Source organism: Amblyomma americanum, chromosome 3 (genome assembly GCF_052857255.1).
Source record: "Amblyomma americanum isolate KBUSLIRL-KWMA chromosome 3, ASM5285725v1, whole genome shotgun sequence".
Classification (NCBI taxonomy): Eukaryota; Metazoa; Arthropoda; class Arachnida; order Ixodida; family Ixodidae; genus Amblyomma; species Amblyomma americanum.
In genome coordinates, this window is record NC_135499.1 from 198017785 (window position 1) to 198304852 (window position 287068).

The 287068-nt window shown below is 48.3% G+C and overlaps 6 protein-coding genes across 11 annotated transcripts; 4 read left to right on the top strand and 2 right to left on the bottom strand.

Moving 5' to 3' along the window:
- Positions 1-3422: 3422 nt before the first annotated feature.
- On the top strand, positions 3423-30005 carry REG (proteasome regulator gamma). Of its 2 annotated transcripts, none has more exons than XM_077659534.1 (10): positions 3423-3600; positions 4415-4447; positions 5215-5277; positions 6716-6811; positions 8182-8230; positions 14250-14362; positions 15196-15264; positions 20208-20330; positions 29706-29792; positions 29862-30005. In XM_077659534.1, the coding sequence occupies exons 1-10, from the start codon at positions 3541-3543 to the stop codon at positions 29940-29942; spliced, it is 774 nt and encodes a 257-aa protein (XP_077515660.1). In that variant the 5' UTR covers positions 3423-3540; the 3' UTR covers positions 29943-30005. The 2 variants fall into 2 exon arrangements, with proteins under 2 accessions (XP_077515660.1, XP_077515661.1); XM_077659535.1 differs by lacking the exon at positions 3423-3600 and adding an exon at positions 3675-3831.
- A 1928-nt stretch (positions 30006-31933) lies between these two features.
- On the top strand, positions 31934-177294 carry LOC144125822 (uncharacterized). 4 transcript variants are annotated; one of them, XM_077659539.1, is made up of 7 exons: positions 31934-32419; positions 147806-147900; positions 151372-151523; positions 154133-154506; positions 165727-165867; positions 167582-167656; positions 170372-177294. In XM_077659539.1, the coding sequence occupies exons 1-7, from the start codon at positions 32311-32313 to the stop codon at positions 170416-170418; spliced, it is 993 nt and encodes a 330-aa protein (XP_077515665.1). In that variant the 5' UTR covers positions 31934-32310; the 3' UTR covers positions 170419-177294. The 4 variants fall into 4 exon arrangements, with proteins under 4 accessions (XP_077515665.1, XP_077515663.1, XP_077515666.1 ...); XM_077659537.1 differs by having other exon boundaries at positions 31967-32419; positions 165691-165867; positions 170372-175677; XM_077659540.1 differs by having other exon boundaries at positions 31968-32419; positions 151387-151523.
- LOC144125821 (uncharacterized) lies at positions 106983-115957 on the top strand. Its single transcript, XM_077659536.1, has 4 exons — positions 106983-107458; positions 107544-107703; positions 109181-109246; positions 113209-115957. Exons 1-4 carry the CDS (start codon positions 107219-107221, stop codon positions 113586-113588), a joined length of 846 nt encoding a protein of 281 aa, XP_077515662.1. The 5' UTR covers positions 106983-107218; the 3' UTR covers positions 113589-115957.
- A 26026-nt stretch (positions 177295-203320) lies between the features above and the next one.
- Positions 203321-206626, bottom strand: Chpf (Chondroitin polymerizing factor). Its single transcript, XM_077659541.1, has 2 exons — positions 205536-206626; positions 203321-205447 (listed from the first exon to the last, which is right to left on the bottom strand). Exons 1-2 carry the CDS (start codon positions 206361-206363, stop codon positions 203945-203947), a joined length of 2331 nt encoding a protein of 776 aa, XP_077515667.1. The 5' UTR covers positions 206364-206626; the 3' UTR covers positions 203321-203944.
- A 1127-nt stretch (positions 206627-207753) lies between these two features.
- On the top strand, positions 207754-229270 carry Rpt6 (26S proteasome regulatory subunit Rpt6). 2 transcript variants are annotated; one of them, XM_077659544.1, is made up of 11 exons: positions 207754-207866; positions 209755-209829; positions 209917-209986; positions 210313-210410; positions 211359-211484; positions 213292-213453; positions 215895-216058; positions 218271-218424; positions 224503-224601; positions 226693-226890; positions 229076-229270. In XM_077659544.1, the coding sequence occupies exons 1-11, from the start codon at positions 207855-207857 to the stop codon at positions 229127-229129; spliced, it is 1212 nt and encodes a 403-aa protein (XP_077515670.1). In that variant the 5' UTR covers positions 207754-207854; the 3' UTR covers positions 229130-229270. The 2 variants fall into 2 exon arrangements, with proteins under 2 accessions (XP_077515670.1, XP_077515668.1); XM_077659542.1 differs by lacking the exon at positions 207754-207866 and adding an exon at positions 209252-209368.
- A 5819-nt stretch (positions 229271-235089) lies between these two features.
- Positions 235090-238579, bottom strand: LOC144123576 (zinc finger protein 711-like). The gene is made up of 3 exons (XM_077656389.1): positions 238455-238579; positions 237258-237462; positions 235090-235859 (listed from the first exon to the last, which is right to left on the bottom strand). Exons 1-3 carry the CDS (start codon positions 238471-238473, stop codon positions 235520-235522), a joined length of 564 nt encoding a protein of 187 aa, XP_077512515.1. The 5' UTR covers positions 238474-238579; the 3' UTR covers positions 235090-235519.
- Positions 238580-287068: the final 48489 nt, after the last annotated feature.

A 287068-nucleotide genomic window follows, 5' to 3' on the forward strand; every position in this document is an offset into this window, starting at 1 on the left:
TTGTTACAGTGTTACTTGGAAAGAAGCTCAGTGAGGGTCCAATAATTTGCGGTTTATTGACACCCAGGTGAAAGGGGCTCATCCACACTGTCTACAAGCTCTCAGTATAGAAGGCAGTATTGGCAGCAGTAGTAACCGTAAATTTTTTTTGTGGCTGAAAAATTGCGGGCTGGTTTCAAGGGCTGGACAAGGCCAGTGCAAGGTCGGAAGACAGATTTCTGCCATGTTCAGATACACTGTGTTATTATTTGTGCAATTGTCAACTTTCTCCAAGTCCTATTCTCCGGATTCAGTAATGCTGGTGCTTAGCATGTTTGCACTGAACATGCTCGCCCACTCCTACGTGCTCCCCCTCTCCTTTTCAGTCATTTGAGGAGCACCAGCTTTTGTATCTCTTTTTTTATCATGGCTACTGCACATCTACAAGGCACACAAGTTTTACTTGTTTTCTATTTTTAACCTGAAACTAAAAATATAATTTACTAGTACTCATGCACATTTTGCATAAACATCGCTGTTGTCGCCAGTGTACTTCTATTGTGCAAGCCTTCCATTGAAGTTGGGCTTAAGAATTTTCTTTCTGTAAGCAGGGCCTAATGCTTTTACCATGTGAAACCCCAATTGCTGTGTCTATGCATCTCGTTTGCTGTAAGCTCACCTATGTACATACATTCCTTTATGTGATGTCTTTTCATGATTTTACTCTGTATGTGCCTTTATTTTATTAATGACGTCTTTCTTGCAACAAAAAGCAATGGCTAGTGTGTTGTTTGTAGCTTTTACTGTAGGCAAGAAGTGGTTTATTTCACATAAGCAGATAAATAAACTCTGGAACAAAATTGGCTCTATGTTGTTGCATCTGATGCTGCTGTTTCATGTTTCATGTCAGATGCACGTTGTGAGTGAATTTCAGCACTAATAGACGCTTTTAGCATACCGGAGATGTATACCGGTTTACTGGACCCCTTTTGCGCATGCGCAGAGGCATTTTTGGGGTGAGGGGGAGCCACTGCGCGTGCGCAAAAGGGGTCCAGTAAACTGGTATGCGTCTCCAATATGCTAAAAACGTCTATTATGTGTGCTAGTCATGAGTTGTCTCACACCTCTGATAGATGAAAAACGGAGGGCCTCTGGAATGTGCTGAGAGCTGTTGCAATCGACACACAGAATGGTAGATTAACTTGCGTGTATGTTTACCTTCTTTCCTGAAAAAAGCTTCTGGTAAAGAAAATTCATTCAACAGCATCGAATAGATTGCCAGGTATGTTTCCAATTGTATCTGTGACAAAAGTGTGCATAGTATGCAGCCATATTTAAATAATGAAAGTACTGCATACAGTTTGCGAAGGAGAAAAGGAAAACGATTGCCTAGTGTATGCGATTCATTTTTTTTCTTCCAGAGAATAGTAACTGCTGCGTTCTAAACAACTTGTGAACAAATAAGAATGCTGGTTGGTGTATGAAGCACTTGCTGCCTGAATTGCGTGTACAGCCTTTGTCAAGTGTCCGAGGAGTTTTCTAACCTGTGTAGTGATGCTCGTGCAACATCCTTGGAAATCTTAAATTTGGAGGGGTGAGGGTGAGAGTTCATCTCTTCTTTATTTTGAGGGCTGGCAATGCATAATGCGCCACCTGTTGCAACCCAGTGCCAAGCTACTTTTGACAAAGGCTGTACATGCCAGGTGGTGAGCAGTCTGTTTAGAAATTACAGGGAAACAACCAGGCTGATGAAGTTATTAGAGTGAGTCAAGTGTGTATGCCTATTTATGACAACATTTAGTGTTCGTCATGGTCAGAGTGTCATTCCTGCATTGAAATTGCATTCAGCAAAGATAGCACTGCTGCTCTTCCCTTCTTTAATTGCATTTTTATCATGATTGCCGGTATAAGTTGATTTGCCTGCCTCAGTGAAAGGAGAGGGAGGGGGGTGTGCTGTATTTGCAAACAGCATATGCAAGCCTAGATTATGATGTGGTTGAGGTTGGCCTGACTGGCTTAAAAACACTTGCCGCCCAACAGCAAACAACTTGCATAAGGAAACCTTTCCTTTTTTTTTTTTTTTCAGCCACTCCCGATGAACAAATGTGCAGTTCACAATAATCATCGCATGTAATTTCTGTAAATGGACCAGTTTTGGAGAAAAGCTACTGCACTTCACTTCTTTAATGCGAAGTGGCAGTCACAAGTGTACTGCGAGTACACTTGTGACTGTCACTTTTTTTACACTTACGAAGGCAATGCCCACATTATTCACAGGTGGAAGTCCCCTGCACAGCAGTTGCCATAAAATGTGGATACTGTCTATTTTCTGGGTGAAATTTTTTTACTGGGAATCTGCCGGTTTGTAATGACTTAAATGGAACCAGGAGGAGGCCTACTGGTTTTGTAATGATTGAAGTGGTCCCGGTAGAGCACTAACTGGTTTTTTATCAGAATTTACTGCTTCCACCTAGCTGAAGGCTTAGGGTTTTCTGAGCTGGGATCAGATTGCCATTTCCATTTTTCGCATGGTAACAGTACAATTCAACAAAAACAGTTTTTAGCTAAGTCTCTTGGATTATTATTATATACTGCATATATATATATATATATAACTCATTAAAATTAACATATTTGTTTGCATGTGAGTGCATCAGTTGTACATATGAGTTGTGTTTGACAGCGCTCTGCTGTAGCTATTCTATTCGCACTTGCTTGAAGCAGTGCTTGCAGGGCAACAAACATTGTGGCAAAAGTTTCATAATCTCATTTATTTTTTGTGCACATCTATGGAATGTCATTCAGGTTAGGTAATAAAAGGCCACCCGTCTGAAACTACGGGTGCTCCGGACGAAACCTTGTGAGTACTACTCTAGTTTCTATACTTAGGACTCGCGGTGTCATCCTGCAGACCAAGCCATACAAAGTCGTAAATCGACGTAGGGATGTAGAATAACATATGCTACAACCATGATGTGTCAGCCTGTATCAGTTTTGTGATGTCTTTAGCTGTGTGTTGCTAAGTGCGTGAAGACCCCTCGGGGCAACCCTGCTTCATACATTGCCTGGACGCAGGGACCGTACCATTGTCCTCTACTGGACTTCATCAAATCAGCTAACCTTTTTCCATTCATTTAATCTCTGCTACATCATTCATCACACCTTAACCCATCACTGATGCCCTGGGGCAATAAATTTCGCTTAAAAAAATACGCAATATTGAATTTTGTATTTTATATTTATTTTGAACCCAATGACGAACTTCAAACGGCAATGCGTATGCCCTATATGCATTGCGCTCTATCATAAAACTGCGTCTTTTATTCTCGTTCGCGCTATTTAACGTTAATATGCTTGATCGGAAAAACGGACCGATGCGCGAACGACAAAATTTCGACGCCTGCCAGCGATTCCCAACATCGCCGCCAGGAGGCTGAAGTCTCGACGTCACCGTTCCCTACGGATATTTTCTTCTTTTTTTAGATTGCGCAAAACGCGCAAAACTATCCGCACCTCACCACACCACCGTGCTTGTTGAAACTTAATAAGGCCAGCAAAGTAATGGAATCGTTGTTCGCTACCGCCGAGAGGCTTTCCGTGTCCACGCCAGGAAAGATAAAGGTAAGTGCGTTGTAGTTTCGGTGTTTTTTCTACGTGATGAAAACGTCTTTCCTCGCACTCGCCGGATCGTCGAAAGTTCCGTTTCGCAATGGGCATGCGCCGTAGTAACTTCCGTTCGGCGCGCCGATGCAGCGTGTAGGCGCCTGTCTTATACTGAAAAAACACGATTTATCGCACATTCCATTAAAGTGAAGTTAAAGTTCTGTAATGGCCAGAGAAACAAACCCAAAGGTAAACTTTCCTCCGCATGTTATTGCTCTTCCAACACACATTGTTGCCCTACGCAGTACTGCTTTGTTTGAGAATCGTGAGTTACCCAATGAATTACTAGGCCTAGTGGCATTGTGGACAGGTTTTTGACGTTTTGGGACCGCCGTGCTGGACTAAAGTGGCTTCAAGATTGGCCAGAGTACTCGCTGGTAGTGGCTGTCAACTGTTTCAGGCGTTTCGAGCAAGGTAGTGCGCGACTGCTGCCTCGCTTCAGCCCCTGACTGTGGTGGCACTTCTGTGTGAACCACCTTGCCTTGCGATATTTCGTATTTCGCGCTTTGATTCGGCGTTCCTACCGTGATCCTCGCCTGCCACAAACTGCGACGACTGTGTCAACGTTGTGACTAGTGCTCGGATGTCTGGTTCGATGTCTTCGAGTCGCGAGTGTTTTTCTAGTGACTCGCTCCACAACAGCACATGCGCTGAAGAGTGCTTGTGTGTGTCAGCATCGGTGCCTTTGTTGCTCGCTTTTGACGACTGTTCGGTTTCGCGCTTGCTGTCTGTGTTTCGTGCTTGCTTCTGATTGTCGTTTTCTTTTTCTTAGGTAGAAGAGTACAAAGAAAGACTAAAAAAGGAAGTGAGTAATGCACTACGCGTTTTCTTTTTTTCTTTAAGTGCTGCCTAACACAGCGTGAGACGTGCGAAAGGCCAAAGCGTCACTCCCCCGCGTTTTTTTCTTTTCTAACGTAAAATATATATAGCATGTACTGTGTGAACTTGCGGTTTCAGGTGTCGCTAGTTAACTGAAATAGTGTGAAAGAGCATGTCTACGCAGTGAAATAAGTGCCTCTTCGGTAATATTTGTTGACTAGTTGTTTGTTTTCTGACATAATTTAAAATTTGTTTTATGCGGATTGTTCACCTCTTTGCTTCACATCTCGGCGTGATAAGGCATTGTTTAGTGTCTTACTAGAACTGGTTTTGAAATGGTTGTGAGTGCTTTGCGTGCCGCCACGGTGGCTCGGTGGTTACGGTGCTCGGCTAGTGACCCGAAATTCGCGGGTTCGATCCCGGCCGCGGCGGTCGCATTTCGATGGAGGCGAAGTGTACTGTGAGATGTCAGTGCGCGTTAAAGGACCCCAGGTGGTCGAAATTTCCGGAGTCCTTCACTTCGGCATCCATCATAGCCAGAGCCGCTTTAGGACGTTAAACCCCATAGATCCAAAGCAAACAAGGCTTTCTTGTCGTGTAACAGTATTTGTTTCCTGATAAAGTTGATTTTCTGCGAAGTGCCCAACAGATCTCTTACTCACAAACTGTGCTTGCTCTAGCTATAGCGTGTAATCGTGAATTAAACTGGCATTTTTGTCATTTCCTTTTTTGTTTCTATATGTGGTCTCTCAGGCAGAGGAGTTGGTTTTGCACAAATTTCCAGAGAAGATTTTGGAGCTTGAAACCTTGCTAAAAGTATGTACATTCATTTTTTATTCTGCTTCTATAATTGTGTGTTTGTGGGGGGGATAGATATATGCACTGGAGGTTTTTATTTCTAGCAATCGCAAAACTGAGAACCGAAATTTTGGCATGGCCTGCGGCAGTGCCCTGGAGGATAGCGGGCAGGGTTGCCGTTAGGCGCATTTTAAAAGGAGCCAGAACTCGAGCTAAAAGTAGCCATGCCATTCATTCTTAACGCCCAGTTTGTAGCCAAATAGAACGGAATCAATATTATGAATACAGTTGTCATTAAAAAAACAATGGATAACAGCATCTTTTATCATCAACACAAGAAACAGAATAATGAGCACAATAATTTGGCCCTTTTGCTTGGTCTTCAAGCTAAATGTACATTGCAAATAAATAATCAAATGTTCAGTGTGCGTTGGTAGCGATCTTGCAAGAGTAATTTTGTCATTCTAACCAACAACTTAGTAGAACGTTGAAGCTGTTTTGAAGCCATAGGCAGAACTTGATTCCTGGAATCGCCATTAGGCAGTCCATCTTCATTTTGCTACGCATCTGCTTTTGTCAAGTCCACATAGGAGAACACGCACTCAATTAGAAACTGGAACTGACAAAAACTTTCAGCTTGCCTTGTGCCAGGTGTGCAAAAAAGTATCCACCGCAAGTGTCTTTGTACTGTCTTGCTGCATGCCATAAATCCAAATATGATGTGTGATGAAGTGTGCGCTAATTGTCTGCAGTTGCCCTGTTTGTGACTGAAAAAGATTTTTTTTTTAATCTGCGGCAGTTTCGGTGTTTTCACAGCTCCTAGTGTTTTCCCACTGGGATTGATGGCATGATGCAGCCTCCAAAGTGCAGATGAGACATTTTTAAGCCGCTGCAAGAGTTGTATTGCCATTTGCTTCAAGAACTGGAAGCAGTGCTCTCCCACAACCCCGTAGTCAAGTGAAGTCTTCTCTCTGAAGATGTCACATTCTTTAGAATCTGGCCGCTCGAGCCTGTAGGCTTTCTAGCTACCCTAGCTGCGCGTAGGGGTGCCTCGATGCGCACTATTCCTCCCAGCGAGGATGGTTTGTTTAACAAAAAAGTTGCTAGTAAATGCGCCAAAATAAAATTAAAAGTAGCCAGGGAGCCAACCCAAAGTTTTCATCACAAGATTGGGTCGTAAAGTAGGCAATTTAGCACAAAGTAGGTACCAACGGCAACCCTGATTGCGGGCTGTGGCACTTTCTGTGCCCTGCCTGTGCCCTGCAGCTTTAACCTCACTACCAGACCCACGTTTTCAATGTAACTACTAACCCGTGAGCTTTGGAGCCAATGAGAATGCGGGAGCTTTGATACATGGGCCCTGCGTGGAATTTCATCACTGGTGTAGTCAAAAGAGCTCGCTTTCTGTGTGTATTATGCATAGTAACAGCTTTGATGCTTGCCACGGTTTTTGCAGACAGAGAAATTTTCAAAGACAGACCTCACAGCTGTACATGTGGACATCAACATTCCAGTGCCTGAGCCCCCATTCATCAACCATGAGGCTGATCTGGTGAGGGTTGTGTGCTGTATATGTTGACTGAAATCGTGTTTCTGCATTGCAATGATCCTGTCCAAACTTTGGGTGATATGGGATGCCTGTGTATAAATAATATGCTGAGCACCTGGGAGCTCAGAGGCTGCAGAAATTACCTGCCAAAAACAGTTGTCATTGCGTATGTGCTGTGTGGTTATCTGCTGCAGAGGTTAAGGAGCAAAGTGGAATTTGTTGCACTAATTTTTATGTCTGTTTCTTTGGGTGGGGCAGGAAAGAAAAAAATCAGGAGGCACTTTGTTGACCTAGAGTGCCGTGAGGTGAAAGCATTTAGCGCGGTGTTGCTGCTTGTTGCGAGGTTCACCTCCAAAAGTAGAAGATTGAACATCTGCCATCATAGCTTAGTGGGTAGAGCACTGTACGCAACATACAAAAGTTTTGGATTCAGATCCCACTTATGGCATGTGGTTGTTTTTTTCTTCTTATCTTTCAGACACTGAATTACAGCACTACTAATTTCCCATTAATGAACAGCACAAATAAAAAATAAAAGGAACATTCCCCTATTCCTTCCTTGGTTCGGGTGAACGTTGGCTTTCTTAATGAGCATGATATATTTCAGGCGTAAAAACATATTACAGCATCACTCCAGGTTAAACAGCCCGAGAGTCTGAAAACTGGCTTCAACACAGTGTGTAATAACAGCACATGTAAAACATCATGCTATTGGACATTGTGACAAAGAACGCCCCGGCAGAGGGCTATTGCTGATTATTGCAACCACTATAACTCTGCCAGAGCTCCTGCTATGGTAGCAGTCAGTCATTTAAACACCAACTGCAGCTTCATTCAGTGCAGTAGTGACTCCATTCTGCTGCACACAGTTAAACATTTCGCACTTGCTTTTTCCATTTTGCTGACTTTTGGATAATTCAAAACCCTTCATGATTGGAATATTTCCCATGGTCTGACAGACTTCGAATTAACAAGGTTCTTCCAGAGTGAAAAGCTTGTGTAATCCTACATTGCAGACGTCATACAATGAAAGCCAAATGAGGTGTTACTTGTGGTAAAATTGCCACTAGATGCGTTTGCACTACTTGACAGCATATCTGCACATGTTTAACAGCAACAAAACAATTATTTCGCCCCTTCCACATTCAGTTTTACCTTATTCAGCTAACATGAAATTGGTACTACTGGAAGTTGTTTCTATTTCCATTAGGCTGGCAGTGGAGGTGATGCTTAAGTCTGCTACTACATTGTTGTGACAACAGGCCTTATCGTCATTAAAAACTTGTCTATGAGGATGAAATTAAATTCAAACATAAACCATAATTTCGTGACACACGCCTCAACTTTACTGACTTCTCTCTGCTTCCTTGCAGCCAGCAGCAAAGAAGAGACGGCTTGAAACACTTGAGAATGAAATTACAGGTGAGTGTTGTTTATTGCTCTGCTGCTTCATGGGAAAAATAGGCGTATTATATCACTTATGCTCATCTTAAGTGGGCAATCTCAGTGGATGTTAATGCAAGTTAAAAAATTTCTATTGCTCATGGTTTGCACCGTTTCTGTATGACCCTCTGCATGTCATGCAGCCACATATTCTCGCAACACAAGTTGTAGCTTAAATTTACTGTACAAAGGCTTGTGGGGCTGGTGCTCGGTGGAATTTATTGTTGGGAATTTATTGTTGGGGTAGCGACTGTTGCATTTTGATCTACAGCACAATGCATTGTGCAGAGCACGATAACCGTGCTTATTGTGCTGAAGCAATAAACTGCACTGTTTTTACCATAGACATTGCTCTAGTCTGGGCCATAGTCATTAGAATGCTCACACGCAAGTGCAGCTAGATATGCCATAAATCCATGCATACATTAACATGTTGCCTCTAGCCAGGATACCACCACGTATTTCACTTAGTTATTTGAGCACTGTACACAATGCATGCGAGCAATGCCCTGAGATTTTAGCGCATGATTCTCATTGATTCTTGTTATCCTATTTAGCAAGGCGTTAACATTCTATATGCCCATATATGCCTAGCGTCCTGCATTTTTGTGCAGTAACTCTAAAAGTTTATTGTGTAAAAGCTTGCGCCCGCTAGCGTTGGTTCAATAGGGTCTAAACTCTTCCTCTGCAAGGGTTGTTTTTTGCGTCGTGTGCATTCAGAAAGAGCCGCGAGTCTTCTCAGAACGTCATTTTTGAAACTCGACCCCATCAGCTATTTGTAATTCTTCAAGAAAAACAAATAATTTTTGCGTATTGTCATAAGAAAACCACCGCACATGATGAGAAATGTGATCTTTAAAGTCGATGTCAAATGTTTGAAACTTTACCCCACGTGACAAGTAGTGAATTTGCGTAATATCCTACATTGTAGGGCGGTTCAGAAGTTTGTGCCGAGAAAAATATTTCCACTAATTCTGTTGTCTCTTGCTTGTTTGGCATGGCATTTTGTTGTCATTTCTTCAGATTTTAAGAGTTGTGTGTGTGATGCTTGGGTCAGGGAGCTCAAGAGACTTTCTTGGCAGTCTTCAAGAATTGTTGCCAGAATTAATGGACCCTCATCAAGTTGAGCAGCATTGGCTTCAGTAGCAGTTGAATGCGGTCATGTGTCAGTGCTCAGTGAGCACTATCAATGGCCACATCCACAGATTAATTTGAATCTGGTCACACTTAGATTTGTTTAGTTTTCTCATCCATTCAATACAGGAGAAAAATAAAGTAAGCTAAAGGCATAGCCTGACAAGGGCTCTTGCCAAATCCAGCATTCACAGCGAACAGGATGCATAAGTGCGCAAAGGTTATAATAACAAGGCACATATGTAATTGCATAAAAATCATATCAAAGAAAAGTAGGTAGCACTAGGAACAAAATTTTGGAATTACAGTCAAAACTCGATTTAACGAAACCCGATTTAACGAAAATCTCGATTTAACGAAGGTATCCTAATTCCCCCTCAGACGCCCATAGGGTTCAATGCTTTGACTAACCCGAAATAACGAAACCGATTCCGTGATCTGTCCCGATTTAACGAACCTTTTTTCGAGAAATAAAGGTGAAAAAGTGTTAATTTTTGGTCTATTTTGTAGACAGCACCCCAAAATTTATTGATTGCGAGTCAGCGGTAACAGCGCGGAGCATCTTCATCCCGTCGCTTTTTTCAAACTGCGCGACGCAAAACGAGTTTTAATTCTGAGTCGAGCTCACGAGATGGCGCCAGCAGTAAAAAAGTTTCGTGCCACATTTCATAGATGGCGCTGTTGCATTTCGCGTGTTTTTTTTTTGTGTGTGTGTGTGTGTTGTGCTCTGTGTTCGCTCTTGTGCGGATTTCCCCGTGCCTTTGAACGCACGTCTTTGTCAAGCTCAGCTTGTTAGGCCTCCATCAGTCTAGCCTTGCTATCGTGAACGCGGACGTGGTGTGTGCGAGCAAGCGCGCCGCTAACCCTCCTGACTAGCAGATGGAGCCCTGCAAGAAACGAAAAAGGCTTACCCTGGACGAGAAAGCGGACATAATTCGTGCTGTGACAAGTGGACAGAAGAAATGTGACGTGGCTGCATCACATGGCATTCCAGCGAGGAGTACTCTCTCCACAATATTGAAAGGGAAAGATGACATCCTCCGCGCCACTTCGTCGGGGAATCTCTCACGCAAAAAAACGCTGAAGACCACTCCTCAAAGCAAAATGGAAGAGGCCCTCTTCGCCTTCTTCATGGATTTGCGGGCGAAAAATAGTATTCCCGTGAGTGGAGACCTGCTCCAACAAAAAGCTCGCTCTTTCGCGTGCTTGCTGGGCGACAACGAGTTCAAGGCAAGTCCCGGCTGGCTGTCGCGCTTCAAAGAACGACACGGCATCGTCGGGAAAGTGCTTAGCGGTGAAGCGAGCAGCGTAAGCATGGCTGTAGTCGGCGACTGGCAGTCTGAAAACGTGCCCGACATTCTGGGAAAATATGCTCCCAGCGACGTCTACAACGCCGATGAGAGCGGTCTATTCTACCAAATGCTGCCTAAAAAAAACACTCGCCCTGAAGGGGCAGGCGTGCCACGGCGGCAAACACAGCAAACAAAGGCTGACTCTTTTGCTGTGCGTCAACATGGACGGCACCGACAAACGAGACCCGCTTGTCATCGGAAAGAGTGCGAGGCCGTGCTGTTTTAAAGGCACCAAAAAGCTTCCTGTGAAGTACGTTGCCAATTCAAAGGCGTGGATGTCGCGTGCCATTTTCGCTACATGGCTGAAGGAATTTGACAGCGACATGTGTTGCCAGAAAAGGAAAGTGTGCCTGTTGCTGGATAACTGCACGGCCCACTACGTTGCAGAGGTCGAGCTGACCAGTGTGGAGCTCCGCTACTTCCCCCCAAACGCAACGTCCGTGGTTCAGCCCTTGGATCAAGGGATAATTAATAGCGTGAAGTGCGCATACAAGCATCGAGTCGTCGACAGAGTTCTCAACCTGGAGCTGAAGCGCGAGACGAAAATAGATATTTTTATGGCGGTTGAGATGGTGGCGGCGGCTTGGAGAGCATTGAGGCCGTCGATAATTGTCAACTGCTTCAGGACTGCCGGTTTCGGTACACTAGGCCCTGAAACTGCCGAAGCTGGTCCGGACTGCGCGAGCGCCGTGCACGAGGATGAAGATGCCTGGGAACACTTTCGCTCAGTGGATGAAGTGCCCACAGGCATAAGTTTCTCAGACTACGTGAATGCCGACGCAAACGCAGTCACAACGGAAGTTTTGACTGATGCCGATATGTTGCGGCTTGTAGGAAGCGTGGAGGGAGTGACGGCTGAAGACGCTGCCGACGACCCTGCAGGTGCCGAAGCTCCCGTGCCGACACCAGGTCAGGCGATGGATGCTCTCGATCTGCTTCGACATTTTGCCGGCGCACACGAGGGGACGGAAGACGCACTGGACGCACTTCAGACCTACGAGAAATCGGTGCGGCCGTTGCTCACAAAGCGCACGCAGGCAAATATCACCGACTTCTTTGGCGGAAAATAAATTTGTAGTCCCCTCGGGCCTTTCTTGTCGAGTAAGAATTTTTGTTGTTTCTTTTCATACGCGCTAGCGGCGCCGGTCGTGGTGTTGGCGCTACCCACTCGAAAGTAGCGCGAGGGGTCATGACGATGACCATACGGACCCCCAAAGATTGCGCTAGTTGTATGATTACCAATTTTGGCGCCAATTTGTCATTAGCTGTGTGGCTTGCCGTCCCGTCGGCGGTATTTAGGGAAGATTGTTGCGCCGCTAGCCGAACCGTCCTTTGGGTCGGTGCTACCGGCGTGAATTCGTCACGCGCGAGTGCGACGAAAAGTGAAAATGGTACGTGCTAACCGATACGACCGCGATAAGCTGGTACGGTTTATGCGGATGCAAAATGCATTATGTTCAATGGGTGCTCAGTCGGGGACTTGACTTTACTACTTTTAAAACGAAAGTACTGTTTAAGGGGGTACGTTTTAACGAGGTTTTACTGTAATCGAATGTACTGAATTATGTGCCCAAGAAATGCCTCATTCAATTTAACGAAGTTCTCGATTTAACGAAATAATTCACGGCTCCCCTCAACTTCGTTAAATCGAGTTTTAACTGTATACAAATACAAAAACAGCATACAAATATTAATACAGTTGGACATTTCTTTAATAACTTTCTGCCAATTTCTCATTGAACTGTTAGATATATGCAAGTTGAAAGCAATGCTACTTCCTAATTTGTTCAGCAGAACAGGGGCCTGGTTAATCTTATGTTGCATGCCATAATTAGTATGCATTCTTTGTATTTTTAAAGTCTCCTTGCGCAGGCTGTACCGACTGGGTGACTTGGACGTGTTGTTCTCATATACAGTCGACGACCGATTTTTCGGACCCTCTAGGGACCGCGAAAACGACCGAAATGTCAGGCAGTCCGGAGAATCAAGTTTCACCGAAAAAAATCATGAACTTATTGCCAATATGCTGGAGGAAGAGGTCAGTTGTGTTGCACACATTCTAAAGCTCCTAATGACTAAATTTCGCCGCGAGGCACGTGCACAGACGATGGGCGGTGACCGCTTTCAGAAGCTCGGCCTGGCTGTGTTGCCCTCGGCATGTCGCCGATGAACGCACAGGTTGGGACAAAGTCTAAACGGGAAAGCGAATATGCCACTGCGGGAGGTTCATTGCGCCTGCAGTACGATGGGCCTAGAATGAGAACACGAAGATGGCGAAACAATAAGAACCGAGAAACGGCTGAAATAAGCGCTCCATCGGCGTGTGCCTCCGTCATTAGGCCTAGCAACTAGAGCCAAAATCTGCATCGTATTCGGTGATATGCACTCTGCGGTGGCTTGCGTATAATGAGGGGCGTCTTGCCCGTCATCTAAACGCCAGTTATTTACGGTTATACGATAGAAATGTCAGGGTTGCGGTGCGTTTTGCCGTGGGTTCACTGACCTTGCTTTAAAATGCACGACCATTTCCTCTCGCGCTCGCCATCTCCGTGACGCCGTATGCCTCCCACGCGCTTCGCTGCTACCTCTTTCCGTATTCGAAACGAAACACTCGACATAGATGAGTTCCGCGAACTCTGACTGCTTTTAAAAAAGTTCGTGCGGCGGAAGACGTTCAAGAACCGTATGAATTCGTATGGCACCACCGTATGAACCACGCGGGCACAATGTGCCGACTCGCGCAGAATTTCAGTATCGTAAGAGGCCCCCTTTAAGCTTAAATTTCATTTTATTTGATCAAGTTCGCGATCTCTCCTGCAGTTTGAAGTAATGAGGTTCTACTGTACACATTATATGGCAGCTTGGGTATTGGCGGCGAGTGCGAATGAGGTCCGAAAAATCGAGCAGTCAGTTGCGGTGCGTCCGAAATTTCAGACGCTCTTATACATTGGCTCTATGGACCCTTTCGCGTTGCCGCGAAAAAGTCGTCCGAATAATCAAGCATGTCCGAAAAATCAGGCGTCTGAATTTTCGGTCGTCGACTGTAGTTTATTTTTAATGTATTTTGCTAGTCTTAAATTGTGCCACAGAACGCTGTCTGCAGGTATAGTCGGAACTTTACGTATGGGGAGTTATGGTGCGCAAGAGTACTGTAGCACTGAAAGGAACACACTATTTTCAGACATTGCAGAAAGGAGCACGTGTATCTGGTGAAAATGGCTGAGGGGCTTGATTTCCTTTCTTTTTTCACATTTTATGGCTTTTATTCTGAGAATAGTTTACCTGAGGTTTGATGTGGTACGGTTGGCAACGTCACGATTGACAGTGCTAAGACAAAAAACAAACTGAAGTACTCAAGTGAGGCACTGTTTTGGCTGTGTTTCAAAGCAAGAGCAGTTTTGTCTTCTTTTTTTCTGTCTGTCCTTTGTTTTTCCACTGTTGAAATTGGGGGCTTCAGTCATGTGGCCTGGCAAGTTACTCTGATTTCTCTATTTTCTTTTTTAATTGTGCAGGCACCAAGGTACTGGTCCTCCCAACTGGCTCAGTCACCACTAACAACCACATTGTCAGCATTGTCGACATTGTGAAACCGAAGATTTGGCAGCTTGTAGACGACACCAACATTGTGAGTATTGATGAAGACCTCCATCTTTGCAATTCATGGCTTCCTTTTTCCATGTCGCTGGGCAGGTGTGGCTTGGATGTATAAAGCGAATTGGGGATAGCTAATAATTCTCTATTTTGTGATGCATGCCTTATCTCTCTCTCACATGGATGCCTTAAAGGACTTTGAAGATAAGATTCTTGTGGTTAAAGACATGCAGTGCAGGACACATGCTGTAAATGCTGCATCATTGCTTCTGAAAGGTGCTGGGAGGCTACCGCGATCGATCCATGGTTATGGTTCTCGGCTGCCGACTCGGAAGACTTGGTTTGGTTTGGTTTATGGGGGGTTTAACATCCCAAAGCGACTCAGGCTATGAGGGACGCTGTAGTGATGGGCTCTGGAAATTTCCACCATCTGGGGTTCTTTAACTTGCACTGGCATCGCACAGTACACAGGCCTCTTGAATTTCGCCTTAACCGAAATTCGACCGCCACGGCAGGGATCGAAACCTCGTCTTTTCGGGTCAGCAGCCAAGCTCCATAACCACTGAGCCACCGCGGCGGCACCAAAAGACTCGGATGGTCCTAGCCACGGTGGTAGCATTTCTATAAAGGCGAAATGATGGAAGCCCGTGTAGTGTGTGATGTGCTGTAGCAATGCAACCATGCTGTAGCATGCCTGATATCTCGTTTGTCTCGCCTTTATTTATAGTGCGATGCTTTGGTTTTGATTTTAAGTCGACCCCCCACTTCGGATTTTCAAATTTTGAAAAATAGGTAGACTTACAGTCGTGTAAATACGGTACTTTGCAGTCTGATAGCTGCATGAAATTTTGCCTTTGTCTCTTGCAGTTGAAAATGTGGATCCAGTTTCTCATACCGAGAATTGAGGATGGCAACAACTTTGGAGTCTCTATACAGGTATGCACCCATCTTCAGACTGTCTGCTGCTGTTGTGATCGGATTAATTGTTTAAGGAAATTTTTATGAAGTTTAGCTGTAAAACTGAAGACTCCTTTAAAACTATCTTGAAGGGACCAGAGCATTTGTCTTACCAGGAATTTGTGCAGTGGAACCCCGGTTATATGCCCCCCGGTTTTGCGACGACCCGGGTTTTACGACGGATTAACGCAGTCCCGGCGAAGTCCCCATAGAAGCAATGCATTAAAAACCGTGGTTATCCGACGCAATTTTACGCCGGACCCGCGTTATATGACGACTCTCGCGAAGTGCAGGACGGAACGGCGGACGAAAGAAAGGAGCCGCGGATCTCTTTCGTCACGCCATCTCTTCGCATGCAGAGGGCTTGACCTCGCTCGACGGGTTTGCTCCGGCGGGCGCGGCTTTCTTTCCTGCCTCGTCTCATCGTTCGTTTCTCTCTCCCCCACCAGCTGCCCTCCGCGATGCCCGCTGTGCTGAAATAGCGCGTTTTCTTTTCCACAATCACTTTCTCCCTTTCGCTCCCTCTCTTCTCGTCGCGTTGGGGAAGCGTTTCTTTCCAGTTTCCCAGCAGCAGATCGCCGACAAGGTTACGCGGATAGGCCTAAGTTCATAGCACGTGATCTTCGTCGTAATCCTAGCGACCAGCGTTCAGCAAGGTTTTGAGTTGTGTGGAGCAACGCGATGCACGATGCCCCGAAAGCGGACAGTTCTGTCGCTCGGTGATAAGCTCCATATTATCGAGGAAGCGGAAAAGCGGCATGGAGCCACGAAAGCCAGCATTACCCGGGACCTTAAGATACCCGAATCTTCGCTTAAGACGATCCTGGCAAACAAAGCGGTGATATTGCAAAATGCCAACAATTTTGGGCTAAAGCGGAAAGCGTCAAAAGAAGGACAGCATGAGAAGCTAGAAAAAGTTCTTGTCAGGTGGCTGCATCAGGCACGGAGCTCTGCGATCAACGTGGACGGCGCCATTCTAAAAGAAAAGGCGGCCCTTGTTGCATTGTGTCTGGGCATCGACGACTTCCAGGCATCGAACAGGTGGCTGGATCGCTTTAGAAGACTAAACAGGATTGTGTACAGCCGCTCCTGCGGAGAAAGCACTTCCGTGGACATTTCGACGGTGAAAGAGTGGATGGAGTCGCTGCCGGAGATGATTGCTGCATACAAGCCCTGCAGTGTTTTCAACGCCGATGAGAGCGGTGTTTATATGCAGCCCGAGCAAACCATTGCATTTAAAGGTGACAGCTGTCATGGTAGCAAGAGCAATAAAGAGCGGGTGACAGTACTATTCTGTGCTAACGAGGATGGTTCCGAGAGGAACCCGTGCTCGCTGTCGGAAAATTTGCAAAGCCACGGTGCTTTAAGAACTTGAAGACGCTGCCGTGCAGCTACAACTTTAACAAAAAGGCGTGGCTGACATCTTTGCTCTTCAGCAATTTTTTGCAGCAGTTGGATTGAAAAATGGGTTCCAAGGCAAGGAAAATATTGCTTTTCGTGGACAACGCACCGTGCCACCCAGCCGATACGTCCAGCTTGAGGAACGTAAAGGTTGTTTTTTTTTCTTCCCAACTGCACATGCCGGCTGCAGCCGCTGGATGCCGGCGTCATTAAGTGCGTGAAGCAAGGGTACCGGAAGCGGTTATTGCAGCGTCGGCTGGCGGCTATGGAGCGCAGCGAGTCGGAAAGAAAGATCACTGTGCTCGACGCCATGCATTTTATTGCCAGTTCGTGGAACGCAGTGTCGCAAAGCACAATCGCCAACTCGTTCAAACACTGTGGCTTTAAGCGAGAGACTGCCTCCTCTGCTGGGGACGCAACGACCTCGATGAGGCTTGAGGTCGATGCAGGCTTCGCCGACGACGATTTCGTGGGTTTAAACCTCGCCACAACCTTCTCCGAGTATGTGGAGGCCGACTACAACGTTGCTATCTACGGCGAGGTGTCACTGGATGATGCAATCGCGGAGGCTTTGCCTAATGCCGACACCACTGCGACATCGGACGAGGACAACGACGACGCCACAGATGCCGTGCCTGTGCCTACACCGTTCGCCGAGGTGCTACGGCACATAGACTGCATCTAGAACTTCATCTGGTCACGCGACGCCGCAGAGGACCTCCTTTTGGACGTTGCCCAACTCGAGCGAAAGCTTTTGCAAGTTCACGGATCAAATAGGGTGCAAAAGAAACTGACAGACTTTTTTTAAACTTCGCGCCGGCTGGCGGGAAACGCGGCAGTGGGCAGTGGAGTGCCGGAAAGGTCCGTTTGAATAAAGCATGATTGGTACCTGTACTGCAGCATTAATTCTTATCACATTTACTTTTTTGGTAATTTCGGTTTCCAAGCTCTGCAGAGTATGTTAGTAGTTTACATTGAAGTTTCTCGTAAATTCGTCGTGCGAAAAAAGTAGTATTTTTATAGGCATAATTTATGTTCGGATATTACGACGCTTTTTCGCGGTCCCGAGAAAGTCGTATAATCAGGGTTCCACTGTATTAACAAAAGTGCTCTGAGTAAGACGTGAGCATGCTAGTTGTGTCCATGTATATGTTGCGTGAAAACTAAAAAAAAAATAGCCTTTCAGGCAGAGGATGGTTGCAAATAGAGCATTTATGGCACTGTGCATAAAGTGAGCTGAAGACAACATGAAACCAGCACCCATTATCCTATTTGAAAATGGTATCGGTATAGTTTTTTTTTTTTCTCACTGAATCCCACTTTGGCTGCTCTTTGTGTGTGTTTCCTTTGTGATTTTATCTTTCCATCGTGCTCCGTGCACCCCAAAGGTGCCCGGCATGGTAACCGTGTGTTCGGCAGCATAGCTGTTTCAAACCTCTTGAGCAGGCATGCTGCGCGCCTTCCTGTAAGCCTCGGGCAATGCGTGCGGTCCTGATACCTCGCCATCTCTGCGCTGCGATAGCGTGATTTGTGATGTCATGTCAGTTGAAAATGTGGCCCCAGAGTTTTTTAAACCTCACATCAATGAACGGGTGCACTTTCGCATACACACCTTTTAGTTCCTGGGAGGCTACGCGTGCGCGGTGTCAAACTCTGGCCATCAGATCCCTGCACTAGCGCAGGTGTGATGGTACCCTGACTTTTCCGCACTGGCATGAAAGCTTCCCCACAAGAAAACATGCTCCCGCAAGACAGCTTCCCCGCAGTTTTGCGAGGTGCACAGAGGCCATCTTGTGAGCGTGTGCTTTCTTGTGTAGAAGCATTTCATGGGGTTTTTTTTGTTTTTTTTTTTTTTGCAGTGCCATGCAGAAGTTTTTGTGGCACTGCACGGGGTCGCCATGGTTCGCATTCGCTGTGAAAGTTCATCTTAATCGAAGGACGCTGTTTTTGATAGGTCTCAGACAATTTTTTTCCTGTAAAATATGTGAGGTGTAAAAGAAAACGCTCTACGCATGAAAGTGAAGCAATAGGATGTGCTTTTTGAAGACATTGGTTTTAACACGAATGCTTGGTGTCACTATTGCGGAAAAAATCGGCAAACACACAAAAAGTTGAAAGTGAGAAAAAAAATTGCATTGCATTGGAGAAAAAAAAATATTTTTAAATTCTGTCAGTTGCAAAATGTTTTTTAAGGTTTTTTTATAAACTAGGCACTAAATGTCTGAAATTATACAAACTTTTGAGCTGGAAATTTTTCTGACTTTACATGGAAACGTTTTCAGAGTGTCATTGATATAAATTTTTTCCATGAGCAAAAAATTTCCAAAATGAAGTGTAGTGTATCAAAAAAAAATTGATAAATTTGCTTTTTAACATTATCAGTTTGAGCTCAAACGTTTTTGAAGAAGCCAAAAAAATACAGAAACAAAAAAGTATCTTCTTAACATATGTGTTCTACTCACATGAAAATTTAAAAAATGTAATAAAATGCTTGAAGATACTGTAAAATACTTTGGTTTTACAAGAAACTATTTCGGAAGACATCCACAACTTTCTCGAATAGCTTTGGGCTATTACGGAGCATCAATCCTAGGTCGGTGCTCTGATTTCTACAGGGCCGGAAGTTCGATTCTTTTTCGGGCAGGTGGAAGTAAAATTTGACCATATGGTGTCGAAACACTACAGAAACCATAAATATCATTCATGACGTCAGTACAATGTGTTAACTGGCTCCAAAAGTGAACATATGGATAGGAGGAAAACGAAACTTGTGGACAGGTGTCCACATTTCATGCTGAGGTTGCTCAGTTTCTTTGCTGGAAACAGTCAAAAATGCAATATCATCATCAGAAACACTGCTGCTTGATGAGCAGAAAACATATGCTGTAAATGGAAAAATATCACTACGCACACTTCTACTCCTACTAAGTGCGCGCCATCCTATGCGGGAACGTGAACTTGAAGAAGTGTGTCGAAAATTGCCGCCTTGCGAGAAAAAATAAAAACTAGCAAGAAATGAAAGTAGTGTCTAAGCAACCCACTAATTGGGAAAACGAACCAAATGGTCTCGTATTGTTCATCTTATCCGAGAATTCGTTTTAACCGAGTATTCTTAATGGGGTTCTGCTGTATTCTTGTCTTCCATTCCACAATATCTGTTCTTCACTGGCTCTAATGAGAGTGTGGAAAAGCAGCATATTACTACCGCATATCTTCAGATTTTTTCAGCATTTGCCTTAGGAAGGCAGATGGATGCAATGAGCAAAATTTTTCTTTTGGCGCCTTCTCGTGAAGGTATACTGAAAAGGCATGGGTTCTGTAAATATTAACTTTCTTAATTTTGATTGTCAAGTTATTAAGCAAGCTTTCATTCCATCGTTCTCAAAAGGTAATGAAAAGTTTCCCATAATGAAGTGATCAGCATATTTCGAACAAACTTTCTTTGTTTCAGGTATTGACATTCAAGATTATTTAAGTCTTAATCTTAAATCTTTAAACTCAAATGTCTTCTTGCGCTGTAGGAAGATGCCCTGACTGAAATACGAGCAGTGGAGGGTGAGGCAGCAGCGTTCTTTGACCAGATCTCACGGTACTTCTTGACACGAGGCAAGATTATTGCCAAGGTGGCCAAGTATCCCCATGTGGTAAGGTTACCGCCTTCTTCTGCCTGCTGTTATAGTTGAAGTTCAGGCCACCTCACAAACAAACTGTTTTGAGTTGCAAGGTTGTTTTTCTTATTTTGCTTTGTGCCTGGCCATCACAGGCCAGTTTCCAAGTGTTTAACATGTACCATCTTTGCCAAAAGTAACCAAGCCTCTGTAGCCCTAGTGTAGCCCTTACGGTGCCCCTAAAGAACAAAATGTCTCGAAGGATGAGGACAAAGGTTCTCCTTACCTTACATATGATTAGAGCTCAAGGGGATCCATTAGTGCTCCGCCACCTGGCTAAGAAGCAAACCCTATTGCTTGGCTACTTTCGGCAAATGCGGTATATGCATATCAATGTCTAACATCTATTTTAACGGAGTGTTTGAAAGCAGCGATTGTCCATCTGTTCGCATCAGCTCACGGTGCCCCCAGTCAAAAGAAGTCCGTGTCAAAAGAGATGAACAGTACACCTGAACTTTTAACACTTCTAAAGACCAGGTCCTCATGACTTCGGAATCAAAAACAATACCTCTAGTATTTGGTGTTCCTCAGCCGAAAATATTTTCATTTCAGTTTTCTTGTGATGTTTCATTTGGTGCTCATGGTACTTTGGAGGTGTCAGAAGTGATTGGAACAGTTGGATTTTTAATGAAGTAAACCAAGATCTGGTTGCTTGGTTATCACTGCGAAAACTGGATGTAGCATAGATATATGGGCATACTATTGCAAATAAAAGAAAATTTATTGTTTGAGACAGTTCGATTGTATCATGTGCTTGGTGCAAGCAACAAGTTCTTTGCTATTTGAAAGCAATTATCTCGCTTGGCATTTCAGTGTGCTGATCTTTTGCATTTGTTGCATTTTTTTATGTGCTGTCCTGGGCAGCAGGTGTATGTCTTGTTAGGGTAAGCTAGTAACGTGCTGTGTTAGATGCAGTTAGTAGCTTTTATGACAACACAATCATGCATTAGTGCTGTGCACTGATATTTGCAAAGGTTTTCCAAAAACTAGGCCTTCTGTTTCAGTTACTTGAGCCTTATTAACACTGTAATGCCTGTGGTACAGAGCATAAAAAGGCGAACAATTTTCATTCCAACTTGTGCAACAATATGAATTTCTAACATACTTGTAGAAACAACCTTTCGCAACATATTTAACACAGCAAGGTTGAAAGTGTCAACTGCCAGCGATGCAGGAGGTCTTCTGAAAGATGAACTCATGCAAAAGGTAACCCTACCAGCAGAACAACCAATAAATTTCTGGGATTGTAATGCTACATCGGCGGATAATGAAGCAGTTTTGAACTCCTGCAGTGGCCCAGTGGCTTGAGCATCCGCCTCGTGTGCTGGTTTTGTGAGGTTCGATCCCCAGTGTTGCCGGGTACCCACCGGTGATACAATGGGTGCAAGCTTTCCCCTGGCCTGGTGCTCAGCTTCTTGGGTGAAATGCTTGGGAAATGGGTCTTTGACCCCTCCTTAAGAAGATGAAAACACGTGCTATGCGTTCTTTGGCCCCAGATGCCCTTGTGCCATAGCAAATTAACTATCATCATGCTCATGAGATACTGTATACGCCTGCGTGTTTACATGTGGTTTTATTGTCGTTAGACATTAAGACATCAATATTAGCTAAATTTAGTTATGCTGAATTCTTTTTCTTAATGAATTTCTTAGCTTTATACATTTGTGCACTGAAGGTACATTTAATGATGAAATCCTAGAATGCATGGGCTTTACAGCATTAAATACCACTTTCTTATATGCAGTAAAACCTTGTTGATGCGTTTTTTTAATTTTGGGAAAAAACATGTTATCCGGGAAAACGTATGATCCAAACCGCCTGATTTTGAGAAATGTAACTGTTGAATGAGGTAAAAAGACGTTTATTGACAATGTCGCTTTATACAAATGTTGATTGCCATTTCTTGGCACAAGAGCTGAACAGATCCTATTCCAGTGCTCGCTGAATTCCGTGTGCGTTTGTGCTGTCTTTAGCACGGAAGGAAATTCGTAACTCATCCAGTTCGTCGACGGCAGTGAAGTAACCAAAATCTCTTCCTTGTCATTTTTGGATGCTTCGTCCCTTTGCACCCAACTATTTTGGGAAAGCCACCGCAGCAGCTGATTGTCGCAGCGTTTCTGCTTTTTAAGCTCCGTTTCACAGACCCGGCCCGTTCGTATATACTAAGCGCATCGCTGTAATTCATAGAAGCTTCGCCTTCTTTCCGTTATACACCGTGAAGAAACCTCAGTGTTTCTCCTCTTCATAAAGCGTCCTCGCAGAAACTGCCGTCGCAAATGCTAGTGCACCGTGTTTTTTTTTTTTGTTTTTTTTTTGTCCTTGGCGGTGGTGCTCCACCTCGTTGCGTAAGGCACTGCAGAGAAGCCACCACGGCGGGTGACTGCCGCAAAAAACGTCGCGTGCCCTCACGTTTAGCCCACATGTATGTTTGCAAATGTGCGATTGGTCAATAAATGTATTATACAACCACAATTGGTCCAAATTTTAAATATAGTAGCCAGAAAATCTTGTTTTCCGGGAACATATTAACCAGGGAAAATATAGTGTTAACTCATTGAGACATTTTTGATGTCCACGATTTTGAGCGTATGAACTGGGAACATATCAGCGAGGTTTTACTGTATCTTTACATTTGCAGTTAGCCAAAGAACAGGTCATCACAGTCAAACCTCGTTTATAACGAAGTAGCATCGGGACCGTAAATTAGTTCGTTATACCCGATGTTCGTTGTAACAGTATGCATAAATCGGCTCGTGACAAATCCGCAATTTGGCTCGCGCAAATATTCTAAATACTAAAATGCATTATTCTGGGCTTCGAACCCACTGTAAAACGAGGTGATCCTTACCTGTCTCCTTGTGGTTTGTGGCATTTAAAGCAAAATAGAGCGTAGTGTGGGAAAGTCGAATTACAAAAAAACCAAGTTCGACAAAACAGGTCTGCGTTCGTTTATTTGAAGAAGGATGTGATCTTCGTCTGGTGGCTTTTCACAGCACTGAGCAGAATAATGTTTTCCACAGTGTCCATGCACAGGAGGGCCTTTTCTGCCTCTGCAGTTTTGGTCGTCGGCAGTTTTTCCAAATACTCTTTCAGCCTCCTGGCCATGTCCGCGGCGTCCGCACTTTTTATTGGTGGTTCATTACGTTCGCTGTCACCTTCGCTATCGCTGCTGCTGTTATCATCGGGGACCACGATGCGTTCCACAATTTCTTAATCCGTCAGCTCAGGCACCACGACCAAGTTCTCATCGGCCGAAACGAAATCGTCAAATGCGATGCCTGGGAGTGCCAGTCGATCTCAAGTTTTGTCCAGCTCTACCAGGTTTTCATCAGGCTGAACTTCGTCTTCGACGGCAGGCAAAACAAAACCGGCATCCGCGAAACAGTTCTTTATTGTTGACTGCCTCACCTCATTCCAAGATCCATACAAAGCAAAGCCGCTTCCACGTCCAGGTGATGGCAAGGCCTAACCCACTTACGCTTACGGTCAGCTTTTATAGCGTCCTCGGTGTTGCCCTCAATCTTCTTTCTTGCAGCAAAAATGGTGGATAAGGTACTTGGGGGACCGCTGAACTCCCCTGCAGCATCTTTTTTCTTGCGGCCACTGTCCACAGCTCTCAATATCTACAGTTTTGTCTTGAGCGAGACCTCCTTCCGCTTCGTTGCCATTTCGACCCGGTGCTGCACTGTGATGATGCCAAGGGTGCCGCAGAGCAGGCTCTCTGATACGCAATACCGGCTCGCCACCGCCGCCTCTCTGTTGCCAGTGTTGCTCCGCTTGCCTTCACCACTGGACAAGTGGCGCCGCCCTTCGGCCCTTTGTCATATGAGCTTTCAGAGTTTTTGCGCTCTGTTCATAGGTGGCGCGACCAGTCAAACGCGCAATTTATGTGCCAGGCCGCCAAACTTTCTGCAACCTTTTCAAATGATAAAAAAAAAGTGTGCTTATGAATTGGCTTCCAATATTTATTTATTTTTATGCTACCTTTAACGTTTTGAGCCTCACATAAACCTAATATTTCTGCCGATATCGCGGTGTATCTCGCTTTTTCGGTTTCATTATAAAAGAATAAGTGTCGTAAAAATGAAGCATGACCAACTAAAGTTCGAATTTACCGTATTTACTCGAATCTAGGCCGGCCACGATTCTAAGCCGAGACCCGAAAGTTGAAGGCCACAGAAAAAAAAAAACTTACCTCGATTGTAGGCCGGCCGAAAAAACACACTGTTTATACCTCATTATCACAATTATTTTTATGACGCGACACGACTGTTCTTACGTCGCCGCGCACGTGAAAGTGCGTGGCGCGAAACGACTGCACCATGTATCTGCGCATAGGCGACTTGGTGTAGAGAGAGGAACTCGAGTGAGACACAGCGGGAAGCATCGTGCCTGCATGCTCTGCCGAAGCGTGATTGATGGCCCCGAGAGGGACCGTTGAAAAAAAAAAAAAAAGCTGCCAAAGGAGCTTTGAGAGAAGAGGAGGAGGAGAGGCGGCGTTTGGCGAGGAGACATATGCAACGCCAGCCCGGGATCAGCCCCCGCTCATTCGTCATCATCATCGCTGACTTCTTTATCGCTGGCCTCCTCGAACAGTGCACTATCTTCACTGCCATCAAGTGCATTAGAGATGCAGCACTTGCGGAATGAGCGTGCAACCAAGCTTTCTGGGATGTCATCCCAGGCTGCAGCTATCCAAGTGGCTACAACTCCCAGTGAGGCGCGCTTTATTCGGCCTGTTGGTGTAAGCTCGCGCCGCTCTTCACTAAGCCAGTCCACGTAGTACTTGCGCAGCCGATCCTTGAAAGGCTTATTGAGGCACACATCAAGAGGCTGCAGCTGGCCTGTCATGCCGCCGGGTATGATGGCGACGTCGGTACCGGCTAAGGAAAGCGCAGCTTTTACGCCGTCAGTGAGGTGTCCACGGTAAGAGTCCAGGACGAGGAGGGAACGTTTGGCCAAGAGGGCCCCTGGACGCCGCTGCCAAACCATTCTGATCCACTGCTCAACCATATCGCTCGCCATCCATCCATTTTCGTTGGCGCGGACGATCACATTTCTTGGAAACACTTCCCGAGCTGGTAGAGTCTTCCTCTTAAAAATTATATACGCCGGCAGCTTGTGGCCATCCGCCGTGCAGGCCAGCATTACAGTCATGCACTGCTTTTCGTATCCGGCCGAGTGCACTTTCACTTCCTTGGCACCTTTTTCGTTCACGGTGCACGCCACTGGCATGTCAAACCATACCGGCGTCTGGTCAGCGTTTCCCATTTGTCCTACGGCGTAGCCGTGCTCCATCCTCTTCCTTATTACGAATCGCTGAAATGAGATCGGCTTCTCTCCGAAGTCGCCCGGCAGCTTTTGACAAATGGACGTGCGACGTCGGAGGCTGAAGCCAAAGCGCTTCATGAACTTCTGCAACCAGCCCCGGCTGGCTTTGAACAGTTCCCGGGGGACGCCTCGCTCTCTCGCCAGCTCTCTTGCTTTGGCTTGCAGCACTTCCGTGGTCACTGGAAGTGCCGCTGACCTCTGCGTCTCCACAAACTCGGCCAGAGCTACCTCCACTTCTGGATGGCGGCCTTTCTTGGGGCCCGTGAAAGCCGTTCTCGTTGCCGCGCAAGCAAAAATTTCGTTACGCTGCCCCCTCCAACGGCGAACATTCTTCTCATCCATGCCGAAGTCCCGCCCGGCTTGAAGATTTGACGACTGCTCTGCAGCGACTATAACTTTCCGCTTGAAGGCGGCACTATAATGGCACCGCCTGTTTGGTGCCATGGTGTTGGTGATAAAAACTACGCACGAAAACTTCACTGCTGCGAATGTGCTCACGCCACCGCACGAGAACAGAACAAGGCCAAAATGGCAGCCAGTGCTCATGTGTGCTTTGATCAGTATCGGCTACGGATAGCAACGGCTACAGTGCTGTCTTTCGGTGGCGTTTTGTGGGGGCGCCACCTGCGTGCTACATTTATTCGTATTTTACGAATACGAAACCTCGAAACGAAATCCTCGAATCTAAGCCGACGTAAGAGTTCTACATCTCGTTTTTTTTTTTAAAAACTATCGGCCTAGATTCTAATAAATACGGTAGTTCGCTATAACCGATAATTCGCTATATCAATGTTCTTTATTACGAGGTTCAACTGTATAGCCTTGACAGTTTTTGTGCATTGGAATAATATATCGGTGCAGTGGAGTTCACTAGTTTTCTCAATTAAAAAAAAACATATAGCCAGAAGAGCTGCCGCAGTGGCTGAGTGGTTATGGCGCTCGGCTGCTGGCCCGAAAGACGCGGTTTCGATCCCGGCCACGCAGTCGAATTTCGATGGAGACCAAATTCTAGAGGCCCGTGTACTGTGCGATGTCAGTGCACGTTAAAGAACCCCAGGTGGTAGAAAGTTTCGGAGTCCTTCACTACGGCGTCCCTCATAGCCTGAGTCGCTTTGGGACATTAAACGCCCATAAACCAAACCATATATCCAGAAGTAAAGTTAAGTGTGAAATGGCTACAAATTGTAGCGTGAGAATGATTACAGTGTGCACTGCTGTCCTTGTCATTTTCACTGCAAACTCCCAGGGTTGTTTGCTCCCTTTGGTATATACTGTGTTGTGCCAGTTCCTTTGGCTTCAGGTGCGTGCTGGCCCCAGTGGGTTCTCATGATTGATCATTGTACATTTAAGGCGCCAAAACCACACACACGCACACGAGAAGAGAACGGTGGTTTTGGTGCCTTAAAAGTACAGTGATCAATTACCAACTAGCCCAACAAGAAGTTCTCTCATGACTGAGTTGGCCACGTGCCTTGAAATCACTTGATCACTATGCTGTTTGATTCCTAGAGCGACACATGATTTTCTTGGTTTTGTTACGCTGTGTTTTTGTCAGATGCTGCACGCCCTCCAAAGACTTGCGAGAACTTTACTGAAAGCTGGCCAATTCTGCCCATGAGTTTTTTTTTTTTTTTCTGCACCAGGCTGCTCTTTGAGCTTTTTATTGCAGTCAAGTGTTGGGAGATGTTGTCAAGAGCCTGTGCATGTCACAATCGAGAATTTAGCAGACCAAAGGTCTGCCATCACAGCAGACAAGTTGGTATTGTGCCATCAATTCAGTGTATAATGGTTGGGGCTTCAAATATGGGAGCTTCAACTGATTTTTTTATTTTTAGGTCTCTTTGGCTATTTGATGTAATAGTTGGTTCATTCACTGCATAAAGTTCCACAAGTACCAGTAAATGATATAAAATGCCTTCGTTTTATGCAATTTCCGCTATGCCTGTAGTAATTGTTGCATATCAGAAGGGCATCAGTGCAGTAGTCAATTAGTGCTAGATTACTTGTCACGGACAGGTAACTTAAGGCATAAAATAAGGCACAGCAGTTTGGCCCTTGTGGTTGTTTTGAATACGGCTGAGTCTAAAACAGTGGTCTTACAGGAGGGATCCACAGATGGCTATCTGGTTCTGTAGTATATATAATACTACGTAATATATAATACTATGTAACATGGGAGTAGAAAAAGTGTTAACACAGACGCATGTGGCAGGTACCTCTCTTCACTTCATTCAACAGTTTGATACAGGGAAATGGAAAATTTGATATGTTGGAGAGCAGAATTGTGGGCACTGCAGCCAAAGAAAGGTTTAGTGCTGTATAAAGCTGTTTTCTTGGCAAGCAGCATGGCTGATGGCAAAAGTAGCTGAGAGGCACGAACCACTCACTCAATTTAGGCTAAGAGCTATGCAGTAGTGCATGTTTGGCAGCAAGCTTTTTCAGCTATGGAACACATCATCTCAATTAAAGAAACTCGCAACCAGTGCATGCAGCTCAGGCGATATCAAGTGACACTGACGAACGCACCCCAGTTCAGAATGATATCGCCTCACTTTCCAGGGTTTGGTTGATGTGCATCAGATCTATCATTATCCGCTGTGAAATAGAACACATATTTCTGTTTTAAGAATGGGGTGGAGGTGTGCAGAGGGAATGACAAGAAGTGTTGATAATGCACTAGCGTCCCACTGCATCTGTCCCGCAAGATTCACACCTAACCCAGATCGCCTCGCAGTGAGCTCGAAGTGTTAGCAAATCTGCGAGACAGGGCAGTGCTAGAGGCTCACTTGGAGGATTTTTTCTGCTGTTGCATACGTGTAGCAGCTATCATTTTCATAAGTGCACAAAATTTTTGGCGCTCATGTACGTTTGTGATAAAGATTGTGGCCGCGAGATGCGTTCCCGCAGGCGGTCCTCTGGCGACTGCGTTTTCGTTGTGAACGAACACTGGCTCTGAGGACGGCCGTTCTACTCAAGACGGTGCCAAAACCATAATTCGCTTTTTAACTGCCGCATCTTTCTCATTCGTACTAGGCCAGTGTTCGTTATAAATGGGCACAATTGTATGGAGTTCCTTCGTTTGCACTTCGCCATATGTTTCAGTTGTGTAGCATGGTGACTCAGCGCTCCACCTTTTGTTTTAAAAAAATTAAGCGCTATAAATCGTGCAGGGTGAGTTCAGGCTTTGCGCGCACTCCAGGCAGAATTGTGTAAGACGGCGCTGACTGGCCTGGCTCACAAAGCAACTAAATCTAATTAATTGCTTCTGACTTAAGCAAGCACAGGTGTGCAAGAAAACGTGACAGAACTGACATATATCAATGAATTAGCGGAGAGGTTTTGATGTCTAGGAGATTTTATAATACCTTTCAGGCTTTGTAAAGAAACGTGCCGAGCCATACATCAGCACATTTGAGCTATGGTGCTTGCGAGTATGTATGTCGAGTATATGATTTTCAAGTAAACATTATGAGCCGTATTTTTCAAAGTGTCTTTTATTAGTGCATTTTTAATTGAAGACCTGTCAGGTGCGACCCTGTGCCTAAAATGACCAACTTGATTGTGCAGCGCATCTTTACATCACACTAAAACTTTTCCAGAATTGTTTTGGCAGCCTAAAAGATTTCTAGAGTGCTTCTAAATCAGTATTTTATTTTTGCAAAGTGCTGCAAACTTCTCCTAAATCGACATACCTCTGTTCCAGTATGCTTGAAATTGGAAATCGTCGTGCTCCAAAAATTGCTCCAAATTTAATTTTCACCAATAAATCTTACTTTATGTTGCACATTACCCACCACACCACCGGAAGCCAAGAATGGTGCAATAGATGTTGGTTGTGGTTGGAACCAAATAATCCTACCCTAGGCATTTGAAGGAATAATCTGAATAAGAACAGCATCATTTTCCAATGTGGGTCTCATTGTGTGCTTGGTGTTGGCTCAGCTTAGTTATTTCTTGTTTTTTGTAGATGTGTATCGCTAAATTGGCATTGACATCAAGCACTTCCTTGACAATGTGCAGGATGACTTCAGACGTACCGTGCAAGAGCTGGACGAGAAGCAGTACGTGAGCCTGCGGCTGGTTCTGTGTGAACTCAAGAATCACTACGTAAGAGCATTTCTTGTGAAAGTGTAAGTGAACCCTGTAAAACGTAACTTCCTTCTGCTCTTGTTTCAGGCAACCCTTCATGACTTGATCACGAAGAACTTGGAAAAGATCAAGAGGCCACGAAGCAGCAATGCTGAGAACATGTACTAGCTTTTACACTGTAATAAAAAAAAAAGACGGATATCGGGATTGAAGGAGAATTTTTGTTCTCAACACATGTATGATTTCCTTGCTGTGGGTCCCCTACCTTTCCCTAAAGCAGGAGCGGGACCGCATCAACGCGCTCCTCGGGAGCCGCACGAAGGTTGCCCTCCCCTACCCCCCAGCACCTCTACTACCCGGCTCCTCAACCTCGGTACCCACAACAGGTTTGAGGAGCTGGCAGAAGCCACCCTAACAACACAGCTGGCTTGCCTATCAAGTACCGCGGAAGGCCGCACTCTGTCAGCTAGGCATCACCCATCCTACCGAGGGGCTTCCCCTACCTCCAGGCCTACGCTCTTATTTCATCATCCTTCCAATCCCTAAGAACATGCACCCCGAGAACGCAGGACAGCCCGCGCCAAAGTCCTGCACAAGCTCTACGGCAACAGTCCCGAGGTAGCCTACGTGGACGCCGCAGCGTACTCGTCGGGCTCGGTTCTCGCCGTCGCTAATTTTCAGGTCCGACTAATCGCATTGGGATCTGTCACCACAGACTCATCGGAAATTGCAGAGGAAGCGGCCATTGCACTCGCTCTTGCCTCCACCTCTGCCACCAAAATTATCTCCGACTCCAAATCCGCCCTATCCAATTTCGCCAAAGGCCTGATATCCCGCACCGCGACTAGGCTTATACACTTCTGGCACCCCCGTAACCCTTATCTGGACCCCCGCACACGCAGGCCTCCCGGGTAACGAGGAGGTCCACTCCCTCGCCCGAGGTCTCGCTTTCCGGGCCAGAGCTGGACTTCCTCCGCCATCCCGGGAGCGTGTGCTAATGTTCTAAGATATTCTTGCCTAATACCGAGATACCCGGCTCATTTACGTACCGCCGGCTCCCTCCCTAACCTTAACCCAGTCCTCCCACTGGCGCCGACTCCAGACCCGAACTGCTCTCTACCCTATTCTCCTTCATGCCCGCTACCCCGATCAATTCCTTTCTTGTAAGCTCTGCGGGAGACCGGGAGAGTTCCCTCATGTCCTTCCTTCCCACACCCTCCATCCCCCACCACGGCAGAGTCATACTGGCAGACTCCTGGCCAGCTCCGCTGCTGCTGACCAGCGCCGGATAATTACCGACGCCCTGAAGCGGATAGCCCTCAAAGGGCTGTCCTTTGCCCTGTATGGACAGCCCCCTAAGGGTTGCCTCGTGCCATGTTAGGGGGTTTGCCCCCTCCCCTCTGTATTTGGCATTAACTGTTTCCACCACCTTGCTGTGGGTACGCCACTGTGGTTGCACAGGCCGGCCAGAATCTACATACTCCTATCAGTCATCTGAGCCTGCTCATTCACTGGCACAAATTTTTCAATAAAATGGTCGTTTTTTTTTTCTCTCATCTGAAATAAGTTTTACTCTGGTAGCGTTGATAATATCGAAGAGTTTGTGGCCTGGGAGCTGTTTTGAAGTTTTTTTTCGCGCGCAAAAAGGTTAAAATGTAAGCACTTCAACCTGCTTCTACATTGGGGCGAATATTTGTATAAAATGCAGCAGTGCTCTTCCATCTCGAATAACAGCCTCACCCTCGGCAGGCTTACTCTGGTGGTGTTGATATTGTAGAGGAGTTGGCGGGCTGGGAGCTATTTTGAAATTTTAGCTCGCAGGAAGGTGCAATATGGTATGCAATTGCTTAGATTTACGGAGTGGTAAAAACGGGATAAAGCAGCTACACGAATGGCCTCATTGCGTCGCATGCAAATAATGACTCTGAGAAGGCCGAGTGGATAATGGTCGCCACGTCCATTTCATGTGTGTGCCACGTTTCTCTACGCCTGTGATACACTGGCAGCACCGCAGCGCGCTGAACCTGGCAGAATGTATGCCGAATGCTGTGGGGTGATGTGTGGCGTGGGCCGCGCGGTTGCTTTCGCGCCCGCTAGATGTCTCCACCGACGCGCTCCACTTTCCGCGGCACTATTTTTTTTTTCTTTTCGGTTTTTGCGTCTTCCCGCCGCGGAGTGGCGGATGCAGTCTTGGCAGACGCTGGTTGCGCCGGTGAGAAGAAGAGGGATATGCGCATGCGCCCTACTCGGCCTTCGAGCAGACGTGTGAACGTGAAAATCCGTAGGTTTTGATACATACGGTTTCGGTAGTTGTCTTGATTTGTACAGTGGCATGGGTTTGGGCACGTGTGGTGGTGCGCGTTTCGTCGACGCACGTCCTACACCTGTGAGGATCCGGTTGTTCGTCGAGGGTGTGTTGTGAATGGGCTGCGTGTACAGTGCTGGTGACAAGAAGTGGAATTTGTACTGCTGCTGCTACTGGTGGTTGGGCAGACGAAATTCCTAAGCCTAACGATATTCAGCGATTCATCGAAAGATGCACAGTGGTACTGCGGACAGACTCCGGATAGGCAACGAAGTGAGGGAACTGAAACTCGGCCGCAGTTTTTCCAGCAGCTCTGGCTCGGCATTCCATTCCATTAGGTGTAAGTGGTCTGCCTTACTTTTTCTTTGCGCCTGACTTGCATGCGTACGTATGTACTACGTTTGTCGTGCGTGGTGCGACGGTCAAAAGCTGCGTTCGTGCTGCGACCCATCTTTAGTTGTTACTTGCCTGGAGTGGAGAAAATGCGCGTCTTGAAGCATATGGGCATACCTCGCTCAGTTCCTTCGACTGCAAGCGGTCGAGTCTGGAAAGGACAACCTCGACGGTTTGGTGATAAAAAAGCACGTCGGCTCGTTGGCCTTCTCAAACCGGAGGGAGGGAAGGTGAAGGGGGGGGGGGGGGGGGGGGCACCGCATATTTTGCTTTATTTTCCTTCTGCTTTCGTTGCGTTTGCTACTCTTAAAAGCCCACGCGTCACTTGCGTGTTCCGGGCATCACCGTTTGATCTTTGCTGGCTCATAAACAGCTTGAGAGCCCCGATTCAGCGTTATAGCAGAATAGGTCGGTGTCGCGATCTTAAAAACAAAAAAGAAAGCGAAAAAAACTGCCGGTTCATCGCACTGCCGGTAGGTAGTTCTTTGCATTTGCTTTTATTTAACTATTGGGCTTCTCCCCTGTTTAGAGTTGTGATCAGCTCGTGGTTTAGGAAAAAAAAAAGCAAATCGAACTCTACTTGTGACATTGTCGCGAAAAGAAAAAACAAAATCCTTCTTTTACCTGGCCGAGTGTTTTTTGACATGAGCTGAAACACAGTTGCCGGAGTTCATCAACGTTTTATTCTCAACCAATCTTGCTTGTCGCATGTCGTGGGGCAGGCAGCCGTGTTTCGTTTTATTCACCCGCGGGTCGTTGCCGCAGCCCGGAAAGAGTACCCGTGGGTTGGCCGCACAGATATTCACTGAGCACGATCTCTTCTGAGCCTGTTTGCTTACATCGAGCTAGATGTAAGCACATGCAGAGCTGTTTATCCATCTCGCGCTTACACGTAACTTCTCGAAACAATTTTTGCGCCTTTTGTGGAGGCATGCGTCAGTCGGGAAAGTTTCATTTCTAAACTAGCGGATTTTTTTTTTTTTTTGAGTGTTGACTGCACTGCACGATGAAATATACCTTCTGCTCTTCTGATCACATGTATTTGGCTTGATGTCGACTGGCCGCTTCTTTGAAAAAGTTTCTAGGCTATCTGAGGTTAGAGAGACTATTTAATACTGACATTTGTGATACTGCTTCGTGATCTGAAGCCGCATCTGGAAACATCGACGCAGCGATGCCGCTTAAGCTTAGTCTGTTGATGGTTGACCGGGCAGATGGCATGAAGATGGTGCCTTAGAGTTATATGAGCCAATTTTCTCTGACTGCCTATGTATGCAACCAGAGTATTGCCCGATTGCTCCTTATCCGGGGGGTATATTGTGCGCATTCTGGTGGATATTAGTAAATGTCATGCACCCAGGACCTGAATTTGGAATGTTACTGATCAGTTTGGTGCTTTTGATTTGGAAATGTATCAAACGGGTCTGCTTCCTGGCTGTCTTGGTGGAATTTATTCACTGGTCGAGAAATTTGGACTCTACAAACACTGACAAATTAAATTTGAAAATAAAAGCTCGATAGCAAATAGTAGTGATTCAAAATTTTCTATGTGCCTACTGCTACGCCAGCGTGACAGCACTAATTGTAGTGCTTTCATTTTAAGGGCTTGATGTGTATTAGGCGTTGAAGGCTTCATGATAACTGGTGCACTAGCATGGACGAATTCCTGCAACAGCAAGGATATGGGGCGGTGAGAGCAATGGCAGTGGGTAATATTTGGGCAATCTTTCTGGCGCGGTACATGGCTGCGTTCACTGATCTGTCTCGTCGGAAAAATGGCCAGCCGTATCACATTGCGAAAGGCTGCGGCAGTTTTCGTTAAGGATAATAATAATAATTGGTTTTTTGGGGAAAGGAAATGGCGCAGTATCTGTCTCATATATCGGTGGACACCTGAACCGCGCCGTAAGGGAAGGAATAAAGGAGGGAGTGAAAGAAGAAAGGTAGAATAGGTGCCGTAGTGGAGGGCTCCGGAATAATTTCGACCACCTGGGGATCTTTAACGTGCACTGACATCGCACAGCACACGGGCGCCTTAGCGTTTTTCCTCCATAAAAACGCAGCCGCCGCGGTCGGGTTCGAACCCGGGAACTCGATGCTTTCCCGTTTTCATCCACTTCCCGTGCACTGATCCGATTCGCTTTACATTATTTGGCCCACCCGCCATGGTTGCTCAGCGGCAATGACGTTCGACTGCGATGCCCAACTTCGCGGGTTCGAATCCCGGCCGCATTTTCGATTGAGGCGAAATGCGAAACACGCCCGTATGCTGTGCATTGTCAGCGCAGGCTAAAGGGCCCCAGGTGGTCGAAATTATTCTGAAGCCCTCCACAACAACGTCCCTCATAGCTTCAGGATGTTAGATCTTACGTACCATGCAATTTATTTTTTATTCTCGAGAATTACCCGAAAGAGAGAAAAGACGCCGAATTGGTCTGGGTACCGGCCCACTCGTCAAACCCGGGGTACGAGGAAGCCCACGATAAAGCTCGTGAAGATCTATCGGCCGTGCTAACTCGCACGTCGGAATGACAAGAGACAGCCTTTATACCTATCGCGAGATCACTCGGCATTGCCGTCTAGAGAAGCTAATCTTCCCACCTCCGCGTAAAAACCTTACCAAAGAACCGGAGGGCCCCGCCGCGGTGGCTCAGTGGTTAGGGCGCTCGACTACTGATCCGGAGTTCCCGGGTTCGAACCCGACCGCGGCGGCTGCGTTTTTATGGAGGAAAAACGCTAAGGCGTCCGTGTGCTATGCGATGTCAGTGCACCTTAAAGATCCCCAGGTGGTCGAAATTATTCCGGAGATCTCCACTACGGCACCTCTTTATTCCTTTCTTCTTTCACTCCCTCCTTTATCCTTTCCCTTAAGGCGCGGTTCAGGTGTCCAACGATATATGAGACAGATGCTGCGCCATTTCCTTTCCCCAAAAAAAAACAATACTTATTATTAGAACCGGAGGTAGTGTGGACACAACTGCACTCTAAAAAATATCCCTAACCCCGCTGTCCTAAGCCATGTGTCGCCGGATAGATTTAAACCGGAGTGCAGCAAATGCGGCGGCAAAGCCACAGTATAGGCCACATATTCTGGGACTGTCCGACAGATACCCCACCACTATCGCTTCAGATATTCGCGCACCCGGGCCCGTGGGTGACTCTTGCTTTGCTGCTCTGCTCCGGCCTGGAAACACGAGTACAGGTCGTGACAAGAGGTCGCCGCCAGTCTCCACTGACGGCCACCTGGCAAGAAAACTAACCCACTTGCATCTTAACTTAGCTGGTATTAAAAGTCTTCCAGTCCCAATTTCGCCTCGCCTTTTTTTCCCTCTCTACCGCGCACGGTGTGATCTCGCTGCTTATTCGCCTCACGGCTGGCCACTCAAAACGAAGGGGTTCATCCAGCCAGGCGTGGTTTAAGAAAAAAAAATGATCATGAGGAGATAGTGAGTTTAAGGCAGCCATTAAGAATTATGATATGGGCAGAATCTCTGCTGCAGCCGCCAAATTCTGAGAGAAGGGCAAGTACCATCAGAGCTAATCTCACTGATCTGGTCCCCGGCTCACCAGGGCCTGTGGGGGAACGAGAAGGCGCACGCGACCGCCAGAGGGCTCACTTTCCGGTCGATCGCCGCTGACGCGCCGCCTCCACGCGAGGAACACCTGCCATCGGGAACTCGCAACATTCCATGAGATAATTTCTCATAAGCTCGGTAGTAAGACCTATCCAGCAGCAGATAAACAGCCCAGATGGAAAGAGCAAATCATGTGGACGAATTTGCAAACCGGGGTGTTTGCAAACCCTCAACTGTACAGTAAATGGCATCCAGAAGTCTTGAATTCTAGATGTACGCACCGCAATAGCATTGCACATCTAGTCCACATGGTCTGGGCCTGCCCATTCTATAACGACCCGAATAGATATGTATGTACAATCCTGGGAGACCTTATTGCTCAATTGCGAAGCAGAAGGAAAGCGCGAAGCCATCGGTCTCGCCCTGACCGCCGCCGAGTCCCAAGAGATTCCGGCCGACGGCCAGGGGAATAATAATTGGTTTTTGGGGAAAGGAAACGGCGCAGTATCTGTCTCATATATCGGCGGACACCTTAACCGCGCCGTAATGGAATAAAGGTGGGAGTGAAAGAAGAAAGGGGAGCCGTAGTGGAGGGCTCCGGGATAATTTCGACCACCTGGGGATCTTTAACGTGCACTCACATCGCACAGCACACGGGTGCCTTAGCGTTTTGCCTCCATAAAAACGCAGCCGCCGCGGTCGGGTTCGAACCCGGGAACTCCGGATCAGCAGCCGAGCGCTCTAACCTCTGAGCCACCGCGGCGAGTGTGCAGGAAAATTGAAAATTCTTTTGGGGGGAAAGGAAATGGCGCATTATCTCTCTCTCACATCTCGGCGGACACCTAAACCGCGCCGCAAGGGAAGGGATAAAGGAGGAAAGAGGTGCCGTAGTGGAGGTCTCCGGAATAATTTCCACCAACTGGGAATGTTTAACGTGCACTGACATCGCACAGCACATCGGTGCCTTATCGTTCCGCCTCCATCGAAACGCGGCCACCGCGGTCGGGGTTCGAGCCCGCGAACTCCGGATCAGTAGCCGAGCGCGCTAACCACTGAGCCACCGCGCCGGGTCACTCAACCGCGCCGGCAGGGAAGGGATGAAGGATGGTGTGGTGGAAAAAGGGGTAATATAGGTGCTGTAGTGGGGAGCTCTAAGGAGTTAATTTCGACCACCTGGGAACTTTTAACGCTCACTACACACCGCGAAGCGCAGAGGTGTCTTCGCAATTTCGCCTCCATCAAATACACAGCTTCTGATATCTGCATGTATGAAGTAAGAGCGAGAGCTAAATCTCGCATATTAGTCGTGGAATCACAGCTGGGCTCGGAACTGTAGAGCAGGCGCAGATCGTAAGCCGAGATTTGAAGACGCATTTTTTCTTCCTTGCTCGCCCCCTCCCGATGTCGGCGCGCCGCGGGCGACCTAGGCGCCAGAACGGACGGGAACCCAGAGGCGAATCTAAACCAACTTTGGCGAAGCTTCCAGTCGCCATGGTTAAAAAATGCAGCTCAAGAAGACAAACGAAAAGTGGACACGACTGGCGCTGATCACTGACCAACGAGCCCAAGCAGCCGCTTTAGTTTCAGTCACCCCCTGGTGCCGGAGTAGCGCATGCGTCAACAAAGCGCGTCCAGAATGCGGTGGCTCAGTGGTTAGGGCGCTCGACTACTGATCCGGAGTTCCCGGGTTCGAACCCGACCGCGGCGGCTGCGTTTTTATGGAGGAAAAACGCTAAGGCGCCCGTGTGCTGTGCGATGTCAGTGCACGTTAAATATCCCCAGGTGGTCGAAATTGTTCCGGAGCCCTCCACTACGGCACCTCTCTCTTCCTCTATCTCTTCCCTTGCGGCGCGGTTCAGGTGTCCAACGATATATGAGACAGATACTGCGCCATTTCCTTTCCCCCAAAACCAATTATTATTATTATTATTATTATTATTATTATTATTATTATTATTATTATTATTATTATTATTATTATTATTATTATTATTATTACTGAGCATGCGCGGGCCGTGGCAGTTCGTCGCAGCGGCGGATTGAAGATATAAGCGCGTCACTGCAGCCATGTTCGCTCAAGTGACTTCTGCAGCAGGATACCGCCATCCCCCCCCCCCCCCCCCCCCCCACGAAACGAAAGAAAAGCACTTCCTAAAAAAAACAAAGAATAATATGTGTAGGGGTTTATTACTGCAAAACGGAAGATGTTGCTAGCCGCGGCAATTGCTATCTAATATTTTTTAGCACCCGAGCTGAGGCCGGCGGAAGTAAAAGGACAGGGAGAGGATAGCAAGAACACACCGGAGGGGAGCGATAGTGAGAAAGGACAGGGGAGAGCTTCTTTATACACTGTTTAAAATATTTACAAGAATGTAAAGAAGTGTGTACCATGAGCCGCTCGCGCGCGAATGTCCAGGCACTGTCCGAATTATAACCGCACGCTGGCCACCACTGCACATGTTTATTCCTGCGCCGGAAAAATGCCCTCACTGCGAAATATCCGCTTCCGACACCACTTTGCACCACCTACTGTCGACATGCCCAGGAACTTCGCTGGTGCGCGAAGTTTGTGACTTTTTGCACATAACCGAACTGCATGCTTTTTTGTAACAATGTTTTTTTTTTCTTTTTTCGATTTCTCGAGGTGGGGTCAAAGCCACGGCGCTCTTTGGCCATAGATGCATTTGCGCCATAAAAATCCATAATCATCGCTTTTTTTTGTAACGTTTCTTAACGTTCCTTCTTGAATACACGTTTAATGCCGTGTGGCAACTTGAGCGTCACAAATAATAATTTGCTCATTAGTTAGCTTGTGGCAGTAACAACAGGCTTGCTGAAAACTAGCCCTAGGTTCGTGCACAGCTACGCACAAGGAGGAAAGCAAAATTATAAAAAAAGGTCAGTCGATTTGAGTAATTGGGCCAAATTCGGATATGTGCGCTAGCATGTGTTTCGGTGCTGCGCTGTTCTGCTACGTTAGCGTGGTTGTTGGTGTGTTATTTTATTAAAAAAAAGTGAAAGGAGGACATGGTAGCACTTGGCATATCACCTGCCTTGTGCCACTGCGCCACTACTCACCTGCCCACTGGCAACACCGCGGCAAGTAAGCCACCCGGTGGGCAGGTGAGTCACTAGTGGCACAAGGCAGGTGCTATGGAAGGCGTTGCCATCGGTGGGACTTGGGTTGCCGGCAGGTAGCCCACCACCCGGCGGGCAGATGAGCAGCCTGCCACAGTACCGGCTTTAGACAGACTGACGAACACTCAACGCCCAAATGCGGGGAATGGCTAATATAAGTGCTACTATAAGAGCCGTTGCGTGCGAACAACCATGAACATATCCACCACCTGTTGTGGGACTGCCCGGCGCTGAAGCCGACGAGAGTTCGGCACCTGGCGGCAGTGGGACTCTCACCGGAATATCCGGATTGCTATATTGCCAGGACACAGGGTCCATATCATCGTTCACTTCTTGATTTCATCAAATCAGCCCACCTTTTTTCTATTATTTAAGCATCCTACTCATCTCTCACTTCATAGTTTTTATGCCCTGAGGCAATAAACATCGCTTCAAAAAAAAAAAAAAAAAACTCCGGACCTCTCGGTGCAGTAATGCCAAACACCTCTCGATGAATAATTTTCGTTTTGCTTTTGTTACTTTGGTTCGTTCGTACTGCGCAGCGAAAAATTGGTTTTGAGAAAAAGGCGCAGTATGCAACTTGACTCATTTCTCGGTGGGCACCTCAACCGCGCCATGAGAGAATAGGGGAGCATGTGCCGAAGGAGGCGAGTCAGCACTCACAGCTCGGCCGAGGCGAAGGTCCTTCTGGCGCTACACGCCAAAAGGGGCGAAGGTGGCCGAGCGCGGTGATCAACTGAAAAAAGCGGCTGATGGCTCCTGCAAGTCAGCTTGTCTGAATAGCGAAAACCCCTTCGCCGTGGCGGCCAAGCCGATTTTGGGGCAAAAATAGGGAGCAGCGCTAGAGACATCTACATTTTCAGATTAATGTCGCACCTCCTTCCTGCATGCTTCTGCCCCTTTGTTACCGTCGCGAGGAAGAGATAAAGCTCCCAAAGCTTCAGGTACAATTTCTCTCCCCCTGCAGTCACAAAGGCAAAGTTAAAGGCAGCTGTGTCAAAGTGCTGCTCCAGGAGCAGAAGTCTTTAGCGCCGCACCCAATTCCTCGCCCTAGGGTGGTTCGTGTCGCCATGGTTAACGAGTTTTTGCTGTGCAGGAAAGCTGACTTACGGAGTTTGGACAACGATTCAAATCTGAACAGCGCAAAATAAACGTTCTTTCACTTCTGTCCCATGGTCCAGCACCAACGCGTGTCTTCTGTACCGGATCTGGAGGTGGCTGCGCTGAGAAAACAGGAGCAGTGAACGAGAGGAAGACGTGGAGTTGAGAGCCGCTCGTTTCGTATTTTCTTGTCTGCCTCCAATGTCCCGGATACGAAGGACCGCGGTGTCGCCGCCATCTTCCGCGTTCTCACGCAGTCCCGGACGGGGAGGGGGTCACCTTCGCTCGAGCGGGCAGCTCCGCAGGTGGTCGCGTTTCTCGGCCGTTGATTTCGTATCCCTATCTGCGGCAGCCACTCCAGAGGTCGGTTTATGGAGCCGGTCTACGCTGTCCATTTGGATGCGAAAGCATTACTAGTCCCATTAGGAGAAAAGCCGGTGGCGCAGCGGTTCGTCGTACAGCGTTCCGGGTGGTGTCATACGATTTCTGGTTGCGCATAGCACGCAGCTGCTAGTCAAGTTGGAGGCTAGCCAGCGACATATTAACGCGACAGCGTTAAGGAGCTCGTGTCGCAGAAAAGCCGGTGTCGTCGGCGTCGGCCGTGAGCGAAAAATCCCTCCTTCTCCTCGCAATGTGCGCCACTGCCCCAACAGATAGCGCGCGACGGCAGCGCAAGGAAAGGAAGGGACGCCTGTCACACGTTTCGGTGGACAACCCGGACCGCGCCGCAAGGGAAGGAAAATGAAACGAAAATTGGTTTTAAGGAAAAGAAGTGACGCGTCTGACATATCTCTCGTTCGGGCGCGGTGGGGCTCGCGGGCACGCAGGAATCACCCGGTGAGCGGCGAACAACGCAGCGCACATCCGAAGGGCGTTCACCACGAAGCTTGCGGCTTGCTGCCCGTTCGTTCGGCGCGGAAGCTATGCTGGCGTTCGTGGCGTCGGGTTTGTCGAGAACGATGTGCCGGCTAACTACGACTGCAACTTGAGTCCCGCGCATTTCGGCAAGGTGCCTGGCAGCGCTCCTACGTGGTTTGCTGCTCTGCGCGTCCGTTTCACCGTGCGTAGCAGAGCGATTTGTCTAACGGGCAAGGCGTCGCGCCGAACGGGCGATGGCATTCCGTGGACTCTCTGGCAGCGCTGCAACACGCTGTCGCGTCCCACTCTGAACGGCGAAGGTTTAAGCGTCCTCCAATTTTTAACTCACGGTGAGACATCTTGTTGCGCGCCACGGTAATAAACTCCATACGGCAGGCGTCCCGTCTGGCCGAATACACACTTGAACCGGACATTTGCGCTGAATTTCGGACCTGGCGCATCCTTTCGAGTGAGGTGGGGACGCGGTTTATTACTGCGCTAAAAGTTCATCAGCACCGTCGTGGGATGCCGCGTGCTGGCAGCCGGCCGAGCGGCATGTATTAACGAGACGGGCACGCGGTGAGTCCAAGTATAAAGGTTACGCGCGGGCTCCGTCAGTGAACATCGCGATCCCCATCGGGGTCTCATGCCACGTAGATACGTGTGCGTGTTGTATGAGTGAGCTTACCTGAATTCTCAGTGTATCATCGCTGGTGACGCGTGTGAGCACGTGGGAGAAATGTGTCTGAATGTTTAGATCGTACCTGCTTTATACGTGCATGGCTTCTTTCGGGAAAGACATAGGGGCGCAAAAATATTTTTACGTAACACTTTGTGTTTCATTTGCGAGTGCTCTTTTTTTGCTAGTCCCTCCTCCGCCCCTTTATTTAACGCCCGAAAGGGCGCTTGGGGTATCTGATATAAATATAAACTCAATGACAGAAGTTCGGTAAACCGCGAAGCGCCTTTCGAGCCCGCGTAGTGCCACCGCGGTGACTCGGTGGTTATGGTGCCCGGATGCGGATCCGAAAGACGAGGGTTCGATACCGTTTGCGGCGTTCTCATTTCGACGGAGGCGAAATGCTAGAGACCCGTGTACTGCACGGTGTCAGTGCACGTTAACAGCCCCAGGTTGTTATCCGGAGCCCTCCACTACGGCGTCCCTCAGAGCCTGAGTCGCTTGGGGACGTTCGGCCTCCCAAAAAAGGCAAACCCTTCAAAAAGTCCGCGCGTCGTGTCTCCGGCGTTTTTCTCGAGAGCAGCGGATTAGCGTATCCAGAAGGTCGTCGAACCCGTCGGGGCGCTCACGTGCTACATTCGTGCGCGTGTAGTGAGTAATAGCTTTCACCGATTATTGGGTATTCCCACGTCGCGTGTGTTGTAGCGTGAGGGATGTGCCGACGCTGTCGGACCGGTCTCGAGAGGTTGCGCGCACGGCGGTCGCCGACGAGTGGGTCACGTTCAGCGGCGGCCTCAAAAGAGCGCGTTTCGCCCGCTTTGCTTTTACCACGGATGCCGTCGCGCGACTTTCCGAACACTGAGAAAGTGTCTCGGGACTTCCTTTTTTTTTTTAATGCCGCCCACTTGCGGATGCGAGGAAACAAAACAAAAGCTGACACCTTCCTTTAGCCGCCAGGCAGCGCTGGTAGGCGATTCGCTCTTTTGTCGGTATCTGCAAACGTGGGAAGGCGAAGAACAGTGTGGTAGAGAAAAACGAGTTTCTTTTTTCTCTTTGTCTTTGTGTGTGTGTGTGTGTGTGTGTGTGTGTGTGTGTGTGTGTGTGTGTGTGTGTGTGTGTGTGTGTGTGTGTGTGTGTGTGTGTGTGTGTGTGTGTGTGTGTGTGTGTGTGTGTGTGTGTGTGCCTGCATACTGTATCGCCTCGTACGCGGGCATGCGAGGAGCAGTATGAGAGAGAAAAACGCGTTTCCTTTATTTGTTTTTTGCATGGTGTATCGCTTCTTCGGCGATACCATTTTAGTCTGTGACTCCACTCCTCACGTTCGCTGATAGTTCAGTTATGCTTATTGCGCTTGGCTGGCGTACCGTATATCGCGTGGCCCTGCAGTGAACGTCAACAACGAATGCATTCGTAATGACATTCCTGCCTTGTCATTCGCATCTGCTGCTCGCAGCCTTTGTCGGCAGCTTGGTCTTGAAACAATGATAATCAGCATTGACCAAACTGCCGTCTAATGTTACGGAACTGCACCCTGCCCACTGATTGCACTCTAAACAAATTGACGGTCACCGACCATGTCAGCGTAAAATTCGACACGAGACGTTTCGGAACCCATCTGCGTTCCTTGTTCACTGAGGTACACCTCCGATCAAAAGTATACAGCCCAAGGGGCTTGCTTGTGAGGCCTGCAGTATGCCTCGTTGTGGATCCTCGGCGACCCTAATCTCTCCAAACAGGAATGGCTTTGCGTCGTCAGTCTTCCCAAGGTTTGGACTGCTTGATGGTGCTAGGGAGCCTCGCAAACCCCTTGGGTTGTATACCTGCTGTACGTGGCCGAGGTTCTTTGCTTCGCTTGGGTTCCGAAGCGTCTCGAATTTTACCTTGCCGTGGTCAGTGACCTTCAACCATGCCTGACGAATTTTCGTCGAACCCTCGACTATGTTTCCACTCCCACCTGTGATTTTACGACCCTGTCCCCCCCCCCCCCCCCCCACTCCCCTTTTTTTTATTCCGTCCGCGCCATTGTGTCGTTCGCGGGCAGAGAGAGAGGCTTTTTGTAATGTGAGGGGGCACGGACTTTTTTTTTTTTTGGGGGGGGGGGGGGGGGGGTATTTTAATACCTACGCCGCAAGCTGTCCATTTCGCCCCACAGTTTGCACCGTATGCTTTTAGCCGCTTCGGGGGAAATGCTGGCGGGAGCCCGAGCAGTGGTGCGCGGCCTTTGTTTGCGCGTTTCCCCTCCTTTCGCATTCCCCGGTGTGTCGCGTGTCCGGCCACGGGCACTGAACACGAGGTAGCGATATCGATTCCCCGTAGTGGCGGCCGCATTTCGGAACACTCCACTAGAGCGGCGTTTACATGACGGGGTTGAGTTGAGGAGTTTTGAAAGCCGGTTACTGGGTTCGTGTAAACACCACAGAGTCGGGTCCGGGAGTCGAGGGAGCGAGTGCAGTCAACTCCGCTGCAAGGAGTGGGTTGACTCGCTCCACTCCAACGGCTGATAGCATGTAAACCGGATCGTGTCGAAGAGTCTGGTTAGTGGGAGGGGAGACGATAAATGCGAACCTGCCTTTCGCTTGCGCCGTCGCGGCTCCGAGACAGCGGTGCCGTTCCGCGATCTTGGGGGCTGCCACTGCCCTCTCCCGTTGCCTGCTCGACGCTTGGTGTCGCGGCAGTTGAACCGGTCTCGACTCGCTAAAATCGAGCTCATGTAAACGCGCAGTCGTCGAGTGGGCTGACCTTGCTCAACTCGATCCCCTCGCTCGACCCACCGCTGTCGGTTTCATGTAAACAACTCTATCACTGCCCTTCCTCTCATTCCTCTCTCAGATGCCCCTTACATGCTTGCCTCGTGAACTGATTGCGCGGATTTAAAGACTGGCGCAGCCACGACTCCGCGATGCAGCTTTCGCGTTCCGCTACATGGTACACTGAGCGCTGTCACGGCGCCGATCCCGGGAGCTGTTGGCCGCTGCTGCGAAAGACATGTTTACATTGGCAAGCAGTGCTCGCCGGCTGCCTCATAGTGGCTTCTGTTGGGTCTCGGGTAGCAGCATCCCACCGCTGCCACCAGTTGTTAGGATGCAGGTAGCGTGGTCGGGCCGGAGAAGGGACGAGGAGCATCGGAGACGTGGTTACGAAAGGAATGGCAAGGAAAACTTTATACGAAAACTATTTACATTTACAACTATTTACAAACCAGCAGCTCGTTAAATGCCCTTCGTATTCCCCAGATCATTGGCTGGGGAATACAGTTCGAAGAATGACGTCATGTCAAACGTTCAGACGATGACACTGGTGAGACCGCCTACGGCAGGGCGGTGCTGATGTTCTCTCGCAGTTCGGTCGCTGGAAAGGGAACAGGACACAGTCACGTTGTCGTCAACACAGCTTCCACGTGGGCGCGCACGTGGGTCTGGAATGCGTCCATGTGGCCCAGGAATGTCAGGCTGTTTCCCAGCATGGGTTGAAAGACCTTGCACTTCGTTGTCTGACGACCGGAACGCAGAACCTTTGTCGAAGGCGCAGCTCTCCGTCAATTTTCAACCCCAGCGTGACTAATGAGGACAACACTCGGTTCGTCGACCCGATGGAATGCTCGACCACGTGGGGCCGCCATTGTCGTCGCTGCCTCTGCCATTCGTTCCGCGAACGCCAGCCTTTGCAGTCACGTTTCTTTGGTTTTCTGGAAATCCTGGTCGGGGAGTCCGCGTCTTTATTCATTTGGACGGGAAGGCACGCCAGGCATAACACGTCGCTCAGATCGGATTCGCTTTCCGCTCGATACTGGCCTGGACGGCAGAATTAAGGCGGCTTGACGGACACGAATGCGTGTGGAGGAGGGCAGCGCAGCTGGGTGCTCCGAGGAAGGGAACACGTTACATCGCGTTCGAACAATGACTGCTCCGCAAGGGCGAGGGAAAGCACGATTTTTTTCTTTTGTTCTAAATAGTTGTCCGTCGGACGGACGACTCTCCAGAGTTAGTTAAGAACAGAATTCGTTCTTGTACGCGAACTGACTGTTCCCTTTTACGTTGGAGTCGCCTGTGCCAGTCCGTTGTCGGGTGCTCACTGAATCCCCCCGTGTTGCTTCGTGCGACAAGACAAGCCCGGGAGTGCTGTGTGTAATATGCAGACCACTGCTCATGTGCTCTTGGTTTACCCTCTAGTCGTGTGACTTATTTCCGAGTCGTTTTGTCGAGGTGCTCTCTCTCCCGCTCATGTAATTGCACAGACAATGCTGTGCAGGTCAAAAAGCCCGTAATGCGAGGGCTTAGCCGTCGCACGGTCAGCTTCTTGCGCAAGTGCTTTGCGCAGATATGGAAGTAGAGGGCCGCCTCTTTCTGCACGATCTGTTCTTTTCTTTTTAATGTGATTCTGTTGCTTAAAAAAAAATATACGCGTACGTAGCCTTTGTGGTACACTGCCGGCGTAACAGTGTCATTTCCAGTGCTGTCAAGCTACACCGGCATGTGTTATGCTGTCACTGTCGCAACCATAGCAGAAAATTGATTTCCCTCCCCGCTTTGGTGTCGCCTTTTGTTTATATATATATATATATATATATATATATATATATATATATATATATATATATATATATATATATATATATATATATATATATATATATATATATATATATATATCGGCTTTTGCAAAACGGAGTGATCTGGCCGCAGCGTGTCCGGCAGAAAAGACAATTACTTGCTAACGCGGCACACAAAGGCCGATCACTCGAGCATCCGACGAGCAGTTTTTTGTTTTTTTTGTTACTGTCTGTGCAGATTGTAGATTACACCAAAGGCTGGTTACCGCGGTTTACAGTCTGGCGAGAGGTCCGCTGGCGGGCTCAATTAAGGACAAACCCAACTCTGCTTTTGACTAAGGTGTGGGGGGTCGACATGGCGGACGGCTGGGGCTTTCGACGTTTATCTCGTAGCTACTCGTCATTTCCCAAACTAACCCTTTTCTCTGCGTCACGTTGCTTATCTTCCCTCGCTTTGTGGCGCCTGTATGTGTGACCTCGCCCCGTACCTGATTGTTGTGGCAACGTTTGTGTCAGCTTACTCATGCGCTGCCTCGGGGAATATTATTGCCGGGTTGATTACGGTCCTGTCTAGTCTGTGTGCGCCTGCACGTGATAAAGCGTGTCGAGTAAGTTTAAACTGGCTTCGAAAAAGCAAAAAAAAAAATGAAGAGTTAAAGAGTGAACCGGGTGTGTACCCTAAAGCCCCTCTATTGCGGCTGGCGCTAGTCTGCAGAAAACGTCATGGAGGGGCTTTAGTGTACCATTGCTCGACACGTCGGTGCCGGTTGCGTCCAAACGTAAGCGACTTAATGTTCGCATTTTTCGCGCATTGCGTACAACTCGCGAAAAATTGTTGTCACGATTAGACCTCCTGACAAAAAAAAAAGTCTTTAAAAATGAGCAGGTTGTTTTCATCGTCACTATGCATTTCATACAAGTAAGCGATGCCAGCTCCAACACCTCTTAGTTGTACAAGCTAGACCAGCGTACCAGCTTGAGGCTGTCCCTCGTCGAAGACGGGATCTGCCGCTTCGCGAAATTTAGTGCCCGCGGAATATTGGTAAACTGCCACTTAAACTGCATTCGGGAAAAGTAAGTCGCTTGTAGCTGGTTTAATTATGGGCCTTAATTATTCGTAGCGTCATCGTAATTCATGCTGCTGATTTGTTTTGTATTTTTGCGTCATTTTTTGTCGGTGCCGGCTCGCTGTCTTATTTTTTTTATACATTCGCCGCGCTGGTCGAGTTGCCTGCCTTGCGTAATAAGCGGCCACGTGCAGGCGATCCTGTGAGTTTGGGAGCAGTTCATAGTGCGTTCATAGTTCATAGTTTCTTAGCCTTTCCACGGATGTTCGGATTGAGCTTAATAATAATAACTAATAATAGTAATAATAATTTGTTTTGAGTAAAGCGAAGGCACAAGTGCCTGTCTCAGGTTCGACGCCTGAATCGCACCGTTGGGAAAAGGATTCGAGCCCGCGACCTCGTTCTAAAACAGCCGAACGCCATGACCACTGCAGAGCAACCGCAGCGTGTGCAAATTGAGCTTGCTTTTCCGCTAGGTGAACCGGTCATTAATTGGGGCCGGTATAAGAAATATGGCCCCGCTCATTGAGACTAAAGTTGGGAAGTGCTGCATCGAACACCCGCTTTCTTCCGGCATCGGTTCAAGTGGGTTCGGCTGTGGCTGCGTCCCTCCCATACGCGAATGAGGGGCGTGGCGGCACATTTTTTACCGGGAACTCGTTTTGGTAACTCCCCCCTTTCCCTTCTTTTTTTTTCTCTCTCTCTCTATGGAGTTCTTATTGTGGCTGTGGTCGTAACGGTTTCAGCGTCGGTCGTTGCACCGGTACTGCGGGATGCAATGTTTCACTTTAGGGCTCGAGGTATCAAGATTTCGTCGGCACGACGATGGCTCCACTCAGCGGCATTTTTTTTTTCTTCGGCAATGAATGTGACGCAGAATGTGACGCAGTGTGCAGATGTGCGACGGTTGCTTAGTGCAGTGGTCATCGCCAGTATACTTTTTGCTGCAAGCATGATCGATTGTGGTTCGTGGTTATTAAATAACCGCCTGGGTACGGATTTCGGATTCTGAGGTGTAGAAAAAGTGCAGCTAGGCACGTGGAACGCTTGCCGCAGCAGTTGCAGAAATGCCGATCGCCCGCAGAAGCCGCTGCATTATATCAGAACTCATGCACTTTTGAAATTTTGCCAAGCTCACATGGACGTGGATAAGCCGCCCTCCCACATATGCAGACGTGTAGGCTGTGTGGAATATATGTGACCATATCTTTATATAGTTTACGTTTACAAAGACATGCCTGGTCCTTAGCGTTATCCGTAGCTGGCCTTGGATCTAGTCCTAGTTGGACCCTATAGTTGGTAATAATCACACAGGTTGCAAGAAACCTCATTGTGTAGCGAGGTATTGCTAAGGCGGCTCACGTGGTCCTTATTCACGGTCCTTATCCCTCATAGCCTGAGTCGCTTCGGCGCGTTAAACCCCATAAACCAAACCGAGTCAACCATGGAAACAGCGCCGTCAGCTTTGCGAAAACGGGTTGCAATAACTGACCAGCCACAAAATGCAGACTCCCGCTTTAGAGAGTGGCATGGCTGGCGGACAGAACTCAAGAACGAAGCGTCAAATGCCGCTCCAAGTAGACCCTCTCACTGCTGGCATCGACCAGTTGTCATGGCGTCGCGGTCAACCGCCTTGCAGCTGCATGCCGATAAAACGGCTGCTCAGTGAACGTTCGAATACTGCTCAGTTTTGTTTGCCACGGTGCCTGTGCGGCATTACAGTGGGTTGGGGGTGGTGAGCAGCGTTGCCATTCAGGAAGCGCAGGCACTGAGGTACTCGACGTGTACACTGTAACGGGAGGAGAGTCCTTTTTGGCTCGCATTGCAACACATCAGTATAACTGAATTCACATAGCTGCTATGAGCTTTTTATTCGAAAAAAAAATGCTTTATTTCGTTTCATGATTGTTCGCGTAAAAAGTAAAATTACATTTGAAGCATATGTCGTTGTTTTTTAACTAGGCCAGTCGTAGGAGCAGCTGTGTTGTGAATAGCGTCTTAAAGGTTCATTTCACAAGTTGGCTGTGTGACGTCGTTCCTCGTCTCTGTGGTGGCGTTTCTCCTTCTTTTCAAAATGTTAGGCCCACGTTTTCTCGTAGTTAGCGCATGTGCGGAACTTTGGAGGCGGATATTGAAACGCCGCCTTATTAATTAACCTTTGCATCGTGCGAATGCGTGAAAGGTTCTCGGGCGCAATCATTACTCGAGAGAGCAAACAGTGTGTTGTGAATTCGGCGTCGTTGTTAACGCCGTGATTTTCTGCAGCATGGTGTCCTTTATTTCCTTCTCGAACGCGCGCGGATTCCGGGAAGAATTTCCTTACAAGCGTTCAGTGTATGGTCGCAGTTTTGCGCGTCAATTGCTAGAGCCGGGAACCGACGAGCAGATTGCGTCCTTGGGGCCATCTGTTTTTGGTTTAGTTGCGTCCTTCTTGTCGCAAAGAAAAGACACAGATCCTCTGTTGAGCGCCCCCTCGTGCTCCCCCCACTCCCGTTCGCCACGCGCGCTCGGATGGTTGTGGTGGTGAAAACTTTATTTGAAACAGGGGAGTTTTAGGACACGCAGGTCCTTGGGGCCCCCGCACGGCCCCACTGCACTCAAGCGTTCATGTCCCGGAGGCTCATGACGCTGGCAGCCCGGCCTGTGGCGATGGCTTGCTTGGCCGGGCCCTCGGAGCGCAGCAGGGTCTCCCAAGTGGTAAGGTGCTCCAGTCTCCCGCGTGCGCGCGGTCGGGATCAGGTTCTTGCGCCGTTTCCCCGGTCTTGCCGCGCAGGGACTCTGGACCGCGGTACGCGTTTGGTTATCCGGTGCCCTTCGTCGCATGGTTCGCCCCTACTCATACAAGGGTGCGAGCCGGCGCCGCTGGGTGTTTTGTGTATTTTAGGTTTATAAAGTGTGTGCGTTTGCTGTCGGCACGTCTTGAAAGGATGGGTTCTGATTGGTAACTGCTGCTGCTCGGGACCTCCGCTCCGAAGATGTTGCGCGCCCCAAAGCGTGACTGACTGTTTTGCTATGTGATCACGTATATTTTGTCTCAGTTTGTAAGTTTAACCAATGATTCAGATCTATCTTTAATAAATCAAGTTGATCAATGCATCTCATCGACGCCTGTGGGCCCCTTCGATGCGGCGGTGCCCTCGTCCCGACTGACTGAATCGGTGTGCTTTTCTTACGTTATCAGGGAGGCAAACTGTACCATTGTATCCTATTAGGCTGTGAGCCGCGTGTGCTGTCGCGAGTGAATTAAAGAAAAAAAAAGCGGTGAGGCGGAATACAGTCTGGCGAACGTTGCCATGTTCAAGTCGTCAGCACGATTGTCTAGAGCGTTCGAACGCTTCCCTCTGGCTCATAGGAAGTTAAATTTTCAAGCAGGTACTCGGTTCCAGAGACGTTGCCTGCGCTAGAGCGATGGCGCATGGACTGGCATTTTTCGGTGTTGACTGTATACTGTGCCAAGTATAGATCAGCAGCCGAGCCAGGATTTCACTTGCTTTGTTCCGCAGCACACCGCTCCAGCGCACTAGGCAAGCTGTAGACAAACTTTCTTTCGCATTACTGCAGGCGCATCTGCCCGGCTGTCTTACCAATCTCTGGCGAAGAAGAGGAGAAAAGGCTGCCCGGCAGCCCTAGCGCGAGTCCGATGCTCTTCCTCTCATTTGTTCCTATTAGGAAACGGTCGGCCACAGGTGGATTTCGTGCAGCTCCCTGCTGTGTAGCTCGAGCGAGCGTGCGCTCATTTCCGGAAAGCGCGCAGCGCAACTGAAAATCAATTGTGACTAAGAAAAACGACGCGACGCCGGGACGCGCGCTGAACTGGCAGCTGGCGCACAAAAGCTGTTCGTACGTACGAGGTTTTCGCGTGGCCAGGCATAAACGATCAAAAAGGCGAAAACCAAATGTGATTAGGGGGGAAAAAAAAAAGGCAGTCCCTGAACCCGGGGAATACAAAAGAAAGTAACTGACCGGGAAAATTTTTCTGGCGTTTTTTTTTTCCTTGTCTTTCTCTGATTGCGCGAGGTGCCGGTTGCGAAAATGAGCCATATTCACCAAAGTTTCGGTTTAGTCGTGCGCGCATTGCTGCTTTACTGCCCTCATCATCGCTCCGCATCTCTCCCCTTTCTCTCTCCCCCTCTTCTTCCAGTGCCGGCTAATGTCGACATCGCTGAATGATGAATTGCTCTATATACTGTCTGATAATGCGCGCAGAAACGGAAACCTGACGGCGCACCAGATTACGTGAAATGGTTGATAGAGGCTGCGCGTATGTCGCTGCGACTTAATTGCGATAATAACCGCTGCGACTTAATTGCGATAATAACAGTATTAATGTGATGTGAGAGAAGGGGCACTAGAACTGCCTCACTCTGGGTGGACACCCGAACCGCGTCGTGAAGGAAGGGGTGACGGACGGGGGAGAGAGAGCAGTTGCTTTGCAAGGCCCCGGATTAATTTCGACCCCCTGTGATTCTTCAACGTGCGCGTCCATCGAAATGCGGCCGCCGCGGCCAGGATTCGATCCAACGACCTCGTGCCCCGTTACCGATTTGTTACGTTTTCTGTCCCATTATAAATGTCCACCCCGATGGAGGTTTATTTTTTTTTTAATTCGTTGCAGACGCGTCGTGATGGCCTCCTACACAACGACGGGTCGGCGTTCGGCCAGAGAACTGTCGTTGCACTACGTCCCCGGTTCTCCGAGGAAAATGGGCGCCCGCTCCCATATGCGAAACAAGGCGCGCCGCCGTGAGTGCGTGTACGACGGCGATGGGAAGGCTCCGTGTCCCACATTCTTCGCTCGCGCTATACATACCGTATCCCTTACCGTGTTGCTGTAGGAATTGGAAGCGGCGTGGGCTCCTCTGTGTTTCTTTCTTCTTTTCTCATTCGCTGGGCTCATGCGCCGCTGGGGTCAGTTCACGGGTAGGTACGACACATTATATTCATGTCTTTGACTTGTATATATTAGGGCGTTACGGATAGGGTTCGCCACGTAGCAAGTAGGGGGAGGGGGGGAAGGGCCATTCGGTGATTCGTTATTACAGATACACAAGACAGACAAGGTTGAACTAAACTGTTCTTGTTTAAATGCGCAGAATAGGTGGGAACGGTTTGCTTGGTTGCAAGGCTTTCAGCACAAAATTAGCCGCGCAGGCTATGAGTGCCGATCAAGTGAACCATGATTTTCATGTATCTGTGCACCGTTTTATCAGTAACGTTTCATAAGTGCGCCTCGCCGCTCATCGGTGCTAAATGCGCCGAGCACAGGTGCGCAAGGAAGGCTCGTTTGTCCGCGCACGTGCACTGCGTGCCTCTTCGGCTGGTGCTTTGGGCCATCAGTCCCTAGGGGCGCGTAGCTTCCCGTGTGGGTTAGCTAACCTGTACATACATTAATCTGCGTTTGCGCGCGCCTCCGTCGGTTCATTTCCGCTCTGCAAACGTGGAAGGCAAATGTACGATAAGATAAAGAGCCGGCGATGACCCGACGTCGCTTCTTCGCTATCGTTTACTTGTCACTGCGGTTGAAACGCGTCTGCAGCCACTCTCCCGTCTCGCTGCCTCTGGTCCAGCTTGTCGTTATTGCATCCCGTCCTTCTCTCTCCGCCTCTGTTTCCTTCTAACTTGCGCTCAGTTAACGTATGTGCCGAAGTGCGAGCCCAAGCGTTGGACACGCTGCTTCGTATTGTGACCAGATCTGGGCCTGAAGGGTTGCGTCCCTCTTCCTGAGTTGTTGTCGCACAGCCTCTGCTCTCGCGGCGGCAAGGGAGACGTGACTGCGCGAAACGGGGCCGCCGTCCGAGGAGAACGTGCGTGTGCGCCCGGCCGCCGCCACTTTCAGGAAAACGCGGCCCGCAATTTCTTCGTCGTCGCGACTCCGCGCGCGCTCCCGTGTATAAATAAGGCACGCGGACACGGTCGCCGGCGAAAGGGCCCGCCGCCGCCGGCTTCGGACGGGCGCGGAGGAGGGAAGGAGAGGGGGCGCGTGGTGTACAGTGAAGTGACCGGCGGAGGAGACCGGCTGCTGCTCTCTGGCCCAAGCCGCGGCGGCGAACGGGCGAGGGAAGAAACGACGGCGGCGATTGCCGTTTCCGTGCTCGCTGCACGGTGGCCGGTTGTGGGGCGCTTGTGCACGTGCACGGCGGCTGCCGCAAGAATGGGCCTCTCTCTACTCATTCTCCAACGAGCGCCACGTCCCTCCTTTCCCCCCCATCGTCACCCAGAGCCTCATTCCGGGAAGTAGCTCTTCCGGTCAACGCGTGAAACGGATGGGGAAAGGGGCAGTGGAGGAAGCAAGTGGCTGTTCGATTTACCATTTCTTTCTTGCTTTGCGCCTGCTCTTGGAACAAGCGACGCGCGCTTTGTCTGGAGAAAAAAAAAAGGGAAAGGAAAAGGGGACGTGGAGGGACTCATCTACCTGGGAATAGATACTGATAGCACATGTGGAAGAAGATGGACTGAGTCGGTTTGAGCGTAGTTGGTCCCCTTACCGTGGATGCAAGCTTTACCTCATCGTCGGGGGCTCTAGCCCTGTGATTGGCTCTGGAAGCTGGTTCGCCGAACTGTCAATCCCTCGCTCACAGCGGCATATGGTCTCTACTTCTCTATTTCTTTCTTTCTTTTTGCGAAGTTTGTGGGGCGGAAAGGGAGGGGGTACTGATTTGATGTATGCAATTTCATGCGCTGTGAATATAGGCAGCCCTCTAGCGGTGACGCCGGCCGCATTGCCGGCTCTCCGTTTGTTATTTATCATTATTATTTATTTCAGTCAGACTAGGTCCGAGGTGACAGGCATGGCCAGGCCCCACCACCCATGTATTGCTCAGCAGGATGGGCTTTGTGTTCCGTCCGTGTGTCTAAGCGCTGTTGACCAATACGATGCAACATCAACTAGCCCGGCAGCTTGTCTTATTCAAGTACTGATGCATGAAGCAGGGAAGCAGGCAGAACCATGCTATACTTATACATCGTTACAAGAGAACGAAAGGAAGAGAATAAAAGGTGGTAACGGAGCCAATAACAGAACGCAAGCAAAAAGGTAAACAGAGCAAAATGGAGAAAGTGTTTATATGAGGGACATGAAGAGGGGAGGTAAGTTTTTACGTTGACCTTGGGCACTAGGCTGCTCTAGAAGTTCCATAATGCGTTGGTTTTTGTTTAGTTTCTGAGCGCCGTGGTCAGTTGAACAGAAGCCCGTGGTCTGCTCTAATCGCAGTGGCCGACGCGGGGACCTCAGCGCCGCGGGCCAGTCCGATACTTTGCGCTAAGCCGTTCTAACATCGCGTAGTGTGGCGGAAACTTTGTGCCGCACGTCGTCAACCCGGCGGCGCGCTGCTGTGGCGGTAGTGGTTTTTTGCAAACGTTTGTATCAGCAGCCTCCTCACACGCCAGTGTTGCTTCGGCTCTCTCTCCCCAGAGATAGACTGACGGCTTGAAGATTAGCCTCTGGCGTCCGCTTGCCTGCCCGGGTGTGCGAGAGATTCGTTTCAAAGGTCGCCCGTCTCTGCTCGTTGAAGTGTCCAGCAGACAAAGGGGGAGACAGCGAAGTCTTTGGGCTTACAGACAAGCAGCTAATGAGCGGATAAGTGGCCGGCCGCCCGCTTATCGTTTTTTCTCTCATCTTTCTGAACACGATATGCCCAGACCGGGTTCACGAAGTTCCCAGCTTGGAGGCGCCGCCATGCGATTGCCTCCCGGTTGTTCAGACTTTTATCCATTAGTGGCACCAGTCTCCTCTGTAACCTATAATTTTCCCTCGTTCTCTTTCTTTCTTATCTTTCGAAACGCGTCCGCCTGCGACTTTGATAGTCGTGCCGCATTTGGGGAGAGTTAACTTACAGCTGGTTCGCCTCCTCTGCATTTTTTGCCGAAGATGCGGTGGACGATGTGTTGGGTACGCAGTATAGGCGACTCTGTAATTGCTGCCCCGTATCGGTGCCCGTTTTCGGTGGCTGTTTGCCCTGTGATACGCGACGACTCCATTCGGCAAAGATGATGATGATACCAACTTCCTTTTTGCTCCAGATAAGGAGGCCCCCTACACCCCGTCCCCGGGACACAGGCCTGGGCGACAGGGGGGCCGGTACCTCCGCGGTTAGAAGCGGGCAAAGAGGTCTTGACTCCTCGCGGCTTCTTCCGCCAGGCGGATGGCTTGTTCCTGTCGAGCAGGGGCCTCGCTCCGCAGCAGGGCTTCCCAGATTTCTCTGCAATTTATATTTGCTTTAGCCCCTGGGAAGCTAGCGCATTCCCAGATTATGTGGTCGAGGGTCCCTCTCGCCCCACAGTGCTTGCCCGCTTATCGTTTTGTCTCTCATCTTTCTGAACATGATATGCCCAGACCGGGTTCACGAAGTTCCCAGCTTGGAGGCGCCGCCATGCGATTGCCTCCCGATTGTTCAGACTTTTATCCAGTAGTGGAACCACTCTCCTCTGTAACCTATAATTTTCGACTACGAATACTGCCCGTGACGTCGCGGGCGCCATTTGGTGTTCAACGCCAGCTTCAGCTGTGTGGACCCGCGGAGGGGGGACAAGCCCGATTAGACAGGCACTGTAGCCTTTCCTCGTGCTGCATCGACCCTAAACTGGCGACAATAACTGTGGCTTGAGTGAAAACCTCCTATAGTGGGGTATCCCCGGTCGAACGTGTCGCCTGACGTCCGAGAGTGAACAGCTGCACTGTGTAATAGGCGTGTCGCGTCGTCCTCGGCTCGTTATTTTAATGCTTAAGCGTTAGAAGTCCCATTGAGCAGCGAACCCGCCATTGCAAAACTCCATGACGTCACAGGGCCAGCCAGTAGAGAGTCGAAGATAGTTGAGGGTGGTCAGCGGGTGATAGGAAATAGATGGTAGTCCACGAGACATAAGTGATAATTAGTAGACACTAAATACTAACAAGCAAACACTGTGTAACCGTTAGCGATAATTAACCGTTACAAAATAAATATTGATAAGGAATGAGTACGCCCTAATTAACAGTTAAACTTAATTAATTGTTAATAGATGCTAATTACTGCTTGGTGTGCTTAACTAATACTAAAAGGGCGGGAAAAGTGGACTCGTTAATAGTAGTTACACGACCACTGTAAAAGCGAGTTATTATGAGCGAATGCACTTAGCCTATTGAGTATCACGATCAAACCACCAATCGTGATTTGCTTGATTCACTGTCGCTGGCGTTCGAAACCGTGTCAGATTTAGCATTTAGAGACTATATACTGCTCGGTAATTGTGCACAGTATACTTTGGACTTCTATTGGCTACTGCATGTATATCGTGTAACATGCAAGCTACTTTCGCCTGCTCTTCACATATTGGGTGGAGGATCAGCCAAGAGCAAGGTGGTGATGTAACGCTCTGCTCTGCGTTTATAATTTTTTTCTTTCGAAAGTAGTCACTTCTTGCTAGGGAAACGATAAAGAAAAAAACTTCAGTTGTGTACGAACGAAGAATAAGGAGCGTTACGCGGTGCAATATGGACTCAGATTATGACGCAGACCGTTGGATCGGCGCTTAGTGAAAATAGCACGGCGACCACGCCAGGTTGGACGGGTTGAAGCAGGAATAGAATGGGCGACACGATCGGAGCCTTAGTCGCTGCGCTGATGTTTTTGGATGGAATTTAGAATGCGACTGCGTGAAACGTGCTGTATATATCTTTGCAGCAGTGCGCGAATTATAATTGCGCCCAGTGAGCATGGCTGCGTTGTTTTCTGATCATTTGGACAAACCAAAGCGTATCGTCCTACATGTCTGCCTCACTTGCGTTCGTCCTACCGAAGTGATGCGTGGCGCTGAAATTGGGCTTGCATTCGGTTTTACGACCTGCGTGCAATGCGTCCGCTCTCTTTGTTCGTGCTGTTCCTTCTTGACGGCTGTGCTGTGACACCTGTTCAAAGCGGTACACGTGGCTCTCGATCGACGCAAGCAACACCCCTGCTGGAAAACCTCCACCCATATGTTTCCCCGTGTTCCTTTTTCTTCTTTTTTTCTTTCGACGGACGATTAATGTTGTTGTCATCCTTAAGAACACACCACCAGTGGGTGAATGCTGCATGTGAGCGCTAGCGGAGCTTATCCCGATAAGTTGCGGAGACGAAGCTGGTGTGTGTAAAAATAAGATATATCTTATTTATATATATCTTATTTATATGTATAAATAACGTGAGCGGGGGGGGGGGGGGGGGGTAAGACTACTATGCTTTGACAGCACGCGGGAAATCGTGTAGATCTCGGCGCTCTCTTGCGAATCGGTGGTGAACAACGTGACTCGGCAAACTGCAGGGCGAGTAAACACTGTCGGAGTTCGCGAACTGTGCGGGTTGCACGAGGCGTATCAACTCCCCGCGGGAAGGAGGATAAACTTTATTTTTATCGACCAAAGTAGCAGTTGGTGTGGGGTTATAGCCCCATCAAGTGGCCATGAGCCCGTGGCGTTCGGCGACTTCTATAGGGCTCTTGTCACAACCCGGATCTGTGTGTCCGAGTCGGAACTGAGCAATGCGGCCTCCCACTGGTCTGGATTCGAGAGCTGCAAACCTCGCGGAGGGGAGTCCTGAGGGCAAGCCCAGAGTGTGTGGGATAGGGTGGCATGTTGGCCACATAGTTGACAGGAAGGAGGGTAGACCCCAGGGTATACGCGGGCATATATCGCGGGGTTGGGGAAGGTGTTCGTTTGGAGTTGCCCTGACGCAACCTCGTGGGGTTTGGTTAGAGAAATATGTGCGGGGGGATATAGAAGTCTACCTAAACGGTAGTGCATGGTTATGTCATGAAATGTAACCACGCGACCTCTCGCCGTCCGCAGGACGGGCGACACCACATCCCGGTCGACGAATCCTCGGGCATGATTGTGGGCCGCCTCGTTCCCTGGACGGGATGAGTGCGCAGGGACCCAGATCAATTGGATCGGGCGGAGTTGGTCCTTGGTGGAGCGGAGGAGAGATTGGGTGACGGGGGAGACCCGGCCTTTGGCGAAATTGCGAATCGCACATTTAGAGTAGCTGAAGGTGGTTCCTGCAGATGTGGAGACCATCGCCAAGGCTATGGCCGCCTCCTCGTCCGTATCCTGGACTGGTTGCATCGCTCGCAAATTCGGTGGCGAGCAGCGTCAGCATAAGTCTGCCGCAGCTGCGCACCCTCTCCGTCCCGTGATTGTGTTTCTTTCGCACCGTCGTCTTCGCTGCAGTGCGCCGGCGTATGCATTTACGACTGTGAGCGAGTTCGCTCGAATGTGTAAAGGTCGGCGCCTTTGTTCGGCTCTGCGTGAATAATCGATCGTGCATTTCGGTTTTTCTCAGCTATACGTGTACCTCGTCGAATCAGCCGTCTCGGCGTCCAGGCCGTTTCTGTTTTCTTTTGTTCTGGGCGGGTGGTCGCAATTTTGGCGGGAATATCAGGGAAGAAAGCTGCGCACTAGTCAGAATAGACGCGCTCTACACCGACGGGGGAGGGATTGGGTAGGTAGGCGATGTTTTTTTTTAAGGGGGAAGCGGGTGCAAATTTCGTCCTATATCATGGCGAAAGTCTTTAATGGCTCGTACTCGCGGCCACGATCGTGTCCGTCCGTCCGTTACGCTTCGTTCAGTGGGAACTAATAAAGATAGGAGAAAAAGAATGGTTGCTTCAGATAGAGGAGGAAAAAATTACCCTAGAAACCAAGTTTTATGACTGTAGAATTATTAGTTAATTATAGCCAAAAATGTCAAAACTGTGTCGAAATAGCGCGGACGTCGATATAGCCACGGGAATAGTGGGACGTCACTTCCACCGGAAGTCGTCACACCATAGTGAAATAACTCGGGAACTAATGAAGATATGAGAAAGAAATGGTTGCATCAGACAGAAAACGAAAAAAGTGATCCTACAAGCCAAGTTTGGTGACTGTAGAGTAATTAATTATAGTCAAAAATGTCAAAAAATTGCGTCGAAAAAAACGGTGTGACGTCACATCCACCGAAAGTCGTCACAGCACAGTGAAAAAAACAATGGACGGAAGAAAACGCCGGATTAGTAATTGGCGCTTAATAAGTGGTAGTAATTAGTAACTAGTTATATTAATTAGTAATGCTAATTCAGAGGCAGCAACAGTAGCAGCCAAAGTCGCGCGGAAAGGAAAGGCTTTCGCCTCATGCAGTTTATATCGTCAAAGTGCCCCCCCCCCCCCCCCATTTTTCCTACTGGCTATATCCGCAAGACATCAACGGGCGCTACCATGAAAACATTTGTTCCCCCTCATGAAGAAACCTGTGCCTGTGCACGCCTGTGTTCGTCAGGATTCAGCCTGCTTGCCTAGACGTGCTCTAGGTTTGATTGTGGTTTACGGGGAATCCTAGCTTTGTGTGCGATTAGCCGCGCCTTCGTTCAGGTGTCGTGTGTGTGTCAGAGCCAACTGCGGCGGGTATGAGTGTAGTACAGCGCGTGTCTCCTGTTCAAGGCCTCCCGTGCGTACTGACTCACTCAGTGTTTCTCTCGTGTTCTGCTCTCTGGTCCCGGCATGTTTTTCATTTCGACCTGCGCAGCGCTTTTATGTGAAATTGGCCTAGCGTATACTATAGGCGCAGCTTGTATGTCGAGTTCAGATACGGTATGCGCATGAAATGGTGTTGTCGCATTTTTACTCTTTTATGCGCGCTTCTGGAAGTGAGCCAGAGAATTGTGGAGTGCATTCGTCTCTATTTGCCTCAATGAAGTGTCAATGGGAGACCCGTTATTTATTTTTTCGACCCGCAGAAACTGTTCACAGGGTCAACGCATGCTACTTCCCTAAAGCGCTCATTCGGGTCTGGGCTGGCTCGAATTTCCCGTGCCTTTACAATCTCCTTTTCCTTCTAGTGGTTTTTTTTTTTTTCCCCGGAGCATTCGCGCTGGCTGGGCGCCTGTCCCGGCATGTGCCATGCGCTTTTACATAGCCACGTTGCTCAATTCTTTAGCTTCGGGAACCGTTTTCATATCTTCTTCGCAGCTGCCGTACGTTCCTGGCCGTCAACAGCGGTGGTAAAGTTTCGACAGCAGCGTACAGTAGCGTTTTTCGCGGGGTATAATTATCACTGTGTGACGTGGAGGCAGAAATGCGTTTCGTCACCGCCTGCACTCAATGAATTTTTTTTTGGGGGGGGGGGGGGGGGGGGGGGGGGGCATTACAGTAGAGACTAGGCAGTAATGGGAGAGAGGCGGGCAATTGTCCCCGTGCTGTGGTGATGTGGTCTTTTTTTCTTTTCGGGATAGGAGTGCCGAGGTTTGAAAATGGGGAACTTAGAAGGTGCAGGGTGGCAAGGGTCGAGAAGCCCACTCTCCACGGCAGTGGGCCAAAGGAGGGTGTTGGCAAAGGCCCGTCTCCTTCCCTTTCCCGCGTATCCTCTGCTGCATTACCCGCCAAAAAAGAGTGTTCCAGAGTGTAGTGGCAAGGTGTCTCCTTGATTGTAGCGATTGCGGTCGCCGCTTCTATTCAGCCTCCCATTGCGAGAATATATTTCCGCGAATTCCGACCACTACCGCTGCAGCAGATCGGTTCCGGTCTGTTCTGAATGCTCCCTCAGTGAGACATTGCATTATTTTCGGCTGGCAGAGAGGTACTGCAACAGACGACGGGTTGGGAGAAGCGAATAGACTTGCAACTTCCAGCTCCTCTTTTTCTCGTTTACATAGGGAACTTCGTTATTGCGGTGTACGCCTGTGTTCGCACCGCAGTATGCGTGGCCTATCTTGCTTTTTACACTTCCGCTCTGTTCTTTCCCGCGTGTGTCGCTCGTTCTGTTTTTCTGTTTCGCGCGCGTGTTCATTGTATGAGCCTTGCCCGGAGCGCTTTTTACTCTTAGATACTACGTGCTGTTCATGCGGAGTGTAGGACGCACTAGGCGAAGTAATTTCGCCCCGCCATACGCTGCTCTGGCTGCCGGCGCACGTGCCTCTGTGTGAGCGCTTGCTGTGGTTTTGCTCGTTCGAGTGCGCTGCGCAGCTGCACCGGCACGACGGCGTTTTGATGGTCGCTCTTTTTTTTTTACCTAGCCCTGCGTGCTGCAGTTCCGCCTCGGCTGCGCAGCGTGAAATATCTCTCTCGCCTCTGCACTTTTGGCGCATTTTTTGGCTCGGGCTGCGCATGCGCCGTACGCGCTTTGCTCGTGGTTTTCCAAAGAAAACTACTGACACTGAACTGTCGCACCGCGTCACCTTGCCATGAGTGAAAGCTGTCTGTGAACAGATGCCGAGTGATTTCGTGTAGTCCGTTATGAACCGAAGCGGCTTGAGGCTCAGGCCCGTTCGTTTAAGCGGGGCGACTTTATGAAATCGCCTCTTCAGGACGCGTGTACACGTTAAAAAGAAAAAAAAGAAGCAGGCGAATCTTTGTCGGTGCATCGAATCCCGTCGAAGCGTCGCGTCCTCGATGGGGCGGTAGAATTTTTGCTTGTTTGTTTGCGGATAGTTGCGCGACGGAAGCCGCGCACCTTCAGCCCACGCAAGACCCTAGCAAACTGCGTTTACTGTCCTTGGAAGGCAGTTCCAGGGCATTTTGTTTGGAAGCCAGAAGGCATTCTCACCCCCCGGTTCTGGTGCTGAGGACGCGTGATCGAGCGAAAAATCGTCGTCTAACCCGTTTTATCTCGCGCCACCGGTCGTAGTTATGGTTATGGTTTCACTCGCGCCGGCCTACACACTGGGTCGCACCGTTAAGGCACCGTCATACGCAGCAGCGGGGTAAAGAGCAGCTTCTGTTTCAGGCGCCCACAAAAATTCTCCGCGCTGCTGGGCGATGGAATGAGGCCGTCCGTTCGCATGCACGCGCCGCGAACGTCTCTCGACTCGGCAGATCCGTCTCCCGGTGACTACCGCCGTCCCAGCGCACTTCGCTCGTCCCCCACGCCCCGGCGGCGATTGGGAAAAAGGTTTCGGCGGCGGCGGCGGTGTTTCGCTGGCGGCTCTTTGCCAGCCGCCTCCGTCCGTGGCCTCGAGACCTTTTGTTCGGCGTGTAGCGAAAGGCCGCTGTCTCCTCCTCCTCCGGCGTTTTCTGTGCGAGGCAGTCGCCGCTAACTGTGCCTGATTATTCCTTTCTCTCTCGAGAACGAGCCTTTGGTTCGCCCTTGCTCGGTGCGCGCGGACGTGGTTATTGCGACGTCGCGCGGCCCTAACGCGGTGGCCTTCTCCGTTTCGCTGTCGGCAGTTCACGTGTTTAGACGGGAAAGTGGTCCCAGTGCGCGCTGTCGCAGAGAAGGAAACATGGTTACTGTGCCCACCGTGGAACAGCGGGCGCGACAGAAGAGCGGGAGGGCGTTAGCGTTATGTCCTCAAGGTCCTTTGCTTTTACTAGCGCTAGTGTATAACGTGTCAAAGTATCGCGTACCTCTTGCTCAAATTCCCATTTGTCCATTCCAACTTGCTTGGCGATAACCGGTCCCAGCTGAAACGTAACGTGGTGGTGTTATTAATCTATTCTTAAGGACAGGGCTGCATGGTATATCTCGTGAAACGTGCAAATATGGGATATTGTGCCAATTGCAACAGAAGTGGTAATTATAAGTTTGCTCTCGCAACCTTTGAAGAGTGCCTCTTTCTCCTCCGCCGTGTGTGTGTCACACTGTGCGTTCATTGGCTGCCGGGGGTGCATAGTTGTGTACTCAATATCGTGCGTGCTGGGACAAGTTGTAGTATACCATTCGTGCACTTTTGAGGAAGCTGGCGTTGGCTGTCTCTGTATCGCTGGAAACAATGATATGTAACGCTCGTTGCTGTGTTTTGTCGCCCGGACCGTCTCTGCAAAGTAGGCTGCATATTGTGAGGTTCTATATTTTTTCCAAGACGATACTGCTCTGATTGCATTCCCCAGCGCGTTGCACGCGGCCGCCGCTCGAAGTCCTTCGAAATCTCGATAGAGTTCCGCGCCGCTCATTGACTCAAACTGTCGACTCGGTAGCCACCGGAGCCGCCCGCTTAGCAGCGCTCCTCCATTGGAGTCGATAGACTATCGGTTCGAGGTCCTTCGAGATGACCATGTCATACCGATATTAGATTACATGAAAATATGTTTACGTTGAAAAACTTCGTTTCGGATTCCTCGGCCTTACTGGCGCATTTGTCTTTTTTACCAGGCGTTTTTCGTTCGAATATAATATAATGCGTCTCACACAAAAACAAGCGTTGCTCGCTCTTCAGCCAGCTTCACCTTCCGCATTTAGTTTTATTCCTTTCTTTCTGTCCGAAATGCAGCCTCCTCAAGTTTCAATGAGCACTGCTGTCTTTGCATTGGCGCGTTTATGAGAAAAATGCCTTTGCTTAGATGATTCATCGCGTGGCGACCGTGCCGGCGTACGCGTCGGGGTCACTTCGTTTAATTACTTCAGAGACAATCCTCGCAGGCCGCGTTAAAGGGACTATGCAACGAATAAAAAGTCGCTTCTAAATGTTTTCAGTTCATAGAAATGATGCTAAGAAGCATTCACACAAAGTATGAGTCTTCAGAACTGAGTCGGCAATTTATTATGAATTTTTAAAAAGTGTTTTTTTTTTAAATTCGCGGGCCGATTCGTGTGCTCGTAGTGATCGATTTTGAAACTAAAATCCGTGACGATAGACGTCACTCTACCCATGACGTAGCCAGGCCACCACACGCTGTCATTCGCTGGAGCCACGGCAGCCACGACGTCACGGGCACACTTCCGGTAGCCGTGAAAATAGTCTGCTCGTGCCGCCGCGCGACCCTCTCGGGCAAGCGCGAGCCAGGGCATTGCCTTCGCGCATATGGTTTCAATTTCCCTCTGCCGCCTCCTTCTGTCGGGAGTTCCGGAGCCACTCGCACGGCTCTTCGTGCGCACGCATGGGGCTCGATGCCCATCGCGGCCGTATGAGCGAACAGTCGCAACTCGAGGTTCGGGTTTAGTACTGCTAATTACAACTGATGACAAGCAAAGAAACCCGACACGCGCCGCAATCCAGGAAGGCGAAGAGAGACCGGAGAGATGCCGCCACGCCACCGACGCTGCTGTTGGGGTGCTGGGAGCGACAACCGGAAGTTGCCAAAGGAACGTCAGTGGATGACGTGTTCATGGGCGGGGCCCAGTCCCAGACCTGTTTTCTTTAGGTCCGTTCGATTCGCCTGCACTCCCTGCACCAGTTCTTTAAAGTTCCGCAGCGGTGCCGCGAGCGTGCAGCGCCAGTTCCAGCAGTTCAAGTGCTGCCTACTTCCAAAACGAATGGTCGAGTGCAGGCCTGATCGTCTGCTAGTCTTGGCGTCGCCGCCAAATTGCAGCCAGCAGCGTGGCGCCCAAATCAACGGCCGCCAACATCCCGAACCGCGTGAAGAATTTTCAAACAGCACATCGCAGCGAACTGTTGCCATGAATCAGCCTCGATGCAACCTCGCGGCATCTAAGCGAAACGCACGTGTGTTCTCTTATTGAACACGACTGAGGTGTGCGCGCGCCGGCTTGCATGCTAAGCGGTTATTGCATCAGCGTGCGTCATGCGCAGCATGCACGTGTTTACTTTTTAGTTAACATAACCGGTTTCGAGTTCTAATAGAACTTTATTAGTAGAAAGGAAAGACGCCGGTTACGAGTCCGTCGAGAGCACGATGGTCGAGAGAAGAAAGGTGCCGGCGAGGGCCGCCGTCCCCACCTCCGTCGCCACTTTCTCGGGTGGCCGCTCACGTTCCATGAGAGTCGGCGGGCCCGTGTGAGGCTCTGTTATCATCGACGAGTGGAATAATTTGAGTATGTCCGCCGTTTATCGCAAAGCGCAAGCCGTCGTCTGTTTCCATGGCGGCTGCAGCTGCACCGTTCCGGCACCGACCATTGAGGAGGTGCACAGTTTTCCTGCGCTTTCCTGAACTAGACCTGCACAACGTCTGCACTTTTTTGAAACGAATGGCGAAGTGCAGCACCGCGAGAACCAGTTCACGTAGTGCAGGCGAACCCGCCGCGGTGGCTCAGTGGTTAGGACGCTCGACTACTGATCCGGAGTTCCCGGGTTCGAACCCGACCGCGGCGGCTGCGTTTTTATGAAGGAAAAACGCTAAGGCGCCCGTGTGCTGTGCGATGTCAGTGCACGTTAAAGATCCCCAGGTGGTCGAAATTATTCCGGAGCCCTCCACTACGACACCTCTTTCTTCCTTTCTTCTTTCACTCCCTCCTTTATCCCTTCCCTTACGGCGCGTTTCAGGTGTCCAACGATATATGAGACAGATACTGCGCCTTTTCCTTTCCCCCCAAAACCAATTATTATTATTATTATTATTATTATTATTATTATTATTATTATTATTATTATTATTATTATTATTATTATTATTGGTGCAGGCGAATCGAACGGACCTTTTATTTTTGTCTGGTGCCCCGCGTGTGCGAGTTGAGGGGGGAGAGGAGGAGCGTAATTTTTAACCGTCTCTATCTTCGTTGTTATTGATGCTAGCTCAAACATTCTTGCGTTGGGGTGACGAGTGGTAAAATGCCTATCCCTCGTCTGCTTTACGTAGTCTCAATTTATTGCATTGTCCCTTTAAGGCCTTTCACATGCAAGCGACTGAACGATTGAGCGGCGTGTCGCAGCGAAAATTCCCAACTTGTTGTAACCTAGCCGCTCATCGCAGCGACGACTCGAAACAGGTTTTTCCGCCGCGGCGGCAGGATTCGCCAGCATTATCGCTTGCATGTGAAACGGGATTTGCACGAAGGGTTGGATACCCTGTCCGTTGGCTCTTCTTGATCTCACCTAGGATATCATTAACCTTGCTTGTTTTCATACCAACTGTTCTCTCTTCCTGTGTCTTAACATTTCCCCTATCATTTTCCTGTTCATAGCACGCTACTTGTGCGCAGTTTAATCTCAAGCCTCTTGTTTAGCCTCCCAAGTTTCTCTCCCAAAGGTTAATACTGGCAACGTACAGCGGTTAGTTTCCTCTTGAGGGATGCTGCCAAGCTCCTGTTCATGGCCTGAGAGTAGCTGCGCAGTGCACTCCGCCGCCTTATCTTTTTTTATTCTCTTAAAAGCAAAGAAATAGCGAACTAAGTAATTGTTATTCTCATTGTGAAAAAGCACGTGTTACGTGATCGATAAGCGATGACGATGTATCCAATTGTTCTTTCTCTGTTTTGATACGTTCTTGTTGTCGCAAAAACCTTGATTTTGCTCTTCTTTATGTAATGCCTTCGGGCCTTTAAGGGAAAAATAAATTAAAGTGTATGAAATGTAACCACGTGATGATACTTCGTTTCTAGCATGTGCGCCCGCGGAAAGCCGCCTCTGGTTGTACCGCCGCGTCGTCGTCGTAATATATCTCCTCGTTTTGCGAGGAAAAGCTGTCGAACCTCCCTGCCTGACCCCGCTGTGTGGTAGTTGGGCTACGGATATACGGGGGTTGCGACGCGTGCGTATTTATACACACATATATACGCGCGAAAAAGCTGCTTCTCCGGGCAAAAGGAGCCGGTGTTGCCTGTCCGCTTTTCCTCCGTTCCAGGTCAGGAGGAGACACAGTGCGTCGATTCCCCCCCCCCCCCCCCCTTTCTCTGAAAAGCATTCTCGCGCACCGAAGCGGTGTAGGGATCGAAAGGGCGACGCGTGTGTTGCGCTCGAGGCGTGACTCGATCGATCCGAGGAGATCTGTGTGCCCGTCGATGTCGTTACCCTTGCGGGGGCTGATTTATGTGAGCCCACTCCGCATACTCGTGATCGGTGCTTTATTGCGTGGCGCTTTGTATGGAGGAAAACATCGTGCGCGCCCAGATTGTGCTCCGCGAAGTGCAAACGTTTCATCACGAAAGGAAAGGTTTGGCATGCTGGGTCCCGGGTTAATTTCTGCCCCACGGGGTTCTTCAACGTGCACTGACGCCGCTCAGGACACGGGTGCATCTCTTCTCCACCGAAATGACACCACTTTGGGCGGGGATCGATCCCGCTACCTCGTGTCTTGCAATCTCGTTATGACGGGCGATTCCTTCCCTCGCCTCCACTTGCTCCTGACCTGCATTTTAAGATCTCTTTCCGCTCTGAGGGCAGAAGCGTTGCCATGCCAGCGGAAAGCCGAGAAAAAAAAAAGACTGGTTATCCTCTGCAAGTGCAAAGTTTGAATGCGCTGGCAAGCAGCTGACCGCACTAACGACTGCCTGGTTATTTTTCCAACCACTGCAAACACCTTTTATTCACCCTTAACTTCTGCTGCACCTTCTTGTTCACACCACAGCATTCGTCTTTTGTTGGTCTTATTGGCAACAGTGGCATGTTTAAGACGCGTCCAAACGTTGCCCATTTTGCCTGGACCATGTTTGGCGCGAGGCCGATGCGACTTGGCGAGGCGCGGTAGCTTTCCATGACGCCAACGGAGGCGGTGTTTGTATACGTGATCCACCTTCTGTTCGCTCACGCCACCTGGGAGGACGTCGTGGAAAGTTCTGCCGCACACACTATGTTCTCCTCAATCCGTCAAGTAACACGACGCTCGTCGCGGCCATGATGTTCCGTGCTCGCTTCCCACGAGAAATTCCTGGGTTCGCATCCGACTCGTGGAACGTTTTTTTTTTTTTTTTGTCTGGGATATTTTGTTTGTGCGACGCAGAAAGACCACGCACAGATCGCTGAATTCGCTCATCGCGGCCAGTATTGCCAGCGCATTAAGGAATGGGAAATCAGTGGTCTCAATGTGCACTGCACCGTTACGTTCTCGCCAGACTAACATTTCCTACGGTGCTCTCGTCGCAAGGAAGGCTTACATGGACAGGGGCCCTATATCCTACGGCTATGTGCCCTTTCTGATCGGTTAACATGATCAGGTCGTGCAGGTCGCATGCCCTCGACGGGAGTCCATGGTTCGGTGCAGAAACACGCTTCGTCATCGTCGGTCTACGACGTCTCGTACGTCACGTGCAGTCTCAGGACATGGAACCCCACATGCCATGCCACGGTACGGTACGTTCCACTCCGCACTGTACAGTACAGTACAGTACCGTACTTGCTGTGACCTTGGCTGATTTTAAAAGTGCACGCATGGTCGAGAGCACACGGTGCAGTGCAGTGTTCGCACCGCATTGGTCGCCCTCGAACAGGCGTTCGGAGGCCCTGGTAGCTGTCGATTGCCGCATATCCGGGACACGTGCAGGTAAGTAAAGGCTGTGACAATCCTTCCATGGGTGGCAGAGGAGGAAATACAAAAACCGACCATAAAGCACGCGACTCGGTCGTGTAGGACGGCTGCGCGCAGGCGCGTCAGTGAGCGGCGCTCCCGCTCCGCTTTCGCGCTTTTCGCTGGATCTCCGGGATTCGGCCGCGCCGCTCGGCACCTGACTTGAGCAGCCTTTTTGTTCTCTTCTCTCTCGGGTGTGTACGCTGCAGGCGTTAGCCCAGTGACGCGACCTCGTTCTGGCCTGAAGTTGTGGACAGTCGGCATTCATCGGCCCAGACCCCGCCCACATTTTAGAATCTGTATTTAGTGAAAAAAAATAATGGCGGTGGTTTAGTTCTGGTTAAACCTAGAGTGACGCGATAGCTACAGCTGGCCGAGTGAAACTTGGTCACGTGATCAGCCACGGCGCGGCGCCGCCGGGAGCTGCTCCGCATCACGTGACCAACCACGTGACAGCGACGCCAGGCCGAAGGCTCGGAATGCTACCGTAATGTAGCTATCGCTACAAAAAAAAAAAACAATCTGTAGAATCTGTCTTTTGCGCCAGTCGCGAAATTCAGCATTAACTTCAAAAAAAGTGTCTTAAAAAAAATATATTACAGAGGCCACTTAGAACTGCTTACGTGCTGTGAATGCGAAAGCATGCACGCGGGGTGTTGTGCAGCGGTGATGGCGTACTACTCTGATGCGCAGTGGCCAGCGAAGCTGATCTGTTCGCGCCGGCTGGGCTCGAAATCCACTGCGGAATAAATTTTATTCTTCTTTCCTGATGATGTAGGCACTGCCGATGACTTCATGACGTCACGTGGGTTCGGAGTCCGTTTCTCGTGTACGGAACGTCGGGATTTTTTTTTTACCGGTGAGCCATATAATACTTTCCCATTAAAAGCATCTACCATTTTCACCATCGTGGCCAGGCGATACTGCTATCGCTCGAGTTCCCCGCATTGCGCACTATGGTGTAAGCGTTGTCAGCTATTGTCTATGATGTGTGTGGGCAGCGTCCCGAGCACGTGCTCCCAGTGTTCAAGCAGTGTCCAACCCGCCGCATGCTTACGCCTGTCGCGGACGAGCGCGTGGCCGCGCACTCCCCTTTCCCGTAGCTTTAGCTGTGTTTCTCCTCGCCGCGTTGCGGACAGAACAGCAATTATTTTGCACCGTTGCAGGTACAGCTTTAGCTCTAAATCACATCAGTCAAGTGCCATTGATGCTAATGATGCGATGGCTAGTGCCTTCGTAGCGGGTGGACACCAGTGTGGCGTTCCAGAAGGAAAGAAGCGACTGAGAATGCGATCCGGCCTCGTTATGCTAAAAACGTCTATTAGACGTGTCTATTAGACGTTTTTAGCATACTAGAGACGTACTACCGGAGACGTACACCGGTTTACCGGACCCCACTTGCGCATGCGGAGTGGCATTGTGGCGCGTGCGCTGACGGCGTCCGGTAAACCGGTGTACGTCTCCGGTAGTACGTCTCCGGTATGCTAAAAACGTCTAACCTGAGAAGTCAGGCCCGACGCATAATGGTCCACCACTCAGTCAGTCGCTGTTTGGTACAGCGGGGCTTTCTTCATCCGTGACGTGTTATTTGCCGTGCCACTCGCACATTCCTCGAGCGCGTCGAAACCGAGTGCCTCTGGGGAGCCTCTCGTAGTCACAGTTTCAAGAATTCCAAGTTGGTCTGAGTCGAGTTTGTCGCGCTCTGAGCGTGTTTACCGCCGCGTCATCCGCACCCCCTCTCGTCCATCCTTTTTCCAGCCAAGGGAAGGAAGGAGCGAGTCACGGGGCAGTTTCGAGAATGTCGAGGAGGCGCCGAGGACACCGCGAATCGCGGAGCCTTTCGTCCACCCTAAGCATTGTCACGAAGTGCATTCCTGGTGGTGGTGGAAACATTTATTGCCAAATACCGAGGGGCGGCAAAACCCCCTAACATGGCACGAGGCAACCCTTAGGGGGCTGTGTCCGCCGCGGTGGCTGAGTGGTTATGGCGCTCGGCTGCTGACCCGAAATACGCGGGTTCGATCCCGGCCCCGGCGGTCGAATTTCGATGGAGGCGAAATTCTAGAGGCTCGTGTGCTGTGCGATGTCAGTGCACGTTAAAGTGCACGTCGAAATTCCCGGAGCCCTTCACTACGGCGTCTCTCATAGCCTGAGTCCCTTTGGGACGTTAAACCCCCATAAACCAAACCAAACCTTAGGGGCCATGGGGATGCATGGTGTGGAAAGGCAGGACATGTACATTCCTGTGCTGGCCGCCACCGTGACGAATGATCGTTGGTCAGCACGAGTTACGCGAGAGGTGCGCTTTGTCCGGTAGTGAACGTATACATCCGTCTTCCCGTGCTTTCGGGGCAGCCGCGGATGGCTTATTAGTGACACCTGTCAGTAGTAGCTCTGCCTCGGAGACGGCCTTTCTGCGAATCTGTTTATACAATGGTTGCGTTCGGAGCCGTGCCAAACCCGTGGGAAGGTGAGGGTAGTTGACGAGCAGGTGGAGGGAAAGAGAATTTTCGGAGAGCCAAGAAGTGACCAGAGAAAGCACTTTTCTTCTCCCCCCTCCCGGACGCTGAGAGTGACCATCTTGAAGTAAACCGGTTACATTCCTGAGTTTACTCAGAAAGGGGGAGTTGACCCTTCCTTTTCCACAAAGAATGCAAGAATGTCGTCTGGGGATGAGACCTTTTGGTTGGGAAGCAAGCCTTGTGGAGAAGCTGACTGAGATTTTTGCAAAAGGCCGCGTCCAGTATCCCTTCCGAAAGTATCCCTAAGATTCCACCTCTACCAACACTTGTGCATTATTGGTTGGCACGACGTGTCTACCTACCCCAGCGTTTGATTGGAAGAGTGCTGAAGAGTGGATTTTTCTAATCGGTTGTTGGCCCCACTGAGGGAGGGAACACAGAGAAGCGTTTTTGATGCGACCGAAGGCTGATTCCGTTCCGCAAGGCTTCATTATACGTGTCAGCAGTTTGTCCTTGCTTGTTTCTGACTGTATTAATTGTAAATAAACAGCAACTTTTCCCGAAGTTGTCGTCGAGCAGTGGGATCAAGCAGCATAAAATTTGCAAGCTTTCTACCGCAGTTACCGGCATAGTCGCGGCAGGGTGTGAACTGGTTCTTTGTATAGATAAGCTGCCAGCTCCCAGTGGCCAAATAACCCTCAAACCTCTCGCGCTTTTCACCGTAACATTAACAGTTTTGATTTAAACGTGTATTCCCCCGTATATGTACTGGATTCAGTATGGTCTTGATACGTTGTTCACGTTTCCGAAGGCATAGATACTCCTAGCACAGAGCGCGGAGAAAGGTCGTAGAGAAATAACTGTTTGACTTGTGGCCGCAAAAGTTTTGTGCGTTTATGGGAATACCCAGGCTTGAAAAAAAAAACTAACTTTTTCTCAAGTCAAAAGAGGATGGGGAGTACATGGCTCGATCGCCCGCTTCATAACGCGGGCGGCAGACCGTGTATAGAATTTGACTTTCGCTCTACAACTCCGAGAACCGATTTTCTAGTTAATTTCACCGATTCGAATAACGTGGCTGATGTAGTGAAATGCGGCATACCGGCTCGGCGCTCTCAGCTTCTGGCGTTATTCTGTCAGGCTGACGTAAGATCGAAATTCGCGTGCTGGATTTCTTGCGGTTGTTTCGGTTTTCGGCAGGGAAGAAAGGGCAGAGGAAGCGTTGGCAGTGCCCTAGTGGACCGCCGATGTGTCGGCATTGTGCTAGGGCGAACAGTGGGAGTAGTGAACGCATATAAGCATAGAATAATTGCGACTCGATTTCACCTGAACACAGCGACGCGGCTGCCGGGAAAAAGGGACACCGTTTTCACGGATTTTACGACGAGAATTTCAGACGAGAACGAGCGCAAGTAGGAAACTTACGTAAGCACCATTGTCGAGCCAGTACAGACGTCAGCGCCAATTCTTCCCATGACGGCCGGAGGGAAGTCAACTGGAGTCATGACAATTGTATTCAGCAGGAAAGAAAAAAAAATATCGCCGAGCAAGGTTCGAGCCACTGCCTGTCGTGCTGCGTGCGTGCGCAGGAATCATTTAGTTTTAAGCGTCAGTTCTCCTCCGCTCATCAGGTGCTTTGAAGTAGTTGAAACCGAAACTGACCGGAGTTCCCCCACCCCTGACAGGGCTGTCTCTCGAAGCGAAACCCTCATGAATCCGATGCGGCCAGTGCCTCCATGTTGAACCAACGCTGCCAAGGAGCCGAGCCGGATTGTTTTCCGGTCGTTTTCTACTGGGTAGCCGACTACGTCGTTGCGATGCCCGACGTGACAGCTAGTCGAGTGTCTTTATCGTTCGCGGCAGTCTACCGCCGAACAGTGCACGCATGCATGCCCTACCGCAGTGCGTGCTTACGTGTGCCCGTCACGGAAGCCTCATCAGTGTACGAGCCTGTGCTCCCTTTTTTTCTTCCTTCGCTCCTCATTCCGGCACACGCAACTGCCGCATCCCACGCGTGCGAGAGACGTGCAGCGAGCGTGCGCGCGCGTCCAGCGGTGTGGGTGGCGGCGGGAAGACCGATGGTCACCCGAGGTGTGTGGCCACTTTCTCCAACCCCCGGCAGTTCAGTCTTCGCCGTGCCAATCTCGTTGCATTGAGCACGTGGGCGGCGCCTGAGTCACGGTAACCGCATTTGGCACGCGGGGGACGAATACAGATAGCGTTACGGGCCCTTTTTGCCCCACATGTGGTCGGTCGTGAGGGTAGAAAAGCCCCGATAACTTCGCTTTCAACTACATCAGCGGTATTATCGGACCGACGTTTTTTGCCACCGGATATTAGGCTCGCGTGTACGAGGCCGCCTTTCGACTGACGCTTTGTTCGTTCCATTCTGCGTTGTCGTTTCCGTTGGCGGTGTCTCGTCGCGAGCACGTCACACTGTCTTCGCGCGTCCTTTCGCGTCAACGGGCCCCCGTATGATTGTGGCGTATGATTATGGAGGAAAAAACGCTAAGGCGCCCGTGTGCTGTGCGATGTCAGTGCACGTTAAAGATCCCCAGGTGGTAGAAATTATTCCGGAGCCCTCCACTACGGCACCTCTCTCTCTTCCTTTCTTCTTTCACTCCCTCCTTTATCCCTTCCCTTACGGCGCGGCTCAGGTGTCCAAAGATATATGAGACAGATACTTCGCCATTTCCTTTCCCCCCAAAAGCCAATTATTATTATTATTATTATTATTATTATTATTATTATTATTATTATTATTATTATTATTATTATTATTATTATTATTGTGGCGCTCTTTGGCGCCGTCGGTACGTTGCCTCGGGAGCGCGAGCGTGCCGTATCCCCTTTGTTGGCTGCGCCGTGCGTGCGCTTCGGTCGCCGTCGCTGTGACGGGTGGGAGCCCGCGTCGAGAGGAAGGGAAATCGACTCTCGATTAGTTCGCCGAAGACTGTTGCACGATCGAGCGCCGCCCAGCCCGTCGGGGAAACGGAATCTCGGCTGTCGTTTCTGTTTGATAGTTGGATGCAAGTTAAGTCTGCAGTGAAGTTCCGCCCACATTTAGGACCGCCGCACAGGTTTCCTCGCCGACAAAAAAGTAGTCCGTTGTTAAAACTTTCTTTTTTTACCTAAACAAGAAACTAATCACGAGAAAAAAATTACAAGCTTTGAAATTTTGATACATCGCTCGTCTAATATAGCCAAACAATAAAAAGTTGATTTCGTTTACTGTTACAATGGGCCAGCGGAGTAACACAGTGCGCTGTGGACCTTGGCCCACTGTTATCAACTGCTGTTTCTGTTTAAGCTGTATCCTAGTATATACGTGGCGTGTTGTCGAGAGGTTTCGTCATATGTTTGCTGTTTGTTTCTGCATGGCAGTTTCAAGTTCTCTTGACGTCACGAATAGCAGTGATCACGCAAGGGGTCTGAACCGCTTGACTGCTCTGAAGATTGCTCGAGATCGTTCAATTAAGGCGGAATACTGTTATAATGATTTATCGTGGTTTTGTCGCGTGAATCGTGTAGTAAATGCCGCCTCTTGCTTGTCGTCGCCGAAGTCCACGCCTGCGCATAACCTACCACTTCATGCAGCTAGTGCGTCGGGCCACCCGAACACCGTGATCCGAACACGAGCCCGCACTTTGCTTCGTGGCTGCCGTTAAAGAAACCCGTCTCATCTCCGTTAACTTCTTCCTGTCACTCTTTAATAGACGCCTTAAACATGCTCACCCCTCACGTTAGATGTTTCGCGTGTCTGGAGTTTTTAGGCATTAAAAAATAAATGGATAAGAAGACTCATGGCAACGACCTATTAGTTAATTTGTTCAAAAGGCCCCTAAAGGCCCTTCGTAGGTGGCGTTAGTGTTGGAAATAGCAAATAGCGAATATGAAACATAAAAAGAGCGAATAATAATAATAATAATTGGTTTTGGGGGAAAGGAAATGGCGCAGTATCTGTCTCATATATCGTTGGACACCTGAACCGCGCCGTAAGGGAAGGGATAAAGGAGGGAGTGAAAGAAGAAAGGAAGAAGAGGTGCTGTAGTGGAGGGCTCCGGAATAATTTCGACCACATGGGGATCTTTAACGTGCACTGACATCGCACAGCACACGGGCGCCTTAGCGTTTTTCCTCCATAAAAACGCAGCCGCCGCGGTCGGGTTCGAACCCGGGAACTCCGGATCAGTAGTCGAGCGCCCTAACCACTGAGCCACCGCGGTGGGTGAAAAAAAGAGCGAATGTAAAACGCACTATGAACACAAACCATCATCATCACCCTTGCATGCACTATAGGAAAAAAGGCCTGTCCTGTATATCCCTCCAATTAATTAACCCAGTCCGGATCCAGCTGCGGCCACGTATCTGATCCCCACAAGTGTCCTGATCCCCTGCGTTTGCCATCTCCCAGAGCCCACTCTGTTGGTACCCCAAGGAACCATCGGTTACTTCCCTTCGCATTGCATGACCTGCCCATGCCAGGGACGCCAAGCCTGTTCTTACCGTCGTTCATGTGTGAGTGCAGCGCGCCGTTGAGCCGCGGTCATTCGATTGCCGAGCTGGACCCGCTTCTTTCGTGGAAGCATGTTAATTGGCACCGCAAACAGTAGGGCTTCGACTATACTACTGCATGCCTGACTGTTGTGACCGCCATGTGTGTACAAGGGAACACTACGAACGTTGTGAGATGCCGGCACATTTGCTCAAAATGTTTGCCGTGACGTTCAGTGCCCATGTGCATTCTTGTGAGCCATTTTTGAAAGTTTTTCTTCGAATGCCGCGTGCTTCCTCCCGCGCACGCGTGAACCGCTTCTTCGGGGCTCGGGAACCTCTCGCAGCGCGGGTGCGATTTTTGCCTTTTTTTAAGAAAAAAAAATTGCAACTTTTCACTCCCCCTTTAATCCCGTCCCTCGCGGTGCGTTTACGGTGCCCTTGGAAGGTGGTACAGCTTTCGCGCCTATGAAACGTTTGCAGTTTGCGTTCGAGTTTTCCGTGTTCACACCAGTGTTTTCAGTCGTACGAAGTCGACGTCGCACATGTACCCATGCAGAAGCTGTGACACGCGTTGCTTACAGTGAAAGACAAGATGAAGAAGGATAAGTTCCCGGGCATCGTGTATAGGGTTCCCTGCGCTGATTGTGAGCATGTCTATATCGGTGAAACAGGCGATTTTCGGAAAAGATTGCAGCAGCACCACAATGATGTCAAGAACAAGCGCGTGGCAACAAACGCACTGGCTGATCATGCTATCTCCGAGGGCCATGACATCGACTGGAACGGCACGAAGATAATCGGAAAAGAAAAGAGCGAGACGACAAGGCTTTACCTAGAATCTTTTTATATTCAGACGACGGCAAACACGCTTAATCGCAACGAAGGCAATCTACCCCAGATATACTCCCGCTGCTTGCGTCATATCATGAAACCTATATAACTTCCCTTCACTCCTGTCTTTCTTTCATTGTGAACAAGGCCCCCGTAAGCCGGGGCCGAAACGTCATCCTTTTTAACGATTGGTCGGCGCTTGAAGATTTTCCGCCACACCTCCATGACGTCGGCGAACTTAGACTCGAGCAAAACTTGCGCCGTGAAGAGGGGGTCCTGCTCCGTAATCACGCCGGGGCCGCACTTTCGGGCATATATCAGAAGCAGCGGCAGCAGCTGTGGGCGCTTCTTGATCGCTCGGCGCCGAGACGTCGGGCGACATGCAGGAGCCACCGCCCCGAGCTCCGGGTCGCAGCTGCAGCGGCAGTGTGTCGCGTGTCTGTCTCAGTGAGGTGGCACGTACCGAGAAGTTGGTCCCCTTCGCACGCCTCCGCCGCACGCGGTGTATACGGAGCCGTCGCCAACAACGCTTGCGTGCAACTGACGCGAAACGACTGGCGCTGTGGCGCAATCATCACCAGCGTCATCGAAGGATGAATGGCTCGTCCTGCCGCAACTGCGTACACGCCCTGTCACTACGAACTTTTGACCCTTATGACTATGTACCCTTATTCAGATCATGTTTGACCATTTGTCCATGCCAGGTTCTTTTTGTCCGCGTTAGCGTTGTTACCCTCACACAATGACACATGCCCACATAGGGGGACTCACAGTTCCTTTCCACACCTCACTGGGCCGCCTTCTTCGTTTTCCAAGTGTAATCTCCACGTGATCACTTTTGTTTTTATTCGAGAAGTGTGCCATGAGGCATAAGTTGAAAAAGGAAGGGGGGGGGGGGGGGAAGGAATGCACGGGATTGAAAGTTAAAAGAAGGAGTGAAGAACCGTTGCGCTGAAGTAGTCGCACAGGTTGGTAATGAAACGGTTGTCCATAGTCCACTTCACGTAGTCACTTTCGCGGTTCCACCGCAGGCCCACCTCCCTGAGGAGCCGTTTTCTGATAGCAGCCGTCGCTGGGCACGTCCACAACAAGTTCCGCACATCACAAATGTCCGGTGCAGCGCTACAGTGAGAGCACCTGTCAGGTGCTGGCAGATCACTTTCACGTGATCACTTGATGCGCACTGACGCTTCTCTTCGTTTTTTTTTTTTTCCCCCACTAACGTCGGCGATGATCTGGACACTGAAGAAGAGCACGCGGTAAATGTTAGGACCTCTGTGGACATTCGCCTACTCGCGGCGTCACTCTGGCGAGTGTCGAACGTGGGTGCTGTAGACGCGCCGCCCTCGCTTTATTAGTTGGGACCGTGTTGTCAGCCTTTCCCGATAGGAGGCCGACGCAGTCGGCGTGGTCGAGCTGATCCTGAGGGAAAGAGCGCACGGACGACCGCTCGTCCTTGTGTCCTTCATCGCACGTCCCTGCTCGCGCTTTTCCACCGAACACGAACTACTACCAACTAGCCCGACTGTCCATCTTAGTGCATGTGAAAGAAATACCCTGATTGAGGACAGCAAACTGGCGCATTAGCTGCGAACTGTAGTTCTGAACAGTGTAAGGCAACAACGCGGCTGAAACGCGGGCAGCGCGTGCCGACTACGCACTCTCGGCGAAAGGCCGTAGTGAAGCGGAGAGGCGAGGGCGGTGACAGTTGTGTCGGCTGTGTTTCATTCGTTTCCACTCGGTCCATTGTATTAGCGGTGAGCTCACCGCCAGAAGCTCCGCGTGGGGCCCTCCCTCTCCACATCACCTTTACGTGCCGTGTTGCGGGTTCACCTGTCTCGGCTCCGGTCGTTCGTATTGCGAGCGCGCTCGAATACGCTAATCTGCTGACGGCGCATCTTTTAACAATGGACCCGATGGATGGAAGGCGTGCGGATGACATCGGCGCGAAGAAACATCAGAGCCTCAGTTGCGAGAACGTATCAAAGGACGGGGTAAGAGCCTCATGTTGTCAGGGAGCTGTTTCGTACTTGATTTGCCAATACTAGACTATTATTTACGTCTGTCGTTCATCGCATTGTATAAACGTTGACTCTTTTTTTTTCCACGCTGCTGCTACTTGTATGCTTTTACCGCTTGTAGTTTTAGGAGGCTCCACCGCAGTCCCTGCTATTAGGACCCCTCCCTCTGTACGTATGGCATGCAGAGAGCGGGCAGGAAGAATGAGATGGGAAGCCTCACTCCGCAGACCTACGTTTCGGCGAGAGGACTTTTCGAAACGTTGGCTAGCGGATTGGAGCAGTATCATCTCCGAAAAAATATAGAACTTTAAATACAACTTATACAACTTATTTTTCGGAAAGACAGGCAGGGCTACACAGCGCTGCAGCAAACATAATACCATTGTTTCCAGTTGCACAAAAGCAACCAACTCCAGCTTCCTCAAAAGTACATGACTGCTATACACTTTGTCCAAAACAACAAAATTAATATCAGGAGTGATTATTGTTACTGTAAAGAACAAACATTTTGCTTTTTACCTTACCAGGTCGAACTTGTAATCTGATGCTTGCATGCCTGCAAAATTATTGGCGACGATGGTGACACCGGTAGAACTCCTTCGAGTTCGACAGCGATTGATAACTTCGAAGGCTGTCGACTCAGTAGCCTGAGTGGCTGCCCCGTTTCTTTTGTGAGTGTCGCCAATCAAAGCCTCAGATGGAAGTCGTCGGGGGTGTAGTACAGTATTGGTTGAATGATCGGTGAGGTTCGGTAATAGACTTCAACTCTCAGCATTATCGATAAGTAAGACTCCGCGCAGTTTGTTTCCCTGTGTGAGAATTTTCGTATATGTTATATTTCTTTTGTTTGTGTTACTTTGCTCCTGTAACGTGCTGTTTGATTTATATCAATATCGTGAAGTGCTTCTTTTTTCCTCGTCGTCAGCATCGCCTCGTGTTTACACCAGCGCCGAATTCAGCGTCGTGCGAGCTTCGCCGACCTTCGGGAGGGAGAGAAGAACCTGACATTTAGCGCAGTCGTGAACTGCAGCTGTTGTTTCCTCGATAAGCTGTTTTGACACGGCGATTGGTGACGTCTAGTCGTTACGCCAGGCATGCATATTGCTGAATGTAATAAGCTCCAAGTTCTTCCGCGCTAGGGGTGGTCGCTGTACAAGTTGACTAACCAGGGTGACAGTATAGTTCAGTGAAGGGTCCTCCAGTAAACTTAGCAGGCCGTGCAACGCAAGCGTGGTTCGGTGCCATGTCGGAGACCTGGCTGCATCGTGCCTTGCTCGTTCGTTAGGCTTCAGCTCAACGAACGGAGGTGCTTTCGGTTGCTTGAGTCGAGAGAATCGTAGGCCCCCGGTCTTGGGCCTATTAATCGGTGAATTTGGAAATGTGTTCGCGAGGCGGACGACCGAGCCACTAGTGTTGGGTGAGGCGGCGTTCGTTCGAGTGGTATCTCACCGTGTCGCTATTATCCGGAAAGGCGGCCACCCTTGTTCCCGCCGCCACGGGACCTTCGCGTTCGCCGGCGGCTGCCCTGCTTCCGGTCTCGCGTTGCGCAACGGTGTCCGCCGAAGCCGGCCGAGGCGTGTCTCTCCCTTCCGGCGCGGTGCTCTTGTTCGGGCCGCCTTCCTGTCGATGGCGGCGCGGTTTTTTTTTTTCCTCGGCTCCCCCGCTGCGAACAGTAGTGGAGTTTGAGAGTGCGTGCGTGGTCGGCTGACCGAGTCCTGGTGCAGACGCACGTATGAGCCTTTGTCAAAGGTATCAGATGTGTGGAGCCCGTGGGGTTCGTTGCTCTAGCGGCGCTCTTGCTGCATGCGTGGAAGCTATCTCGCCTTCCAGGGATTGGCAGCACTGGCGATGCGTAACGAGTCTCGCGGAGGGGCCCGCAAGGAAACCCCTTTGGATAAATACCTCTGAGAAAGGGTATACGCTCACCGTCAAAGTAAATGGGAGGCGACACTGACAAAAACAAATTCAGTTTCTGTTAATCCAAAGCCTAACAGTCGATATTTATTGCGCAATCTATACTAGGCAGCATATATATGTGTATATATATATATATATATATATATATATATATATATATATATATATATAGGAAATGAGGGGCTCGTTTGACAAACATATTAAGGAAGTCAACAGTCACCGAAACCAAGGTGCATACGGGAGTGTTTTTAATTTTTTTAATTTGTAGTGCCAATCAATCGGTTTTAAAGAAAATTACTTATAAAGCAGCAGAAAAAACAACCATGCCGCCGGTGGGATGGACTACAGTCCTGAAGAAGACCGCACCGCGGTCGAAACGTTGATAAATAAATGTGTCTTTGTAGAAGTGCCCACTTCTCTTAAATCTAATATATATATATATATAATGATGCATGAAATAAGGGCTATCAAATTACATTTTTTCGCTAATATTGCCTTCCATTTACTTTTGACAGCTCCTGTACATTTACTTGTCTAACTCCGGCCAGAAATGAAACGCCGACGCACACCTCGTGCCGTATCAGCCAAAGTCTGTTATACGACAGTCTACGCGTCATATAAAATGTGAAACATTTGCCTGTTCCGTATCTCAGAAATCGTGTATGCGTCATCAGTTTGATAGGCGTGTGCCAGTGGCTATGCAGTCCGTCACTCAGTCAGCTCGCTTTCGTATAACCCAGTCATCGACTGCTTGACGCGTACAGAATATAAGATGTTAAAAAAAAAAAACCAATCGCCTCCTTTACGTAGCAGACCTTCACGCTAGCACTCGTCCATTTCACAGCAGGCACCGTGAATTCGGGCGAGTCCAAACGTGTCGTACTACGCATGGCACGCAGAGTATTAGAAACATATTGCCACGTGCATATAACACACTCAGCACAGTTTGTGACGATCGCGAGAACTTAGCGCAAATCACTTTTGAAGCTGATTCCGCTGCTGTAACTGCATTGTAACTCATCCTTCAGTGATATTATTTCTTTGTGCATGCGTGTCTTTTATCCCCTTGCATTGCCGTTCGCTTCCCCTGTTCATGGGCTTGTCGTATAGAGTGTCTGATATTTGTCAAGTTGCGCAGATGTTTCGTTTTAGGTTCGTTATTTTCCTGTATTGCAGTGCCGTCTGCTGCCCCGCACTGTGGGACTTGCCAAGCTGCTCATGCAGCTTTTATCTATTCAATTTCAGTGCGGGGTGTGTGGAGCGGAATTCGTCGACATTTTATAGTCATCTTCCACGGAGTGAACGTCGGTGCAGTTTTTGAAGGCTGCGAACGATCTCGTGTGATCGGAATTGCGTACGACGTGCTGCGACAGTGGGCGTGTCTTATGTCGCGCGGCGAGCATGCGCAGAATGGGTCGCGGGGAGCCTATTCCTTCGCGCATGTCGGGCCTGTTTACGCAGCTGTTGGCGCATTCTGTGGGCGTAGCATTTGCTCTCGCCACCCGTTTCCGTGTTCGTGGAAAATGCCGCGCCGAGCTCTGCCCATACCCTTTCGGTTTTTTTTTTTTTTAGTGCTTGCCTGTGGTCACCAACATTATCGCGCCTATCGGTGGCCACGTACCGACCGATAAAGCAATTGGTCGCTAGAGGGATGCAAATATTCGAAGCTGCTCAAAGCACCCGCTAGATGTGCGAATAACGAGCATAAAGTGAACCTGGATTGCAACTCGTGCCCTTAAAAAAATTTATTTAAACAGTCTATAGACTGTCCATAGACTTCTGTCTATAAAGTCCATATACTGTCAATAGACAAGCCCTAAAGGACAGTCTATAGGCAATACAAATCAAATAGACAATCTATAGATTTAGGGCCATACACTTTCATTAGACTTCTGTCTATATTATACAGTCTATAGACCATGAATAGACAAAGAAATATGTATAGGAAGGGACTAGAGTCCATAAGAAGTCTTTAGACTGTCTATAGACCATTTTTGTAAGGGTGGTCTCATGACGCGCAGCGGAAAAAAAATAATAATAATCGAGGATCGGTGTCTAAGGGGCGAGCATTCGTATGTGTTGTTTCGTTGCCTTGTTGGAGGCATGGTTGGTCCACTCCGCCTCGTTGTGACGCAATCGGCACGGTTTGAATTAAGCCACTCCGCCAGGGGAAAGGTTTCCGTCTTGCAAGGGTGCCCGCGAGGCAGACCGCCCGGGGCGACGAATAGCCAGACGCGAACGGGGCACGACTTCGCGCCCCGTTTCACACCGCGCCGCGGCGGCTGCATGGGCAGGGAAACAAGCAGAACAACAACCAACTCTCGAACCCCGCTCGCGCGTTCATCGCGGTACGCGCAGCATGCCTAAATAAGCCAGCGCTCGTCGCTGAGCCTTCTTGTGCGCGTGTGTGTTTCTCCCTTCACGCGTGTGCGTGCGCGCGGGCTGTTTATCATGGAAGCGACCTCTTCCTCGTTCGGGCCTTCTTTTTCTCTTCCCCGTCCCACGCCGCTCTTCTTCGGCACGGGACGTATGTATGTTCCCCGTAAATGTTAACACTCGTGTGGTTTTCTGTCTAGCGGTATTGCTCCGCCACTATATTTGCATTGGCGATGCGTGGCGCTCTGAGCGTGCTGCGCGCCTCTTCTGATCTGGCCGCTCCGTACGCGTCTAGTTCCGCGCAGTGCTGCGCGGACCAGGCGTCTTCAGCTTGGCTGAAAGGCCTGCCCTTTCCGCACCACGTTGTCTGTGCTGTCTTGTCGCCGTACGCCTCACTGACATGTTTCTTCGGCCGGATCGAAAGCCGCGTCTTACGGATTCGTAACTCTTGCCGGTCACAAAGACTCGCTAAGCTGAAGCGAAGGGTACTCCCAACATTGCGCCTCTGCATCCCCGGCTGTGCCGACTGTGACCGCTTCGCCCAACTGCGCCCAACTGGCGAGGCGTCGCGTGTTGCTTCACCCTGCGCGGCTGCCTGTGTATGCGTGCTCGCTGTCTTAATTCGCGGTTTCCCGGTTATTCAGGCGCCTTGGCCTCTCGTTACCGTGCTCGCCTCGTTTCTTTGTGCGCGTTGGAGCGGCGGAGAGGGGGTGCGAAGCAGGGGAGGGCGAAGGGAATTATTTCGAAGGATCGCGCCTGAACAAGAGGCTGCGCATTTTCGACGGCGACGCTGTGGGTTTAATGCGAGCTCCTCAAGTGTATGTTTTCTTCACACGCGATGTCACTTTGGGCACGCACGCGCGCACACCACACCCCCTTCACTTCGCCTCCTTCCCTGTAAACGGCGTGGCTGTGTTCGTGTTCGCTTCATTTTTTTCTTACGCTGTCGGAGAATTCGTCTCGAGTAACTTAAATAGTGGGTGCGGCGCGAGCTGGGCGCTACTTGGTATGTGACATGTTACATATGGCAATGTGTGCGCTTCTTTAAAAAACATCAGTCACGATTCTGCGCTCCGGGGTAACCGGCAGCTAGAATGGCTATCCGCCCTCGAGTCGCTACCCGCCGCGGTGGCTCAGTGGTTAGGGCGCTCGGCTACTGATCCGGAGTTCCCGGGTTCGAACCCGACCGCGGCGGCAGCGTTTTTATGGAGACAAAACGCTAAGGCGCCCGTGTGCTGTGCGATGTCAGTGCACGTTAAAGATCCCCTGGTGGTCGAAATTATTCCGGAGCCCTCCACTACGGCACCTCTTTCTTCCTTTCTTCTTTCACTCCCTCCTGTATCCCTTCCCTTACGGCGCGGTTCAGGTTTCCAACGATCGATATATGAGACAGATACTGCGCCATTTCCTTTCCCCCAAAACCAATTATTATTATTACTCGAGTCGCTTTGAGACGCTAACCCAGCACAAAAAAAAAATCAAGTTGGTTTGAATTAATGGGTTTAACGTCCAAAAGCGACACAGGCTATCAAGGACGCCGTAGTGGGGGGCTGCGGAAATTTCGACCGCCTGTGGTTTCTTTACCGTGCACTGACATGGGCCTCTTAACATTCCGCCTCGATCGAAATGCTACCGGTGCGGCGAGGATCGAACCCGCGTCTTTTGGGTCAGCCGCCGAACGTCACAGCAACTGAGACAGCTAGGGCTGCGGCGGCTTCAGTTTGAATTTAAGTATATAATTTATCATAATATAAAACACATGTTCTATATATAAAACACATGTTTTATTTTAACTTCAAATTTAAACATACATTTGAATTTAAATTCCCAAAAAATTAATTTTCCATAACAGGTAGTCGAAGTGCTAGCCACTGTACGGATTCGGCCTGATCGACGGTTCAGGGAAGCTCCCTATAACGGATCTCGCCGCAAAACAAAACCGAATAAACAGGATGTATGAAGTGATTGCAGGTTCAAGTAATGCTGCTTGCCCTTTCCCACGCATTGTTTGAGTTCGTATATTTCAAGCAACCTCATTTAACGTTCTCCCTCACCTTCTTTTAATCGCGCGCACTTGGACCTGTTTGTATACCGGCCGCTCCAGCTGCGCCGTTTGGTCGTCTTCGGGTGCACTGGCGCGCTCGTCTCGTGCTCTGCTCCCAGACGCGTCGTTGACCGCCGCTCCGCCTTCAGCCCCGGCTATCTTCACGCTATCAGCTGGGCCCTGGTCGCCTTTCTATACGCGCTGGGCTCGCTTCCTGCAGGTCTCTCGCGGTTCCAGCGGCTTCGGAGCTGACAAGGTTTCCTGGACTCCTCCTCTGCGTTCATTCCTGCGTGCTTGTTAGCGCTTGTCGGCGCAAAGGTGCGCTGAGCGCCCCGGTCGACATACACGCTGCCGATCGGACAAGCAGCTTATTCGCTTCGCGCCGTTCAGTTGCGTGTATGCGGACGCGACGACCCCGAGCGAAACGCGTCGGCGGCCTGCGCGCTGCATTGTCGATCGGCCCGCGATTGCAAACGGGCTATCAGCTTTCTCCATCTTTTAATTGACGTTCCTTGTCCCGTGAACGGCTCTCTTGCCGCGGCAAGCTGGGTAGTCCGCTGATAAGACGTGTTCTCGATACGGCGCGAGCGCCCAGCCTCCCCGGAACGCGGTCCAAGAAATGAGTGTGTGTATACTTTCGCGACTTGGCGATAGGATTGTAATATGGATCGAAACCATCCATCGGCGAGTGAGTCCTTGGCAGAAATTTTTTCGTCGATAAGGAAACTTTTTTTTTCTTATCTCTGCTTCAAGCTTTCGGCTGTTCAGTGCTTTCATGTACAAGGCGACCCTGCCCTTTTGTGTCTTTCTTCGCAGGCGCGTCGAAAACATGTGTATTCCTCTCTCCTTCTAATCAGAGAGGGGGGGGGGGGGGGGTGCTAGTGTGTTCCTGTCCGCTGCGCGTCCTTCCCACGCTTGATTACATCTTATTTTCGTTTTCTTTAATCTTGTTTCGCTCTTCCTTCTACCCTTCCCGCTGATCGGAAGGAAGTAAGGCGGGTTTTAGTGTTCCAAATATAGGTTCCCCTATGACGACACCTCCGACTGACGGTCCGGGTCCTAACTTTTACCGCTCTGATATCTCCAACTCCCGCCGAAACCTCGCGAGACGGCACTTGCCGGAACCTTTTACTAGCCCGGCGCGCGAGAGTTCGTTCACACTCATTAAGAACGGTGGCTGATGTCGGACCGGTTATAGGATAGTCAGGCTGTGGTTGGAAGCGTTAAAGAGACCCGGCAAAGCTTTACCGTATACCGCTGCCTCCAGCAGCGCACGCGCAGATAGCTAGCAGCGGCAGATTTCGCGCCTTGCAAACATCATCTTATTTTTGTTATTATTTGAATAATAATAAAAACGAACGCTACTGCTAGACGGGAAGTCTAAGTGCGCTTCCTGTTTGGTTGCGGGGTGGTTCTGTATTGCTCTCTCTACGCTGTCGGCATTTCTCGACGGCTCGCAAGTGCTCGCCTGTACATTCGGGGAAGTTCAGCGTGAGATGGCAGCGCCGCGGTGCCACTCAGCCGCCAGCTGGCCCACGCGATAGCACACCCGCTTTCGACGCCGTCGAGTGTCGACACGACGTTTCCGTTGCCGCGTCTTCGGGAAACGTGTCGGTCCCCCATCCCCGTGCAGCATTCATCTTTGTATATTTGTGTGATTATTTTTGTCCCGACGGTGTTTGGCGTCTCGTGACTTACGGCGGAGCCTAGCTGAGGAGAATATCTACATTGGTTTTTGGGGAAAGGAAATGGCGCAGTATCTGTCTCATATATCGTTGGACACCTGAACCGCGCCGTAAGGGAAGGGATAAAGGAGGGAGTGAAAGAAGAAAGAAAGAGAGAGGTGCCGTAGTGGAGGGCTCCGGAATAATTTCGACCACCTGGGGATCTTTAACGTGCACTGACATCGCACAGCACACGGGCGCCTTAGCGTTTTTCCTCCATAAAAACGCAGCCGCCGCGGTCGGGTTCGAACCCGGGAACTCCGGATCAGTAGTCGAGCGCCCTAACCACTGAGCCACCGCGGCGGGTAGAATATCTACATCCGAAGCGCATTTAGGGATCTCCGTCTCGGAACTTTTTTTGTCGTGGGTTTCTTACTTTTCATTGACGCGTGCACACGTATGTTACAAGCTTGCTTTTTGAATTTGCAGAAGTAGAATTGACTTTGACGGTGCCTGCCCGTGAATTGTTAAGGAATTGACTACTTAGCGGAGCTATAAGCGCGGTTTAAAGGGAAGGGAAACGTGGGATGCATGCGGAAGGAAGATGACTGCCAAGGGATCCAGTCGTGATTGAAATAAATCGCATGTTTTGGTGCCACTGGCTGATCGACTGTCAGGTGCGGCACTTGTCGTTCAAGCAGCGAATTTACTTCTCCATGTAAACCACTGTCGCCTCCACTTCTGTCAGTACGTTGCGGAATTCTTCACGGATGAACTTGATGACAGTTCTGGCGTCAGCATGAGTAATGAAGGTTAGAGTGCTTGATACCTTATACCACTTCTGCGTATACGCTGTTGGACAGCTTTGTTCTCCGTCTAGAGTCACCACGGCGCCGCCTGATAGGAGTGGAAGGGGAGCATCGTTTTAATGGATGAGAGATCACCTCTTAACACCCGCACATAGAGGACAAAAGACTTGTGAACAAAGGATAAGAACAAGAACTGTCTCACTCCGGGCGGACACTCGACTAACCCACTCGAGCTCGCTTCTCTCTCTCTCTCTCTCTCTCTCTCTCTCTCTCTCTCTCTCTCTCTCTCTCTCTCTCTCTCTCTCTCTCTCTCATTGTTGTGGCTTGGTGACATCTCAGTTTCACGCATTGGACTTCAATGCATCTGCTTCTTTGAGCACAGAACATTCATCCTTTGTAGTGAGCCCGTTATGCCTTTTCATTGCGCTTCGCTGATCTCGCTGCAATGGAATCTTTATTTGCCAGCAGAATCATGTAGTGCACTAAACGACAGTGTTACTGGTTTTAAGTGCTGCATTTGTTTGGTACGAAGTCATTAAAATGTTTTTTTTTTGTGTCCTTTCTGAGAAGCAAGTGAAAAATAACGATGACATTTTGTACGACTGGGGACAAACATCTGTTCGATATCTAGCTTGACTTATCTGTAAAATGCGCACCTCCAGCTTATGTGCAAATAAAAACCGGGACACGTAAAACTACCGAACTCGTTGAGTTTCGGCTTGGAGGAATGTGGCCAAGGTTCTTCTCTTTTCCTTTTGTCGCTTATATCTCCGTATGTGTAAAGCAGCGCATGATGCTTGGACAGAACTTGATTATTTGGAGGGGGCGTAAATAGAAATGGAGGGCCTATATTTTTTTTTCTTTTTGTCAGATTCGGGGGATGATGGAGAAGTGGGTTGAAGTTTTGTGTGTGTATGTCAAACCGTCGTCCCATGCGTTCCCTAAACCCGTGCGTTGTGAACACGAACGAACACTGAGCAATTCGTGCTCCTCTTTGTGACTACGTCGTCATTACATTCAGCTTCTTCAGGGGGGCTTCCTACTCTTAGTTTCGCTTGCAGAAAAGGCGCATTAAAGGCGTATAGGCAACAAATTTTTCCTTGCATGTTATTGTTTCGCTCACGACCGCTCAACAATTTATAGTTGAGTTTCTTCTTGATGCTGCCTGCTTCAGTTTCACCACCCAAACTATGACTGTGACGTATACAAATTGCTTTCTGTCATGCGAGGCATGAAAAGAACTGCAGCGTTTTCGCTATTGCGTCCTTTTTGCGCGCTTCAAGAGCTGGAAGGACAACGAACGACTTATCAGCGGTTATATCCTATACCCCAGCTTTTGTCCTGCCTCACGTGTCCTGGACACACCTTACACGTCACAGCTATCGTTCGGTTGATGAAACCGGAACAACATGCGAGAAGAAACTCAGTTATAAAATGTTTAACGGCCGTAGGCGAACACCACGTGGTGATCCACGTATTCTGCATCGTTGCAGAGAAGAAAACACGCAACTAAAATGAGAGGTCTGTAGGTCTTTTTAATGTGGCGTAATAATAATTGTTTTTTTGGGGAAAGGAAATGACGCAGTATCTCTCATATATCGGCGGACACCTGATCCGCGCCGTAAGGGAAGGGATAAAGGAGGGAGCGAAAGAAGAAAGGAAGAAAAAGGTGCCGTAGTGGAGGGCTCCGGAATTAGTTCGACCACCTAGGGATCTTTAACGTGCACTGACATCGCACAGCACACGGGCGCCTTAGCGTTTTGCCTCCAAAACGCTAAGGCGCCCGTGTGCTGTGCGATGTCAGTGCACGTTAAATATCCCTTAGTTGGCTTGTTTGGTGTTCTGTCATTCTTTTTATTTTTCCTGCTCCACCACGCGCCACGCCAAATGAAACAGTGGAGCACTCTGCCGTCTGTACACAATCGCAAGAGCAGCGCGTACGCTGGTCGCCGTCTGATAGTCGTGTTGACACGCCCAAGTGACGATAGCAGCGACATAAAAAAGTTAAATCATTCGTGGCCCTTTTCTTTTTTTTTATTTCTCAACACAGTCTTCCCCCTTTTATTTTTAAGTTTTCTTTCACATATAGGTGCACCCACGCATCCCACTGAGGCGCCTCTGCGTGTGACGTCATCGCGGGGGAACTGCGCATGCCAGTTTGTTGCAGCAGTCGCTGCCTCCGTAATGGTGTCGCTTACATTACCGCGCAGCGGCCGAGGCCATTATTCGGCACCGCTTAGCCGATAAGGGCACATTGGTGCGGCCCCAAGTGGAACAGAGATAGCGGCCAGAAAAGAACACGAGATTAGGCTCCCCTTGGGAGGGGGGGGGGGGGGGGGGGGGGGTACCTGTGTGCCGCTTCGCTCGCGCCGCTCATTTTCATGGCCGTACTCCTGTTCTCACCACTGACAGAGTCAGTGTTTCATATCCGTGCGCTTTGGTGGTTCTTAAGCATCCGGAGCCACCTGTACTGCCGACGAGCCTCAATAAAACGTCGTTCCGTGTATGTAACCGCGTGTATACGTTCCGTTCACGTCCGCGATTACAGAAACGGCGTCGCATACCAGAGCTAATTGGTTTTCGCTCACTTGCGGTGCTTCTGTGTCTCGCCTTGTGGCCGGTCACGCGTATCTTAGAAGAGACCCTGAAACGACGTTATGACATCGCGTTCAAGAAAAATATAACGCCCTTCATGCAGCACGAAGTCTCGCTCAGAGAGTCCGGCATTGCCTTGATGTATATACTTTGACGTCTGGAACAAAACACACCCCGTGGGTAGACTTCACAGTCGCGACGCGCGGTGAGGTCACATGTCAGATGTGTTTAGGGGAAATCCGTGCAAGGTGGAGCGGCTTTCTGACGAGTGAATAATTGCGCGACGAATCGACTGTAGAGGTAAACGCTCTGTCGACTGAGCGCCTGTCTGAGTTATTCGGTAAAGCGGTTACCTTAGCCTGGCTGCTATCCCAGTTTCCATTCATCCTCTGACCAAAGCATTTATCTTTTTTTTTTAAAGTTGGGAACATATTCGTTAGAGCTGCATAGCTTTTCGACGTAATCGTTTGGGTGGGGGGGGGGGGGGGGGGGGTGTCCCTATGCGGCTGCTGCCTGTGTGCATGACTCCTTGGTTAGTGTTCGCGTGCATACTGGAAGTACAAATACAAGTTTTTATCTCTTCACGTAAAAAAAAAAAACTTGTATTTGTACTTATCTCTTCACGTATCCGACCGGAGCGGCTGCGTTTTTATGGAGGAAAAACACTAAGGCGCCCGTGTGCTGTACGATGTCAGTGCACGTTAAAGATCCCCAGGTGGTCGGAATTATTCCGGAGCCCTCCACTACGGCACCTCTTTCCTTCTTTCTTTCTTCTTTCACACTCTCCTTTATCCCTTCCCTTACAGCGCGGTTCATGGTGTCCAGCGATATAATGAGACAGATACTGCGCCATTTCCTTTCCTCCAACACCAATTATTATTATCTCCACGTATGAACTGAAATGGCTGCAGAAAAAGGCTGCTTATGAAAACCGTGTCTTTCCAGCTGACCCATTCGTTTTGACAAGCAGATAATACGTAGAGTAATCGCACAAAAATTGTCGCCTTTATGTCGCACGTGGAGAAACTCATTAATTTAATAGGACGATAAAGCAGGCGTGTCTATTATTATTACTAATTTGATATTTTGATATAAGACAACCGCTGTTTACCACAGCTGAGACGAGTCGTGGGTACGTCCCATTCTTCCGAAGATCGTGTTGAATTTTGCCTTTTAACTGTGCCAGCTCTCGTAGAGTAAGTAGGTGTATTTTTCTGCAGCTCGGATTTAAATTCAACGCGGTTAAAAAACGTAAGCTGACTCGATCTGTCTTCATCGACGAAAACCGCACAGCCTTGTTATACATTTCGCCAGATCACAAGCCTCTGTAGCACACGCATGCCGTAATCTGTTTTCGTTGCGTGCAGGGCGAGCAGCAAAAGGCGGCTACGTGCCGATGGCCTCGCTAAAACGGGAAACAGAGGCGCTGGGGGAAGAGAGCGTGGATACTGTTAATAATAATAATAATAATAATAATAATAATAATAATTGGTTTTGGGGGAAAGGAAATGGCGCAGTATCTGTCTCACATATCGGTGGACACCTGAACCGCGCCGTAAGGAAAGGGACAAAGGGAGGTGCCGTAGTGGAGGGCTCCGGAATAATTTCGACCACCTGGGGATCTTTAACGTGCACTGACATCGCACAGCACACGGGCGCCTTAGCGTTTTTCCTCCATAAAAACGCAGCCGCCGTGGATACTGTTAGGAAGAAAAGGCAGTCCACTGATACGGCGCACCTTTCCATGCTCGGGCAAACAAGCAAGTGAATTGGAAAAGCAGAGGCGGCAACAATCGGGCTGTTACTGTTCGGGAAAAAAAGAACAAAAAAAAACACAGTTGGTAGGACAAGGAGCATCCTTCTGGCTTCGACAACGCAATTGATGTTATATCATTTCGGCTGCCACGGGGGGCCTGCAGCAGCTAGCTCGTCGAGTGTAAAACAGATTTATATTTGCTCCGCCTGCAGCCTGGTAGTGCTGAGAACGCTAGTTTCTCTGTCGGCCTTTCTCACAGCCTCTTACGAAAAAAAAAGAAAACAGTTTATCAGAACAGACTGCGACTCCCGATTCCATTGTCGGCGACGTGCGCAGCGTCCGTAACGTGCTCTGAACAGGGGTGTATACCGCCAGTGCAAAACGTTCCATTGTTTTCTCGCACTGCTAGCGACGCCTTCAGCTCTCAATTATGGGAGCCTGAGCAGAGACCCGTTAAACGCAGCTAACTGCGGGGCACCGGCCGCCTTTTAGGGGCACAAAAATGCGCGATGATAAAAGACCTCCCAAGCGCGAACCGTGTTCCTGTACCAGTACTATACTTTCGCTTTTTGTGTCGCTCTCTGATTATTTTAGTGAAACAAAACCGACGTCACAAGCGACTGAGGTCGGTAGCGCGTTTCCAATTTCTTCTTCGCAGCTCAACCGCAGAATTGAGGGTTGGGCCGCCGCTCGAGTGTCGCACATTCTGTGCGCAGAGTACCGTTGGCTGATCGCTGTAACGTGCGTATGTGTACTGCTCGTCCTCGGCTCCCGAGCGCCCCCTGCGCACGCGGGGAATCGGCTCAGATGTCGCGGCGGTCGTTGCACCGCTAAACTTTCGAAGCGCGCACGGGACAAGTCGGCGCTCCACGAGTGCATCGCGCTAACGCCGTCGAAGGCCGGGCGCATCCTGCGGCGCGTAATAATCGGGAGCCGCCGAATTCTTTCCCTCTCTCGAGGCAGCCAGCGTTGGTTCGCCCTCGGGGATCGCTCTCGATCGCTGGAATCCGCGCCTCTCGCGTCTTCGCTCTCCTTTCTGTCGCGTGTCCTTGTGTGTGCCCGACCTTTCGCGTGGGGCCTCCCACCGGGATTCCCTCGCTCGCTGGTGGGATATCGTCGCACGCTTCTTGGCGTCTCCCTGTCTGCGCGCTACTTGGTGGGAGCCCTTACAAATATTTCCTTAGACATTCCATATAGACTGTCCATTGACTTCTGTCTATAAAGTCTACAGACTCTCTATAGACAAACCCTAGAGAACAGGGCCGCCGCGGTGGCTGAGTGGTTACGGCGCTCGGCTGCTGGCCCGAAAGACGCGGGATCGATCCCGGCCGCGGCGGTCGAATTTCGATGGAGGCGAAATTCTAGAGGCCCGTGTGCTTTGCGATGTCAGTGCACGTTAAAGAACCCCGGGTGGTCGAAATTTCCGGAGCCCTTCACTACGGCATCTCTCATAGCCTGAGTTGCTTTGGGACGTTATACCCCCCTTAAACCAAACCTAACCCTAGAGAACAATCTATAGGCAAAACAATTTCTATAGATAGTCAATCTACAGATTTACGGCCGTACACTTTTAGTGGACTTTTGTCTATAGACAGTAGTGGAGGGCTCCAGATTCATTCTCGCCGCCCGGGGGCCTTTAACGACCGCTGACATATACCACAGTACACAGGCGTATTTTTCATTTTGCCTCCATCTCCGGTTGAACCCGCGTCCTCGGACTTGGCAGCCGGGCAGTCCAACGTCGAAGCCGCTGAGCCACTGCAACGGGCACTGCAACCCGAGGGCGCGTTGGTACCGCAAGGCGTGAACTCGATTTGGGACGGGCAGTTTTCGCTCTTTACTCGACGGTGTCTCCTTGTTGCCCTGGTGCTCCTGATTCCATTGTTGGGGACGCCTGGCTCTCGGGCCAGTTTGCATACACGCGCTCGTATCAAGTATGCGGGGCGAGACTCATCCATGCGCGATAATTTTATACGTCCCTCGGAACCTGAATCAATAAGCCTACGCAGGGCACGAAACGCAAGACCTGGCTTTCCCTCGGTAAGGCTGTCGTGGCCACTGTTTTACTTATTTGTGGCGAACGGTCTCCTCGGTTTTTATACATCTTTTCACGCGCTCTCGCCCCGTTTAAAAAAAAAAATTACGTGAGATGCCTTGCCAGGGTGCCTTATACAAACTGACCCGCTCTCGTGTGTTCTGCATGCACATGCCTCGTCGTGTCCCAGTGCACGCGTAATCGCCCGGCGGTTGCGAAAAGTGATCCCCGCGGCGGCACTGGAAAGCGCAGCGACGCAAATGAAGCTCGCAAGCAGTAATGGAGAGGGGGGAGGGGGGGGGGGGGGGGGGGGGGGCTGTGGCGTGCGATCGGCGCGGTGATATTGCGCGTGCCAGCGCTCTGACGACCCAGGGAGACCGGCCCTGCGTGGCAGGCAGGAAGGCACGCGTGCGCCTGCTTGCGTCGAGAGAACCTGCCGCCGCCGAACCGTGGCTGCGCTAGTCTGCTCGGGTGCTTAGCCTGCGCGTGCCAGCGTAAGTACTCGGGTAAATGCGGGCCCGCGAAATGCGGCTGCGGTGCGCAGAGTTGACTGTCACGTGACCGGTGGGGAAGTTATGAGGCTCGGTCAATACTCGAACCCTGCCATGGGGTAAGGAATGGAGGAGCGGGTGGGAGTGGGGTCCATTTCGACCGAATTCAGTTCAACTCGCACAAAAACAGACACACGCTCTCCTGATTGGCTGAGGAGGTTTTTTCTAGGCTGCACTGGAGTTCGGTTCTTCGTGCATCCCATACTGACACATGAACGGGGTTTGCATCGACCAAGGGTCAAGGTTCTCTTCTCGCGCCAAGATCGGGGTGCTGTCCAATTTCTGAGTACGCTCTGCGATAGCTGAGCCTGGGGCTGCGCTGTGGGCGTGCGTTCTTGCAGTGGCCGTCGCTGTCGCAAGGGCCACGATGTGAACGGGTTTCGCCGGCGCTGATCAGGAGACGGCGCAACGCGATACTGGCGCCGTCGTAATGGAGATGGTGTTTCCGTAGCGTCGGCTAATGCGGGGCGCTGCAGCGTTCCGTGCGGATGCAGCGCGCTCTCGGCCTCTCAAAGCCGATAGCGACCCTGTCTGCTGGACTCTGTGCCAGGTTTCCGTTTCTCGAGACGGTCAAGCAGGGGACCGCCACCATTTCACAGCTGCTTGTTACCGCGGTAACACGGAATGGAACCGTCAGTTTGCACGCACTGAGATGGAAGACGTTTCGCGCGTATTATTCGTCCAGGGTTAAAGTGTTCAGGAAAGAAATAATTGCGCTTGTCACTCATAAGAGCAGTTCTTGCTTCAATGCTCACAATTCGTTTCCTCTCATATTGCCGAAATCTGTGCCTCCCAAACTTTATGTACGTACTTATTTCTTAATTTGAATTTCTTCGCTGTGCACAAGGGACGCCCCTTGTGATATACTATCGCGTTTGCAAGCGTCCATTGGTTTTTCGAGCCCGTTTACGCGATGCGTGTATGAATGTAGAGGGTTATGTCGGTGGTCGCTTGCGTGTCCGTGTATGCACTAGTTATTTTAATGCGTTAGCATTAGAAGCCCAGTCGTGAAGAAAAGGCAGCGTCTGGTATGGTGTCGTGTACACCAACTGCCGCGGTTGGCAGGTGGCAAAGCCGAGAAAGGGGAATCCCCTTATCCACTTGTAGGGGACAAGAGGGAGAGGCCGGAGGGTAGTTGCCCCGGGAAGACCCCTCCCCCGAAAAAAAAGAAAGTAATTAAAGAAATGATTTTGCAAATGTGGTAACGACTTCGAACGACTCAGCAAAAATGAAAATGTCTAAGAATGACTCAGCAAAGAGCAAAGCAAAGTTGCTCAGCTGTTTTCTCAGCAAAGTTGAGCCAAGAACCTTTATTAATGAGCAAAAAAAAACATGACAAAGTATGTAAGAAAATACGAAGAGAAAAGAAGAAAAGCAATTAAAAACAGGGAGACCTAATGCAGACGCACTGCCATCGCATAATGAACTCGCCAATTCGTTTTCTAAAGCGAAAGCTTTACTACGCCAGCCAGCGAGCCATTTCGGCTCGTGCCGCCGCGGTGGCTGAGTGGTTACGGCGCTCGGCTGTCGGCCCGAAAGACGCGGGTTCGATCCCGGCCGCGGCGGTCAAATTTCGATGGAGGCGAAATTCCAGAGGCCCGTGTGCTGTGCGATGTCAGTGCACGTTAAAGAACCCCAGGTTGTCGAAATTTTCTGAGACCTTCACTACGGCGTCCCTCATACCCTGAGTCGCTTTGGGGCGTTAAACACCCATAAACCAAACCATTTCGGCTCGTCGCGCACTTCAGCCGTATTTGGCCGACGAACCATCTTGAGCCGCCGTTGCCTAGCAACGCCGCAGCCGCGCTCCAACAGATGGCGCCGCTGTCGACGCCGCTCGCTCCACCAGGGGCCGGATTACGCAACTATCAATTAGCAAAGTTGTCAAAAACTTGTCAAAAAGGTGTCAAATAGCCTCGCTCCTATTGGTCGGTCGTGGCCGGCGGACATTTTTTTTTTTTGCGTCATGGGTGGCTGCAGATTACGCCACGGATGTGGCAGAAGTGATAACGTCGCACACTTAATTATTCAGGCGCTAATTGACAGTTTTTTGTGACAGTCTCGAGGCGGTCAAGTTTACCGTTGCGTTTTTGACAGAAAGTGGCGGCGCTGTACGCGGTGATACGACAGGCGGCTGCGCTGGCGCGAGAACGGCGAAGGAGAGCGCACGAAGACACGTTTGATTATGTTTGACTCGCCGGACAAGCTGCTTCGACGCCTCTTTCGACTGGAGAAGCAGACTGTGGAGTGGCTGTGCGACGAAGTCGCCGATGAACTGGGAGGCAATTTGCTTGCGAGCACGCTGTCGGTGCGGCGGCAGGTGTTGTGTGCACTGCGGTTCTTTGCTGCCGGCGGCTTTCAAGCTGCCGTTGGTTACGAGGCGCACGTCGGCATCGCACAACCAATGGTGAGCAAATGCGTGCGGCAGGTGTTGGAGGGAGGCATCTGGTAACTTAGCGCGCAGAAGGGCCGGGTTCCCGCGGTCACCTCTGTAATAAAACACGCTTATGCTGGCAAAGCATTTTTTTCCAGCAAATCGCACTTCGTGGTCGTCTTGTGTTTCCCAAGGAAAAAGAAACAGACAACCAGACATCACATACTGCAACACCGCACCTTTTGGCATTTTTGTCATCGGTCGAAAGAGCCGAAAAACACAGCCTTCAACAAGTTGTCTTCGTCGATTTCATACCAAGTGCTTCTTGCAAGTTCGCTCGGTAGGCACGTAGCCTTCACTGCATTCGTTCAAATTTTTCTGCACACTTAGGTCAACCGCTCAGTTGCTTTTTTTCACACGCCGCGCAAAAAACAATAGCACGTCGTGGAATCGGCTGCTTTCGTACACAGCGGCTTGACGTTTTACCGCCATCAGCGCATCCCCGCGGCAGCAAAAGTTACCCACCAGCAAATTTAAAAGTACATCTTCGAACGCTTTTTGTTTTGCTTAATATTTTCCAACTTTAAACACAATGTTTTGGCAAAATAAAATATTAGTTAATTTTATTGCTGCGTATTTCTTAAGTCATTTTACAAAAATTTAGCGGACAGCGCCTCGCCGTGCAAATAAATGCTCTCGGGGCGCCGGCCTGCTGTAATTGGCTGATTCCTTGTTGCGTCAAGCGGTGACGTCACATTGTTTCGTCATTTTGACGTCACTGTCAATAACCTTTGACAGAATTTGTGGCAGTTGCGTAATACGGCCCCCGGTGTGCTCCGCTGGGGTAGAGGGAAGAGGAGGTGTCGCCTCGCGGGGTGTATATATATATATATATATATATATATATATATATATATATATATATATATATATATATTATATGTGTGTGTGTGTGTGTGTGTGTGTGTGTGTGTGTGTGCGCGCGCGCTTCGCCTCAATGTATTGTAGTCGTTAATGAGAGCGCGAAAGAGGCAGCAACGACAGAACGAAGCGAGGAAGGGACAACGCGCTCAAGAGATGCCAGAAGAGCGCGCCGCGCGACTCCAGGAGCGTCGTAACGAAGACGCGACTAGAAGTCGTGCCACGTCCCGGAGTGACTCGTCAACTGCGCAAGAGACCGGTTTGAGTTCTCGAGAGCGTCGGAATGAGACGCTGCGTAGACGACGTTCCGAGGAAAAGAAGCTTTCGCAATTCAACTAGGGTTAACCACGGCCAATTTTTTTTTTTTATTATTCGCTAACGGCTCCGAGCTTTCAGGTTCCGCTAAAATTGTTCGGTCTCGTTTCGCATTGAGAGCCGCGAGCACGTGTTTCCTTCTACGTGACGATCCATGGCGCTGATGCGGAGGGCGTGTAGGTGCCCAGCGAGTGAAGACACACCGTGGCCGATGCTAAGAGTCGCGACAGTTGCCGGCGTTTTATATAGAGTGAAGACACACCGTGGCCGATGCTGGGAGTCGCAACAGTTGCCGGCGTCTTCCTACCCCCTATCCCAAACCCCACCCGAGAGGACCTTAACGCAGCGTGCCCGGGCTGCGGCAACCGCCAATGGGGTGCCTGACTAGGCATCCCCACCTAGTGGTTGTAAGGGCGTGACCCTTCAGGTCACGGACCCCAACACCTCTCTCTATAATTAATAAATGTTTTTACCACCACCACGACCACCGTCTTATACAGGCGGCGCGCACACCTCCATTGGTGTAGAGTCACTGGAAAAGTGACTCTACATTGGTGCCTGTATATGCCGCGTGCAAAAGAGGCGCGAAACGTCCCCGCGCCGCCATTGGGTTCCAGTAGTCGCGTACGGAAACCTCCGCAGCCCTGTCGCGCGCGCCCTGCACGTCCTCCCGGAAGCCTTTCGCGTGGCGAACGGAGAAAACTGTCGGAAGCTGGCGCCGTGCTTGGCCGACCGCACTTATTGGTGTTCGCAAAGCCGGCGCCGGCTCGGTGGTGCATTTTGCTTGCGTGCAGTCGTCGTGCTCTGGCCTTGCGCAAGTGGAGTCGCGGAGCGCAGAAGTTGCCGAAGACTGTGGCGAGCGCCTAACGAGATCACCACCGGGCGCAGGTGCCTGCGTGCGATCGTGCGCGCACCGCGCGCGGGTTATGCCGCGCCATGCATTTGGCGACCCACGCACTAGACGATTTCGCTCCCAAGAGAGTACAAATCAGCTTGTCCCTAGACGAACACCCATTATCACTTTGTGGGTGCTGCGAAAGGGTGCAGAGATCAGCACCCTTCAAGAAGGTTGCACCGCGTGAAAGTTTAGAGGGTGTGCATCAATCCAAGGCTTTTGCTTCATGGGTGAATCAATGTGGAGCACCCTTGCAACATGCATTCGTAGAGGTGTTATAGAAAAGTAGTACGGTGCAACCATTATGCCCTCTAAAGTATAATGAAGTGCACCCCTTTTTTGGCACCCAATAGGTTTCCGTCTGAGGACAAGCTGATTTGCTCCCTTATGGGTGCGAAAATGTTTAGTGTGCACCTGCAGAAACGGAAAAGCAGTGAAAGTACAACTCACAGTCATAAGAACACAGAGGCAGAATACATCTTAGGTTACCTCAGATGGCAATGGAGTTAGACGACCTAGTTTCAAAGCACCTGACAAATTGAAAGACAGACAGGATACTGAGCGTCACGCAAGAGAAAAGAACAAGGCGAATTTCACGGTGCAATCCATAATGCATGAGGTCGCAGTTACTGTATAACTAGCGTATTTACCGCAAGATGGTGCTGCTCTCGAATAGCAGCATCAGGACCGCGCGGTATAATAGTCCGCAACCTCTGCGTTTTGTTGTGCGCGCTGTTTTGCCTTCTTTCCAAGAGAAGTAAAACTTCTTTGAACTCATGTCCTAAGTGCAGGGCATGGTTATTTTGAAGCAACCGTGAATAAGTAGCAATGGTCATGCATCCCGTGCGCTATAAACGCACGCCTGTGTGTTACGGTCTCGGGCTTTTAGCCCTACGGTGGGCGACGGTTTGCAATCTTCCGTTGGCCATTACGGCGCTCGCCGGCACCTCTATATGGCACCGCAGCGGTGGCCAAGTGGTTGGCATCTGCCTCGCATGCGGGAGGTGCGGGGTTCGATCCCCAGTGACGCCGGGTACTCACCGGTGACACAATGGGTACAAGCTTTCCCCTGCCTGGTTCTCGGCTTATTTGGAGTGAAATGCTTGGGAAACGGGTCTTTGACCCCACCTTGAATAATCGGAGACACCTTGTGCCATGGCGCTCTTTGGCCACAGTTGCCCTTGCGCCATAACAGTCCACCATCATCATCATCATCACGACATTTATATGGGCAGTGTATGTGCACCAATCCCCCTTGTCTGGTGGTCGGCGCCGTCGCTTCCTACGTATGCGAGTAGTCTTCGCACCTTTGTGTTGCTGTCTTACCGGGTGTACTGCTGCTCGACGCGTTTCGGCCCCGCTGTAAAAACGCGCTGTTATTTCCTTTTCCACAGCTCGGGTGTTGTAGCTGCGTGTATAGCTCGCAGCGGCCTTCCTGCATCTCCGTCCGGCCATCTCTTCTGCGAACCAGTTTGCTGCGGCCGGGATCTTCGCCGAGATCAAGGACGTTAGCCGCAATGTGCATATATATATATGCTGCTCGTGTGAAAAAATGCCATCGCTCCACGCGCTCGTCTCGCTCGTCCGATCTACCGCGAGCGCCTTCCCTTTTCCTCGGGACATTGCTGTCGCAAGCTCGCGTTCGCGTCGCGCGCTTAATTTCCGCTTTTTTTCTCTTCTCGCTGGAAGCTGAGAACTGCCCGGGCAGCAGCGGCGCCAGACGGCACGCAAGCTGGGTGTTGGGCGCCCTCTCTTGCTTTGCGTGTGTTTTTGTGTGAAATGCCGTTCACGCCGCTCTGGCAGTCTGCAGACCTGGTTCGCTTCGCTCAAGCGCTCACCTCACGCGCTATATAGTTTCGTTTTTGTACGGGAAGAAGCACCTGTTTACCCCGGGCTTTGGAAAACGGCTTTTTTTCTCTTGGTTTCGAAAACTGATATGGCATCATCTCGCCAGTGGCTTGCAACTCCTCCCCATTGGCGCTGCACCACCAAGCAGACTGTGGTAATTTAAAGTTAATTAGTTAATTTCCGTTAATTGGCTACCTATTTGGTGCGAATTTTGTGCTAACTGACGTGAACGGCGGCCGACACTTGGTTCCTGAAAAGATTTTTCATTCTATCTCGAACTCACTATATTCAAGAATTTTTGAAAATGTTCGCCGATGTTCGTCTTGGATGTATTAAGCAAGATTATCCGAGGTGAGCTGTGACCCTCTAGCCCAACAACAACAAACAAGTCCTTTCAGGCACCGAGGGCACGCCTTTCGCTGCTGCTTCACACCTCTCTCCGCGACGTTTGTGAGAAGGAAGATGGGGGAAAGGAGGCCGACAGCCAAAGCTTGCGCTTTCTGGCGATGCGGGTGCAGAAGAAAAAAAGTGCTCTCGGGGGCTGTTCTTGAGACCGCCGCAACAACCGCCTCCTCCACTTGGAGCAGCTGAGCGAAGCTGCTCTAGCTGATAAACCTCTGCGCACGCGGCCGGCAGCGCAGCAGGATAGATTGCAGCTGTCCACACGGCAGTTGCGCACCCGGCAGTGTTTCAACGAGTACCCGGAACGATGGAGAGGACGAAAAAAACGATGATGGCGTCAATGAATTCGCATGCGCATCTGATTTATCCTTGTCGCAGCTCGCTGCATAGCCACCAGCCTTGTGCGCCCTTTGCGTAATGCGCCTCTATGCGTGCGCGCGGAGTTGGTACCGTGAACGATGTATGGGACCCGGCAGAGGAGATTCGTCTACACACTGTGCTCGTTGCCGACGTGACCACTGGATCTATCCTTTAAACTGGTTACTGTTGCAATGCATATTTATTAACACCTCTGTGGAAACAGGCTGAAGTCGCGCTTTTTTTTTCTTCGTCCAACTGTTACGTCGCATTTCCCTTCCCCTTAATCGTCAGAGTAAAGAGGTGTTGACAGACAAGCAGGCAAAAAATTGGCAATGGCTTAGCTCAGCTATGCCAGGATATACGTAGCGAGCGCTGTAGTTCTCCGCTGGTTACGCATGTTGTCGAGTTTGTTGTGACTAAAATGTGAAGCGTTGAAGAAGTATGCGGTGAGACACATTGTTTATTTATTCAATTGTTTTGACAGAGATAAACACTGCCCGATGATTGGTAAAGTAACACGCAGTTTTCTCAATGCTGCCTACACAATGTTTAGACTGGTTGCTTTCTCTCAGATACACAAGGTCAATCCTTCCGGTCCAGGATCCGGAGTACCCAGGTTCGAACCCGACCGGGGCGGCTGCGTTTCGATGGAGGCGAAACGCTAAGGCGCCCGTGCGCTATGCGATGTCAGTGCAAGTTAAAGATCCCCAGGTGGTTGAAATTATTCCGGAGCCCTCCACTACGGCACCTCTTCTTCCTTTCTTCTTTCACTCCCTCCTTTATCCCTTCCCTTACGGCGCGGTTCAGGTGTCCGCCGATACAGTGAGACAGATACTGCGCCATTTCCTTTCCCCAAAACCAAATTTTTATTCCGGAGCCCTCCACTACAGCACCTCTTTCTTCCTTTCTTCTTTCACTCCCTCCTTTATCACTTAATTTACGGCGCGGTTCAGGTGTCAAACGATATAATGAGACAGATGCTGCGCCATTTCCTTTCCCCAAAAACCAGTTATTATTCATAAAACGCCCGTTCACTTTGATGCGTTAAGCGGAACGGTAGGTTGTCATCCATGCGACGCCTGCCGTGGAGACCCAAGACCCACACCGCGGACCGCGGCCGTAAGATTGAAATTGTTTTGGGGGAAAAGAAATGACCCAGTATCTGTCTCACATATCGGCGGACACCTGAACCGCGCCATAAGACCCGCCGCGGTGGCTCAGTTGTTAGGGCGCTCGGCTACTGATCCGGAGTTCCCGGGTTCGAACCCGACAGCGGCGGCTGCGTTTTTATGGAGGAAAAACGCTAAGGCGCCCGTGTGCTGTGCGATGTCAGTGCACGTTAAAGATCCCCAGGTGGTAGAAATTATTCCGGAGCCCTCCACTACGGCACTTCTTTCTTCTTTCACTCCCTCCTTTATCCCCTCCCTTGCGGCGCGGTGCAGGTGTCCAACGATACATGATATAGATACTGCGCCATTTCCTTCCCCCAAACCAATTATTATTATTATTATTATTATTATTATTATTATTATTATTAACCGCGCCATAAGGGAAGGGATAAAGGAGGGACTCCGGAAGAAAGAGGTGACGAAGCGCGCGGCGCACCCACTCCTCCTGCCCGGTTGCCATGGTAACGGCGCATGCGCGCAACTGGTCTCTCGTGTGTACCGCGAAATGCTCGACTGGTAGCCTAGTGTAGCTCCCGCTGCAAAAAAAAAAAAAGGAAGCAGTGCAAAGGACGCGCATGGTGATGCTAGCCCGTGCTTCGTTGGTGTACCTCGCAAAGATCACGGAAGCGGTTTAGATAGACGCCGTACTTCCGCGATTTTATTGGGGCGACTGTGCTGTTCGCCGCGGCCGTTGTGAAGGCGTGAGCGTATTATTCGGTGCGCTTCGTATAAATGATCCCTCCTTCCTGCACGCGTCACGAAGTTGCGTCAAGTGTAGCGCCATAACGAGGTCATTAACGTTAAGGCTTCATTATCCAGAAAATCTGGTATGGGAAATTGGTTGTTTTTTTTTTGGGGGGGGGGGGATGGAAATGGCATAGTATCTGTCTCACATCTCGGCGGACGCCTGGACCGATCCGTAAGGGAAGGTATAAAGGAGAGAGTGAAAGAAGAAAGAGGTGCCGTAGTGGAGGGCTCCGGAATAATTCCGACCACCTGGGGATCTTTAACGTGCACTGACATCGCACAGCACACGGGCGCCTTTTTGTTTCGCCTTCATCGAAACGCTGCCGCCGCGGTCGGGTTAGAACCCGAGTGCTTCTGCTCAATATACGAGCGCCTTAACCAGTGAGCCACCATGCATGCTTGCTGAGTTTCTGCGTCTTCCTTCCGTAGCAGAGAGTTGCAGCTAGGAAGCTGTTACCCGTGGGAGACAGAGCCGTCGTGTCACAGGCGTTTGAGCCTCGTCTGCTCCCCGCCCCCTCTGTTTCAGCTCGGCATCTTTCGCCGGTGTCAACTGCACTGCGCCTGGCCAGCTTATGATGGACGAGGCGTCACGTCGTCCGGTGTGAAAAACTCCGCGCCGCACCAACTTGGCTCATCGTGGTGTGCGCTTGTGCAACGTTGTTGCGCCTGGGGAGCATGCGCTGATACGTTTCTGTCGGCGAAGAGTGATTGATTACGCTTGACCTCGAGCGCTGATTTGCAGCGATGGAAGCCGGACGAGCACTGTGGTCTGGCTTACCGGAATCGTCGTGTGCGCGCTCAGCGAACACGAGCAGACAGGCGTGCGGCCCGTGGTGGACGCGCACCGGGGCCGTGGATGCGACGCGAGCCCGCCGAATCCACGGTAGCGCGATTCACGGGCGCCGCTGTTTTTTTTTTTTACCCGCTTCACGGTGTTGTCGTCGTTTAGCGTTTCCGCGATTCATCTTCGGTGCGCTGCTGCTGGGGGCTGGCTTAGTTTGTGCAGAACCGACGATTCGCGTGTGAAAGATAACACTCGATAAAACTGGCGCCATGATACGTGTCGTCCTCGATCTTTTGTAGATGTCAGGTTAGGTGCAGCTGAAAGGCTCGAACCATGTATCGATGTTGGTGCGACTTGAATGTACTACAAGGTATAGCTGTAGGCGCTCGTTGCGTGCAGTCAGTCGTGTGGGCCATTATGGTCGTGGTTTAGGGTAGCCGGTGGTGAAACATATAATGAGGATTGCACATCGCTGGAGTACAAATCGTCCCGTGCCTCCTCCTTGTGTCCACCCGCGCTATGTAATCCTACGTGCGGACCGCGCGATTTAAATAGAACCGAGCATAGATCTGAAGGAATGCGCGCTAAGGACCCACCAATACGAGAAAAAGTATGGCGGGGCAGGAAAAAATATTGGAAAATAAAATGCCCCAGCTCGCCACCAATAAGACAGCAAGAGACGGACGTCACGGCTTGCGCTCTGTGTATCCTCGGCGTAAATTTGCGCGCCAAGTAGTTCCCGGTTTGCCACCCTTTCGCGAAAGAAGAGTTTGCGAACGCTGGCGCAATTGCGCTACTTTCTCGAGGGGCCCGGCGTAAGTTCCCCTTTCGCTTCGCAGCAGCGCGCCTCTGTTGTGACGCACAGTCGAGCCGTTACTGCGTAGAGTATCGCGTGTCGCCGGAGCCGCCCAGCGCAACGCAGTGGCCGCGCCCGAGCGCGCGCTCCGGCGGGGAGACCGCGTCTGTCGTCTCGGGCGTCACGCGAATATAGCACTGCCGCCGTCGCCCCCGCTGTAGTACGGGCCGGCTTCCCGCGGCGGGGGGGAGAGAGAGGAGGGTCGTTGCAAAACGGACCCTGCCAATAGTGCGTCTGAGCAGAGGCCGCGCGTCCTTCGAAAATAGACGCGGCATTTTGCTTCTTCGTTTCGTGGGTGTCTTTCTTCTGACCACGAAGAACTGCGCTGCTCCTCTCGTCGGCCGACTGTCTGCGCACCCCCCCCCCCCCCCCCCTTCGCCCTCTGTCTGTGTGGGCGGGCGACGGCACCGAGGTCTGGGTTTGCCCGCGAAACAGAGTAGGAGACGCACGGCGCCCCTCCGTGGTTGAACGGAGCAGCCAGAACCAGTGCTCGTGGAACACTGTGTATTTGAGTTCAAAAACAGTGACGTCACCGGGAACGTGGTCGTCGAGTTTCTCGCATGTGATGAGCAACACTCCGCTGTCGGCGCGGAGGTGCTGTTCATTTCTCTCTGTTGTGGACGAGATTATGTCTCGAAAGTGAGCTGGAAATGTGTGCGTAACAGCGTAGCGTAACGCACCGTGGCACTACAAACCGGTTCGTCCTTGTTGCCGGTTCTGGCCAGCTCTCAAAGGCACCGTTAATCATGCTCGGTTTGTGCTGACCAGTTTCTTTGCATCGCCAACCAGTGTACGTGTGTCCACATTTCCGAAGCAGTAATGGCGGCGGCCGGGAGGTGCACGAGATGGTTGTTCTGTGCGCGATATCCTTGGCCGCGATTCGATACGTCGCGTTCCGTCGCCGCGCGCTCGAAGGTGATGGAGCACCGCACTGTGGCTCCGAGGAGCGCTGGCCGCCGCCGCCTCAAGGCCTCGCTACCACCCGGAGCCTGGGGGCCGCCGGTGTCTGGGGCTAGAGCTGTGGAGCACTCGCCTCTGTCCTATCTCTTCATTGAACCGAGGACGTGCTGCCGTGGATTCGGTTGTTCCCTTACAAAAATTTCTTTAGACGGTCCATAGACTTCAGTCTATAAAACTCCATCGACTCTCTATAGACAGACCCTAAACAAGTCTATAGGAAATACAAATCCTGTAGTCAGTCTATAGACAATCTATAGATATATGGTCATACACTTTATTAGACGTTTGTCTATAGGCTATGAATAGACAAAAATAAATATCTATAGGAAGGCAATAGAGTCTATGAGAAGTCCAGAGACTGTCTATAGATTATTTCTGTAAGGTTTGGCACGGGTGGTTCTTAGCGTCAGAGCAATAAAACTCCATGCTGCTTGAGGGTCGGATCCCGGTGAACTGGATAGCCCATCGCTTTAGCTTGCGTTCCCAAGGGCGCGGCACGGGCAGCCCACTTTCAACGCCATGCGTTGGCGATGCAGTGCGTGACGGCACGCTGGCCCCATAGACGCCTTGAAGCAGTCGTCCCTTGGCGTCCAACCAGCCGGCCGTGGAACCGCTTTTGCGTCGGCCGGCGCGCGCTGCGATACCTGCCACCGACCCGCGCTGCTTGGAGCCGGGCCAAGTGGCGCCGACTTCACCTGATGTTGCCGGAGCACCCGCGTCGGCCCGTGCTTTCTCCCCCTCTCTCGTCGTCCGTGAAAATGACAGCGCGAAGGCACTGTAAGATGGGCGAGGAATAGTGGCGCCTGTATCTAGCGATTGCGGTCGATCCCACTGGTTCGTCGTGGTTGGCGAACGTTTGTGCAGCCGGTGAGCGCTGTCTAAAGGCGGAACCGCATGGCGCGTTTTCCGCGAGCGAAAAACGCGACGCGCGGTGAACGCCCGCGTTGCCGTCAACGCGCGAGCACCCGAGGGGAGCGGCGCCTTCGCGGCGCGTTTTCCGGGTTGCCAGACAACGTAACTCCCAACGACATGAATTGTCCCTGCTACCGCATATGTAATATGCCCTTAAACTTACACAACACTGCAATAGAAATAATCTTAGTGTAATTACACAACGACATTTTTTTTCCGAAGTATATTTATCAAGCTTAATTTCAAGCAGGAAGAGTGTGTGCGAAACTGCGACTATGTACTTTCTGCATGCCAAGAGGCCGCTGCTTGTTTACAACTCGACATAAGCCCTGTCTACATGAACCCGATAGAGTCGAGTAGAGTTAGCTTGTCGGGTAAAAAACCAGTTGCCGGGTTCATGTAGACGCTGTCGGGTCGAGTAAAATAAGCGGCAGAGCGAGTCGAGTTAACTCGCCTGCAGGGGGTAGGTTAACTCGCCTGACCCGCCTTTCCAAAAACCATGTATACGCAGTCGGGTCAGGGAGTCGGGTAACGGGGAACTCTGGGAAAGATTTCGGTCATGTGACCAGTCGACCAAAATGGCAGCCACCGTCGGTCCCCGCGCTGTTTCCACCCGAGCTTCTTGGACCGACCGGGAAGTAGAATGTTTTTTAGCGCTGATCAGTGAGAAAAAAGTGAGCGAGGCGCTGGACAGCAGACGGCAGCGCAATCAAGATGTTTTCAAAGACCTGCAGGCCGAAATGGCCAATCTCGGCTACCACTGGACGTGGCAGCAGTTGCGGAACTGCTGGAAGAATTTGAAGAAGCGATTCACGGCCGTGAGTATAAACATTCCCTCAGCCGAATTTCGACACCCATACGGAATGATACGACGTTGCAGCACAATTCTGTCTTGTGTGACAGGAACGGTTGGAGCAAGAGAGAAGTGGAGCTGCACCGTCGGCTTGGAAGTGGTATGACCACATGAGCGCGCTTCTCAGCCACAGGCCGATGGTGCAGGCTCGCGAGTACGGCGTGGACTCGCAAGATGTCCCACCAGACTACGGCGACAACTCGCAGCTAGGCAAGTATACACCCAAATGTGTTTTCACGCTCGTTTACTTTTATGTGATGTAGCATGTCAGCAGCGCCGAAGTCGGCGACTCGGTGCTGCGTTGTTTTGGTGAGCGCTGATTTGAATGCCGCAACGTAGAGCGGTTAACGCAGTTTCAATCAGCTTTCGCATTTCTAATAGCGTGATCATTTACAACCCCCTGGAAAGCGGCAGCGCTAAGGAACAAGGACGAAAGAGAGACACGAGAACACACGACAAGCGCTGATCTCGTCTCTCTCTTTCGAACTAGTTGCTTCGCGCTGTCGCTGTCCATGATGATTCACCAACTAGCCCGCAACAAGATATTAGTCCTACATTAAATGCTATGTAAACAAAAAAAAATCGATTCCAGAAAACGTATAATCGTAAGGACAAATGCGGCACTGCTGATAACGAGTGCACACAGGTACTCTTGAGCGAGACACACAAAAATTCTTTTTTCCAGTAAAGAGCCTCAATAAGCTGACAACTGAATTTGTTCCTTGACAAATCCACTGGGCATGCAGCGGGGCTGACTTAATTTTTTTTATCATGCAATCATGTAACTGTGCAGATGTATTTGACAAATAACCAAGGTGCCCTGCACATGTCCCTAACATGAAATGCTCTTTGCTCCTAGTGCACGTTTTCATTGACTGCAGTACGCACCAACAGCTTTGAAAATGCAGTGGCTTAAAATTTGTGTGCCTCAGCACAGTTCCCCTTAAAAGCGAACTCTTAAGAGCACATTTTCTTTGGCATAGATTATTATTGTGCTTTCATGAGACATGGTTAATCTCATCCAAATTTCACTGCACTGACATAGTACACGGGCCTCTAGCATTTCGCCTCCATTGAAATGCATTTGCCGCGGCAGGAATCAAACCCACGTCTTTGGGCTCAGCAGCCCAGCACCATGAGCACTGAGCCACCACGGTGGCGTTATATACTGATGAGGTATAGACAGTGTTGAAAGGCTGATATCGCCAAAAGGAAAGTTCAACACTTCTTGCTAGTGTTTGCCTGCGGGGCTGAAACTTGGAAGCTAACAAATAAACTAAAAAATAATGAAGGGCTGTACAATGAGTGAAGGAAAAAACAATAAGTGTAATGTAAAAAGGACACAAGAACATTGTGTATGAGAGAACATGAATTAATGCTATCTCAGTTCATTAAGAGCAGGAAATAGACATGGGTGAAACATGCAATATATAGCATGGTGTCTTTGAGTGACTGTCAAGGCAAGGCACAAGTAGTTAAAGTTAGTAGAGAGTCTGTTGCAGTAACGAAGCAAGGAAGTTTGCTGGTAACAGGGTAGGCATGCTAGTTGCAAAGAAGAGGTGATTGGAGTTAGAGGGCCTATGTTGTGCAGTGGGATGGGATGGCATCTTACAATCTTTGGACTGCAAGATGTGCAATTTCAGCGCTTTTGGCTATAGGAGCAGTGATTTTTTTTTCTGTTTTGCAGATATCAGCGATGCTGACACCAGGACCGAGGAGGACGACGCTGATATCCTTCAGGAACAAAGTGAACGTAAGCTTGGGCAATTTTTAAGCACTAGATGGCATTTAATAGCTCGGCTGCAGAACAAAATTGGTTCCCTGGGCCCATGTTCACACTTCGATTTCTCGTGGTATTGATCCTTTGAGGTGCTCAACAATTGGCTGAGGCAGCGGAAGCGGATGTGCTGCTCAGCTGCACTGCAAAGTGTCGTCGGACCAGCCTTGAAAATAGTGAGGTATACGTGATTATATTTCCAGACATTGTTTGAGTGGGATGGTGTGGATTCCATTGGCGCAGAGTTTTGTTTCCAAGGTTACTGCATTTTGTTTTTTATATAAACAGTTTACTGTGGCACCGTTCAGGCTTTTTACCCGCAGATGCAGACGATGCAAGTGCTGCAACTGCTTCCGCTGCTTCAACCAATCAAAGAATGCTTGCGAGTCTCTCGAGAGGTCAGAATTAGAATATTTGCCCTGCTTTATGCTTCCTGCATACTTCCTGCGTACCATTTTGATTCAGTAGTTTTGCATCTCTATGTGTAGCTGAAGATAGAAAAAGACAGCCTCATTTCTTTTCTTGTTTATCCAATAATTGTTCAAATATAACAAGAAATGACATCTTGAGTTTTTCGAGATGAAGACAAAAACATATTTGCTTCAATTTTTTAACAGAACCAACATGCACCGAAACTTGAATCTATAGCTACTAGCCATGTAGCCAATACGAAAGCAAATTTTACTCTGCCTGTCGTTTTTCTGCTGAGCTTCCCTTTTGATCTGTTCTGCATCTCTCCTCCGTTAAGCACTTTCTACTACGGTCCACCTCACACAGCTACGCCATGATGTTGTGTCCCGGTGATGCACGAAATACCTTGGGGTGTCACCGGGTGTATCAAAGGGTATCAATTTGGGCTATGCTCCCATGACTGAATGTTAGTGCTGCGTCTAAGATGGTAGTTCGGATGTGTGGCTGGTAAGGAAGGCATTCTTTGGTGCACATTCCCAAACTGCATGGTTCAATAACTCGTAAGTATTTTTGCATCTCCTGTAGAAACACTATTCTAGAAGCTTTGGTTGTGCATTGCGCTACTTGCTGGGGAGCAGGCTTTGTGGTGTGAAGAACTGATTTGAGCGAGTACCTATGCAGGAAAGGCTTGTTCATCATCTGGCTCTTGTCAGCGCAGCAGGTGCCTCAGTCTTTTGAACACAGCATTTGACAGACATTGCTGTTGATAGCCAACATGTGGAAATACCTGCGCAAAACAGCCTTACGCATAATTTCTATGTGCCCACTAAAAAGCAAAAGAAATGTTTAAATACATCCATACAAAAGCGAGGTCTTACGCTTCACGTGAGGCAAGAATAGCGCAGAATAAAAGTGTCAGCACTGAATAAAACATGCATAGTGCCTTGCTTGCATTGCCTGGAGGCTGTCAATGGATCAACTGTGTTTATGAAATTTCCAGTGTTTTTTTTTGGCATTTTTTCCATTGCAGAAATGTGAGCAAATGGAAGCTTCAAAGAAAATGGCTTTGAAAAAAAAAAAGGCTGTCCTGGCTCTATTAAAGGGCAGAAAAGCATGCGAGACGCTGAATAATATTCATGAAAGTTTTGGAATTTAATATTAGTAAAAAACCAAAAATCAATTTTTTTTTCTTGCACTTTAGTCTTTCCTGCATCCTGGAAGAACATGAGGTGGTTCATATTAATCCAGGGCTCTCCAGTATGGCACATCTCATGGCCCATTTGTTGCTTTCGAATGTTAAACCCAAATACCGTACCATTCCACACATACTATGTTCTCTCCCTGTAAGGGGCAATGCTAAGCTGCTCTAAATGATGCAAGTGCCTGCCAAATGCCCTCCATTCCATTTGTATTCTCCTGGCTATTTCACTGTCATGGTCCAACTCTACGGTCATTACTTGCCTAAGATAGATGTATTCTCTTACAGTATACAATACTTTGCTGCCTATCTTTAACTGTTTGTCCCTTGCCAAATTACTGGACGTGACTTCAGTTTCCTTATTAACTTTTAGCTCTACCATTCTGCTTGAATATTGAGGCCCTGAGTCATGCACTGGGACTCCTTCTGAGTTACGTCGCTGGACAACATGAGCAAATCGGAGGTTCCTAGGATTTCCTCCATTAATTTTTATCCCAAGCTCATCCCAGTCCAATCCTTTGACTCTTGTAAACATGCAGTGTATAGCATCAAAGAGCTTATGTCGCCTTACTCTACACCCTTTCCAATGAGCATTTTGGTACATTACTCTACCCCCCAGACCTTGTTGTTCAATTTCCTCACACCCATTCTTTCTTTTTCTGGTGGAGAATTGTGGCGGTACAAGGATTTGAACCATGGGTCTCCTGCACGCGAGGCGGATGCTCTACCTCTGCGCCAGCGCAGCATCCACTGAACTGGCCACTATAGTGGCCACTGTACTGCACCCTGAATGCCTAGTGGCATTGCTGGTGCTCATCTGTATGCAGCAGTAATGAGAGAACAAGAGTAGCACAGGAATTTTTTAAAAGAAAAAGTCATTCAAACACAGCACAAAGCTCTTATACCTATGCTATTAGGAAGTGTTGTCAAAGTAAAGTGATGCAACTTGCTATCTTTAAGTGTGGTTGTTTGCAGAATCCTGATGTGTTGTATTGCCAGGAATATTTAGGTAGTGCAAACTTAAATACATATGTGACCAGTGTTTCGACAAAAAAAACTTTCTTTTTATAGTGAAAGGAGCAGTGTGCATGTGATAAGCATTGCTGAGGTGGTCAGAATTTATGCATACTATGGCATTTTCCCATTCTGGTAATTTTAATGTTTTCATCTAAAGTGTGTGTAAACTTTGTACCACAAGGTCTCGTGGACTAAGTTTCACTTGCACAAGGTTAAGGGTGAGTATGTGCCTGCAGTGTTTCACTTTTTTTGACCTCTAATTGAAAATTGTCTCTCGGTTTATTGAACATGCCTAAAGCTGTTACCTCACTTTGTAAACATGGACATTGCTATGTATCACACAGAAATGTTACTAGTGAAAGGGGGACATCACGACACAGGACGTAGTCTCAAATTCCAGGTCTAGTACCTTGCCACAGCATCTTTCCTCTCTTTCGGAGTCATAGCATTCTAGAATGTGTTTTCCAAAAAAAAAACAAATTGCCTGGGCAAGCACTGGCAGCAGGAGTCTGAAGTTATTGCTGCATCCAAAGAGTGTTATATACTAGAATGATAGTCATGACGCATAAAATCAGAACTGTCTTCAGTTTCCAACCTGCATGGACTCAGAACACTGGTTCCTCTAGCAAAGAAAAAGTAAACAATGTGCAAAGAAGTGAGCACCCTGGTATACGTAGTATGTGTGCTGTTCAAGAACATGAGGCAGTGTTTATCTGTTCAATAAAGGGGTCAGCTGGCAGGATGCTATAAATGTAATGGGTGCTTGTCACATTTGAGTATGGCTATGTTTTAGGATATGCATAAACACAGAGGTAAAGCTGTGAGCAGTTTTCAGAAAATTTTTAGGATTCGCGCTGCACGCGAAAAGAATGTCGGTGATGCATGGAAAACCCGCGGAAAGGAAGCGTTCACAAGCAGAGGTACACAGGGCAAAGTTGCCCTGTGTACTTCTGCTTGTGAACGCATCCTTTCCTCTGGTTTTCCACGTATCGTGCAGCAACCGGCCCAACAAGCTACGCTTCTTCAATAGAATGTCCGTGACAACTGCTAGTACCCATTCTTTTTTTTTTTACACCAGCAACAGTGTCCTGTGTGGAAGCTTACCTGTAGCACTATTTCATTTAAGCTCCGTGTAGTTTTCATGCAAGAATTGATTGCTTCAGCCACAGCACGTATAAAAAGTTAAAAGTTCAAACCTGTTTTTAGCAGACCTGCCTTTTTTTGCTCTGCAATTCTTTATTTTTCAGCAAAGTGTGAATAGTCCACGAAGGAAAGTTGTGACCATTTGCATGTGTTTTCCTTCTTTTTTTAGCAAGCACCTCAAGCAGATCACCGCCACAGAAAAGACGCCGCATGGGAGAGGCGAAATTGGAAAAGGTGCTCTTAAATGTGCAGCGTAAAAATGAAGAATTTTGGACGAAGCAATCAGAGATACAATTTCAGCAACAAAAACAACTGCTTGCAGATGAGAACAAGCACATGCAGGAGCTCCTGCAAGGTGTTTCCACCACCTTTCTGCAGGGCACACAAACTTTAATGGGGCAGTTTTTTTCTCAACAGGCAGCATTGGTGGCATCCCTACAACACATGCCCAGCTTCCCACAATTTATGGGACCACCAAACATGAACTTACAACACCAGTTTCCACCACCGCCGCCAGCCACCAACACACCACCAACACCTAAACACTGAGCTGAACTACACCCGTGACATTGCCACCATTTTTAAGTTTCATTTAATCACTTCCAGAGTAAAAAATAGCGACTGATGCCTCCTTAACGTGCAGCAGCCTCGGAAACATTAAAGGGACACTGAGGACAAATCCATCCAATCATTGTTTTTGATACAAATTATGGTTTATGGGGGTTTAACGTCCCAAAGCGACTCAGGCTATGAGGGATGCTCTAGTGAAGGTCTCAGGAAATTTCGACCACCTGGGGTTCTTTAACGTGTACTGACATCGCACAGTACACGGGCCTCTAGAATTTTGCCTCTATCGAAATTTGACCGCCGCGGCCGGCATCGAACCCGCGTCTTTTGGGTCAGCGGCTGAGCGCCATAACCACGGAGCCATCGCGGCGGCTGATTCCTTGCCTCTTTCTGGCTGTATTGGCATTTCTCTAACACCAAAAGATGCATTTGTAGCAGAGAAAATTGGATTTTAAAAATTTGCCAGTAGTCAATTCAAATTCGTGACATCTGTACTTTCTGCCACCGGGCTGCCATCGTGTGCAAGTGAATGGTGGTGTAGCTTAGCTTCTGGGATCCGCGCCCAAAAATCTGTGTTGATACATGCATTCCACTTCCGAAATAGGCCGCTGACGGCAATGCCTGTTTTTCTTTTCCAGCTTACAGAAAGCTCCAATTTTGGCGTTAATGGTCTCTTTGTAGTTTGAGCACGGTACAGTTACAATACAGGCCAGCTTCTATTTGTCCTCAGTGTCCCGTTAATCTACCCTAATACCTTCTAGGTAACTGGAATCGCCTGCCCCATGAAATTGTTGAGTGCCGTTCCGACTCTATGTTCCGCGCGTTGCTGTCGGATGTATGAGTGCGCAGTTGGCTTTCTTTTGGCTTTTTTAATCACGCGGTCTTCGTTCTTGTTGGTCCAGCATCATTTGGTCAGTTGGCTTTTTTTTCGTCATGTCTTTTTGTTGTTTCATATTTCATTCATTTTGTACTTTCTGTGTCATGCCTTGTATTGCTTTTTTTTTCTTCCTCTTTTTTTTCTGGCCTATTCTTCTGTTATGTATACTCATCCCCCCTGCAATAATGCCTTCGGGCGCTGCAGGTATTTCCAATAAATAAGGATGTGCAATATTATCGCAAACAGTATAAGTGCAATATTAGATTCCTGACAAGTCAAAAGTGTGCAGTAAGTAAATGTACTCTTTTTGTTTTTAATAATATGCTCCTATCTTCATTATTATTATTATCTACAGAGGCAGTGGTATATCTTGCGTCCTTGTTCAGTTTCATTTTGTGTGATGTGTATGTCAGTTCCTAATTTGTTTACAAGATAATGGCAATGTTTTTTTCAGATATATATATTAAGAGTATTAATGAAGCTTGCTTTTTGTTGGTTTCGTTTAATGAACTATATTAATGCGTGCTTTCTTTTAGTACTTGCCAAAGGTCATTTATTTTCCTTCACCAGACAGGTACAAACTGTGTGATCTGTTTCTCAGTTCCTAATTTGATTTTAAGATATTTTTGGTAATCTTGTTTCAAATGTGATAACCTTCAGTTTTAATGATGCCAGCTTTTTGTTGGAGTCTTTTAATGAACTATATTTCTGCATGTTTTCTTGTATTGCTTGCCGAAGTCATTTATTTTGCTTGACTGGAGAGGTACAAACTATGTGATATGTTTCCCAGTCCCTAATTTAATTTTAAGATTCTTGATAATCTTGTTTCAGATGTGTTAATCTCGAATTTTAATGACATCTGCTTTTTGCTGGTGTCTTGTAATGAACTATATTAATGCGTGCTTTCTTTTAGTACTTGCCAAAGGTCATTTGTTTTCCTTCGCCAGAAAGGTACAAACTGTGTGATCTGTTTCTCAGTTCCTAATTTGATTTTAAGATATTTTTGGTAATCTTGTTTCAAATGTGATAACCTTCAGTTTTAATGATGCCAGCTTTTTGTTGGAGTCTTTTAATGAACTATATTTCTGCATGTTTTCTTGTATTACTTGCCGAAGTCATTTATTTTGCTTGACTGGAGAGGTACAAACTATGTGATATGTTTCCCAGTTCCTAATTTAATTTAAGATTTTTGATAATCTTGTTTCAGATGTGTGTTAATCTCAAATTTTAATGACATCTGCTTTTTGCTGGTGTCTTTTAATGAACTATATTAATGCGTGCTTTCTTTTAGTACTTGCCAAAGGTCATTTGTTTTCCTTCACCAAAAAGGTACAATCTGTGTTTCTCAGTTCCTAATTTGATTTTAAGATTTTTGATAACCTTGTTTCAGATATGTGATAATCTCGAATATTAGTGACATCTGATTTTTGTTGCTGTCTTTTAATAAACTGTATTTATGCATGCTTTCTTTTTATTACTTGCCAAAGAGTGACATTTATTTTGCTTCACCGGAGAGGTACAAACAGTGGTGTGTTTATCTGATGTGAAAACAATAGCGATCACATTAATAATCAGGGGTCCTCCTGACACTTTGACTTCTGCACCCTTTTGTGTTGTTCGAAAACACATTTATATTTCTTGTATGTGGTTTCTGAGACAAATAAAAAAGATCTACATTCCAAACACGGCTGTGTAATGTATTTATTTATCACATTACCCAAAGTGCCTGTTTGGCAGTACAGTGGAGGGAGAGAGTTACAACATAATCATACAGTATAGTGGCAGGGAAAAAATTCTCACGGAAAATACATTGCAACATAATTTGATACAAACACAAGCATAAAATTACAGCAATGCGGCAAACAATTCATTAGATTTTGTTGAAATGACTTCCTGGGGCAACTTATTCTATTCATTTATTGTTTTTGGAACGAATGACATTTTTAGTTAATCAGTAGTGCATTTAACTTCTTTTACTTTGAAAGTGTGGTCCCTTTTTGCAGACATATAGTCTGGTGGAAATAATGGTCACGGTCAGTACCTGTTTTAGAATGGTATATAGTTCGGAAAAATTTCTGCCTAAGTACATATCTGCGTCCCTGCAGTGAAACCCATCCGAAAGACTTCTGCGTTGCTGACACACTGAAATTTTTGCTGTAAGTATTTAAAACAATGTGGACAGCCAGGATTTGGGCCTTCTGTAATTTATCAATATTTTTAGTTTCAGGGCCCCATACTGTGCACGCATACGCATACTGTGCACATATAGGCCTTACGTTAGTTGTGTATAGCAGTTCTTTACTTTGTAAAGGAAAACGCTTGGAATTCCTGCATAAGAAAGTCAAAATTCGACCTGCTTTTGCAGTTATTTAATTGATGTGCCTATGCCAACACAGATCACTACTTAAATACCCACTGAGATATTTGTATTCGATGATGGACAACAAATTCAGGTGACCTTTTCTTAGTAAAACACCTATAGAGACTTTTCCGGAGATTAATAGTGACGCCCCATTTATCATACCATTTAGAAATTCTGTCAAGGTCGCATTGCAAAGCATCACGTTCAGCAGGAACAGAAACAGTTCGGTACAAGACAGTCATCTGCGAACAGCCCTAATGTAGACGATATACCAGCGAAAATGTCATTTATAAAAATTACAAATAAAAGTGGTCCCAGAACTGACCCTTGTGGTACAGTCGCAAGTAAAAAATATTAGCACAAATCACTGCCGATCAGAATTTGTATATCTCGCCATGCGGCGCTGTGGTTTGCAGACCTGCCTATCGGGCCGTTTCCATATTTTCAGCATGGGGGGGGGGGGGGGGGGGGGGGGGGGGGACGGCAGGAAGTAAGCTTTATGAAGCGTGCCATTGCCCGAGCGTCGAAGTGCCGACCCTACGTGACTGTGCATGCGGCATTTATTTTGGCTCAGTTATCATGGGCAAAGATGGATTCTTTTTTATTACTGTTTTTTTATGTCCGTGATGGTTTGTCAAAAGGAACTCGCTCGGGATGATAGAGCTACTTTTAGCCAGTATTACACAAGCAAGAAAAACAGAGAGTTTATTTTTCTGATGCAACTAATTCACACAGGTCACTTTGTTGGGAAAGTGTAGTAACATTATTAACAGGAGCACTATCCCATCAATTCAGGGAAAGAAGGGAGGAGGACAGCCAGTTCGCTGTCGTGATGCGTGAGCAAACACGTCGTTGCACTAATGGCGTGCGTAGGCCCCACCGACCGTCACAACGCTTTGAAGGCGCTCAGGGAAGGAGTCAAACAGGCTGCTTGCAAGGTCAGGAAGAGCCTGGAGCCTGCTCCATTCCTCTTGAACCGCCGCCCAAATGATATCTGGTGATGATTTGTGCATCTGCCTTACAGCTAGTCGCTTTTTCATTAATCCCCATATATTTTCAATTATATTCAAATCTGCTCCTTTTGGAGGCCATGGCAACTCCTGGATGCAGAGCTGTTCAAGCAGTTACCAAACGCAGCACGGCTGAGGCTGCTTGCAAAAATAACTGCCAAACAAGCAAAAAAAAACAACTATCCTATTCTTCACCCGTTGCCTGTGGGAGCAAGGCTGCGCTAAACAAAAGAGAGGGCGAGACAGAAAAATAAATTTTGCTGGGCCGTGACAGTCCGCTGAACCCCCCTAATACTGCAGAATGGGAACGGCCCGGCACTCTCGTTATCAGCCTCTTTGTCATCCGCAGCGCCACGCATTGTCATTCCGGCGCTCAGGTGTTCCGTCATGTGTGCTAATGTCTTTTACTCGTGACTGTACTCCTGAGGTTACAGCAACATCGTCCGATATTTCACCACTAACCACCGCCCTAAGTTTTCTTAAATGAGGGTACACTTTGCTCCATGCTACTACTTTACTGCTAATGTTATACAATGATAATTTTTCTAGTAATGAAGTATGTGGTACAACATCAAACGCTTTCATAAAATCGAGAAACATGCACTCAACAGAAACTGCTTTATCTAAAGAACTAGCTATATCATGGGCAAGTTCAGTTAAGTGTGTGACACATGAAAACACTACAAAACCCATGTTGGTTATTATTTATGAGGGAAAACTTAAGATGGTGTACAATGTAAAAAATACATGCTCCAAAACCTTGAAAACTGCACTTGTGAGGGATACTGGGAGATAATTTGAAGCCAGATTACATGGCCCTGATTTATGAATCGGCACAACATACGCCATTTTCCAATTATTGGGCAAATCACTGTCTTCAAGTGATTTTGAACATCACTCGGTTAATGCATGCATAGTAGGGCTGTTCAAGATACGAGTGAAAAAAAAAAGGCTGGCAGTTATAGTATGTCTACACTAACTGCAATATGCAATAATACTTTGGTTTCAAGTAGGTGATGCATGGTACAAAAGCAAAACTGTTTTCAGTACTAAAGATGACAGAGTAGCTGCCGCAGTGGCGCAGTGGTTATGGCGCTCGGCTGGTGACCCGAAAGACGCGGGTTTGATCCCGGCCGTGGCGGTCGAATTTCGGTGGAGGTGAAATTCGAGAGGCCCGTGCACTGTGTGATGTCAGTGCACGTTGCAGAACACCAGGTGGTCGAAATTTCCGGAGCCCGTCACTACGGCGTCCCTTATAGCCTGAGTCGCTTTGGGATGTTAAACTCCAAAAACCAATCCAAACCAAAAGATGACAGAGAACACATTAACTCAGGACAGACGTGAACTGCGAAGTGAAGAGTATTGCCGAGCCAAGCTTTCTGTGACAACCACACATTGCCAGATACAATCCACAACATAAGGAACTAGGCAGTACACAGGATTCCACATGATATATCAGAAGCAACATGTGGCACACACAGTCGCATATATTATGAGGACTATCATAATAGTCTGTCTGAAGCAGAGAACATTTCAAGCCCATTCAGTCAAAAGACACTGTAGTTCAGTTGTCACCAAAACCAGGAAAGCAGTCATTATTGTACAGCCAAATAAAATAATCCCAAGACTGCTGAGATATTGAAAGCATTAATAATTTTTCAGGCTACTAAAAACAAATGCCTTTTGCCTGAGTATTGCTTGTTGTGGTGCTCTTCACATAAGTGGCTGTGCAAAATGGACGTGCTTGATATAATGTGTGGGATCTTCTTTGCTGCCTACTTCCACAAGATGCAAGTTGTGTGTGGTAAATGCCGTAAAAAGTTGCTTGACAACAAAATTCTAGTGACACCTCATGCCTATCCTGTGCTACTGTGCTCATCGTTCCGGTCTTCTGTGCTAACAATTTTCTGCTCAATGCAATTTAGTGTTCGAACCCGACCGCGGCAGCTGCATTTCGATGAAGGCGAAACGTTAAGGCGCGCATGTGCTGTGCAATGTCAGTGCAGGTTAAAGATCCCCAGGTGGTGAAATTATTCCGGAGCCCTCTACTCTCTTGCTTCCTTTCTTCTTTTACTCCCTCCTTTATCCCTTCCCTTATGCACAGTTCAGGTGGTCCACCAATATATGAGACAGATACTGTGCCATTTCGTTTCCCCTAAAACCAATTTTCATTTTCACTTTAGCGGAAGCTACTTGTGCGAATCGGGAAGTTATGGGCTAAATAATTGCTCAGGCAGTCCCTTACATCTGACTGTTGGGTGCCTGCATAAGGCCTGCTGACGGGCTGCGGAAAGTCTTCCGATTCAGTAGATGAAACAATGGCACCCCAGGAGTCCTCATAGGTTTCTGAATGCTGCTCACAAAAGTTGTGTAGCACGCATGCTGTGAGGGCAACAGTGGGCACAAACTTATAATTTATGTCTGTGCGCTTAAGTAAAACGCGCCAACGCCCCTTCAACCTGCCAAATGCCTGTTCTACAACATTCCTCCCAGTGCTGTGGTACACGTTGAAGGACTCAGCTTCTTTCGATAGCCTCCCTGTGTAGCCTTTCAAGATCCAGGGCAGTGGGGGATACGCAGGGTCAGCGAGAAGCATGAAGGGAAGAAGCTTCCCCTCAAAGAGCTGGCTGCCCTTTGGCAACAGTTGGTCGCTGTTCTTGTAGAGTTTCGACATCTTAAATGCTGTTGAGTCATGCGCACTGCCTGGTGCAAGGCATGAAATGCTGCGAAACCTGAATGCAGAAAAAATGGGATGCACGTCAAGACAAAGAAGCTTTTGAAGGCTATCATTTACACCATCTATTAGGTGCTAAAGCACTGGTGCAAAATAAAAGCAATAAGTTTGTATTTGAATTGCACTAAAGGGAAGCAAAACTAGTCAGCAAAACAATGTCAAAAAGGAAATAGAAGTAATTACAAAATATCTTGAAAAAGCAAAAACAAATTGCAGACCACCCTGAATTGCATTCTAAAAACTTTGTGGCATCACTGCCACGAAATGTGCCACTGGACACATCCACAGGAGCTGTGTTGAGCTCGTTTCTGCCATCTTTATATATTTTTTTGCTATAGCTATGATCCTAATTTCAAATTATCCATGTGTTGCATTCATATAGCTTGTTTTTATTTAGGTGCCAAAAAGTTAGTACAGGTTTAAAAGAAATAGTTCACAAGCAAACTGCACAACACCACTAGATTGCTCAGTGGGAAGTGTGCTGAAAGTCTGCAGTGAGATTTTAAAGGCAAATAGATTACTTATGGATGTCCCACAGTTTAAATAGAACAAGATACATGCACTACAGTACCAACAAATGGATGCCATGTTAGTCAATCATGATAAGCATATCTTGGGAGAGGTCCTAGCACACAAGAATGTCAAGTTTGAAAATTCGTCATGCCTGTCCTTGCACACAAGCACAACAAAATAATTATCTGGCTTCGAATTTCAGAGTACTTAGTGTGAAACACTTCATCAGCATGCTTCATTACTGTTTTCCGTAAGTTTCAGTTGTTGCTGTTGCATACAAACAGCAAAGCTTAGTTCCAATAACGAATAAACAAATATACTCACAGTCCACGGTCGTCCACGACTGCCTGCATGTTGTAGGATGCCCACATTTTGCGATTAATAAAGTCTCTGTACCCTTTTCTTGGTGCAGTGATAGGAATATGAGTGCCATCAATGGCACCACATATCTGTGGGATGTGGCACTTCTCAGAAAACCTCCTGCCAATCAATGTGGCCTCTTCAGTTGATGGCAGGTAGATAAATTTGTTTGAAAGGTGCCTTTTTACGGTAATGCAGAAAAGGTACAAAAATTTCTGCACAGTGCTTTTGTGAATTCCGAACTGATTTGCAACTACACGGTACTCACAACAGCTAGCCAGTTTGTACAGTGCAATTGCAATTCTTTTGTCAACTGGCACTGGCTCTCGAACGTAATTGCATTCTGGTGACATAAATGGAGCAAGGGCAGCAACCAATTCACAGAAATTTGCCCGTGACATTCTAAAGTTTTCTTTCCATTCACCATCGTCAAAGTTGGAGCAAACAATATTGTCCCACCAATCACTACTTCTGTTCTTCATCCACATGCGCCGCTTTGGTGGTGGTGCCAGGGATTCCAGTCCTGCAAGATACCTGGTGTTATCAATTTGACACGCACTTTTTTTTTCACTACCTTTTTATGAATATGCACAAACTGCAGGCTAGTGCGTGGATATCACAGTCCTAAAAACGAGTGTCACAAAAGATGCCATGGTGCTACATAAGGTATTGGAAAGCATGAACTCTGGTGCTTGATTTTTAGTATTTCCAATTCGCTTGCTGCTGGCTTTTAGTGCAGTTATTAAAAGTAATCTTTGAAAATACAGGATTGCATATTTCTTTAGGTTACTCCATCGTTATGAGGTTAATGAACTTATGCAGCACTTACCAAAATCCTGCTACGTTATATAATTAGTTTTACCACATGTGCTTGCATCCTGCTACCCTATGAAAACCAAGAAGCAATTTATGAAAACCTCGCGATTGATGAAGCGTTATAAAGTAACGATGTTTAATATTACGTAATGCGATCATTTGCAGCCGCGTCACCATGCTGTTCAGCACTACACCAAACACAGGAGAACGTATTCCCGTAACAGCGCAGTGCATGTTTGGTAACGAGCTGTACCCCCTTTGTAAAAGCAACGGAGCAACGGGGCTAGCTTTTCAGCCCCCTTACGGCACTCCTACTTAGTGAAAAGTCCCGAAAGGTGAGTACAGGGGTTCTCCTGACCTTACACAGAATTAGAGCTTAAGGTCTGCCATAAGTGTCATGCTACTCGGCTAATATGCAAAACGCGTTGATCGGTTAGTTTTGGAAAAGGCGGCACTTCCGCACTCCATTTTTCGTCTCACACTCCACCGTTAAAACTCATGCAGCCTACTGTATTCGAGATATGTATCTTGCGACTTTAGGAATGCCAAATCATCCGCTATATTAGTTTCTGCACTCCAGGATTAGCGAGGACAGGCGTAGAAGAATAGATACTAACCATACATGACGGCGACTTCGTGGACGGACCAACCGGCGGTGAGCGGTGTTCGGCTGTTTGATATACTCCGTATACGTTGACAACGAGCCCGGTAATGAATCACCGCGGCAGAGAGAAGCATATTATGAAAGCTTATCCATGACATCAAAAGGGTCATGAAATAAAGCTGATGGAGAGTGAGCATCATAATCAAAACAGCAGACGACATGGCCATTGCGAACGCGCGGGAACCCGCGGGCCAAAAACAGGAACCGGAAACTTGCACGATAACTGCGAACCTCGACGCTAGGCGCCGCTGCGATACTTACGCGCTTGAACAGAGTTCATGTAGACACCAATCGAGGCGAGTCAGAGGCGGGTCACCTAACCCGACGCTGACTCTACCCGGTCCTGTCGGGTTCATGTAGACAGGGCTATAGAAAATGGAGTGTCGGGCGCTTACTACAGAGCAGAAGAGGCGGTCGCGTATATCCCACAGGACGCGGCGCCTCTCCACTTCCGTGATAAGGGCCTCGTTGAAGACTGCTTTCTCCATTTTCGATGAACACGATGCGCGCACGAAACAGTAGCACGTGTTTTTCACGTGCGCGCCGGTTCTGCAGAGCGAAAAAAAAATGCGCCGAAGAGGTTCCGTCGAGATGCGCAGAGAGTAGGGCCATCTAGTGGCAAAACCAAAAACCAAAAATGCCACGTGACCAAATACCACGTGACTTACTTGAAATCTGATTGGCGGACGCGCCCCGGACGCGCCGCGCGAGGCGTTTTTTTCTCCTCCGAGTAGGAGCACGCGGCGGCGCGATTTCGTGACGGATCATACTGGGCACGCGTCAAAATGACGCGCGCGTCCCACCATCCGCGCGTCAATCGCGCCTGAAATCGCGCCATGCGGTTCCGCCTTAATGGGGCCTCGCGGTGTTCAGCGCGAACTGGGCCAGGGCGTCGTGACACCGTCGTCCGGCCATTCTTGCACGACGATGGGAAAGTGCGCTTTTGTTTTTGTTTTTGTTTTTTTTTTGTTTTTTGTCGGCGGCTCTTTCAGGCTCCACGGCCATCGCTTTTTGCTGCGGAGCACATCGCTGTCTCGCCTGAAGTGCTCAAAACTGTCGAGCAGCCTTCCTGTTTTTGCACTTGCTCTTTTTATTTTCCCCCAGGACTCCGCGTTTAGCTAGTCGAGATTGCCGTCGGCCAAACTTTCGTTTATAGACGCGGCGCGGCAACTCTCTACGTACAGGGTAGGTCAAAAGTTCCCAGGTCGCAGGGTCTGCGTTTTAGCACTATAGTCGGGCAGTTATGGCACCTCCAAAGCCCAAAAACTCGAGAGATGAGGTATCATTCTCACCTTTGAGAAAGTTTATAGCTTTCTTGCTATCATGCATGGCAGGATGTGCCGCTGAAAAGCGGACCCTGTGGTCTGGGAACTTTTGACCTACCCTGTACATACATCTGGTAGGGCCCTTTGAGGCATCCTTTCGGCGTTTATAGTGCGATAGCCGCACTCCCCTGGGTTTAAGCGGTGTGTGTGTCTGTCTGAATTGTTAGTGGTTTTTGAGGAAAGGAAATGGTGCACAACTGGCTCCCTGGGTCAGTGGACACCGTAATCCCGCCTTGAGGTACGTGGCGTTGGTGTGCAACGGCAAAAAAAAAAAAAACTGCTTTCGCACACTATTTCGGGCTTAGCAGTGCTAAGCCGCCAGCCATGTTAATGCTGCGATGTCTCTCTCCCATTTTATTTCTTTGCTTGCAAAGTGGCTTCACATTTCTCCTTGTCGAACCGGTCGTTGTGTATGAATAATAGTGTCCGTGGATGGCGTTTGCGATCTGGATTTTTCGAAATGAACTCGTGGTGAAATTCGTTGTTTGGTGTACAGGCCTCTGGAATGAGGCGACAGCTGCGTGACATGAAGACGATTCAGGCACGAGATGCGCCCGTCGACATTTTTTTTTTTTTTTTGGTACCAGTCAAGCTTTGATATGTCTGTGCTAAAATATTTTCCATTGCCAGCCCGTCAGCTTTGTCTATCCGCATGGAACCCGCTGTGAAGTTCTTGTTGCTTATACGCTGCTTGATATTTTGGACGCTGCAAAATACTTGCTGCAAAATATTTTACAGCAAGACGCTGCAAAATATTTTTGAAGCCGCAGAAAGGGCAACTCCTGCTTCCAGACGACTAGGAGACCCTGCTGCGCATCTCGGACCCGGACATACAGGACCGGATCCTCAAGCGCGCCTATGAGGCAGCCTATTAGCAGTGTAGGTATAGGAAAGGACGCAAGACTGAAACCATGACGACCGCACGAAGTGTGTATATATAATTGGTTTTTGGGGAAAGGAAATGGCGCAGTATCTGTCTCATATATCGGCGGACACCTGAACCGCGCCGTAAGGGAAGGGATAAGGGAGGGAGTAAAAGAAGAAAGGAAGAAAGGGGTGCCGTAGCGGAGGGCTCCGGCATAATTTCGACCACCTGGGGATCTTTAACGTGCACTGACATCGGACAGCACACGGGCGCCCTAGCGTTTTTCCTCCATAAAAACGCAGCCGCCGCGGTCGGGTTCGAACCAGGATACTCCGGATCAGTAGTCGAGCGCACTAACCACTGAGCCACCGCGGCGGGTGCGCACGAAGCGACCAAACGCGCTTGCGAGACGAGCGTCGCGGAAGGCCTTCCTGTCGGCGCCGGCTACAACCGTTCCCACCACTTTTCCTCCTCCTGGTCAATTTCTCAGGCTGTGTGCGAGAATGTTTCTTTGTTGTTTCTTTTTTTAGCCCCATGGGGAAAATAAGCGCAATAGCGACCGGCGAGCGAGAGAAATGCTGCGTCGCGTATCTGGGAGCGGCCGTCGTAATACTTGCCCACCACGTGAGGCCTCGTACGTGCTGTGGAGGACGCAGTGCGCGCAGCTTCGTCCCTGAACTGTCCGCATTTGGGAAGGGCACGAGCGTGGTGGCGACAGTACGGAAAGGCGTGTGTCATTTACACTATAGCGGAGTGTCTTATCAAAGATAGCAAACGGGACTAAACAAAAGTCTCCCTTTCCCCCTCCCACAAGAGATAAAAAAGAACTCTGGGCTACTGAGTAATTATTAAGTAAATAGTTATGGGCCATTAAGTAAATATAAAGGGAATGTATGGGTCAGTGGTCTCCTAAGAGCCGTGGTCAGGGCAGTGGTCTCCTAAGAGCCGTGTGAGACAAGTCGAAACAGCCTCCGCATTTGCGTCTCCGATCGGGCGACCCTTCCGAGAGCGAGCCGGGGGCACCTTCGAGAAAATCGAGCGTTCTTTGCGCGTCCCCGCTTCTTTGTTGTTTTTTGTACCGTAGGGAGAAACAAGGACGCTCGCAGCCGGCGACGCTGCTGCGTTCCCAACGAGACCGGCGCAGCAAACGTGGGAGGCGAATGCATGACAAGGAGGAAAAATGCATCCCATACACTTGTCTTTCTCTCGCGCGCGCTTTTTATTTGGTGTTAGTGGACGCGAAGCACTCACGCACGCACTACATGCCCGTCAAGGACGCCGCTGTAGGTATATGTGGCCGCCGTGACGCGTCATGCCACGGCGCACGAAGTCGCCGATGCCGCAGCTGCTGTTGTGAGTCAAGAAGAGTGTGCGCATTCGAGTGCGCCCCTCGATCCTTCGCGAAATCGGCTACTGTAGAACGTTGCAAGGGTACGCCGGGCGTGAGGACTGTCGGAGGAAAATCGCCACGTATCCCGCATGAGCTCGGAAGTTCACTCGCGGAAAACTTAAAGCGGCCGCTGCATTTTGCCTTTGTCTTTGAGGCCATGTGAAAAGACGGACTGTGTCCCCGCTGGTCATTGCAAGGCTTTGATGGAAACCGTGCAGGGACCACCAGCAAAGCGGCTCAGTTTGCGCCGCCTGGACACCCGGCTTGGAACGGCCCGTGTGCCGTTGCCTCGTGAAGGCAGACGGCGCAGCAGGTCCATGCACCTTTCGCTCAAGGGGCCCTCGAACTATCGCTCTTCCGGAGCCGGCACTTTTCGGGGGCGCTGACGAGCCGTCGCGCCTTTATCTGGCCAAGCAGGCATCGCTTCGCACGAGCCCCCCGTGTGACCCTGCTTACGCTGCGTTGAACTTCTCTAGTTTCTGCTTGCACCAGTGCGTCGATACAGGGCGGATGGCTGGCACTCCTGTCGTGTCCTCACAACCTGCGAGGGGTCTGCACAAGGGGTCTCACAACCTGCGATTTGGGTCGCGTCCGCAGAATCACCCACCGAGGCACAGCAAGCGCCTCGAGGTTCCTTGCACGCTGTCTGAGGCGCTATTATTCGCTCTCCTGTGCCGCCTACACAGGATGGTGTAGGCGGCACTGGGGATCGAACCCAGCATGCGGGGGGTGCGGGGTTCGATTCCCAATGCGCTGGGTTCGATCCCCAGTGTCGCCGGGTACCCATCGGTGATACAATCGGTACAAGCTTTCCCCTGCTCGGCTTCTTTAGGGTGAAATTCTTGGGAAGTGGGTCTTTGGCCCTACCTTGTGCAATGAAAACTACCTTGCGCCATGGCGTTCTTTGGCCAAAGCTGCCCTTGCGCCAAAAAAATTCATCATCATCATCATTATCAGGTTTCAGTATGGCGTTGTACCGCTTAATTGGGTACCCTGTTTGTGGGGTATACCGTGTACATCGCCGTTCAGTGTTCCTTGTACCACGCCCCCTAGGTAGCGCTCTAGTGTAGTCGCACGTCTTTAAGGCATGAAATGTGAGCGCTTGGGCGAGTCTGTATGACGCTGTCGAAGCAGCGCTGATCATGATCAAGGATCACTGAAGAGAGCGCACAGACAGGGTGCTCAGCTTCTGTTGAGTCATTAAGGCAGTTTACTGGTGCGGCACTCTCAAAATGATAACTGACAAAAACTCATGCACGTTTGGTTGTTTATTTGAAAAAAAAGAAGTAATCCTTTTTTTTTTGCGGATAAAAAAAAATGTTCTGTCGGGCTTTCCTCTCTTCAGCCACTGGTGTTCGATCTCAGTTGTCATTCACGCGTGTTGCTTTTATTTTGGGATCATTCCCTGCGGCGTGTCTAAACTGCGGCAGTGGCTCCATAAAAGCCAGTCGTAAGCTCATCCTCGGCGTGTCTCCGCGCAGCTCCTGTCGTCCTGCGCTTTTGTACTTCCAGTTTATTGCCGTCGTCCGACGATATTGCGTAAAGGGTGGAACGCATAAAGACATAGAAATGATAGGCGCGAGATTTCCATTGTGGAAGCAGGGCAGAGATAAAGCGGGACTGAGCTTTTAGCACTGCTTTTCCGTGCGTCAGGGCTGACACCGCCGCCTCGGCCGCTGCATCTATTGTGTTGGGCGGTCATCATCAGTGACTCTCCGTCGCAGCCGCAGCGGCGGCGCTCGCCTCACAAAACATGCGCCGACCGAACCGGCAGTATCGAGGCGTGCACATCGCCAGGCGGCCGCAGCGTCCCGCATGCAGATGATAGGTTGCAGTGAAGAGGGAGAGGGTCGCATTGTTCGGCCGGCTGTCTTCGCTGGCTGCGCACCTGCGTTTCCTTTGCGGCGGCTGCACGCTCGACCCGCGCCGCACGCATTTTCTTGTGCAGTGCGCCCGCGTGTGTATTGCACAAGCATTGTTCGTCCTCTCTCTCTCTCCTTTCGCTGCAGCCGGCCTCGCTGCGCGTGTGCTTTTCTTCCCCGCGTGATTGCGCGTCTGGCCGCGGCTGACTGGCCTGTAATCGACCTTCCTTCCACGCTGGATGGGGCCAAAGGTGCGCCCATTCGGACCCCGTTCAAATGGTCAGCACGGAAGGGAAATACCCAAATGGGGACACAGATATGCGGGGTGTTTCGCCTGAGGCTTTCCGCAGATTTTAAAAATAGGATTTTTTTTTGTTAGAAAGGCGCTTTTTTTTTCGTCGTAGCATTGTCAGCGGCGTAGTACATCAGAATACAGCTAAAACGTGCTGACTAGCAAGCTGGTTAACTAAAATCGCATAGTTAAGTTGTTCGCTATTACTGTTAGGAGGTCGTAGGTTCGGATCCCACCGGGGGCATGCGATCTTTTTTTTCTACTGCTTTCTATTCAGTTATCTTTAAGCGATAAAATAATTACGCTATTAGTCTCGCATTGATCTACAACACAAATTAAAAAAGAAAAAAATAAGCATCCCCTATGCTCCTTGGTTTCGGTGACTTCCTTCATGTATGTCATATCTAGGCTCTCTTTTCCCTCTCCTTGTCACTCATATGTGAGGAAGAACGGGCTTCTTTCCCCCTCTGTTAATTTGGGCGATTCTTTGTCAACTGTTCGAATGGTCGCACACAGCTCGTACGAACGTTTTGTGGCAGCAGCAAAGGTGGTGCAAGTATACCACGCGCTGTGGCGTGGCTCGCTTCACCGAGGACTCAGTCGGAAACTTAAAAGGAATAAACCGACATGCATCTAGATAGGCACGCTCACCTCTCCGCCTGTTATCGGCGCCTCGCGCTGCCGTTAAGTGGCACGAAAGACGCGGGCTCGATCCCGGCCGCGGCGGCCGAATTTCGATGGAGGCGAAATTCTAGAGACCCGTGTACTGTGCGATATGTCAGTGCACGTTAAAGAACCCCAGGTGGTCGAAATTCCCGGAGCCCTTCACTACGGCGTCCCTCATAGCCTGAGTCGCTTTGGGACGTTAAACCCCCATAAACCAAACCAAACCAGATGTCTAGTTGGGGAATCTGTTGTTCTTATCTGCTTGATTTAGTTCTTGAAGCCACAAAGAACAATGGCATGTCTTCGTCATTTGGAGGAGGAAATATGGTTCGCAAGGGTAAGCGGTTCGGGGAGGTCTCAACGGGTGTACCATGTCGGCAGCTTGATGGCTGCTCTGGCGTTCGGCTGCTGAGATTCCAGTGCACCTTAAAGAATTCCAGGCGGTCGAAATTACTCGGGAGTCCTGCACTACGGCGTCCCTCGCAGCCCATATGCGCACGTTGAGCATCACTTACCACACCCCCGCAACAACGCATTATGTGGGCTGAAGCGACGCCTCCGGCTCTCTCTCCTCGTCGATTGTTGCGCGCTCTTGAAATCGATAACCGCCCGCACACGCAACTTATGGTTCATGAAGTTGACCACTTCATTTTCACTTGGTCAGGGGTGGGAAAACTCCATTCCGTCGCAGGGCCTGTGGCGAACGTCGCCGACACTTCCGATGTGATTGAAATCCGTGCTGCGTTCGCGGCGCCCAGGCGAGCACGGCGCTCTTTCTTATTCTTTCCTCTCACGTCACGCGCCATGCGCTCGTGTGCGGCTTCGATCCAGCGATCTGGGGCCGCTGCGCACCGCTGCGTCTTTCTCCCGTGGCTAACGCGCGCGGTTTCCTCGTTCGCCCGTCAGCTTCGGCATCGATCCCCCCACCGATATACTGTATGCTCCGCAGAGAGAGCGGACCGTGGACGTATGACCGTTGCTGGCATGAATATTCAACACACACACACACACAAAAAACATTAAGTGGTAGGTATGTATATGTGTATACGTGGCTTAACTTCCCGAAGCTGCTCTTGGGCTACACGGGGGACGTCGTAGTGGAGGGATTGTTCGAATTTATTTAGGCCACCTCGGGTTCTGTAACTTCACCTGATGGGTGTACGTGTGTTCCTTAAAGCGCGCCCTTGCAGAGTTTCTGCAGCTCTGGTCCGGACAAAAGGTGAGAGGAGGTCGCGAGAGTTGCATGGCGCCGTGGGCCCGGACAAGGAGAGGGTGGGTGGTACGCGCGGCTCGAAGACGACCTGGGCGCGCACAAGGCGACCAGGGATGCGCGCGATGAGACCCGCGACGTCGACGACGTCTGAGAGCCTCCCCCTCCCCCCTCGCGCTGCGCACAAAAACCCCGGTCGTTCGTTTCCCCGCCGCGCTGCTGCGTTCTCGTCTGGCTAAAAATAAAGGCTTCACTCGGTTCGTGCGCTGTCTGTGGCTCGCCACACGCTGCCACCCGCCCGCGTCGTGACTTCGGCCGCGCCTCCTCCTCCGCCATTATACGAGCAGCGGGCATGCGCATACTACGCGCCGCGGTCCGTTTCCTTATCATCGCACGAGGGCGCCTCCTTTTTTCGAACGTTTCGGGGGAGCCTCGATTCGCCCTGCCGCCCCTACATGCCCGCCTCGGGCTGTTCCTTTTCTCCTCCTCCGTGTGGTCCATGGATGGCTCGCGGTGTTTTTGGGCGGCGTTTTCTTACGCGTGCGTATTGTGCGTTCGCTGGCATTGTTTGTGTGTCTGCGCGATTGAGAACTGTGGCTCGTTATCGCGGTCGGAAAATGTGCCGGGCGGCTTCGCCGGCACAGCGCATTGTCGGATCGGTCCGAAATAGCGCGATGGAATGTTGTGTTTGTGTGTGGTGTACGAATGCATCCGGAGGTTTATTAGTGGCCACGAGTCATTCAGAACCTTTGGATCATCTGTATGCACCAGCGGCTGAAGCTATGCGAACCCGGCTAATGGCCGCTTGTTGCACGGATGCTATCTATGTACACCCTTCGCATCTTCCGCTTCCTGTCTGAACACAAACACAAAAAAGAGAGATGTTAACTCGTCTGGTGTTCCACCGAAGCTTACCAGTAATACTGAAATATAATTTTTGAATTAGTTTTGCACCATAGTAATATGTCAGTGGTGGCTGACGTCGGAAACAGATCAGTCGTTTTAACTGGCAAGTTGGTCGACAAAATTGTGATAGTTTTAACTGTTTAGGCTCGCGGTTCTAATTAATTTATTTGTTTGTGGCCAAGTATCAATAACCATATCAATCTTAGTATTTAGAATAACGAATCCACTCGCCGCTGCAGCAGAAATTATTGTGGCCCTCCCGGTGCGTCAGATCTGTAAGCTTGAAAAAGTGCAGAGGTTAGCTTTAAGATTTAGCAGAGGTTAGCTAGCCAAGCATTAATAAAATTGAACTGAAAAGAAAAATGGGTTCGAGCGGGGATCGAGCCCAGGACCTTCAGATTGCGAGACGGGCACGCCACCCAAACAGAGGTCACGAAGGCTCGTTGGTTCAAGCGGAATAAAGGTGGATTTAGTGAATGCGTTGTGGTCTTTGATTCCGTAAAGTGTCTTAGAGAGGCGTGCTGATACGTACATGAGTAAAAATTCGTTGGAGGCACTTAGATATCTCTTAACTGAAGTCGTTTGCGGCTCATTGCACTGATTTGAATTTGCCGCTCTTGAATTCATTTCACGACAGAGGAGAAAAGCAACTGGCGTGAGCGTGGCAGAGATATCACGTGGCATCACAAGGTAACGTGATCTTAAGGTCACGCGTGGCAGAGAGATCACGTGGCATCACAAGGTCACGTGATCTTAAGGTCACGTGACCTAAATGAGTATGAGACATTAAAGGCTATCGCCTTAATATCAGTATGCTAATTAGTAATTAGGTAAGTGTGGCGGCAGTGCGAACAGGACCCGATAATGATATCGCTTTCTTTTAAATGCGAAGCTTAAGCGTCCCCCATATTTTCTTTTCAGATATTGCTGACAGACTCCACTGAAATACCGCGTATATTGGTGGCGTCCGGTGCCTTCCGAGCGGGATGTGTACAGGATTGCATGTTGGCGGTTTATTTAGATTGACAGTATGGCCCATGCTTGCGCGATGATTTCCTTTTATTCTAATAGAATCGTGGTGAGCGAACTACAGACCACTGCGGAGCCCAGTGTCTTTGTTGAATCGCTGTCCAGTTAGACGCGGAACCCGAAGGGTTCGAATTCCTTCGCACGGTCGCTTGGACCGCCCTACTTTGAACTGGCCAAACCCGGTGCTGGTAAGATCTCGTTACTGCTAAACGCGTGCCGGATGGTATAGTTCCTAACGGCGCCTTTTTTTTTTTCCTTTTCACTGGTGCTCAGTGCATGAGTGTTACCGCCCATCTATACATTTCAGATTGTTCTCAGAGATATCGCACATATAATTATCCTTGTTCCTGAAAGCTTGGAAAGCATGGGATTCCAGAGGGTGATTTGAAAAAAAATATAGCAGATTTAATCCACTGAGAATGGCCGCTTAAATATTTGGTTTTTGAATTTTTTCGCGCCCCTCTCATCGGGGCCTCATTTCCTCGCCACTGTCGATGCACGGGCTGCTTAGGTAGCGAGAACCATTTCGGCCCCTGAAGGTTCGATCGCAACTTGTCGATCAAGGGAGTAAAAGGGAAGATAGAAACAAGTCTGTCAACGATTTATGTGTACGATTTAATCCTACACGTAAAAAAAAAAAGCCTGGTCACGTATTCCATTCCGCGTCGTGTCACGCGTGCGATAACAGTCTTGCTCTCAGGCGCTAATAGGTCACTGGCCACCGCTGTTGCTAGATAACACGCAAAACGGGCACTTCCTCTTTTTGATCGATCGTGCGGTCGTTAATCCTTACTGCCGGCCAGACTACCGACGTGACTTAAGGAACGGTCTAATTTCGATAATTCGAACGTGCAGCATGTCGGAAATTTGCTTGAATTACGCGGAGTACTCATTGGAGGGTAGGCTGCACTTGATGCATGGTGGTGTGGACGGAAACGGGGCCGTCAGCTGGGATAGACCGGAAGCTCGAACTGAGCGAGTTTTCAGCTCTCTGTGCCTCGCCTGTAACGCCCTTCTTTACGCCCTTCGCGTCGGCTAACAATGACCTCTCTTTCAAGCCTGAATAAGTCTCTGGGTTGGAAACAAGCGTTGCTAATTGCGACTCCTCGTGCGGAGCCCAAGTAAACTCTTTTTCGTTTCGGTGATCGCGTTGGGACTTGTCGCCGCTTCCCGAGCCGTCGAAGAAAGCACGCCGCTGTTGGATATGTGGGGCTCGGAGTTGCGTTCTGACGGGACCCCACTGTCAAGACGACGCCCATTCCCACCACCACCAGGACAGGACTGCCGACGAGCTAATGGAGTTGGGTGGTGGGAGGAAGATTACAAGTAGGCTTATTTACATTTTTACGCCCTCGCCGGGGTGGGAGTGGCCTGACATCTTCACTTGTTCGCACAAACTCACACCACCGCACATACGGACACGTGACATCTACGTGACCTCTACACCAGCGCCGGTCAACCTGTGTCGCCTAAGCCTACGGGTGGTCCTGTTTGTAACAGCCGCCTGTAATTGCAGGGGTGCATCACGTGACCTCTACACCAGCGCCGGTCAACCTGTGTCGCCTAAGCCTACGGGTGGTCCTGTTTGTAACAGCCGCCTGTAATTGCAGGGGTGCATCACGTGACCTCTACACCAGCGCCGGTCAACCTGTGTCGCCTAAGCCTACGGGTGGTCCTGTTTGTAACAGCCGCCTGTAATTGCAGGGGTGCATCACGTGACCTCTACACCAGCGCCGGTCAACCTGTGTCGCCTAAGCCTACGGGTGGTCCTGTTTGTAACAGCCGCCTGTAATTGCAGGGGTGCATCACGTGACCTCTACACCAGCGCCGGTCAACCTGTGTCGCCTAAGCCTACGGGTGGTCCTGTTTGTAACAGCCGCCTGTAATTGCAGGGGTGCATCACGTGACCTCTACACCAGCGCCGGTCAACCTGTGTCGCCTAAGCCTACGGGTGGTCCTGTTTGTAACAGCCGCCTGTAATTGCAGGGGTGCATCACGTGACCTCTACACCAGCGCCGGTCAACCTGTGTCGCCTAAGCCTACGGGTGGTCCTGTTTGTAACAGCCGCCTGTAATTGCAGGGGTGCATCACGTGACCTCTACACCAGCGCCGGTCAACCTGTGTCGCCTAAGCCTACGGGTGGTCCTGTTTGTAACAGCCGCCTGTAATTGCAGGGGTGCATCACGTGACCTCTACACCAGCGCCGGTCAACCTGTGTCGCCTAAGCCTACGGGTGGTCCTGTTTGTAACAGCCGCCTGTAATTGCAGGGGTGCATCACGTGACCTCTACACCAGCGCCGGTCAACCTGGGTCGCATAAGCCTACGGGTGGTCCTGTTTGTAACAGCCGCCTGCCATTGCAGGGGTGCATCACGTGACCTCTACACCAGCGCCGGTCAACCTGTGTCGCCTAAGCCTACGGGTGGTCCTGTTTGTAACAGCCGCCTGTAATTGCAGGGGTGCATCACGTGACCTCTACACCAGCGCCGGTCAACCTGTGTCGCCTAAGCCTACGGGTGGTCCTGTTTGTAACAGCCGCCTGTAATTGCAGGGGTGCATCACGTGACCTCTACACCAGCGCCGGTCAACCTGTGTCGCCTAAGCCTACGGGTGGTCCTGTTTGTAACAGCCGCCTGTAATTGCAGGGGTGCATCACGTGACCTCTACACCAGCGCCGGTCAACCTGGGTCGCATAAGCCTACGGGTGGTCCTGTTTGTAACAGCCGCCTGCCATTGCAGGGGTGCATCACGTGACTACTACACCAGTGTGCCAGGAATATACCCCCAAAACCAGACGCCTAAACAGCTATCGCTGAATCTCGCGTTACACAGTCGTAACCGTCTTGTGAGTTTCTTTAGAGTGAAACGTGCAGGTCCCTCCCCGAATGTCGTCCGTGCAGAGCGCTCGGAGCGCCGCCTGCGTTTCACTGTTCCGGTTCGACGCGAGGCTGCATGGAAAGTATTGAAGTTGTTCGCCGTCGATCGTGTCGTCTCCTACACGTTTTCGCATTTTTGTTTCCCTCTGACACGCGTGCGTGTCCCAGCCTCGTTTCACTCGTAACGCGTACAGACGCCTCGTTCTCGCCCGGAGCAGTGTACTGGTGCTAAGCCTTTCTCTTCCCTTTCGCGTTGCGCGCATATGGGACGTGGGGCCGCCGCTTCCGACCGGATCGGAGCCGTGCCTCTTGTATCGAATTCATCTCGCCGACGCGGAGGCAGGACGCCGCCCGACCAGACGGGGCCGACCCGATTTGTCGGCTTTTTGCTCTCGCCTTTTCGTCTCGGAGCGAGTGGCTCTGCTGGTCTCCTGGGTGGACGCGTCTCTGGGCCGCCGCGTTGTCGCGACGTGCGTGCGTCGCCGCGCGAACGATTGATCGGCCTTCGGCGGCCGTCTGGGCGGCGCGCCTCTGAGGCGTGCGACGCCGCCGCGGCAGCCAGATGCCTGGCCTGGGGCGTGCAGCGTTCCGTATTTATCTGCACTTTACCCCCGTAATAATAACCATCAGTCCAACTACGTCCACTGCAGGACAAAGGCCTCACCCGTTGACGTCCAGTTGCCACTGTCCCGCGCCATACCTGTGTTCCCGCTGACGAACTCCTAATCTCGTCCGCGTGCTCCTCTCCCATTCCCTCCTACATCTGCCTGATCTTGAAATTCACTGGTTTACCCTAGGCGGTAATCGGCTAGGGTGACCGAGTGGTGTTGAAAGGGACACTGGGAAGGACTGCAGGCATTGTTTGTTCCCAATGAAAACATTTGACGTTTGTTCGTGTGTCATGACTGAAAAGTTTTAATTGAAAAAAAATGGTGGTGGTCTAGCTCTGGTTAAACTTGGAGTGACGCGTTAGCTACAGCTGGCCGAGTGGTACTTGGTCACGTGACCAACCACGTGATCAGCCACGGCGCCGGCAGCTGCTCCGCAGCACGTGACGAACCACGTGACAGCGTGGCGGCGCAGCCACGCTGAAGGCTCTAAATGCTACCGTAATGTAGCTATCGCTACAAAGCTAATCGCGTCCGTGCTTCAAACAAGGTTACGTCGCGTTCCCGTCCGCACACATCTAGCACACATCTCATCTAGCACGGGCTGTTGTAACGAAGGCAAAGTTCGTCGCTGTTTTCGACACGGCTTCTCGCTTATTAGCGTGCCTTGCATGAAAGGCAAGTGGTTCCAGTCGAACTCTTTATAGTAATCCGGCGGCACGATAGCGCCTAGTTAGCTGTGTTCGTTTTTGTTAATACTTTTGTTGTTGTTGTTCTTACTACGAGCTTCTGTCACAAGATGGAGCGTGATCAAGAAGTCTCGATAGTTCGTTTTAAGTACACGCTAGGTTAATAGTTCCGGTCGGTTCAATCGTGGCAATGCAATATTCTTATTTGCTTTCGAGAGATGCGACGCTATCCCGAAGCTCTTTGAAGCCCAGCTTTCCATGTTTCTTGGCCTTGCTGGAGAAATTCTATCACTCCGCTGAGATGTCCGCTTCGGTTTCTACTGGTTTAGTCGCAGCTTTTCTTTCGTTGGCATTCAGATCTCGCCGCTTTAATTTCGGGCTGGGTTGTACCGTTTTCCTGGTCACCTGTGCGTGGCCACACCTGTAGACGTGTGCTCAAGATCGCGCCTCTGCCCTTCCCCGTCTTCTTCACGCTCACGCTCCCTCCTCAGGCGCCTCTGCCGTAGCGCTTCTATATACTTGAGCGAACCATCGATTTCTCCCCCAACGCAGCACATCCGCGTCTTTAGCAGGCGCGAGTGCCTGAATATTCTTGCTGCCTGTCGCTTGTTTCGCAGTTTTCCTGGATCGTTCTTCATGTTGCTTCGTGACTCCCCTCGCGTTCGCATGGGAATTGATCGGGCCATATATCTCCCCGTGCAGCTATACTTTCGGCGTCTTTCGTGCGCTTGCTATAGAATGTGGCCGTACCGGCTGCAGTTCCGCACTTTTTTTGGGAATCGCGCCGGACGACGAGCATTTTATGTGTGCACAGCTCGGATCTCGGCATTCTGGCGTCGGGGTGTCGTCCTCTATGCACTCGTTGCAGCCTTTTCCAGCTTCGTATGTACACGCTCAGCTTATTCCAGGCAGAAAAGTAAAGTAGTAGTCGAAGGGATATCTTTTAACTAAGCTTGGTATTCTATAGCTGTTGTTGGTGCTTATTTTTAGCGCGTGCGTGCGTGCGAGCGAGCCGAAAAACCACGCTCTCATATGTTCCCACCAAGTTTTGCCGACCCTGTACGACTGTGAGTATAGGTTCAGTACCTTTGCCCAACAAGAACTAGCGCGCTGCCACCCTGACTGATTTCGCGCGTGTTTGCAACCTTGCCTCGTCGCATACAGCGGCCTGATTGTGTGCGCGGCAGTGTGAACGCGACGCTGGGGCTGCGGATTCGCTAGCGCGGCGTGGTGATACCGTTTTTGTGTCATTTCCGCCTTTTCCCCGCCGGTACTTGCAGACGCGGCGCGCTACGCACGCCTGGAAGGTTACGGGGAAGTGATTTCTCTTGATCGCTCTTCTGCGGCACGTTTTCTTGTCGGTCGTTGACGAACTGCGTTGTGTAACGTTCGTTTTCCATCGAGGTCAGCTCGCCCTTCCTCGTCGTCACAGCTCGGGAGAGAGAGAGAAAAAGCGAGGGGCTACGGGAGCGAACTGCGGAAAAAAAAGCCGCCGGTATCGGTGGCTGTGCGGACGGTCCTGCCGTCTACTTTTGTGCTGCGCTTTCCGCGATTTGCGTGTGTCGTGGAGCGCGTGGCCTGTTCGCTGACGGTAGGGTAGCGTGATGTGTAGCAGCCCGTACTGTGCCTGCGAACACCCGCAGTCTGTCTTCAGCAGCGTCGAACCAACGGGCGGAGCTCCTGGACTCTGAGGGGGCAGCCAGTCGCGTGTACTGTGACGGGAGAGGCACGTTAAGAGGCGACGCGAGCTTCGGTCGGAGGAATTCCCTGAAGCTGTCGTTCCCCTCGTATTTTCAGCGCACCGGCGTCGATTGAGGTCATAATGCGTATGAATCGCCGTCGTCGGGCCGCGTGGTATACGTACCACACGCATTTGGGTGTATAAAAAGAACGCGCGCTGTCGGTGCATTCAGGCGGGTGCCGCAGAGCGTGCGCGCTGTACCTGCCTCGCGTACAGCTCGGCACCCTGTCGCTTCCTCCCTGCTAACCTGTGCTTCTGCCGCTGTTACTGCCGCTGCTACCTGCTCTGTCCGTCCCCTAGCAGCAGCAGCAGCACACAAGAGTCCGGCTGTCTCCTCTTGCTCGAGCAGATAGCAAACAGGTGAAACCAGTCGGTGTCTCGCTGCTGCTTTCACTGCTGCCTTCGCCGAGGAAGAAGCAGAAGAAAAGCAGCCAAAGTGCACGGATGCCAGCAGAGCGGGGCGAAGTCGAGGGAGAGGCGAGGACTGCGCGTGCTCGCATGGGATTTGGGTCATGTGTTTTCTCCGTTCAGCTCGCCTCTTCTGCGAGGGAGCGACGCGCCGGAGGAGGAGAGAGAGTTCCTTCTTCCTCCTCTTTGCACGCGATAGAGGCGGCAGCAGTGCAGTGCTGCTGCTGCTTGCAACACGCACTGCCTTTCGCCGGCGGTGACCCTGTTTCTCCTTTTATTTTTGTTCTCTTTCTCCTGCCTCCTCCGTATTGATAGGAAGTGTCCGCCTCGGCCACTCGTGAGGCGCGGCGAGGGCGAAATGTTCTTGCCCGCTCGGCGGCCTCGGTCGCGCTCGGGATGTGGATCAGACCAGTCCGGCGAGGTGCTCCGCGGCTTCCCGGAGCGACCGTTCGATTTCTCCGCGACTGTCGAGAGATAGCTAATAATTGGTTTTGGGGGGAAAGGAAATGGCGCAGTATCTGTCTCATATATCGTTGGACACCTGAACCGCGCCGTAAGGGAAGGGATAAAGGAGGAAGTGGAAAAGAAAGGAAGAAAGAGTTGCCGTAGTGGAGGGCTCCGGGATAATTTCGACCACCTGGGGATCTTTAACGTGCACTGACATCGCACAGCACACGGGCGCCTTAGCGTTTTTCCTCCATAAAAACGCAGCTGCCGCGGTCGGGTTCGAACCCGGGAACTCCGGATCAGTAGTCGAGCGCCCTAACCACTGAGCCACCGCGGGGGGTTCGTTTTATTGCTTTTTGTTTTTCGGTGGAGCGTTGGAACCACTCCGTTGGGTCCGTCCGTCGATGTAAATTTTATTGTTCGAGAAAGGAAATGACGTAGTATCTGTCTCACATCTGGGCGGACACCTGAACCGCGTGGCAAGAGAAGAAAGGGGCTCATCTCTCGTATCGGGCAGCCATCGTCCGGATGTATCGCCACTCCGTGCGCCGGTGTGCCCCGCACTAGGTCGGATGAGCCTCCGTCCTTGCCTTTTCTGTCTGATTGCCTTGGTTTGTGTGCGTGTCGGGCGTTTATTGTTGTCTCGACGGAGAGTTTCGGTGCTGGTGGGGGAGAGAAGCGCTTTCCTCCTCCTCCTCCTCTTCGATTCCTGCTTGACTGTCTGCGCTGGGAACTTGGAAGAATCTTCACTGCTGCCGCTCTCGGCTGACCACAATTTTTTGTTCGTCAGGAAGAATCTTCACTGCTGCCGCTCTCGGCTGACCACAATTTTTTGTTCGTCACATCGACGCTCTTGCTCCCCCCCCCCCCCCCCCCCCTTTCTGTTTATTTTCTCGGCAGGGCTTCGCGGCATTCCATCGCGTCGAGTTCTCCCCTCGACCCGTGTTTGTGTGCTTGCGGCCGCTTTCTCGACCGTTGAATGCGCATTAAAAATGCTGCAAAGCCGGCAGCGAGGAAGTGCGAGGCGGCGCCGGCACCGCGCTTTTTAGGCCGCTCGACGCCGAGTCCGGGGAGGAAAACGAAAATTTTAAAAATATACATTACATTTGTGCACTTTCGTCCGCGCCTGTTTATCGCTTTCAGCGAAGCGCATCTTCGTCCGCCGCCCGCTGTACTATTAGTGGGTGTCGTCGCTGTCGTATTCTGGGGTTTAGGTTATATCTGGCCCGACCGCCGTTCATTCCAGTCCTCTTCTTCCGCGGCCAGATCGCCCGGCGTCTGTTGGGCTTTTTTTCTACTAGCATTAGCCAACTCCGTGCAGAAGTAGAAATTCCATCCGGCTTTAGACACGACGCGAGCGCTCGGCGGTCGTGGCGCTCAACTGATGATCCTAGGTTTGTGGGATCGAATGCCGGCCGCGTTTCTATCGCGAAAGGCGTCCGTGTCGACGGTCAGTGCACGTTTAACGATCCTCAGGCGGCCGAAATTATTTTGGAACCTTCCACTGGCGCGCACCTTTCTCTCCTCATTTCACTCCCTCATCCTTTCTCCGTTCCATATCCACCTGAATGTGGGACAGTTACGCTGTTTCCTTTCCTCAAAGACCAATTTTTCTCGCACTGCTCCGGCGTCATTGCGGTGGCAGTGGGACTATGACCGCATTGTACTGAGCGGTGTCGACCAGCGCGATGACGTGGAGAGATGAGCCGGCGTTGATTAAATCAGGTCGGGTGTAAGCAAACACGATCGGACACAATGAGCAGGCAAACTAATTCTCCGCGTTTTATTTCTTGCTTAATAGTTGTGATCGCAAGCTGCTTTGTTTACCTAATCGTTGCGGACTGTTATGTGGAGATTGATGTTAACGCGTCCGTCTGTGGCCACTCTACACAGCCGCCATTTTCGCGTTTGTCGTCATACCCGTATTACTTCCCCGCCTAATGGTCACGAGTCTCTGTTCACGCTATATGCCACGATTGTAACTGCAGTCACCACTTTAACAGCTCACACCGGCGTTCGCCCTTGCCGAAAGAGAGGGAGAGAATGATTTTGAAGCGAAAAGCTTCACTACGCTAGTCAACACCGCGCTTCGCGCGAGCCGGCGTATGTCGGAGCACGAGTGACGTCACGCACGGCGCAGTTTCTCTCTCGCGCGCGCGCGCCCTAGTCACTAGTGCGCATGCGCCACTAGTGGCACCGAGCCACAGCTGTTCCGCTGCGCAGCCTTTCCTCAAAATCCAACTTTCGATTTTCAGTTGTCTTTCCTCTTTCTCGCCCTTCTTTATCCCTTTCTTTACGGCGTGGTTCGGGTGTCCATCGATATATGAGACAGATACTGCGCCATTTCCTTTCCCCCCAAAAAAACCAATTATTATTATTATTGTTCCAGTTTTCTCTTCTTTCCCTCCCTCCTTTATCCCTTCCTGTACGGCGCGGTTCGGGTGTCCACCGAGATGTGCGAGACGGTTACTGTGCCGTTTCCTTTCCTCAAAAACCAAACAAGTGCGCCGACGGCGTTCATAGAGTTCATTGGCGTTTACAACTTTGCAAAGACCGTTCATTTTCACGAAAGGAAAGGCGCACAACCGGCTCCGTGGGTCAGTGGAGACCTCAATCTCGATTTCGCTTTGTATATCCTGGATTAGCGAGGCTAATCCACATTAATTTTTTTCTCCTCTCTGCCGACGTTGTTCCCTTCGTTGAACGGAATGTGCTGTCCGGGTGCAATCTTTTTTTTTCCAGGCGCTGCGCGCGTGCGAAATCGGTTGCGCAACAAAGCGTGTTTGCTTCGTCCGCCGCGATGGCGCGGTGTGCGCAATCTATCCGCTGCCCTGTCGGCGTTATGTTGCGCGCTTGGCACACGGACGAGCCGCAAGTATAATCGATGGGCGCCGGTCGACCGGGGATAAGAGAACACAAGGATTGGGCAGAACTCATTCTTCTCCTGCGCGCGTTATTTCCCGCCTTTCTTTTTTTTATTTTCCCCCTTCGCCGTTCTCGTCCAATTTCCGATCGCGGCCACCTGCCTCCTCCTCTCCTCTCCTTGCCTCTCACGAAAATGACGTCATAACGAGCCAGCGCTGCGCTCTGCTGCCACTCCGTCCGTGCTCGTGCCATTCGCGAGTATGCGCGCGCTCGCGTGCGGTACGCGTAGCGGAAGTGACCGGGGGCGCTTGTTCGGTCTGTCCGTCATTTGGCAGGGGTGAATTGAGTGAGGACTCCAAGTTGCCGCGAGCTGTTTGTTCTGGGCGCGTGTCTTTTGTCTCAACACCGGCCGGTTGATTTTGTGCGCTGCAGTGTTTATTACCAACCGTCGGCACGCCTGTCTTGCGAGGGCGCCGTGCGCCGGTTAGTTGTTGTTTGTATTAAATAGTTGTTGTGTGGTCCTTTTTGGGGACTCCCCTAAAGTCGACTGTCCGGGGCCCTGAGCGGCCGGTCATAACCGGGCGTCCAGATGCGGCTCGCCAGCCGGAAAGGGAAAAAGGAGAAGGGGGGGGGGGGGGGGGGCAAAAAGAGATGATGGTGATAACATTATTGGTCTCATGGTTTCTGACGCCTGGCCTGGTCGCTGCCCTCAGTCCAGGGCACCGTTGGCTTCCCAGATTGCTCTCGCCCGTTGGATCATCCGTCGGGTCAGAGCTGGTCAGGGAGGTTTGTTGTCGTAGGTCAGCTTGCGGTTGGTTGGTTGGTTGGTTGGTTGGTTGGTTGCTTGTGCGGCCGGGAGAGAGAGAGAGGGGGGGGGGGAACTATCTACGAGGCAAGATAGAGAGATAGAGGTCTTCAATTCTTGTGAAACTCCCTATGCTGGTCTTCGGTTAAGCGTGTAACAAATGCAACTGTGCGCGCCAAACTGGAGGGCCGTTAGAAGAAAGGAACATTTTGCTTGTCGTCTGCGTGGCCGCGGGCCAGGCGTGTGACTTCCTACTGTACGAACACGGGTATCGCTTTATACGGTGCGAGGTTGGTCGGCCTCGTGTCGTGTCCGCTTGACGATGCGCTCAGTAGTAGTAGAAGCCCCACGTAACGCGCCGTTTTTGTGTTCGGAGGCCGCGCAGAGGAAGATCCTCTGTACGCCACTGTCAAGTCCTCGGTCTCTGTGGGTAAAATGGTGGACAGGGTCTGGCTAGTCCGGCGACCATACATTGCATTTCGTGTTCTGCCCGTGGCGTGTGGTTCCTCCACCGTCGCGTTGCAGTAGCGGCAGCAACGGCTCAGTAGCCGATCCTGCCTTTCTCCTGCTTTGGCTGCGCAGGGTACTCTCGCATGAAATTGCGGCAAACGATGTGTGCATGCACTGCCTGGGTGAAACCGTGCAGCGACTTGGCCTAACCTAAGGTAAAAGGGCGAGATGTATTGCCGCCGCATAACCAGTATGTAAGGAAGTAGCAAACCGGGTCTATGCGCGCAGCTCAACTCTGCCGCCTTCGTAAGCTGATATTTGCTGCGCACTTTGCGCGCGTACCGTGATGTATGCTGCCTGTGTGCCCGCACGTGCTTGTTTAATGCTTTTGCTCCGACCCGTAGGCCAAAGTGCCGTCCTTCTCATTAAAGATTTTTCCTCCTGCTCCGCTAGCTTGCACGGTACAGCAGCGCGCTTATGAGAGGCTATACAGAGCTGTGCTGGAGCTCTCTGCCGGTTCCCTCTCTGTACTTTTCCCTCTTATGCGTTACCAACTTACCAGGACGCCGATCCTGCTCAACTTCATTACGTATCAGATAGATCACTGCGAGCAGCGATACTCAGGAGTGCAACGAACCATGCCCGTAACAACAGTGTGAACCAGGTTAAAATTTTCCCTGGAGTTTTACATGCCCATTGGGCGACAGCCACCAGAAACAGCTCAAGTTTCTGAGTGAGGTCAAATTACTGCCCGCGCATTTAACGCCAGCGAAGCCTCTGCAGCGGTGTATTAGCTCCGCTCGCGTATCTGCTGATGTTTTGTTGCGGCGAAGCGGGTGTCGCCGCCGCATTCGTCAAGCCCTTTTCCCCGTTCATTCCGATCCGGCATTGCCAGGAGACTTGCCACGTCCTTTTTTTGTGTGTGTGTTCTGTTTGTTTATTTGCTTACCATAACGATCACGCTGGAGAACGACGCGCCGAAGACGAGGTGGCGTTGGTGCGACGACGACGCGAGCTCGTGGCGTCGGGGCGAAAGTTTCCTACCGACGAATGCCTGTCTTGACAGGACGAAATTTCGGATTCTAGCCAGGCAGGGGGTAAGGCAGGTTCTGCAAGGCCGATTTCTCTCGAGGCGACGTTGCAGGCCTCGACAGCACTTGGCCACAGCGTTATCGCGCTGTATTCGCTCGCAAATGCCTGCATTTAACGAGGACAAAGGTGTGAGGGCGAACGAAAGGTTTGACGGGGTTGTAGTCGTCCAGCGCGGAAGTTGACATCGCTAATAGCAATCCTCTTTCGTCTCGCCCATCTCCAGTCATTTTTATTCTTTGCTTCTCCGTTACCGATCGCAGCGCTGCGTGCTTGGGCGGAAAAATTAGCCGAGGCTGCTTTCAGTGAAAGTGGCGCGCCAGTGCCGCCGTCGTCAGCCTATGCAGACGCCTGGCGCCAGCTCGTATCTTTCTCTCCTCTCGCTCTGCGCAAGCTTGGCTCTTTGACTTTGTTCTTTTTATTTATGTATTTTTTGCGGTCCTTTCCTCTCCTCTCGTCCGTCGCGGTGCTCCCACGCTCGTCGCATTCGAGCTCTCTTTTTTTGTTGTTGTTCCTGGGGGGGTCGGTGGAAGGGGGGAAACCCGTTTTACTTCGTCCCTGCCCGTCCGGCCAGCTTTCAGGGAGCGACCTGCTTCTCTCCTCTCTGTCTCTCATTCTTTCCTCTTAGCTTTCGCTTCTCCTGCGGTTTCTTCTTTTTTTCTTTATTTTTACTTAGGCGCATAATTCGCGACTGTACGTTCTCCCCAGGTCGCCGAGGCATGCCGCCTTGAAGCGACTTTTCTTCAGAGGTAGTCGAAGGACTCGAAGAAGGACCCCGGCCGTCTGAGTGGGTTTTCAATCTCGCTCCGATTCTAGCGCCGCAATTTGTCCCGTTCGCTTGAACGGCTGATTCTGGCTCTCAGACGGCCGGAGTAAGCGCGCATATGTAGTGTGCGCCACTGTAGTCTCTACGGTGTGTATGGTACGAGAATGACGCAACGTTGCGTGGCGGTCCCTTGACTGGAGGCCCCTGTGCCGGCGAAAGAACCAACGGGTTCACATTGAGCGCTTCAGGCGCTGCTTGGTGGCAACACGTGAATGCCATGCTGCCGGCTTTTGTTAGTTTCTGCTGTACAGGGCCTCGCTTTCGGAATGTTGTCCCTTGCCTGAACTTCGTTAAGACGCGTACTTGCTGGTGTGATTCAGGTGTCCTCATTTTTGTCTCATGCTTGTCATTTCAGGAACAGACCTCTTCTATTTTTCTCTCACTCTTTGAAATGAAGCGTTCGTACCGAAGTACGTGTTTGTGTCGTAAATGAGATTTCCGAGTCCTGAATTGAGACGCAAGCTCAAGCTACGCCCGCCAAGCTGCCCAGTGTAAAGCCCCCCCCCCCCCCCCCCCCCTCCCGCCTCGGTCCTTTCAACCTGCCGCCGTTATTTTCGATGCAGCTATGGCGGTCAACCGGAAGACAGATCAAGTAAAAAGTTGCTCTTAACTTTAATAAGATCTGTATAGATTATGTTTCGCGATTTCTTCACTAGCGCATTCACACACTCCCACCAAACGATGGGGCTGTTACGTTATTTTTGCTGCGTCATCCCTCCGACTTGTCAGACAAAACTGCGAATATCCTGACCAGTGTGCAAAAAAAGGAACTGTAACGAAACTGCTTTTTACGCCGAGCACGCAGGCTTTCGTTACAATATTTAACAACACCTGACGCCAACGCACCGTTAGTCATGAAGCCCAGTCTATCGCCATCCACACCTCATAATAATATTACTTGGTTTTAGGGGGAAATGCCGCCGCGGTGGCTGAGTGGTTATGGCGCTCGGCTGCCGGCCCGAAAGACGCGGTTTCGATCCCGGCCACGGCGGTCGAATTTCCATGGAGGCGAAATTCTAGAGGCCCGTGTAGTGTGCGATGTCAGTGCACGTTAAAGAACCCCAGGTGGTCGAAATTTCCGGAGCCCTTCACTACGGCGTCCCTCATAGCCTGAGTCGCTTTGGGACGTTAAACCCTCATAAACCAAACTAAACCGGTTTTAGGGGGAAAGGAAGTGGCGCAGTATCTGTCTCATATATCGGCGGACACCTGAACCGCGCCGTAAGGGAAGGGATAAAGGAGGGAGTGAAATAAGAAAGAGGTGCCGTAGTGGAGGGCTCCGGAATAATTTCGACCACCTGGGGACCTTTAACGTGCACTGACATCGCACAGCACACGGGCGCCTTAGCGTTTTTCCTCCATAAAAACGCAGCCGCCGCGGTCGGGTTCGAACCCGGGAACTCCGGATCAGTAGCCGAGCGCCCAAACCACTGAGCCACCACGGCGGGGTCATCCACACCTCACGGTTCGCAAAAGAGCGTGAATGCCCGTGAGATCTTGCTTGCGCTTGGCTTGCGCGTCTCTGCGCACGTTGGCTTCGCGCAAGGCGCACGCAGTCGACGCGCCGCCTGTCCAGCGGTAGTTGCCGTCCCCGTCGAAATAGTGTTGTCAGTCAGTCAATATATTATGTGCCGAAATAAGATGGCTGGCGGCCTGCTTATGAAAATGAAGGGGCATGGGTTGAAAAAAAAGGCCACAAAAATGTGAGGCGATGTGCAGGAGGGCCGTATAAGCTTGGTTTTGCTGCCGGTCCTGGGGCATATGCCCAGCGCAGCAGGTGCTTACGTGGGCATTGCGTAGTCCTGTGTCTTCAGTGGGCGGGCACTGGAAGAACGGGTGTTTAAAGCTGGTTACCGCATTTAAGACGTCCGGTCGCCTCTGTGTATTTCTTCCCGGTAATGTTGGGGGCCATTGCGATGCCTATTTGGCCTTGTGGGCGGGAACTTGTGTTTCCCTTGGCAATTTTTCTGGTGGAGGAGCGTCTAATGGCAAGAACTGCAGTCGTTGAGCTCTTGGCTTTGGATATGCCTGGAGGCACAACTCTTCTTGTTTGATATAACTAAAGTCCCTAAAGCTGATCTGTAGACTTTAGATATTAACTGGCCGGGCGCAGTTAGCGGAATTGCTGCGGGGCGTCGCCTTCGCGGAATTTTATGGTTTATACTCAAGCACTGTTCCCGGTAAAAGTGACACATTCTCAATCTTGGGGCACTAGTCTTTTATTCCAGCGGGACCTGATATTCGGCTTTAGTGCTCTGTTGGCAACAGTCAAGGTCCTGCAACATTTTTCTCAGTAGGATGCATCAGAATTCAGTGGATCATTAAGCAGGTGCATCTCTGCCGGTGGATTTGTTTATCGCAGTGATTCTGTTAATGCGCTGACAATCCCCTGCAGAAGGTCTGATTGAAGGCTACAGAGAGTAATGTCGAGCGATATTTTTTTCCCGTCTGGCAAGAAGATATAGGGTGGTCGTGGGTGTGTGTCAACCGGCGCTCTCCTTTCTCCTCCCCGCAGACGACTTCAAGCCGGCCTCTGTAGACACGTCCAAGTCTGCCAACGTCGAAGTGGGCGAGAAGAACCAAATCACTGTGACTGTGCCGCACATCGAGGTAGGTGCACGCTCGGCGGGCGACCCACTTTGAGCCCCCCTGCCTGCCTTGTGCCGCCGCTGCATTGTGTGATCGCATCGCGCCGTGGCAGAGCGCAACAATGCAAGATGCGGAGAGCCCATTTTACTCGCCGCCGCTTGCCACTCATGCGTCAGGAAGGGCTGTCTGCTCCTCGCGCGCTGAGGAAGAGAGGGGGGGTCTTCTGGAGAGCGCATTGCGTGGTCCAGGGGCTTTCCTTCCTCGCATGCACTGTTTCTGCGCCCTTCGGCACGCTTTTTTTGCATGCGCGTCTCTCCACACCCCCAACCAACCCTGGCCCTAGTTCCTATTTCTTTTTTGGCGCCGCGGTGGAATAGTGGTTGTGGTGCCCGGCTGCTGACCCGAAAGACGCGGGTTCGATTCCGGCCGCGGCGGGCTCAATTCGATGGAGGCAACATTCTAGAGGCCCGCGTACTGTACGATGTCAGTGCACGTTAAAGAATAATAATAATAATTGGTTTTTTTGGGGGAAGGAAATGGCGCAGTATCTGTCTCGTATATCGTTGGACACCTGAACCGCGCCGTAAGGGAAGGGATGAGGGAGGGAGTGAAAGAAGAAACAGAAATAGGTGCCGTAGTGGAGGGCTCCGGCATAATTTCGACCACCTGGGGATCTTTAACGTGCACTGACATCGCACAGAATACGGGCGCCTTAGCGTTTTGCCTTCATAAAAACGCAGCCGCCGCGGTCGGGTTCGAACCCGGGAACTCCGACTTTAAAGAACCGCAAGTTGTCGAAATTATCCGGATCCTTTCACTGTGGCGTCCCTTATAGCCAGCCGCTTTGGGGCGTTAAACCCCATAAAACTGGAACAAATCTGTTTCTCGTTTACCATCTGCTTTCTGTTTCATTGTCTTGTAGTCTGAGCTTCCTTTCCTCTGAAATCTACTTCCCCACTCTCTGGCTGGGATGATGACAGTGGCGGTCGCGGTATGGTTCTAGAAAGCGCAGTCACGGCGTCTAGAGGCCGTCGATGCACGATACCCGCTCGCAGTAATGCGGCCCCGTTTTGTATTCCATAAGTTAATCTAAGTCAAAGAGTTTCAACTGACCGGGACCTGTTTTTAAAAAAGTTGGCACCGTGTGTGACGGCAGCCAACAGTCTCCACCACCAAGGAGAGCATAAGGGATTATTTTTTTCAATTTGTGGTGTTCATCAATGGAATTAATGGGGCAGTTATTTCAAATTAAAATAATTCAAGAAATACTCTAGAAAATTCAAGGAAGAACAGTCACATGCCGCCATAGGGATCCGAACCCACAATCTCCGAATTTTGAGTCTGGTGCTCTACCAACTGAGCTACGGTGACCGTTGTCTGTTCAGTCTTCCACTTTCAGGGATATTTATGTGTAGCGTAACCGAACCTTGACAGTTGTTGTTTATGAACCTTTCAGCTTAACTTGGATCCCTATGAACAGTAATTTGAAGGGGAGTTTTTTCGTAGTTAGTTTGGCGTCCCCTTTCAGTAGCCGTGGAGACTTTTCGTCTCTTAAACAAGCATTGCCGCTCACTTACTGACCGACCAGGCACTTGCTTACTGCGTTTTCTTGTCCCTTGTGCATTAAGAGGTGAGCAGAGTGGCAGGGCTTTGTTCTTTTAAGCCGTCTGTATTAGCACATCCATACCTGTATGATAGCAAAGTGCCAGTTTTGTTACCAAAGAGATTAAACATGTGAAACCATGGAATGAAATCCTGTTATGGCCTTACTCGCAGTCTCGAAATTATCCTGTACCGTATGTTGCCTAGAGTTCATGGGCGAGAATGTTTTAAGTTGTGTCAGGCGCCAGTTAAAAATGAGTTTCAATGCAGAGTTCTGAAACAACTCTTGGCAAGTAACTTTGTAGACTGATATATGACGTAGTAATTAAACTGGCTGCTGTTTTCTATTTGTCACATATGCAAGGGGAAACTGCTCCAAATGTCTCAAAAGAAATTCCAGCTGCTGGTGTGTGTGGGTATGGCATCGTGCCCTTGGCTAAAATGCACAGGCCACTCCGTGCATGGCCTTTTCAACCAGCTTCAAACTTGCCCTGATATTGTGCACATTTCATTATTGTTGATGAATTAGAAATTGTGTTCATATGAAGTCATTCCGTTGCCTAAAATAGTCGGACGCACACTCTAGCCAGGGTGCTAGTGTGCAGCTATATTTTATGAATCATTGCAAGGGTTATGTTCAATTTGACGCACATCCAGACAGTCTTATGGTCTTTCGAGCTTTCTTGCAGCATTGTTGTCCAAAGGAATATTTGTGCAGAGCCATTTATTTTCTCTTGAACTAATGTCCATGGCTCAAACAAAGACTGCGGGTTTTCCAAGCGAGCCCAGGTAGCACTGAACATTAAATTAATGTTGCAAAAATTGTTTAAGTTACAGCAACCTTAGTTGTTACATTGGAACATTTTAATCTTAAAATTAACAAATAACGTAATATGTTGTAAACAAACATTAGTTTAATGTTCAAACTACATTGTTTTAATGTATTACTGTGAATGTTATTATAATGGTGAAATTATAACTATAAAACAGTATTACAAATGTTTCAGGCATTGTGTTCCAGAATTTTTCCACTGTTATCGCAGTAAAGGCATTCTTCAACTACCCATACTTTGTAACAAATCTTTTAGATTGTGCCTGCCATAAACTGCATGCACAGCCCTGTTATTCTGTTAGAAAACTTTATGTTTATTACCCATTCACCAATATAAGCTTGTCCCTATATGCTATTCATTCGGTGGTAAAAGAGTTGCATGTATTGGATGGTGTATTGTAGAGCTCAAATGTCGCCCCTGTTGTTCTTCGCAAAGCATTAAGTTGTGTACCTTCATAATTGATACACCTGCCTGCTCTTGCAAGATATTAGTTTCCCATTCTAGAGAAAGTTCCATTTATGTTGCCTTAATGTTTATTTAGGGTAAGGACAAGGTTTTCCATTTATTTGGAGCATTTCAGAACCGTTAGAAGAAAGCGACATTAAGACCAATATACCAACATTTGACCAAAACAAAAAAGTAACGTTATAAATAACATTTGGTGCTACCTGAGACTGCTACTTAATAGCGCAATACCATAGTCATAATACATCACGTTTTCTTTCATTGTTTTTGCCACAAAAATCAAGAAAAGACGTCAGGTGAATAGATCTGCTTACTTCAGTAAGCCGCCTTTTTGCCGGCAAAGGCGAGGTGGGAGCCAGAATCACCCCCCCCCCCCCCTTCCCACTTCCCCCCTTCTGCACCTGCCCTCTACACAGTCCACCTACTGTGTCCGCTTTTGTGGCGTAGCTAGTCTGTGCAGTGATGTGTGCTTGCGTGCGCCTCCCGCCTGCACCCACTCCCATCTGCTGGTCGAGTGGTGGTCTCCCTCTGTGTGCGCGCTGTGGCTGACGAGCGGTGCGCTTCCGCCGCGGGGGCCCTGCGCCACCTGCAGAACCCTCTGTCCCAGGGCTCCGGCACGGCGCACACGGTGTTCAAGGGCTCGCAGCGGCCCTACCAGCGGGAGTGTGTCCTGGTCGTCGACAATGTCACCGGTGAGGTGACGCTCGAAAGGCTCAGCTGTAACATTCAGCTCAAGAAGACCAGGTGATGATGCTCTGCCTTGCCTTGTCTGACAGCCCTAGCTCTTGTTTTATGTTTTCTAATCTTTTTTTTCTTTTTTGAGGTTCTGGCCTTGGTAATAGGCAGGTGATGTAGCATAAACTGAAAACATATTGTAGATGTAGACACAAACAAGAGGCTAAAAGGACAAACTCCTTTTTCCCTTTGTATTTATCTCTGTTTTAGCTATGGCGTGTCCATAAGGTCAGAGCCAAACTGGCTTAGCTGGAAGCCTTCCGGATAAACCTGGTAGCATGCCCGTGTTAAATTATTCTTGCAGCACCTCTGCTTGTGCTAGAACAAATTAGTCGCGTCCTTTAGCCAATGAAGTTGTCCACTGACAGGCCTGTTTGCACACTTGTAATGACAAAAATTTCCTAGAATGAAGTGCATTTGTACAATTTAAAAGAGAGAAAAAAGTGTGAAGGCATGGCATCTTAGAAAGCCTGGAATAGAAGACATTGACGTGGTTTCTTCATTTTTCATCCTTATTTTGGTATTTTGGAGAACTATTAATTCAATTGAATGTCCTTTTTTTTTTCATCTACATTTTGCAAAAACACTGCTTTCTCCATGTGTTTCAAGTCATCATTTTCTAAACATCCCTCATTTGCTTTGTCTTGTTAACAAGGCTGCAGAAAGCAGGCGCAAATGTCACAGCCAGCGTATAAAGCGCACCGTTGTTCATGCCATTGTAGTGTTGTCACTCATGTAGGTGAAACCATCAGTTATGGCAGACCGCATTTTTTTTTTAACTAAATGGTTTGCATTGTTGGTACGGTGACAAAATTATCATTTCATATTTATATTAGCTGACTGATTTGGTTTAGCACAGAAACACGAGACGACAGTGGGGCATGCAGCATGAGTGCTAACTTGTCTGTCTTTTGTTTCCACGCTAAACCTTTTCAGTAATGTGTCACCAACTGGTCCAACATTTTATAGCCTTCTGTACTTACCCACAGCCATTCACTTATGACTCTATCCATTGCATGACATTATTGTAATTGTGTACCAAACTTTTTATTTGGCCAACGTGTTGTGAACTTACTAAATGCCATAATTTATTGGTCACTGAAATGATAAATCAATCCAAAAAAGACTAAAAGGGCACAATGTTGACAGGCATGCTATCATATTGGTTCAAGTTTAGTTGGCAAACTTCATTGTCTAGAGTGCTGCCGATGGATGAAGAATCTAGTGCACAGGGATGGTGTGCGTCGCTGTGGCGGTTTTAATAGGTAGTCGCAGAAGTAGTGATAATATGGAGAAATAAATGCTGCTTGATAGTGCGTAACCTTAGCAACAAGTGCAGGTGGGGAAATTGAAGAGCATTTAACTCTATGTGTATTTGGCTGTATGGCTTAAGTATCTGGCTATATTCGCAGCACATGCAACTGGCACCAATGTTTGTTGGACGTTAGTGAAGCCTCAGTGTTGTGGCGATGACTGGCTACAGTTTGTTTGGGTACACTATGGACAGAATATTTCATGCTTACTTACCCTTTCTGTGCTTACTCAATTACTCAGTGAAAATGAAAGGGACCGATACTATTTTTACGCTTGAAAGTATCGCAAATAATGTGAAAATGAAAGGGACCGATACTATTTTTACGCTTGAAAGTATCGCAAATAATGTTTAGTATTTTGAGGTTTCAACTACCTGCTTGCGCTTAAGGTACGAGTAGATTCATGTTTTGGGTGCACCACAGCAGTAGTCAGCAGTACAGGGCACTTTTGGTGTATATCATAATTCAGTCATTTATTTCCACTCTATGATAGAGCTGTAGTAGCAGATGCTACCCTGACATAAGCAAATTGCCTGATCAGACAGGATTGTGATGCAATGCAACTTCTTATGTACACGTTTATGATGCAGCTGTTGGAAGGTAAAGGACTAGTGAGAAAATTATCTGCTTGCTGTAGTAGATGTGAATGCTGGCATTGTTTTGGCTATGCCCAGCTGCGTTTTGTTGCAGCACCCTCAACTGAGGGAGCAGTCTTCGCGCCTCCGTGCGAAGGATGACGGTCAGTTGCCGCCGCCTCATCGTTACTGCTCTCATCATTAACAAAGATTGTACTTCTGCTTGTTTTGATGACAGCAGAACATTCATTAGTGCATATGAAAATGTCAGTGCCTGCACAGTGCTGCAGGGATGAAAAGCATGATCTTTGACTCTCACCAGCATGTACAGCAGCTAATCTGCCGGACACTGTGTGCACAATCAGTAGGCTCTTTATGAGGCTCTGGTGGCTGTTGCATAAGTGAACTTCGAAATTTTTTGCAGCATTGTCACTTTCATGTCTTGTTTTGAAATAGTTTCTGCTATTGTAAAATTAATATTTTTCTTTTTTGTGTGAGTGAAGGTGTAATATACAACATGAAGTCTTGCGCTGCAGCTTTATCACCTTTGGTCATTCACCTTCAGCCAGTGTTGAGCTTATGTTGGCAGGAAAGCTATGGTTCCATTGTACTTTTTCTTTTCTCTGTCATCTGCAAATAATGGTTTCCACAAATATGGTTCTCAAGTTTTTCACCGTATTCGCTCATGCGAAACTGCGGTGATTGCTGAGTCAGGCGTTTGTCCATGCAGGGCTGAGGGCAGCAGCAAGATCCAGCCACGGCCCATCACGCCCATTGACAGCGGCAGCAGTGGCGCTGGTTCGCGCAAGCACTCTCCCCCCCAGAAGCTTTCCCCTCCGCAGGCAAATGGCAAGCACAGTTGGTCTTCAAGTTCCCCAAATGGGCCCTTGCAGTCACAGTCACAGCAGCAGCAACGCAGTAGCCAACAGCAGCCTAGGATATCTCCAAGCCAGCCGCAGACACAGCGGAGCAGCCCCCCTGGCAGCCAGAGCAGCCCTTCCATGCCAACCCTGTTGACACCTCGAGAAGGAGGTGGCTCGTCAAGCCGGGCTCCTTCGGCGAGCAGGGAGAGTATGCCACTGCTCACCACCGAGACCTTACATGGTACGGGCGTTTCTTTGGCTCCCAAGCCAAGTTTCCTATTGTCTAAGTCAGTTCGCTCTAAGTCAGCTGCTGCTGTTTGTGGCGCACTTGGTTGGAAATTTTACCGTTGCCTGCATATGCTTATCATAATTTTACAGGCTAAACAGGCACATGGCTGAATATAAAACAGGCTTGGATCGATCACAAACAACAACAACAACAGTTTAAAATTTTTCATGGAGAAGCTAGGCTTCAAAATGGTAACGAAAGCCAGGGGGTGTGTGACTGTTCTTAAATAGATTGTGTCTGCCCTGGTGCTAGTTGCATTTTTAGATTTGTTTGTGAGTACTGGTCTCAAGTTAGCTACATGGCTTCATAGCATCTACATGCTGCATGGATCCTTTTTTTTCTTTCTAGAAAATGGCTAATGTATTCTGGTAGCATCAATACAGACTGTCTTGGTTGCTTAATCATGGTTTGTGAAGCAACACATACCCGAAGGCATGTGATTTTCATTTGTTCTAGGTCAACCAGGATGCCTGTTTGCAATTGAATTCTGTTAAAATGAACTGTCTGATTATCAAAGGGTTTAATATTGAAGCCACATAGAAACTTTCTTTACATTTCTTTTTTTCGAGCGAGCACAATTTGCTTCACAGACTTTAGTGATTGCCAGAGATATTCTTGATTTTTTTTGCTTGTAATTGAACCTTGTTTAGCAGCTTTCAGCCTTACTTTGGTGATGACCGCATGATGCTAGTGTATAGAAAGGCCTTTTTACCGACTTCTGCGCAGGACCTTTCTGACCTTAAGATGTACTATGTGAAGAAGTTTGACCTAGCGTATTATTAAGTACTCTGCTTGCTGGAGGCTCTGCTCCCTCCTGGCTGAATGAATCCTCTTAATAAATTTGTGGACACCAGACACACTTCGGCTTGTGTCTGGGATGCTCCTTCAACGAACTGGTGACTCCGTACTTCGAGATGCCCCGCCTCTGTTCCCGGCCTGCACCTACCTCAGCCTACACCTACCGCTGCGCGCGGCTCGAGAACCCGGCTGCCTTCGACGCCTGCCACAGATCCTGTAAGCGATGGCAACAGCTTTCTTCCCTGCCTCGTCGCTTCTGTCCTCCCCGCTGCCGCCCCCGCATGAACCTGACGTCTCTGTGCTCCAGCTGCCTGAATTCTGGCCCTCGGACTCAGACTCTTGTTCCTGATCATCGAGTCCAAGTTTCGCCTAAGCGGCATCGCGTCTGAGAAGGACATGTACGATCATGTCATCGGTGCTCTCCCTCTTGTCACTACTACGGTTGTCCAAGGCATTCTGCTCTCCCTGCCCTACGACCATTTACGACCAGCGCTCATTTTACACACTTCTCAATTGGAGTACTGTCACCTGCAGGACCTGCTTGAGACGGAAGAATTCGGAGCCCACAAGCCCACCAAGTTCCTGCGTCGTATGATGCACTTGGCCTCTAACCATTCTCCGTCTATGGACACATCGCTGCTGCGGGAACTGTTCCTGCAACGCCTTCCTGAGCATATGTGCATGATCCTTAATGTGCTGACGGCAGACATTGCCTCACTGGTCCAAATGGCTGACCAACTCATGGACGTCTTGCCTGCGGTTCACTATTCCTCCGCTCCTGTCACATCTGTTCGATCAGCCACCGGCGACCGCTTAGACCGGCTACTCACCTCCATTGCTGCGCTGAGCCACGAGATCGACAAGCTGCCTTCCGACAGTACTGTCCTGCAAGCACATCGCGCTGGCGCCTCATCCCAGTCTCGGCACTATGAGGCATTCCGCAGGGAAGGCCGTTCCCCCTTGTCTCGTCGCCGCTGCTCGTCCCACGCGCACTATGCTTCCCGAACTCGCCACTTCTCGCAACCCTGCACCTTTTCAAGCAACCACCGTGCTTGGGATGTGCCGCTGTCCACGGCCCCGGACAACCTCTTTATGGCCAGCACATCAGCATGCCAGGAGTCTTTAAAGGCTCCGACTTCCCTGCATTTCCGATCCCGCTGTAAGCCGCAGGTAGCGACACCACCAACTGTGACCACAACTCCGGCATCTGTTCCATCACTCTTGCCTCCTGTCTCCTTACCATCCCATGCCTTCTCACCGGCTGCGACGCCTTCGTATTCTGTCACTGCCACTATTGAGGAGCCGCACAACCTGCCTACTATTGATTCAAGCCCCTTTGCCGAAGCCCACGTGCCTATACCATCTTCCTCACCACCCAGTGAACATTTTCACACTGCCCTTGAGCCAAACTCTCATCCAGACTCAGTGGTGGCGACGGCCCTGTCTTCTCGTCCGTCTTGCACCGTTAGTTCCCTACCACCGGCACCGAATGTCCCGGCCTGCAAAGACTGTGCAGCTTCAGCAGCGTCCTCTGTGCTTGCCACAGTGACCACGCTGCCCGCCATCACCTTTACTGGCCCCCGCCTGGTCTGTCCAACAGTATCGGAAGCATGCACTGCAGTGCCTTCATCTGGGCCAGACCTTCCTGATCGCTGTCTTCCGGACACCCATCACATTCTGCGGCCGGCCCACTACAGGCTGCTTTCGCCGCACTATTGTCGTGCCAACACGTCACCTGTCTACAGCACCCTTTCAGATGCCTTTTGTCGCCGCTGTGGCTCTTCTGCCCCTTGCCGCTCACACTTGGACACCCGGCGTCAAGTGCGTTCGCCTTCACCTTCACCGCGTGTTCCTCGGCCAGCCCGATTAAGCCTTGGCCAAGCAGTCGAAGCCTGAGGCCTTTACCGGCAGCTCCACCCGGCCTCGTTTTCGCTTTGCCAACAGACTTTCCCTGACGTCCTCAATCCACCCTGCATACCACCTAGCTGTCTCACTTCAGATTGCTCGTCTCCCTCACGACTTCCTCGCTAGAGGGGGGGATGCAGCATGCAGCGTTGTGCCCGGCTCCAGAAGCTAATCACAAGACAAAATTTTATGAGCTCTACAGTTTTGATGCCCTTTGCTTGTTTGATACAGTCAAACATTTAAAAAGGATTTTTATTTACTGTTGTAATAAGTCAGCGGAGTAGTACAGGGTGGCGCACGCTGTAGCCCAATATTACCAATGATGTTTTTTTTTTTTTTTAAATTGTACCCTACTTTAGTAAAATGGCACTGATCATAGAGGACACCCGAATTCCATATATTACTTTGAATGCTGTTGAAGCAGTAGGAAGATGGAATGTGGTGTAAGAAAAAAAAAAAAGTTTAGTTTTGCTATTGGTTGAAATGCCGCATAAAACAAAAAAATGCAGCATGTTTTTGCTGCTTAGATTTACCGCTTTTTTATGAGCATTTTGTGAAATTTTAAAATAAAAGACAAGCAAACTATACTTTCTTCCTAATTTGTACTCAAATATTAACACTTTTGAGATAATAAATTTTTACTGTCTATGATTTTATGAAAATAATCTGCTAGTCTTAACATTTTACTAAGCTGTGAAGCGCTGGAAATCCGTGGACGAAGGCTAATTCAGAAAAAAATTGTTTAAAGCGTTCTTAAGAGGTTCTGTATTTATTAGTGAAAATAGTGAGTTTGTGTGTGCAAAAAATTAGTTGTTAGTTATGAGGCAAAGTTTTAGCTAATAAAATATGTTAGCTTTTATTTTGTAGGTCATTTCAATAGCAAAAGTACTGCTCTCCACCTTCTGTGACAATTATACTTGGCAAAAAGAAAATACTACCCTGTTAATTACAAAACTAAGATTAATTCTTTTCTACGTCTCTGATAGGTTTCGTTGAAAGTGAAAAAAAGTCATAAGGCCACCATGACCATGCTTAGCGGGACACACCTACCTAAAGTAACAAAACAAGCTCTATGTTGAATATTTTATGCAGAGAGGTGATTGTAACCAGAGAAACTGCAGAAAGTGCAAATGTATCTAAGCTATGCTTTTATGGGCAAACAAACAATTAACTGCTATTTGAACCATTCCTGATTTGACATTTTCAGTTGAATTTCCTCCTGCTTTATTGCACAATGTCAGGCCCTGCTTTTGCTGCAGCATCCATTATGGAGTCATTTATTATGACCTGCTTTGGTTTCATTTCTGGTTAGCGTGGTGTATACTGCTGCATGACTGGGCATACAGGTAGTCATAGGTGGCTAACTTCTGGGTCCACACACCTCTGTTGTGCCAGTTGCGTGCCAGTGTCCCAATGGCTAGCCAGGCATTGGGCAATCTCTGATATCGGCTTTTTTGCATATTATTTGCCAAGCTTGCAAGATTAGTCGTCAAAAAGCCATAAGGGGAGAAAACATTTTTGTTGGTAATGATTTAGGCCTGTTTTCATACCCACTGTGGTGACTTAGCAGCACTGGCGTTCAGCTCCATAGCACAACGTTAAAGGATCAAATCCTGGCCATGCTGGGCACATTTTGATAGGGAAAAATGCAAAATTACCTATGTGCTGTGCAATGTTTGCATGTTGAAGAACTTCAAGTGGTGGAAATTATGGGGGACATGGTTTTAGGAGGTGAAATTTTATATTGTTTGGCCTAGGTGATGAAATACCTTTAGTTGCACCCGTCAAGGAATCAGAGGGCGATGAAGACTTGAGTCTTGACCGTTGTCGTCTTCCTCCCGTTCCTCCCTACAACAATGAAATTTGGCACGTCTATTGGGAAGTGTACTAAATGATTATATACAAACTTTCAACGATATACCTTCAGTAGATTTGACGTATAAATTTCTGTGTGCTTATTGCTATACCAAACTTGTCGCAAGCCTGGCGTGACAACAAAACATGGTAGGAACCTAGAGTCACTGATAAATTTTTGCCAAATGAATGGTTCATGCCGTGACATTTTCTAAATATTTTAATCAACCTGATTTTTTTCTGCACAGAACATTATATCCATGCTTGCATGATGCACTCATTACTGCCACGTCAAAATAGTTGCAGAGTAAAAAATTAGAGCAATTGAAAAATACAGGAAAGTCACTGCATAAACAATTGATCAAGAAATACAATGCAACAAACCTCATCAAAATCGATCAGGCCATTGTCTTGCCACACTTTCTGCAAGCAGAGCAGTTGTGTCGAAAAACACTTTTGAGAAAAGCCGCCACAGTGTCTCAGTGGTTAGCGCGCTCGGCTACTGAGCCGGAGTACCCGGGTTTAATTCCAAGCGCATCGAAATTCCGGGGCCCGGGTGGTCTAAATTATTCTGGGAGGCTTCCACAACGGCACCTCTTTCTTCCTTTCTTCTTTCACTGCCTCCTTTATCCATTGCCTTAGACATAGTTGGGGTTTCCACTGTGATATGTGAGACTGTTACTGCTTCATTTGCTTTCCTCAAAAACCAATTTTCAGTTTTCCAATTTTCAAACCTGGCACTGAAGTTGCACGAACAGTTCATGGCAATGGGTTTGTAAAGGCCGCCACATTTCTAATGATTGTGTGCTTATTTTTATTGTAGACACGTGGTTCTAATGGGAAGAGAACTTTGGTGAAACAAGCTTTCCAGTGATACTAAACTTGTCGCAAGCAGCAGTGCAGAAGCGAAGGTATCACACTCGGAAGTCGGCCATTTTCACATAAATTTCAGCCAGGTTTCTTTGGTACCCACAGTCACAAACTTTTTTTAGGGTCACTTTAAGGCGGTTTCTGGCGTAAATTTTTTTGGAGTGTGATTGAAAAGGCCTTTTAGATTCAGAATCTGCTGTTTTCTAAACTTAAAGTTGTTAGAAGATTTTTGCAATTTGAAACCTACATTCCCCCTTAATCCAGAGCCCTCCACTACAGTGTCTCTTGTACCCGATGTGCATAGCTTTGTGATATTAAACCCCACATACCATACCACTAGGCCTGTTTGCAAAGTCATGCAATAAACAGTGGCACTTAAATTTGCTGTAATGCAATCCGCTTTCACATACCATCTGTTATCTCTCTGACAAAATGCAAACTTTCCACGCTCAAAATGCTATTGTGTGCATCGTGCAATATCAAAAAGGCAGCAGTGTTTGAATAAGCGGCTGTAATTAAATAGATTGGCAACCGTGGTCACTCTCATCCTGTATTGCCAAGATGTCACACATAAGGCTCAGGTAGATTTGCAACTGGGATGCTCTTGGTAAGTTACTTGAGCTGTGGCTGACTGTTAGTGTGAGATGAGCTGGAAGGCAGTGTAAATCTCACTTATAATCAATTTCGTGTAAGTGTATTTCATAAAACTTTGTTGGCATTCTCATCACTAAACGTAAGTGCATGGTGTCAACCTAGTATTTACAGTTGAACCGGATTATATCGAACTCGGTTAGATCGAATTATCCGTTATACAAAATAATTTCTGAGCACGTAAAGCTACAATGTGAATGTGTAGGAAAATTTACAGCTATATCATACAAAAATTAGCTGCCACATCCAATAGGTCAAACTTTGGCCATCACCAGGCAGCTCAAGAAGCTGGCTTTCCCTCAAAATCTCCGAAGGTTAGCGTTTCCACATAGACCTACGGGTGCTATTGCTGCTAGGTAGCACGCACAGACCAATGATAACACAAATTTTCCATGACTTAGGTGGCAGGCATGTATCCAGCCAACTAGAATATGCGTTTTCAAAGCGTTGCATGCAGTTTGTACGTTTGGTGCGTCATGCCGTTGTCCGCAATATCACATGGTTTTCGTTGTCTATATGTGCATGCAATGCCAGCTGCGAAACATCCGCTTTTCCAAGAAACTGGAAATTATGAAGTTCAGCGAGGAGAGAAGAAATCCGAAGTTGCTCGCCACCAACGTGGATTGATCGACGAAGCTTCGACCAAGCCGCCACGGTGGCTCAGTGGTTATGGTACTCAGCTCCTGACCTCAAAGACTCAGATTTGATCCTCGCCACTGTGGTCGCATTTGGATGGAAGCACCTGTGTGCTGTGCAATGCCTGTGCACGTTGAAGAACCTCAGGTGGTTGAAATTATCCAGAGCCCCCCACTACGACATCCATCATAGTCTAAGTTGCTTTGGGAACTCCCTAAACCAAAGTGAAACATCGGCCACTCGTGGTTTGAAAAAGCAAGTCTCTGCGACGCTTGCAGCACGCGCTTTTGGTTCTGGTGACCTACAGGTCCAATCGGAGAACGTGGATGACCTGTGAACTTTTTGTCAAGTGGCTGAAGGGTTGGAACGATGACCTGATAGGCCAAGATCTCTATGTCTGTGCGCACCACTGCAGTGCTAGTTTTGACAGCAGTGCACTTCACTTCCTGCCGCCGAACGCAACATCGGTGCTTCAACCCTTCGACTAGGGGATAATCCCTGCAGTGAAGATTGGTCTTCAGGAAATGTCTGATTGAACAGCTCCTGCAGAGCCAGAGGACTGGAAGAGACCCAAAAATCGACCTCTTAGGTGGCCTGTCTATGCTAAGTGGGTTGTATATCAAAAACTGAAACTGTACAGATGTGCTTCTGACATTCTGGCGTCTGCTTTCCCAAACAAGCCAGAGCAAATTTTTTGTCGTGTGAGCTCGGTGAAGCTGTCGTGGGTCTTGATGATTTGTGGAACCAGTTGTCCGAATTTGCTGGTGCTATTTGTGATGGGGCAGGTCTAGGCGACTTTGTCTCCGTGGACAATGACGTTGAGATCACGGGAGAGCTTGGAAATATTGCCAACATCGCAGATAACCAGTACACCACTGATGCGAATTGTGACGAGGACTGGAGAGAACCTGTGCCCACAAGCTTCGACGTGCTCCGTGCACTCAGCATGGTTCGTTGGTATTGCACATCGATAGAAGGCTGCAGTCTCAGCTGTTCGACTCCAGCGATAGCATTGAAAAATGTGTCTCTTTGAGGCGATAAAGATGAGAAAACATTAAAAAGTTGACTATTTCGCTCAGTAATGCGCAGTAAGTGGCTGTCAAAGAGAAATTTTTTGCATCTCAGTATGTTTGTATGTTGCTAAATTTACTGCTACTTTTATATTGAATTACACCTTATATCGAACTCATCGGCATTTTTTTTGTTAGAATTCAATGTATACGGATTCGACTGTAATGAACCTTGCCTGTTCCTAATGTTTGGTAACTTCTGGTCACAGTTGTAAGCAATTTCTGGTGCTTTGTAACTCATATTTTTGTGGCATCAGAAGCACCCGGCATAAGACGAGAAATTGGAGCACAAATTACTTTCGGGGTACGACTTATATTTGTATCCAGTGTCTCCCATTGCATCATATTTTCTTTTGATGCTTATACATATGGGGTGTGTATCTGTCTAAAAATTTTTTTCAATAATGCGATCCTTTTGCTGAATTCAATGCAGATATTTCGGTCTGCTGCATGTGGTAACAAATTTGGTATCGGTACTTCCCTAGTCAACATTATAAAGTGCTGTTCTTGGTGAGCCCAGGCAAAGAAGCGAGTGCACCCAATTCAGCCAGCCCAGTGGATTAGTGTTGCCATCTATCAGTGAAGAATTGAATCCACAATGGGCAGTGAGCTCACTCCCTTTTTCCAGTCAGTGGCTACACTGGTTCACTCAGCTGCTTGAACCAGCTGGGATTTCATTTCATTTTATTACCTTAAAGATGCTATGAGAGGTATTACATAAGTAAAAGGAACAAACATTATGATGACTAAGTGTTAGCACAACAAAAAGGTGATTTGTAACATTTTCGGGGGAAGCGGACGGGCCATGATGGCAGCTATGCCGTTAGATAGGTCGTTCCAATCTGCAGCAGCGCAGGGGAAAAATGAAGTGGCAAAGGTGACAGTGTGGGCGCGGGGTCAGGAAACTTGAAATCTATGACGCATGCAGTTAGATTGAGTCTTCTGAAGACTGGACTCCAAAAACTGCTGTATGTCATTTCCGCCAAAAAAATATGCAAAGCTGAGCTCAGGATCCAATAATGTGCATGCAGAATTTAAATACAACAAAATCAGCAATACAGGAGAAAGAATTCTTGCAGGTGTTCAAAGCTTGAGGTGAATACCCTGGTTGCTTGGTCACGACTGCAGCAAGAAAAGACATTCACAAGGAAGGACACATTACACACTGACATAAGGACACATTGCAGGGAGACCGAATTACGGGGGTGCACATTGCAGAACGGGCACACTTAATGGAGAGCAAGTTGCAGGAAGAGCGAATTGCAGGGTGAACACATTGGATGGAGAACACAAATCCATGAAGAATACATTCCGTAGAGAACACGTTGTGGAAGCACTCATTGGAAGGAGAGTGCGTTGCATGGAGAGCACATTGCAAGGAAGACACACTACACATCCTTGAGAATTTCGCTTTTTATGCTGCACTATGCAAATTTGATCCAACTTGCCCAAAAAGCTTGTGTTACATTGTTTACTTATGTGTAGAGTATATTTGCACCTGCACATACTTGCTGAATGCAGTTTCTTAATTGTGCCTGGTTCTCACAAGATGGAAGATGTAGGTGATTTGTTTTTTATTAACTACAATGTGCCATACCTTGCAATGGTTCAGCACCTTAAAATGTTGCAAATCAACTCTGCCCTGGGGGATTCCCCTAAACTTTGGTCTAAAAGATAGAATTATTTTTTTGCTTTATGCCTAATTTTGTATTACTATTGCAGCTTTGGCCTGGGTAAGTCTTTGTGCATTTAACATTTTTAGTTTTTTAAAGCGAAAGCTTTACTGGCCTAGCAGCAGTGAGCAGACTCAGCTCCGAGAAACTGGCCTTGCAAGTGTGATGTCGCAACCACGTGATGCTTCGAAAGCAAAGGAAAGGCGCATAACTGGTCCCCTGGGACAGTGGACACCTGAGTCGCACTTTAAGCTACGTGGCTGGTGGTAGTGACAGATGTTGCCCTGCATGCATTGGCATTGACAATGTTGTGGCAGAAACGGCGCTGAAGCTATAGGCCGTTGGCGTTCATTGCATTGGCTGATGATTTTGAGGAAAGGAAGGGCACATAACAGGCTCCCTGGGTTAATGGACGCCTCAATCGCCTCAATGTGGCAATGGTGAGAGAGAGAGACATGTGGGCTGCATGCGTTAGCGCTGACAACTTTGTGGTAGACCCGTGGCACTGCAGCAATAGGCCGCAGCGTTCACTGGGTGAACAACAACCTCTCCCATTCAACCATTACTTTAACTTCCACCTGCCAGGGTGGGTGTGCTGCGTATCCAGTATGCGGAACGGAACGCACTCAACGTTACAGGTGCCAAGTCGTGCCTAGTTGCCCGATATGCCACGGCTTTCGCTCTCTAACCATATTCAACAGTAGTTAAACCGCAGCTGATTTTTTTGTAACCAACAGACTCCTACACAAATTGTTGCTGCGCTGCATCATCTGTGATACAGCAACAGTGTGTGGACCAACAAATATATAACACCAAAAGCATACTGCATTGTGAACTGTTGGCCCCATAGAGTTTTCACAATCATTATTATTTAAGAGTTCTCATATGTGTACACGTATCTAGTGGTGTCGCTCCAGCAATTTGTTTGTGCATAGCTCAAAGATAGGCTAGATGTTATTCATAATTTCATAATTTATTCGGCTCTTAAGTGCAAAAAAGCAAAACGTTGAGCGAATTTTGTATTGTTTAATGTCTAGTATTTTATGATTCTGTTCACCTTGCTGTGGGAAGTCATTTTCATTTATCATGTCTAGTCTTCATGTTGTTGGTTCCTTTGTAATTTTTAGGTATCCTTTTGATATCTGTGGTTGACTATGTATGTTTCATGCACTCTCTATTGAAAATGTTCCCCGTTCTGTATTCCAGGGGCATGGGGCAGTAACAGTGCATTAAAGAGGGATTAAAATCACAAATCGATAGTTTTATTCATAACATAGTATTGGTAGTTACAAAAAGCAATGTAGAGAAGGAGGCCCCAGAGTCCGTGACTGTATCAGGACCTCCTACCTGCTTGTAGTGTAGCTGTATCTTAGTTGCCTGAAAAATATAACCTTCAGTGATCCGTAACTAATTGCAGCCGTTTTATGAATACTTTCTAGCCATAATATGTACAGCTATGGTTGCAAAGGTATAGGCAGTGTTAAAATCAAGGGTTTTTTGATTATTGAAGCCTTAGACAGAAGTCCGTGGTTTGTATGTTGGGCATTTGGAAAAGAGAATCTGCTAGAGAGAACCACCAGCAAAAGTAATCGCCATTCAGTCAGCTTGAGTAGCATAAGCAAGCAAGCCATTTAAGTGAACTTATTCATCTAACTCGAGGCCCTGTTGTGCCCGTGCAGAGTCGGAAGAAGTTCCTGATGTGGGCGTGCTTTCAGACTCAAGTGATTCGAGCAACTCCACCAGCAAGAGCTCTGCCAGCTCAGACTCTAGCGACTCTGAACACGAGGATGCTCCACCACCGCCGCCACAGAAAAACTCTTCTTCTCAGCCTTCCCACTCTTCCAGGGGTCATCATGGTGAGTCTGTGGTTTTTCTGTGTCTAATTTTGGATGCGTATGCGTACCTAGTTACGTGATCCTTCAAAATGTGACAGAAATTATGGACTAAAGCAGTTTGTTAATGCCTGCTTTGAAATGTCCTGGAGTTCTTTCACTGCAGCTGTTCTCACCTGTCTGTAGTCATTTTAGGGCTTCCTTCAATCATGGATGAAAGTTTATCATAGCATGCTCATGCTGTTTGGTAATGAATTAATCTACTATTTTTTAGTCGTGAAGAAATTGTTGAATGAAAGCTGCTGATTTGCTGTGTGTTCCGGGTTACGTTACCCAAAGATTAGAACTGTACCGATACATAGGCAGAGGCAACTTCAACCACGTTGTTGAACATTGTATGCAGTTACTCGAGAGTATTTTTGTATTTTGTTCACTTGAATGATTAAATATATTGAAGAAGTTTACTTTTTAGCTGTAGTGTTTCTGCCGAAAATTGCTGTGCCAAATTGTACAGCGTGCCCTTCACTACAGCATCCCTCATGTGCGGAGTCGCTTTGGGACGTTAAACCCCCGTAAACCATAACGCAGTTTCTCGTTCGGTAGGGTTTCTCGATCTTGCAAGGCAATTTTCACCCTCGCAAGCACTCTGATATGAATTTAGCCAAGGAAAGCAAGTAATCGGTGCTTCAAGAGTCAATTTACCAATAAATTTGCCACTTACAGCTGCTGCTGCTCATTGCTTACTCAGCCTTTCAAGGTGGTTTATCTTCAAGCTGAAGGATATCCATAGTGGGGCTAGAGCTGTCTCATTTGACGCAACTGATTTATTTTATACCACTAATGGCTGTTTATACTGAAAAAATTCTTGAGTGATTTTGTAACCTTCTATGGTAGTAATTACAGTATTGAAGGGCAACAGGAAAGATTCTCTACAAACTATTTGTGCATCACACAGTGACTGAGATCTGCTTTTTGACATGGAGGTACCCAATAGATTACTTATCAAAGAAGAAAGCTAAGCTTGAGCAAGCGAATTCCTGCATATTTAAATGTATGTGATGTTGTGGATATATGTGATGGAATGTGTGATAGTTTGTTGGTACTTCAAGCAAGTGGATATATGTGGAAGTCTGCAGTTTAAAGTGAAGAATTGTGTTTTTAATCTGCTTGTAGCATTTGGTGAGCCCCGCCGCGGTGGCTCAGTGGTTAGGGCGCTCGACTACTGATCCGGAGTTCCCGGGTTCGAACCCGACCGCGGCGGCTGCGTTTTTATGGAGGAAAAACGCTAATGTGCCCGTGTGCTGCGTGATGTCATTGCACATTAAAGATCCCCATGTGGTCCAAATTATTCCGGAGCCCTCCACTACAGCACCTCTTCTTCCTTTCTTCTTTCACTCCCTCCTTTATCCTTCCTATGCGTTCAGGTGTCCAATGATATATGAGACAGATACTGCGCCATTTCCTTTCCCCCAAAACCAGTTATTAATTATTATTCATTTGGTGAAGTGTTTACAGGGTTATGTACACTGAGTTTTTGATAGGTGAGGGAAAAAAACATCGCAACATGAGCCTAAAATTCAGTTTTAAGTCTACAGCTGAAGGATTATAAATGTATTGGTATGATATCTAATATACGCTTTGAATAGCCGACTATGACATAGGCTCTAGTAGTTTCTGCATTATGTCCCCTTAAAGTCCTGCCGTAGTTTTTACATTTCTATTCCTTTTTTTTTTTCAGCAACGGTAAATGGAACAAACGGCCAGCACTCCAGTAATGCTTCCTTCTCAAGTATGCCCAGGTATAGCCAATTGAGTAAGTATTTATTTTTTTATTTTCTGTAGAACAGTTTCGCCATGTTTATGTAAAATTATGCTCTTTCATTCCTCCTTTCTTCTTCTAAGATTCGCTTTACTAATTTCATATTTTTGAGCAGCTGTCGAAATGCACCTAGTGTCACAAGGCATGCAAAAAACCTGTTTGCATTTCAGACTGATCGACCTGTTAGTCATAAAGGTGCAAACACACTGAATAAGGTTGCTGGCCAGTGTCTCATACTGCATTTATATTGAACTAAGAGTGTTAAATTGTACGACCTCTTATTTGTTGAAAAAGACCTTCATGATGAGTTGAATGAAAATGAAGCATTTCAGTTCATTGTCCAGAGTCTTTGGCGAGATAGTCAAGAACACTTTGGGCCGCTGTGGTGGCTCAGTGGTTATGACTCTCAGCTGCCAACCCGAAAGACGCGGGTTCGGTCCCGGCCATAGCGGTCGAATTTCGTTGGAGTCGAATTTCTAGTCACTTTAGGACGTTAGACTCCTACAAACAAACAAGCCCTTTTGCCATAAACATCCATAATCATCACTAATACTTGTTCTTAGCAAAAACCCATTCTATAGCTCTTTCTGTTCGCCTGGCAGCAATTTGTGCATTTATTACAGAGAAAATTACATTTAAAAATTATGCCGCCCCTCAATTCAAATGTGTGATGTCCACACCAAAAAAAAAAGAAATCCATGGTCATCATTTTGAAGCGTACATCGGTGCGGCCTACCCTCTGCGATCAGCACCCAAGAAACTATGTCGATACACTACAGTTTGCTTGCTAAATCAGCTGGTGATGGCAACACGCATATGTTATTTTTAACCTACCTTATAAAAGCTCTGTTTTCGGTTAAAATAGCGTCATTGTAATTAAACTGCAGTAATGTATCAATGCAGGCGAACATCAAGAAAGCTGCAGTAGTCTCCCTTTGAGATGAACGTGATGGGACCATGAGATTTTGTTTGTGTTATCAGAAGTGTGACCAAAAAGGCTAAATGAGCATGCAAAGTGACCCGCCACGGTGGCTCAGTCATTAAGGTGCTGGTCTACTGAGCCGGAGTACCCAGGTTCGAACCGGACACGTGGCCACGTTGAGATGTAGGCGAAACCCAAAAGGCGCCGGTGTGCTATATCATGTCAGTGGGCATTAAAGATCCCCAGGTGGTTGAAATTATTCTGGGGACCTCCACTCGACTACAGCATCTCTATCTTCTTTCACTGCCTTCTTTATCCCCTCCCTTATGGCACAGTTCCAGTGTCCCAGAGATAGGTGAGACAGTTCTTGTGCCATTTCCTTTCCTCAAAAACCAATTTACCAATTTTTCATGCAAGGTGCACCTGTTAAATGAGAACAATGAATAAAATTACTATGTATGAAGTTAGCTGTAGAGTAAGGACCTGAATCAAGCTCACATCATCTCATTTGAACATAGCGTTGTTCTGTTCTTGTTTTTGTTTCCACTGTGTGTCTTTCTTCTACAGTGACCTCTGGTTGTGTGTTTGCTTTGTTCTTTGGCTCATAGTGCTTCAAAAGTTGCCAGCTGGTTAGCCATGCAATACAGGCTCTGAAACCACATGAGCACCTTTCTTTCTTTTTCTCTCGATTATCTCACTTGCAGTGTAGCCATTCATTACCAACTCCACGAGCAGGTGCACCACGAGTCTTTCCTTACGCTGCAAGCAACGTGCATGCGGCACCAATATGTGGCCATGTAAAATCTCTATACTACAAAAATGCGTGTTGCGACAACGCATCATTTGAGTAACTGTTTGAGCCTAAATGCAGCATGCAGGTGTACCCTGCGCCTACTCTCCATTTTGTCTCGAGGGAGACAGCATTCAGTACATGACGCGAGCGACGCAGAGCCAGATCTCTGTGCCAATTCTCAGCAAGAACATTTCTCGGCAAGACCACTTCTGTGCAAGAACGCTTCTCAGCAAGAATAACTCCCCGCAAGAACGCTTTTCGGCAAAAACAGCACTTTGCACCAATGTACAGGGAAGCTTTCTTGCCTTGACAGTGCTTCACCGACGCTCTGCGAGTATCATTCACGAAATCGTCGTGGTTCATTGTCATTGAGGCAGCTCTTCTTAAATGAGGAACACTCAAAGTAGTTTATCTTTTTATCTTTCTACGTTTAGTCTGTAGGAAACCAACCAAATGCTTTCACATTATTCGTCGTGTCCAAGAATTAGTCCCACTGAGTTCATCTTAACGGGAGTCTGCTGTATATCAGAGAAGTTGCGAGAATGAGTGCCCTAACAAGTGTATCTACAAGTGCAGCTCTTAAAGTATTTTACACAGTTGAAGGCTACACATTAAAAACACAGTTGCAAGCTTCGCACATTTAGACAACAGCGCTCATTCAGATCATGCTGGTATTGATGTTCCCAGCAAGGTTTTAAAGCATCTTATCTGAGTTAACGAACCAAGAGATTGCTCCCACTTTTTAATGCACTGCAGACAGCACTTACCTGGAAGCAAAGAATTTCAGTGCAACAAAGATGGTCTGTAGATGGAAAGATGGGAAGATAGGTTGCGACAGGAGATTTTATGAGCACTGTTCCCTTGTTGTGCTTTGCTAGAAAACAGGTGTTACTACTAGCTGCTTCTGCTGCATATTGTTTTCTAAAAGGTTTTGTGCTTGCTTGTGTTAATGGCTCCCCCCCCCCCCCCCACTCTTTCTTTTTTTACTTTGCAGGTGAAGATCTGCACTTAAGTGAATCTGGCAGCGACAGTGATGACTGACCACTCATAGCCAACAGCAGGTCACGTAACTCCAAGCGACATTAGCATAAACGAATGAGGACTTGCCTTCACGTCATCTTGAAGATGAAGAGGCACTGTTTTGAGAAGAGAAGGGACTTCTGCGCACGCACACACATAAAACACACACACAAACTGTGTCACTTCTCCCTGTTTTTCTCTCACTTGAAGACAAAGCAGAGGGAGCACGTGAGAGAGAAAGATGCGATGGGTTCTTTTATTTTCTTTTCTGCGCGTGGCACGAGGGAAGCCAGCATGATGAGCTCATTTTTTGTGGAGTAGCAGCTCCAGCTACACTTTGTTCCGTCTCTGTGCGTTGGGCAGTGCATCATTCGTAGTATGTTGGTTGTTTTTCATTTTATGTTTCCCTCATGGTTCATTGAGTGTGATTCTACACAATGTGTGAATGTCTTCATGCGTGTTTGATTACTGCAGCTTTATATCCTCCTTTACTGATGGCAAATGCACAAACAAAAAGCACTGGTGAAGCGACTGTTGCCATTTGTTTGTGATTCGTGTGCGTGCCAACAGTGCAGTAAAATGGGTGCGTGCGGTTGTACGCGCTCTTGGCCAAGATTTTTTACTTAACCTTGGGGTTTTATCACTGTAACTGCAATTTTCAAGTCACTGGGTGCTCATGGCAGCAATTTTGAGCTAGAAGCGATTGTGTGCTGCGCCAGGTTTGTATGAGTTCTGACTTAAATCTTGGCTAGGCTGCACTTAGTGCATTGAAGAGCATGGCTGCTATGTGCATGATATTTCAGAGGGCACATGCATTGCTGGTCATTTGTAGGTATAGTGCGCATGGATGATGCTTCTTTCAGTTTGCTGGTCTACCTTTCATTAATGTGAAACTTGCCAGTAGACTTTCCTACAAGTTGTGACGTAGTTCCACGTAGCACCTGCATATAATTTGTGCGACATTATGGCACGACAGAACTGTTTGCACACAGTGATGCCTGGGCTTGTTGCAAAGCATGAATGTTGCTTGGCTCAGCTAATCTTTAAAATTGCATCACAAGGCGTATTACCATATAATATGACTTTATAAACGTACTGCCATCTAGTGCGAATGGTTCTGTCACAAGTCCTTGCATCCTGTGCACGGAAGTGCAGTTTGCCACCATTTGCATATTGCAGGTTTTGTGTGTGGACTGTCATGCCAAAAAATTTCCCATTTTTAATGTTGTATGGACCAGGAATGTGATGTGTTTTGTGAGTTTCGTGTACATTCAGCTGCAGTTTTTTTTAAAGCTTTCTTTTTTTCATTTTCCCGTCTGTCAGAAGGCAGCAAACAACTTAGATTTTTCTGTATATTATTCTGCAATACATAAAGAATTGTTTCACATGTTAATTCATCATGTGTGACTTTCTGCAGCCAGTCTGGTGATAAGCAGTCATTCCTATCCAGTTATGTGAAAAAGCCAGCAACATATGCATCCAATTGTTGCATACCTTTGAAATGTTGCTTGTGTAGCAATGTCCGTCAATCTTTTGTCCGAGATTGTGAAGCATGCCTGAGGAAAATTCACTCTGCTTTGCTCCTGTTGTGGAATTTAAGCATTTGTTTTCTCTTCCGTCATTAGCTCATGACTGTGCCAATTAGAAATAAAAGTTGGAATGAGGAACTTTCTACGGATTAGTAAGACGCATGACCATGTGGCATGCTAATAGGGCTCCCTTTTATAATTTTTTTTTTGCAGCCTAGAATATTGACATGTTTAATTTGCTAATGTAGGCTGTATATATATATATTTCCTTCTCCTTGATTGTCATGGTTTAATATTTAAACCAGCATTCAGGAAACAGGAAAGGCTTGCATACAATACCAGTACCATTAATGTCAATATAGGCTGTTTGCCGACAGTAAGAGCATGTTGAAACATAACTTATTATATAATGTTGTATTCATTGTTTTTCATATAACACGGGCAAAGAATGCATTATATTATTAATTTGAGAAATATCAAGCCAGCGAAAAATTGCAACAGCACGGCATTTTTTTCATGGAGAGAAGAAAAAAAACTCTGGAGAGAGCATGATGTCACGCGATGATCAGCCTTTGCAAGCGAAGTGCTCATGAAGTCGTTCCCGCTTCCGGTTTTCCACTCTCAGAGTTAGTCCCTAATGTTTTTGCGGCTAGTACGGGCATCTGCAGTCAGTTTTTCCATGCTTCTCCGCACATAGATATCATCGCACGCTATCACATGGTGTGTTCATGTGTGTTGGACCGACTCTTTCCTTTTTACTTTTTATTTTTATGACTAGGCTTCAAGGTGATCACCGGACGCACCCTCCAGAGCTTTTTTTCTTCCATGCATTTTTTGGATAACAAATTAATGTAGCCTTTTTCATGCATGTTTGAGGTAATAGTATTTGCTAATTTTTCTCCACTGTCAGACTTGAAATCATTCACTTAAGGGTGGATGCGGGGTTCAAATCACAAAAATCTCGAAAAAATGAATTTTAGAAAACATCTGATTCGGTATCTAAGTTTTTTTTATTCACATCCAAAAATTTTTCTCTGAAACCAGCCCAGAAGTGACTTTAAAAAATGTTTTCGTGACTGTAGGTGCAACCTCAGTGCTGGTTATTTTTTCTCAAAAAGGTATTTTGGCCTGATGTCTCTGCTTGCAGAAAGCATCGCATGACAGTCTTCACAGATTTTCGTATGGTTTGTTGCATTGTGTTCCTAGATAAATAATTTACGCAGTGACGTTCCTACATTTTTGAATTAATTTTTTATTTTACTCTACAACTACTTTGACATGACGGTAATGAGTGCATTATGCAAGGACAGATGTAATGTTCTGTGTAGAAAAAAAGAGCAACTGCAGGCTTCTACCATGTTTTGTTGTCACTTTATAGGCTTTCTGCAAGTTTGGTATGTTAATGAAGCACACAATACTTTATAATGTCAAAACTACTGAAGATGTAGCAGCAAAATTTTATATTTATACATTTGGTGTACTTCTCAAAAAGACTGCCAAATTTCATCGCTCTGTGCCAAAAAATAAAAAGTCCACCTCTGATCCCTGCATCCCCCCCTTAGCAAAACTATTCTGTGTAACAAAGGTATTGTGTTCTTTCATCTCTCATAGCTGCACGATTTCCATAGTACTGGCCATGCCGCCACGGTAGCTGAGTGGTTATGGCGCTCGGCTGCTGGCCCAAAAGACGCGCGTTCGATCCCAGCCGCGGCGGTCGAATTTCGATGGTGGCGAAATTCTAGAGGCCTGTGTACTGTGCGATGTCAGTGCACGTTAAAGAACCCCTGGTGGTCAAAATTTCCGGAGCCCTTCTCTACGGCGTTCCTCATAGCCTGAATCGCTTTGGGACGTTAAAACCCCCATAAACCATAAAATCCAAGGCAACAGCTGCATGAATAGTGAAAGCATGTTAATGTTTTTTGTGTGGGAGACCTAATTTCTGCTCTCATTCTTTACTTACCTTTAGGTGACAAACCTTGCCTGTCAAAAGCAGATGAGCACGAAAAAAATTTATGCACTTTTACAGCATTCTGCACCATTGCTTGAAAATTCTGAGTTTTCTTTGCTTCAACCACTGTTTTCTAGCGTGCACATGGGCATTGCATAATGATCAGCATGTAATTAATTGTCCTTCTTGCTTAATTTCACATCGGATGACGGATTATGTGCCTGTGAAAAGTTTGGGTGGTGGCTACAATACAATACAGCTGGGAGCTGTGAATGTCTAGTGTTGCACCATGTAGGCCCGTGACAGTCCAAGTGCTTTTTTCAGTTGCATAAAGTAAATTATTTTTTGCTGGCGGATTGCACAAGTGCTAGCACTGAACTTCTTGTGAGGCGAAATGGGTAATGACTGTCGCATCATCCAGAGATGTTATCACCAAAGACTAAGTAGATTTAGCAGTGAAATTTTTGAGGTATTGAATAGTTTTGCAGCTCTCAAGACTAAATCCAAAAACGGCGTACGTTGCAGTCTTCACTGCTCATAAGACCTCCAATGATGCACGAGATTGAGAGAGCTGTAACGAAGCAAAGTGCCTTTGTTAAATCAACTGTATTGCGCTTTAATGAGGTGTAAATGTAAACATGATGAGCATTTTTAAACGCTTTTGTAGGAGTGTGATGTGAGACTCCAGTGGCAAAGCAGAGTGCACTTGTTTGACTCGTCACATGCCAAATGCACATGCGTTGCTCATGCACATTAGCTAGAATCACGGGGGCCCTTAGTGTGTGTGGTTTCGTTTTACCTTTTAATTATAGAAAGGGCTCACAATGGCATCTTGTACAGCTTAGTCTTCCTTGCTGAGTGGAGGACATTGGTGACGAAGTAGAAATACGATATTGTTCTTAGCATGTAAACGTGAGCATCTCTGCACCTGGTCGGGAGCTGTTTTAGGTGTTTTTTGGTTTGAGATGACAAACTTCCATTAGTGTGACAGCAAAAGTGCACATTTTGTATCTTTGTCGTGAGCTGTCGAATCTTAGTGTTGTGTCTAAGCAGTTTTGTAAATGAGACTATGCCCTCAATGGTCTCCCTCCCCTGGCCTTCCTGTAGGATGTGTGCGAGTTACTTGTGGCCTTACGGAAGGAGTTAATCTGTGGTTTGTTCAATTCCTGTTATGATTTTCTTTTTGTACAATCTGCCAACGTTGACTACTACTTCCTTTTGTTACAATTTGTTGGACGCCATGTACAAACATGCATTTACCAGGGCTGTCTGTAAAGGCACACATTTGTTGGCTTGTGGGGAAAATGCTACCCTCAATCCGCCTTACATTTTATATGTGTCATATGCATTGAGCTAGTTTCAACTAGTATTTGCTAAGGGTGCTTTATGGGCAAATGATGCTAGTATTTAGAGAGAGAAATTGTTGGTGCTGAGCCTGGCACATCAAGTTCAATTATTGATACTGGTGCAATGTGCTTCTGGCGGTGACATCATGTTGCACAATAGGTTTTAGAAAAGACCTTTTTAACACTTACGTATCATCTTTGGGCTAACACATCTTAGTAATGTTTGTTGGTGTGTATGTTAAAGGAAGTGATTGTGTGCTGCTGGCAGTTTTAATTTTTTTTTCTTCTTTATCTCTGATACTGTAATACTGGAGTAGTTGGTCATATGCACCTGGTCATCTGTTGTTCATTTTTGTCCAGGGTGTGAGTGTGTGCCAAGGCTATGTAATGTTGAGGAAGAGAGGAAGTGAGTAGTGTGGGAAAAGGAATGAACTCGTGTGTTGTCTCAAATCATGAACTGCCGTGAATTTTGCTCAAGGTGGCATTCCCAGGAATGTTGTGTTCGTTTGTTAGCCAGCCATGAGCGGAGGAACAATGCTAACTTGCCTCGTGTAGATCTGGTGAAAGCTTGCTAATTAATGGCATGGCAAGCATTTTCAGCAGTACAGTCTTAATGGTTATCTCAGCGTAAGGCACAAAGCTCGGTGAAACTTTTTCATGGCGACTTCTTTGCCGCATTGCATAAAAAATGGCAAAGCAAGCATACTGCAGCATTTGGTGAACGCCTGCTTGAAGTGCACAATACCAGCACACATGTTGTGGTAAACTAAGGTCGACCCATTTCCTCTGTATTGCGCTGCAGCTTAGCATGCGAGAGTCTTCACTGGTGAGTGAGCAGCAACCACGGACTATGAAGGCAAGCGAGGGCAGCTACCATAGCGTCCTTTGGCACTACTTGCAGTGGTGCCTTGCAAACGCAACAACCATGACCCTGCAAGGCACATGAAAAACCTTTGTGCACCTCAGGAAGCATGTAAAAATGTGAATTGCTTTCTATATGAGCTCCGTTAAGTCCATGCGTTGCTTCTCTTGTGGCACAAGCAGTTAGCTCCTTACCGGTCTCTGAAGTTTTTGGCGTATAATGTAGCACATTATTACCTCATATGCTGCTGTTGTTCCCCCCATGGATGAGCACCACTCTGCTGTGCTGTTCTTCATTCTTTTTTTTTTTTTCATACATTCCTGCACGAGCCTGTGCCCCAAGATTCTGCTCGAGTAGAATTTTGTGTCCATGCATTACCAGCTGTGATGACTTAACCTCGTCAGTGCAACAAGATTACGAGGTTCACTGTGAAGGAGACGAGAGGGCCGGGAAAAAAGGAAAGAAAGATGTGAAAGGACTGACTATGGGCAGGGTGCGTTGGTCTTTTGTGGGCACCTGCAAAAACTTATTGGTTGCACCTTGTTTTGAGTTATGATGTTGGCTTTCCAGAACTAGTCATGTGGTTTAGAGTGGAGAGAGAGCAGTGGAGTTGGCATTTGCAGACTTTTCTTTTTGTTGCTTTTTTTTTCTCTCGGATTCCACCCCTTCCCCATCCCATTCCATCCCACCCCCTTCCCTGAAATTTGTCATGGTCTATATGGTGGAAGTGTCTGCTTGGAGTGTTTTGGTTGTTGGCAAAAAAAAAAAAAAACTGGAAGATGTTGCGAAGTGCAGCTGTGACCGTTAGTGACCACTGTTGCGGCTGACATTGCTTTTTTTTTATTACTGTCAATGAAAATATGAGCATTGCATTCCTTGTGCCAGTGTTGATGCAAATGCACATATGTTACACGTACTTGATAATGTTTGTCCGAGAAGCAGGGTGGTGATAACAATGATACTCTTACCTCTTACATAAAAAAAAAATGCATTGTACTTGCTCGGTAAGCGCAGTCTGCAGCATTCAAGATGTTTTTCTTTTCATTTCTTTTTATTAGTCAATACACTGGGAAGTAAACCTCAAGTGTCCCAAGCTTTGTATCTGACTCTGATGACCTATGCATTTGGCTTGGTTTCTTGAGTAGCTACAAAGTAGATAAGATGTTTTATTATATAATTATTATTATTATTAAATATACAAGTTTAAACTGCTGTTGGCACGTTTCTTTCTTGTTGCAGTTGATTTTCACTATGCACAAAGCAGCATGAATGGTGCTACTTCACCACATGTTTCACACTTGATCTGAATATCAGTAAAACAAAAAGCTGAAATCTATGTTTCTTTAGTTGCGAACCAAGAGCATGTGGAATCATTAGAATTGCCATTGTGCAGCAGCTGAGGCAGTTGCTATTTTTGTTTTGTTTTGTGGGTGTAGTTTCAAGTCGGTATTGCCAGATTAGGATTTGGGAAAGAAAAGGAAATGGTATGAGGCAGCAGATGCCTGATATTACGCAGGGGCCTGACATTACTGACATTAAGCAGGAGCTTGGCCTGTGCATTTTAGCGCCTCTTTGACAGGGGTCCAAGCATTTCATTGCGATAGTAGGGAAAACAATGAAAAAGGCAGGAAGAGGGGGTGCAACCATCACGTGCTCACACTTGTAAATGCGAGAGCCCTCTCAAGTTCATCAGCACAGCACAAGGGTAGAAAGGTACAGATTAGTGCTGCATCACAGGTGTGTGTGTGTGTGGGGGGGTTAACAAATTAGCCTGGGTTTTAGACATAAGAAAACTTTGTACAAACCACAATGGGACATGAGGCAGAAACACGTACACACACAAGTACATACACCTATATTTCCAGAAACCAAATACCACCTTAAGAAGCAATGAAGCGCATGCGTACAGTTACCAGAGCCACACGTATGGGAACCAGTGGGCCCAGAGCTACTATCAATACTTAACGTCAGAAGTAGGCACAGGACGAAGCCACACCAGACAAAGCTTGGCGTGCCCGACGTAGAAAACCACCAACAAAAAAAGAAGCACAAGAACAGCAGCTGTCATTTAGCGATAAGGAATTCCACTTCTTTCTTGAGAAGGGCCACTAATGCCTTATGCAAGCGTCGATCTAACTAGTCTTGAGAGCCTCCAAAATTTCCCAGGCCAGCCTATCGAATGCGTGCCTGATAACTGTGGAACGGAGGATAGGACGGCACTGTTGTTTCTTTTTCTTATTCCTGCTGTTGTAGTGTTCGCATCCAAGGCAATGCTAAGAGGTTCAAGCCACCATATGAACCCAGGGAATTGGCATGCTCTGAGCCTCTCATAGAGACAGCACCCTGCCTGGCCTGTGTACACACAGCTGAGTGGAATCTTATACACCACACCAACAGTGCAAGGAGCAAACCGAGTTTGGTGTTTTGTGTCACATGCTTTTCCTTTTTGCATTGACACCTGTTGGTCATAGAGCACAGGTGGAACAACTTCAAGGGGGCTGTAAAAGTAGTGTTCACGCCAATTAGATGAAGTTATTGTTCAGACTATTCATCCTTGGGCACATGCTCGATTCTCTGGAGTTGCGGCCAATGTTAGAAGTCTATGTGGTCAGCTGCTGCTGTAGTATTGTTATCTGCACTGATATGCATCAGTGTGAAGTTGCTGATCACTGAGTCTTGGGAGCAGTTCTGCTGGACAGCAGCGTTCTGCTCCCGGCGCAGGCCATTAACATGGCAGCCAAGCCAACAGTGTGGTGGTATTCTGCCATGCTGAACTTTAATTTGGCATTTTTGTGGTCTGTGAGAGTTACAGCTTTTTTCAGTTTCCAGCAAGGAGTGAAATTTGGCCCACATGTACAGATAGCTCCAACATGAAAGGGAGGACATTATCTGTATTCAAGTGATTATTACTCCATCAGTATGATATGAGTGAGGAGCACATTTTTTTTCTTTGCTCAAATAGTTTTGCTCTGTATAGATGACACACATGAGATTATCTTCAGGAGTCTCAATGCAACAGCGTCATCCTGTCACCTCAAAATATAACTCGCCATCCTGCTGTGAGGATCCTCGTCGTCCTTGGTAACAATGTAATTCGGTCTTGTGTGCAAACTGAATGTTGCCTTTCATATTTGATCTACCTGTGCAATGTGGTAGATGGTATTGGTACTATATTTTTCACGTAAACTTTGGGACAACAGGCAAGTACATAGAGAAAGCCGCTTGATCTGTGTTGCATGCTGAACGGTACCAAGCTTGCAAACGTAGAAGAGGAACATCATATTTCGCAACAGATACACTGGAAATGTCCAAGATCACCCGGCGACTATCAAAGATGCTGTGAATTTCAGCCATGGCTCTTCCTCCGTGTAATCGTGATGTTACTAGTGAATGAGGCGGTCAAGCGTGCAGCCGCCGCTGAAATTCGCTGCATCTTTGAGAGTTGGTCACTGAACAAATATGCAAACTCGAACAGGTTGGCGATGAACTGACGCTCAAACGCCCGAGTGGCACCACACGCTTTTGCGACTCGGCTTTGAGTGCGTGCAGTTCCCTATCCCGGCATCGGTCGCTCATCTCGGCATCGCAAGCTCGGTTGTCAAGATCCTCTCGCTCCTTCGCTCCACAGGTATTCAACTGCGGACAGTCAACGTTGTCGCTCAATTGCGTTCGCGCCGACGATAGCGAAGCTCTTTCGAGTACTGCTTCGGACAATCCACCTCTGCCACGGCAGCTAGCGCCACGATCCACGTGATGCTGACGTCATAGGCGCATCCGGATTCGGACGACGTGAAACGGCCACACGCCGCGCTAACAGCCAGTGCTGTAAAAAGCTACCAAAGAAATGCTCTCGATTTACCTAGTTAAGCTAAATGCGACTGAGGTGCGCCAGCACGTTTAGATTTGTTTATATTTGTTTTGATTTTTATAAGCTTGAAAATTTTGATTCCACCCAAATGTTCTTGCGATTTCGGGGGGTCTCTGAAGCCACTTGTACACGCCTCTCGACTGCACATGCATTCCTCCGGCGACTTAATAATTGGCCTCTTCTTTCTCGACGTACTAAGCGTTTCTCGCTCATCATGTGTTTCCGCATCCCGCTTAGCAAGGTTAATTGTACTGTCTTAGCAAGCTCTGCTTCGGATTGGTTGACTCGCATTAGCGCTCTCTACTTTTGCGTAGCTGTTCAGCTCGCCGTGCACGTCGTTCGGCTTCGAAATCTTCGAAAGGACCGGCTTCATCCATGATGTACCGTTTGCTGCGCTGCAGGTTCCACCAGTGACGTCATCCTTCGCCTCTTTTTTTACTGTGATCTGCACGTGCACACAACAGCGTTTCTCGCTCTTCATCGGCTTCCTTCGTCATCTTTCTCCCCGTTGGCTGCTCCGAAGCCAAGCTTCCTTCCATTGTTTGCAGCTGGTGCGACACTCCACCGGGCATACTCGAGTATCTCCAAGGCTTCACCACCACACAGGACGGCTTTTCTTCGCTAGCGAGGCATCTAGTGTTGGCGCACTAAAAAGCGCACAACGCTGCACCGCATGCATCATCAAGCATTTTGCGGGACGGAGCAGCAACGGCGCCTTGCAGATTTGTTGCAGGGGCGCCTGCGTGCGAGACGCACCCACTTAAAATGGAGCCGTATGTCGCGAAGGCGGGGTGACAACCGTGGCTGCTTCCCCGGCCGCCACCATATGACTACAGCGTCGCCGTATTCGGAAACAAAGCTCGGCCTCCCCCAGTCTAGAGCCGGGTCGCGACGGAGCGACATAAAAGTTGTGCACGCATCTCTCCACGCTAACGTTTTCCCAAGGTAAACAGCAGCTACGTATACATGCTGAATGTACGTAATTACCAGAAAATACAAAAGTAAAAGATCACTGATACGCCCGCGAAGCGCTGAATGCTACTGCTGCAAATTCGCACCGATTGCGCTGGCAGTTGGCGCGAAGAAGTGTCACGTCGTTATTCTGCTCCTATTAATGCGTTCACGTTAGAATGGTCTGTGGGATCGGGACCAATCATCAATTTAACTGCCACCTGCCACGGTTTCTCACAATCCGGCAGGCACGTTGCCATCTGCCCGGGTGCTCGACAAGAGCGTCCTGGGTCTCGCAAGCCCCACCGGTGGCTGTGTTTGAAGCAGCAACATGTCGCCGCAGAGCAGTGGCGCATAGCTTAAAGGGACACTGAGGAGAAATTGAAGTTGGCTTGTATCCATAGAATAGCAGCTCCTGAAAACAAAGCTCTTGTAATGTAGAAAATAGCAAGAACCAAAATACAGGTATCGCCGCCACAGGCCAATCTCGCAAGTACAAGCGTGATTACTTCCTAGGACAAGAGGCGCCACCTTGGAAGAATTTTCTTTACTTCATGGACGTCTGAGGCTTGAGGCTTGCAAAGGAGGGTTGCACACCGCACCGCTAGCCGTCAGAAATCACGGAGTCTGCGTTTACGTCACGATCACGTCACTCCGTTCTGTGACGTCATAAGAGTTCCCTGAGTTTGAATCAGAGGGGCGGGAAAAACTTTTTCAACTTCGAATCCAAATTTCTTTGAAATAAATGCATCTTTCGCGCCCGGACAAGCGGCAACAAAACCATGAAATGCTGGACTATGAGATTTTGCTAACAAAAAAAATTGATAGAGTTCTCCTCAGTGTCCCTTTAAACGCTGCATCACCTAACCACTGCGCCAGGAGTGGTAGGAGGACTCCCGGCGATCTATGACTGTAGGCGGGAATGACCCATTTCGCATATATTGTCATTAGCTAGAAACGGAACCAGCAGCAACAAAAAAAGCTAACGCATTCAAACGATCCACCGAGGATCGCGTAAAAGAAAATCCTTGCTGGAGCTCCTAACGAACCCGATGTATTCTAGCGAGTCTTTCATCATAGCCTACTATACCCCCCTTCTCTTCTAAGCTCGCCTGGGTAGCATGGGTGACTTGTCTTTCCACCTACACGGTCATGTGTGTAGACAGTACCTAAGCTTACAGTGCCCATATTATAAAGACAAGGGTGCTGTTCCTATTATGTCAAGCTTGAACTTGGGTTTTAATCGAGGTGAGGTCTGTTGCAGTGTGGACACAAAAATGGTTGCGCGAAAATCTCGCATGCAAGCTGTGGAAAATGAATTTATTTTTAATCTTCAACGATAATGATGCCACACTTATTAGGCGCTTACTCTTGTGTCGCTGAATAATGGACCCGCAAAGCATAATTAACAGCCGGCCCGGGAGCACCTGGTGACAGCGGGATTCGAAATGGATGGATACTTCCCGCTTACGAGGTCGCGGCATCTGAACGTCCGCGTACGTGCCCATAGTTTCGGTTTCTTCAACGTGCCGGAGAAGTTATCTCACTTGATGCGTAATCACGTACCACCATACCCAGAAATTCTGGACAAACGTTTTTTTTTTTTTTTTCAGCGGGAAGTTGTTTATGAACGCAATTTTTTCTCGTCTTGAGATTGCACCGCAACAATCAATTTATCCGCAGGTTCCCCTCTAGGGACGCTTGTAGCTTTTTGCTGTTTATTGTCAAAAACGCGCCCCTTTGGTTTTCTATGGCGCTGTTTACTCCGTGCAAAAGGAAGATATTCTTCGCATATGAAGATTAAACCATTCCTATCAATATGTTCATAAAACTAGTGTCTTTCAGTATTGCACTGTTGCCTCACAACTAAAAGTGATCTCCAAGAAAGCCCGACTTGATGCATCGGTGCGCGGTACAGTATTGTGCGAGAGCGAAATAATGAGCAAACGCCGACATGATGAACGTCAAAATATCAGCCGATCGGTAAAAAAATAACAGCTGGCAAGAGTTCTTAGTTCGACAAGCATTACAATATGCACAATTTACCGTCCAACACAAGTGAAAAGGGTTTTGTCTTCAGACCTTTTCATTTTTTTCTGTTCTAATCTATCTCGTAACGGAATATCATAGTGAAGTATGCAGTACAGATTTAGAAATGACGTCCTTTTGATGTGTGGTCGTCGAAAATTGTGAGCGAATCGCGCTTCCTATGGTTCCGGAGCATCGTCATTTCTGCGGGTTTTCGACGACGGAGCACCACCGCCTCATCACCATTAGGAGGAGAGATCAGAATATCATAGCTTTAGTTGGTTGCAATGCAGCATTTATCTGACCAAAAGCAAAGGCATGCGAGGTGATAAACGAGGCAGACGGTGGAATAAACTCTAAGGTTGATTTTTTCCCAGCTTTCACTGTATATAGCATTGCTTATGGGTTCGCGATAGCGTCGTATATCCTAAACCCGGTCCGAAACTTAGGTCCGCATCTTTCCAACGGCCATGCAGAACTTGTCCAACAGCGTTCATATAGAAACCACCATACCGGCCCTATTAGAAGAACCTCACTTACATGTGCGTAAAACCTTAAAACATGTTCACTTCCCAAACGCCTATGCTAACATGAAGATCGTCACTAAATGCCTTCCCGAACATTGTTCCTCGATAGACTCCAGGCGAAAAACCACTACACAACTGCGCCTTGAATTGGGCATAGTTGGCGGTCTACTCGGCGTTGTCCCAATACATAATTCACTGTACCAACGTGGTACACCATTCCGACTGTATATACGTGATTTCACCTTCGCGATTACCATGGGGTCGTGTTTCTGTTTCCATTGCAAGACTCCTCGCGGCATCTGAACGTTTGAGGTCACCACCATAGTTTCGCTTTCTTCAACGTGCCGAAAAAGTTCGCCTCGCGTGTCACGTACCGCACCCATCAGTGCATTACGTAGTGGCCAAAGGATGAACAAAAATCGACGTGCTGGGCATCGGGGAAGGGAGGAAGGTGGGTGTGAAGAAAGGAAGAGAGAAAGAGGTGCCTTAGTGGAGGGCTCCGGAATAATTTGGACCACCTGGGGATCTTTAACGTGCACTGACATCGCGCAGTACATGGGCGCCTTTTGCGTTTCGCCTCTATCGAAACGCGGCCGGGTTCGAACCCGGTTGCTCCGGCTCATGTAGTCACTGAGGCAACACAGGCCCGCAGTCAGACCGCTGCCGCCTCCACGCTTGACTCTCGCTATGCCACAGAGGTGCACTACGCTCCCCTTCTCCTCCGCGCTATCACTTCACGAATGTCTTGGCGCCATCGCACCACTATGCAGCATATATCATAGGCCAAGGCTGTGAATATAGGTCACTCGATACGAAATATAGCAGAATCAGTGCAAATTGACAGAAACACAGGCAAAGGAACAGAAACCACGTCTGATACTTTGCCTGCGTTTTCGTCATTTTGCGTTCACTCTTGCACTGCTATTATGTACAATACACATTGGTTGCATACACACAAAGTGCCGGCGTTTAAACGAGGTCCTTGCGTCCGCCTTATGTGGCAGCAGCGACCCATCCTTTGTATATATATGCGGTCCCAGGCGGTAATATTCTCAGGGACCGCAATGCTTGGCCTCTTCACAGTCGCTTCCGCATAAATATTTGTGTATCTCTGAGGCCATAAATATCTGACGGTGCCTTCAAAAGAACTGCATATGCTCTGTTTCTATTTATCGCATGTCTCTGGTGTGCATCTTAGAAAGTAAATATGAGCTATAAAAGATCACAGCGACGGAGTCGTCGTTTGCTTTGCAAATGCCCATGGTATACACTGCACAAGACGCGCGCTGATGGCACTGTGAATCCACAAACCGTCGGCCGAAGAAAAGATCCAGGCAACCTCTCATTTGCCATATGGCTGCGTCAGCGCCGTTGGCTCCATTGAGCTATAGCTGTCTGACAGCCGCGCACTATGTATAGAGCTAGCTTCTGCTAAATAGTCCGCCGTGAGAGAGGCCGAGTTGTAACACATTCTGACAAACACGAGCCGTTTCCTCGCGCTAACAAGCTCGATCCAGCGCGTGGTTCCGGGTCTTGAGCTTGCAAACAGTCTTCCTGTATTCGCAGAGGATTAGTCACAGCAGGCGGTGGCGAAAGGCTGGACGCACTTCCTGCCTCGCAGAGCCAGGAGGTATGCCGACCGCGAGCAAACTGCTCGTGCCGCTGCTCGTGCATGCCACGGCGGTGCTCATCTCTTGCAAGCGAGTGTAAACCGTAAGGCCTGAGTGATCGTTCCACGAGCCTCTTTAAAGTTGCCGTTGAGCTGCCAGCGCATACAATTCGATCGGAAGCCCCTTTCAGTTGGGTGATAACCTATAAACTCTGTGGTCATGAATTGTGCGCTCATATTCGGTACAAGCCAATGGGTCGTCATAGTGATCCCTTCGTCCATGCGGGAATTAAGGATGACTGCTTAATTAGCGAAGGGAAGCAAATATTTGTGCCCCTATACACTGCAGTGCTGGGACTGGCGATGGACTGCGGAGACTGTTGAGTCGTAGTATGAAAGAGACGAAACTTTATTTATAGCGCCTCTCGTCAAGACGGTGCTCCAACTCACGGTTGACACCGTAAAATGAAATCTTTTGAAGTCATCGTTGGCAGCGCTGTAAAGGAGGTAAAATGCGGGATAAGGGTGTCTAGCTGCTACATGATCTAAAGCATATACTCGCGAAAACACCAATGAAAGCAAAATACACAGCTGCAAAATTCAGTGGTCAAACGTAACTATAGAAGGTGGAAGAGCATGTGCATGTGTGGACTCTTTCTTGTTTTGTGCTGTGCTGTCTGAGAGCGCACCATGGATCGGCAAGTGCTTTTAACAAAAGTCTGCCGCAGCATTTGCCTGAGCGTCTCCGATTACCGATCATGAGGGCCGATAAGCGGTCCGCAAACCTTCGAAACGAGGCTGCTATACGGCAGCAGGTCGAATGCTGCTTTAGTGACGCTGACGCTGTGATTTGTGACGAGCTGTAGCGTACAGCCGTAGATAAAATTTGCACATTTTTTTTAGTGCGATATTCATTAAATGAGCAAGAAAACCGAATGCACCTACGGGCCTTGTAAGTCGCTCATAGCCTTTGTTCAGCGCATCGCGCGATTTGCGCCACGAAGCATAACGGCCTCAACGAGTCCGGTGCCAAGGGTACATGTTTCAAGACTGACGGCAGTATAGGGTCACGCGTAATTACGCGACCCGTAATTACACGCTTTGCGTCCTGGTACAAAGAACCCGGTGAGTGTTTATCATCCGTGGCGAGCGCTTCATTCTTCGCCACGATGACAGCCAGAAGAGAGACGAAGAAAAATAGGGGGAGATAAGTGTTCGGTTCTCGAAGTTCGAGCGAAGAAAACACACGAACGCGCCGATGCTCTTCCGTAGCACTTTGCGACTCCACACGGGCTTTGATTTGTGAGAAGTGCACCGGCAGCGAGTGCAGGGGAATTCGAAGTTAGGAGGTGTGCATGTCGACCCCGGAGCGTCCGTCGCTCTTAGCGCAGCCACCAAGCTTCGAAAGGAAAGCAAACAGTGCCGAGTGGTATGTGTACGAATGCAGGTACTCTTGAAAACTCGGATATCCCAATGGACACTGACCTTGGACGTCCTGGGGACGTCTGAGACGTCCTGCGGACGTCTAATGAAGTTTCAGTGCCTATTGGGATGCTTTATGCTGCGCCTACTATTGTTTTTGCTCCCATTGTCTTCTTAATTCTTCCCCGTATCGGGCAGTGTCCCTAACCTATGCGTCACTTGTGCAGTCCTGGAGTTTGCTGAAGCTCCGCCGAAAAGGTATTGAATGTCGATATAAAGGCGAAGGTTCTTTTCAGGTGTAGTGCTTTTTCTTTTTACCATGTGAAAGTTTTCGATATTTCCTTACTCGTGCAATTGCGAAGGAACGATAAGTCTGCCAGCGCAACAGTGGAACCGTCTCGTTCCCAACGCTCACCATCTCCGCATTGGATCCGCAGGTGCAAGCTCGATGGTATACGTCAACGTATGACAAGATGTCGATCTGTGCACGCTGGGGAACCAACAAGGCTTTGTTGTCGTACAGTATACATAGGGCCCTTCGTTTACGGGTAGACCCCGTTTTTTGTCCGATTCTTGCACCCCGAAAATATTTCCTAAAAATCGAGTTAAACAAGATTTCTGCCCGAAAATGCGTCTTCAAAAGAGTGTAGTGTTCCGTAATAAGCGGATATATGCGCTTATTCCAGAACTTTTTTCTGTTAACTGATGATATTCAGGATGCGGCTTAATATGGCGATAAGTTCGGAAACTATACGTTTAAGAAGGGAGAGGCTAAAACACGGGTACTGATCTTATTTGTATCACTGCATCAAGAGCTACCCATGTTAAAGAACCCTTATCCCATGGCTCTCGTGCGCTTAAAATAGTCGGTGTGATAAAGAATTAATGTTTTAGCAATGTGCAAAGGGAGGCAAGTCCTATACGAACGCTGAAGTGCTGCGCAGGAGATTTTCATTTGCAAGAGCAGAGAGCGACTCAACGAAGCCTGCATGGTATATTGTTATACATTGCTTCGGGCCCCGACGGTTTGTTCCCAGGATGACACTGAGGAGTGGGACTCTATGCCATCAGTGCGCCAAGCCTGCCACCTCTACGCGAGTCTATGGCGATTTAACAAAAATTTAACACTTGGACGAATGTCCCCTCAGCAAGGAAATTTTATGAGACAAGCACGAAAAATTCAATTTTTTCAACGAAGAAAATACAAGACACCCACTGAGTTCAGCCATGATGCTGACGGTGACTTTCGTCTGCCCTCGACAGATTTATACTCGGTTCGGCTCCGACCGGATCGTGATGCTTGATTACAGTGTTTTTTTCCGCAACTCACTATCGGGCCACTTACGCGCAGAAGGTTTTCGAAGGCCACCAACAACGAGGTAATCGTCAGAGGATTTTCTTTAACGCATTCACCATTGACGGCACCAATAAACAACGAACCAAAGGCTAAGCCACGCGCTCAGGTTCATTTTCTTTTTTTTTTCTTCATTGTGCCTCTCATGCTGTCAATTACAGCCTCATGGTCTGCGTTAGCGAGTGAGATCGTGCAATTTGCGGTGCTCACTCAGCACTGCCGTGGCGCTGGATATACGTCCAGAGGTTCCCTCGAAAAAGGCATCGCGTCGCTTAGCTCTTCTCGGAGGAGGACGGCTATATACGGCGCGATGCGCAAATGCCTAATGATCACGATGGGAGCGTTTATCTCTTCTGTAAGTGTCACGCCCGACTCAATCATTATAGCTTTACCAGCTGCGTGCGTTGTAGGGTTCCGTTCTCGGAAATAGACCAGCTTTAGACAGGCGCACCGACGCCCAAGTTCCATGACACGGGGGGGGGGGGGAAGAGGCCTTGGCCCCAGGCGCTGCGCTTACAGCTCGCCTGGCAAGCCGGTTCATGCAGCGCATCATGCAAGAGAAACCTATGGGGAACGTCGAACCATGCAGTATTTAGAAAATCGCGCCAGTGTCCACGGACAGCGGAGTATACTCCTACGTACCGTGTGTGTGCGGGCTAGATGGCAACCAAGGTAACATTGGGACGGAAAACTGCTAGCCGCACCTGCGCTGCATGATCGTGCACATACATCAGTATTCAGTCCCTCGGTCGCTGATTCTGTACATTATCAGGTCGCTTCAGTCATCATTTTGTCGAAGGAGCTGAGACACACCCGGAGGGTATGCTGCTGCCTGTGAGAAGGTGGAAAAAGCGGCTAGTCGACTTTCGGTTACGGACAGATTGATTAGTGGGCTCGTGCGACGTCTGCTTCAACAAGGGCGTCCTCCGTACTGCCGTTCGTGTTGATTGATTTTAAAAACTGAGTTTTATTGCGATGGCTGTACGGCCTGTTTGTGAGATTCGGTGTTGGCTGAGATGTCATCGACATGTAGGCCATACTAAATGTTGTTAGGATATGTATTTTAGCCTGTATTACGGGTATCCCGCCCCACACTTTGTTTTTAGCAGCGCGTAGCATTGAGGATGGTGCACCCCACTCCTGCAGCGCCTCTCCTTTTCCGCTTGCGACTCCTTTTGAACAAAGCGTACTGTCGGGCTAGTTGGTACATGACTGGCACATGAACGAACCAGTGGTAACAAGGCGCCGAACCAGTAAAAAAATTTCTGGAGTCACTTTTTTTTCGTGTCAACGTTTCTTTCCCAATAATTCTTCTGGACGCTTGCTAAACAGAGTCCACAGCGAGTATCGAAACATATCGAACAAGAAGTTCGCAGTATAATTGTACAAGACTGAAATATCGTTTGAGGGAGTATAGTAGTAGTAGTAATAGTAGTAGTAGTAGTAGTAGTAGTATCGTAGCGCAAGCGACGTGCGGCTGAGACACTCGACGACGAAGCTAGGGTTTCAAAGTGAGCCGCAGCTGCTGCTTCTAGGCGTGTACCGAGGACGCGGAGGCAGAGCAGCGGTTTTCTATTTGAGGAATTTTCTCTTTTTGAAGCGAATTTTTTTTTAAAGAATGAGCAGGAAAATAAGGAACATTTCTTTTATCGCAAAATACATTTTCGCTTGAAGATGAAGATCGCAGCCAGGACAAATGCAAGCCCGGCTACAAACGCAGGAAAGGGAGAGAACGGCCACAGTCGATCAATGAATCGACGGTGCCGCGATTGCGGTGCGATTAAGAAAGACATTGGAACAGTTGTTCCTTCACTGCGCCGCGCTTTCGCCCAGCCCCGCAGCAAAATACTCGCGACCCGCAAGGCGCTGGGATCCACACTAGACGGCGCTCCTGTGGCCGCGTGGCATTACGCGCACCCGTGACAGAACAATGGTGATCCTCTGTGCGTACAGACTGGCTTGACGGCCCGTTCGCTCCTCGGCAGGTGTACCCGCGCAGTGACAGGACGCTCCGCGTGCGCTACCTATGGACGGAAAGCAGCCCCAGCCCGCCTGCCTGTCTACACGGTGCAGCGTGCGCGCGTAGCTTGTATATACAGTGTGTACACATCTGGGTCCGCTCATGTGCAGTGCAGATCTGTGCTTGGTCGCCGGTCTACTAACGGTATACACTCTTTCTTAAATAGTGTGTGTGTATGACTGTGAGCTTTTACATAGTTGCATATATTACCTCCTCTATCCTGCCTCTTCCTATCTGTGGTTCTCTTTCCTATCTTTTCCCATCAATCTCCCAGTCGCCGCGGGCGATGACAACCGCCTTCCGTTTTTGGTTATTATTTTTAATAAAACCACTATTGCCATTTCCGCAATCGATGCCAATGCGAAAATCCATTCCTTAGTGCCTTCGAGCCTCTTATACGCATACTACAACAGTAGTTGCCAAGATGGCTAAAATGTTTTTATTTCCTATACAGAGTAAATTTTAACCACAGCTTGGAACTTCACTGATGCAGAGGCCGCGAGTAAGCATCGCCTGGTCGCCATACAGGAACTCGACATGCACAACGGAATGGAAGGCATAATGTCTACCGCTTTTGCCCTTCAAACCTCTCCTGTACTCGTTCAAGTCTCTCCTCTTCCTCCTTCAGAAGGGGAAGAGAGAAAGTGTTTTGCAAGGCGTCGAGCAGATCTCGTGTCAGCATTACCAAGGCCAGGGCTGAGCCACGGGAAGAAGAATTGGTGACTGAATGGCAACGAGACGGGAGAGAGGGGATCGCTCCTGCTGTGCATAGGCTTCAGGGCAATTGGGACATATGCAGGGGAGGGACGAAGCCGATAGATGGAGAAGCAAGCAGGGGCGAGGAGTGTGTTAAGATGGATGATAAGGTATGGTTGATACGGTAAAGAAAGTGGAGCTGTGGAGTGAACAAAGATTTGTCAGAAACAGCAAGGGTCCTGAAAACGATGACTACGCAAAACTGGGTGAAATATGATTGATTGCTAGCGCTGTAAAATGCGAAACCATCGCCATCTTGGAAGCTGCCAACCTTTACGAATCTGTCGTTGTACCCGTGCCACGTGGGTTAGCGCAGAACAGGTCTCTGTAATAAACTATACCTCAAGCGACTTTTCCAAACATTTCTTGGTGACTTTTATCCCTTACAAGCCCTGTCACAGCCTGCTTCTAGCATGCCATACTTCGCCGTGAAGCAGTATGTCTCACTCACCGACTTTTTGTGCTGATTTAGCGCATCTATGTTATTTATTATTTTCCTAGAGATATATATTTCTCTCTGTGCTTCACTTCGTAACATACTGCCGTGAACGGGTTAAAACAATCAGTGAGCCGTTACTTTTTCAGCCTGTAGCCAGAGTCCCAGAACTGAGCTGTTTACTGTAAACCTGAGCCACAACCCCCGCCTTTTGGGCAGTGCCATCCCCCTATCCGGTGCCCAGCTAGGAGCGGAAACAGATGACGTCATTATCCGCGGGTCACACACTTCACATATGCAACGCACTTGCGGCGCCGGCAAGGGTTGTACCACCGAAGGCAAGGGGAAAAAATAAAAAATAAACGAAACGAAACAAGTCGGTTCTCCCAGAATAACCCGCCATTCCCGCTCCAAGCTCGTGACCCTGCCTGCTCCGGCCTCCCCCTTTTCGCCCAAGCTTTCCGCGGCACAAAGGGCAGGGGCGGGCTGTCTGCTAAGAACCGCCATGACGTCACCGGGACTTCCCCCTCCTCTCTCTCCCTCTCAAGCTCTCACCCGAAGTGGAAACCACGGGTGGAACAGCGCCGTCTGCCGCGTTTTGCCTCTCCTGCTGGGCGCCTACGTCGGCGCTTGTTAGCGCGGAGCGGTGGCTGCTTTTTTTTTCTTTCGGTCGTTTTTTCTTTTGTTCACAGCCTCACGGCTCATCAGGAGTGGCGCAGCAGGCGACGGACATCCGCTTCCTATCCAGACGCAGCGACGGCCGCTTAGACCGCGCGCTATCGTGAACGAACCCTTTCTTTTCCTGCGGTTCCCTTCTCGGTGAGTCGCAGTGAGTTGCACCAGTAGTATGCGCGGCCGTTCCTCTAACGGCGGACAAATTACGCGATGATCGTTCCCGCAGACATTATCAGGACCGAGGAAGCACTGCGCTCCAGTATCCTCCAAGATATCTGATGGCTGACGAATGCCGCCCGGCGTGTGACGAACCGGCGTCACGATGAAAGCGGCAGGAAGCGGTACGCGGCCGTGTCATCGCACTGAGCTGCATCAACGACCGTTGCGCGTTACACGCCTGCAGGCGACGCAGCGAGTGCTTGTTTAATAACTTCAATAGTTAGTACGGAATAGGAGATCAAGGCATAGCTCGTTGCTAAAAGTATTGCAGTTGTTTCACTTAAGGCTGTACAAAGGTGCAAAGCGCATACAGGCCCAATTACCATTACTACGCAACACTCGTCCCTGCATACGCGATATGACGCGCCAATGACATTTCGGTGGCATGTGGACAAAGAACTGCCGAATACCAGCACACCCGCACCGCTCTATGACCCACTCTCAGTAGTATGCTCCACCGCGGTGGCTCAGTGGTTGTGGTGCTCGGCTGCTGGTCCTAAAGACGCCGGTTCGATCCCGGCCGCGGCGGTCGCATTTCGATGGAGGCGAAATGCCAGAGGCCTGTGTACTGTGCGATGTCAGTGCGCGTTAAAGAGCCCCACGTGATCGAAATTATCCGGAGCTCTCCACTAGGACATCCCTCATAGCCTGAGTCTTGGGACGTTAAACCAATGAAACGAATTAGTACGCGGCCTACCGACTTGGTGCCTATGGCGTTTTAGTACTGGGAACAAGGTCGCAAGTTCGATTCCGCGGCTGTGCAGCCAAATTCTGATGGAGGCCAAATGAAATTCGATCAGGTATTGATATCTTGTTGCACGTTAAAGAACTCCACATGGTGGAAGTTAATCCGAAGGGTGCCAATCCTCTACAGCCCCTCTCTCCGATTTGCCAAAATCTATTAACTAAATATATTAAGATGCGGCAAAACTCCGCGCGCGCGAATACAACATACAACACCACTTCGATCGTTCCATCAGCTATGATCAGTGGAGCGAATTTCATTCTAACCAAGTCCCATATGGGGTCTTGAGCGCGTTTTGTCGACTCTTTCGTCTTCATTTATTCCAGGGCCAGTTTGAGGGGAATTGAGAAATGCTTTGATCCCATATGTAACTTTTTCCATGTCTATTTGTGTTAGAGATTTTCTTCACCAAATTAACAAAGAAAAAATAGATAATCCGTTCTCTCTCTTTCTCGCTCTGCAGGCTGAGCACTGACGTCATCCGTCACGCACAACAGCAATCCTCAACGCTCCGTGCATCTCCTATTCCCGACAGGCCTAAAAAGAATAATTTCTAAATCATTGCGAAGCCGCAGTGTCGAATAACCCTTATGCATATGCTGTTCGTTCGCACTAGCATTAAGGCAACGGTGTAGCTTTGGAACATTAATATTTTCTTCTTTAAAACTAATACCTTCATCTGCTGTCTAGATGCAGTGAGGGTGCGCGTTTAAAATAAGCTAACCGCAAAACTAAGGCAGATTTTGTGCCAGAATGCACAGCGTTCAGTGCGGCCCTGAACTCGAAGCCTCTTCATTTTTACTCCGTCCAACCGCGTCTCTATACTCGCACAAGCGACAGCTTTATACTTATCGGATCGCATTTCTGACGCCCTGGATGCGCGTGAAACTGTATCAGCCTTGATTCATCTCCGACGGATACGTCGTTTCTGCGTCGGGATCACGGTCGTCTGCCCCGCAGTACGCAGGAAGTTGATTTCCCTGAAAATCTGATATCTCGGCGAGGGGCCCTTCGCACCCATTTTTTTCTGGGCGCTCAATCTGAGCTATCGCCAGCCGTCGCGCTGACGCGGCATCCGCTGCGTTCTAAGTATATATTCGCATATATTCGCTACTGGAGCGTCATGTTTCGCGTTTCATCGAAGCTGTCTTCGTATAATGAGGCTGATTCTTTTTACAGAGATATCAAACAAAAAAAGGCTGCATTTGACGAAAGCCCACTCGGTGAAAATAAAGGAACGATGAAAAAGAAATGGCACACCCTCAAAAAAAAAAAAAAAACTGAACATAAGTCTGTCTTTTAGCGCAATGTATACACGAAGAGCATATGCTTCACCCGGCACGGTCATTTAGTTCACTGAATTTTTTCACAGCGAAAGCTGTTATTGCTTTGGTTTAGACGTATATTCCTGCGTTTTACCGTAGAATCTATACCGTCAGCCGTAAGACGTTAATTACATTAATTAGAGGGAAGAGATAGGGGAGGAAAGGGGGCGGCGACAGGTGGCCTTTAGTGGCCTGAAAGGTTATAGCGAGAGCGGAGGAATGCGCAACTTGAGGGTGGTACAATTAAGTGGCTAAACCAAAGCTGTAACAGCTTTCGCTGATTGAAGCGTTCAGCCGGTAAGCCGAGCTCTAGATTTTTTTTTTTTTTACATATAACTACTGGTACAAGCTTCAGGAAGCGTCTTGAGGACTCAGCCGCGGTAATTTCGTTCAGACGTAAGCGAAACGACAAAGCATTTAGACGTATAGACAGTGTATAGACTATGAGTCGACAAAAAGAACTATATATAGGAAGGCAATAGAGTCTACAAGAAGTCTATGCACTGTCCATAGACCAGTTTTGTAAGGGCTGGCCCTAAAGTCGCTGATTTGATCCCGGCCACGGCGGTCACATTTCGATGGAGGCAAAGTGCCTGAGGCGCGTTTTGTGAGATTTCAGTGCACGTTAAAGAACCCACGGCGGTCTAAGTTTTCCGCATCCCTTCTTACAGTGTCCCTCATAGCCTGAGTCACATTGGGACGTTGAACTCCACAAACCAAACCGCATGCAACCAATGACTGTACACCGCAATCTCGAGTAAAAAGTACACGTTTTCTGTTGCTGTAAACAGTTTTCCTCCTGGACGGACAACGCCCATGAGAAATATTAAACTTCAGTGCAGAAGTAACCGCGCAATTCGCTGCTTCGCTTCGCTTTCATATTGAATGTAGTACCTGCACATACGCTGAACGCAGAAACGGTTGAGCGAGCGATCAGGTACAACCCCTGAAGGTAGAGAAAACAACTCGTAAGGCCTTGTTTTCAGGGCAGAAAGAGGTCGGTTTGTGACTGTGGTCGTATTTGCACCTCGAGTCGGTATTTACGCCACGTGGGGTTGTACTCGCGTAAACGCGGTACATGCGCCAGCGATTGCGTAAGTGCTCCAGAGTGTGGCGTGCTTCCAACTCCCACGCGGTCGGCTTCGTTGTCTCGGTCCAGCCCATTGTCTCAAAGTGCCAGACTACATTCAATCAGACGCTTGGGCGCAAATTTATGTGCAGACACGCACGAAGACTGGAGGTTTTCTTTTATTTTTTTTTGTCTATGGTTTTCTTTTCTTTTTTGTCTATGGAGTTCTGCGTGTCCGTTTACCTTGCCGTGTCCCATGATAGACAATAAATAACATATATATACAACGCGCTGTCCCACGCTAAAAGAAAACAAAAGACAGAAAGGAACGCAGGCACTGTAATCCTATTTTGCCTGGCGGCCACTCTCGCTCACTGTGGTGAACTGTGTGTGTGAAATAAGACGACGATCCAGAGGTGTGCAGCTCGCTCGCAGCCCGAACGCTTATTGGCCTGAACCTCTGTTAACAGGGCGTTGCAAAGCGGGCTAGGTTCTGCTGAGCCCCCTCTTACCGCCTGAAAGACAATTTATTAGAAAGAAAGAAAGAAAGAAAGAAAGAAAGAAAGAAAGAAAGAAAGAAAGAAAGAAAGAAAGAAAGAAAGAAAGAAAGAACGTGACCACGGGAGTATGGGTTCAAACAAGTTAAGTCGCCAAAGGGCGTCATAAACGCCACAGAAGGTTCTTCGTGCGGCTATGGCTGTAACAACAGAGACGGAGAAGACCAGGGCTGAATACTATCCAGGTATTTCGTCACTTCGCTCCTCTTTCTCTCCGAGTTGGCGCGCTTGCGAAGTGCACTGCCCCCTTAACGGGCCCAAACTAATTATTCAGCTTCGCAACCTGGAAACGCTCACAACTGCATACCCCCTACCCCTTTCTTCCCACGCTGGCGAAAGCTAGCTCCGTCAGCCTCTTCCTACGTGAGAACCAATTAAAGCGGGACTGTAAAAAGGCGCCTTCCAGCGCCGCGCCGACTTCGGTGTGAAGAGGGTTGCGTGCAGCCCTCGCTGCAAACGCAATCGTCGGAACACCGCGAGTGTGCGGTGGCTACTTCAGACGCCGAAAAATTCCAGGCTCCCACTTCACAGCTGTAAGCGCAGGTATGTTTACAGCGGTCGCGATAAGGCGCCGCCGGCGGAGGCAGCCAACAGCCCGGCGAGTGGCGGCGCCGCGGCCAATTTATTTTCATTTCGGACGGTAGCGCCAGTGGCCTACAAAGGGGCCTGCCCAGCCGGCACGGACCAGCCGGATCTATTTTCTGCCGCCAGGAGCAGCATCTCTTCGCGCGGTGTGGTCTCCCCGCTCAGGATTCCTGCGGAGCATCACGCGAGCCACGGAGCACGCAACTCGGTGCGAACGATAACACGTGGCGCTCTCTGAGCGAGCAAGGATGAAGAGCAGAAAGGGCTCCCTCTCTCTCTTCCTGGAGTACACGGCTGCCGCTTCATTTCATGTTCCGAAGAAAAGCGAGCGCAGAGAAGAGAAAAAAAATAATTAGCGAAAGCACACAAGAAAAAAAGGCCGAATGCTTCCCAAGTGACGAGGGGTGCAGAAAAAGCTGCGGGATCAAAGCCGCGCGCCGCACCCTTTTGCAGCAGCAGGCCATCGCGCGAGGAGCATGAAGGAAGTGCCCGGTTGGCCGGCTTCGCAGACGATGGACGGATCGTGTCGTCTGCTTGTTTTCAAGGAACAGACGACGCCCTTCCACCAGCTAGAGATATTAGGGCCACTCGCCTCGCCCCGTCAGGCTTCTAGTCTTGCTTCTCTCCTGCTGTCTTTTCTTTCCTCATAGGGTATCGGCACGTCGCGTAATGGGCCATGGGAAAGAACGCGAGGCTTGTGAGTAAAAATACAGCAATTCAGCTTCTATACAAGTACTTAGGAAAGCAAAAGCAGGTCGTGACGTTAACCAATTAGCTTACACCACGCACCCATCAGCAAACAACGAGCCGTTTTTTTTTGTCCGTTCTGCTTGTGGAAAAAACGAAAGATGGTTAGAGAGATAAAAAAAAAGGAAAAACGACTGAGCCCCATGCGTTCCGTAGACGACCTCATCCAACACTTGGCGCATGCGTACAGCGTGTGAATCGCATGCCATGATTGTAGCTTCAATAGCACCACCTCCACTGAAGACAACGGTGCACTGGCGTCAGCATCGACTTGCTTCCACCCGCTGGATGTGCAAACCCCTCGAGGAAATATTGACGCGGAGCGGGACCTTACAGCTCTTCACCGAACGAGGCAGCGTGAAAAGTTTATTTACGCTGGCAGCCAGACGCCCGGCAAAGTTGGGCAGTAAGTGGCAAGAAGTTTCCGTCTGCTACAGACGTTGCAGCCATAAAAAAAAACAATTAATAAACGAAAAGGCAAGAGAAGCTATAACGAAGACGGCGTAGCAACAGGGCAGACGTAGGGGGCACCACGAACGGCTCAAGACAAAGTCATCAAGACTGATCGTTAACCGTGTCCCAGGAGGCAGTGTATGGCTGTTCAGGACGTTGACGGTTTCTGGTGAATTGGTTAAGCATACCTAGAGATTTGGCGTGCGTAAACCGGAGATGTATGCCGGACATGCTTAGTTTTTATTGCTCTTAGTGCAAAGGACATGTTAATAAACGATTATGAAAGCGGGTAAAAAAGAGGGGGGGGGGGGGGGGGGGGGGTTCGAATATGTAGGCGGGGTAATAGCGCACGAAGAGCGCGATACTTTGCGATTTGGCGCACTAGGCACGCATAGGGCCCTTCATTTCCGGGTTTTATTTTTTCGCAATTCTGGAAGTGCAAATCGGACCATATATTTTTCAAGCTCAAATTCGGGTGAAAATCGGGTTATTCAAAAAAAAATTGTAGCACAATACAGTTGACTACAATAGTCCGTTTTCTCCTAGTCATAAAATGCCCTATTGTTTGCTCATAACTTCATGAACAGCATGAAAATCGCGGGTTCCACTAAAAAAAAATCGTTTGCCTGTTAAGGGGTTTTTTTTTTTTTTCTAACCTATTAGAAATGGTTCGTCGCGTATCTTGCCATTCTCCTACGGAGCGCTCCCGCGTCTGAGCCAGACCGGCCTGCCTTATTTGCACAGTGCGAGAGCGTTCAACATCACAGCGACGATTTTAAACGCGGAAGGTCCTTGGATCGCGGTGTCGTCAGCGTGGGTAGCGCTTCATACAGTGACGCCGATAAGACGTCTTGTCGGTGGCCACGTCGGTAGCCTCTCGCTTCTGAATCAGCCTTTTCGAACTTATCCTCAAATTCATCTCCTAGAAAACAGCCTTTAAAAAGGTTGAAGGTTCCCAGTTGACCGTAGACAGGAATAAGCATTAGACATCCACAAATTTTCTTGCGGGGTCTACAGCTTTGTGAACTGGAAAATCAGCATCGCCTAGAAGGCTCATGTTCGGGGTGACATCGAGTTTTACCCAGTTTTTAAGAAATATGTTTGGTGTGCAAGAATCGGGCGAAATCGCGGGTTTTACCCGGAAACGAACGGCCCTACGCATACAATAAGGGTAAACGTCCCCGATTCGGGATTGGAAAGCTTTTATTATCGGCTTGAGTTACTAGTGGGTTAGTTGATCTTGCTAGGTGACCGTCAGTGGAGACTGGCGGCGACCTCTTGTCACGACCTGTACTTGTGTTTCCAGGCCGAAGCTGTGCAGCAAAGCAAGGTCACCCACGGGCCCGGGTGCGTGAGCCTCTGAAGCAATATTGGTGGGGGATCTGTCGGACAGTCCCAGAAGATGTGGTCTACGGCGGCTTTGTCTACGGCGGCTTTGCCGCCGCATTTGCTGCACCCCGGCTTAAATCTATCCGGCTGCACATGGCTTAGGACGGCATTTCGATACCGGCTACAGTTTGACAACCGAACTGAAGCAAACGTTCAAACGATAAAGAAACCATTTCGACGAGCAGGTACGCGTGTCCAGCTTGTTCGTTCTTTGAGGGAACTTCAAATAATTCGCTCACATAAAATCTTTAGAGAAGAAGTAAAAAAAAAAGTATGAGACGACAAGCGCAGCATCTTCAGTTATTTCCGAGAGATAAAGGGTCTTTGAAACGACCGAACACAAAAGTCTTGGCAGACATAGCCGGTGATCTGTACTTATTTCGTCAATGGCAAACCCGAAAGGAAAACTTTACAGCAGAATGGCATGCACACATTTGAATTGCGACTTAACAAAATCCGATCTTAAGAAATCGTTGACATAAAGGACAAATTACGATTGCTTCGAAAACATCCAACATCCGTGGCTCTTAATATTTTTCTAACCTCAAGAATAATTTTTTTTTGGGGGGGGAGGAAATGGCGCAGTATCTGTCTCATATATCGTTGGACACCTGAACCGCGCCGTAAGGGAAGGGATAAAGGATGGAGTGAAAGAAGAAAGGAAGAAGAGGTGCCGTAGTGGAGGACTCCGGAATAATTTCGACCACCTGGGGATCTTTAACGTGCACTGACATCGCACAGCACACGGGCGCCTTAGCGTTTTTCCTCCATAAAAACGCAGCCGCCGCGGTCGGGTTCGAACCCGGGAACTCCGGATCAGTAGTCGAACGCGCTAACCACTGAGCCACCGCGGCGGGGCCTAACCTCAAGAATGAACTCAACTTCAGTCTCGATCACCGTGGTCTCGATATAACGAACTAATTCGAAAAATATAGCAAATCTATAAAAGGCACCACAGCAAAGCTGCATTATCTTGCATTTCATTAAATTCACTACCGCTCACTGAAGCGGCAGACAAGTGTCAACATGTTCATGACCACCGATACGCTGCTGGCGCCAACGTACAGACACTCCAAGGAGTCGGCGGTCATAAACTGCGTCATAAACTAACACGCCGCCTTCGGAGCTTTGGACGGCGGCAGAGGACGGGCACACCTTCTGACAACCTGTCCAGCGGGAGGGGGCTGCGCTGGCGGGCACGACCATGGGGCCACTTCACAGGGGCCGTTGACCATGCAGACGGTCACGAGAGACGCTTTCAACGAGTACGCTGTCGTGAAACTAGTTGCCGGCGCCGTCGGGAGATCGGCCGACAATGCGAACGCAGCCTAACCTGTCGTGCCGGCATCAAAGCACGCGACGGATGCCATCGACCTCCTAAGACTGTTATTTACTGCACGTCTGTAAAAGAAGCGAGGACGCGCAAGTGAGTCCTTATAATATACTGCGATAAGTGATTATAGATCTTTTTGTTTCATTCCAGGTAATTAATTTTTCGTAGCCACGTGTTTTTAGAACGGACTTCCGACTTGCAGAAACCACCAAAACCACTCTCAATCGTCGCCCACTAACAACGGCTACCCTCACGGCGAAACATGAATCACGAGTTTCTCACGAGGCTAAAGACGGACACGTGGAAAACAGTAGGTTCTGGTTAGAAAAAAATTACAGGGCGCTAAATTATCATTATCAGTGCGTACCCGCCGCGGTGGCTCAGTGGTTAGGGCGCTCGGCTACTCATCCGGAGTTCCCGGGTTCGAACCCGACCGCTTCCTTAACAAGTCGCCTATAAAAGCAATAACTCTGTTTCCTGCTTTAATTTCATCACGGTATTTGGGCAGCAGCTGAGCTAACCGCAGAAAGAATTTTGTCATCCCACAACACGGGAGCGCCTTAGCGTTTTTATGGAGGCAAAACGCTAAGGCGCCCGTGTGCTGTGCGATGTCAGTGCACGTTAAAGATCCCCAGGTGGTCGAAATTATTCCGGAGCCCTCCACTATGCCACCTCTTTCTTCCTTTACTTCCTCCTTTATCCCTTCCCTTACGACACGGTTCAGGTGTTCGCCGGTATGAGACAGGTACTGCGCCATTTCCTTTACTCAAAAACCAATTATTATTATTAATACAGTGCGATAGCATTAGGTCTTTTCATTGCTTTTAATGGCTTCTCTTCATATTTTCTTATATACTTTGCCTCGTTTTTCTGCTCATTAAAGGTTCTTTGCTCAACTTTGCTGAGCAACTTTTCTGTGCTGCTTGCCGAGTCATTCGTAGTCGTTTTCATTTTTACGGAGTCATTCGTGGTCATTATTAGTCATTATATCAATTTTACAGTCGTTTTCTAGCGGAGTCCTACCCGTTTCCGCCTCTCCCCTCCAAGTGGAGAGGGAGATTTCCCTTTGCTGTCACTTTGCCGCCTGCCAGATGGCAAGTGTGCATAACACTACGCCGCCGGACGACGGTGAACACTTATTCGTCGCGGTGAGGCTTCTAACGCATCAATAACATCTAGCAAGTCAGTTTAACTGGCACCTCACTGGCGCAGTCGTCGTTGCTACATAGAAGAAGGAAGACAACAGTCACTCTTTTCCCTTGTCTTGTCTGCCCAAATTTGCTAAATTGAAAATTGGTTGTTTGGGAAAGGAAACGGCGCCGTATCTGTCTCACATATCGGCGGACACCTGAACCGCGCCGTAAGGGAAGGGATAAAGGAGGGAGTGAAAGAAGAAAGATGTGCCGTATAGTGGAGGACTCCGGAATAATTTCGACCACATGGGGATCTTTTAACGTGCACTAACATTGCACAGCACACGGGTGCCTTTGCGTTTCGCCTCCATCGAAACGCGGCCGACGCTGCCGGGTTCGAACCAGGGTACTCCGGATCAGTATATAGCCGAGCGCCCTACCCACTGAGCCACCGCGGCGGGTTGAAACTGCTGCCTAGGATGTTTATAGTCACGTCCTCTTTCTCAAGTGGGTGTTGGGTATCTCTGCGCAGTGTCTGTTGCGGGCGGTTCAGGCAGATAGTGTGACTAAAGGGGGCCAGCTAGCAGCGCGTAATGCGCCCTCAGCTGGCACTTCGCGGAGCGCAGAACCACACGCTCGCGTGTTCCCGCTAAGAGTAATCCACCCTGTAAGTTTTCGAAGAGGCTCCGACTCTGAGGCCACTGCAATTCAAGGAGGCGATAAGAACGACTCTCCTCGCCTTGCTAGAGCTCTCGCTGTCAGGACAGACGCAGTCCATATCGAAACGGGTCGGCAGTTCTATATCGCCATACGTTAATACTTGCGCAGCGAAAGCTTGGGCATTCTGGTAATCTGCTTATTGCTAATCGGTTCCTGCGTACACTGCGCCACAGTACCCAAAGATGGCGCCCATGACGTCACGTGAAAACTATCTATTGAGAGCCCCAGTGAGTTCATGCGCTATGGTCAGAGCGGCGCAAACGAAGTTAAAAACGGAGAACTGAGTTGCGTTCACTTGTGTCAGCGCTTGTACAGTCTTCGTCAAAAGTTGCCAGCTCGCATGTTTCGCTGTCGAGCTGCATGCGCAGCAGTGCAGTTATGGCCTCTATGAAGCAACATATCGTTGGAAAGCGAGCAGACCTTCTCTCCTCACCCCTGCGCGTCTCTGGAGCTTCTCGGTTGACGTAAGTGTGCCTAGACAGCGGATCCTGAAGGCTGAATACTTTTGACAAAGAAGACACGTCTTGCCATGCCAGAGCTACCAGACACGAACCGATGTAACGTACAATGGCGTAGGAGTAGGCGCTAGAGGGCCGCATGCATGCGCGCACACGCACGTGACCGATAACAAGCGCCCAGCTCGTCGATTAGGAGGTTTGATTGACGGAAGGCTTTCGTCGCCCGCATCTGGGTCGCGTTTCCGAGTGACGCGACTCGTCGAGCTTGTCGCGTAGAAAAACTCGGGCACAGTCAGGGCGCGCAGAGAGAAGGCCCGGCGCATGAAGTAGAATGCCAGGGCCGTTTCAATCCGCGACGGGCGCCGCTCGAGCACAGTAGGCTTGCTCGCTGCTGCCCGTGACGAAGAGCGAGCCAGCCCTGCAGAGCCTGTCATTCCCAGAGGCCCGAGCAAGACATCGAAGGCGGCAGCAAAAAAACGGCTTAACCGGAAGCAAATCGAATGGCGTGCCGAATTCCGTACGCAAGCTGCACTATTTCGTGCGTGCAGCATTTAAAGCACACTGTTGCACATAAACGGGGTCCACAAAACACAGGCAAACAGCGGCATCGATGTTTTCAAGCTCGTTTCCTTGTGCCGTCTATCCAGTTGACTATCAGCTCAGTTTCAGACAGATGTAAATTTTACAGGGCGTCATCTATGTGTGATAGGCAAATGCTGCCACGTCTAACCTTTGATATTTGGCAGCTAAGAACGTCTGGACAATCCCTTATGTGAGCCAAGCAGAGTCCTACACGTATAGGCGCCTGGCAACTTTAGCACAGCTGCATGTTGGCCCACTGGAATATCAAGACAATAGAGAAAATGTGCACCATATTTATTCACAGTAATGAATTAGAAAAACAGTAAATGGTGCCGCTAATGCACCCTTACAGCAGTCAAGATGTTATGGTGCACCTGCGAAGCCAAAATTAAGGCACAGTGACCACTGATGACAGACAAGTACATTGCATTCAGCAGCATTAAATTCAACCAGATTTACAACAATACTGTATAATTAAAACAAGGTAAAGGAGTTCCATAAAAACGTGGGCGAAATTCAAAAGGCAAAATATTATTGTGGTATGCACCTCACAATAGAAACCCTGACATAACAACCCCTGCCTCAACAACTTGTAAGAGGTGAGTGAAAAAGTGGCAGTAATAACAGCTGATATTGACTGTGTTCTTTAAAAACAAAAGAAAAACTGTACAATCTTCAGATAAAACCAAGAAAAACCACCTAGTAAGATTAGGAAGGGTCTCAGGTTAAAGCAACAAGACAGCAAGGCAATGTCTGAAAGCTGTCTAGACACCCTTCATATGTGCACTCCACCTGCCTGATTACCTTCCAGGAATGCCAACAGAAAGGGTGATTATGCTGTCAAGGACTAAGGGGCAATGCCCTGTCTGGAGAGGCAGTCAACTGCCAAACTTGTTGGGTGTCAGGAACTAGAAGGAACATCACTGCCTGCCACTGCAGGCGTGGCCTGCAAGGCAAGAAATTTGGCTTGCTGACCCCTATTACCTACAGAGTAGAGTCTTGACAATTTGCAGTTCTCAGCTGCCCTGAGGTTGGGCTCATCACCACAGTCTCTCCAGATGTACCGCACTCGTAACTCAGGCTCCACAGCCCTCAACAGATGAAGCTGTTTGGACACGAGAAAAAGTTCCACAATGCCAAAGGTAAGGTCGTGATAATGGCCAGCTGTCAGATCAGTGCTGCTGTGTGCTAGAGGCACTTCTTTTGCAATAAGAGCACGGTGGCGCCAGTAGTCTGACACATAGAAACTGAAATGCTTGAAGTTATTGCTGTCAAAGAAGCCGTTTTCTCTCTTGAGCTCGAGGAAGGCTGGAGCAATTGGATCCTGCTCCGTGATGATGGGGTGGAACTGAGAAAATGGAATAGGCAAGAACACTTGGACCCCAGCTATTGTGTTCATGCGCACCCTGTTCAAGTAGTCCATCCTGATCTCCATTCCTGTTTGACAGAGAAGAATCAGGGAGTCTTGTGGGAGTTTTCGCACCACAAGATCAATCAGTGCAAAGTCCGAAGGCACTCGTCGATCCTCTGGAATTCTAATACTGATTGTTGCGAGCTTAGCGTTGCTTTTTCGAAAGCGATTTGAACTGGAAACAGCAAAGCTCCTAATGTTTCCAAATATGTCAGGCACACCAGCTGGTTGCAAAAAAGCAAGCAATAGCATACTGTTATCATTTTTCTCCAGACATGTCTTGGCATATTCTTCAATGAAAACAGCAACATGGTCAAGCTCTTTTTCTTTGACAAACAGCACCATTATGATCCGCGTGTGCTCAGTGACATAGGGCATACTGATGACTTCAGATTTTCCAAGTGGTCTTAGGAACTCCAAAGTTCTGTAGGTTTCTGAATTAGACGTTTCATTTCGAAGCAAAAGGTGCATCATGTAACTCAGTCCTCTTGTTGGATCAAATCTTCTGTACCCATCAACAGTAGAAATAACCGTTAGATTATTCTTTGGAAAAGAGTTTAAAAGAAATTCCTTTGCAGAAATTTTGAGGTCCTCTATACTGAGCTTTTCAGCTCCACTGATCAGGCTTATGACCTCACTGTCCGTCTTCCAAAACAGATGGGTATCATTGAAGTATACAGAACGAATGACATCAAACCTATTTGAGGGCTTCAAAGTTGGCTCCACACCAAGCGGCCATTCTGCTCGTCCCATGGTATCATTGGGCAGATGAACGGCGACGTCAGCAATTTGTTTCTCCGTGTATGCAATCTGTCTTGTCACTTTGCGCAAATTGTAAAGGCTGAAGTGGTGATGCAGGCGGTAAAAGTACTTTGATGTGAGCACTGGGTAGACAGTAACCACTGCACTGAAATCCTTCCTTGTTGTAAGAGTTGCTGGGTCTGGTACGTAGCCGAAGTCTTTTTCAATGTTGAAGGTGTAGAACGGCTGCTCCTACAAAACACACACAACACAAGAGAATGTCATTACTACAAGAAGGGGCAGGTTGCTATAAAGCAAACTCTAAAACATGGCAGCTTACCTGATAGATGTCACTGCAGGAAACTCCAGATGCTTTGGTGATGCACTGAGCAATATGGTCGTCCAGGACTTCACTTCTTCCGTCCAAACACGAGTCAAGATTTCCAAGTGCTTTCTTCAACACTTCGTTGCTCAGCAACAAACCGGCATCCAGATCGCAAAGACCGTTTGAAAGCCTACCCAAGAACACCTCAACGTTTACACTCACATGAGTAGCGATACTAACCAGTTTTTCCCCGTTCACATATGTACTATCTCGCATAAGAAACACAAAATCGAAGTCTTTTGCAGTGTTCTTTACGCTGAGATGTCTGAGAGCGTGCGAAGCTAAGTAGTCGCACTTTGTGCCGGGCAACTGCACCACCGACGGAGCGCTGAGAACCGCGGCGGCTGCTGAACTGTCTCCGTCCGAGGCACATGAATAGAAAATGAGTTTGTTGGGATGCCTGGACAATGTTCTGTTCACTGCCGCACCGAAAGAGTCGACGGTCTCGGGCGATGTAAGCACAATGACGAGAAGCTTCTCGCGTATCTCCAGTTCCGTGCTGTAGAAGCGCGGCCGCTTGAGCACCACTTTCTCCGGACTGTTGGCCTGCGACGTCTTGAAGTGACCGTCCAGCCTCAACACAGGCTCGAAGTCCTCGTCGTCTTCCGGTGGGAACTGCTGCCAGCGCAAGAAGCCGTATTTCGCGGAGGGCGGCGACTTCCGTTGCTGGCAGCCCATGAACGGCACTGCCGTCAACGAGAGCAGGACACCGAAGCATATTCCGAGTGGGACGAGTTTCTTGTGAAGCACGACTCTTGACGACCGCCTACCGAAGAGTATCATCTGTGCCTGTCCGATTTTGAAACATCGAACTCGGCACTGCTCGGCGCGGCTGGGGCGAGCTCACTGGTTAAACACAATTACGGAGTACTTTGTTTCAATAACATCGCGATAAAAGAAAACGGATGCGTCGCGCGCGGGCACCGCCGCATCACCCCCTCCGCTTAGCAAACCTCTGCTCACAAGACGCTCCAACTCGCGCGCGCGTCGAGCAGACTGAAGGACTGAAGTGGCACGGCGCCTCCTCCGAGTTGGAAACTCCACGCGCTCTTGCCGCTCTTGCTGCTCTCGTGCCGGAGCTTTCTTGCACATATCGACCGCCAGTCACCGCCAGTAGACGGGGCACAACCGGTAGACGGAGCACGCGCCCCCCTCGAGACCGACCGTGAGTAGAGTACCTCAATGCGCGCGCTTCCCAACGCTGCCATGCAGGGTGAAGACAACCGCGTCGTCTGCTACGGCGTCCGCCATCTTGTGGACAACTCCGCAGGCAGCCAACGGGCGCCGAGGAGCTGCATGTAGAGTTCGTTGCAAAAAAAAAAAAAAAGGCCTTGTTGCGTTAAGAATGTGCGGAAATAATCATCGGTGGTGAAAATAGTCACTGACTGACGCTATATAATTTTTTGTTGTCAATATGAAATTGACGACTGCTTTAAAGTTGTGTTCTCCATCACCGATTAGCCCCGTTACAAGTGTATGCTGCCGCGCCGAGTGGAAAGCAGTGATGGTGATGTCACGTAATCACTTTGCAGCTGGAAGAATGCCGTGACTAAGCGACATTCTACGAGATATGAGAAAAGAAGCGCGAAAACAAGACGACGGACGAAGACAGAACACACAGCACGAGCGCGCTCGTGCTGTGTGTTCTGTCTTCGTTCGTCGCTAGCGCTCGTGCTGTGTTCTGTCTTCGTCCGTCGTCTTGTTTTCGCGCTCCTTTTCTCATGGATCAATACCGACTCCCCCAACATTCCACCCTTGACATTCTACGAATATTAAATGGTTTTTTCAGGGGCGACGTGAACTGCAGCGAGGGTTACTGTTTCGTTTGGTTGTACATTACCCGAGTTGTATACTGCTTTTTAAGTGCGAAAAATGATTTAGCTCACCAGGATACAGGTATGAGGCAGATCATACACCTAAACTTTTTTTTTTTCCTGCCATCGTGAGGAGGCCTTAGTTTCAGGAAACATCTGGCCCCACCGAGCAAAAAGAAGTGGTGGAAACTGGCCGCCGCTATCAGTTTTGGGGAAGACTGTCGCCAAGATCTTAGAAGTCGCTCTCAGTGCCGGACTTTTTCTGAAAGACAGGTGTGGCTGAGTCACCTCCCGGCCGAATCCGTTCCAGTAGAAGCAACATCTCTGAGCACTGCAGAAGGGAGGAAACTAACCATTTATTTGACCGGGCCGATACAATGCGGAGTGTCTTACTGCGATATGACTTTTCTGTCTCCGAACAAACACCTGCAGTTTCTCCACGTGGCTCCGAAGATAGCAGATGAAAACAGTGGTAAGCTATTACTACTTTTGCCTTAATCTCTCCTCAAAAAGACTAGCTTGAGTGTTGCAGTGAATAAAAACTACGTATCAGCGATTACGTTAGTTTTCCTAGCGCATCACCTGACCTAAACACCAACGTCACAGTTCGGTTGATAAAACCGAAACAGCACGAGAGAAAGAATTCAATTATGAATTACTTGGCGGTCGTAAGCGAATACGACGCTGTAATCCATGTATTCTAATATCTAACGCATCATTTGAGGGAAGAAATCAAGCAATACAATTTGTTGTCTATATATTCCATTGGAAGGTGTCTATTGGAAGTGGCACTCTGTGACACCATATGCGCTCAAAACAGCAACAACGTCCCAAGCATGCTCTAGAACAGCTTTTTCAAAAGCCGTCGTTCTTTGCCTCACGAAGTGCGGAAAGAAACATGGTTATTCTATTTTACCTAGCCAGGCCTTTGACCCCCCTCTTCCTCCTCCCCCTTTCGCCCCCAGGCAACGGTCAAGCAACCATCAATTCATGGTCACTCATCATGTTACCAATTTGAAAAAAAAATGCAATCTAAGTTTTCTTTAATCGCAGTGCATCGAACAGAAGAAAAAAGCAAGCTCAGCGCCTCGTCCCGACGTACTTGTTATTGTGCCTCGTCCTTAGTGCGCTGCTATAAAAACTACCACTGCATCGAGCACATGCATGCTCTTATCATTGTGAGCAGAACAAATGTGTACAAAGCGTGGGTGACACGGATAGCATAGCGTGTACATCCTTACGCACGCCGCAGCCTGTATACAGCGAAGAGCAAAGCATGCATTTATGTAATCCGAAAATTCTACCAGTTCAGCGCGCATATATACTCAAGAGAAGCATGAAAGATAAACGCCGCGGGCAAAAGCACGAAATGAACAAAACGAATGTATATATACATGTACAATTTACCTGATTCTGTCGAAAATGAATGAATTAATTAATGAATGAATGAATGAATGAATGAATGAATGAATGAATGAACGACAAAATGAGCGGCTAGCTTTCGTATTACACTACACACACTTGTCGCGCTTGATATTTACCCGTCAAATGAGTCTTTTGGTTTCTCTAGGTAATCGGAACAACTTCCAGTAATTTCGCGAGTGGTTCGTGCACTGGGACACACGCCGCACCCAGGCATTTAGCCCGAAAAACGCTGCGCGCGCGTCCTTCCTAATTCGCAAGCAGTAGGTCTCCCAGCGAAGCGTGGGTACTGCAATGGCCGCCGCCGCTCGGAAAGCAGTTCGCAGTTCATAGTTATAAATGGTTATTCTATTCAACACAAAACTATGTCTTATTCAACAAATTTTATTTTATGCCACAATTTTTTAGTATTTTTATTTTGTTAGTCGCAAATAAAAATTTCCACGACACATTTTTCACTTCCTGTAATAGTACAGCTTCCGGTACTTTGCGGCATTTCCAGTAGTCAACATGGCGGCAGCAAGCGTTACGGATAGTTCGGCGCCAGTGAAAGTAGGTATTTGCTTGCTGTTCATTGAAGTTGGATCTGCTGTTGTTCTTTATTTCAACGGGCATTTCAGGCTTCGCTTTGTTTTCAATTGTCTTCTTTGCGGCGTTGGGAGGAAAGCTTAATTTCAGTCGCAATTTGTGCCAGTCATCATGCGTTTTCTGCTGTAGTTTGTTTGATAGCCGTCCTACGTAACAGTCTGCCCATGCTTAGAGTGCATGTGTTGTTAAAGTGCAAATAACCATGACCAATGCTCATAAAACGGTTGCTTACTCTGTGTTGTTGTCCTCGGCATAGGTGACCATGTCACTGACCTCTGGGAGATGGGTATCTTTACATAGGGAAGCCGTTTGTCAGACATGTAGTGTGCTTATATCAAATGTCCTTACAGATGGAGGTCGATGTATTACCTTCTAAGGGAGATGGGCTGAAGCAGTACTACATAACAAAGATCGAAGAACTCCAGGTATTACGTGTTTTGTCGTTCGCAATACTAGGGGCAGCTTGAATTGAAAGGACAAATGCTCACTTTTTTTCCTTTTTCCCATTTCAGCTTGTGGTCTCTGACAAGACGCAAAATCTTAGGCGACTGCAAGCACAAAGAAACGAACTTAACGCCAAGGGTGCGTTTTCTTTCTCGCATTTCATTATTTTTGTGGTTTCATTGCGCAAACTGAGGTTTCATGGTGGTATAAATAAGAACGTGCGCCACTATATCGTAACTCCGCCCGTTTTAATACGAATACTTGTCATGTACCCGCGCTTAAAACTTCGTGCTGACCACATTTGAGTAAATGAGTCAATGTTTTGCCTGTAGTAACCGTTTGGCAAGCATTCTCCATGTAGTAGTGGTCGTTGTTGGATCTTGTCGTTGCAGTTTCTCTGTACTGTATTTTATTTTGTTTGCCGTTTCTGTTTGGTTCTGAACACTTTGTACTTGTTCTTACAGTAAGGATGCTTCGTGAAGAGCTGCAGTTACTGCAGGAGCAAGGATCCTATGTTGGTGAGGTCGTGAAACCGATGGACAAGAAGAAAGTTCTTGTCAAGGTAAGCTCACTCAACTTTTGCCATAACAAGACGTACAAATTGCCGCCATTTATTCGGAGTTTTTGGCTGCTGGTACTAATAATTGGAGGCTACTCGTGAAGGGAAACACTGGGATGCACGCTTAGCACTCGGGAACTGCAGCAGTGTCAGTATGCATAAAAAGGTGGTAGTTTTTATTGGTGTATTTGTGCCCTGTTTAGGTCAAAGGCTGTCCTGTTTCTGTAAACAAGTTGCTTGATTCTTAATGCGACTGGTCAGCTATGTCACTGTGATTGGCTGGATGTGCATGTTACACTTGCCGAAAGCCATTTTATTTGGAAACATGTTTTGTTTTTTCCATGCCTGAGTGTAGGCATATTTAAAAATTTACACCAAAATGGCTTCATATTGATATTCATATCTCATCTGCACTACAAGCTACACGAAGCGAATACCATTTCCCTCATTGCACTTACTGTTTAACATAACTAGGTTGGTATGTGATTAACCGCAGGCAGACCTCAAATGAATTAATTTTTATTTGCTATTGCTAGCCAGTGACAAGAAGTATGCGCATTGTGTGGGCATGCAGCTACATGATCTTAAACTTATAATGTTGCGCTATGCTGTTGTGGCAGCTGTGGCTAGATTAGTATTTATTTTGTTAGTCTATATGGGTGGTTCTGATGTTGTATGTAGAGTCTTGATTCCTTTGTTTCGTGTCTATGGGGGTGGTTCTGATGTTGTATGTAGAGTCTTGATTCCTTTGTTTCGTGATCTTTGGTCACTTGAGATCATGTGTAAAAAAAAAAACCATCACGTGCCATGTCTATGCTGTAGGCCATCTCTTCGTGTTTTCTTATAGGTACAGGCCATCAAAAACCTGGAAGCTTGGCAGTGCTGTAGTCGTAGTGAGTAGTTATGAATTCTTGTCACTGCATAATTTTATGCTTGCTTGTGTTTTTGCAGGTCCACCCAGAAGGGAAATTCGTGGTAGATATTGACAAAAACATCGACATTGCGAATGTAACCCCCAACAGCAGAGTAGCTCTGCGCAATGACAGTTACACACTTCACAAGATATTGCCAAACAAGGTTAGTGGCAAACACTTCTCTTGCGTTCCATCTAAGCATATATTTGTTTTTGCACCCAGGTACTGTATTTACTCAATTATAATGCGCACCTTTTTTCCGGAAAAACTCGTCTAAAAATGACGTGTTTTAGAATCGAGTATGAAAATGAAACTACGTCAGCAACACCCTAATCTCATCGGCATCACGACAATGGCGGCTTCGTCGATAGACTAAAAGCTCTTTAATTGGACCCTCGTTAATTCGAAAATCCGGATAATTCGAACAGCTGGCGCTGTCCTTGCTGGCACACATGTGACTCTATGGCATCCGACACTCGCTAATTAGGCTGCTATGTGTCATGCGCCGGTTAATTCGAACAACTTTGCGAAGACAGGCTGCGTCAAGGTATGACTGGCATGGCAAGCGATTGTCAAAATATCCTTACTCAAACCTGAATTGCATGCTACAGAGTTGCCCACATGACTCTGACTTGCGCGCAATGGAAGGCACAACGAAAAACACATGGTCCCCCCGCCTCGAGAACAGTCCGACCGCTTAGCTTCTTCGGTTTCGCTGTCCTGAGGTTCACGCCAGCCTTTGGTGATGGCGGCTGATTGATTAATACTTTATTAAAAATATGGTTGGCACGGAAGCCTTGTTGCTATCAGCCACGCGTCAGCCAGCCAACTGAACACAGCTGCATGCAGTTTAGGATGTTGATTGGCACCTTTGCGTGTGTCTCTCGCTTCCATCTGTGTGGATCTTCTAGTGCACTGAAACTGTGTGCTAATAGCGAGCTGCTCACTCTTCGTGTGGGAAGCATGAAAATCTGGGTGCATGTTACAATTGAAGAGATTGCACTCTTTTTTTTTTCTGACCATGAAAAATGGGTGCACCTTACAATCGAGAGCTTGTTAGAATCGAGTAAATATGGTAATTTCAGCTTCATAGCACTCACTTGTCCTTGAACATACATTCTTCCCATTACTCTCTGGGTGTAAAGGGCTTAAGAGCAAGAAACCGTTGTCCAGAGGTGCTGAGGCAATATGCAGACATATCCCCAGAACGTTCTTGGATGAGTCTGAAAGAATTAAAAGCGTAAATTTACAAATCTTTAAAGGGACTCAAGTTGGCCTGTATATAGTGTACCGTGTGCTAACCACTGCGAGACCACTCTCACTGAGAACGGAGCTTTTATAAGCTAGAAAAGAAAAAAATAATGAAGTACAGGTGTCATCGCTGCCACCAGCGTCTTTGAGGGATTCTAGCATTCTGATCACAAAAATGAAATGCTTGTGATGAGTGAAACAAAAGGGCTACACTTCTTACCTAGTTGTGAAAGTTTAGCAGGGAATGGCAAACACGTCCCATTTTGCTACTGTGGTCAAACTTCAGTAACTGCCAGCTTGCCTCAAAGCATCATATTTTTGCCATAGATACATAACTACTGCAGTTTTTGAAAGCGTATACTGTGGTGCTACCATTAAAGGAATACCACATTCAGAGAAATGCGTCAAACACTATGAGATCATAGATTGATATAATTTGCCACTAGTGGTTTATTTGAGTGGGCTCGGTAAGGAAAGTGTTTAACATTTTCTATTCCTAAGAGCACAGCAGGCATAGTTATTGTTGTCCAGTACTTTTTTGCCTGCTGCTATGTTGCTCCGAAGTGAGGAATGCGGAATGCATTATAGAGGCTGTTTGCAGTGTGAATACAAAGTATGGGAGCGAAAATGAGGAGTGTTTAAAAAAAAACGGGATGGGTTGTAAGGCGATGCAGACAGCCGTGGCAGTTTTGAGCAGTGCTTATGTGATGGGGCTTCAGGTGGATCCTTTGGTGAGCCTTATGATGGTGGAGAAAGTGCCCGACTCTACCTATGAAATGGTGGGTGGCCTCGACAAGCAGATCAAGGAAATCAAGGAGGTGATTGAGCTACCCGTCAAGCACCCTGAGCTCTTCGAGGCTCTTGGCATTGCGCAGCCTAAGGTAAGCCTCGTGCAGCTCTTCCTGTGTACTGAAAGTAAAAATTTGTCCTGTTTCTCTAGTCTTTGTAATGCTGCCTTCATCTTAAAGGCCAACTGAAGCAAAATTTTACATTGACTGGAATGGCTTCTTTTAATATGTTGGGTGTGTCATGTGACTAACCGTGAAGATGTTTACTTCTTAGGAAAGCTCTAGAGCAGACGACACATGCACCTGGCAGCGTATCACGTAGTTAGGCAACTTACCAAACTTGACCAAGGCCCCCAACTTTCTCTAGTGGAAAATTTCAATTTTCAAATACCACAGATACAGATTAAAGAATCTGCAAAATTCTGCAAATTCAGAATTAAGAATCCGCGAAATTTCGTGGGAAACTTAAGGTGTATGAAAGAAACATGCAGGTTTATTTTCTGAGCACACGTGTTGCAAATTGAAGGTGGCTGTTACTGATAGCATTTTCCCACATTCCTTTATTTCTCGCCTCTGGATACAAAAGGATCATTTGTCCTTCCTTGGATGGGTTATTTTTATGTTTCGATTGGATTAAGCCTGTTGTGTTTATGAGGTGCACGCAGGGTCATATTACCTATTTTACAGTTTTTTTAGGCAGTCCCAAACTACTGAATGTAGCTCAGCATCAAGTAATGTTTGTGTTATTTTCACTCAAAGAATGGCGCTTGTTTGATACACAAGATCTCTGTAATGACTGCAATGGAGGAGAGTGTTAGGGTCACTTCTTTATTTCAGCTCAGAAAGAGAGGACATTGAAACCTTCACCTTGCTCATCTTGCTTAGAAATAATGGGTGCAAGGTTTCTTTCACGGGATTTCGATTCTTAAGCAGTTTTTCAGGTAAACTTTCCTCTCAGCAGCTTGGACTAGCGATTCTTGACTAAGTCCAAGCACGCTTGCAAATGAAAACCTTTTTTCTAGTGAAAACCTGACCTGCGGTGGATGTTCCTTCGGCTATGGTTGGCCTGATTAGTTTGGGATTTTGTTATAATCATAGTAATATTAAAAAAAATTTCCCGAGGTCTGAAACTCCTCCTTCCATTGTATTCATGCAAATGAGGTAAATTAGTGTTCTTCCCATCATTCTGTCATGCCTACTGATGCCCGTAACAACAGTTGTATCGAAGAATGAGAATTTGACTGCCAGCACAAAATTTTGCAAAAAAATGCTTATCCGCGATTTTTCGTGGAATCACGGGAATCAAGGGGCCTTAGACATGATGTAGGTATTTACCGTCGAGAACCTTCCTTAAGCCGGAACCACCAGTAATGAATGGATTACGGACTGTGTGGATTCAAAGGCTGGTGGCTGAAATTCAGCTTAGAGTCTTACTGTGATGGCGTGGAACTGTGTTTTGAAATTTTAGTCTAGATTACCATGTTGCAGTGCTGTGTAATTGTTGGCTGGCATGAATGCGCACTCTGCATGCTTTTATGAGGTGCGATAAACATGAGACGCTGTGCTGCATATGGCGATCTCCTTCCATGTTGCATTCTGGTGAGGCCCTTGCTTGGATTGGTAAAAATGAATCAAAAGTCCGCTTCGTCTGTTACCATTCTGGCTGAAAAAGAGGGTTTTTGCAAAAGTTGTACTAGCAGTGCTATATCTCCTTGGTGACAGATGATAGCAGACGCCCTGAAACAAAAGGTTGTCTCCACTCTCATTCTTTCATGGTGCTGTAAATTCTTGTGATCGGCGTTTGCATTATTAACAGTACACTCATGGAACTTATGCCCCCTTGCTGTGGTTTCTATGGCAAGCAGAGAGCCTCCTTTGCAGTTACACATGAACATGGACGTAAGCAAAAAATTGACTGTTCTCCTAAAAAAAATTAGGGCGTGTTAGTGATTTACAAGTGTCATGCTGGGGTAATGGCAGTTTTGCGGAACAAAACTGAGCTGGTAACGAAGAAATGTTCCCGTGAAGCCTGAAAAATGCCCAGAGCGTTTTGTTTTTTTATTGAGAGGGTCTCTACATGTAGAGATACAATGCCTTTCGCAGAGTGGTTCTTGATAAAATTAGATGGAGCCTTTCTAGCTTTTCATTGCATACATCTCCTACTTGAATGCAATGGTTGCAAATGTAATCCAGCTTTGCCGTCAGCGATACGTGTACATGTATGCATCTCTGTGCTATGTGTATAGTTGGCTTTCATGGATGGCAACAGTTGCAAAGCTTACTGTGCAGTTAATTAGGGCACGAAGCCAAGGCTGTATGCTTGCTTTGGTTGAACCAGGTGGTGCAGGGATGTATCATTCTGCGGCTTTCCGTATTTTCAGTAGATGCTTAGGTCTCCCTACATAGTGCACTGTGCAAGATCATTTTTTTCTTCTTTTGTTCATGACTACTTTTGGGGTGCTACAGCCCATGGAAACAGCCTGTTTTTCTCGCACTTATACGTGCTGGGCACTTACGGGGCATTTTTTTTGCAGGGTGTCCTTTTGTATGGACCTCCTGGCACAGGCAAAACGCTGCTGGCACGAGCTGTTGCCCACCACACAGACTGCACCTTTATTCGTGTGTCTGGATCGGAGCTTGTGCAGAAGTTCATTGGTGAAGGCTCACGGATGGTGCGTGAGCTCTTCGTCATGGCCAGGTTAGTTTCTTGCTTTTGGCCCAAAACTGGGGTATTTGGTGCCCATCAGACTGTAGTATGCTGTGGTCATGAGTTTGAAATGGAGATTTACAGTGCACAGCTGAAGCTGCATGTAGTAGACTGGGAATGTTTGCTGAAGAGAACTTTATTGATTAAATATTGTGCCTGGGAGGTATCGAGAAGGTAGCCGGCAGTATGTCTGGTAAACATTCCTGTCTTCTATTGCTTCACTAATCAGAGTGGTTTCACGATGTTTCATCGACTATTAATACTCGCACATATGTAATCTCTGTAGCTTGCTATACCCTACAACGAGTGTCTGATTATTAAAGTCCACTTTGTTTGAGCTTTCAGTAAACCTGTAACATGCATTTGAGGCATATGAGCAGTCGATTCCTGTCAAGCGTCTAGGATCCATAGTTTATATGAAACATACACCGATGTTTGCGATATTTCATTCAAGTTATTACAGTAAAACCTTGTTAATTCGAAGTCATTGGGATCGTGAAAAAGTCGCTCATCCAGCTTGAAGCCTTGCTGGCCAAAAAGAAAGTTGACTTCAAATATAAGTCGACGCATACCATGTCCCCACCCTCGTGTTTAGTTTTGCCACCGCCACATTCTGCTTTGTAGTTTCCCGCACGATGGCATTGTGGCTTGCACATAACTCAATGCAACAAATGCATAATGATGTACATTCACAAGGGCAGCAGTGTGAAGCCAGTGAAGATCAAAAGTGAAAAGTTGTTCCACCCTGCCTTCCACACTCGAGTGGGGCCCGACTTACTAGTGGCCAACCAAACTGCAAATCCTGTAATTTCGAATTCCGGTGCGACGCGTGCACTGGAGATGGAGATGATGAGAAGTTTACCCTTGTGCTACCTACTGCTCGCTCGGGGAAGCGATCACCAGCGCGAATGAGCCTGGTAAACAGCGCGCAATTCGAATTTTCTTTACGGGAACATATTTGCATAAGGATTAACGACTTTTTTTGACACATGGAGCCCCTTGCATCCTGCCAGGAACGAACACTGGCACGGGGCATGTACTACCTTCCACTCGTCCAAAATTAGCTTTGCCCACGCAAATAGCTTGGCTCCACGTATAGGTTGCCACAGCAATTTAACACAGCGATATGGGAGTTGTGAAACCTGACTGAGGGATCTGTAGCCAACATTGCTTACCGTATTTACACTATTGTAAGTCAACTCGAATGTAAGTCCCCCCCCATATCGCATGTCAGGAAAAAAAAGGGTGTGCCTGTGGGCACATTTCAAAATAAAAATGTATTAGTCACAGGGCTACTCATCCACACTTGCGCCATCATCCTCACTAGCGCTGCCGTCATCATCCACTGCTGCGGTCCCAGAGCATATCATTCTAACGTCATCATCCTGTGAAATCCCGCACTTTGTAAACAACTGCATCATGCATCGCGTGGAAGAGCTGAAAATTTTGCCTTGCTGTAGCCAAAATGCCTGCATCACTCATTCTGAGATGTCAAACCCGTGGCTTGGTGCGCAGTTCATTTCTTCAGCGGAAAAAATGACAGCCATCTTGAGCGTAGCAGTGAATGAGCGCCGGATGTTTACCAGACCAGGAGTACAAATGGCCATTGACGAAGCAGTACATTAAAAGCTGCTAAAATGTGGCCGGCAGTCGTTATTTGTGCCGAACAGAGCCAAAGAGAAACTATGCTTGAGCGGCATCGGTGCTTCCATCCACTATCGACACTCCCTGGAAGCGCTGCCCTTCCAAGTGGTGGTGCCACCGCGATTGGTGCAGTGGCACTTCCATCAACTATAGACACTTTCTTGATGATGATGATCATGATAGTGAATTTTAATGGTGCAGGGGCATCTGCGACCAAAGAGCACCATGGCATCAGGTATTTTTGTCGTTCAAAACATGCGTGTAGAATAGCCAAATGCATCTGGGCAGAGCCGTGGAGCAAATATAAAATTTCAACCACACTGTAGCATCCGTGATATCTCGTTTGTCTCACCTTTCTTTACGGTGCCATGCTTTGGTTTTGATTGTAAGTCGACCGCCTCACTTCGGATCTTTCAAATAAAAAAAAAATAGGTCGACCTAAAATTGTTTAAATGGTATTTTGTACATGTGTGTGTTGCGTTTGAATTTGTATTTTTCATTCTCACTATGCTTTTCATTTTGTTTACTTGGGGCTAAAAGCAATTCTGTCATGCTGCAGGGAACATGCACCATCCATCATCTTCATGGATGAAATTGACTCCATCGGATCGTCCCGTATTGATGCTGGCTCAGGCGGTGACAGCGAGGTTCAGAGAACCATGCTTGAGCTTTTGAACCAGCTGGATGGTTTTGAGGCTACAAAGAACATCAAGGTGGGAAAGTTGTGATGTTTCTATGCACCCCTTAAAAAGTGTTGTGGGCTCACTGATGATGGATTAGTTTTTGGTGTCGTGCATTTTGTACAACTCTCCAATGTTTTAGTACCACCTGGGGAGGGTGAAAGCAAGAGAGAGAGCACCGTGTGGTTAGGGCATGCGCAGAAATTTTGCTGCTGGAGTGAGCATTGTCTGGCAGGCTGTCTGTTCATCTTGGTGCACACGAACCCCTCCGTGGCCCATTTATGAGTAGTATGTTTGTCTGTGTGGCCAATGGCACGTTTCTGGCTCTAGTTCTCTGCATATATGTCATGTGCAGTGTACGGTGCTCCGCCTGGGAAGCATTTACGGCCACTGTCCCGAGAGCATTGGTCTTGAAAGTTCTTGAAATGCCTTCATAAATGTTCCTCCAGAATGCGTTTTAAAGCATGATCTGCTTATGAGACATAGTGAGACACTAATCACACATAGCTGCTATTTACCACACATAGCTGTTTGCCGCGATAGGCGACAACTCTATGCACGCACATCATGCCTTGCTTCTGCTGCCAACTTCATTGCCATCGGTGGGAGGCACGTCGTAGGACACTCTCGAATGCTTCGAATCGCTACTCGAACGTTCTGTGCACTTCTGTATAGGGGTTATAGGTAGTTAAAAAGAAAAGCATGGTAGCATTGCTACGCTGGGTGCACACCTGGATTCTATATGGTAAATGAAGTGATCAGCGAGAGAGTGAAAGGGGAGAGATAAAAAAAATAAATCTGCATTTACGTGAGCTCTAGCTGGGGTTGCTCACACGAAGCACAACAGCCTATTAGACAACGCTTGCTCCTGCAGCATAATTTATGCACGTGTTCCTACTCCTTCACCCTCTTTCCACTCTGGTTCGTTCCGGTGCCGTTGCGTTGGGTGGCTGATGCTTCCTGTGTATTATTAAAATCTTCTTGGAGGGCTCTACATTAGAACCTTGTTGACGTTTGTTTTTTTAAAATAAAAACACGTTACCTAGGTAAACGTATAATCTAAATCACCAATTTCTGAAAAATGTAACTATGTAATGAGTAGGGCCCGGAACTTTAGGCATTTGCCTAAACATCCCTATAAATGCCTAAATGGTGGATTTTTGGGCCTGCCTGCCTTTTTGTCATTTTCTAGGAATACTACCTATTTAACCGCACTTGTTGCCTATAAATGCCTAAATCCAGCTTTTCGGTCCTCGGTGCAGTTTATCAATTTTGAGACATCTAAATCTAAGTATGGTGAAAGGTGCGCACCAATGCACGCACAAAAGGCGCGGGTTTCGCCAAACGTTTTTCTCGAACTGTAGCTGCCGCAACCAAAGAGGTTATATATAACCTCCGTGAGTGTAACCCGACACCCGAACCGGCACCGTCCAGCCGGGGACCATCACCTCAACACGCTCCGTCCAGCCGGGAACCGTTGTCTCAACGCGCGCAAGACTCGTACACTCGCGCATTCACTGCTCGCTGATCGCTCGGTCGACTCTCGGCCGCCTAGCCCTTCGCAGAGAATAGCCACTTCTTCGCCTGCCGCTTCCAGAACACGCAACACTGACTTGAGCGGGCTCACAGCCTTTGCTTCGTTAGCACTGTCCATTTAATTTCGTATCGACATGCTGAAAGAAAAGGCATCGAGAGGCGCTCGTTGCAGGCAGTGGGTTTAGCAGTTTGGAGATGTTTTTGAACTGATAAAACTGTGCATTTCGGAAAAGTGTGCGAAACTTCAGTATCAAGTGAGAAGCGATGCCATATAGCGCAACACGTTGCTACCAACAAGCGTATTGCAAAGCTGAAGCGAATGAAAGAGCGGACATCGCAGCTTCTACTGGCAGAGGCTTTCAGCGGTAGTTCGACAGTGAAGGAATCGTCATTTGCCAAAGAGTTGTGTCAAGCATTTTTGGCGGCAGATATCCCGTTGTGGAAACTAACCAACAGTGATCATTCGGAGCTGTCTAGAAAAGTACACCAAGCAGCGTGTTTCAGATGAATCAGTGCTTCTCAAGAGATACGTGAATGTGCGCTACGAGGATACTCTCGCCAAAATCAGAGATGAAATTAGGGACAACTACACTTGGGTGTCAGTCGACGAAACCACGGACGCTACCAGGTGGTATGTGGCCAACTTCATCGTCGGAACATTGAGCCCAGAGAAAGCCGGACAGGCAATCCTGCTCAACACAGATGTTCTAGAAAAAATGAGCCATTCTACGATAGCGCGTTTTTTCACTTCATCTCTGGACCTTCTGTGACCAGGAAATATTCAGTATGAGAAGGTTTTTTTGTTCGTAACGGAAGGGGCATCCTTCATGTTCAAGGCAGGAAAGGGACGGACGCTTTTATACAACAAGATGGTTCACCTGACCTGCATTATTCATGCAATGCATCGTGTTGCCGAATGTGTCCGGCTCTCTTTTCCCCAAGTGGACGCACTAGTATCTAGCACAAAACAGGTGTTTCCTAAATCTCGTCAAGAATTGCTGTTTTCCACGCCACAGCTCCTGAAATTCCTCTGCCGCCAAAGCCTGTTGTGACTCGATCGGGAACATGTATAAACATAGCAGTATATTATGCACGTCACTTTGTAGTTGTCAAATCTGTCTTTGAGGAAATCAAGGATGATGCTGCGTGTGTGATCAAAGCAAGAGCAATGTTCGAAGAGACTAGTTTGGAAAGAGACCCGATATACATCAGTGCAGACTTCTCAACATTGACGGAAATAGGATCATTGAAGGCAGTCGAAGTACAAGCAGCACTTCAGGGACTGGAAGGAAAGGGCGCTACTGCTTCTACGAAGATGCAACAATTGGTAGAAAAAAATAGAGGCCTAGAAACAGTTTCCCAAATCGGAGACCTTCTACGCGGAGACGATTCGGCCACATCACCTGAATGCGTGAGCCCCTATGAACACTCATGTTTTAGGTTTGTGCCACTAACTTCATGTGATGTCGAAGGAAGCTTTTCAAAGTACAAAGCTATACTTAGCGAAAACCGAAGGAGCTTCAAGTTCGAAAACCTGGGAATGTGCTTTTTTGTGGCGTGCTTCAATTGAGGACTGCGTACGCTCTGTGCTTGACTGATAAATCTTGTACTAATAAATAAAGGGTATTATTCAAAGCGCCTATTTTTGCTTTACAGCGCCTATTTCCATATTTTTTAGAGCCTAGATGCCTGCCTATTTCGGGGTTCTTTAGTGCCTAAATTTCCGGGCCCTAGTAATGAGGGACAATGTATTTATTGGTGATTTCAGTTTATAGAAATGTCGATTAGCATTCCTTGGCACAAGATCTGAACACCTCCTTTTCTAATGCTTGCAGAATTTGGTCTGCATTTGCATTGTCCTTAGCTTGGAAGAAACTTTACTACACCTGGTCAATCGACTGCAATGATGAAAGTAGCCAGGATCTCGTCCTCATTGTTTTCGGACGCTTTGCACCCATGTGCCAATGTGCTGCAGGGAAGCCACTGTGGCCGCTGACTGTTGCAGCTTTCTTGTTCAAGCTGCGTCCCGTATACCCGGCCCGCTTGTTTGTAAGCATGCCATTGTAGTTCTAAGATGCTTCTGACCCTTGTCCTTGGCTCTGCGAAGAAGGTGCTGCATTTCTCTTCATGTCATGTCCCCATGGGAATGGCCAGCTCATATGTTAGTGCTTTTTTTTTTTTTTTGGCGCTTTGCCCTTCTGGCATTTAGGCACCGCAGAGAAGATATTATGGTGGGTCGATCCAAGAAATATCTATATATATATAAAAAAAAAACGAAGCAGGTTCCGCAGCGAAGAGAGGAAGCGAGCTCCCGGATCACCGCACGATTACAACGACGCGGCGGCGCGGTTGCGGACAAAACGCAGCCTCCTCCGAACACGCGCAGAAAGAAAATGGCGAGTTCGTGTGCGCTGGAAAGAACTGCACGCATACACGACAGCCTCTCCTCCCTTCCGAAAACAAGCGCAGGCAGGCGGCGGGAACGTATACAGCCATTCTGAAAAAAAAAAAAAAAATGAAACAGCGCTCGTCTTTTTCTTCACCCCCTTCTGTTCTTACACACAACAGCGCCGTGAACATTCCGGGCGCACTTCCTGCAAGGAATGAGACGTTGCGAGAGTCCCAACTCTGTCCTCTCTTTCGAGCCGCTTCGTATAGTAGAAGCAGAACAACGGTCTTCCCTCCAGACGGGGTGACTGGTGTTCCATTCCACCTTTTTATGTTGCGTGCCCCCAAGTTCAGCCTACTACTTCTGCACATGTGCATCTGGTCACTAAACGCACTATATGACAGAATTTGTATAAATTTCGAATATAGTTGCAGGGAATTGTCATGCGGGAACACATTGATTGAGAGGAAAGTAGTGCAACTCTGTGGGACATTTTTGTTCCTAGTGATTTTGAGTGTATGATTTGGGGAATCATTTGGCCTGGGCATGTATCAACAGGGCTCCACGGTGTATTTTATACACTTTTGCTTTTCTGCTTAAAAAGGGATAGTGCAGTCCTTGTTGACACTCATGTTGACGCAAAAGTTTTTGACGCAGAGCCATTATTATAGTTTTCAAACAAATATTAGGGTGGCAAAAATGTGGGCACGTTCAGTGAAAAAGATGTTTGAGTGCCACTGCAGTAGTTGACTGAAATTTTGTGTGCTGTAGAGCTTTCCGGTGAGATTTTTGAACATTGTTTTTCAAATAGAACCACTGGTAGCCGTTTTGGATAGCTCTTGGCATGCCAGACATTATGGCATGCTATAATACACTTGTCGTTGTACGTTCTGTGTGTTGGTCAAGTTTTCACTGTGGCAAGCGATCAAGTGATATATCATCCATGTTCGCCCTTCACTGTAGGCCTTGTAGTAAGCTTGTGCACGGGGGTGCTGTCTTTTTATTGTGCACATTTGGGCTGCTGTTTTCTTTGGTCGCCAGATGGGTTGCTATGCTGACTGGCACAGTGTGAGAGAGATCAGCATCTCTGTTTTATGATAGCATAATTGGCATGGCAACTGTGGCCTACTGGACCCAGAGCTCAGTTATGGCATTTGAAGTACCCCCACAGAATCTATACAGTAGATTATCATTGGTGCGATCATGGCTGATATAAAATTCGGTACAATGTGAATTTATAAAATTCTCGGTATGAAGGGCATTGTGAACAATTTAACAAAATTTTGAGTGTGAAATGTGGAAGCTGTGACTGCTGTCAGTAATGGGGTAAGGAGGCCCTGACAGGTTTTGTATTTTAAGCAGCACTGGTCTTTAATATGTCAATGTGGTAGTGACACAGCCAATGCAGTAGGGAGGGTGGGGTGGCATTAGGATGCTGTGTGCTCTACACATGACTGCGCTGCCTGCACACTACCAGTGTCACGAACACCAGTTGTGCCGATCGTGCAGTATGCACCTATAAGCACAGAGTGGGGCACACTCTGCAGTAACTACTATCGCCAGTAACTACTATGTACCCACAAGCACTGAGTGGTGCAAGCTTTCTTGTTGCAGCAGTTATATGCAAGCTAATGGATTCAGCTTTGCAAATATTGAGAATGTTTGGGAATTTATGTCTGCTTGTTATAACAGCTTTCCAAATTTCCTCGAGCCATAAGTAAATTTTTGGAAATGCATTTTTCATGCTTGAACATGCAAATCTTGTTTGTTTTGTTGTTGCTAGGGGATCTTGTCTGCTAACCTCTGAAAGTTGGCCTCAGTTCATGCCCAAATTTGCAACTGATATTGTTAACGGGTTTAAGACTGTAGTGCCGTATAAACTCGTGTAAGGGCTGCACTTTCTTTTTTTTAATCTGGGTGTTAATTTTAAGTGTGCGGTTCATGCACGAATAAAAAAAACTGTAAAACCGTATTTTTTTTTCTTAATTATCTAGTCCAAAACGGGATGCGGCCCATACACGGATGTGGCACTTACATGAGAGTAGACGGTACTTGTATGTGCAGTGCATTTTAAGGCCTCTTGCATACCGCTAATATTGATGCACACAAAAAAATGTGGTTGCAAATATATGACCTAGCTGTAACTGAAATCTGTATTGACTTCTACATAATGTTTCGCTTGTCAGGTCATCATGGCGACCAACCGTATCGACATCCTTGACCCTGCACTGCTGAGGCCGGGCAGGATCGACCGGAAGATTGAGTTCCCTCCGCCAAACGAAGAGGTGGGGCATTCTGTGACAGCACAGAATTTCAGCTCTGGCTATTGAAAGAGCTAGCAAAACACATTGTGATATAATTTGCTTCCATTGTGATGTCATGTGCATATATCAGTTCGAGCATACATCTGTAGGGTACTTTTGAAACTGAAAGCATTTCCTGGGATACCTTCCCGCATTTTCATGGCATATTGTGCCACTTTTGCATAGTTCCCTCTGCATTTTTGCTGTACAAATAATGCCATCTTATGGCATAGATTATTGTGAGTCATTATAACCGTTTTTGTTCAGATTGGCTTGAAAATTATGGCAGGTGATTGTGCTGCCATGGTGTGAAAATTCCAGTTTCACAAACTGTTTAGCTGTCCTTCACTAAATGTGGTACAGAGTAGTGGCTTCAGTCAGGAAAACTGTTCCCAGTTTAAAGTCTTTTGGGTTTGAAGAGAACCTTGCATAAAGTGCTTTGCAATCCTGTTTGTGCACCACGCGCAATGTGCTCAGCAACTACATTGTATAGTAATGCCCTCCAGCAAGCTTGATGAGAATCTGTGCGAGGTGGAAGAACAGTGCCATGCCACTCTAGAAGCAAAAGTGCCTATTGAAATGTGCAGCCCGTCAAGTTTGCAGTTCAAAGAATGGTCTGCAAGTAGTGTTGCCAGTACGCAACCAAGTTTCACGAAGGCAATGTAAAGCGAGATGATTATGAAGTAGTACGACATATATGTGAAGTACAGTAAAAGCTTGATAATTCAAACTTCAAGAGACCGGGAAAAAAGTTCATATTATAGGAAGGTTCGGATTATCGAATGGCCCCGAAAAAAACTGTCAAGAACTGCTTGCATCCCGATGAATTTATTCGGGGAAAGACTGGGCAATGGTTGCCTGATTTTGATATGAGAGCAGCACAGCAATCACTATTTCGCAGGTTTTCATTGATATTTTAGTGTGTGCATACTGTCGCGACCATTCAAGCAGGACTCTAAATAATCAAGGGCTTTCTGCAACCTTCACAGTGCAATGCAGTGGAACTCTGCTGCTACTGTGTCACACCCATCACACCCATATCCCTTGTGTGTGAGGAGGCTTCACCGCACAAACTGTGAACGGCACTTGACGAGGGCCCAGTTTCAGCACACTGAAGTACAAAACCACGCGGACGGAAGGAAGAGAACGGCTCAGCAGCGCTGAAGCAATGAGGAAAAGGGGGATGGGTAGGGGGGGGGGGGGAAGAAAACAGCAGTGACATGCCTGTTGGTATCTGAAACGATGTTCAGCTGAGTTAGGTTAGCTGGCTTATGCTGCAGAGGTTTTTATCACTTGATCTCACCCCCACCACTCTCTACGCATGCACAGCATTGCTATAGTGACAGAGACGCGATTAGGCATGTCTGCTTCCCACGGTGTCGCGGTCCTAAAGCTTGAGTTGCGCTATTTCGAAGATTTTTTGCTGGGCCGGTCATGCCTGAACACAGCCTTCATTCAAATGAATCGGTGCGAGACCCGTAGCGTCCAAATTAGCGAGCATCTGACGCTGTAGATTTTCATGGGCATTGGCCGGGACCGATCCAGCAGTTCGAATTATGCCGATTTCCAAATTAAAGAGCTTTTTCTGTAAATGCCTTTTACTGGCATTATGTGGCATAAGTGAATGCATCTGCATTGCTTTCTGCTCTGTGTTAGCTCTGCCATTGTAATGTTTTCACATGACATCAAAATATCATTGCCGCTGTTGTCACACAGAGTAGATCTTGCATTACAGTATCATATATCAGTGCAAAATGAGTATGGCAGGTCGCCACCACAGCTTTCTTTTGCTCTTTTCCTTTTAGAATTTCAATAATTGGTTTTTTATCTGTCTCATATATCGTTGGACACCTGAACCCAGCCGTAAGGGAAGGGTAAAGGAAGGAGTGAAAGAAGAAAGGAAGGGAGAGGTGCCGCAGTGGAGGGCTCCGGAATAATTTCGACCACCTGGGGATCTTTAAAGTGCACTGACATCGCACAGCACATGGGCGCCTTAGCGTTTTTCCTCCATAACAGCGTCGCTTGTCTTTCCACTTGTATTGCTTTGGCTTCATTGCTCTCATCACACTGCAGGCGCGATTGGACATCCTGCGCATCCACTCGCGCAAGATGAACCTGACCCGAGGCATTAACCTGCGCAAGATTGCCGAAATGATGCCCGGTGCCTCTGGAGCTGAGGTCAAGGGTGTGTGTACAGAGGCTGGCATGTACGCCCTGCGAGAGCGACGTGTCCACGTTACCCAGGAGGACTTTGAGATGGCGGTCGCCAAGGTAAGTCAGGCTTCTTTCTGCCAACTGTGAAAGTGTGCCAAGATGCTAGCAATGATACTTACGTAATGTTCACTGTGAAGTTGTTTTCACAACTTCTCAAGGAAATTTTGATGCAGCAGCACATGATTGCTGCATTTATACTTATCTGCTTATTCCTCATGTTTCAGTTGGTACAGATGGCTTTATTTTTTTAGATGTGCCAAGTTTAAATTTCCTTCTATTCTTAATTGAACGTAGTAGTAGTAATATTAGTAGTAGCATGAAACTTCTATTCAGCAGCCTTCATGCGAATCGTTTGGCAGGTCCTGGGCCAAGGTGACAAGTGTGCGTTGCAGGGTCAGATCCTGGGAGGCGAGCCCGATGGGCCGCGTTGGGAGGGGCGTAGGATAGGCAGGGCACTGGGAGGCTGTGTGGTACTGTGTGCAGCGGTGTCCTATATTTTTATCTTGTAAATAATATTGTATAATATCATTCTGTGTGTTTTGTTTAACAAAGCAGTCTGCATGTTAGCTTGTTCATGGAGGATGCCGTGCTCATGCTTCACTTCGCTTTATTACCTTAAACGCTTCCTTTTTTGTGGGTATTACGTAAATGTACATAAATACCCTTATGCACGAACAAAAGAAATTAAGTACACATACATTCACAGTTACATATGGACATTTCTCAACTTCTGTTGAGTAAGATGTGCAGCAAAGCATTCTGACTTGCCATTCGTGTCTGAATGTAGGCTTTGCAAATGCAAATCAGTGCACTTGATGAGTTACGTTTGATTGAAGCATGACAATCTTGTAGATTCCCTGTACAGTAGAACCCCGCTGTTACGTTTTTCATGGGGCTGCGAACAAAAAACAACTGTTGCACTCGGGAGACATAGTTGCCGAGAAACGTGCATGAAAAAAATGTGCATTGTTGTCTGCATTTTTTTTTTTATTCTACTAAAGGCAGCATGCTTGTCTGGAATTGACAATGCTTTTTGGCCCTTGCGATCTTCCGCATGCACAAAATGTCCTAAATGCCATGCTGTGGCCCTCCGTCTGCCGGAGCAGATGTTGATGGAAGAGAGGCAGCAGCGAAGAGAGAGGCTGTGCAGAGCGTGCGTAGTTTGGGCACTCGTGCGCACTCCTGCTTTGTTTTCGTGGCAGCCACTTTAATCCTACACAATCCTCATCAGTTTTAATGGAGATATTACCATTTCTGAGCTGCAAGCTACAAGGCAAACACGGATGATAAAACATGCCTCGATGCCAAGCTGCACAACTGTATCTCACACAGCATGGCGTCTGCCATGGCATAGTTTTGTTTTCGTGCCTTCAGTCGTTCGTGAACATTCAGCAATGGTGATGGGATTGTACGAACATACTTTAGGGTGGCCGAAGAAAAAAATGAAATGAAGTCACCCTACCCGCACCACCTAAGGAGGACTGCAACATGCCGGAAGCCGTATTTGGCAGCAGCTTAGCACTGATGGAGTCTAGAGTCCCAGCCTGGCCGATCTGTTGTTGTCGTTCCACGTGCGTTAAATGCAGGCTGTCCAAATGCCTGCATTGGATACAGTACTACAACGAAGTGACATTCGCGACATAGCATATGGGAATACTGCCACAGTTGTGACATAACAGCCGAGTTTATATTTCATGGGTTTGTATGGAAGCTTAGACAGAACTGGCTCGCGAAAACATTGCAGCCAGGAACATTATAGCAAGGTTCTACTGTGGCGGAGCACGACAATACGCCAGGTGTTGCATCATATAAAGGTAAAGGGGGTATTCTCGTGACTTCATCAGCCTTGTTTGACAGCATATAGTGGTGCAGAAGGTGGCATGATGGGCACAGCAAGCACTAGAGGATTTGTCTGGTCGTGTGCACAGAGGATCGTCGAGAAGCTTTTCACAATTAATTTTTTGCCTCTGTCTGAGGATGACTAGTGTTTTGTGTTGATAGCGCACAACTCCAAGGTGCAGTTGCCTTGGCAGGTTCTTTCTGCACCAACAACGCCGTGCACCGTGGCTGCCTGCACGGTGGGTGTGACCTCTAAGGAGCTTGCACTGCAAAATGATGTTAGCTGTGAGTGGTAGAGAATTGCACAGCACCTGGTGAATGCTGGTGAAGCTGTTTATGGCGGAGGTTGGTCTTGTGCTGTTTCCAGAGAACACTTTGACAGTCTTGTTTCTTGCATCTGCAGGTGATGCAGAAGGATGCTGAGAAGAACATGTCGATCAAGAAGCTGTGGAAGTGAGGAGCTGAACCTGTACATAAGAAAGGCAAGGGTGCACTAGCTTGGTTTGACACCTTGCTGCTGGGCTGTTGGACTTGTTGCTGGTCAGACCTGTGCACCACGACTGAGGAATTAAAATTAAAAATGAGTGCCTGCTTCTCACCTCATGTTTCTTTGGTGCAGTGGCAAGACAGTTTGCTGCTGATGTGCTACTAAACTCATGAAGCAACAAGTGCCTCTTGTGTTCCTTATTCAAAGGCTAGGAGTGTAGGCCTGTTGTACTGTGTTTTCCCCACTCAGAGCCGTTGTTCTTACTAGGGTATGTGTGACAGTACTTGGTAAAGGGGCTGGTACTTTTCAGGTTTACAGTGGAGCCCACTTATAACGGCCACAGATATAGCGAATGCTTGCTTATTATGAACGTGTGAGGCCTGTGTACTGTGAGATGTCAGTGCACGTTAAAGAACCCCAGGTGGTCGAAATTCCCGGAGCCCTTCACTACGGCGTTTCTCATAGCCTAAGTCGCTTTGGGACGTTAAACCCCCATAAACCAAAACCAAACCTTATTATGATTGTGTGTAGTGCTACCGTTGTGATGTAAACGTGATGATAGCAATGATAAACACGCCATGATGTTATCAGTGCGCAAGCGTGTTATATCCTGCCAGGTGGCACCTTTGGCACCTGGTGACGACAAAGTGTGTGTGCCTACTCCTGTGTTCTGTGCACTTACACAGCAATTTAAGGCAAACTACAAACTACGCAAGAAATGAAAATAAAGTGTCTGAACTACCCACTAGATGGCGAAATAACTCCACAGTGGCCCTGGCAGCACTGAAATCGCACTTGAAATCGTGCTTGTAAGATGGCAGCAGTTCAGACGGACTGACACCCACAGGAAATTTTTGCTGGGTAGCTTGGCTGTAGCTGCCAAAAGGTGAATGCAATTTGAGTTTGTTTGTCCTGTGCTGGGCTCAGATTTGCTCATTTTTTAATTGCAAATTTTGGGGATTAACGCCTTGAAGCGACGCATGGGCTATGGGGACTACGCAGCTAAGTTCACAATATTGCCACAGTATAACTTTCATCACTGCTTTCTTCGTGTACTTGTGCAACCAAGATTTCCCGCAACAGATTGGCACTAGTGCAAGAAAGATGGATTGAGGACAAAGGCCCTCAATTTCAATGTCATTGACTACTGCCTCTTTTTCTCTAGTAAAGCACACATGTTAATTTAAGACTTATGAGAACATGCTCAAGAAACAGTTCAAGATATCTTGGTTCAGTTTAAGTGTAGGGTTGATCTGTTCGGTTTTTACTTCTTGAAAATTCGGTGGGCTTTTTTCGGTTTTTATTTCAGAATGCCAGGTTTTTTTTTTTTTTTTTGACAAGTAGAATACTGACTTTTTTTCGGCCATTTATTGTAGCAATTCTATGCGGTCAAAAGTCACTTAAATGCCGTCTGGGTGTTTTTCTCATCCTAACACTTTATTTACAAGTAAATAATGTGCAAATGGTGGTACTTGGAGCTGTGTATATAGATGAAATTACTGTTGTCATTAAAACACAAACTCAGGTTAAATGAGGTAGCTGGCAGACAAAAATGGAAGAGGGAGTTTACTTGTAAGAACTAGGTTGACATTTATTTATTTATTTATTTCAAAATACTGCAAAAAAAAATGTTATTGCTGTCGCTCTGGGTTGAGCACAGAGGTTGGGCATCACGTGGTCTGTGTGTTGATGACAGCGATGGGGCTATTGCTCAATCATAGCTTTAGCCAAAACGTTTTTCATGACACCCATGCGCGGTTTCGTGTCAGTGTCTTGCATGCAGTTGATTAACCTGCTTAACAGACTAACTGCTTTAAGCAGGTGATGATAGTGAACAAACAGCGCTTCGCTAGAACGTTACAAGGAGGCGATGCTTCTCATTCTGCATAGATGTTTAAGCTAGAGGAGTAATACCTCAGATCACACAACTGCGCTGCTTGTCCAGCAACACCATTGTCACATCATGGCCATAGCGTCCCTACTTTATTTTCAACCTTTACTGAGTGCAACTCGCATTCAACAGCCAGCATATTGCGCCTCGCATGCCAAGAATACTGACCGAATTCAGAAAAATGAATTCGGCATTCCTAGTTGTAGTATTTTGTTAGTGTTTTAAACAAGACATATTATGAGTATATGCAGGTTGATTACACTTACCTTTATATTGGCATAACTGGCAAAATAGAATTTCCGCTGATTGCATTCAGTTCTGCTTCTATTCAGCTTGCTGATGATGAGTGCCAGATCTTATGTTTTTTTTTGGCCACCAAAGCAATTTTACATTTGCATTTTTCCACCGTGTTTTGTTTAGTATAGTTGTAAATGCATCCTGCCTTGATGAGCATGAATTTCATATAGTATGTCTGTTCATGATTTGTCATCAGCTCATGGAAGCAAGAACACATTTTTTATAGTCAACATATGAGGATATGCTATGTGCTAGCTGATCTTATGATTGGAGCATGATCAAACCTGTACACTTTGTGCCAATCTGCAGAGTATCTTAATTCAGTATTCCAGATCATTTATTAGGCCATTCAATATGTACAGTATTTTTATGTGCTCACCTTTACGCAGAAGCCTTAGAATGCGTTGCATTACTGTCGACATATCAGCTGTGATGATAACTACAGTCGCCGACCGATTTTTCGGACTCGAAGGGACCCGAAAAATGGTCCGAATAATCGAACAGTCCGAAAAATTTGTGAAGTACAAGAAAACCACTTCATTGAGATGAAATCGGCTTAAAATGTCACTGATTTTACCTTCCGGCAAATTTCTCTTGCTGGCGACGATTTGCACCTGTATTTGCACCAAAGTTGTGCTTTCACTGTACACGCTAGACAGCAAGGTCACCGCATTTAGTTGGAATACTTCCCACGCTTCTTTGACGGACCCGGCAGGGCCATGTTGTCCACAAACCGAATGCGCACCACGCCGCTTGTCAAACACGCAATAATAAGGCAGTTTTCGTTCAAAGCGGCGGAACCACCGGGCACAATCACAAAACGGCGAACGGATGTAACTTCACGAAGACTGAGTGCCACTCGGCCGATGCGGTCATAGAAACCCAAGTGACGAAACGGCGAATGGCGAACGTATGAGACCTGTCGCGGTGGCTCAGTGGTTAGGGCGCTCGGCTACTGATCCAGAGTTCCCGGGTTCGAACCCGACCACGGTGGCCGCATTTCGATGGAGGCGAAATGCAAAGGCGCCCGTGTGCTGTGCGATGTCAGTGCACATTAAAGATTTCCAGGTGGTCGAAGTTATTCCGAAGCCCTCCATTACGGCACCTCTTTCTTCTCTCAGTCCCTCTTTTATCCCTTCCCACGAAGATGTGAGATAGCTCCTGCACAATTTCCTTCCCCCTACAACCAATTTTCAACGTATGAGACAAGCGATAACTGCCCCCGACAACGTCGGCGACAGAAGCAATCTGACGGCGATGACAATCTGGCTGCCACCTCAAAGTGTCAGAGATCGCAGGGACCTCTACTGGCAACAATGAGGTACCGAAAGTATGTCAAGCCAATCCAACTGCAGTGTAAATGCACCTCAATCCAAGATGGCACCTTTTGCACTGGCGAAAAGATGATAAGATGGCCGATTTGGGCCCACAGGTGATTGAAATTAGTCTGAAAAATCAAACTTTACGAGTTTTGAAGTCCGAAATATCCATCGCGAATATGTATGCGCTTTTGTGGGGTGACTGACGGTGTGCCTCATCGAGGTCCGAAATATTCTACAAGTCCGAATTACCCGTCGGCTACTGTATATGTATATTGAATAGTTCATACACAAGTTTCTAGATTTTTGGATAAGCGTTGTAAAATCTTAAAAACATTTGCCCGCAAATATTGTTCCACCTTTAGATTTATCTGAAAAACTTAATTTCGAGGGTTTATTTGCGGACAGTTACCCTTCCCATATCTGTGATTAACTGTGATGCAGCTATTGCATTTTTTTTTTAATTTTTCTGTTAAATTCTGAAAGTGCAGTGGTATAGCAGCATTGCCAGACTGGTTTCTGCACACTGCTGTCTGCAGTATGCACAAGATTGCTAAGACAGCACAGTCATCTTTGAGGTGTGTGACAATTGACTTCATCGAAAAAGGGCAAGTGCTCTTGGCTTATCGCCAAATTACTGGTGATCCTATCAACATAGATCATCTGTAGGACCAAAGTGCATTGCACATGCTGCAGTTATTCCCCCTAGGCTGAAGCTAATGTCTGTTTACTGAGAGATATTAGAGTTTAGTTTCACGTACGTAGAGGGTTCACGGTCGCAAACATGAGAAGTCTACGTAGCCTGCACGCAGGTCGTTTGAAACCCTTATAGTTACACGTACGCGAAGCACTACGCTTAGCGCCATCTACTAAGAAACACAGACACTGGTTGTAGCCTAAATCATCCAAGACAAGTATTTAACCCAAGCCATTCATAGTGAGACCGTTGCTATGACGACCAACGCTACTTCGTCATGCTTAACAGCTGAAAAATCGCCCTTCTGTCTGGAAAACAAAAGCTATTTGTCGCTTGAAACCTTATGCGAGGGTAAGAATGGGCAAATCGAAGGCGAATACAACAGTTTAGAACACGATATCGCCTCGAGCGATTAGCGGTGAAGCTGTTATCGTTGTGAAGCGGTGGGCAGGGCGCCGCCATGTTTGTCAACGCTACATACGCAAGCAACGCAAAGACCGCAACGTAAAAATCCGAATCACACGTACGTACGTGAGACTCTCGCATACCCTTTGCGTTCTGCGGATGCGCACTGGTCACCCGTAAGAGCTCTACGTACGTGAAGCCTCTACGCACGTGAAACAAACTCTGTTGCCTAACTACCAAGCTCTCAGCGTATCGGCTGTATGTCAGCAAGGAAACTGGAACTACTACAGTTCTCCATACGGCATTGCAGGGCACTTATGTGTGCTTCCACTAGCAGTCCTCGCCTTATTGCTGTTGTAGTGTCACGGACAGTTTACCAGATGGGTGAGCGTGGCAAAACCTTTTTGGTTTGCCTTGCTGCACTGTCATTTATATTCTGTTGAATGAAATGGCATGTCCGTCATTTTTGCAAACTTTCCAGCAAACTGGCTTGCCTGAACACGAAGAAATGTATTGTTCCTCTGTTGCTTCTTGATAACCTCCTTTTCAGCTTGTTAAAGTACCATGCTCAGTTTGCTCTCTAGGATTCGTTATAGTGCTTCATTTTTACTTGCTGCAACTGCTTTGCTTTATGGTGAAGTTCCAACAAGACTTGTGTAAGTCCATACCACTGCTCCACCAAAACAATCACATGGTAAACAAACGGCCACCAAAACAATCACATGGAAGTGATGCCGCCAGTTTTCACAGAAATGAGACTTGAAGCCTGATAAAAACTGAAAAAGGGCGAAATTCGGTTGCTCACCTTTTCTTTTAATGAATCTGAACTCATCTTAGGCAAAACCTACATCACTTTCAAATTTATTGCAGGGCACCTTGGATAGCAGACAGAAGCTTCTGCTGAGAATGTCAAATGGGGTAATTTATTAGTCATCAAGCTATCAAAAGTTTAAAAAGGCCAGCACTCTCCTGTTACAAATGTCTCAGGAGAACACGAAAACCTATTTTAAAACAGCGCAGAACAAAATATGCAGGCAGTTGCTGAAAGACTGCTTTTTGTAGAGAAATCATTTTAGTGGCAGGTCACACGAACAACCATGTCCTGATCTTTTACTTTAAAGTACACTGCTGTTGTATGCATTACCAGCTATCGGGCCCGACTACTTGAGTACACATTTTTCATAGCTTTTTCAGCAGTGCTTGATTTTTACATGCCATGCAGCTTGCAGACAAAGCTGAGAAATTTGCCCTTACGGAGAAATGACAAAACATTGATAAAATAGTAAAGATACAGTCAGTCGCAATAAAAGTCACATACAGGTGAGATTACAGATGCATGAAAAATAAAAACCACACTCTTAAAAACAATCTAAAAGATTGCACATAACTTGAGCGAAAGCTGTGCATAGGAACGGGTCGCTCTGAGGGTGCACAGGGAATTCGTGCTGCCAACAGTATGGGACGATGAGCTGCAGCTAGTTTGCTGCAGCTTGCTCATCACCAGTGACTGTCTTGGTCAAAGAACAGTTTATCACAGTTCATAAAGCACCTTCGGTGAATCAACGGGTGTCCCACGTGGCCATGGATTTTGGCCTTGGGATGGAGGGCTTTGTTGTCAGAGGGGGAATACGGCACTGCTGCACGTGCACTGGCAACACAGACGTCGGTGAAACCCGTGACACACATATCGGAAAATGGCCGGACAGTGAACGCACGGAGCGCAGTCTGGTAGATGTAACCTGTGCAGGTCGTCACCGGCGTGGCTTGGGCGGCGCGCAGGCCTTCTCGTGTTTCCTGTAGTGGGCGCCCAGCTTGAGCAGCGACTCGTACACCCTGCGGCAGCAGGGGCACTTGTGTCCGCTGTCGTGCGTGGCCAGGTGCGCCTTGATCTCCGCCTCGTCGCGGAACACGCGCGTGCAGGAGCAGCGGAAGCAGTTGCCTGCGCGCCGGTGCCGCCCCAGGTGGCGCGAGTAGGCGTCGCCGCCGTCGAACGAGCGGCCGCAGAAGGTGCACCGGAACGGGGAGCGGCTGTCGTGGACGCTGCCCCGGTGCAGCAGAAGCGCCGATGCCGACGCGAACGACTCGAAGCACCTGCACGAGTTAGGCGGAAGACATACCGTTAGTGTCAATATTACGTGCCCCCTACTACATGAAGCCGTCAGTGCTCCAAGCTGAAATTCACCCACTGCCTTCAAAGGTGCGAGCGTGAGCTCCACTACTCGATCCGGCCACTGCAGTCGAATGGCGATGTTCTGACGCCATGCGATTACCGGCACACCACTCTGTCCGCCGACCTCATTGTGAGGCCCGAGCCCGGCCCTGCGTCGTCAGTCCCGGTCGGGCCCGTTCGCGCAAGAGCTCGAGGCACGACACAAGAAAAGAAGTGGCCGGAAAAGGGTGCTCGGATCGCAATAACGCTTAAAAAAATTGGTTTGGTAAACAAAAGAGAAGATAAGGCGGGTTCCCCCGCTCATATCTTCGGACAGTGATCTTGCCTGTGTGCCCCGAAGTTTCGACAGGCCATGAAAACGGCAGCATACTTAATGTAAATAATTTTGCGTTACTTCTTGCTTTCTAATAACGCATTTTTTTTTTTACGGACCGCGGTGTCTAAATCTTTAAACGTCCTCGAAGCCGTAGCGATGACATTTTTTGAATGAGCACGATTTCGCGGGCTAAATTCATGGCCGCGTTTCGCTGGAGACGAAAAGTAGAAGCTCCTGTTTGTTGAGTAGAATGTTTTAAAAGGCCCGTTTTGGCCTAAACCAATAATATTCTGTTCCCCAACGGCATTTCTCGTAGCGTAGAGATGTGTTCGGCACGCAGTACCAACAGACGATCTGGAACGGACGGCTGCCCGTCGAGCAATCGAAAGGTCCTTCTCAAACGATTCTTACGAGGCTTCAGATAACAAAACTGAACAGATGCGGATTTTTACTCGCGGGTATAGCTGGAACAGACCAAGCCAGCGTTGTCGTTTACTGAGGTAGGCGAATGAGCTCGTACAGCACTGCACCACAAGAACGTCGATGTAGTGCAACCCGATGATGGATTTGTGCTTTAGAACCTGCGAGAACGATCTCTCGCTAAAGCTTTTCAATCAGTGAAAAGTGCCATTCAACGTCATTTCTAATTGTATCGCGGCTGTAGTTACTTCAACATTGCACTATGAATCCGCGTCAACGAAGAACACCTCGGAAAGCTTTCAATACCAAAATTCCTTAATTTCCGAGACAAAACGTTCCATGCAACAATGCCGAAAAACAAAGCCAGTAGTGGATTAAAAGCTGGACACAGGCCCTCCGTGTATACAGGCCCAAGCCCGTGCAGCCCTCTACGCCACGCGACGTGCAGTTTCATTGTTGCATGGCGTTTCGCGGTCGGAAACCCAATGAACACAAACTCCCCTAGACGTCCTGTGGACGTCCAGGACGTCAATGGGACATCTAAGGGAGTTTCAGTGCCCATCGGGAAGCCTCAGCAGCGTACCTGGAGCACTGGAATGGTCGCTCTCCCGTGTGCCGTCGCTGGTGCACCACGAAGTCGTGAGTGCTGCTGAACTCCTTCTGACACGTAAGGCAGGTGAGGTAGCCGGCGTCATTCCGTTGGGCCGGTGGGGTCAGGGCCACTTCGCCGCGCCACTCATGTGGGGAAGGCGGCGCTGGGATCAGGTAGGTGTACGTCACCGATGGGGCTGCCGCAAAGACCCACGGCACAGTCGTACGTCCTCAGCGTCAACATACAACGTGCGGTGCCAGGCAAGTCCGACGGTCAGATATGGCGCTGCATTGGCATGGTCTTATAGGGTGCCTCGATGCAGATTCCACAAGAACGCTGTATCAAGGCGCCCTCGTGGTCAAATATGTGGCGATGGGTAACAGATGAAATGATCATGCTATAGATAGCTGGCTTCACACTCATTTAGGGCAGAAAGTTCACGTGTCTGAAAAGTGTCATGAACCAAGCCGCATGCGCGACGTACCTTCCTATTCAAGAAGTTCACTTCCTTGGTATGAAAAAGAAACATTCCGCTTGTTCACGCATGACCGCCTTACACGTATAAGAAAGATTTCCATTGTCTCTCGCTCTTTCTAGTCCGGCATTTTCATAAGACGTGTCTGCTCATAAAATAGGGTAATTCTTTCTCGTCGTGTATTACACCGCTTGCAAATGTGCCAACAGGTGTCCAGATCCTGATATTGCCGCTACGTCAATCTTGTGCTCCATGAGCCGAACGTTGATATCTAGCGTTTGTGTTGTCTTCACTTCCTTCTTTCCTGTCGTTTAGCGCTAGTACTAGGTCCTCTATCTCACGCCATCAGACTTAGCTAAGTAAACGGCTCTCCTTGGTTGGGTGCATTATTCAAAAGCGTGTACCTAACAAAGGTAGAATATGTCCGCTTCTCAAGCCCCATTCGCAAGAAAACGAGCGGCACGTCATATTTTTCTGTGCATGTGAACCTCACAGGTCTTCGGGTTCCCCACGCAAAAATTCCTGGTTCATAGAGGAGGCCATGTTCCTACACAAGCGCCTCTACCCTGGCCGGCCCCCCCAGCTACGTAGTACTTACCAGCGACGAGGAAAGTACGCATTAATTAAGCTTCCCTACAAAATGCGCGCGCTGATGGCTTAAACGGCCAGGAGTTTCCGTCAATGACTATGGCACATAGTAGTGCAGTACCTACCTTTCTGGCGCATCGTCATGGCGTCGGTAGCAGCGGTCCAAGGGACGGTTGTGACTGGCGTTGATCGTTCGTTATTCCTGCGCACTCGTTGTTCCGGTGGCCGCACGGCGGACGCTTGTGCTGCCGTGGGTTGCCCTGCCGTCACTTGCTAGCCGGGCCACACGGGCGATGCGAGCACTGCTGCCCGGCTGCCTCGCTGTGTTTGCGCCGGCCTGACGCGGTCACGTGCGCCCGCCCCATAGGGCGATAACCATGGCGATCTGTGCGCCGCCATAGTCCGATGGACTCGTGCGAGATGGCGCTATCGCAAAAAGGCGCCTTTGTCTTGGGCTAGGAGGGGTCACGGTAACAAAAGCCAGGATATAAGCCCCCCACCACCAGTTTTCCCCTGCTTCCTTCGGTTCAGGATCTTATCTTTGCTGATAATTCCAGACAAATCTGTAAGCGGAATTTCTCTGAACGAAAAACTGCCAAGTGAAGACGTCGCTCACCGCTCATGTCCCATTTTTCAGTGTACTTTCGAATATATCTGTATGCTGTGTACGTGTTCCTCTTCCGCGCGAACTTTTTTTTTTTTTTAACGATAATCTCGAGAGAGCTGTTGAACAAGACATGACTATATAGCAGGGGCTAGTCAGACAGACTAGCCCAGCGATGGAACAGACCGGCGTTGTCCACCGTAGTCATGGTCGCAGAACATTAGGCGGTGTTACGTATTCGACGGCTAGACGCCGAGGGCGGCAGGACGACCGGCCCAAGGAACAGACTACCTACGCAGCGCCAGGAAGGCAATGACCTTTATTCGTTCGGCGACGCGCTTTTGAGCGCTAAGCACCCAATCAGGGAGTGGGCAAAAGAAATGGAATATATCGTGGCAAGCGGGGCAATCTTAACTGTAGATTACAACGGAGAGTGCGACCAGCACCACGAATGTTACAGCGGTGTGGGGGAGCTGCAACTGTTGTGTGGGAGTAGCAGTCGTTTAAGAGGTGCTAGCAGCTGAGCTTGCAGCGGAGATGGCGAGATATCCGAGCACCAGTCTCACAGCAAATGCCATCCTGTATCCGAAGCGACAAGTTCGCCTCGGCAAGAAGTGCACGTCAGGCTATATATATTTATATATATATTATATATATATATATATATATATATATATATATATATATACATATATATATATATATATATATATATATATATATGGAAACTGCCATGGGGGTGTTATGAGACGCAAACTCACCCACTCATGTGCTACTTCACATCTCTCGCCATCATTCGCGCCAGAATGGCTCATGTGTGTCATAGACAATTATGTTGCTACATTGCCCGGTTCTCTTGCACAAAAACCGGATGAGAGCATGCAGCCAGGGTTCATTCTGCAAGTTCAAAGGGAAGGCAACCCTGAAGCAAAGGATCTGCAAATCGTAATTGACCCATGGTACCCCAGCTCTGTTCTCTGTTTATATTTATTTATACAAATCTCACAGATTCCACAACTTGGAACATTGTTTGAGGGGAGGGGTTACAGTATTTTGCAGACGAAAGGTGGTACAAAGTGGATAAGAACAAAAGTAAACAATATTAAACTCATTGGACTGAAACCAATTATTAAAACGTACAAGAAAGAAAAACTTATTATACTTGCACAGAAAAAAGAAAAACAGTAAGCGAATAGCGGCACTGCATGGATTCAACTTACACATTGCGAACACATTTTATGTACTATATCATAAAAGTGGTCAATTCGTTTTGCGATTATATCCAACACCTGATATCACGTAGCAAAGCAGAAGAATTAAACGCTAATGTTCGGCGGAATAGACTTTGGACGCTTAGATGATTATGTAGGCGATGTGAAGTGCGCATTCGGCGTGTAAGTGGCATGCAGTGTTGACGCGTGACGACTGTATATTAGTTTCTGTAGTAAGCAAAGAAGTGCGATATCCTTACATGTCTGTAAGCTTGTTGGCGATAAAGATAACTTGATATTCGTTACGCTGAAGTGAAGGTTGTAGTCGTGAGAAATAAAAAGCGCTGCACGGTTCTGAATTGCTTCGAGGGAATGGATTAAATAACGGAGGGGGGGGGGGGGGGGGGACTGATGTGGTGACCAGATAGCTTATGCATATTCTAGTTGAGGACTGACAAATGTTAAGTATGCTAGCTTGCGGGTAGAAACAGGTGCGCTATGAACATTTCTCTTCAGGTAGCCAAGCGTGCGCAATGCTTTGGCAGTTATGTTTTGCATATGTTCCGCCCAAGAAAAGTCAGATAAAGGCCTAGGTATTTTTATAAGAAGATGTCTGGACCGCTGGCCGTGCAAACCGGTTTCAAGGGCTCACGGCACGTCGCAGAGGTATGCATCGTCGTCCCACGCTACAGCGTGGCCAGTGGCACCTGCCTTGAGGGAACCTCTAGACGCGTGTGAAGGATTGAGGCTTCTGGACAGCGGAAGGTTCCACAGTGCGGCTGCCGTTGGATCCAAGTGGAAGGGCGTCCTCTGACCGGTCGCTGCATGACGGGCACACCACGATGTCGGGCAGGGGCTGCGGCCCCCAGCAAGGAGGCGGGGCACGCCAACGCAATGGTAGGGCGGGTTGGAGGGAACCTGCGCATGGACAGCCACTGACTCCGGGAGGGCGACGAATTAAACGACGGAGCTTGAAAGGTTAGTGGGTCCGGAGGAGCCGCTTCCTTCCCCTCACACGCCCATGTCATTTTTTCTTTATGCGCGGGGTGGGGGGGGGGGGGGGGGGGTGGAGCAGCAGGGCCCTTCATTGGCCAATAGACAGAAAATGACTCTACCAAGACCTAGAGAGTGTTCTGTGCGATATTCTTCATAAGCTGAGGCGTTGAGTGGTCGCTATACTATAAACAGAAAGCATGCAAAGGGACAGCTTTCCACTTGGAGCTGGCTTACTTCATCAATGTGGTTTTAAAACCGCAGCCAGGTTTCATCAGTGCTTACATACAAGTTGTGTGCATAATAAGCCCTCCCCCTCCACTACCGTACATATTCCAGCTTTATGCACGGGATGTGGTAGACCACTGGAATCAGCTGAACGCACGGGCAAGTACATAATGCACAAGACCCGTCACTGACAGCAAGCTATATAGCCAAAAAATTTAACGCAAAGACATCGCGCGCTCTCTGGCAATGGTTCCAACTTCCCCGGTCACTTCTGATGACGTGAGTAATCAATGCTGACGATTATTAGTAACATGGCGAACCGGGTCATGAATCGACGCCGCGATCTTACATGTAGCAGCCAGATTAACCGTGTAGGGCGCCTCGATGAAGCATTCATTTGATCGAGACCCACCCTTACGAACTTGTTCCAACAAGGCGCACTGGTGTGTTTGGCAGCTACGGCCATCTGTCGCTAACGGCTGTCGCCAGTATGACTTGCGCAGTGCGCAGTAGAAGCTGATGGTTTGTTTTCAACCAGTGGAGCTCAAGTAGAAGAGGCGTGCATCCGTGGAGAGGCCGTGTTATAAAGGCGGAGCCTCGCTATATATTGTCTTTCGCTTTTACGTAATTTCTGGTTATTTAGGCTCTAATTCTCGATGTGCAAGTAACCTGTTTGCAATCTTGGCACGATAATCTCCCACTGTGGGTGGACTCAGTATTTCTCCCCTTCTGTCCTCTTAAGTGGATTCAAGCATGCAGATGCAAGAGCGGCGGCATGCACTTACGTCAGGAGGGGGCAGCACAAGCGCGCGGCGCCTGATGCAAACGCAGAGGAGAACCGTCAGCGTCAGCGCCGCGATCAGCACGCTGGCCCCGAGCAGGCCAGTAGGGCAAACCGGTCCACGTTCATCTCATAGATCCCTGGCAGCAGCTGGTACTCGGCTCCCGTCCACCCCGCTGCTGGGCCCCGGTGGCCGTTGTCGGAACTTCATCGGAGACCAAGGGAAGAGCTTTAGGTCCGTGCCCTAATTATATCGTGGTTGAAAAAGAGTAACGATGGGCAAACATGTTTCAGATAGCGTCCCTGAATAACGCCTTTGAAGAGCTCCGAAGCGGTCACCTCAAATACGATGATCAGCAGTTGGCCACAAAGTCGCGGGTTCTCCTGGAGACCCTGTTGGGCTCGTGACGCTGTTTGCTCGTCGGCAACAATTATTCTAACTGTACGCTAAGTGACGTGAACATTTTTGAAAGTATCACAAGTATTATCAGCCAGGCCATAACTCGTACTTTACCCCGGCATTCATTTCGGCATTTCGAGGGTGAATTTTAAACCACGTGGCGGCAGCATATAACTGTTGCACATGCTGGGTCATCGATAGATATACGAGCGAATTGAAGGATCAGGTGTCTGCGCATCAAGTGCATCGGACTGCTTTTAACTGACCTGGCCTTGAAGAGGGTCCGTTACAGATTGTTCGAACGTATGTGAGATGTTTAGAGTGAGCGCTCGTGGTGGAATGGCTGACTCGTTTTGCTCGCGCAGAAAACAAGCAACGCTGAAAGAGGCAAGGGGTGAGAGCGACGTGTGTTTTGTGAGCTTGCGCTGTACAGTGCTGCCGCTTGTTAGGGCATGCTTTAGTACAAGCACTGCTCCGCTGCGTATACGACATATCAAAGCACGTGCACAGGTCACGTGAACATGGATTTGGTCTGGGTGCTCAATGTCACAGGCCCGATTTTACTATCGGGACAAAAGAGCGTGTGTGAAGGCTCGAGATTCATTGAAAAGAAACGAGACGAGGGACAAGTTTACCACCCCCGATCTTATTGGCATGTGTCACAACATCGGAACTATATTTTGAATGACTTTGTTTGGACAATCGCAACCTGCTGGTAGCATAGCTCTACGCGTTATTATTTGCGTTTGTATACTGATCTAACTTCTAATATGTAGTGGCTGCGTTTAGGGACCTCTGTGTGCTATACGTAACTAATGTTCGATGTTTTCCCAGTTATTAAGCATTGCAAACTGCCGCAATGCTTTGCCCTACTCAGCACGGTGAAGGGAATCTCTGGAAAGGAGGAACGTTTATATGAAATGAGTTTTAGCATGATGATGATGATTATGATGATGATAATTGATTTTTGGGGAAAGGAAATGGCGCAGTATCTGTCTCATATATCGTTGGACACCTGAACCGCGCCGCAAGGGAAGGGATAAAGGAGGGAGTGAAAGAAGAAAGGAAGAAAGAGGTGCCGTAGTGGAGGGCTGCGGTAATAATTTCGACCACCTGGGGATCTTTAACGTGCACTGACATCGCACTGCACTCAGGCGCCTTAGTGTTTTTCTTCCTTAAAAACGCTAAGGCGATCGCGTGTTGTGCGATGACAAAATTCCTTTCTCGCGGTTAGCTCAGCTTCTGCCCAAATACCGTGATGAAATTAAAGCAGGAAACAGAGCTATTGCTATTATAGGCGACTTGTTAAGGAAGCTATTTTTTTTTTCTTCATATCATAGCAACTTGACTGCGCACCACGGAGGTGCATCCTTATGAAATATGACGTCCGCACGCACCTGTTCGAACTTCTGCCGCCGTCATAACTTCAAAGACTAGTAGTAGCAGGTGTGGTCCGCTAAGGATTTCGAGCCAGTATTCCAGTGCCGTCCAAACTGCAAGAATGGCAAGAAGCGCAGTTCTTTCGTCGACGAAGATAGCCTCCGGCTGCCAGTGTCAAGAGCCGGAGGATAACCAAGTCCAGCTTTCCTCGGGCAAAAAATTTGAAAATTGGGAAATTGTAAGACACTGTTATGGGAAATATTGAAGGTAATGTTCCATTATTCTGATATTTAGCAAAATCTTTCTCTTAAAGTGTTTCCCATCGATCGCATCGAACAGTTAAGGCTGCAATAGAAAATCAATGGGGAACGCTTTTGACGACAGCAAAAACCTGAACGGATATAAAAAGAAGACTGCCGTCGGGTGATCCGCGGATATATTGATTGCTATAGTGAAATCTTACATTGTATGAAAAAATTGCGTTCATAAACGGTTTCCAGCTCAAAAATGCTTTTGTCCAGAATTGCTGGGTTTGCTCCTCGACTATTCGAGGGAAGAACTTTTGCTTTTAAAAACGATGAAATCAAGTAACTGCGTGTGTTTTTGCTAGCTTGAAGATATTATACAAAAGGTAGTGCATGCCATAATGGGCCTAAAAAGTTTCCACAGCCGACAGTACTCCTCGGCCCGGAAGATTGGTGTGCAGTAAAAACATTAAACACTGGTGTAATGACTTCCGCTTTAAGAAAACAATGGTCGGAACGTTGAGACCTTGCATTCTAGCTTGTACGTTCTCGCACATAGGTGGCCGTATAAAGTTAAAATACCGGCTGTAGCCTGATACAATTAATGCAACGCAACGCCTGCATGCTTCGTTACAAAAGCGCATTTCACATGCATCTGCGATGCACTTAGAAAGAGCGAGTGACCACCAGCACTCGCATTTTCAGTTGAATATTTATGACTTTAAGACTTCAAAGACTTTATTTTCTTCCTTACGAAGAAAAAGAAGCTGAGCAAAAGGCCTGCAGCGCCTGACGAAGCCTCAGCTTCCTTGTACAATTTGCAGTACAGTGCAGAGGTTAAAAAAAAATTGAACATGTACAACTCAAACAAACATTCAACGTATTCCAGAACAAAGCAAAGAGAAGGAGGCTCGCACATTGCATGAAACGTGATCACGGCGGAGCAACAAACATGACATAAAACCAGGCTTCGCTTGCGCACAGAAAAACAAATAGGTGAAATACACAACACTTTTCAATTGTAATAATACTGTTCAGGCCCAAAAGGGGCTGTATTTATTAGGTAAGCTAAGCTTTATTAGGTAAGTAGCGCTTGGTTATTGCATTAAGGTTATTGCATTCGACCAGGGTATTGCATTACACACAATAAAAACAATTACAAACCTCGAGAAGACTTGTTTTCGTAGAAGAGCCACAGCTCTCCTGCTGTTCCTCTATGCACGGCACCGCAGACACTAGAGGAGGTTGCAGGACTTGCGCCTGATTCTGTTTTCTGGCTCCGGAGGCTATCTCTGCCGGCACAGCAGCTGCTGCACACGATGAACATGGTTCCATGGCCGAAGTGAAAGGAAGCAGCATGCAGCTCTTGCAAAAAACAAAAACCAAAACAGCATAAAGGCAGCGTGCACACGCGGCCTGTTAAGCGTGCGCTGCATTTCCAAGCGCGCCCAGATAACCACGATCCTCTCTCTGGGACACAGCCAATCAGCGGCAGGCAATGTGTCATATGCACGTGCGTGCGTGCATGCGTGTTTCGAAGTAAGGGGCATGCGTGAGGAGGGTGTAGGCAGGCAACATTAGTTCTAGCTTATGGGAAAATATTCGCTATAAATTTGCGACAAAAAAAACAACAACAACGACAGAATCGACGGACATGCGCAATAGCCGACCTCTGGCCAAATTTGATCCGCTTCCACGAACTACTTCTACAGCGCCTGGGACCTTAGCTTTTATGCGAAGAGATGTCTTACCATATGTGGCGTCTTGCTACGCGAGGCATGCTCAAATTCTTATCTGAACAAGACATTCTTCTCTCAGTCCCCCCTTTATCCCTTCCCTTACGGCGCGGTTCAGGTGTCCGCCTAGGTGTGAGACAGATACTGCGCCATTTCCTTGCCCCCCAAAAACCAACCTTCATTTTCAACAAGACATTACTCATCAAAACGCCATGTAGTGCGTAAAAAACAATAACAAGCGCATTGTTATGGAGCGACTGAATGTAAGAGAGGGTAGAGTGCTTGGGGCAGCAGAGAGAGCACGCCACAGGGCTGGACAGGCTAGCCTGAAATGACGGAGCGGCGACGTGTAAGCTTCGACTGCGCCGTGCAGCTACCAGATCAGCAAGAGGAACACCGGCAAGTGAGTACAGGAGCACGTCGCCTCGTTGGTTCGTGTTCTCGTGGCTGAACGGAGCAGCTACTTCGTGTAGCCAACGCTCTTTCATTTCAGGTTAGCTTGTCCCTACCCCCGTGCAGCCACATGTGGTTGGGCGTCCGACGATTATGCCGTGGCTCTGACGATAGGACAAAACAAAGCCAGCGCGTTCGGACAAGGCAACAGGCGTGCTAGTGAGAGGGGCTGAGTCTTTGCAGCCCACTCACGTCAGGTACTGCTTGTACACCGCGGGACAGAGCTCTGCTGCAAAGCCTGCTGGGACGCCGTTCCCCAGGCATGGTCTAAGAACACTTCGTGGGCTGTGTCTGGGCTGCCCACCCCACGATCTGCACTGGCAGCGCTCCCAAGCTGAACTCCCCCCTGTGCGCCTGCCCACTCCACCGTTATCTATGGCCACCGCCGAGGACACGCTCACACTCCCCGTCGCTGTCAGCGAAGAACGTGCCAGACATTCGATGTGGCGTTGTACTCGAGTGCACCCGCTCACACCCAAATGGTGAGGATGACGTGTTCTCGGTCCGCGCATCCCCATAGGCCGAGAAATAGGAGAGCCGTGGGCCCTACAGCCTTCATACTCCGCCTCAATGCTTTTGTGCACTACAGTGTGGCCCACAAAAATCTGGAAAGAAATGCACACTTGATTACGCTGGCAAATATATTTCAATACTCCACCGCAAAATTTATGTGCGTTATAGCGCCTTTGGCACAATCATGAATGAAGACACATTTGACAACGCGGGAACATACACTTTAATACTCAACCTCAATACTTTTGTGCACTACACTGCGACCGCACAATCTTAAAAGTCACATTTGACTACAAGGAAACATATACTTTAATGCTCCGCCTCAGTACTTGTATGCATTGCAGTCTAGCCCACACAATATGGAAAGAAGTCATATTTGATCACATGGAAACGTATACATTAGAACTGCGCCTAAATGATTCTGTGCATTGCAGTGTGGCGGGCATGATCAGGAAAGAAGGCACATTTACCAAGCAGGTAATTATACCTTAATGCTCTTAAGCATTACATTGCAGACAGCGCAATTAGAAAAGGAGTACAATTTTCCCACAAGGGTACATATATCTTTCTACCCCACCTAAATGATTTTCGACATGTCCTCTTGTCGGAACGTTGGCAAGCACCCTGAGGCTTTCCCCTCCCTTGCTCAGTTTGCAAGTGTCAAGAAACTATCTACCTGCCCTCTCTCTATCATGCACACGGGAACACGTACTTCAGTACTCCGTCCCGATACTTTTCTGGTTTGAAGCGCCACCTACACAATCTAGAAAGAAATTACATCAGACCACTTGGGAACCCATATTTTAATACTCCGCCCCAATACTTTTTGTGCATTACTGTATGGACCACGCGGGTACATAAGTATATGTACGCGGGTACGTGTACCTGGGGTTTCACCTAAAATTTTCAGCAATTTTTTAAACTAGGCTTTATAAATTAGAAGAGCGCTTAAATCAAAAGAGCATTGCCAGCTGTAAAGCGCATCAGAATAAAACTAAGGCGTACTAACAAGTAGGTTGGTTAACTAATAATTAAGTAGTTAACTTTATAATTACTGCTGTTACTTCATAATTTTTTAGAGGCCTGTAACCCACCGTAAAATTCTGGCTATTTCGACGAATTACGTGCACCGAAGGGGTTGCTTTGCCTGCAAGCTTCTCGAAAACGCATGTATTTTGGCGAGAAGTAGCCAAAACTTGTTGGGCCACAGTGCCGAGGGTAACTACGTTTTCAAAGTTCTAAAAACTGATAATGATATTACTTACGGTGGGCGACATGCCTCTGAATAAATAAGGAGACTATCAGAAGTAGGTAAAAAGTTACGTAACTGTTCAATAATAGGTAACCAACCTACTAGTTAGCATGTCTTAGCTTTATTCTGATGCGCTACAGCGCTGACAATGCTATGTCGCAAAAAGCGCTCTTATGATTCAAAAAGCCTAGCTTAAAAAGTTGCAGAACATCTTAGGTGAAACGCCCGTTATTTTAATGCTCCATGTCAAAAAAATTTATGCTTTACAGAGCGGCCGGCACAATCACAAAAGGCGACACATTGTATTACAAGGCTGCATCGAGATTAATACTTCGCCTCAATACTTTTGTGCATTACAGTGCGACCCACACTATGAGAGGGAGATACATTCTGGCATGCGGTACCGCCGCGGATTTTTGTAGCCATTTTTCGATTCATCCACATAATTTCATTTTGAACAGATCTAGCAAGAGAAACTTTGGATTTTGCTCGTAGTTCTCCGCATGGGGCCGTTAAAGGTGGTCATCAGATGACTGCCTGAATGACATGCTTAGTACAAGCGTATGTCGACGCGATTTAACCTCAATACTCCGGACTTTTACATTGCAGATTTCTGCGCTGGTTTTGTGCCATTGATAATAGTTTCTAATTTACGCGGAACGCCAGTGTAGTCAGGCAAGATGAAAGTAAGTATAAAAGCGACTGAAGACGCTCAAAAGGACAGAACCTTAACGGAAGTCATTTGAGAGTTGTCAGAGTCTCACAGTCAGTCTGTATTTCAAACACATTCATTGCATGGCTCGGAAGAGGGAAGAAAAAAAAAACCGCAATAGTGATTTTTATTGGGGGGGTGACGCTCGTGCGCAAATAGAATCGCGAGAGTATGCCTGTATGTCTGCCAAATATTTTCGCATCTATAGTCTCGAATGCCTCTAAAATAGAAACTACGAAGGAAAAAAAACAACGCAGCCTGCTTTAGTTTTCTTTGGTGGTTATGTAGAAACTGCTCTGAACGAGATCAAGCGGTCAGCGCCCTGCAAGCGTTCGTGTGGAAATGGAAAGTAAAAGTAAAAACAAAAACGATCCAGCAAACGCACACTTATCCAAAGGCATCTGGAGGCTATACACCGCAGTAGACACAGGACGGAGGGAGGTGGCGACACAGGGCCTCCCTCCTCTGTCATGTGTCTCCCTCTACCTCCCTCTGTCCTGTGTCTGCTGCGGTGTATAGCCTCCTGATGTCTCACCAACTGGCCTGAACATCTACCCTCCAAAGGCATGCCACTCACCTTGATTAATGAATGAATGAACTTTATTCCCGTCATCATGGGGCCTCACGGTCGGGGCGCAGCAATTAGGAGGGGGTGCCTCCCGGCCGGCTCTCAGCACCTGAGACAAGCGCTTTAACAGCTTTCGAAAGTTGGCGCGATTGGCTAAGTTCGGCAGCAGTAATAGAGATGTCGCCACATGCGCAAACGCGGTGGCGCGCCAAGGCTGCACCTCCATGTACGCCCATTCCATTATTTCATGGAGGAAGGAAAAATTAGTTTTCCTCCATGCATATTTTGTTAGCTGTTGTGTGGCGGCAGCCATTGTATGATACGCCTTTTTGATGTCAAGTGCTCAATTTTGAGCAAAAGTGCCGCTTACCAATCTGACAGCGTCGATCTTCTCTCAGATAACACGATTGTAACTTCTTCCATCAATGCCTCCATGAAACGTACAAACGTGATCCCTGCGCCACTTTTGAAATCAAGGTGCTCAGAAGGAAAAAAAAAAGATCTTGTTAGACACACCTCAACGCTTAATAAAGCAGACAGTGATTAATTGTGTGTGTACTTTTGTGCAAATGTACTGTTAAACACATGCTGTGCTGTCCGAACCCCTATGGGCAACCATGACGCTGCCGTAATGGTGTCGCATGCGGTTAGCGTGACCTACTCTCTGTTTTTAGCCCTCTTATTATAATATCTACGGGCGCTCTCACTGCAGCCTTCTTCTTTCCAGCAACTGCCGAACTGCTGTAGCCGAGCGTGTAGAATATGACACCTGCAGACAGTAGTGCACGCCGCTTTGGTTTTATTGCAGGTATACGATGGTTCTTTATGGGGCCTGAATAAGTGACACTATGTGACTTTATTCCTCAAGGTGTGTAGCACTCAAAAATTACGCCTTTTCGGTCTCAAAAAGAGTGGGAATAGCATCCTGCAGATGGTTTCTATCGAAAAGTTTTGCTTTGAAACGAAGAATGGCGCCATTTCTTGCACTCTCTGTTTCCAGCTTGTGGTAATGAACCCATGTTTAACCTCCACTAACGACTCTAGTAAGGAAATCTTTTCGTTAAGAGTGCCGCGCAAGTTGTTCACAGACGTCAGCACGTGGTTGTTCCAGCCCTGTTGCCAGCTGGCGTGGTACCCATCTCGCCGACGCTTTCTAGAACTACAGGACATCATGGATAATCTTATTTGCTGAACCGCGAGTTAAGATCAAGGTTGTCGCTATTTCATCCAGAGCCACACACTGATTTCCTCTAATTAGCGCTTCAACAGCTGTTATACTCTCCAGTGCTGTAATTCGATCTGCTTTGCCCAAGCGAGAAGTGCCTTTCGCTGATGTCACATCATATGTGAATTTCCAGTTCCAGTTGTACATTTACTGTAGTGCCAGACATGCATCACCATACTCAATTTTCATTCTAAGATTAATCTTAAGGTTTCGCACCTAATTTGTCGAAAATCTAGTAACAGAACGTTCCTTTTGATTGGTGCGTGTCTCAAGTGGGACGCTCATATTTACAGTTCTATATGACGAGGCTTTTTCACGTGCACTCTTTTACCGCCTACTGGATATTCCTTATACCACGAACACCCGAAAGTTCAAATTCTTATTAAAAGTTTACGGTTTCCATTTGACTGACCATTCTATTCTTACCGTCTCTCTCTCTCTCTCTCTCTCTCAAGCCCAAAAATGCTGTCTGAAACAGTTTGTGTCGAAGGGAACGATCTACAGCTGTCTTTCTTGAACTGCGAGGTTACCGACAAAGCTGCACAGATTTCCGTCTTTCTTCGACTGAGCTTGGGTGGATGCTAATGAGCAGTTACTCCCTTATTACAAATCTACTCCACCTTGCGGGGCTCCCCTTAAATTATTGGATTTAACACAGTTCTTGCTTCGAGTTATTGATCAATCTAGGCTCTGCTACCGCGCTGGTTAGCCCAGTTGGTAGAGTGGCTTGCGCTTCGATCCCTGGGCCAGCGCCAATTTTTCGTCAACTGCGAATTTTGCAAGAAAGCTGTATAATTTTCATTGATAGCCGTATTGCTTCTCTTGGGTGGATGCTAATGGATGGGGATGCTCCCTTACTACGCCTTTTCTTCTTTTTGAGCTCAGGTGTCGTTAAAACGGCTTGCTGTCTTTTGCCGAATAATACTTTGCGTACCTAGCACAAAGTGTGCGTGTGTGGGGGGGGGGGGGGGGGGGGGGAGTCCAGGGTAGATTGCCCGTCGTGACCGAGCTGGCACCGTTACACGTGTAGAACTTAGGTGTTTCAGCGAAGGTGAGCCAGAATTTTTATACATGGTATGAAGGCGGCTTCTGCGGCACAATAATACCTGCGTAGGCGGGCATCAGAAAACATGTAAATAATGTTGACTAGTTAGCCGATTAACTAATTTCTGATAATTAACTTTTTAACTATAACAGTTAGGCCACTGGTTGCAATTAGACTTGTAGCCGGTCGTCAGTAATAGCCATATTAGTTTTTTTTTGAATTTCTAAAACGCGATTATCCACGGCGCTGTGGCTCAGCAAAATTTGGCTACATCGTACCAGATTACATGCGCTTCCGAAAAACATGCAGGAAAAGCAACCTTTCCAGTGCACGTAACTAGATTTAAAAAAGCCAAATTATGTCGACCAACACATTTTATTATTCACACCTCATATATATATGAGGTGTGAGGTGACGAGGACGATGGAACCGACATCAAGGCGATACCGAGGAAACGGGGCTAATACAGGCAGAAGCGTCAAAAAAAATTTGATGAGGCGTTCATCACGTATGATGTGCCGCGTGTCTCAGCGTCAGCTGTTACAGTAGGTTGCATAGGGGATGTCGAAAAAACACTGTGGCAAGAGGATTTTTAATGCCCCGAAGCGACACTTGGGCTATAAGAGGCGCTGTATAGTAGAAGGCTGCAGATTAATTTAGACCACCTGGGTAACTTTAACGTGCACTGACATCGCAAAACACAAGGGCACTTTGTGCGTTTCGCATGCATCGAAACGCGGCCGCCGTGGCCGAGACTGGACTCAGGTATTTGGGATCAGTATAGGCAAGCGCCCTAACCATTAGCACGGCGGGACAAGAGAATGTGTTGGTGCTTCAGCTACGAGTTTAATTATGCGTAACGATGACAATTAAAGTGGATCATGGGAACCGTTGGTCGCAATGACAAATGAACACAACTTTTTAGTGCGATAAAACCACATTCCACGAAATTGTAGGTGTGTGTTACGAAATTTGCTGATTGGTCGGTGAGGTCACGTGACATTGTGACGTCATCACAACCTGCCTACCGTGGCAGGTTGCAGCCGGCCCATCGAATTATGAGCAACCTGCCCACCGTACCAAGTGGGGATTGAATTGGTGATCGGTCGAGAGAAGCCTTGTGACCTTGTGACGTCATCACAACGTGTCCACATTGGCAACCGGCCCACCGAATTGAGGGTTCACGTGAATTTGTTACGTTTTACAACCGCAGAACCGGGGCAGATAGCAAGCAGCCCACCGTATTGTGAGATGCCAATTTCTTGAGAAAACGTTGTGTACGTGGTGCGTCAGCACTCAATCCAATCTCATCTGGTGATTGAACTGTGTGATCGATGCGGACCGTCTGAATTCTGACGTTTGTTTCAGAAGCAACCCCGAAACGCATAAAAAATGACACGGAAACACCAAAGTAGCTACTATGTGAATCTTTACCGTGCCCAGCTTTCAGGGACATGACCGTTTAGTTCGGCAAACTGCCACCACGGGCCGCTTCACCTTGAACTCCTTCTTTCTCTTTTCTTTTCCCATTTCCTGCCTCGCATAGCCGCACGCAGGCAGACGGGAGGGCGGACAGCTGCGGGGTTGGGTTGAGCGGTTAACCATTGTTCGGATTCCACACTGTAGGAGGAGGAAGGAGCAAGTAGGGCTTTGTGGGCGAAAAAAAACTATCAAAACTATTCATAGCTCCACGAAATGGCCACGCCAGATAACCATATAATCTTGTCTGCTACCTTTCACAGTTGCAGTGTCACATTCACGCTGACCAATGAGACAGCTATAAAGACAAGACACGAGAAGGACCTTCTTCGAAAGATATACTTTGAAACTGTGCAATCATTTTTGCCCCCGAATGTAAGGCTTCCCATTATGGGTAAATATTTTGAAGACCGGTTTACGTCACTGTGCAATATTGCGGATAGGCGCTACAAGAATTTGACAGGCCGTGCGAAAGCGTCCTTCTTAAAAAATAAAAGGTTCATAAAGATTCACTTCGAGTCTCAATCTAGCCCACCTGAAACGAATACCGAAGAATCCATAGAGAACATCATAATTTCTGCTCTGCAAAAAGAACTCGAAAGAGTAGGAACAGTTTCAGAAAAGGCCATAAATGAGCTCAGAGACAACGTCTCTGCCTATAAGGCTAAGCTTCTTAACCTAGAGCAGGAGAATGAAAAGCTGAAATCCGAAAAAACTACAATGCTACTGAACAAAGGAATAATGGTCGGCGAGGGGTGCAAAAAAAAAAAAAACAGACCGAAGGAAGCTTAATGCCGCTGGATATTCCATCGCGCAAGCACTTGACGCTGTACTGGAGAGCTACGGCTTAGATGTATGCCAGCTTCTCGTAACTGACTTAAAAGGTCTGCTGCATAAAGTAACATTCAAGGAAAATGGAGAAATTATTTGTAATTGCGGTGTAAAAAGAGGTTTCTGCAGCAATGGTCAAGTTAACTATAATGCCCTTTCTTCTCCAAACAAACAAAGCTTGCGAGGAGTTGCAGCCCTCTTGGACGTACATTTTGTCAGTGACGTTTTCTGGGAGCACCTCTCCGCGAGCGTCCCTAATCTGCCTACCATAAGGCTAATAAATTCTTACAGAGAGCACCTAGATAGCAGGATAACTGTCTTCAAGACACCAGGTACCTCACCTGGCACTCAGGTTTCATTTGAGGAAGACTTGGCGTTAGCTGCGCAAGAGCTAGCTAAAGATGTAGGCATAAGTGTGACAGAGATCTCCACCGAGGCACTCCTTGTAAAAATAGAGGGTGATGGCTGCGTTGTGAGTAGACGCACGACCTGGACAACATTATCATTCGTCATCATTTGCAAAACGCGGCAGCTACAAAGCCATAACCTTCATCGCCTTCTCTGTGTGGCGGAGATCTCGGAGGGTTATTTTGAAACAGGAGAGGCTTTTCGGGATTTGATAAAAGAAATTAATGTTGTCGCACGAAGGGGTAGCATATCGGTAGGGGACCACGAGATTCCGATTCGCATCTGTCTAGGGTCAGATTTGAAATTTTTGCTTGTTGTTCAGGGTCTGCGGTCTGCTGCATCACACTATCCTTGTCCATTTTGTCGAGCAAACCCACAGACAAGGTGCTCAGTTCTGACAAGTAACAGGAGCTTTAATGAGCCTCCTTTGATCCGCACTCTTGAGAACATGAAAGCTGATTGCTGCGCAGAGGCGAACAGGATGAAAAACGTGCCATTGTTTAACTTCGACTCTGATTTATTAATTCCTGATGTATTGCACATGAAGTTAAGAATAGTTAACCGCCTTGTAGATGGATTGCTTTCAGAAGCAGAAGACAGAGATTACCGTGAAAAAGTCCGCAACCCACGTTGTATGACCATACACTTTCAGGACATCGTTGACGCCATAAATAACTGTGGGATTAAATTTCACGTCTGGGAAGCCAATGAAGGAAACAAGGGAAAAACATTCACGTCGGTATCGGGCGGCGATTGTGAGCGCCTGCTGAAGGCTTTGCCTGAAAAACTGGCCGGGAAATTGCACCCTCAAACAGAGGAAAAAACTTTGCTCCTTTGAAAGCTTATGCGGAAAATTTTGTACCACCTGGAAAATGATGTTGAAGGTCGCAGCATAGAAGGAGAAACCTCAGAATTCTTTCACGCGTTCTTAGAATTAGGAGCCCAAGGTTGCAAAGGCTATGGTGGCGATAGAGTTACGCCGTACATTCATATTCTCGCGCACCACGCTTCCGCAAAGCACGAAAGGTTCAAGTGCCTTGGTTGGTTTTCAAGCCAAGGGTTAGAGAAAAAAAAAACGACGTGCTAAAGCATCTACACCATGGGAAGTCTAACAAGTGGAATGCAGCCGCTGACGCTCTCAAGCTGGCGAAAAGGCTTGAACTTAGTGAGGATATCAGACTAAGCCGTGCATATAAAAAGCGGGACCAAGAGTATTGGTTTGAGGGACTTATTCAAGAGACACGGGCGAAGAGGCTACGCTGTGCAGAAGAAAAAGTGAGCGAAGGAAACTGTCTACAAAATGTGGACGACATGGATGCAGGAGAATTGCCCACGGAGCTTCGGGCTATGGGAATGCCGACGAAAGTCAAATCAATAGAAAAACTTCGCAACCTTGTAAGGAAAGAAAGAGAAAAGCAATGATTGTAGCCATAGGAGGAGATAACAGTTATGTGGTGAGATGTGCCTTTTAGTTTTGCGTGTTTCCTCCTATATTTATAGTGCTGTGTTGTACCTCTAGTTTAGAAAGTGCATCACTGCTTGAAGATGAAGAGTACTGTTCCTGATTCCTTATGTAACCTGCCCCTAAAGGAGTGTTCGGTGTGTACTAAAAATAGTGTATTTGTATTATGTGACTGTTAACCTGCCATATATGCCCTGAGCAATTTCTTGGTGTATTATAACTGTGATATGTGTTTTGTAAGTATTGCCGTTGTCACTTTTAAAATGATCTTTTGGCTTGTCTTTTGCGTAAGAAAATTCTTTTATGTAGACAAACCATGGATAACCGATTTATAACGCAATCAGTACAGCTAGAAAAAGTACTTGGGGGGGGGGGGGGGGGTGCTTTGAAAATGAACATGCACACACGCCTTTAAGTTCTGCGGGGCAGCAGGAAAAAATTTTGCAGCGAATTTAAGAAAACTGATTGGGCGTATCGGGCGTAGATCATATGATACTGGCATCAAGTGCACAATGCACACAGACAGGCTCGAGAAAAGTGACGACAGCAGTACTACGCACATTCAATGCCATCATTTATGTTCATTTGTATGTCCTTCTTTGCTGACTCATTTTGTTTGGCAACCGATTAAAAGTTTGTCTTGTTCTTTATTCTTTTCGCAAAGTATTGCTTCTTTTGTATGCCATGTTGCTGTGAAGTGTGTTTAGTTATATTCATATTCGTTACGTTTGGAGTGCATCGTTCTGGTTGTACATGTAACATGAACACAAGGTAATGACGCTATGTGATTCTGACTGTACACATTTTGTTTCCAAATGTTGTATAAAAAGTGTATAATAAAATATTTTATGTCGGCACTATAGCCCTTGTCCTTGCCTTTTTGCGGGAAAGTTATAACCTCTTCCGCACCAGCTATCAGATAGTGTGACAAGTGCAAGTTTATTGACAGCGACGCCATGAAAATAGACCTATTACATTTCCTCGATTTCCTCCCCAAAGGTGCAAAGGAGAAAAGGAATATAACCTCCAGTGCTTCGAATATTACTGTAAACGTAACAGATCACTTCCCATGAGTGTTATCGTTACGAAGGCTTCCCCTTCATTCATGGTAATTTGCTGACTTGCTGACATTGTGCTTTCCGCTACGTGCTATAATGACATCCCCGCCTATTTGATATTCTCATTAACTTTGTAACATAGAATGCAATTCGTGACTTATTTTATTGGTATACATTCATTTTTAGCGTCTGGTTATTTTTGTTGCGCTCTACCTCTCTATTACAAATGTATTTGGTTTGATTTACCAAACGCTGCTGCTTCCAAAGTAAGCGATAGTATTGTTCAGTGCAGTATAATTAGTTTTTCACGTGACCACAGAAATCAAAGCTGCTGCAGGCAGAGTAACCTGGGAACTGGGAAAAGCTACAATGAAATAATACAAATTCGTTCCATTACGGGCTACTGGAGCGCTTCGAACTAATTCGACCCCCCGGGGGTAAACAGCCGGAGTGTTTTTGAATTTCGCGAACGCTGAAATCTGGGCATAGCGGCTGGGTCCTGAGCCGGCCTTACATCACCCGGCACCCTGTGCAAGACTTTGCCACTCCCCCCACCCCCCCACCCGCCTCTATTTCTCTCTTTGAATGTATTTGTGGGGGTGTTTCTCTTGATTTTTATTAGCCGTCCTAACGGGGGGCACTTCTAGTTTTTATTCTTTTAACAGTCACAATGTAGTATTTGTACTGGCGTGGCCAGGACACTTAGTTGTTTTTTTTTATTTTTCTTCCCCCTCTAATTTATACCCCTTCACACCCTTTGATCTTGCTATTGGCGGTCAATTTTTTACACGTTTTCATAGCATTTTGAACAAGATGAATCTTAAAAGCAAGCTGCTTGCGATAACGCAACTCATCTATTATACTGGTGAAATAGAAAAATTTATTGCTTAAAATGATTACAGCCCAGCCTCAATGGACAGATGCAAACGTTCTTCAAAGGAGGCTCTCAAGACATTCGCTTCAGACGATTGATATGACATCGCGACTAACCCTGTTAATCCGTGGTTAACCCTCTTGCACCTGGCGGCCCCTTGCGATGTCACTCTGGGAGGTGCGGGAGAATTAACTGCGATATCATGACAATCGGCCGACGAAGCAGCGTAGCAGCGACTGGCAGCGTAGCGGCTGGCAGCGTCGCAAATTGCGACAGCCACCTTATTTACCATTTATATATACCGTTATGAACTGCTTCCTTGATGACGTCCATGTAAAAGCGCTTTTTCGTAGCACAGAAGTGGACACAATTAAATTCACCAATTTGTTTGCAAAAATGGAAAAAAGTTGGCGGTATCTTGCGGTATTTTTAAAAGCAAAGTTTCGTACCTCAAAAGCGAAGCCTCATTTTTTCAGTTGTGTTACACAGGATGGATCCCGGCAATACATCATGCATGCATATTACAGAACTCAGAATGAAAGAACAGCAAAAAAAAGTCGCCAATAGCTGCAGCAATAAAAGTATGAATAGCGATCATGCGTGAAATTTTTCATTCATACATTCATACTAATATATTTTCTATAGAAACGAGCACATTTATTAAAATTAATTGACCAAAACAAAAGGTTCTGAACCCAGGTTAGAACTCTAAGTGCAAACTCGAGTCACCATATTCGGACAACGCTAGAGTCACTAATTTGAAAGCATTACAGGTGAACGTGACAGTAACAACGTGAACGTCTATCTAGACGCTATTTGCTTCTAGACTCCAAATTCTGTGTTCTGCCCGACAACAGCTGAACAGCTTCAGAATGTTTCTGAGTAAAGCTATATCAAATTTTCTTAAATAAGTATTAAAAGAATAAACTTAAACATTTATATCCGCGAATACTTTTTGATGTCGGCCGTTTGAATGCCGCTACGCTCTTCAAAAGTAACAAGAATAGCTAAAATTCAGGCGAGCTAGCTCTAATACCCTAATATATCATGATCACACGCCCCAATAAACTTTTTAGATAATAGCAAAGGGCTGACAATTTGCAAAGTTGTTCCACGACAAGCATATATGGACAGCCGCGAATACTTTATGTAGCTGCGTTAACGCATGGTCATCGTAACAACCTTCTTTATTTAAAGCTCCGGTCGAGACACTGGGTTCGAGCTCTGACATGTGTTCTTGTCTGCAAGGCAAAAGTCACCCGATAAAAAGGTAAGCGTCGAAATGGACGCAACTTCAGCAGTCCGAACCATTTCTGCAGCGTAGCTCGCTACCGGGCGTCATGTTTCATATTTTAGGCAATATCAGGTTTCAGTTAAAAGGCCTCAGGAAGCTTCTTGATTAAAGCTATGCCAGATCGTTGCACACCATTTTAAACACCATATATTTGGGTACCTAAAACCGGGAAGCATTTTCGATATCTATCCGTGTTACGGTGCTATACAGTTTCAAAGTCTGGAAAAATGCCAAAACTTGTCAGGAGGTATGCTTGGTCTACCTCCTTTAGCCTCACCTCGAGGGCATATTGTATATAATATGGCCAAATAAACATACTACTACTACTACTACTTTGGCCCCCTCCTGTTGCAGCATCGTATAATATTCAAACGCGCTGGGAAGCTCGTGTATTAATAGCACAGGACTGAAACTTCGGCACATTCCTCAGCTAAGTGTATATTACACAAATCCCCGAAGCATTTTTTGTAGGTGCTTTTGTTCACGTTTTACGATTTTTTTTGTACCCCTTCCCATTCAGTTACGCGCTCTGTCGCCGCCACTGCCGGTAGATGACGCAAGTAGTAGATGTCCCAGAAAGCTGGGCATGTGTATTGCATTCCACTCTTGCCACTCTTGTCCCGAAGTTTTTTCTCTCGCGCAACATTACGACCGACCCCGACACCGTTTGTCCCAGATGAAGTACCACATACATCGGTCAGGGTAAGAATGCTTGCTCATCTCGCCATTGTTATTACATTTTTTTTTTTACTGCAGACTCTGAGCATCTTCCAAGCTCTTCATTATGCCTCAGGCCCCTAGCGAGTGTCAGTTGTTCGAACGCATGCTGACGCGGTTACGCTCATGTTAGCTCAGTTAGTGTTCAACTGGCAGCGCAGGTATTGGTATCGGTTCGACTATCCGTTCGACCAGCGCTGTGCACGTTTATCGCTAAGCGCGCGTTGATTATACCGGCAGCAGAACGAAAAGAGGAGGCCGAATCATCCAAGACATCAGTAGAGAAAACCTGCTCCCCAATGCGTTCCGTGCAGTCTCTTTGGGAAATCTGTTGAGAAACCCGCTTACGTGAGCTTACGCGACGCCATTAGGAAGAGGGACGCGATCTCACACTCCGTTCCCGTGTTCCAGCATTGTACGCGACGCTCTGGCTTCACGTATCTCTCAGGCATCGGGTTTTGGTCGTTAAGCGGATAAAAGGAAAACTGGAACGAAATCAGGGCAGCTTTCGCGGCGACGTTGGTGCCAACGCCTGACTGGTTTTGCTAAGGCGCAGAAATAAGATAAAGCATGCAGCCTCCGGCGCAGTAAATTCGAACGCCCAATGTGAGTAGTTCTGTGCATTATTACCGAAGCTACCGTAAAGTTGAGATAAGCTCGAGCCCACAGAATCTGTGCTGACATATTCTTGAATTTTTACTGCCTTTTCGCAGCATCTTGTGGACGTTTTTTGAAGAATCTACCGAGTTTTTGCGCAAGCTTCTGTAAGGGTGCAGGCTTAATTGTCCATGTAATGTACAACTTCGTACTCCACAACCTCGCAAGGATATTTTTTTTTCCTGCGCAATGGACAGGCCCGATTTTCCAGAGCCCATTACCCTCCTATGCAATCCATGAGACAAGAGACGTGTGAATGACAAAGCGAGGTGCTGCGCTCCATGGTGGAGTAATATTCAATTCGATCATGAATGATTTTCTTCTCTCGAAAGAATCGTCAGCAGCTTCAACTTCCACGGCAGTGCACGGAAATAAAGAGCCGAAATGCATGGGCGGTACTGGAGACGAGGCGTAAGATAGTAGCCTCTGCCTCTCTCCACCCGTTCCGTGGCCATGTCTCCGCCTTCGAAGCTGTGTGAGAGCCATTTGGCGGAGCCGGCCGTTGTTACCTCATCAGAGTCACCCGCCAGGCAGGCGTTCAGTATGCGTGAGACAGGCCGCTGCGGCTGATACTTCGATGACCGCCGCCTCAGGACCGGCATGCCGTCTGGGAAAATTGTCCCCGGACTCTGCGGGAGACGTACAACGTCGCAGAAATAGCACCTCGTGGTTCTCACGAGCCGTTGCTGGAGCGCACCCTTTCTCGTTGGGAAAGAGAAGTGGTTTAAAGGGATTGAAACTACAGTGAGCACGCCGTTTTCAATACTCTAGCTAATATCTGCTTATAGTTAGATACCCGGAGATGCCTGAAAGAGTGCGCAGATTGTTGCTTCGGATGTGACTCGCTGCTATTTTGGTAACTGCTTTCAGAATTTAAAAAAAAAATGGTGGCGCAATGCAGTTATTCTGTACGTGGTTCTGCACCTCTCATGCTTGCGCGTAGCAAGCAGCATATATATGTGCCGCTCACGATATGAGCTTTTTTAAAGATTTTTTAGACATGTGTCAACAAATGGGAATAAATGTGCAAACGCTGCAGGCGGTGTATGTCAGCGCGAATTCGAGGACAAAGCGCAAAGAAACCTGTAGGACTGCTTCCACTAAACGACGGCGGATACTACGGTAACGCAAATTAAAGCTGGCTTTAGTGAAATGACAAATGTAATTGAAATAAAATACCGGTTGAAATGAATTTGTTTTGAAAATACATGTAATGTGCGGCTTCAAAATAAGGCATCCCGTTTATGTCGTCTGCACAGCAATGCGTACAAGAGCGTTTCATGCACGTCTTGTTTGCAACGGAATGGAGTGCACGTGTTTTCGATGCTGCTTACGTGCCTCTACTGCTTCAGGAGCAGTGCGTATACATTTTTGTTTTAACGCGAGAGCGTTATTACCCCACGAAAAAAAAAAATCACAGGACGGTTACGAATATGTAACGCGAGATTCAGCGATAGCTGTGTAGGCATTTAGTTTTGTCAGGCGGCTGTTCTAAACAGGGCCACCCGCAAGCTTATGCGACCCAGGTTGGCCGTGGCATAAGGTGACATCAGACGACGAGACACAGACGCACAGCATTAATAAAGGCCTTAACACATCCTACGTGGTGTCATGCGCGATAACCATACTCGCGGGTTACCATCCATGGTAACCATGGATCATGGATGCCCATGGATGGTAACCATGGTAACGCACCCACCGGTTACGCTGACGGCGACGCGCAAGCCAGGGACGGGCGCCTAACAGCTCTCGCTGTAAAAAAAAAAAAACACCGGCGTCGGCGTTGGCGACCTTTGAAGCCTCGCGGCCGGAGCGGTCGGAGCATGCAGGTGGAATGTGGCGCCTGCCAAATAGGTCGTGACATTGTGGCGACATCTCACCGTGGCAGGTAGCGATCTACCCACCGGATCGTGAGCAAGCTGCCCACCGTGGCAGGTGGAAGTTAAATTAATATTCGGTCGCGAGAGGTTGTTCTGGAAGAACAATCTGGGTCTCACAAGCTCCACTGGTGGCTGTGTTTGAAGCAGCCACCTGCCGCGGCAGTGTCTGGCTCTCCTCGACATACGAGACGCCTTCGATAACATCCGGCACGAGGCCATACTGGCACGGGGCCACACTAACATCATGGGCATCTCCAGCAGCCTCCTCCAGTATGTCAGGGGGTTCCTGGCTGACCGCCGGGGGTGTGTCCACCTGGGAAGTGTCACCAGCTCTATGCGGCACATCTGGCGTGGCGTACCTCAGGGGAGCGTCCTTAGCCCCCTACTCTTCAACGCCATCATGGCCCTCCTGCCCGCCTTCCTGTCTAAGGACCTCCGGCTACCCATCCACGTGGCAATCTACGCGGATGACATTGCCATCTGGTTCCGTGGGCCTCGCAGATAAAGGGTCCACACCATCAAGAATGTCCAGCGGGCCATCGATGCTGTCGACGCCTTCCTGGTGCGTGCTGGCCTCAGCATCTCTCCCACCAAAACCCAGGCGATGCTCCTTAACATCAGGGTTGGTGCCCGCCCTGGCCGTACCTTCATCCACGTTGGCGGCCGTGACCTCACCTGGAGCCGACAGGTAAAATACCTTGGTCTGCTCATCGACGCTCGACTCATATGGAGCCCGGCAGTGCGCCACTTCTTGGCCCAGTCCACGAGGGTCCAGGGGGCCATACGGTCCCTTTTAGCCAAGGGCAACGGCATCACCTCCAGGCTGCGACTCCAGCTTTACCAAGGCGTGGCCGCCCCGCAGTTCACCTACGCTCTACCTCTTGTCCGGTTCACTGTGGCCTAACACTTGGCCATTGAGCGCAAACTCCCGGGCTCCCTCGCTCCTCTCCTGTGGCTGCCACTCTGGCTGAAGCATGCTCATGACCCTTGGAGCTCCTCTCCAGACGCACCTCCCTCCGCCACATAGAGCGCCTTCACAACGCGCCCGACGGGCGCCCCCTCTTGGACCGCCTTCTCACCAGGCCTAACTCCAAAATGGGTCAGGTGGCAGGATTTCGAAGACCTAGTTGGGGGACAGCCGGAGACCTTCCCCTCCCGCCTCGCCCGGACCTTGGACACCTCTACGAGGTCCATCTCTCCCTTCCTGGTTCCCGGACGAGGCGGAACACTGCTGCTGTGGGCCTACGGCAGGAGGTCGCTGCTGTTCTCCAGGCCGAACCCCCTGGCACTGTCTCCATCTTCACGGATGGCTCCGTTCTATCAGGACCCTGCCCACCTGCGGCTGCAGCCTGCACTTCCACATCGCTCCTCGTGAGCAGACAGGCCAGACTCCCATTTGTGGCCTCGTCCGCAACCGCCGAACTGGACGCCATTCATTTGGCTGCTGATATCTTGAGCGAACGCCATATGGTCAAGGAGGCAGCCATTTATACTGACTCCAGGGCAGCCCTCCAGCTCCTCCAGAGGCCCTTCAAGCCTCCCCCCCCCCATCGCCCGCAGGCTGTCCTGGCGGATTGACGCAATTTGCACCAGGGGAACCCGCATCCGGCTGACCTGTGTCCCGGAGTCCGGGGCAACCAGGATGCCGACTCCCTGGCCAAAGCGGCACACTCCCCCGGAACTCCTCTCTCCAGGAACTTCTGCCCCTTAGACCTGGCAAGGAGCATAGTGGATCGCCACCTCCTCCTTGACCACCCAGATCCCAGGGTGGCTAAGGGCCATCCTCCACACCCACTCCCATCTGTTGGCCTTGACTGCAAAGAGCGCAGCCTCCACCTGAGACTCAGGGTAGGCTGCGCCAACACCGGCTCCGGCCTCTTTCGCCTTGGCCTCTCCGCCTCCCCTGGGTGCACCCTCTGCAATGACCCAGCGGAGACAGCCCAGCATCTCCTATGTGAGTGCCCTGCCTTTGTTCCCGCAAGGACAATCATGGAGGCGGGCTACCGCTCCTTGGGCCTCCCCTGCTCTTCAGTGGACCACCTTCTCCTTTCGGCGGCCGCCATCCTGCCAAGGCCTTCCGGCACCTCCTCTCCTTCCTGGAGGCCACCGGCCTCTCTGGCCGCCTCTAGGCCTGAGGGGGCAGCACATGTCAACTGGCATGATCATTGCGGCTGCGCGCCTACCCTCTCCTTTCAATCTTCTTCCCCTCCCCTACTCCTTCTACGACACGCAGGCAGTGGGCGTGGAAGCTAGCCCTCCAGTAGACAAGCCCGTGTCTCCCCACTTTTCATTTTCCTACAACCGCAGAAGAAGTGGCTCGTCGCTCAACTGCTGCGCCACTGTGCTAGGAGCGGTTTATGAATGTAAAGTAGAGCATGACCAATTCTGCATATATGGACGTTAACTCAGCAACGTTATCGGGACATGTACCCTTAAGGCGGAGCTTAAGTCTCCCCTCCGGTTTTTGTTTGTTGTTTCTGGGGAAAAGAAAGAAGCAGTAACTGTCTCACCTCTCGTTAACCACCTCAACCGAACCTTTAGGAAAAAGGTGAAGGAGAGAGAGAAAAAGGAAGGGAGGTGTAGTAGTGGGAGAAAGAGATGACTGAGTTGGTCCGTTGGGGGTGCTGGACGGGCCATATATGCGCAGCGGATTTCGTTTAAGGTTGAAAGAACGAAGGTCAGCGTGGTTTGTTTGCTGTTGGAAAATCTCTCGTCAGCTGGGGGCGGTCCTCTTCATCGTTAACTTCACCCCTCCATACCTCAAATCGTCTCATGTGTCATGCCGTCACGTGACGAGTGTAGCTTGACGCACTGGTTAAGCCCAACCGCTAACGTGCAGTGCTCTCGGAACGATCACTCTGCCGAGTCAGTACATGCTACTGCAAATCTTCACCTCTGAGGGAGCATACGGTCGAGTCCTTTCGTACGTGCGGCCCCTGTGTGGTGCCCATTGGATTTAATCATTTGTCGCTTCCATTCACCTGTCGCACTTTCTGTCGCAGTAACGACACTCTGCTTATATAAACTCGCATACTGTTTATTCATTTATTCCGATTTATAGATCTTACAAAAGAAGCAGAATTTGCCTTGCCATTCGTTAAAAGAGCCAGGGGTCGCGACAAGGTTACTTTTGTATTTCTTGGAGGACGCATGGCCTCCTGGGGCAGTGGTGAGTTTTCTTGTTTGATTAGAGCTACGAGGCACGAACGAAGAAAATTACCCACATCGGCAGTGTATAAGACAAACTCCGCCTGCTCCTGGACGCAACCACCACCATCGTAATCCTTCAACTCCTGTGCTGTCACACCGCTATTTCATTTTGCATTTCACGATTGAGCTTCCAGCAAAGGCAGACGTAACTCTTAACAAGTGTTTTGAGGGTAATACGGACAAATATGTACATTATAACTGAGGCTTAATCATTTTGGTGTCAATATTCACCAGCGTTTTGAGACTGGTTTGAAATCTGTGTGAATGTATGTGAGTGTGCGTGTGTGTCACGACATTTATCTCGAAGTGTGACTAAGCATAAATTACAGCTGTGATCGACGCTTGTTTTATACTTCTCCTTCCTCTGTCCGCCAGCAATACGCGGTTTTCTCTGCCTTACACAAGAACAGCACAACACCAGAACAACAACAGAAACAACACACAACAAAAAACAACACAAACAAGACGACCGCTGACTGACCGGGCTAGCCAGGGCTATGTGAGGACCTCGGTGTTATCCCGCGAGTCTGAGCAGATAATTCCTTCACAACGGCTGGTCCCTCCGCTTGCGTGATTTATTGCTTTCGGGAGCGATCGGATTCTGCGGTAAATGCCAAACTCTGCGGAGGTATACGCGGAAACTGCGAGCAGTTTCATGCAGTCTTGGCGGTAACACATCATGGTTAAGAATATATACCTTGTTTATAAATTCGACCTTCTTGGTCTGTATACCGTACCCACCTGTATTATGTCAATGAAAAATAAAGGTGACGCCAGTACCCCTCAGAATGCGAAACACGCGCACGTTTCAAGAGCAGAAACACAATTGAAGTATCCGCACAACATACGAAGTTTACAGATTTCTGATCAGCCGACTGAGCTGGAGCGTGAACCGTCCGGTTGATGATAAAGCATCTGCCAGTTAGAGGCCAGGCGGCATTGGTAACCTTTTATAGTCGAAGAAGCCCAATGCGCGTGCGCAGGCGCTCTCCTAAAGCAGTTTCCTGCTGCGGTGTGACTCATATAGTGCACGCGCTGTCTTATAGCTCCCCTACCAATGTCCGAGTCGCATGAGACAAGGGCGCAGCGGATCCAGGCACGGCAGCGTCGGCAATGGATCATCGCGATCCGACCGTCGCGAGTCCCGCGTGCGAAGCTTATACACGCGAGACAAAAGCAACGCCGTGCGGAACAGCGGCCCGGGCTGGTCTCGCCCGCGCCCCCTTCATCTCCGATCCCTACAGAGCATAAAGCCTGCAGGAACACGATGACACAAAGTGTAGCCGCCCATCGCCGCGGCTATATACAGGGCCTCTGGAAGCAACCGTGCAGCCAGGCAGCTTAAGAGCCGTCCCTACTGGGGAAACAAGCAAAGGGGAAGTGGGGAGTGGGCGGGGGGGGGGGGGGGGGGGGAGAGAGCCAAGCAACACCGGATGGCTGCTCCACTACGGCCGCTGGGCGTCAATGAGGGTGCGCGCGGTCCCTGATGGGCGTCACTTCCGGTTTCTCGCCGTCCTTTCCGGAGGCGCCAGTTTCCGGCTCATCGCAGCGCCATCATCATCGACTGCCTCCGGCTTCCGCGCCCGGGGGGACCTCCTCGCGAAATCCCCGCAGCGGGGCTACTGGTCTGCCTCCCTCTTTCGCCTTCGCACAACGCGAACCAAACGAAGCACTTGACTTGGCGCGAAGCGTGGGAAAGCGGCAGCAATATTGCTGTCTCATATGCAGATCTATGCTCGTATCATCGGCCAAGGTAATTACGGCGCGCACACGTGTTCCTTTTCGAGCTTCCTCCATGTGATAGTCTGCTCCAGCGAGGCATCCGTGGTCCCAGCCTGTTCAAAATAACGTTTGCGTATACCATTAACTGCGAAAAAGGAGCAGGTGCGATTTGCACTGTTCAAACATGCACTGGCTTCTTCCCTTGTCTAACGAGGAAGCAGGTTTAGGAGTAGGCCAATTCCTATTGAACCAGGCTATTTCATATTGAAGTACTTGCAACTGGGCTTGTTGGTGCATATTTGTGAAAGACATAAGAGCGCAAACTGGCAACACGCGCTCGTCCTGTTCCCTTCCTCGTCCGTGTTGCCAGTTTGTGCTCTTATGTATTTCATATTGTTTGTTGCTTTACTGAAGCGAACGGCGGCAGTTCTGCCTACAAGATATTTGTTACTGTAAATTGGGCTATTTTGAAGTGCCTGCAGATAAAAGAAAACTCAAGTTGCGGCATTGCAGTGCCATTAATATTTCATCAAGCGCTCATGCGCAACAGTACCTAAGTCTTTGGCCATGAAGGTAAAATTTCTGGCGTCATGCGTGACGTCACGAGACCACACACTCCGATCCTGACAGCCACTGGCGAAGCAACACTTCGGACTTCATTCGCAGTTATTTTTTTATTTGTTTATTCATTTACCCTTAGAGCCAGAGGCGTTACAGTATGAATGTGGTTAGTGGTCATAAATATAGAACAAAAGCAATTTAAAAAAGTGGAAAAACTTTATACAAACAAGATTCTCCTTAGTATACAAACTTAGCTAAAGAGCTGTAAAAAAGTTGATTTTCAACACTCGACACAATTTCAGCGGGAACGTGGTTCCGTTCACGCGATAACGACTGGAAGAAAATTTTTGTACTACATGTAGTGCTCAAGATCAGCTTTGCGAATGTGATCAGTGCGATGTGAACCATTGAGCGGTTGAAGAATAAGGTAATGTTTTGTTGTTCGCACTGTGTTATTACTGTGTCATTCGAACTAAACTACTTCATACCACAAAGTATAATTTTTGGTGTTATTGTTTATTACAAATAGTCTATGAGGTGCAGCCGATAAACTTTGCTCATCTCGAAGTCATCATCAGTGATCGTTTGTGGTACTGCCTGTGTCATTGCTCTGCTTTTCGTGAAATCGGCGCATCTGGATTCCTTGAAAGGTAATTTAGCGATCCAGATTCACTTCAATGCTGGTGTTTGCGGACCCTTCAACCCCTTGTGTTATTATCCTACACAGAGGTACGAAGAGGTGCATCTTTCCACGAACGGCAACGGCTAATTTTTTTGTGCTCTAAGAAAAAGATGTGCACAGTTAAGACTTTGTATTGTTGTGCGAAATTCATTTTACAATGCTTCCTTCAATGTTTGGTGCCACTATGGCATTTTCTGCTCCTTGCAAACTGTCCGGTTTGTGCGCCCAAACCTTTGCAGACATGCGCAGAACTGGTGTTTGCAACACGAAACACCAGACTATGTTCACCACATGCGCAGTGGGCGTGGTGTATTCAATCCCATTGTCATGCGGGAAAATCTACATAGGCCAAACTGGAGCATGCTTGAATGAGCGCCTGAGGCAACATCGCACAACTTTGGGCACAGGCACAGGCAGCAATCTAGCCTTACATGTAAAGGACTGCAAGTGTTCTCCTAGTTTTCACATCACCAGCATTATCGGGCGGGGGAAATCTAAACGTGAGCGTGAGCTATTGGAGGCATTCATGATCAGAAAGAATAAGCAGAAATGCGTCAGTGAGCCGTCTGTGATTATCACTGAAAAGGAGTACAAGTTTTTATCGTTATAGTAGGCATGTCATCATGTGGTGCGCGAAGTGTATTGTCTGTAGGGTGGGTGCGAAGGCAGGAAATTCTTTTAAAATGAGCGATTCTTCATCGCAATAAATCAGTTGTAAGTCCAGCGTTGTGGTGTGTGCCTCCTTTGTTCTTGTCTCGCGTCTATTTTCGCTGGTTCCTTTTCTATGCAATATGAACCAACTAGCCCAGCAGTTTGCACTCCTTCCTAATATTTCTTTCGAAAAAGAGAAGTGTTACCTTGGGACTAGTCGGTCGGAGATCGAAAATCAACCACTGCATATCATTCTCGAATGCGATAAGCAGCCTTCATCCGACAGGCCAAAATAAGAATAATAACTATGCAGCCGCATGAACGAGCGCTATGCAGTGACAACAAGCTTGAGTAGCCTTCCAAAGACAGCCGACTACCACTCTATCGAACCCCCGCCGTCCTCCCTCTATTCTATGCACATCTCGTTTTCGGCAAAAAAGTCAAAATGCTAGACTATTATCAAGAGCCCTCGAGGATTTCGTTCTGCTTACAGTCGAGGCTCCTGGCCTTGATTTACGAGCACCATTTGCGTCCTCACCTATAATGGCACTGCGCAGGAGGGACCAAATTTATGCCCCGACTGCGCTGACTGCAGCGTAAACGCGCTAAACAGGATTTAAGAGCACCGGATATTGGAATATTTGGTCGAAAGATCGAAACGAAGTGGCGGATCGTCTTACACAGTGCTCAATGGGACGCCCTCGGCCCGCGGGGTTCCCATTGACTCGACGGCCTTCGTTTTGGCTCGGCCTGTGTCAGCTTCGCACCCTGGCAGCTGCGTGTGCACACACACGAGGTGAGTGCTAGCAGTTGTGAGTTCGCGCTCTGTCAACAGGGCATAAATCAGGTATTGTAGGCAAAAACTCCGGAAAAACGAATTTTTCTTTTTTTCGGTCTGTATGTCGGGTACTGCTTTATTCCGGGAAAGTAACTCGATGAAACGGAACCAAGCAGCAGTAATTGCGTTTTCGGTGCGGGTGTGCAGAGAAATGCAGGTTTCTATGACAACTGGACGCCTTAATCTGCAGCCCTCTGTACTCACTTGAAAGCTACTGCATATGTGCTAATGATGAGGTGTGAGTACACTGTGAACATGAATAAGCTTAAATGGGAGTAAAAAGGGAATAAGTAGTCCTCTAACGCAATTTTTTTTTTTAGGAACAGGGTACGCTGCCCTAGCCCGGGAGAAGATTTCGGTCACTACATGTACGGAATGCTTGCTCTCGGCAACAGAGACATATTCCCACTGCAAAGCACAATGACTTGATGCAGTTAGCAATCGGAGGAGGCTTTTAAACAGCGGCACCGGAGGTCTTGAGGTTGGAAAATACAGGAGGTGGACACCTCGGTAAAAACATTCGTAACTGCTAGAATTTCGCATGTTTTCGAGCGGAAGTATGTTTCCCCTGCCAACCGTAAGTATGCCGTATTTTTATTGATCGATATCTACCGCAGGGCTTGGGCAGCATACCGTGCCCATAAAACGGAATGCGCCAGACGGCAGCTTACTTAGGAGGCGATGCTCCAATACTGTTGAAAAAATTGCCAGTCAGAAGAATATGAGAAGGTAAGGCATTCCATTCGGATACAGTTCTGGGAAAGAAGCTACAATTAAATGTATTTGTGCGGGCGAAAATTGGGGCCAAAGAGTATTGCTGCGTCTGTCTGGTCCCCCTTGTACAAAGAGCTTTGAGGCATTTCGGCAACTTCTATCGCATTTATAGGCACTTGAATGCTCTAAGAATGTGGCTAAACCGAGGACCACCTTCAGAGAGTTGTTGCGCAAGATGTCACGAAAGAGTATGATGACAAAAGAAAAAAAAAACAGGTTAAGGTACTAAGAAGAATACCGACCATACATAATTTGGGCGACAGGGCCAAAGCACGTGTATGGTGAACTACAGGAGTTCAGACCGCACAGACGCCGGGGAGGTCGGAACTTCGAATGGCGTGTCGGCGCGCGGGCATGTTCTTCGCGCGAAGCCGCAGGACCCCGCCGAGCCACCGCGACATGCGACAAAGTGTCGCTGGCGCCGCACAAAAGCCAGCCTGTCACGAAGGCTGTTGAAACGCCGCGCTTATCCTAACATATGAGCGCGCGTATTAAGGGATCCCTAAAGTGGCGCCCAAGTCACGAATGAGTGTTTGCGCGCTGTCGGCCGGGCTGTGTATGCATAACGAAGCAGGAAGGCATAGGCGCAGGTGGCTGCGCGAAACTGGGAGAGGGCTCAGAGCGATCTATTTGAAGTTTGCTCGCGGAGATTGAAACATCAGCCCCCGCGACTCCCATCCGATCCCCGACTTAATCCGCGTGTTTGCCAAAGGCGCGATTGAGATGACAAGTGTCTGGGCCACACACAGGTGGCGGGAAGGAGGCGAAAAGTGGAAAATAACGAATATGAAATGAGCCGCGGCTCCCTCGAGTGCATTGCGTGTATGCACGGAACGACGTTTGAAGGCAGCAGGTGTGTGCCAAGCGGCATATATCACGAAGATTTACCGCATCTATGCGGTAGTGTATATTTTAGGCCTCTCGTTTTAGGCTAGACCCGGTTTCATCCGATCCTTGCGCCTCGAGTAGAGTTATAAAAAACCGGGTTAAATCCGATTTCTAACCGAAAATTACCCTTCAGGAAAATTAATTTGCCCGAGCGCGAGAATGAAGGCATAACACGGCAGCGAACGGATGCCTTGTTCTTATTCTAGAGCGATGTTCCCAGCTGATTATTAATTATTTGAACCTCATTTCGAAGCTTGGTATCGATGGTTTGACTTAATGTGAAGATAATCTTAGAAAGTAGGTTTCAGAGGCGAGAGGAAAGAACAGAAGCACTGTCCGGGCGTCTTACTAGCACCGATTTGTGAGCGCTACCCATGCTGACGACATCCTGCTCCATGGTTGTGGGAAAGAGATAGAGAGAGAGAGAGAAAGGGGAAGACAAGACAAGACGAAAACAAGTCCATTTGTCGAGACGTTGGCAAGCCCTGAGGTTTCCCTCCCTTGTTCACTTTGTGATTATCAAGAACCTTCTTACCAACCTCTCTCTACCGTGTGTAGTTAATGACTAGAGAAAGAAATATGTCGGACCTGGTCAAGAGTAGGCTTGATGAAATCTGTCGTTTCGGTGCTGCTGAAGAAACTTATAAGAAAAACATAGCATTTCATGTTCCGAACAAAAAAAAATGGCCAGGCTTAGCTTGGTTAAGCCAAGAATGCGTTGCATATCTCGATGGAGTTCCGTGCTGCTCTGTTGACTCGATAGGCTATTGACTCGATCGCCATTGAAACTGCCCGTGTAGCAGCGCTCGATCGCCTTTGAGTCGATAGACTATCGGTTCGAGGGCCCTCGAAATGCCCGTGTGACAGGGGTATAAGACTGTCCCGGCGAAGGAGCGCAGCTCTTTTATACATATGCCGTGACGTCAATCATAGCGCAGCGCCCCTAGCGGGAGGAGCGGGAGTCAGGTGGTGGCTGCGGCCGCGCGCGACCGCGCCAGTTGGGGCCCAGCTTTTCCTCCGTGACGTGGATGGATGGATGGATGGATGGATGGATGGATACGGCTGAACCCTTTACATCGGGCGGTGGCTCAAGCCACCTAGCCATGTCTTGTGAAATTTTACTCCTGTCTTGCTTTTAGCCACCAATCAGATAACCTTCGCTTGGTTACTTCTAACCTCTTAAAATCCACTTTCCCTTCACTATCCCTAAACCCCAATGCCTTGGGTAAGTCAGCCCCGCTGCCTTCCACTGTAAGGTGAAGACCTTTACAGAAAAGTATCAAGTGTTCAGCTGTTTCCTCCTCCTCTCCGCACGCAATGCACAAAGTGTCTATCTCCTGGTACCTGACTCTATACGTCTTAGTCCGCAAAACTCCAGTCCTGGCCTCAAACAACAAAGAACTTCCCCTACAATTATCATAGATATTTTCTTTGACAATTTCCTGTTTAAAGGTCCGGTATGTTTCTAGTGCCGATTTCGTCAGCATCCCTGTTTTCCACAAAGCTCTCTCTGTTCCTTTACCCTTTTTCTTAACCGATAATTGCTGATTTGCCCCCTTACTGCTGTCCAGATATTTGCTTGTCAATTTTCTAGTTCGCTTTCTCCATTTCGTGTCAACATTCTTTATATACAGGTATCTGAAAACTTTCCTAGCCCACCGCTTTTCCTCCATCCTTCTCAATCGTTCCTCAAATGCTATCTTACTGCTAGCCTCTCTGCTCTCGAAAGACGCCCATCCCATATCACCCTGTACCCCCTGATTTGGTGTATTGCCATGTGCTCCCAAAGCTAACCTCCCTACTCCCCGTTGCCTAATTTCCAGCCTTGCTTGAACATCTGGCCTCATACACAGGACCGCATTCCCGAAGGTCAGGCTAGGGACCATCACCCCTTTCCAGATTCCTCTTACCACCTCATACCTATTGTAATTCCACAGTGCCCTATTTTTCATGACAGCTGCATTCCTACTAGCTTTATTCATTACATATTTTTCATGCTCTGTCAGATACTCAACACTGTTATTTATCCACACCCCAAGGTACTTGTACTCATTCACTACTTTTAGCACGAACTCCTGTATTCTATGCTCGCCGCCCTCTTCATTAAATGTCATGACTGCAGATTTTTCCTTACTATACTTGAAGCCTAATCTATCTCCCTCTGTACTGCATATGTCTAACAACTTCTGCAGGTCTTCCTTGTTGTCAGCCATTATCACTATATCGTCCGCATATATTAGTCCCGGTAATGTCTGTTTAATCAATTCCCCTTGCTTGAAAAAAGATAGGTTGAAACCTAGTCCGCTCCCCTCTAGCTTGGCCTCCAAACCTTGCAGGTACAACATGAACAACAAAGGGGACAGAGGACATCCTTGTCTAAGCCCCCGCTGTATCTCTACAGGCCATGATACATTTTTTTCCCATTTTATGAGCACTCTGTTACCTCTATATATATCTTTTAAAAGATTAATTACTCCATTTTCCACATCCAATGTGCCCAATATGTCCCACAAATGCTCCTGAGTAACGTTGTCATAGGCTCCCCTAATATCCAGAAATGCTAGCAATAAGGGCCTATGTTCCTTTTCCGCAATTTCTATACACTGTGTCAATGAAAATAGATTGTCCTCCAACCTCCTTTGTTTCCGGAACCCATTCTGTAGTTCCCCTAACACCCCCTCGTTCTCCACCCAAGCCTGCAGTCTATCCTTTATAATTTGCATCACCACCCTGTAAACCACAGGTGTCACTGTTATGGGGCGATAGTTACTTACGTCTGCTTTGTCCCCCTTTCCCTTATATATCATGTTCATTCTACTTAATCGCCATTCATCGGGAACTTTCTCATCCACTATCATTTTATTCACTACCTGTATTAATGTTTGCTTGGATTTTGGTCCTAACTTCTTTATCAACATAATCGGGATACCATCTGGTCCTGTTGATGTGCCACTAGGAACCTTCTTCTCTGCCCTTTCCCACTCTCCTTGCTCAAGTGAAGCTATTGCTGTAACCGGTCTATCCTCCTTCGATAAATTATGTACCACGTGCTTTGCTGAAAATTTTTCCGTCATCCTTGTTCCTATGTGTTTTATTGCTTCATCCCCTTCTAGTCGAATACCCTCATCTGTAACAATAAACCTTTGTTCTAGCCTAGTTTTATTACTCATTGCATTTAGATGTTTCCAGAATTTTTGGGCTGCTTTTCTATCCTTTTTATTTACTTTTGACATCCATTGGGCACATTTTCTTCTAATTTTCTCATTAATCAAATAGGATGCGTCCCTTCTACACTTTATGAAGGTATCCCATTTTCTGTCTACTTCGGGTTTTGGTTCCCCCCTCTTTTTGGAATATCTGTGTTCCCTGGATGCTTCCTTGCGCTTTTCTATTGCCCTCTTGACCTCCTCATCCCACCAACTCTTGGGTTTGCATCTTTTCCCTTTTAGCTTTACTCGCACCGTAGCTAGCTCTAGCTCCAGTAATCGAGTTAATTTGGTATAAGTCCATTCTGTTTCACTATCCTCAAAAATTACTTTCTCGATTCTTTTGGCTGCTACTTCCAATTGCTTTTCTGAGTAAAAATTTCCCCATGATTGTTTATCTTGATTCAGTCCTACATTGCTTTTTCTTCTGAAGCTCAACTTGATACGCTTGTGGTCACTACCTAGACTTCTGGAACCATCTTCATCTATGCTCATTACCCCTAATCTGTTATACATCCTCTGTGACATTAGTGCATAATCTATCGTCGAGTGCAGACTCCCCGCCTCCCATGTTATGAGCCCTTCGCACTTCTCGGTGCTGTTGCATACAACTAAATCATGCCTGTCACACATGTCCTGCAGCATGCTTCCTGTCGAATCCGTGTACCCATCCAGGTCTTCTATGTGTGCATTCATGTCGCCTAATATAATTATCTCGCCCTGTCCTCCTAGCTCATCAATGTCGCTTGCAATACATTCTAACATTTTCCTGTTTTCCTCTTTGGCATTGACCCCTGTCCACAGGTATACAAAGCCAAGGAGTGTTAGCTTGCCTGCCACTGTTCCTTTTAGCCATAAATGTTCCCTGCATCCCAGTCTAACCCTTTGAAAATTCATACTTTTATGAATGAATGCCCCAATTCCACCTCCCTTTCTGCTGCCCTCTGTTCTATTGCAATATTCCCATGCGTAGTCTGGGTTACAGGGTGGTTGCTCCATGTCTGTAAGATGTGTTTCCGCTAAACCATATACCATTAATTCCTCCTGTCTTAACTGTTCTATTTCCTCCCATTTCAGTCTATTCCTGCTACCTTGCATGTTAATGAAACCTATATCTGAATTAACTTGGCCCTGGCGCTTGCGTCTCTTTCTTCCCCTATGGTTCCATTGTCCGTTTGATCTTAATTCTTCCTTCTCTACACTGGTTCCTTCAAAGCTCTGGGTCCCCCCAAAAAAAGCTGTTGCCTGGCGACCTATCCTACTACCCACCTTCTTGCCAGTGGCACCACCGTAGTGGATGCCATCCTGTGCAAAAGGGTGGGGCCTAACCTCGTACACTTCCCTGTTGACCTCCATCACCTCGTATCTTAGTCGTCGACTCAATAGCCTAATTACCCGATTAGTCTCCACGACCCTCCTTTCCGTTTCGCGAGCCTGCCTCTGGACCTCTGGGATTGTGCATATGGTCACATGCACACTCTCAGAGGCCACGTCACGCGCCGGCGCAGCGCCCCTAGCGGGAAGAGCGGGAGTCAGGTGGTGGCTGCGGCCGCGCGAGTTGGGGCCCAGCTTTTCCTTCGGCTGTCGTGACGTCACGTCACGTGGTTTGGTGGCTGCTCGGCCGCGCCCAAGGGCTGAACTGAGTGATTGCAATATGCAACGCATAAAAGGAAGATTGTGGTGAACTATCTTTGCTTGAAAAAATAACCGGTCCTGTACCCCAACTTGAGCTTGATGAATAGTGCCTGATTTTTACCCTCCAAATTCCGAAGAAATAAAGCCCGAAAACGGAAGGCGCTATAATTATATCGGGCGAATTTTATAAATGTGCGTGGAAAAGTCTAAAAAGCCCGAATATGTTTCGCTTACTATATAGACAAAATGCCGAGTTTTTTAGTGTTTTTTTATAAGGTGTTGCTCGTTCATTGTTTGGGAAAGCGACCATTTTAGAAATAGGCACTTGTGGAATATAGCCGACGCGGTGGCTCAGGGATTATGGCGCTCGGCTGCCGACCCAAAAGACGCGGGTTTTATCCCGACCGCAGCGGTCGAATTTCGATGAAGGCGAGATTCTAGTGGCCCGAGTACTGTGCGATGTGAGTGCACGTAAAAGAACCCCAGGTGATCGAAATTTCCGGAGCCCTTCACTACTGCGTCCCTCATAGCCTGAGCCGCATTGGGACGCTAGACCCTTATAAACGATAAACTAACTCGTGGAATGTGGTAGATAGTCAAGCAGGCTCATGACTGTTCAGGTATCGTTGAAATCACGTTATAGCAGTACGGCGTTCCAAATATTTTGCGTCTCCTGCATCCAATTGTCTGTATACGGGTTGCTCTTTAGCACATTAAGAGTGAATCAGCAGCTTTCAGTAGCTGTTTCTGCCACTTAATTCCGTCTGTAAAGTCTTCATGCAATTACACATGCATTACCGCATATTTCGTTTAGCGCCCATAGATTAGCCTTTCTTTTCTGCCTCGAATTTACGTCCAGAGAAGCACAGGCGAAACAACGGACCGACGCAAGGCGTAGACAGAGAGAGGCGGACGAGATCAGGAGTCGCGGCATCACTGAAAGTAACCGCACGACCACTGCTGATGAGACGTGAACGCAGATAAATCGAAAACAGGTTCTGCGTCCCTGTGGCTGCACCGTGAGAAGCCGGCCTTGTTGTGTGAACATGCGCGCATCTCTCTGCTCTTTGTTTGTTGTAAGAAACAACTGCTTCGCAGCATGTGATCGCCCGCTGATGGCGAATTAGACGAGGAGTACGCCGAATAACCGCTTCCCGTGTCTCTGCAATTAACTTCATAGAGCTGCAATTTTGAGGAGCGTTAGGTCAGCTCTTTGAGGACACCGGCGTTTTGGACAAGTTGAACAGAAGATTAATCTTTTTGTTTGTTTTTTTTGCAAGGGGAGCGAATGGCGACAAAATGATTGTGAGGCTCACGTTTTCCAAGGCACACGCGGTATAAGAAGGCAATTCTGATATTAGAAGGCGCTCGGTAACCACATGGAATTTATATACTTTATAATTTGCGTTCCTTAGTATAATTTGAAAATACCGCACGGCTCTTCCAATAGCACAAGATGGCTGAAGTGACATTACTTTAATAATATGGATGGCTATAGGCCTTGTGTCTCGATCGGGATTTAAAATTCGCCAGTGGGCGCTTCAAGCTGTTCAGATGGTCGCCCGACATGTTTCTGCATGGCGCGAATAAAGTAGAAAAACTAAGGCTTAAAATGCGTTTAAATCACGCCTAAAGCGCGTGCGCGAGAAACCGCAGACAGCCACGTGGGCAACATAGACGGGGGGGGGGTCAACGCGACGGGGTCGGGGTGCGCAGTTGACGGCTCCGCTTTGGCGCTCTCATCTAATTTACCAGCGATCCTAAAGCGCCGCGACAAAGGAATAAAACGGTGATCGGGAGCGCACCCGCCTGGTAATCAATCACTGACCTCCGACTCCCGCCTCGGTGCATGCTGCCACTGCTGGCGTCGATCCCATTTCAGTCTAGTGAAGACGAGACGAGGTTGGGAGCAGAGACCGGGGGCTGCGGAAAGGGGAGAAGGGAAGGGAAGAGAGGGCGCCTGCCGAAAAGAATAGTTGGTCGCCGCCGGAGAAACTGCATCGGTTGACGGCTGTGCGCGATGCGCGGCTCCGTCCGGAAACTCAATTTTTCAGGAAGAGAATTTGTTAGAAAAAAAAAAAAACAGATCCGGAGGGGTGTAGGGGGCAGAAACGGAATGCCTCCTCGTGTCTCATTGTTGCTTTGCGGCGGCCGACATGCGCCGTACACCGCACTCTTCGGCTCCTGTCTTCCGCGCCCCCTGTAGCTTGCACGCGCTGTGGCAAACCCGTCGGTTGTTTTATGCGCGTTAGTCTCTCTTGCAACTGCGCGTGCAGCCACGTGTGTGCGTGGGCGCGCGCCACGGAGCACCATCCATCAACAAGTAGCGCCCGCGGGAAGCGCGCACCATTGTCATTGAAATAGTTTCGCGCGCCCTGAATTACACTTTTAAATATATGCGCGCCAGCGGTGGACAGCTGCAGTGGTGTGGTTGCGGAGGTTTAGACTTCGAGGTAAGCGTTTACATTCCCGTAAAATTGAGCCTCGCGTTGCGTGCAGCGCACGTGTTAGCCTGGCTTCCCCACTGTGCGCGGCAGCAGTTAGAATGCTTTCGGGTATGGTGAACAGGGTGTCACGCCGGTAACGGCAGCACTAACATCTCTGCCTCACGCTTTTACCGCAGCCTGATCGGTGCGCTAGTTGCAAGATCCTGAGGCATACACGCCGTGCGAACCTTTGCCTCTGAAATCGTTTCTTTCATCTCTGCATTGATTTCACGGTGACTCCCAAGTGTGCTTTACTCGTAACGCGAGATAAAAGCGCGCAAGCCAATTTTAGCCGCTGAACAATGTATCTTGCATGACAGCGCAGCTGTGATTGCAGCTCGTGTGACTACCATATATTTTGCCCTGAAGTTTGTGTAAGGTAACGAATAATTACGACTGAGATCTTTCAATAACCATCCGCAAATTGAGTACTTACGACACGTGGCTTGATTAAGCCCGTCAATTACTTTTTCGATAGTGATGCCGAATAATGTTGGAATCGTTGATTGCAAAGCTTTATCGTTTATGGTTTATGGGGGTTTTAACGTCCCAAAGCGACTCAGGCTATGAGGGACGCCGTAGTGAAGGGCTCCGGAAATTTCGACCACCTGGGGTTCTTTAACGTGCACTGACATCGCACAGTACACGGGCCTCTAGAATTTCGCCTCCAACGAAATTCGACCCCCGCGGCCGGGATCGAACCCGCGTCTTTCGGGCCAGCAGCTGAGCACCACAACCACTGAGCCACCGCGGCGGCTCGTTGATTGCAAAGCCTGATATTGACAATAGATTTTATATCGGTGAGGGCAATTGATTAAAGGAAACTGGTTCGATTGCATTGCGGTTACAAAGTACGTGACAGTAAGGATAAAAGTTTCACGGGTGTTCAGTACTAAAAACTGCACCCCTGACAAGCTTATGGAAAGCTACGAGCTGGGCCTGAGGCTAACATTGAGACGCATTGTTGGGCCTGAGGCTGACATTGAGACGCATTGTTGTCATTTCCAAAATAGGTTATGGAGTCTTTGACAAAGCAGTTCTCTTGCATCTACATACATGTTAGGAATGCGCGTTCGTTGATGCTTCGGAACCCATGTGTTATGAATCCGCGTTTAATTGATACCCAGCATCTCAGTGAAAACAATCATTTTTTTACTAGCTGAGTGTTCCTCTCCTTGAAGATTTCTCTCTCTCTCTCTCTCTACTATTAGTAGTAGTAGTAGTAGTAGTAGTAGTAGTAGTAGTAGTAGTAGTAGTAGTAGTAGTAGTAATAATAATAATAATAATAATAATAGGTTGTTGGGCAAAGGAAATGGCGCAGTATCTGTCTCACATATCGGCGGACACCCGAGCCGCGCCGTAAGGGAAGGGATAAAGGAGGGAGTGAAAGAAGAAAGGAAGAAAGAGGTGCCGTAGTGGAGGGCTCCGGGATAATTTCGACCACCTGGGGATCTTTAACGTGCACTGACATTGCACAGCACACGGGCGCCTTTGCGTTTTCGCCTCCATCGAAACGCGGAACCCGACTGGGGCGGTCGCGGTGACATAAAAGATATAGAAGTTGAATAATGAAAAGCGACCAAAGAAAGAATCTTCCTCGTTGAATATATATTTAAAATAAGCTTATTTCACTTAGCCCAGCTTCGACCGTTGTGGCATGCTGTGTTGGTAAAATGGGAATGACGTCCACAAGCCAAGTTCAGCGCGTAAGACGCGAGTGACGATTCATTTTTGCGAACGAGTGCTATAACGAGGTCGTCATATGCGCCCACGACTCCGTCCCTTGACGAGTCTCAGCGCAGTTTGAGCGGAAGAGGAATCCCCGACGAAAGGCGCCGCGCAAGGCATCGCCATTGTCTGCGTGGCCAGCCCAGACCGCATCATGGATTCAGAAGAGCGAAGCCCCGCGTGCGGCCCTACCGCCTACTCCGAGATCCACAATGCCTCCTCTGTAACAAGGATCAAGAGACGCAGGGCGCGAGAGAAGGAGAGAAGAAAGCAAGCAAGCCAGCTCCGGAGCGATTAGCATAAACCGAACGGTATCCATCACCCGATCTCGCGCCACCATTTCCCACAGAGCTCACTGCCCGATACACAGTGTCTATCGCGCGCTGCCCCGCACGGTTACCCCGCGTCCCGAGCCGTACTTTTCGGGGGAGGGTGGCCAATATGAAAGTGAATCGCCACCGAAGCTCCCTTTCGCCAAGCAGCGCCCCACACAAAAGGGTGGCGGCTGGCAACCGCGAGGCGGGATCTTCTTCCCCTTCCGGGTGGCTTCTTTCGCACTACACGCATGCGCCGTGGCGTAGCCGCACGCTGCTCCAAGAGCCCCGACGGCTCGCGTCGTCGCCTTCACTGCACGAGGCAGCGTTCACGCGTGCGGGTGCGTTCGCGGGCCCTCTCGCTCACGCCCCGCCTGCCGTCCCCGGCTGTGATGCGGTGGGCTGGCAGCAGTCAAGCCTTAATCCCGGCGTTTAATCTCGGGGACTCGGAGAAAATGAAGTTAAATGAAGGCCTCCTTCCCCTCGCTAGCACCTCCTCTTCCTGTGCCCTCCTCGCTCGCCTGGCTCGTTGCGTGGTTGCAGCCCTACGCAGCTTCGCGCCCTGCATTGACAACGATTTCCTCTCCGTTTCCCCGTGGCCGCTGCCAACAGCGCATGCAGACGCACTTTGCTTTCATCGCGCTGCTGGTGTTTCAGCACTTGCGCCTCGGTACTTTACCACGCTTTATCTATCTTTTTCCTTTCATTCTCGACGCGCTTGGGTCCTTTGTTCTTCGGAGAGAGCTGAGATTTTGGCACGCTTTTGGCTATTCGCTGCCTGCCCGCGTCTCCCTCCCTTGCTGCGCCCTCTCCACCGAGGATCATGGTTCGTGCCGTTCTGCATCCCGCATGCGTTATATGCGTGTCGCTGGTGCCGCTCCCCGAGGAGAGTTTAGACCTCGGCGCGATGGTCACATTTGCATGTAATTGATAACCGGCCTTGCCGCGAGGATACATTGTTCATTATGCACGGCCTTTCTTTTCTGCTTGGTGCATGGATCTTTTTTTCGTTGAACAAGCTAGGGGCGTGAGTGTTGCGACCAACACTCGGTTTTATTTCCTCCTTTTCCATCAGAAGCGCGTGGTTCACTGACGAAGTTTTTAGTTGTCGTTAGAGTGCTCTATTTTCATTTTCAGGAGTTGTTTTCTTCGCACCAAGATAATTAAACTTGGCCATCCTTTTCGGCATGCATCCGAGCTTCACATAAGCACTGTTCTTGCCACGATGAATATCTGTTGTGTTGCTGTACTGCTTAAAAATGTAGTGATAGGATTTAGCACCGGTCGCGCCGTAGTACCTGTAATAATGTCAGTTAATGACACGGAGGATGTAAATGATTGCTTTGGTTTGCTATCCTCATATAATGCTTGTTGTAGCGTTTCAACCCGGTATCTGCGCTGTGAACAAGGCTTCCGTATGGAAGCCGAAACGTCTGTTTTGACAAAAACCTTTGGTCGGCGTCTGCCTTTTTTTCTGTTGAAATGAGTTATCTGCGCTGTATATAGAGACTTCTGGGCAAAAAAAAAAAAGAAAGAAAGAATGACATGTTTCTGAGGCAAAAAAGACCTGTTATGGGGTCAACATTGCTGTAGTTTGCTACTTTAACATATAGAGGGCCGCCAGTGAAAAGCATTGCGCCAAGCACTATTTGCCGCTGTGGGTCTACAAAAATTTGTTTTCATTCGTCGTTAGCGTCAGGACGTGAGAGAAAGGTTCGAAAATATCACAAACGAAAACACAGGACGCGAGTCGAAAACTTTTATATCTCTCTCGTTTCCACCGATCCGCGGCATACTGGACACGTCACGCACTTTGAGTAAGCTGCGCATAAAAAGAGCTGGGGGCGATGCTCGTGTAACACTTAAGCAAACATTCTCACCCCATGACAAAGTGGTTCCAGCTTTTAGGGCTGCGCATGCATAAACCTAAACCACCCCGTGGGAGATAAATCAAGAAAAGATGCAGCAACAGAAAAGAGCCATAGTCAGGGGCCAGCTATACAGCCACCCTCGGCAGCTCATTCGTCTCGGGCGGGAAGCACGACGGATCTTTCTGTGGCGTGTGAGAGAGCTCATGCGGAGCTAAAGATGAAATATATTTATCAGCGGCCTCGATGCGGGGGCTGCGCATGCGCACACGCTCTTACCCGCCGTGTTCAGCGCGTGCGTGATCCGAACATGGGAAATCGCTTCGCCGAGCTGCAGGGGGGAGAAACGCCTCCCGCGGAAGAAGGGAAGAAAGGTCGCTTTCGTGGCCCCACGTTGGGCACCAAAAAAAGGGCGCCCTGCGGGACGACCAACAAGGAGACACACTGAGAGTTTCCGCAACATTGGAGCGAACGTACGCGCGTGGTTACTGCTGCTGCCGCCGCCGAGTAAGCGTTGGCGTCATGCCGACGTCTTTTATGTCGAGTCATTGGAATCAAAAATATTGGACCGCCTTAATTGTGCAATCAGCTGGTGCTGCTATAGCGCACTGATGTGTCATTACCTCTCATTACCTGTCACAACCACTCACATATTCCATTAGTGCATTTTCTCCTTCTCTGAGTTGATTAGTATGCTATAGTCTGTTACTTCGTCCAACCTTCTCCGCCCTTCCTCATGGCTAAAACTCCTCTTTCTTTACTTTACGGACAGAGTGTTTTGGAGCGCGCAGGTTTTTTACATGTAAAATTCCTTTTTGTCTGTACTTACCCTCCTAGGAGGCAATGACCTGATACACAAACATTAACAGTTTCTTGCAAGAACGCGGTTTGTGGCCTAAGGCTGTGGTAGGCTTGGAGCTGTGCACTAGGATTAGGAGACTTATATGAGGAGCAAGCGAGGCTTACTACCGCGTGGTAACGGTGACGCCCGCTCCATGCATGCATAGTCGTGTCGCCGTCGCGGTGTACACCGCGGTCACCGCGCACGAACTCTGGCTTGAGCCCCTATACTGAGTTCTCCTCCCTCTCCGCCCTGCTGCCTTTGAGCGCTCTCCAGGCCACCTCCCTGGGCCTCGGTGCCACGTCGTTTATAAAGCGCGCGACATGCGGGGATATCGTACGAGAGTGCCGCCCGCGAGGCGAGGCTAAAATAGGCCTCCCCGCCTCTTTTCCTTGAGAGATCTACGCGAGAGCACAGCTTTGTGCGCGTGTTTGTGCTCGCGTTCGTGAGATCGTGTAGGGGCGCGGGCTTAGGGAGGCGGAGAGAGAGACTGGAGGGACCAGCGGGTGGCCTCGGCGGTCGCGGACCGGCACGTGATGGATGCGGCGAGCGCTGTTAATCAGTTAATCGACGTGGCGTCGCCTTTGGGCCCGGCCCCGAGGCTTTCCCAGAAACAAAGCTCAGGAAAGCACGTGAACGCAAACGGTATAATATATATATATATATATATATATATATATATATATATATATATATATATATATATATATATATATATATATATATATATATATATATATATATATATATATATATATATATATATATATATATATATATATATATATATATATTTATGAAGGGAGCTAACAGTCACCGAAACCAAGGTGCATAGGGGGAACGTTAATTTTTTTTTTTTTATGTGTTATGCTTATCAGTGGGATAATAATACTTGGATTAATAAATAGCTTAAAGAAAATTACTTATAAAGCAGCAGAAAAAACAACCATGCCGCCGGTGGGATCCGAACCCACGACCTCCGAATATCGCGTCCGGTGCTCGGAGGTCGTGGGTTCGGATCCCACCGGCGGCATGGTTGTTTTTTCTGCTGCTTTATAAGTAATTTTCTTTAAGCTATTTATTAATCCAAGTATTATTATCCCACTGATAAGCATAACACATAAAAAAAAAAATTAACGTTCCCCCTATGCACCTTGGTTTCGGTGACTGTTAGCTCCCTTCATAAATTTGTCAAACGGGCCCCTCATTTCATTTAACTTGTCTGCTAATATATATATATATATATATATATATATATATATATATATATATATATATATATATATATATATATATATATATATATATATATATATATATATATATATATATATATACACACATCACGGGTGGAGGTGTCAGTGGACGTCTGCAAAGTCTTCGCCTGTGTTATTCATCATGTGCGTATTGCTGCTTTATTTTCGATATATGTTAAGGCTGATTTTTGTTTGGAAAGGTTCATGACAGGGGAGGTTTCATAGGGGGTTAGTGATGATGGAGCGGCAGTTCTCAACAAAATTTCCTGTGCGAAAAACACATTGGCCGCGCTATACACTTTTTAAACGACGGAACGCCAGTAAATGCATTGCTGAATAGGACGGAAAATTTCTAAATGTTTTTAAAAGGGCCGCAGCGGTTGTCTTAGTGGTTTGAGCATCCGCCTTGCATGCGGGAGGTGCGGGGTTAGAACCCAGCGCCACCGGGTACCCATCGGTGATACAATGGGTACAAGCTTTCCCCTGTCTCGTGCTCGGCTTCTATATATGGTGAAATGCTTGTGAAATGATTCTTTGACCCCAACTCGAGAAGAAGAGAAAACAGGCCATGGCGCTCTTTGGCCACAAATGTCCTTGCGCCATAAAAAATCATCATCATCATCATCATCATATTTTGAAAAGATACGGCTTCGTGTTCAGTCCCAGGTTCATAGTTGTATCAGGACGATGCTCGCCTGATTTTTCAGAGAATGGGGCATGAAAGCATTTAAGCTTAATACAAAAAATACAAAAAACGCTCTACAGAATATCTTCGCCATACTAGGGAGCAGTTACACGTTGATCACCGACGCCTTCCATGCGTAATTACGCTGATTGAGTTGAAACTTCAGAAACACGCGGGCTTTAGGAGAATGCTATATAAAAGGGAGCAGTTTAGGAAAATAGGTACGCGGCCGCCACTAACATGCACGATAGCTGCACATATTAAAAAGTTTATTGATAAATTTTAGGTCAGAGGTTGACGACAACAATTACACCATCATTTTGAGTCCGCCTGGTTGCATAAGTTGGTTGCGAAAGCAGCTTTCGTTTACTAGCTGCTTATCGTTTCTTTTTTTTTAATATCCGGGACATAATTAGCCACGTACAGACATTATGACCAGGACCTTATCGGCTGCTAATGGACTGAAATGCGTGTGCCAGAAAGGCTGTGCCAGAAAAAAAAAAAAACAATGACGGCTTGCGTGTAGGGGTATGCAGCTTTTGGTTAGTCTCACCTGATCTAGTTGTCGCACGATATTATTCTTGATAACGCGCCTGCGTAGATGGGGGTAGTGTTTGTGCAAGTCATCCTCGTTTGTTCACAGAATAAGCAACACGAGATCACGTATGAGTAAACCCGAGAAGATTGTGTTATTTAAACTCTTTGCTGAATTTGGTAATGAGCATGCCTGCTGAGCTAATGGAAACCTTCCCATAGGCTTCTCTAATTCGTAACTATGTCATCAGTGTCATCATCATCATCAGCCTTACTACATCTACTGCAGGACAAATGCCTCTCTCGTACCTGTCCGATAAACCCTATCCTGCTCCATCTGTGGCCACCTTACCCTCCAAGCTGCTTAATCTATCCGCTAACCTAACTTTATGCCGCCATCTGCTACGCTTGCCTTCTCTTGGTACCAAGCACGGTGTGCTGGCAAATCCGTCGTCCCTTAAGCACCATCGGTTATCTCGTCTTCGCAATACATGCCCTGCCCAAGCCCATTTCTTCCTCTTTATTTCGACCAGAACGTCATTAACTCACGTTTGTTCTCTGACCCACTCTGCCGTCTTCCTATCCCTTAACGTTACAGCTCGCTGCGTTGTCCTGAATTTAAGTTTAATCCTTTTCGTTAGCCTCCACGTTTCAGCCCCATAGCTGAGTACCCGCAAGATACAGGTGTTGTATACTTATCTCTTGGGTGATATTCGTAAACTGCCTTTCGTGAGTATTCGCGAATACTGCGTTGAAAAACAGATATTCCCAACACTCCGCTCACGCAGTACATGTAGTGCTGCGAGCGGCGCTGACTTCAGTAAAGGATTTCATCGACACGACACGCTGAGCAG

Bases quoted from the DNA above. Each gene is read 5' to 3' on its own strand.
- Chpf (XM_077659541.1), bottom strand. From the start codon at position 206,363: ATGATACTCTTCGGTAGGCGGTCGTCAAGAGTCGTGCTTCACAAGAAA. The intron at 205,448-205,535 runs GTAAGCTGCCAT...TGTGTTTTGTAG, and splicing joins CCTGCAGTGACATCTATCAG to GAGCAGCCGTTCTACACCTT.
- LOC144123576 (XM_077656389.1), bottom strand. The intron at 235,860-237,257 runs GTACGCTGCTGA...TAACTCGTGCAG, and splicing joins CGACCATTCCAGTGCTCCAG to GTGCTTCGAGTCGTTCGCGT.
- REG (XM_077659534.1), top strand. From the start codon at position 3,541: ATGGAATCGTTGTTCGCTACCGCCGAGAGGCTTTCCGTGTCCACGCCA. The intron at 3,601-4,414 runs GTAAGTGCGTTG...TCTTTTTCTTAG, and splicing joins CCACGCCAGGAAAGATAAAG to GTAGAAGAGTACAAAGAAAG. The intron at 8,231-14,249 runs GTGAGTGTTGTT...TTAATTGTGCAG, and splicing joins ACTTGAGAATGAAATTACAG to GCACCAAGGTACTGGTCCTC.
- LOC144125822 (XM_077659537.1), top strand. From the start codon at position 32,311: ATGCACAGTGGTACTGCGGACAGACTCCGGATAGGCAACGAAGTGAGG. The intron at 32,420-147,805 runs GTAAGTGGTCTG...TCCTCCCCGCAG, and splicing joins GGCATTCCATTCCATTAGGT to ACGACTTCAAGCCGGCCTCT. The intron at 154,507-165,690 runs GTACGGGCGTTT...GTGCCCGTGCAG, and splicing joins CACCACCGAGACCTTACATG to AGTCGGAAGAAGTTCCTGAT.
- Rpt6 (XM_077659542.1), top strand. From the start codon at position 209,327: ATGGCGGCAGCAAGCGTTACGGATAGTTCGGCGCCAGTGAAA. The intron at 209,369-209,754 runs GTAGGTATTTGC...ATGTCCTTACAG, and splicing joins ATAGTTCGGCGCCAGTGAAA to ATGGAGGTCGATGTATTACC. The intron at 224,602-226,692 runs GTGGGGCATTCT...ATCACACTGCAG, and splicing joins TCCCTCCGCCAAACGAAGAG to GCGCGATTGGACATCCTGCG.
- LOC144125821 (XM_077659536.1), top strand. From the start codon at position 107,219: ATGGCAGCCACCGTCGGTCCCCGCGCTGTTTCCACCCGAGCTTCTTGG. The intron at 107,459-107,543 runs GTGAGTATAAAC...CTTGTGTGACAG, and splicing joins TGAAGAAGCGATTCACGGCC to GAACGGTTGGAGCAAGAGAG. The intron at 109,247-113,208 runs GTAAGCTTGGGC...TTCTTTTTTTAG, and splicing joins CCTTCAGGAACAAAGTGAAC to CAAGCACCTCAAGCAGATCA.